A 240,141-nucleotide genomic window follows, 5' to 3' on the forward strand; every position below is an offset into this window, starting at 1 on the left:
TATAAACTATTGGATCATCTCTCAACATAGACAAGTATAAAATTAAAAATACTGTTGTGAAACTGAAGAAATACTGTATTATCCAGGGGTTGAAACCTAGTTTTACCTGTATTAGTCTAGAGCAGTTAATTTTCTCTCTCTGTAGCATCAATGAGCTGAGGGACTTTACTACGGTATCGTTAGAGCATCTGCTCATGAAAGCGCTTAAGTGAGATGGTGATTATAGAAAAGTTGCAGAATGCTCCTAAAGTGTGACACAACTCAAGACATTTTCCCTGGCATAGACAGGTGGTTTACCGTTACCTCTCAGTTCATCTCACAGCTGATTAGAAAAACAAGGCTGAAACATGGAAGATATACTAGCATATTTGAAGCTTTGACACTTCAAACTTTTCGAGATGGCTCTAAAATACTTATTTCTTATAACGACAGAAAACATATATTTATTTTAGAAAGAATCATCCACAACATAACTTTGTGATAAATAACAGTTCTGCCTCTAATACATATATACATACTGCTTGTAAACAAAAAATGCCCACAGGTCATGGAGTCTCCATGATTTTTATACAAGGCGCTATAGATTTTTTTTGTTATTGAAAACAGTCCTAGTGAAAGTTTGGTTTATAACCTCCTATTGCTACAGAAACAGTAAGAATGTTTATATTTACAAAGAAACAAAGACCATGGAGACCCCATAGCATTATTTGCTAAAGATTTTAAGTCAGTGGGGTTGTCAAAATACACATTGTCAGCATGTTCAGATTTAATCAACAGTACAGGTTGAACACCAGCAGTACGATACTCTAGTGCTTTGGTATTTCAACCCCTGAATATACAAAGACATTACTACAGCCTACTTCACAGTTTAATGCAAGTAAAGTGCAAGCCATAGTACAAGGGTGTCATACATTTTCATACATATAAGCATTATCTAAAAAAGGCTCTCTATACAAGTTTTATTAGCTACTTTAGTAAACTAGACAGAAGTCACCTATGGCCCAGCAATTAATGGTCTTACAAGGATATTTTTCTTTGTAATACAGTATGTGTCAAATGTAAAAAGTTTCTTAATACTAGTGCATTTCTCTTATATCCTAACCTGTTTTCAGATTTTTAAGCTGAAATCCTTGTTTCTCAGTAAAACAGAAGTCTTAACTGGTAACAGGGTCTTACTGGTATTTTGGCCAGTGAACAAGATTTGTTAAGACATACTTATTTTGTGGTTGCTAGTGAAAAAAAATGCAATGGAGTTAATATGTATAATGTGGTGTCCTTATTTAATCTGCAGCATTCAGACAGATGCATTTACAGTTAGTAAAAAGATCTGTATTGATACCCTCACCAATGCCTGAGAATGAACAATATTGTAGAAATGTGAGGACAGAAGCTAGAGGGTCTAGCTGGTCAAACAACAGTTTGTTGACGGATTTTATAATTTTTACAACATTGCTTTCTTTCAAATACTGCTCATACAGTGGCATTAATGCATACAGCAAAGTCCCTAATTGTCACTTTTAACACTTGTATGTGTCTGATAAAAATAAACTGTCTGGCCTGCATTAAGAATGAATATGGTTCTTTTCCTGAAGGTAAAGACAGGCAGTATTTATCTGAATTTTTTTTAATGTTTTTATTAAGAGTAGGTCCCAGTAGTATATCAGCTATCTCAAAAACTGCTAAAAGCTTAAAGGATGTTGTTTGTAATCCTCCTTCTGAATGTGGAAGTATGGTATAACCTGTAAAATGCAAAACCTAAGCTTTAAAAAAATGCTGCTTTGTCTATTAGTTGTATCAAGAATAGAGAGTCACCTGCCTACACGTTAGTGAATGGAACGGATCAGAAGTACGTTATGCTTATATGTAATAGGAGCAAAGAAAATAATTTTAAAAATCAACCAAGAAAATACAATTTACTAGTTTCTGTTTAAATAACAATGTATTTTCTATTCATCAACTGATATGGCTCAGGTTTCATTTTCAGATGCATGCCCAGTTAATGCCCACTGAGAGCCTCAGCCACACAGTGTGAATTCGTCTGGGCAAAGAGGAGATGGGGAACCTATCCCCACAGTACCTTGCCTGAAAAAGCTACTCTGAACCTTAGCTTTAATGAGGGAAACATTGTAGAAGAAAAAAACCCTTTTTATTACTTAATATAAATGAATTAGCTAATATTGCTTCTTCAATCTTTCCTGTTATTATCCATTTTTTGTACTAGTGGTAAATAAACATCATTTGGCAACAGGGAAGATGATGTATTGTCTCTAATAAGATTTTTAAGCTCAGTGGTCTAAGGCATGTGGTATGTGGAAAATCTACAAACCTACACTCCCCCAAGCAAAAAGGCATTGCTAGAAGCTGCGCCCTTTTGTCTTCCCTAGAAACGCACAATTTCCCTATTGTGAAAACTAAGGAGAAATTAAAAATCCTTTATGAGACCAAGTTACCACTTCTCTAACATTACGCTGCAGCAACTTGGGTGTACTATAAATGGTATTTTCAGGGCTGAGGCCCAGTAATACAAACAGACCTGTGCTCTCTGTCTTAAGGGATCTCTCCAGGACTGGGTCAGAGACAGTAGTCAGGATCTCTGTAGAGATAGAAGATTTGCTTACACAAAGAGATTTAGTGTTTAAACTGTAAATATAATTGTATGGTAGGCATCCTTTGTATTACAGTTTTGGGGATAGCTGAGAGGCATTGCAGATGGGGCTTAAGTTTTGTTGATCAGTTGTGCTGCATCTTGCCCTAGCCAAGGATTGTTTTAAACAACCCACCTTTGAAGCACTTTGGCCCCAACTGCATGAAGAGTTTGTCCAAATCGTTGGTGAAACATCACGAAATAGCTCTGCCTGGCAGAGCTGTCCCACCTCAAGGGGCCAACAGCCAAGGTTTACCAGGATGTAAACAATCCCCAGATATATCACCTTGGTCATAAGTACCACTAGTTTTTTGCAGAAGAGAATGCCTTTATTACTTTGGAAGACAAGACTAAATGATGAGAGAATATGGCAAATAAGCTATGTGATAGTCTTAGGTCTGATTTGTATTACTAGAGACAAAAACAGGAGTTACGAGAATTTTATTAGTTCTCCTCAGATTTGTGTTAAGTTAAACAATTTCTACCAGGTTCTTCATTTTTCTTCCAGAAGTCCTATTAACATTCAAAGTGAAATCTTCTAAAGGTCAGCGGTAGAATTCTACAATTTTCGATGAGGCTCAGCACTTGCCAATGCCTCTGTAAAGCAACCCCTTCAAAGGTACCTTTACTGTCCTTCACAAAACCTTGGATGAGAGACTGAGTATTTTGGCTATAACTGCTGAAGACAGTAAGAATGAAGTTAAGTGGCCGTGTACATCTAGCAATTCTCTGCAACACTCATTTCTTTCTCCTTGGAAAAAGCAAGTGGTGCACTACATTTCTAGCTTAAAAGAGAGCAGTCTAGATCCGAGTATTAACCAACTTATATTTAGAATTCCCTGCTTGGAAAAGATGGAAAATCTCATCCTCCAGAATCTTTTAGTTGATTAGTCTGTCCTTATAGAGAGCTAAAGCAGTTCGAGAAGTGCTCACGATGTATTTGAGAAAGTAGAGCTGTATCAGAAGCTGATGAAACAGCAGGGTGGTTTTGCCAATGAAGTGAAGCAACCTCCCGTGGTACGGAGGGTAGAGACGCCCTATACAATCCAACGTGGGCTGATTACTGTGAGGGCAAACGTAATCCTACCTGTGCTGTTACAGAGTGTGGGCTCAGTATTTCTGTGTTATTTGTATTATAGAATGTGGACATACAGACTGATGAGAACGTCCTCCTCCTCCTTTGGTTCTTGTTCATGTCAATTAGAGTAAGCTCAGGAAAGTTTTGACTTAAATTAATGAAATCAAGAAAAAAAGGTCTCAGTTTTCTGAAGAAGTGCTGCTGAGATAGCTACTAAGATAGCTTTCAAAGATCCGAGATTTCAGTGAATACAGAATAGTGTTAAAAAGGAGGGGAATCAGTCGCTTAGGGAGAGCATTATATCAGTTATAATAAAAAATAGCCAGTAACAAAAAGACTAAGCTTGTGGGGTCAAAGAATAAATTGTGCTGGCTGAGGGACATTCTACCTGCAGGAATTCTGAGGGAAGACACTAGCTTTAATAAGATCCAGATAAATAAAACACATCCAAACAATCTCTTCATGTAGTTGCGTGTGTTAAGAACTAAGTTTTGTCCAAGCATTCAGGCAGGAAATCTAGGAAGTTAATAAATGTGTTGTACCAGTGCTGTTTATTTCCCTTGATGAACTCAACAACAAAGAAATTTTTTTTCTCATTTAAAAATATGGGATCAAAACTACCGTAATAATTTCAGCTGCATTGTACAGTGTGTTTAAGTACCTTTCGGTCCAGGAGAATTTGACATATTTTAATACGTAAGCAGGATTTGGTGCAGGGATTTTTAAATACAGTATCTGTATTGCACTTTGTATTCCAGTTATTTCAAAGATTGTGAAATTCCAAATAATTGTGCTATGGTGATTTTGTACATTACTTTCTATAGTATAGCTAGATTAGTTCCTAGATCCAGACAGAAGAAACTGGTGGTGCGGAGGGAAGAGCTGTAGTATGGCATTGGGTACGCATGCAAGTATGACAAAATTCTCGTGAAATGACTTTCAGATGCCAGCTGACATTTGTGAAAGAATAAAGTCTTTGTATTGCTTAACTTAACAGTTAGATTTTGCTAGCTCTAAGGCATAAGCAATGCTACACAAATCTTTCAAACTTTTCTCCCAGTTAATCTTAACCCCATTACAGGAAATTTCTCCAGTGCCTCTCCCTTCACTTTATGAATCTCTTGAATAATTTATCTTGACTACTCAGTGCAAATCATATTTGATGAGAACTGCTCTCCATGAGCAGACTACAGACTCATGACTCCCAGAATTTCAGAAAAGATGAACTCATGACACTGAAAGATTTTACAGATAAGCTGAGCAAAATATGATGTCTCAACTTTTTATCTCATCTACTCATATTTCAGAAATGTAGTTTTTTAACTTTCAGAAACTAAAATTGAGTTTGTCTATTTTCCTTACCATTTGTGTTATTTTTCAGAAATGTATCTTCCTAATGATGTTTGTCATTTTCAGCTATATCTATACGTAGCATTTTAGAAGAGAAATAGCTTGTTTCATTGTTTACTAGAGACTTCATTGAATATAATCAGTGGACAATTGTAATTTCTGTCTTGAGTTACAGTACAATGGCATTTGAAATCCATTTGGAAAGCTATTTTAAAATCACATAGATCTTTTTATTATGAAAGCACAAACCATCTTTGGGTTTGAAACAAAAGGCATGTTTAAATTTCTTCATGAATCCATTTAACTAATTCGGTGACCATCTCTCACTGCTTGCACATATAGTATGAATTGGTTTCTGAATGGAGTCTATAATTTACCCCATTGATTGCTTCACTGCATAATAATTCTCCCACATTATATGAAGGCTACTATTAAAAAATAGTGAAATATATAACTTTGAGAGATCTGATATGAAAAGCTAGACAAATTTTCTCTATTTATGCTTCTGCTATTCAGTTGTCAAGTAACTACAGTGTTCACATAGTAAATACATTTCAATTTAGTTCTATGTTTTGCATGAATACTGCAGCTCCGATATTGGTGAAACCTGTGGTGGCAAATTGTTGTTTTCTATTTCCTGTATCTTTTTTATTACCTCAGATGCTTAGACAGGGTGAAGTACATGTTTAATATTCAAGCAAAACATATACAATGTGATCCTGCTCCTCTGAAGTCACTGGGGTTTTGCCATTTACTTCAATGGAAATACGATTAAGCTCCGATGCGTGCGGTTAAGGAAGGAGCCATTGTCTTCAGTGATTCTTAAGCATAGAGTTGATTACTTTGTTGAAGCAGACCAAATATGCCTTCATGTTGTATGTTCTAGCCAAATGTTCTTATGCAATTGTTGCAGTGATGCTGTGGCTCAATTGCCTGTGTGATGCAAAGAACTTCAAAACAGTTGTCAGTAATACTTCTCTACTACTAACTTCTTATATTGTTATAGACAATTATTTGTTTAATCACTGCTTCTACTGTGGTTCAAATAAATGCCAGTGCAAATGAGAGCAAAAAACAAATCTGAATTGTATTTCTTCAGCTGCTATATTGGGTTTACATGGCAAGAGGGTAGCAGGGGTGGCATCTCTGAGAAAAGATACGGGGCTGCTCCCATGTTGGACACGGCCCGTTCCAGCTGCCTCCAAAACAGACCCACTGCTGGCCAAATGAGCCCATCAGGGAGGCTGGTGGTGCCTCTGTGATAACTTATTTAAGAAAGGGTAAAAACGCTGCAGAGCAGCTGTAAGAGAGAGGAGTGAGAAAAATGTAAGAGAAACAACTCTGTGTACATCCATGTCAGTAAAGAAGGAAGGGGAGGAGGTGCTCCAGGTGCTGGAGCAGATACTCCCCTGCAGCCTGTGCAGAAGACCATGGTGAAGCAGGTTGTCCTCCTGCAGCCCATGGAGGACCACACCAGAGCAGATACCCATACTGCAGCCCGTGGAAGACCCCCCACCTCAACAGGTGGTGATTTCTGAAGGAAACTGCAGCACATGGAGAGCCCACACAGGCGCAGGCTCCTGGCAGAACCTGCAGCCCGTGGAGAGGAGCCCACACAGGAGAAGGTTTTCTAGCAGAAACTGTGGCCCATGGGGGACCTACGCTGAAGCAGTCTGTTCCTGAAGGACTGTACCCCATGGAAGGGACCCATGCTGGAGCAGTTCTTGAAGAACTGCAGCCCATGAGAGGGACCTCACACTGGAGCAGGGGGACAGTGTGAGGAAGGAGCACCAGAGGCAAAGTGTTATGATCTGACTGCAACCCCCATTCCCCATCTCCCTGCGCCACTGAGGGGGGAAGGAGGTGGAAAAGCTGGGAACGAAGGAATGAAATTGAGCCTGGGAAGAAGGGGGGAGGTGGGGGAAAAGTGGTTTTAGTTTTGTCTTTGTTTCTCACTCTACAGCTGTATTTTTAATTGGCAATAAATTAAATTAATTTTCCCCAAGTCAACTCTGTTTTGCCCATGACTGTCACTGGTATGTGGTCTCCCTTGTCTTTATCTTAGCCCACGAGCTTTTCCATCCTATTTTCTCCCCCTGTCCTGTTGAGGAGGGGCGGTGAGTGCATCTTGATGGGCATCTGGTGGCCAGCCAAGGTCAAGCCCACCACAGCTGCTTTGTGGAGACTGAACTAAATAAACGGGATACCTTCACCCAGTTCTGGCTTTGTGAATAATTACATTTCTTCCTTGATACTAGGACCTCATTGGGATAACATTTTTTCCTATATTATATTGAACTGTATCAATTCTACAGCTCTTGATGTGTGAGAGACAACTAGGTTTAGCTTGTGAAAAAATTATCAGTAAATATCTGTGTTTAAGTGAAATGACATCAGCTGTTTTCACATCCTCTTTGTTCTGCTTTCTAGAAATATTCTAGCAAGCATAAAGAAAATTGTGAATGGGTGTTTGAAATTTATGTTCAATAGCATTCAGAGCAATCTCCTCCCCTCCCTCCCCCCCAAGAATACAAGTATTTTCTCCAAAATCTGATTGTTAGAAATCATTCTCATCCAGGCAAGGATGTGAAATACACTATGAGACTTGTGTGTCTTCCCAAACCAATCAATACAGATTGGTTTTCAAATGATGTATTGAATAACTTCACCCACTTGCTAACGTACTACTAACAGTTAAAAATTATTGCCAGACATTACATAATTTTGAATAATTTACTCAGCTCTAGATGTCAGTCTATTACAGAATTTAATTGATTAGTTCAGGATTTTTTTCAACTTAATTCTCATCCTTGAAGCATCAGAGCTTTTTTGAATTTCGTGACTCACAGTCATGTGTCACTTAAATTCACAGTGAAGAAACTATGAAAACCTGCAATATGTACCATATTGAGTGCAGATGTTTTTCTTTCACCATGAAATAATTCAAATTATATTAAAATCAGTTTAAGTTGCAGCATTAGTGAACAACCAACATTGTTCTACTCATATCTGAACCTCTGTGCCACACCTGCTTGCTTATATTCATTCATTTTAAAGGCAGGCACAGTATGTTACAAACACAGTATCTAAATGGCATGTACAGTATGCCCATAGGGCCAGATTGGGATCTATTTGCTAGATGTACAGTGTACATTTTAAGGCACACTATAGGGATTGAGTTTACATTTTGATAACTCTGTCCTTTTATTTGCAAAGATGGTCACTACCTGGAAATGTCGCAAAAATAAACGTTCATCTCTAAGAGTGGCCAATGTGTTTATGTTTTCATTTCATATTTTTCTTAAGAAAAAATGTGTGAAGACATGAACTTTAGGGCATTTTAAAAGTAAATGTCAACTACCATGTTACATTTTATATACATAGATATGTCTATATATATATCTAAATATATAAAATGATTGTAGGAGCTCATACTACAAGCTTAGTTTTCATACAGTACTTTAAATATACTGGTATTTATTTTCAGTTACACTTCTGCACTGCTTCTTTCTAATGCAGAGCTTGATACGGACATCGGTTGATAATAGCAAACAAAAAAAATCATAAAGAATATTATTGTTTTATCATGCAATGTAGTAGGCATCCTGTGGCACTATTCTCTTACCCAACTTATTTACAGTACTGCTGAGTACATTATCAATAAATATTACAGTGTTTGTTTTATTCAATTTTTCATGGCACCCAGCAATTATTCAGGATATGAGTCCTGTCACACGTGAGTTTCAATGAATGAGTGTGTATGTGTCAGCATTGGTGCTGAGGTTGCAAGTTCAGAGGCTCCATTTTGAGATTTCACAGCAGCACTGTACTCACAAATGTCCAGGAAAAACTCATAGTTCTTTAGTTTCCAATCTTTAAACTTCTTTGATGTTAAGTTGGGATCATCCAGAAGGCTGTTGATAACTGTGAGGTCCCCTTCCTTCGCCTATCAAATTCCAGAAAGACAGAGTACATGTCAAAATGAAATTTATGCCACATTTTGTATTTTGGAACTTTATTTCTTCTTTCATTTTAATGCAAAGTGCTAGGCAAACTACTATGGACACTTGAATCTTTTACCTATATTCAGGAACTATTACAGCTTAAACTGTTCCACAACTCAGTCCTTGGCACTTTCTACAACATGCCTATAAAGAGTGCCAAATAATATATTATTTTTTTTTCCTTAATCTGGAACATGTTTGCTTTCAAGTATTTTTAATTTCTTTGGAACTTAATTCTAAAGCTACAGAGAAAGCCTCATCCTTGGAAAACATTAAAAGATTATACTTTTACTAGTTCATATTGCTTATACACAGGATTAACAATAAAGCCTTACTTTTAAAGTGCTCTTGAGAACTCTGATGTGGTGAAGCTTTTCATTGATAACTGGATCATTACATCGCTTTACAAAAGACTTGCGGAACTCCTGCTTGGTGGAAGGACGCTGCTCTCCAAAAGCTGACAAACTAGCTTGTTCCAGAGATTTGTATAGCTCTTGCAGACCATCTGTATTTTCTCCAATTTCTTTTATGTTTTCTGAAAGAAAATAGATGAAGAAACCTAACAACAAATCTAATTGTGCAGATGAAGTCTCTAAAACCAGCAAGCAATACTGCAAATTCATGTATAAAGTAACCCTACAACATTGTTTTCCAATTTTTGTTTTGGTAAAACAAGAACATTTTGATCAGCCCCAAAGCTACATTCTTAGCACTACATCCAAGCATTTCAAGTAAACTCCTGTGTAGTGACTAACGGAATTTGCCAACATATAACAGTCCAGCCACAAAAACCTTGGCGAGAATAATGGCAATATTGCTCTGGCTGTCAATGGCAGTAAAGAGGATCAGAACATCTCCAAAAACTTACCTTCTGCACAGAAACTATTATGCCTTCTAATAGGAACTTTCTCTTCTAGCTTGTCATCTGTTCCTTCTATGGACTTTACACGTCCCTTACTCCTGACATCTCTGTTTCGGGGAAGGCTTTGACTACGTTGCTTCTGTGGCCTGCTATGAGAGCTATGTCCCCTTTGACATTCCACCAGAGGGAAAGGCCCATCCTGCTCATAATTATGACGTCTTTGTACTGGTAGCGTTGCTTGTCTTCGTTTGTCTGGTGACATTCCAGGCCGGCTGCTCATGTACTCTGCATCAGGAGGAACAGTCTGAAGAAAATGGAGCCCTGAACTGGTTAATGGAGTCTCTATCAGATCCTGCCATGAGCGTCTTTCTCGGTAGGGAGGTCTGCACCCTGATGAGTGTGTGCTTCCTGCTACATCTTGTCGAGAATCCTCGGCAGAAGAATGAGAATATGTTGATTCACTTGAAAAGTGTCGACCGTGTTTGGCTTCAGGGAATGGACTTGAAGAATTCACCTGAAAAGATACAAAAGCATCTGACTATAAGACGACGTTTTGAACAGACCCAAGAAAATGATTATAGCATAGAACATTATATGATATATACTAATAAAATGGACTGATGTGTGTGTTTTGATATGTCATAATATGAACCTCTGTAAACAGAACATAATTAGCAGTGAGAACTTTTATGCAAGTGCTATGTTTTAACCACTCCCTATTCTTGTTTTGCACATTCTCTGCCCATGAGCAACTCCTGCAGGAAAGAACAGTATAATACTGGTACAGGTTTCCTGAAGACCTGTCCAGTTTACACTCAGTCCAGCAGTGTGCTGTGAAGACATGAAAGTCCCCCAAACCATAATTGGATTTCCTTTCTTTTTTTTTAGTGTATAAGTATCCAGCCAAACAGAAAAAAAAAAAACAAAACCAAAACCAAAAACTTCAGCACCCAGGAAGATTTTTGAATTTGGGGGGACTGCTGAACTTCTCAAATTATTTTAAATAATTCTGCTGGGTCTGTGTATAATTTTAATTCAAAAACAAAGAGAAAGGCAAAAAAGTGGAAAAACAGAAAGGGAGGGGCTTAACCTGTATCCCAGTTGATAAACAGCATCACATGGGTGAAAATCAGTCTGAACTTCACCCATGTGATGCTGTTGTCTCAGTCACTCTTTCTTTGGTTCTGGCTGTGTGAGGATCGTGTCATTCACGCTGAAGAAAAATCTGAAAGAAAAATAGAAAACAGTCCTATCTGCGCTTAGAAACATAGAATAATTATTACAGCCTGTCTATGTTCCGTAGTATATAAATGTTATTTGCTACAAGAGCCTCTTCATATACAAAATGGGTTTTTTTTTCCTCAGTTATCAAAACCTGTCTGTATACAATACATTAGGAGTACTTTTATAGCTACTTAACATCTTATGACACTAACAGAAAATACTGTCACTACTATGGTATTGTACACAATGCTTCATATTATAAAAATACCCTTGCCTCTAAAGATATGTTCTTAAAAAAAGTGTTTGTACTAAAACATGATTACTGCATGAATGTGATCTGATCTTAACCTCTAGCATCCAATATTCATACTTGGAAAACAGTCTCAGCTAACACAAACTATGCCATCCACCACATTCTTTTCATATTCTGCAGCAAAGTCAACATTTGAATATTCTGTTCGTATTATTAGGTGTAGTCTCCCAACTCCTACAAAAAAATGTCATATTTACAGTTTGGTGACATTTACCTCTCCTTCCTTTGTAATTGACTTGTTATGGAAACAGGTCTTAGCTCATGAGGAACAGCAGTAATGTCACTCTTATAGTGAGATCCACCTTTGTTCTGCCTTTATGGTAATTAAATATTCCAAAACAAGGAAAAAGCAAATCAAGGCACACAGATATTTTTTGGTGACCTACTGTCAAATGCAATATTTATAACTCACTGAGGGTGTTCGATGATAGGTGTCACACAGTGTTGAAGAGCCTTCCTGCTTCAGGGTTAAAGAGCCATCGATGTCATCCTGGTCGCTTTCACTCCAGTAATCTGCTAACAAAGCATTCTGGGTTTCACTCGTGTGCTTTTCCACAAGAAAGCAGGACCCACATTTTAAAAATGTCATTAGCATGCAAAGGTAAACATTTCACAGTCACCTAGGTGGCTTGACAGTCACTAAGGAACAGAATCGTGAAAATGTCTGGCACCTAAGATACACAGATATGTAGAAGAACCTTCAGATGTTTTGGGATAGCGTTACAGAAAGCAGGTTAGGCACCTAACTCCCAGTGTACATAAGAAAGAGCTTCTGGTCACAGACTTTCAAAGAGAAACTTTATTCTAGATGCCAAAGTAGAGCTGAGCCTCAACACTTAATTTAATTACGTTAGCATAACAGGTTCCACCATGGGTGATGGTGAAAAAGGCAAGGCTGGCACCTGAGCTCAGGAGATGCAGAAACGGTTCTAAAGCACCTGTGTTTGTGATGTCTTCGCTTACTCTAGCGTGATGAGCATACCCAGCAGCTGTGGTCTGGGAGATCATACCTCACCCTGAACCTTGCATTCTCTTTATCACGTGTTCTAAGTATTTCTTAAAATTACTACTCAGGATTTTATTTTCCTTGGTGATGGCACCAATAAATATAGTTCCTCAAGGATATGGATTCTTATGAAAATTGATATTTTAAAAGATATGGCACGTATGTTAATGAAGAAGTCAGTTATGACATCTCCAACTTTGTTCAAATAATGAACAGATATGTACTTTCTGCTCTCTTCTCCTAATTATAATGTCTGAAGCATTACCTTCATCTGGATGAATATCCTTGTCATCAGGTGTGTAACCAATTGCTGCGAGACCCAAACGATTCATCCATCTAATAGAACAATAAAAAATGAGGAAGAGGGATACTTAAAAAGGAACATCTAGTGTAAATCTGAGGGCATACGTATTCTTAACATTTGGAAAAGTCAGTGACAATGCTTAGTCCAAAAACTGAACACTGTTCAGGTTATTAAAATAATGATTCAGATGTGTTCAGTAATTAATAATTTTAAGTGAAGGATGTTCCAGTTCATATGCAATGCAGATGTACTTCTGGACTTCTATTCACATGTGCTGGAGGATGTTTGCCTAGTGGAGTGTCAGACTCATTGCATTTTATTCTGCTGCCTAGAAAACTGAAGAATCCTGACATCAGTCTTCCTTATATCATCAAGAAAATGTGAAGCATACATACTAATATGCTAATTTTAGCAATGACTACACAAAAATTTTAGAATAGTCTGTGTAGAACAGAGAATGTCCAGCTCTGTCCCCACCTTAAGCAGAATCAAATCATCTCTAAGCCTCATCTGCAAACTATTTGTGTGGAATGGTTTCCAGAGACATTGTGTAAAGGAGCATATTGCATTTATTCTGATTGCTACTTTTATTAGTTTCAAGAAGTTGCCTGAAATGCCAAAATACTATAAAATAAAATAGAATTATGATAATAATTGTATGAAAGCCTGTATTAGGAAATAAGTTGTATTAAAGTTGTATACTCAAAAAGCTAAAACAGACTATGACAGTATTCCACAGCTTATTTGCCAGTCTAGATTCATGATACTGGTGATATAAATGTTTAGGCTTGTTGAGCTGTGATAGCAACATTATTTTCCTTTGATTTTTTAAATATAGAATCTTAGGTTTCTAAAACAAGACTCAGTAAATTGAAAGTACTTCAATATTTGCATTTCACATTGGATGTTCTGGTTTCTTTCTTTGTCCCAAAATTAATTAATTTGATCAAAAATAAGATTCTTTGTTTCATTAGCAAAATTTTATAATTTGTTTGGGGGAAAATACCTTTAGAGTTTTCTTTACATAAGATTACTGGATGTTTATACAATATATAATTGAAAGACAGGAAAAAAGGAAATTAACGTGTAGAGAGCAAAGTCACTTCTTAATGTTCAGCAAATGGAAAATCAAGAGTCAGCTTACTTTCATCAACAAGGAAATATAACCAAAGAAAAAAGCCCTATTAATAGACATCTGTATTGATTTGGATGCATTCTTAAGTATTCCCTTACTCAGTGACTAAATTATTTACTCTGTCATTAATTTCCTAGTACATTGCACCTAAGTGTTTTCTAGAAGCAGCTCTTTTTTCTTTTTTAACGTTGCAACATAAAATTTGTTGACAATTATGTTCTTGGTTAATGAATCATATCATGACAAAAACATCTTTCAAAGAATTCAAAAAAGACATTAGTAAACAATACATACTACATCATAAGGACAAGTTTTTTGCAGATTAAAACAAGAAAACTATTCAGTGTAATACTTTCTCAGTTGTACTAGAACAGACAAAAAGCTTCTAAAGACATATGTGAAGGTATTATTGGTCTAATAGCATAGTATATGGAAGATGGCATACACAACAAGGAGGCAGAAAATGAAGGAAGAATGAACTCTCCACTAAAAATAGCACACAGTTCGGCACGTATTGATCTCCTTGTCTAAGAAACGGTCTGCAGTTGCTCAGAGCAATGATCTTAATCTGTAATACTGGATATAACACTGACTCATTTTATGGCCTTCAGGAAATTGTTCTACATATCTTATGACTTTCATAAGTATCCAAAGGGGACAACAACATTTACTTCTTACAGGGAACTGTTATAGGGTTTAATTTACTTGCAAAACTATGAAAATATGTACAATAATATTGCTTTGCCCTTCAATATTAAAACAGAAGTGAGCAAATTGGAAATAAAAATGGAAATGATGATTAGTTTTCACAAATATCAACTGCAGGGTTAAGAATGCTTACAGAGCCATTGTTTGTATCAGCATATCAATAACTCGTCTTTATCGTGAAGGAAGTAAATTTCAAATGGATTAACAGGTTTACAGAAGAGCATGTCTACCGTGCTCACCAGCGTAATTTCATTCAACAAACAGCATGCTGATCACTTGACATTTGCTTCTCTTGAAAGGCATATTCTTTGTTGCAGTACTTGAAATGACATCATACCCTTGCTCATTATTAACCATTTGTATTCTCTATTTTTTCAACAGTTGTTCCTGAGTTTCTAAAGTCATTAGCACTGGAGCAAAATAGTTTTAGTCATACTTTACCATATGCCTTTGGCAATTAAGCAGAATGCCTCAGCAACTTCAACTAAGGTTCTGCTTAAGCACCAATGATAAATTAGGACTCATTACCATTTTTAAAGTTAAAACAGACTCAGCCACTTTGGGGGTCAGCACACAGAAATTTATATTGTCTTATATTTCTTGCCAAATTTATCTCGTTGCTCATTGTTAATTGGAGGGTTTCAAACCTTGGAAGCATATATAGATAACAGTCAAAGTGTTAATATTAACCTTCAGGAGAACATGGATATTCTTAGCATACAGAGAGTATCAGCTTTACTCATATGGCCTCAATGTCCAAATCTGGAATTAGCAGAAGGTAATCTTCCTTCTCTAAGACTGCTCAGATTTTTCTCTTCCAAAGGGCAAGAAGATCCCCAGCTATAGTTATAAGTACTTTCTTACCTCATTTACCACAATTTAGAGTTACCTCTTTGTCAAGACAACAAAAAGGGTTACCTGATGACATTCAGTGGCTTATAATAATAAAATCTCTTCTGATAAAAGAAAAAGAATCTCAATTTTAGGTTTTGTGTTATTAAAAATAGCATGGGTGAATGTTTTTGGGGTTAATCAGGAGTTATAGAAGTGCTGAGATTACAGATCCTTTTCTTACAGTTAACATTCTTTTTCTCTAGGAAATGCAAATTCAGTTCAAAAGGAACACAGTGTAAACTTAATGAATTTACTTGATTTACTTCATTTTTAAGAAAACAGGCAGACAAGGTTATAAAAAGTTCTCTGTGGAAAGCTTGGAAACTCAGCCACTTGTTTCTGAATTCTGCATTGAATGCCTCGCAGGCAAATGACAGGTTTGAGGAAGGCAACGGGAGTATGTGTCAGAATTGGACTCTCTAAGGGATAGATGACTGGATGTTTAATTGAAGGTCATGCAATGCAAGACTATATTCTACACCTGACAAGTAGCTCTAGTGAAAAAAACCCAGGAGATCATTTGTCTAATTTAGCTGTACCCCTAATAGCTCTTTGAATTTCATGTGATCACAAAAAGACATGAGATATTCTGGCAGGTACATGTATAGCAATCTGACATGTACATCTCTATATATCTTGGCCCCCTGAGGCAGAAAGTTGGGCTTCTCTTCCCCTCAAAGCCCTTCCTTTTTTCTTTGATAATTTCAACAACTCTTTTCTTTTGATATTTAAACAACTTAAACAGCATGTTTCACTAAGTTTGAGTCTAGGTCACTCAACAAACCACAGGGATTGCATTCTAGGTAGAAATTAGTTGTGATGACATGGAGCCGTACTAAATATCCCAAGGATACTTTGCTACATTTTACCTTTAATATTGTACAACATTTCCATGAGATATAATCTATTTTACTGAAGTCCTTTGTAACAATTTAAAAGGCACTGAGAAGTGTATTTATTATTTTTTATCGCCTATGCCTTAGTGAACCAAATGCAGGGAAAGGTAAAGCTCAAATAAAGTCATCTAAATATGTAAGTAAGTTTTGTACTTTGTCTCAATGGTTTAAATTCTAAATAAACCAGACAAGGCTTTAATTAATTCTGTTGATTACAAACAGGCACTGTTGTCATTGCTTTGGGATAAAATAGAGCTGCATTGTAGGAAGTTAAGTTAAATTTACTGAGATAATTCTGGTTAGTACCAGCGGATTACAGCCCAGGGCCTCTTCTGAGAGTCTGATTCTACCCCCAGGCCTGGATAGTGATGATTACAAAGGCACTGAGGGCAGTGATGAACTAAGTAGCTGTGACAATAATCAAAACTTGATACTGAAGAGTGAGTCATGCTTGAAATGCCCTGGTTGTCAAGAGTACATTCTCTTACTGATCATTTAATAAAAACACTGGAAAATGTTAAAAAGTGGACCTAACAACCGGGGAAACAATTTCATATAGCTTCACTGTCCTAACACACTATATTAAAACCAAGAATATGCCATTAGTCATTGTACAAATGCAGTAAGTTTCTGTTTACTGACTGTTAATAATTTACTCCTGCTGAGTGTGGTGATGAGCCAGTCCAAGGTCGGTGTGAGCTTCTGGGACTGAAGGCAACAATAGTTTTCATAGTGGCATCACACTTCACCACTTGGCTATTGCTTTCTACAGTCCAGAACAAAACAGCACAAGTAAAAAAAACCCTAAAACTACTTGGACAACCTCGGTTATAATAAATTTGAGGGAACTATTACACGTTTAGTGTAGGAGAACGAAAATCAAAGGCAAGAGGGTAACCATTTTTTTTTTTTTAAAAAGAGGTGCAAGGCTGTTATTTTTAGGGTTATAGTTAAAACCAGTCCATAAATCCATGGAGAACAGGTCAGGAAGTAGCAAGTTTCTGTGGTTCAGATAAGTTTTATTTACTATTATCCTCAATGCCAGATACACTTTTTGCATATACAATATGGGTGGTATGTAGAAGAAACTACTTAGTTCAAGTGAAAAAGTAAATAAAGGATATATCCTGAAAAGGTATAAAAATTCAAGAAAGAGTCTATCCACTATCACTATTTCTTTCTGTTAAATGTTCCATTAAGAATGAAACCAATGAAATACCAAGGCATTAAGGAATAGAATAAATAAATAGTTATATATTTCCTATCTTTCTTGCATCTTTTCATCAATTAATACTTGCACTTGTATGTCATCTCAGGTTTGTATTATAAATGTTTCAGTGCTTTTGAGATTGCATGTACACTTGACATTATTTTGTTAAAAGGAAAAATCAGAACTAAAGTGGAAGTTAAATTTGACTTAAATTATCTTTAAGTCTATTGAACTATGGATTCCCTTGAACCATTTATTTCATACATAGAATTTATTCAGTGCAATTTATATTTAATTTCTGATTTAAAAAATTGTATTATATTTTTTTACATCCGTGGGATAATTGGATTCCAGAACTCATTGTAAAATTCTGTGCAATATAGAATTATATTTTAAAATTTATTTTGTACTTGTTATGCTGGCTTCTTCCTGACCAGTCTTTCTTACTGGACACCTAAAAAATCAATATGTTTCCAGTTTTGGTTCCTAAGGTACATCATTTTCACTATTTTCTAAGGTTATACAGGTAATATATTCATTTAACAGAATAAAGGTTCCTGTAAAAGGTATGGTTAAAATGATGCCTTGGTTTTCCTCAACGCAAAAGAAGTTCAAAAACGTAAGTGATGTCTCACAGAGAAATATAACACTGAGCAGAATCTTCTCAATGATCTCATCTCTCCAAATATATCAACTCTTAGCAGCCTGTATTTCTACTGTTTTATTTGCCACAGTTGCTGGAATTTGTTAAGTAAAATCATTCATGGGATAAACTGTAAGTACTCTCTGATTTGATAATTTGACATGACTCTGTTGATCTTGTTTCATGCATTGTCTTCCTAGATTTGTCAGGCTGGAAAAATATGAAAAAGCCACAGACAGCTTAAGAGTTGACAAGTGAACCATGGCAATTTATGCTCTCTTTGCATGTGCATATACTTCATGCACTTAGTGGGACTTTTTTTTTTTTTTTTTTAACTTCACCCTGTCAACCCAATACATAACTATGCCTTTGTTGCCAGAAGTCTGGTTTGGTGTTTGGGCTTTGTTTTTGGTTTTGTTTTGTTTGGTTTTTTCCCCCAGTGGATGATAGACAACAAAGTTCACTACTTCTGTAGCAAATAAGTTACCTTTCTGGTAACAAATGAAATAGCATTTTACTGTATAAATATAGTTGTGTATCACAGAGAATATGCACACAGTAACTTTATGATAGACTATAATTTCAGATAAAACCAATAATAAACCCTAAGGAAATCTACCAAAACAGTCACAACAAACTCACTCAACTGGAACTTCTCTTGCCAATTTTCAAACACATTTACAAACACATTTGTGGCAGCACTAACACCGCTTAGGCAAATCAAAAAAGAGTAGTCATTGTTATGTCAAGCTTGGAGTTTCAAACTGGTACTTAAAGGAATCTATTAAGATGACAATGAGGTACTTCCCTCATTAGTCAAATGCGGCTACTGAATATCACCCTACTGTAACCTTGTCCTATTGGATTTACCATGTTGCTCTGGATAATTCACCAAACTTTCTGGGCATCCACTTAAAGGCAAGTACTAGCTGCTGCATACACCTGCTGCTTTCTGCAGTGACTGTGACATTATATATGCTTCAGCATGTGCAACCATGTAGTATTCTCCAGATAGTCTTTCTTACAAAAGTACAGGTAAGGAATGAAAAGCCGTAAAAATTAATCCAAGCCAGGATTTCTTAAAATTTAATGCATGCTGTAAATTTTACCCAGTTGTTCAAGCTTTTACCCTAGCTTTCACCCAATGCTTGGCCCAAAAAGAAAGCTTTGGAGAAATTAAACATGCTTTCTGAGCAAGAGAATGGAGTTTAGTATGGCTTGAAAAGGTATGGGTGGGTTTGGGGGGGTTTTAGAGAGGAATTTTTTTTTAAGAGATGGGATAATTTATTGTGAAATTATGTAATTCTACTTCCACATACTCCTAAAGAAATCAGATCAAATAGGCCAAACAATACTGTTAAATGCCTGACTGATTTAATTATTTGTATTACTTATTTCTATTACTAAAAACTTCAGATTTTGCAGTGCGAACTTAGTATCTCCAGTATAACATCACAATATGTGACTGTAATGCATGTTCATTCATCACAGAGTGGTACAGCACTGTAATCACAAAATCTGCTATATTAAATGCAGTTGAACTGTTTGACTCCCAGAAGAACTATACCAATTCACGATGGTATTATTTAAAGCAGAATTTGATTAAGTTAATTTTGTAATTTAAACTAGTACAGAAAGCCAATGCAAATCCTACCTCCTGCGCATTAGGGATAAATTCACACCTGAATGCTAATTTGGATTGTGTATTGGATAATTGCAACTGTGTATTGTAAAACTCCTTTGAACTCCTTTAGTGTAATTCTATAAGCCAGTGGCTCTCAAACTGTATTAAGGGGGAAATGGTAGTTCACAAGTCTATGGCAAATAGTCCATCAATTGTAGAAAGGACGAGTTAGGTGGCTAGCCAAAAAAAGGAGATTTTGAAGACTTACAGCTCTGTACTAGTACTTCCTGGTGTAGTATTTTCCCCAGACAGAGCACTGCAGCTCTACTACTGCACTGTTCACTCCCATATACATCATGGTTTCATTCAGTCTCTGGGGCCTGCGGCTAATTCTGATGAGAAAATTGTTTTACTTGGGCTGCAACTTATGAGCTTTTATGTGAGACCAATAAATTAGAGGACTGAAGCGGCCTCGGGCATGGACTATTTTTCCTGGATTTGAAACAAGTTTATAGGAACATAAAGGAAGAAGGGGAAAACCTGCTGTTTATGTTTACTTACAACACCATTGGGAATCTCCATTTCAGGGATTTCTATTTGAAAAGTACCTTTCATGTTCTGCACCAACTTACTTGGCTCTATTTGTTAAAGAACTGTTAAATTAGGATAGTCAGATTTGACATAATTACTCTCCTGCTCACTTCTCCAGGAACTCTTGTTTAAGAGGGGCAATGTCTAATAGGGGCATATGCCTGAAATTTTTAGTTGCCAAGATCTTTTGTTAGGTGCTAGCTTATTTGCAAGTGAAGACTGAAAGTAAATTGAAACTGTAAAAGATGCATTAATACTGGCCTCCCATCTGATTTGGCCAAGATCTGTCGAGCAGACTAACATGCCGAAAATTTAAGGAACACAGCTGAATGAACTTTATTACTAAACAGGATGATTTAGGGAAAGCCTTGAGTAACTTGCTTGGTTATATTCCATACATAAAAATAGAGAGGATATGCACCCTGAAATTTGCTTATAATCAATAGAGATTTAATTCAGAATACTTCCATTTTCAAACAGTTTCTTTTTAAGAGAAATATTGTGTTAGAACCTTTCAGGTCTTTACTTGGAAAATATTGGGAGTGACCCTTACAAAAATCAATCATCATTCTGTTTCAGTGGGTAGCAAATATTTGTTATATTTTTTGAATAAATGCAAAAGATTTAAGGGAGTTATTAAAATTGCAAAGTTAACCTAGTTATTCAAATCAAATGTGATCAAATTATTCAGCCTAAAATAGGAACTTTTTTAAATTTAGTAGTTGGAGTCCATGAGGAGATTGTAAATGCACTGCACTGCATACTTCAATCACATGAAAGTTTTAAATAAAGTAGATATTGTAAAACAACTGAATATTAAATTCAATGCTAATTTCCTTAGGAGTATTAAAGCTATAAACAGGTTATGCATGGTATGGTAATAGATAAAGCACTTCTGGGAAATAAAGCCTTTAACAAGCTTGGAGTATCCCGTGACCGTGGCAAGCAAAAGATGAGCTCATCAATTTCATTATTAATTCATTTCTAAGAACACAACTATGCTCATGTAAGACCTGATAAAACAGCATGAACATTAATTTTGCAAACCAAAGGCTGTCTGCACCATGCAACACAGCAGGCAAAATTCAGCTGCAACAGAGTAACTCTATCTGCTACACACAAATCAATTACTACCCATTGGTATACAATTCTTTCAACAGCAATGCAGTATTAAATGCAGATAAATATTGTGGAGTGGAAAAAAATTATTAAACAGTGAATCTGAAGTAACAAACTGTAAAAACAGCTGTTAAAACAAAAGCTGGTGGTAAATGCAGTTGAAGAAAGGGTATACGTTCCCCACATAGTGAATAAGGAAATGCTATGTTCCTCTCCGTATTAGAACTCCTTTACTTTTCAGCGTGAAAGATCTACCCTTCTGTCAGCATAGAAAATCCAGTTAAATTTTGCAGTGACAGCAGGAGTGTGAGATACCATGCAGAGTATTTGCCCTATTTCCTCAGATTACATGGTTAGCAATTTGCTGGGAAGACAGAGATTTGTGAAATTAGTATTTTAAGTGCATTTTTCATCTATGAGTCTTGTTTACTCATTTCAAATTTCAGACAGGATATCTGGGAGAAGGAATTCCAGGAAGCATGTAAAATGCTGCAGGGGATGCCCAGGGATTTTACAGAGGTAGCGTAGTAATCTATCATTTGGGTTGGGGAGTGAATTACAGCATTTCTGAAGGAAAAATAATGTAAAAAATACTTCACCCTTTGTCTTCTCTCATGGGAAGCAGACGCAAAAAGTCCTGAAAAAGGCTCTTGTAATTCCAAACCACCATGGCAGTACGATATGAAAATACATCCTGGCACCTTTCCAACTGTTACTCTCCACGAAGGGTGTAAACTGTCATAAAGACAGCTTCCTTGGGTCCCCAGTGTAGAAAAATCAATGAATATTGTAAGAGCAGTTTATTGAATGTATGTCAAGACTTCCCAAGTCAGAACATTTTATGGTATAATAGAAAGATATGATCAATGGCACTTCAGCAAATCATGGCTATCAAAATAGCTAACATCAAGGGACAGACCATGCATAGTTAAAAATAGCAGAAGATGCTCACTTTGGTGAACAAATCTCAGCCACATTCCACAGCTGAACAATGGAACATTATTAACATTGGAAAAAATATTTTTTAGCAAATTTATATCTTAAAAATGACAGCTAGCTGCAGCGAGGTGCTCCTGAGAACTGAACCTCATCCTCATCATCAGTAGATGATGAACTAGCCTGAACTGTTTTAATACAGCCAGTCTTATACATCAATACAGTATGTCTTGAAGGGTCATGTAAGCCACAGAATATAAATGTTCAATTTAAAAATAATTTTTAGACATTAGTATTCCAAAGAAAAAGTCCAGCTGTATCCTGAGGTAGTCATGTCTTTCTAAGTCTGTGAACAGAAAGAGCTAACTAAATCTCAAATTTTCAGCAGTCTACGCCAGGAAAGATTTAAGGCTTCAAAGTATGGTGACATTGTCCCATGTGTCCTTGCTTTTTACCTCAGCTGGGAATAAACAAATTACTGAAGTAACAGGAGGAGGTGGAACACTTGACTCTGCCTTTGAGGATCAAAGGTACCATCCCACCTTTATCTAACCTCTGCCTCCATCACTGAATCACAAAATAGAAGCACAGAGTAATTTAGGTTAGAAGAGATCTCAGGAGGTCATCTGTTCCCACACCCCACCCACAGCAGGGCCACTTTAAAGTGGGATCAGGTTGTTCAGGGCCTTGTCCAGTCAAGTTCTGAATGCCCTCCCAGCACATCCAAGGACATTTAAAAACACACAGCAATGCCAACAATTGAACTTTGCTAGCCTCTGTTCCTTGTTGGGACAGCGGTGCAATGAATAAAATTAGTTACTACTGTTTTTTGGTTTTTTTGGGTTTTTTTGGAGGGGGGGTTCTTGGGGGTGGACAGGGGAGAGCAGGGTTTTGTGGTGTGTTTGGGGTGGGGTTTTTTGGTTGTTTTTTTGTTTGTTTGTTTTCCCTCAAATTCTGGCATGAAAAGAAATGCATCTCATTAGTTCAATCCCATTCCTCTTAAAAAAATTGCTTCAAATTGCTTTTCTCTTGTTTTAGGTCATGTAACATTACTGTGGATTGTCACTACAGCTAACTTTAAAATATCTTCTCCCATCATGTGGGTATACTCTTAAGCATGAGCTTTGGTGTGGCTGCATTGTTTTTATATACCAGAAACATTCATCCCACAGTAATGTTTCTAGCCTTGATTAACAAAAAATTTGAAGCGTGATAAACTTTATGCCCATTAACAAACAAAAATTCTAATGAATGTAGATGAGACCAACACAACTAACTTTCCTGTCACACCTTTGCAGAATTGTGATGGAAAATTTCAGCAGAGCGAGCCATATAATGTACTGTGTGTACTAAAATTAATGGAGGACTAAGTGGACTAAGTACTGATAACACTATCAATCAGCATTACATCATGCTCCTAAAGTATGTTTCTATGTGAGATGAAATATTATTTTCAATTACTGCAGTACCATGATAAAGAATATAATACGATAAAGAGGAAACATAACTTACCTATTCATTTCTTCAAGGCAGTCTGTTGCAAAGTAGAAGCTCTTTATTTTGGGGTGGCATGCTTTGAAGGCACTATATAAAGACAAAGAATAAAAAATACCTTTTCTTTCAAACAGTTTGTCTACAAATACACAAGACTGACCCGCTCTATGATTCTTTAGCCTGTTCATAGGCATTTGAATCTTCCTGTGGAATGGATGGAATCCATACAGATTTCATCAAATCTACATTTGCGAGCCAAACCGATACTTTGTAAAAATTTCAAAAGCCCTTGAATGACTTAGAAATATCATTCTTTTCAATAACTACTGATGTTGTACATCTAAAAAATTCTTGGGTGAATTGGAAAATCTTGTTGAGTATATTTAAGTACATCGTAGTTTTATTTCCAAAGATCAACTAAAGGAATAAGAGTTTGATCCCTCCACCTCTTCTCATATATTTAGATGACTGTGTTTTGTGTCCTCAAAGACATATAGAGGGCTGCCAACTTATGTAAATGTCTCATATCTTTATTGTAATTTTGATTCTGAACATATACATGAAATTATCCAAATTTTGTTTGATGTTAATAAATGAGGAAGAGGAGGAATATAAAGATGAATAACTAGCCAGTAATTGCATTCAACTGGAGATGACATTTAAAATACAGCACGCTCAAATTCTCTTAGTTATAAGACTGTAAGATCTCTAGAATAAACTTTAAAGGAATGTTTCCTAAATTTGGTACAATATATTTTTAATCCCTAGTTATAATCTTTATTCATTCATTCAATTTGAGTTTAGTAGAAGCAATATGGAAAGTTCTAGGGAATATAAATGGCACATTTGCTTTGTATGGAAATAGATAATGAAGAAGTTCCTCAGATAGTCTTAACTCTTTAAATAGTCACTTCTAATTCCAGCAATTGCTTTGTCAAGTTACTCTAAAACCAACCATATCCCAAGTACTTTTCATCTTAATCTACTAATCTTTGCTGTGTTTTTCCTGCAATCAACACAAGTCATCAGTAGTTAGTTAATGCTTCTTCATCTTCCACGTAGCAAATAACAGAGTTGCCAATATTTAAATTTAAACCTTATGTTTATTGTTACATTATAATACGTGGTCAATTCTATGTTTCTCACTATTTTTTTTAATTGCAGTCTGTTCTCACAGATAGCTTTTGATTCAAGAAGTCCTAGCTGATGGGGGTTCCCCCAACCACCCCGTGGTGATTTTAAATTTATGCAAAGGTTAATTTATAGAGTGAAGTTCTCTGAAAAGTGCAAGTTAAATTAGAAATCACTGGAATAGTTCCAAAAGCCTATCACAACAGTTTTAATTTTAAAAGTCTGTACTGTTTTACTTGTGTAACTAGTACAATATTAGTAGTATAGTATACTATATTCTTTGCTACACTGACCTGAGGTACTGGATAGCAGCATGACAAACGGTAGCTGTAAGACTGCCACTGCTCTGTGCGTTGCTAATATTCCTTCTCCTTCCTCAGATGTCAATTCCCTCACCAGCCACTTGGCCAGTGTAAGTCAATTCTGGCTGATTTCAGGAGACAAGGTCTGATTCTCACTTTAGGCTGGCTATATACAGACATCACTACATTGCATTGTAGTCTATTCAGACTACATGCATGAGATAATAGTCAAGCTCAACATCTGACAGCATGGGTGATTATAGTTCACAGAAAAATGCTTTTTATTAATGCTTTTATATAGTATAATTCCTAAGCTCTCCCTCAGTTGAGCAGTTATTTGAAAACTGCTAAAAACAATAATCATATTTTTAACAAAATTTTTGTGTGAATATAATTAAAAGGAGTATTGCTCTCAAGGAAACCACAAACTCAGAGCATTAAAGACTATTATTTTGATTAGTTGGCAAATGTTAAAAAGACGCCACATTATCATTTGTAACATTTATGCTAAAATACTGACATTTATATGGTAATTACTAGATGTAAGAATTAAATTAGGAATCATTACACATGGCATTATGAAGAACCTGTGATGCAACATTTCCGCTATTAATAGCTTAAATGCAAATGAGTGTCTTATTAATTACTGTAATTTATTGCAGTTTTCAGAGACAAAAATGAAAGCTGAGGAAGCTTCACTTGGGCACACTGATTTTCTTATATATATATTATTAATACAAATGCATACAGTGATGGGCTTTCCTCATTCTACAGAAGAATGAGATAACAGCAGAGTTGTATTTATGCGCAGTTTCTTTTTTCATGAGATTAGAAATACATTAAGGGTAAATTTACCTTTGCACAGAGGGTCATCATAAACCACCTTAATTCCATAACAGAAGACTTGAGAAATATTTAAGTATTGTTTTGGTATCTGAACATTGTTAATGTCAACTGCAGTTCCTCATCTCCCTAGCTACTTGTATTTTGCAAAAGAATATAGTGAGTACATGGGAAATCCCGAATAGGGAGGAAACTTTGCTGATGTCCACTAGATGGCATACGCTTGTTAATTATATCTACTGAACGGTAAGATTTTAATGCAAGAGATTTTGATCATTATATAAATATAGTTTTAAGTATAGTCTGATCAAGTTTATTATTTCTTTTACCCGAATAGTATAATATGATTTTGGTGACAAATATTCTTATCATTCTTAGTCTCCTTAATGCAGAACTTTTTATTCCCCTTATGGCAGCTGAGTAGCAGCAACTCCTACTCCTCTAGCAAAACAGATTGCTGTCTGTAAGAAATGTGGAATAGTCCTGTATATGTCTTTATACACACACATATATTCAAGTGTTATATTAGACATTGTTAATTACACAGTAATTAACAAATACTATACCTCCTTACAGAAGTTCCTTATAGAAAATTTTTAATACTCAAAACATAAAGACATTACTAAACAAATAGTACTGCACTCTTATACTCTTTAAGCATGATACACTAGTTTCATGGATGTATTTTTTGCTGCGATGTCAGCACACTGTTTTCAGTTGGTCTGAACTCTGTGCAACATCTCCACTTTCTAGTGTTCCATTTGCCTAACCGTTTTCCAGTTCTGAGATTTAAGTATTGCCTTGAATTGGAGAGGATTATGTGGTGGATCTAAAGATTCTAATCCTCGATTAATCCTGTTAAAATATCACATGATGGAGTTTCTGCTTATAAATAGGATTATTTTCCTAGACAGGAAATTTACATACATAAAAGCATTAAAAGCCAATATTGGGGTTTCAAAGTCAACCTTTTAAAAGTTAGAATATGTCAGAGTTAGCACGATAAACAGATAAATTTGCCTCCACTATGCTCTTGTAATGTGATACAATCTATGATTATGTATTTGAATATTACCTTCTCACAGGAACCCCACCTCAATTCAGGTCCAGAGAGTGGACTTGCTAGAGAGGTGAAACAGGGTTATGCAACACGTAAGGCTACTTTCTCTAGGACTCCTGTCTCAGTTGTTACGGAATTTGTGAATGTGTCGTAAAACACAGAAAGAGCAAGAATTTTTTCAAGGGTATGCCAGTTAAATGCTGCAGGTTTTCCTGCTTATGCAAAGGGGTTCTCATGCACTAAGTCATGGCAAACAGACTTAATAACTGCTTGCTACATGAATGTTCCTTAATATCTTTTTGCCTGATATTCTGATAATTTACTGAAATGGTGAGCACTTACAGATGCAATAATATATTATACTGTTACATATTTACATACTCTGAAGAAAACATGTCTTTATTGTTATGAAATGGAGATCTCAATTCTGCGGAAACTTTCGATTTAAATGTTTTGCAGTTCTGTTTGTAGGCTGCAAAATGTGACAACAAATCCATCTTCATCTCCCAGAATTGTCACAAAGATTAATATTAGGTAAGCATTTAGATACACTAGCATCAGGAACTGCAGAAAAGTCTCCAGGGAAATAATTCTCGATGTATAGAGAAATATGAGTAATGCAGAAGAACAATACGTATATTTTCACCTTTGGCTTGTTTTGGAGGGCCCCAAACTGGATGCAAGTAATCTAGATGTGGTGTAATGAGTACCAAGTATAAGGGAATAATCACATCCTTCACCTATTGGCTGCACTCCAGTTAACACAGCCCAGGAGGCTGTTAGCCTTCTTTCCTGTGGGGCCTGCTGGTGGCTCAAGTCTGGGTTGCTGTCTACGAAGACTGTCAAGTTCATTTCAGAAGAAGTAATAAAAATTACTGAAAGTGTAGCAACCTTTAAGATATAACTTCATGTCTACCTATACTACATCAATGACATTTATAAAGAATTGTGACTGGACAGTTTCAATACAAAGTGCCAACAGTATGGCATATGCTCTCATAAATTTAAGACCTAAATTTGCATTAATTACACAATGAAAATTTTCACTAGGTGGAGATTTTTGAAAGTTCAGGCAAAGCACTAGTTAACAATGATTAATTATATACGTAGTTCCATTAATCTTTAGTCTTGTGGATCAACTTCATCATGGGACATTATAATTATCAGTATCTTTGAAATTAACATGATATTCATGTCATGCCACATCACACAAAAACTTAAATAACTAAGATTTCTAATACAGTATGATCATTTTTAATCATGAAGATGCAGGTGTTGCCTAAAAGCAGTGGAAAGTTTTTCAGTGTCAACGCAAGAAACCTCCTCTTGCAGGGACAAGGTCATTCTACATCCAAATATAGCCTGGAGAGCTAAACCACTCTGAGATAATGCCATGATTTGTATAATAATCAGGGTACCTTCATTAAATGCATTAGTGAGGCAAATCATCAAACCAGAATAATGCATTCAATTACTATATACTCGTGAAAGCTTTCTTAAGGCTATTTCATTCAATGTATACTATGGACATCAGTAACAGTCATGCTATAAAACAGCATTGTCCATCTGACAGAACAGTGGAAAAGACAAATCTGTTCATTATTCTAGTAAGACTTCAAATTCTTTTGTTCAATAAGGTTTGAACATTTCACATTGATGGCTCTGAAAATAACAGAAATTTGAGGCAAAATCCAAGCTGAGTCCCAAAACGTCCTTAGTTTTGCTTTTGAGAGAGCTGAAAGAAAACTAACAGTGTGATTTTAGCTGGATTTCTTTTGCACTAAAATACTAAGCATATTTTTCAGGCAACTTTAAATTAAAAACAAATTAACCTACCAAAAATTAAAAAAAAAAAAAAGGAAAGAACTAGGTTTCTTTCCCCTGTCCTTATCAACTGTCAAGGTAACTGCTTTACTGGCTTTTGCTTTAATGTTAAAATAGACTCAATCATACAGAAGAGTGAGTAAGAACACAGCCAGATTTATATTTTCAGATTTCAAGCTTGCAATGAATTTTAGGTTACATTCCAGCACCCACTAAACCCCTACTATTAAATGAAAAAGATATCCTAAAGTGGAAAGAAGCGAGAAATGATCCTGTAAAATCTGTCTTTAGCTCTCTGAAAAGGAGGCAAGAAAATCCTAACTGAAGTTTCCCTCTAGCCTAGCAGAGAGAATAATGAAGTGTGAGTTAGAATGTTTCCAGAATATGCTGGGTCAAAATGGGTTACCATCACCTTAATTTTATTTGTAAAAGGAATGCACAAGAATCAAACCACAGGAGGTTGTCCCTGGGCTCACCAGAACCATTAGCTTTTCAGTGGAATCAAGCAATGGCAATCATGCTCAGTCCCGTCCCAGTAAGACAACGTGGAAGAGGATAGGTAAGGGCTTTAGAAGTGCGCTTATAGAGGCGGTGGATTTGAGCTGGCTGTAACACAAGCAGGGCCCTCCATTCACATATGCTGGATACACCGAAATGTGAGTGTAACGCTGGACTTACTTTCTCTGCCGTTTTCACAGGAGCAGGTAAAATAGTGGCAAATATAAGGTGTAGTTTTTATGATGGGGGAAATATATAAATGATAGTGCATGAAGGAAGAAACCGAAGGGAAATTCAGCTCAGCGAACAAAGGGAATACTATTAACATCTTCATTAGACTTTTACCTCTGGACCTACCTCTTTTTGAAAGGATTCAAAGCCTGAAGGTACTCAGTTTTCAGTAGTGCACAAAGTTTTAGTTAATCGGACTTTTTCCTGTGCATATACCCTACAGAAATTGTTCTCTAAGAAGTGTTCTGAGGAAATGTGTTCTAATGCTCAGAGCAAAGCTCTGGAAGCTATTTCTAGCTGTGCACAATGACCTTCTGTTTGATCTTGGCTAATTCACTGAAATTTGTTAAGTGTTTTATATTCTAACAAAAGGGTATTATTTTTTCTGTATTTTTGTTCAATATCATTATTAATATCTACTCATTCCTCAGAGGAATTTATAGTGCTCTGCTCATGTTTAATTTCTATAGTGATACCCTCAGCTGAAAGGAGTAATAGAAGTATAAATGCACTGTCTTCTAATTCTCAGACAGACAGTAATAATACCTCCAGACAAGAACAAGCAATTGAAGAGGTTTGATTTTCTGATGAGTAGTCTCTATTGTAATTCACGTCTTCTGTATTTTTATTGTACACAAGTTCATAGTTGTAGGACTTGCATTCCTCAGACCAAAACTGCATTTAGTCACAGGAAAAGCACGACAAAAATTCAGGATGCTTAGTTATAACTACGAAAGCTTTAGTAAGAGAGTATCTTTAATGCTATTCTATGTAGCAGCAAGTTTTAAAAATCTAGATGCAGCATACAGAAGACACATGCAAATAATTCAGGAGATACCAGCAAAGTGCTAGACTCAAAGCATTAGAATTGTTCTCTTAAACCTGCTGTTTGACAGCTATGAATTTCAATCCCAACACTTCTTGCAAACAGTTTCCAGTGAGTGTCTGTTATTAAATATGCCTTAAGAGTGGCAAAGCTTAGCATATGCTTTTTACTGGGAGCATAATGCAGTAGTAGCAATATGCACATAAGCAATAATGCAATGTTCATTTTGCATACGGAACCTAAATATTTTAGCAGTTGAGAATAACACAATATTGGGTAAGTAAGCTTCCTCCATAAAGGAGAAAATGGAGATTATATTCACCATCCCTTGTTGATAGTATTTCCTATGGTAATTGTTTCTTGCACACTTGATTCTTATCAAGATGACCAAGCTGAACCTAAGAAAGTTTTATCTCTTGGCTAACATATTCATGATTTTTTGCTTTACTTATTTAACTGAAGTTGTAACTGGGCTATCTGGAAAGCTGACCAAAGAGTTATCCAATTCTTTGTAAGGCAGTTTATGGAATTTACATTAAGTTCTATCTTTTATAATAAAGAGAAACACTAAAGCTTAAGGGGATCTATTATGTATTATTTACAGATTTTGAAGTTTTCTATGTAACTTCCTTCTCTGGACTTTGCAAATTTTCAGTACTATATATAATATACTTCCAAGAGTGATCCCTTAATTTATAAACATAACTGACAGATTACTTACTGTTTTCTTCTGCATTCAGTTGCTCTATCTATTCTGAACTCAGGTAAACTAATGAATCCTTCTGCTTTTTCATCCTATCAAAAGAGAAGAGAAAGTGATGGTGAAGAACAACACAGAGTTAAAGAAGAGAGAAGTGAGCAGTAGCCATTTGGGTCTTAAACTAAGAACAACCATCCAATCAATTGAAATACTGAACATAGGTTCCCCATAATGTTTTTACTTTAAAAAAATTAAATATATATATATTTACTTCATGATACAATGTCATTAACTTTTATGAAGTAACTAAACTGACAGTTTCTTAAAGGAGCTGCAGCCATCCTAATTGCCCTTTGCTGAAGATTACAGAAAACCTTTCAGCACCAAATACAGCACCTAAAATAGCATTAAAGACCAACAACTACAGAGAAGAATTGTCAGTTTCTTCAGCATATAGTCTACATTTTAAAACTGTTTTGTGGATGCCTCCTTTTAAAGTCACAATTGCGCAGACCATCTGCCCTGCTTATAATAATTGAGGATGTTCCTACAGCGAGCTCACCAGTGATTAAATGGAAAAGTAATAACTGGAAAGTATCTCTTGTCACTTTTTGCTTCTTTTGAAGTAATTTACCAGGAAAAGCAAGGAGACATATTAACACCAGTCAGATTTTTGAAAAGTATTAGCAAGTGTACTATGAATTATGACTTGGCTGTAAACAACAGACTGAAAATCAGTGGGACACATAATGACTACCACCTTGCATGTAACAATGTCAGACAAACAAAACGTACAACACAAAACCTGAAGGCCTTTATCATCCACAGCCTGAAACCATACTGTTTTGAGCTGACATGAAAATAATAAAACTGAGGATAATTATGCTAGTGAAACTGTCCTCTTGAAGAAAATGGAAAATATGTTCTAAAATATCAGCAAAGCAGGCTGTACAGACAGTTTAGATCAGGCACTGAGGCTCAATGCATACAAATGGAAGAATAGCAGTCTAACGATTTTTGGCTTCTCCCCTCCATTATATTTTCCTACATACATGCAGATTGCACAAGCGTAGGCCCAGTAGTTTTCAATAACATTTCGCCAAGAACAGCGTTTTACATGAGAAACTGCAAACTCCAGACTAATTCAGCAAAAAGCAAAAGGAACATCTATATAAGAATAACTTTCAGATACATCTACAAATTCAGATTTTCACATCTGCTTCACATAATGCTTAACTAACACGAATGGTTACACTGTATACATCCCCACATACAACAAACTAAGGAGAGCTGCATGTGAACACTGTGTTAGTCCAAATAAATAGTATCTGTGGAAAAGTATTAACTACTGACGTATGCATTTCTTTAAGAGTGCCATGAACATCTGTTATTTTATTAAGCTTGGACGTGGACTTTGGAGACTTTAAAAAATAATTTCAGTTGAAATATTTCCAGCTAGAGCAACCCAGACCTGGCAATTAAAGTGGCAGTTCACTAACATATCCTACCATGTAGTAAAAATAGACTTTATTCAGGAGAATTATAAAGCTTAAGGTTTAATTTTGGCTTTCTCCAAACATAGAGTATACTTACATTCTGGTTTGTGTACCAGTATAAGGATGAATCCTTCAGAATAAACCAGTACTTTTTCCATTTCTGTGTGAAATAACCTTTGGCATCCTTCTTCTTCCATAGCCAGCCTTCACAATCTCCATGCCCCAAGTCTTTGCAGGAAATTCGTCTTCTGCTCCCACTTGTTAGAGAGCTCCCTGGGAATGCGACAATAATGTGAGACATCTCACTGAATGAAAGAATGAAAGAATGAAAGAACTATTCTTCTCAATATAAACACACTACTAATTTTTAACGATTATTCGATTTGAAACCCTTCAAGCCAAACCCTCTCCAGTTTCAGGGAGAGAAGATTGAATGAACAGTTTCCAAATTCAACAATGCTCTGAAATTCTGTTTTCAGCATGAATACAAAATAAAAAGGGCCTGGTTTAGGTAGTGGTTTATTTAATCTGTAGAGGGTTCATTGCTCTTATGGCTGCATTCTTATCTGATTAAGACGGGCATCATCATTCCAAAGGAAAACCGTATTCATTTAGCCCTCAATCTGAAAATAATCTGTCTACAGATGTAAACACTACCTATTCTGTATACCTTCTGTTACTACTTTTAGCAATAGAAGGCCTGTCAAACTCTGGGAATTTTTTAACTCAATTTTTATAGTCAATATTTATAGTCAATAAAAAAGAAAGATCATCCACTTCCATAAAAATGCACATGCTTACATTTCTTCTATCCTGAATTTAACTGCACTACAATATTTTAACGTTACTGCATCCTGTTTAAAGGCACAGCACCAGGGAAAGGTTTTGTTGTTGTTGTTTTTTCAATACATCTTAATTGAAAGGCTTAAAATTTTAGTATGCCTTGTAAATATCAATAAGAACCATTTTTTTCTTAATTATGTATAATTTTTCCTGAAAAAGACTCTGTAGCAAATTTCCTTAAAATATTAGACAATTTTCTGTGAAAAAACAAGTTTATATTGCTACAAGAATTATATTTGTCCTATAGCTGTGAAACAGTGAAGAAATTTAGGTAACATCAAAATACCATCCTTTGCTCTGCAACATTCCACAACCAAGTTCTTAACATTTTGCTCTTTTTAGAATAAGATACTGTGCTGTGTCCTGGTCAGGTTTATAAGTATTAAAAAACATATAGTACAATAAAAGGAAAATTTTCATAGAAAGGAGACTAAACCAAGAAACAGACTAAAAAGAGCTCGCTGGCCATGTACTTTCAGAAGAATTTATTATGCTGTAACTATTTTTCATAAGTTCATTGTTTTAACAGTCTCAAATAGGCCATGAATAGATAAAGAAAGAGAGCAGAAGGAAATGGCAAAATATACAGGTATTACCTTTCTTCTACTTAAGTCAGAGGAAATTTTACCACTGAGTCTAGCCATATTATACCTTATAACACATTTATGTGATATTTTAATTTGGTATTTTACTTCGGTGTTTACTAACAAATTTAGAAATATTTGAATTAAGTTGAACTTTGGCATTTGATCCAGATTACTTATTATCATAGAAGTCTCATTTTGTAGTTTCAAAATGTTAGCTCAAGTAAGTTACCTTTTGACCATTTTCTGCTTTTTACCCTGAGGGAGGCGTAATGGAATGACTGTAAGGAAAAAAAAAAATTATAAAAAACCAATGCAGGTAATAGTAGTAACATGAAACAGCTGGCATTCACTACCATCTCCATGGTTATCTTAGGATCAGTTACCATAGGATCTCATATTTGTCATTTTTCTCTTCCTACTGTTATGAAGATCATAAAGAAAACAACACAGTCCTAAATCTGCAAATTAAAATCCTGTTTTTCTTTTCAGTTATTAATTACAATAGCAATCAAATCATTAAGGATTCTTTGCATGAATGGTTATGCAGTAGTTTGAAAATGAAGGCTATAAACTCATATGAATGACCTAATAAAATGAACGATACTTGGAAGTTTGTTGTAAGTATACATGAGATGATAGTAATACAAATATTCATTCAGAAAGAAATATCCATCACAAATATTATACAGTTAATGTATAAAGTCACGTGTTCAATTACATGTTGAAGTCACATTCTTTAATTGTTTCCAACCATAGGAAACAATTAAGTTTGTTAGGTTGGTAGGTTGACAGAATAACTCTGCGGAGAAAAAAAATAAATTCTTTCTTTTGTGGCCACATTATAAAATCATTACAGATTCTTAAGAAAAACCTAAGAGCATCTCATTATTTAGACCTTTTAAAAACAGGGATACTACTCAAAAGATGGTAAGCATTTACCTCAAACATGTAAATGGTAAGTGAAAAATTACAGGTCAACATGACGAAGTAGCTGCTTGATTGTTAACTGATGCTGCCATTACCAGAAGAAAAACCAGCAGACATTCACAGCATGATAAACCAGCAGATCCAGGCACAGGGTAGCATAGAAAGGGCCATCTCTTTAATTTTTTTGATTTTTCCTTTGTGACAGATAACAGTCAGCTCAGTAGAGGGCCTAGAAGAAGGGTGCCTCAGTCACTGACGGGGATATTTCCATGCTACCTTAACTGGTGGTATGACTACAGATAATTACCTTTTCCCAGAGATCATCTGACTGCTTACCCTACCTTAGGGCAGCTCCTCAGCATGTGGTCAAAAAGCAAACACATGGCTCAAAAGTCCTTATCAACAACTGTGTTACAACATTAAATAAGTGTTTAAATGTCACAATATTAAAATTTAAGATAACCAAGGATTATAATTAAAACAAAAAATTATTTAAATTAATATTTAAGATAATGAAGGATTACAGCTTAAGCACTATAGAAAAGCAACAGCTGAAAACAGGACTCCAACTATGTGAGAGGCAAAGTTTTATTTTAAATAAAAGTGGAGGAGGGGAGAGGAGTTATGCACATGCACAGACCTATTTGTAACCCTTCTGCAATTTAGCCAGTGTACAGTGTAGAACAGCATGAACATTTTCTAGTGACCTGCAGAAATCAGCACTTCTTGACTCCTGAGAGCACTGACTCGAACACCAGCTTTCTGTGTTCTGTTTATCTCAGACTGCTCTCCCAGTCAGTTGCAGTATACGAATGTTTCACAAAAATATTGTAATTCTGACAGGTGACAAGCTCTGTAAGTGTATGTGCATTGTATCACCGTAAGACAGTACATATTTTCCATTTAACTTGATAGCTGCAAATTTATCTCTTTGTTTTGAGCACTAGAGAAGACAAAGATTAATGCTTGCTCCTGTGCTATAGGAAATGTAGCAAAAAAGTCAGAAAATGAAAAACCAAAATTAAGTCTGTGAGAAAGTATTAAAGATGCACAGCAACGTTGGGTTTTTTTATCGATGTACTGCAAGCCACAGCAGCAGTATTGGTCAGTCATCTCGTGCCAACTGTGGTGACTGTGATTGAAACAATCTGTTCAATGTTCCTCTTTCCGTGTAAAAATGCATTAGGACAGAACAGGTATCTGTTTCTGAAAAAGAGATCACCAAATTTGTCCACAATTTAGGCTAAAAAAATAGAGTGATGGAGTAAAACCCTATAACTAAATTACATTTTTCACATGTGATGAAATGTAAAGAACTGCAGGAAAAAGGGAACAACTGGAGGATATACACATTAGGATACTCATCAGAAACAGGTATGCCTCATTTAATATAAAAGTTTTAAAAATAATGAAAATACAAGCACAACAAATCAAGGAGAGCTGAAATTATTAGCTCTTCTAAAAACGTAAGTTAATTAGTCTTACTGTGTTTTGTTTATGCACACATACAATGTATTCAAAGCAAGAAAACTAGAAAAAGCGAAAGGTTTGCGATACCTTGGGAATCAGTACTTAATTAGCACTGCTAACTTACAAAATTCAAACTTCATATTCTGAGAGATAAAGAAACTACTATATAATTAACTTTGTGGTAAACACTGTAAGAAAACAGTCAGAACTTGCAACTTCAAAATGACTCAGAGTTGCTATGGGAAACAGACAGATGATGTGAGAACATACTGTGGTTGTCAGCATTTAAAGTCCCATCTCAAAACCACAACACAAAGTAGGATGTTAGACAAAATGCACGCCCTCCCACCCCTACCCAAAAAGAAGCACACCATGAAAAAAAAAAAAAAAAAAAGAAAGATAGAATTGAATCCATGCTACATGAAGCTAAATTAATGAGCCCTCAACATAATCACAGTGTAGTAGTAGGAGTACTGTCATAGAATCACCAAATGAAGTTATGCTATGTTTAAAAAATGCCCTGGAGACTAGAGATTCAGTTACCTGTCAGGAGGAAGGGAACCAAGCCTATTAATGCAAAACTGGTTGCATGTACCTCTACTATTTTGAACCTTAGGAGTTTTTAAGGAAAAACATTAACAAATTCCAAACACAGCCATCAGTGCCTTCGCTAGCAAGTACCCAAATCATAGGGCACATAGTGCTGATTTCCTCAGATTATGTGTATTACATTATTTGCAGTTCCAGGATCCCAGGGAACAGCCACAGGTCAAAGTGTTTCCCAGTGGCGGCAGCAGGCAAGGTAGGGATTGGCAGATAGGGGCTGAGTACCAGTATACACAACTGCAGGTTTTCACAAACTGCAGAAAATTTAGTCATACATCTTCCACTGTTGTCACTGGTCTTTAGCCTCACTTTGTAAATATTTCAGAGGCAGAATGACACCTGGCAACTTTCAAAAGTTATTTAGCACCTACTTAGTGAAAAAAGTGCTAAGTCAGAATGAAGAAACAGGCATTCTATAAATGAAGGTTCTGTTGTTTGTCCTTTGCATGAAATATTTCCAAAATACTAAATAATATAACAATGTCTAGATCTTTTCCATCTAAGACCTTCAAAATTAGTACCACAAAAATCTTGAAAATCTTAGTCCCATATCTCCCTATCATAGGATTCATACATTTAAATATTTTAAGAGTCTTAAAAATTTTCTTTACCTTCAGGGCAACCATCCCTCCAGAGGTCCATTCCAACCTAGACATTTTCTATGATTCTTCTCCTAAAACTAGTACATACTTTAGAATACATACTAAGGTTCCTACTAAACTTAACCAAAAGTACAGCATACACATTGACCTGCTGTGGTTGGAGCAGCCAGTTTTCTGAAAATGGAAATTATTCCTAGCTTTTTATTTTCAGATGTTTCATAATATAGACAAATTTCAAGGTTTGTGATATCTTAAGTATCATTTAAAAATATGACAATTAATTGAACTGTTCGGAATTTTTTGGTTTTTCAAAGTCCATTTATAAATCATTACCTTCCTCATGGATGTGCTTCCTTGATGGTCAATGGCAGAGCTTGCATACCTAGGACAGAGAGGAAGATAGATATCAAAAAACTGCAGAAAAAAAAAAATAAAGCTAAGTAGTGCATATACACTCACAATCTATGCATTTCCAAATGTATGCTTATGGAATTAATCATGTATCAAAGTTATTTAAAATACAGCACTGAAAACAGGAGGCCCTTTGGAAATTTAACCATTGTTTTCAATGAACAGTGCTAATGTTATTAAGAAACACAAACCCATCCTTAATATTCTGACTTAAGAACACATAAATCATCTGAGAATATCTGGTTCTGATTCAATCACTGGCCTAAAAATACGCAACGCTGATCAGCGAATATTCAAAAGTAACCAACACAATTCCTCCCTCCTAGTGACCATAGTCTTAGAACATATAAATCATTGGTTCTTTGTTGCAGGGCTAACTCTTATTTCTGCATTACTTTCAGCATCAACATTTAACGCAGGTATAGTGGATTCCTAGTGTCCAAAGTAAAATGGGAAAGAAGTAGTATTTTTAAACATAAAAAAGGTAGAAATACAAATAAATAATTTAGCAATTTTGTTTTAAGAGTAATTTGCATTTTAAAATGTAACAGCTTACAGATATGTATTTGAACTGATATTCTGACCTTTAGGAAAGATTCATACGTGTTCCATATTTTGCAAAGTTGGTTCTTTCCCACGTCATTACAGAATCAAATCAAGGATAACCCAAATTGTTTAGTCTGTGTCTTCCTTTGAATTACTTTTTGGGTATCTTAACTTTAGCAATATGTAAGCACATGTATAAACACTCAGACATTAATAAGTATGTAACTATCAGGCCAAATTTGACATGACTGTCAGATTTGTTTGCCAGGTACAGAGAAAGTCTAATATCTTCTTTTGTTCTGTTCTTTCCCCAGCACCTCCTCTTTCATATTCTGGAAGCACTTAAAACCAGGAAAATCATGAAGACCACAGCTATTTAGCATTTAACTAGAAACGTCAGATCATCAGAAAAACTGTAATATTTTTGTGGTACTGATATCCTAACAGTAACTTCTTGGCAATCCTGATGTAAAGAATGGAAACTCTTAGCAACAAAATGAACACCAAGTAAACTTTCCCAAAGTAACTGTGATGTATACTCCAACTGTGGCTAATGTTTAGTCATTATGCTTTTTAACATCAATATCCCTGCACTAGAGGAACTGGTATACTGGTTAGTTCTCAGAAAGGCTATTGCAGAGAGCTGCTTTAAGTTCTAAATCCCTGGAGAAGGTCCAGGCAAAGTTTCACTTTTCTGAAGATATGTGATTAGTGTCCTGACACAATTACTGCAAAACTTTTTAGGTTAGAAAGGAAAAAGCCTGAGACGGTCCCTGTTCAGTAGGCCTGTTCATGAATTTTTCACTTATTAAGGGGACATTTTCTGCATACCTTTCTCATATAAATACTATGCATAAAATAATTTGTCTCTACATAATTAGTAGCAGTTGTATTCCTAAATCCTTTTGAAACACGAAAATAGTGGAGGCTGTTAGGTAGGTACAGGCATAGTAGTGGTCCTCCAAAATTTTTAATAGTGTACGGTTCTGATTCCTTAGCATCAAAGAGGACAGAGGGAAATTGAAAAGAAACTCATCTAACCCTCTTCTCAAGGCAACCGAAGGCAATGCTGTGGAGGTTTATGAACTCAAGAGTGTTCTGAAGAGAGGAAATAGAATAAATATTCAATGTCTTCTTCAATAAAGGGGCTATATAAGTTATATAAAATTAGCAGTTAGCTGCTTTTGGTTTGAACCTTCATTCATTAAAACACAATTAAAATTTTTTTGTATTCACAGTATCCTGCAGCAAAGAGTTCCATAACATTTTGCTAGAGGATGCCATGGACACCAAAAATTTACACAGACTTTAAAATGCAAAAATACTATCTATGGTGTATCTGAGCTTTCTCCTGGAGTTCTTTAAAGGCTAGAGAACAAAGCAGGGAAGCATCACCAGAGGTCTTTTCTTATACAATTACAAACAGTATTAGCCCTTGATGGAAACAGGACACTGAATCAGGGTCAACTTTGTCTGATCTAGCACAGAAATTCTTAGACACTCAATTTCCCCTCATGTTTCCAAAAGTAAGAAAACGGAGAAGTGGGAAAACCTTAAAAATGTGAATATTCTTGCATGTCGTATAAATAGAAAAGGAGTGCAAGAATGGAAGGGAATTCAGGGGAAAAATTAAAGAGGAATAAAAGGATACTGGACATTTTTAACATATTCCCAAATTCTGTTGGTCATAATAATATGTCCTAAGTCAGCAAGACAGGAAGCAGCATTTTCTCATTTGATGATTTCCACTGCTATGAGAAATCAAATTTACGAGGAGAAACAACTACTGCATTGTCAGTTAAAAGCATCTATCAGTCCTGAGTCAAAGGAAATTTCCAGACTGCAGTGAAAAGATGAGATGCATAACATTAAAATTAAAATCATAAAAGTTAATAGGCAAGACTTAGAAGTTCTGAGCTGTCTGTAGATCACAAGGATTGAAAGAAACAACTGAAAAACAAAAAAAGTTCAGCTTACAGCATTTGGTAAAGGAATGGACAGACGCCCAAACTGCTGCAAGGCAGATTTTGTCATTAATGCTCCATTTCTGTCTGCCCATGAGAATGCCATAAATGCACTTCAATCCTGCTGGGCATTTCCCCCCTGATTTCTGGTCTGTTTCTTTAATCAAGGCTTTGACCCATCTGGAAAGTGTCAGTTTCAATGCTTCCATTCTTCCTCTCAGCCAATATACAATATGAATAATACATCTGTGTTTTTATTTAAAAAGTCCTTAGTCAAGTTTTATTTGCTTCCATGCAAACACAATAATGCGTCTCCTTACACTAATCAGACTCTTACCAGCAAAAGTGTTGTAAAGTTATAGAAGCAGTCTGCAATCAAGCTTTTGAAAGCTCTTCAAAAGTTGGCATCTTATGAAAAGTCAGGAATAGGTGTTCTAATGTACAATTAGCTTAATTTTTTTATTTGGGAACAGTTTTCAACAGTCTGCAGGAGTTTTATTGTTTGTTTGTTTGGTGGGTTTGTTTTTTAAAGATTTTATGTCTATCAAATACTCCTCCCTGAATCTAATTATTCCTCAGATATTCAGATCTACAGATGACAGAAGAAGAAATACTGATCTCTTCTTCTCTTTAGACAAGTAAATTATCTGTGTGAAAGTGACGGAACCAATTAATTTAGACACAGAGGAACCTTAGCATGTTGTCTCTTCTGGTTGAAATAATCTGTGTCATATTTGGTTGAGTTATTCCTCACCTTTCTTTTTAGGAAAACAGTTGTTACAGAAGTGAAAGGGAAAAGAATGAGGGGAGGGGGGCGGAGCGGGAGAGGAATGTGCAGTGATACAGTTATAATGGCCTGGACCAATATTTCTCAAATCAATTAAAACAGTTGATCATCTACTAAATGCTTGTTTTCCTGTTCATGTATAATACTGTTTTTGTAACAAACTGCAGAACCCACAAAAAGGAGGACCAATCACTTAGGAGTAACTTATACCAATTTAAAAAAACAATAACAAATCAAACAATTATTTCAGGACTTTTGCAGAAACATTCATTACATATTATGACATAAAGAAAGGCAAAATACTAAGCAAATAACTGCAATACTTTAAATTAAATTTAAGTTTGTAATAAAGCTCATTCTAAAATACTTATTCTATCATACAACTTTACTCAAATGGATTTTTGAGGTATTCCTATTTGACAGAAATGTAAAGGACTTTAGCAATGTCTATTGTGAGTTCTGATATGCTCTGCTTAGCTATGTATATCATATATTGGAATTTCTATGGATAAAAAGGTTGCCTCCCTCCTTACCCATTCTTCAGAACTTTGACTAAATTATATGTTGTAAGCAAACGGAGGCGAATATAAAAAGAGAAGAATTAGAGAAATAAAGGTACTAAGAAGCAAGCACAGATCAAGGTTAAATACAATCTAACTCTAGTCTCAGTACTAGATGCATATTGACTCAGTATTCAGTCAGAATGATGATGCTGAACATAGAGCTAAAGTAGAAAGGTTAACAAGAATGAGCTAAAAAAAGATGGAAATGCCTTTGACCTGGGTGGAAGCAAAACACTGAGATTTTAAAGGACTCGAGGAAGTGTGGTAACTTCCAACTCGCATCTTAAAGGACATGCAAATGAAGTGCAAGTCTAGTGATAAGATTTGTAATCAGGATTTAAAATGAGGAACAGTGTTGTATGATTAGAAAATAGCAATAAAGAAGCTCTAGAAAACAAATTAGAATGGAAAAATGTAGAAGTGTGGAGGGCAGCAGAAGTACTATATTCCAGTTTAATGTATTTGATAAAAGCTGTAAGAATCAAAATGTAAAGACATATCTGTTATAAAGATTTCTAACAAATGGTGAGAACTGTCACCTACCAAATACTGAATATGTGAAATCAACAACGTAGCTGCACACATCTCTGCAGTTTTGCTATCAGAGCGGTTATATCCATTTAAGAGCATCACCAGAACTCTGAGTACCCTGCACTTTCTGTTCATACAAAAATTCCTTTTATAGTGAACAGAAGTGACTTGCTATTTCTTCACAAAGCAAATATCACTAAGCAAGTGCAACTGTGAGTACCACCCCCATGTTGATACTCATTATTCCTCTTTTCCTTTTGAGGTACGTTTTCATTTTCTGCCATAGAAAGATAACAACACATCTTTAATTGTCCCATAAACTCTAGTAAGGAATGGCATTTTAGCTTGTAAAATTTATAGAATATCTACTGAAAATGAGGACTGATTTAAACCAGCTGCATACAAATTAAGCATCCTTTCATCACATAAGCAATGCTCAGAAAGGAGGCAAAATAAAAGAGCTCTTACACATTATCAGTGCTTTTAATTATAACATTCCATTCTCTATTACCTTCAGGGTCATTAAATCCATCACTAAATGAAAGTTATAACTGTATCAGAACAAACTGATGTAACTTATTAGACTGCTATCATTTTGGCTTCTCCACAGGTGACAGGATACAAACAATAAATCCCAATGAATGAATCAAGTCTAGAAACAAGAATAATTACTTTGTGTGTTAATTACCTTTCACCTCATCTTTGGTACCTGTAATAGTTATAACCTATATTGTTGACTTTTTTTAAGCTCCTACTCTGGCAGTAATGGATAGGATTAAAAACTAGAAGTAATATAAAATGATTCTAATTACAACAAACTGCTAATATATATTTACCATTGATTAAACAATTTTAGACACTAATCATTTCTTTGAATTGTATTTTTTTATTCGACCAGAGCAATCCAAGCTTATCATCTGACTATTCAAATTTGCAATAATTTTTTAATCTATGAGAGTTTCCAGTAGGTAAAAAAAGAAGACTATTTGCCAGAATTTACTCCTGGAACAGAGATAACTGGGTATAAATTACCGGGTAGTGTATTTCATGTTCTGTCGTGGTACAAAATGCTCTGAGCATTCTGATTGGGGACCTATGTGGAATGGCTAAGTTGATCCATAGTCCATAAGCAGGCTATTTTGAGAGCTTTTCTTCCTAGTCCTTTGCAGGATGGCCCATTTCATAAGGTTACATAAATGTAGGAGCTCAAGTACACAGCACAGATGATCAAGAGAGAATTTCAAAGCTGTTGGTTAAACATTATGGACAACAGTGAAGCCTGCATTTGAAAATATACTTAGTCCCTGCTGCCACCTGGATACTTAGAAGCATATGGTGATTCCAAACACAGAGAGCATGAGTAACAACTCTACTGATCCACAGCAGCTATGAACAACTAGAAAATGGCACCTATCATCCTGCTCTTTTTTACTTAACAAATACTTGGAAGATGTAAATTTCTAGATGCAACGAGCATTCAAAGCTCTATTCAACCTTCATGTCTCACAATCTGAATTGCTTCAAGTGCACTGTGGTTGCAGCTCAGGGTCAAGGCCACCATAATTAACTTGAGAAAAAAAAAATCAGCATATTAGAAAATACATTGGTGCAGGAAAGCATTGTAGGTACAATGGGAAATTTTCTTATGGCTGGAACATATGAACACATATGTAGCAATTTGGATTTATCTATGTGGTCACAGGAATGCATTTTTAACCACCTTGCCTGGATTCATGATTTATATTTAGGTTATTAGAACCTCCATAGCTTATATAACATATTCCTGTCACAACTAGTAAATTCTCGCTGCAAATTAATTATTGAGTATTTTGTAGTGAGATTTGAAATCCCTTCTCAGTTCCATGCTGGTTCAGCTACTGGCTCAGAACTATGCTATAGGCTATTACTTGATACTTCAAGTAACAGCCAGCTAGCTCAGATGCATCTGTACTGTTCTGCAGTCACTGTAATACAGGTGTATCTGTACATGCAAGGTTGACAAAGCAATGTTAAGACTGAAAGTTATTTTCAAAATATGTATCTCTTCTTACCTCTCCAGCATTAACCACAACTAAAAAAAATAATTTCCAAAGCATGCCACTGTGGACATAATTAAAACAATTCTTAAGCATTAATATTTACAAAGACAAAACATGTCATGAAAAAGAACCTGAGCAGCATTTTCACATGGTAACTAAGTGCAAATACTCATAAAACCTGTTTATTCAGCTAGCAGTTGTGCAATGCATGGATGATACAATTCTTTTCTGCCTTCTCTTTCCCTTGCAGACCTCTGTGGTCAGCTAAGCAGAGTAAGATCTTCAAACCCATGGTCTCTGTACTAATGTCATGGTTACATTATGCACGCATGTCTAGCATCCACAGATGTCAAGGTTTCCTATTACTAGAAAAAAAATTATCCTAAGGTAAAATGAAGATCAAAGAACACAGTGAATCCTGCTAACATATAGTCAGATGTTTGTTTGCAAAAAAGCTGCAGCAGCAACTACATGTTAGATACTCATTACCCCTTTTTCATCTGTGAAACAACAACAAACAAGGTAAAGTGCTTCCGGTAAAAAGGAAAACAAGTTGGCTGCTTCTTCAGGAAGCATTTAATTTAGTTTGCCTTCCCAAAACCTCAGACCACTCACACATTCAGTGATTCCACCTCCAATTGCAGAGTGTAATTTTCTAAATCATGACACCTGCTCAGACATGGAGTCACAACTTGCCTGTAGCTGCCCTACTTTTCTAGCCACAAGACTGCTTTAAAAGTAGAGCTCAGGTTTTTCTGTATTATCTGTCAGATAGGGGCAGAGCTTAATGTGTGTATGGACAGTATCTTATAATGAGAGGTATGGGTGCTCTGCATGGATGGTGAAAAGTCCAGCCCTGTGCATCATGCTGGGCCAAATATGTGATGTCGATGTGCCAAAAGAGTTTGGAAGAAACCAGAGTTGTAATGCAGAGATACCTAGCTTTTATTCTGCTCAAGGCTAAAAAAAACCTGCTAGACTTGCTTTACATTATACTCATTTGATGAGTTTAAAAAGCTAGATATTCATAGTAACATTCTGTAGTCTTGTATTTCTCACATAGCTGCTGTGTTTTCGGTATACATTCCCTGCAGTACATTCTACTATGTGCAAGAAACAGCCTTCTTCTGGTTTGGGGCTTTTTTTTCTTTTTTTAAACAAAGGATGCAATCATATCACAGAAACTTGATAGGCAACTGGGTTAAATATCTGAAATATTTTTATTTTGGTTTAAGCTGTTTAAATCACTTAAAAGAAGGTTATTAGGAGCAAGAAGATATAACTCTGACTCTTTTAAAATATTTTTCAACGTATTGAAAAGATATAATATGGTCATGTTTTGGACCTGAAATTTAAAATGTGCAGGAGAAGAATTAGGAAAGGCAGAGTCATTCTATAAAAGAATATAAAATAGCCTTTTGCTAGAATATAAAAGAACAGCCTTTGCTAGAATATAAAAGAATAGCCTTTTGCTATGAAAGTTTGCCAAAATTTCATCAAGTCATATGTCCCTGGAAAATATCTCTTGGCAGATGTCCAGTAGAGACTTGTGTGCTGTCCACCAAGGATGTTCCATCTGGATTGTAATGTCCCTGCCAAACTGAGCATGTGCAATCCACTCAGAATAATTAGGCATGCTTTGCTCTATGAAGAACAAAATTCCTCTGCAACTCTTCCTTGTGGCTGCAAGAAACTGTTAGTGCAGAGAAGGAAGACAAAAAAGGGGTGAGAAGTACAACTTTTTTTTGGCAGAGGCCTGCAATTTCTTTCTGTTGCAGAAAGTCAGGTAGGAAGGACCTGAGGGAGGGAGCAACCATACTGGAATGAAGAAGGGTGAGAAAAGGGAGTGACAAAAAGTAAGGTGAAAGAAGCGTGAGGGAAAAACAGGACAATAGCACCTGGCATGAAGGAGTTGCGACACTAAGTGAAAGCAGTAAAGACGTAAGATTTACAGAAAACAGTAAGATTTAAAACTTCAATACAAGTGGTAAGGGCAAAAGGTGAAATCCAATTGTTACTTAAAATGAGACTGAGAATGACACACTTTTTCCCCCTATGTAACCCCTGCCTTATACAAGATGGATACTGCTTTGACTCTGAATGGGAAGGAAATACTAAGCAGGACTAAATTTATTGTAAAAATAAGAATCTACATTTAGCTGAGATAATGGTTGATGAGGTAACAGACTACTACAATGGCAACAATGGAGAGACAAGACTGTCTTTTTTATAAGGTGAAGTAGAAATTTATCCTAGAAAAAGTCTTTTGAACTCTATCTTTACCTCACTTTCATCGGTGATAACAGTGCTACTCAATTTAGTTGAATGCCATTTTAAACATGCACAGCACCCTACAACTGGGGAAACTTCAGTAAATTCTTACCATTACAACTGCCTCTGAAATGAACTATGATGTTTAATACACATATAAAAAGGTAAAAATGCTGACAATCCTGAGAAATCAGGCACGAGGTGACTTGTGTTTGGTGATCAACAACTAATAGGTTGTACCTCAGACTTCTAGCTGTAATGTAGTGGTATTTATACCATTGAAGAAAATCATCAATTGTAAATCCTTTAGATTGGTGAAAACACTCTAAATATAATTAATTATTTTATATTCAATGCATGGTTTAGCTTCTTAAATAGGTCTAGGCCATATACAGGATGAAAAAAATGTATAAAATATTAATTATCTGTGTGAACAGCTTCCAATTAAGCTTAATTATGATGTACTATGATACCCAAGCATCTGTTATTTCAAACTTAATATGACTTATTAGATGCAACTAGAATATGAACATACTTCATCACATAAACTGCAAAGGAAAGAAAGACAAAATTACTATTTTATTCATTAGAATTAGTCGATTACATTCAAATGTAAGGGACAAACTGAAGTCCCCATTCTTAGTATTTATCAAATACAAGCCACAAATATAAACAGTAATTTTTTGTACAGACTGAATTAGCATGTAGATGTTCATTGAAAAATTCTGCCCGTTACTTCAAAAAATCATGCTAGACATGCATTATGCTTTTCATCCTCAGAGTGATTCTGACATACTAAATTTCAAAAGTAAAAAAAAGAAAGAAAAGAAAGAAAAAAGAAGAAAAAAGAAAGAAAAAAAGAAAAAAGAAAGGAAAAAAGAAAAAAGAAAAAAGAAAGGAAAAAAAAAGGATGGGGGAAAAATCTACCACTTTGTAGTAGTATAATTCCCCGCCCCTCCAGTAATCTTTAATAAACATGCATCTGAAGTATTTTTTCAACCTTTGCAATCTATATTTATATTAGATGTTACCAAATGAAAGTTAGGACATTTACTAAATTATATTAATGCTAATATCACTAAACCCTGAAAATTTATTCCTCAAATATTGCAACTAAATTTCTAAAAGTAAAAAATGAATATAATCCATAGATAGATTATGTATATATTTAAATACAGTATAACAGGAGTAATTACCTTTCAGTATCTCCACTGACTGTGTCCCCTGCTCTCTGTAGAAGAAAAACAAATAGTATTAAACACGACTAGAGACTATACTTCCTTGGTGCACTCAATATAGTGGTATCTGAAGCAAAAGAAGTCACAGAAGTAAACCACAGTAGTCATTCTGTAACTAAGGAAAAGGAAATGGAAAATTTATTTCAGTTTCTAACTAAATGTTATTTCACAACGAAGATCATGTTTAAAGCGACTTGCATCTACACTTATAAAATAGTTTCAGCTGCTGTATAATTGTGATCAAAGCTCTTTAAAACAAGAAGGGAGCTAAAAATTTGTTAGAATGTCAATGTTTGCAAAAATGTTAGTATTTGAAAGGGAGTTTAAGTGTAAAGGACAAATATTACAATATAGAATACCGAATTTCAGAAGAATGAACTGTCATCAAAACTTTCTTTAATACCGTTCTTACATAGCTTTACCTAACTTGATTTACAACACTGGTTATTCCTCTGAGGTTTGGAAATGAATATGTCTTTTAGTAGCAAGTGATTCAGGATTAAAAATAAAATCTTCAGACTATTTTTTTTTCACTTTAAACCAAGCTTGATGATGGAGAAGTTTTCCCACAGTTAAACAGTTTCTCATCTTAAAGTTACAAAAGTGTATGTTTTAAAATTAATGTATATTTGTTTATAAATGCAGAAATCTGCACTTGAAAAATCTTTGAGTATATGCTTTCTGAATAACCAAATAGGAAACAGATTATTTTTTGTAAGTATAATGTTTGTGTTTTAATGTCACTACTTTAGGCATACAGTAAGATATTTAATCGCATGTGACTTCAGAGAACAGCTACAAAACCGAAATGCCTGTTGCACATGTAAGACAGGAAGTCTGCTGGGTCTGTTTAACCACATGGGCTATAACATAGGTATATTCTAACAGTGTGCATTTCTAAGAAAACTTTAAAATGTTCAGGGGATGCATTTTGCCACCTCCTTCCTTCACGTATCCCCCTGGTGTATCCATATACAGGATCATATATCATCTTTCACCATGCGATTTCTACTACAGGTAATAGATGGTTTGCCACTTGAAGCAGGCAAAAAACCCTTAAGTGACCAAGTTACGCCGGTAATAACTAATAAGTTTGGAGGGGATTGATGATACCAGAGTAATGTTAAAATATCTCAGGAGTCTTGTTTATCACCTGCTTGCGTGTAATAAGACTAGTTACCTAACCTAAGATCAGAAAGACAGTTTCCCTGCAGTGGGACCATGAAGATCTACACAACTACTTTTTCTCTTAAGCATTCCCATTATCCAAAGCATTCCTTGTCTCCAAAGGAGAATCAGCCTGCCGCAGGAACATGGTGAACGTACAGTAAGATTATTAATGGCAAAGATTTATTTCCAAACTATCCAGCATATGAAGGTACTGACAGCCTATATAAAGCCAAAAGTGGATCACTAAATCAGTACATGAATTTTCATAATGGTCACTGTAATGATCATAGGGCTGAAAATTAAAGAATGGTAAGCACTATTCCTGATTTTGCAGCTGGTACATTCTACGACGTGTTAGTGTTTTGAATAAAACATTGCCACAGTTAACCCACACTCAAGCCAGAGGCTACGTCATGGCAAAACTGTCTACAATACAACATAAATGACACACATTTAAAAGTTTTCACTTAAATAGGCTTTACTGTCTCTTAGCTTCCACAATAAATAGGATGCTACAAATTTTAAGAGTAACTTCATTTCCTCTTGTTGCTACATTAAATACTAACCTTCTACTTGTTCTGGTAATTGATTCAGTTAAAATATTCTAGCAAATGTGAGCATCAAAGATGGTTACCATTCAAATAAGAGAACTTACCTGATGAAAAGTAATGAAATGGTGCCCTTACACTTAAAAGCAGGGAGTTCTCCTACATTCCTTGTTGAAACCAGGCACAAGGTAGGAGCTCCCTATCGAGTAATTGAGTACACAAAACTATAACAGGCTTTCTCGAGTGCTATAAACAACTTAATTCTCCTTAGAGTACACTGCAATCTAGCCTAAAAAACCCACAAAAATGAAAATATACCATCTAGAAATATTAATATTTTCTTGAAGCCAACTGTAAGAGATAACAGCATACATCCAAAGCAAAATATCTGTTTGAAGAGCTTCAGTAAAATGCTGCATAAGAAATGTCAGATTTCTGCTGCTGCTAATGCACTATTAAATACAAATGAACCAATCTGATCATTCCTGAAAATACTGTGGACAGCCTAGTAAAATATTGTGTAGCCAACCGAGCAAAAGAACTTTGACAGCAGCACTACCCATGCTACTGTTATAAAAATAGAATTTATTCATACTAGAAGGCTCAAAGAATTTCTTCTCATATCCCTCTGCCTTCTAGTGTTACTAATTTTAGAAACTAAAAGTGGGAATAATAATTTAGTCAGTTTAAGAATTTCCCATTCTATTTCTTAATTAGTAGAGGCCTTTCTTTTCCAAAACTGCTCCCAAAGTAAAAGCAAAGGATTTCCAAATCAGGGTTTATTCACTTTTTCTCCCAAATGGGACTCATCCCACACTCCCTTCCCTGACAAAGCTACAATAATCCTCCTGGTTCACACTGTGCCAGCCATCTTCTTTTCATCACCTTATTACAGATTTTCACTACCACTACACAACTACCCCAGTTACTTCCTTCTTTCCAAAGAAACACACAAAGAACCCCTATATCATGGGTGATCACCCTGGATCATGGTTCCAAGATTCCTTTTGATCAGATATATTCCATTAGTACAGCTGTAAACAATTGCTAGGATGTTGTGAACTTGCATATATTAGACTGAAAAAGACACACTAGAGTGAAATGTGCTTCTGTTAATAAAACATGTTTTTCTAGAGGTCTTTCAACACCACTAATTTTTTTCATTAATGAGCACTAATTTTCAGATATTTAATAATCTAATCTAATTAATTAAAACATAGTCTGTAGTAGGGAAATTTTACAATGGTTCTATAATAGTGGGAAAAAGAAAAAATACGAGTTAACCATTTAACTACTCACAGATTATGTAAAATGTAACTGATTATTAGTTCACTGCAATTTAGAAAAGAGCAAAGACGAATATCTGTATAAATACAGAGAGGGAGGAAAGAGTTGATACAAGTACTTGAAAGGTAGAAAACATATTTAAGACCTTTTAATCAATACTTAATTTATTAGAAAAAAATCTCTGTTCCTGACCAACTCTTTAATAACACACATATTATTACCAATATTTAAGTATGGACACTAGGGATTACTATAATCATACACATATGTATGACCTTCTATTTGACTGAATTTTTATCCTCAAAGAAGATATCAATTGGGGTACAATCTGGTTGCTAGCTTGAAATGCCAAACTTATAGAAGGATTTCTGATAGCATGTATGGAAAAAACCACACAGTGGCATTTCTATAAATGTGTATGTATAGCTATAATTAATTTCCTTGTGTAATTGTAATTACATGCACAAATACAATACTGACAATGATTTATAGGTGGTAGACTCCTATCTGCAATTTCAGCAACCTTACGTATAATTTTTCTGAGCAGCTGCTTCTTAACAGTTCCTGATATTTGGAAGACAAATTGCCTTACCCTAGTTCTCAAACTAAAACTTTACTTCATCTTAGTAAAAGGCCACTTTCATGACTAGTAGACGTGTGGGAGGCTCAGGAGGCACAAGTCTTGTCATGCTGTCACAGACTATAAAGCACAAATTCTGTGAAATTCAGGTCACTGGCACCTATCAGCCTTCTTTAGTCAGCTTCACATTTATGTAGCTCTAGGGATTTCAGTGGATCTACCTCTGACTTCCACAAGTAGAAATGAAAGGACTATAAGGCCCATATGGTCTAACAAGCACATCTGTTGATCCTCTCCCAAAGCAAATCCTGTAGAAACTTCTATTTACCTGAGATTTCTATAAATAACTGATTTAAAAAAAAAAAAATTGTTTCCTTGAATCAGGATTTCATCATGAAAAGAAATACTTTCTCCTAAGAAGTAAAGAAATCACATAAATCACAGAAAACAAAAGAACCCTGAACTGCAGAGATAGTGTGAAAACATTCAGAAGTCATTGTTTACCTGTTTACTAGTGGAAGAGACTAGAAGAGATGGTAATGAGATTAGAATAGTTTGATAATGAGTGTTACTGATCCCAATGGTCAAATGCAATATATTCATTCCATCTAGATATGTCATTTATTCAGATGCAAAAAAGATTCTTCTACCTTTATCATAAATACTGTTCTTCTATACTCAGATGTTTAATTCCCTACAAAAATGATTTCTTCTTCTGCTTCCTTAACTCACATATTCATTATCCCAAGCATTTCTCTACATTATGTTTCTTCAAAAGTGAATCAGTAGCCTTGTTGCCAGGGACTTTGACTTATCTCTCTAGCTCAGTGAGCTGATGCTTAACCCATTGAATACACTTGCAAAATTATTATGCTCAGCTAAAAATGACAGTAGCCTTTGAGGTTTTTCTTTCACTCACTCTTGTTGAGGGGAGAGATAAAAGAGGCAGGAAATAATCTCATGCAATCTACACCCATGTACAGTTCAGAGGTACTCAATTTTTGCAGTGAAAAAACTCAAGATAACAGGTGAGAAAATTAACTAAAGACAGAAGAAAAATATCCACTCAGGATTTTTAATTATGTGGTACATTATGAACATTATGTCAGCATATAGCAGGCAACAGAGAAAGCAGCAAAATTTTAACAGAATGGAAGTTCCATTTTTTGAAAAATGCTACATCCGAAAGAGAAACTACCCCAGATTATACATGAGGTTAAAAGAATTATTCTAGAAGAATATCTAAAGGAAGACTGCCCTGTGGCTAACAAAATTTATCTTATGTAGTAAAGCAAAAAATAGTCCAAAAGGACAAATCACAACAGCGGATAAACTGTATTTTATGTTGACCAAAGCTTACCTTTGTCCTCATCAATCCACTTTTTTAATTTAAGGGAAATTTAAGAAATTTAAGGGAGGTTTAATCTGAACATCAATGGTGTAAAAAATAAACAAACAAAAATATCCAGAGACCCCCCAAAACCACAACAAAAAAAGTTATATTCTTCAAAAACTAAGAATAAATACTGCATTCCAAAGGAATGGGTGATGTGGTTTTTGGTCAAAGAAAACCAGCATATTAACTTTTAGCTATATTTATGTTCTCTGAAACTCTTACACTTTTCTGGAACAGATATGATTTTGTCACAATAAACTAACTAGAACTACTGAGCGTTATGGAATGAGCAATCATTCCATATTGTATACTAACAATCTTAATTTTATACAAGATGTATAGCAAACTAAAGTGGACACTCACTTGAAGTATCCACCAAATTTAGAGAATAGAATTTTATTTCATCACAGAAAAATTACAAGGTAGAATTTAATGGCATTTAATAAAACTCTGAAGTTTTACGGATTTCACATGAAAAACATAATGCAGTTCTTTCCTGAGGAAAAAAGCGTTCAGAGCCCTAATACAGTTGGAAATCCAATCACATGAAATTACGCTGTTAGAGATGGAATGTATTTCTAAGTGCAACTTTCCACTGTCACAAAGCACGAACATTTCTTGCTGAGAAGTTAAGAACAGCCGACATGCAGCCCAATATTCAGCAGTGATTTTGCTGCACAGGATTCCATGGGAAAGGTAAGGCAAGTGGAAGAAGGGGAGTCACTGAAGTTGAAAGGATGTAGTGTAGCTCAAGAAGTTACACAGGTCAGGGAAAAAGACAGTCAATTCCTTCCCCTCCCTTTTTCTCACTTTCCCCATTCCTCTAGTTACAGGCTACCCGTGACCCTGCCCTATACAGGACTGAACTTTTCTGTCATGCAATGCTTTCTCTTGTCCTTCAAAACCCTGGCCTCATTCTCTTGCTGGGGAAGGGAGGAAGCTTGCTGAGAAGGTGAAGAGGGAAAGGACAGGACCAAGGCCTGAGCCAGCGAGTGGAGAGAAAGACTCAGAGAAGAGTCTTCAGAGTACTACAGCTGGCTTCCTGCGTACTGATTCTTTTGTCAGCAACAGTAGGAGATAATATTTGTATTATAAGGAAGATGAGTTTGCATATTTGCATTTGGTGCATTCTTCTGGATGACAAATATTGCAATTATGGTAGCAATAATATCAGTTGTAGCTAATATTTATTAACAAATGCTGAATCATATCAATCCAAATGGCTGCTAAATTTATCTTTAGACTGCATGTACAAAATCAGAAATAAAATACTTTTCTTTGGTAGCCTGGAGAAATAATAAAAACAAGCCATAAATTCATTTGCTAAAATAATACAATGCAGTAAATCTTAGCTCTATTGTGACTTTCTGGAGTCAACAGACTCCAGAATGCTTTACAAACTGCAATTTACACATGAAGATACAGTAGGTTAATTAATACTTCATTTGCTAACTTTCATTGGTAGTTTGTAGTGGTTCGTTTGAAGACTGCAGAATGACATAATTAAAATATGTTCTAATACAGCAAAATTACTTATGAAAACATTGTGTACGTTTGAATAAAAACAGCCTCATATTTGCTTTGCTGTACAGCTTCCTAATATAACTATCAATTTAAAGAGTTCAAAACAAACAAGGTAGCCTAAACATTTGGAAGCAAGCAATAATACATAGCCTGTCTCATGGCTGAATTGCTGAAGCAGGTATCACAGGCCAGTACAAATACATCAGTCCTAACCACTGCAGCGTGTTCAATGCAATATTCCAGGTCCTCTCCTGAAATACTGTGACTGGAGCCCAGGACAGGTCTACAACAAATAATGGAGAAACTCATACCTCAGCTGAGCTTCACAATTGCTCTATAGAGACAGATGGACATATTATCCTTGGATCGAGATGTAGTATATTATTTCAGGAGTAAGCACAACCATTTTTCTAAGTTGCTTCCAGATGTGGAAAGGTATATCTGAAACAAACATTGGTTTGTGCTGTGCAGATACATGAGATAAATTTGGTCTAACTTAGAGAATCTATACACGGTTTTCATTTTTCATTATACACAGAGTATAGAGGGTACCAAAAGTTCAGATTCAATGGTAATTTCTCTTCCTTAGTGCAGTGGAACTCATAGGCAAAACTTTTCAGCGTATGACAGACCTTACTTACTCCATAAAGTTGCTCAGTACTAAAACCCAACAGAAATCCAGCTGCCTTCTTGCTTTTCCTTACTGCAAATAGATGGTTTTTATAGACATCAAGAACAACCATAGTTCTAGACTAAGACTGTTTTAGGCCTTTTTTCCTGGATTCACATTGATTATGAAGTTCTTGATTACTGAATGAATGTGGAAAAATAAAGACTGTTGACAATAATAGTAAAAAGGAATATTTCTTAACAGTTTACTTCCCTTTATTTACCCTTGTACTGTAAAATGCCTTTTTCCTTTTGAACTGTTTATAGATTAATGAAGAGTCTACCGTTCAAGTCTGCACAGACTGTGAAGAAATGTATTACTGGACATTGCTACTGAAGGATCCATCTTACAGTACTAGCTAGATACTTGTCAGATCAAACCTTCATGTGCATGCACTGTTATGATACAGTATAAATGCAAAGTAATCTTATCTTACAATCAATACAACTGGACAGAATCAGTTTGAAGCTACAGAAGCTAGAAAGGCTTATATTAGCTTCTCTGAGCAGCTAGATTCTACATAGTCATCATAGTGATTTTTCAACATACCAGCAAGGTAGGGAAAGAAGGTTTTCCATATTACAGATACTTAAATAAAAAGCAAAGGTAGAATTTATTCAGCAGTTCAGAAAGGAAATAAAACTCTGAAGAAAGTAATTCTCATCCTTGACAGTTAAGACAGTTTTGTTTCTTCCTGCAAAACCAGGAAGGCAGAAATAAAATAGGAGCACTTTTCCTACAAAATTGGCAATAAAAGACTCCTCCTTCACTCATATGGAGCTGAATACATATGATTCTCCCAGTCTGTCTTAATTATTATACTTATCATAGTAGCACTCAGACTGCCTATCATGCAAAAAAAGTGTCTGGAACATCTGGTACATCCCAGCATGCATGCTTTACAGAAAAACCAGATCTGCATTGTGTTTGCATAGATTTTAGTTCTCAGCATGTACCATTAAACTTTATGTCATTTGTCAAGCTGCCTTCTGCAGCTCCAAGAACAGTTAAATAGCATTTACATCATTCTGTGCTAAAAGGCATGCATTACCAACTTCCTGTGATCAGCAGGAAGAAAATAAAATCAAGTTAAGCAAATTCTGTGAAACAATGACTAACCCTAAACTACTATAACACTTCAAATTATCTTTAAAGTAAAAAGTGACTACTGCTGTAACATTCCCAATGACTACCCTAAACCAGCCATTATTTCTGTTTTACTATGTGGGGAATATTGAAATGAAATAATCCATCTTAAAATTCATTAAAAACTAAGTCTCTTCTACACACTGAATTCTAATTCACAAAAAATTTAGAAGACTCAATAGTTTATAATCTAATTTCTTAAGATATGATATTACAGAATAAAATATCCAATTACTTTGTAGATAATAGGCCCAGAACATTTATCGCCAAGTAAAACCAGATGAGAGATCATTATCTTACTTGAGAATTTAATGTAGTAACCAGCAAATTAAATTTCTGAGCTTCAGAAACTAGTGCAAATCTGAGGCAATAAAACCACGAAGTTGAACACCATGTGGATTTTCAGACTAGGTCTGGAATAAGAACTCCAATATTCCTTTTAGGCAGATGCTGGTTCCCATAGTGCAAAACGTAACTGAGCAGCAGAAAATGTACAGTTCACTAGAGTTTTTTAAAATCCTGAACATCAGTTTAAAGATGGAAAATGCCCTCTATTCAAGACTTTCTGTCTTTTGTTTTATGGGGACAAATGCAAAATGAAAAATTTCTCATGTACATCTGGACTATTGTGCAGGAGTCCTACTTAAGTTAATTTTCTTCAGAATGAGCTCTGGTAATACAAAATAAAAACATATTCAGACTTTATTCTAGTAAACCCAGAGTCTATTCCAACAGTGTATTTCAGCAGTTCTATAATGGATATACTTTTGTGATATTTACATATGCCTCACTATTTAGGCCGAATCTGGTAAACAGTGTCACTTCAGAAGCAAAGCATTAGTAAACATAGGAAGTAATGTTCTAAGAAATACTCTATTGATTAACAATAACAGCCTTGTTAATTGTAATTGACTCTTCCTCAGATTCTGTGACATGTATCACAGAATTGCATATCAATTAAATTAGGGTTATAAATATATCCTGAAAGGGGTAGTGTTTCTTGACAGTAATATTTTACTGCAACATAGCTTTATGCATCACTTTATACCCTGGGCATACTGCCAATATTGCATTACCTAAATATCCATTTTATATAGTAACTCTGCATCCTCACAGCAACTTATGAAATCAGTCTAATTGTTTAATTTTAGGTTCCAAATCAACATTCCTTCCAAAGCATTAATCTAGTGGTGAATCTATGCAATTACCAATTTTGTAAAACTTACGTCTGTGTCTGGTAATTTAAACTACTGTTAAATAAGTGACTTTTTTTTTTTTTTTGTATGTATTTATGCAAGCACTTAGAAAATAAAGCAATAGCTAACTGACACTGTGTATCTCAATTTCTCCTTCCATCATGCCATACTTGTTTGCTTACAAGACACTATCACCTTCCCTTTACTGAAGATGATTAAGATCCTATTTAACATTATCATCTCCATTTTCCAAAGCATTTATCTGGGTTGAAATTTTGATCTATATCCAAAAGTTGCTCTGGTCATGTGTTAAGTGTAGAGGAATTAATGGAAATCTGATTATAGCAGTTCTGCAGTATTGACTTCCATAAAAAACAAAACAAAACACCCCCCTCCCAAAAAAACCCCACCCCCCCAAAAAAAACTAAAGCAGTTTTGTCATCTGAAAGTACTGCCTCCAGACAGCTGAGAAAAAACAAAACACAGACTAGAAGAGCAAGGAGGAGGGAAGTGGACATCACACAATTTTTTTTTTTAATACAAAAGTAGCAAAAGCTGTTTTATGGTGATTTGGTTAGGTAAAGTTCAGAAGTATCTTCTTTTGATTAACCTTAGTCTTGTTGCAGAATGAATTCTCAAAAGAATAAAATCTCATTATCCAAATAAATAAATATATTACAATGCTTATGAAAATCCTGGTAACACCTTTAGATATTAAGGAAATGAGATGTTCTACTTAAAACCTGAATTTCTATTTAGGAACACAACTATCTATTATTTTTCTTTTCCTTTTTGATATCTAAAGCCATTAAATGTTCTTTGATATTTAACATTTTCATTCTGGGTAGTTATCTTTCAGGATAGATATGCCAAACAATTTTTTGCTTCGTTTTTCAGAATTCTTTCAGTATTCAAAGTGGAAAGACATTGTTAATACGAATGATCCTGTACTGGCAAGAACCCACAAAACCTGTGTCAGCAACTCTTGCATATTTGTCAACTCAGTTTCTCTTGTATATTTATAAGGCAGGTGACTAAATGCCCAAGATATTCCGACTCCTATGACTATCTCCTGAAGGACTGCAAAGGTCTGTCTCTAATGTTGTTCAGAAAATTTATGGTGATAAAAGAATTTATACCACTCTGTCAGTCCATGAATAATCATTTTACATGTGTGCTCCTCTGTAATTACTGCACATTATAATAGAGTTTATGAAACATGTACTGCACTGACTTTTTGGGTAAACCAACCACTACATGTAATGTTATCTCCTCCCATGATACCACCCTTTTTCCAGTTTCCTGCATTTCCTTCAGAGCCTTTACAGTTGACATATTATGTCATTAGGTTCTTTTTTCATATTTATTGTGTTATCATACAATATCATATTACTAATTTATCATGTCTGTTTCAAATAGCTGCATTTCTTCTAATACATAATGAAAGCTGCAGAATGAAGAACTGCTCCTAGTCACTGCGACTTACAAACAGAAAGCAGCTGACAAAAAGAATTTTAAACTGTGTATTATAATATTGCAGACATTTAAGATAAAATAATATTGTTAATATGTTAAGTGGTTGTTTTTCTGTATAGAGTGATTTGCAAACTGCTATTCAGAACACAAAGCTCATATGATGGTATGGAAATCATGCAAGATAATACGTCTTCAGTTCTGAAATCACAGTGAATATGTGGCACAGTACTCTTCAAGAGAAATGCCACTTTTATTTTTAAAAGAGTATCCACTTCAGGACTACCGAGTTCTGACTACTTTGGTGAGAGTTGTACATTGCCCAACATCTGCCTCCTTATACTTTCCCCTGAAGGGTATGACTTTTGTCATACCTTTTGCTAGGGTAGAAGGGCAATAGATCTGATTCAATCTGGTGATTTCTTAACAAACTCCAAGCATTAAATTCTGGTTTAACTGAACTAAACTGCAACTTTTATCTCAACTTTGCCAGGAAATTTATTTTGCATTGGAACTTTAAACAGAAGTTGCCTTGATGATCAAAAATAAATCATGTTACAACAGGCCTGACTCTGGGAACTTAACAAATGACTACCATTATTTAAAGGGTGCAACTAGCATCTTACCCCATATGACCCATTTCCCTTTCTTCAGAAGTCAGGTGGGTCAACAGACAATAATCACTCTTCCAAAAAAAAATTTACTAAACCCAATTGATTCATCTACCAAGTTATGAAATATTGTTCAGTTTTTTGCAGACTTGCATAATAATTTTCTCATTCTTCCTAGTAAACTAGCTACTGCTTTTTGCTCTGGATTTGAAATCCTTTTCTTTGACTTTGTGATCCTGATGATCTCTCTAAGACTTTATGGACAGAATAAACATATCCTGATAGACAATCACATGACTTGATTTATAATCTACTTGACTTTCTCTGAAGCTGGGGAAAAAGGCCTTCCACCTTTTCCAAAAATACTAACTTCAAGTGGCATAGGAAAGGGAAACTTAAATTTCCTGAAGACAGAAGAAAAGTATCTGATCTTCAGACTCTCAAATGCTGACAGCTTGCAGCAACAGAGATGAATCAATGGCTATATTTCACCCCTGAGGTGAACCTTCTCAGACTTGATGCAAATACAGTCATCTCCCAAGATTTTGCTCAGAGAAAGAAACACTAGGTAGAAGCCCCAAATGCAAAAAAAGTCCAAAGAAACTTGCTACAAGTCCTGCTTTTTCACTTAGGTCTTTCTAAGAGGAAATTCACCATGATTAGAAAATAAATACACCTTTGAAAACTTCCATACCAAATGTGGGGAGGAAATAGGCCTTTTCTTCAGTAAAAAACTGCCCTGAAGATACTGAGGTTTGAGCACAAAATACTCTGAAGCTACTATTCTGTCATGAGAATGGAGCGGTCTGCTCCCAAATGGTAGGACCATGAGTAAAATCTAAGAATGCCTCTATAAAAGACAATATTACACATGCAAAGCATGAACAGTGAGGACTGATCTCTAAAAGGGTGTTGATTATTTCAGGACATCTGAATCAGTACAGTGAAATTCTGCACAAACCGACAGTCATGAGAACCAAGTGCTTTTTTGTGGTGGCTATAAGAACTGGCTGGTCATTCATCCAATGAATTATATCGTCTCCATAGTTTTTAGTCCAAAATATTTCCTCTATTATCAGTACCAAAAATTCACATTACTAGACTGTGGCCATGATACTGCAATTTAAATAAACAGTAACTCCATTAGGCTTGTCTATTTTTACAAGACATAACAACTGGAGTGGAAATATAAAAGCATGTAAACTAATCTATAACTAATTGTTATCAGAGGCTGAGTATAGGATCCTCAGGAATCTTCGAAAAAATAATATGGTCAAATTAAACTAAACTCAGTGAGACTAAGTAATTAGGAGCACTCTTTTACTTAAAGCATCTGATATAAAATGATCCTCACCTTGCATTTTTCCATTCTGTCTAGACTGTTCTTATGTGAAAGTTATCGTGATACTGACATTAAGCAACCTTCTTGGACTATAAAATACAACATTAAAACGTAAAGTAGAAGAATATGCTTTTATATCTGTATCAGTCCTAAAAGGAAAACATTTTATGTTTTCCATGTACTTTATGTAGTAAGGTTTTTTGTTCTGTACTTACGTGATAAAGTGGAACTGTATTGTTTTCTGCTAGCGAGAAATTCAAGACATCTTGCTGTCCAGGTTCAAGCCTAACATTAATAGTAGATGTTAATACGGATGGACTAATAGGGTAGTTTGGACTGCTTGTGGTTTTGCCCTTTTTTCTTGACCTATGACCTGTGTCCCTTTTGTTGTCTTTTTGTGTCAAAGGCTCTTCTTGGATAACCAGTATCTTGTCATCACTCAGATACCGCAGGAGTGAATTCTCAGAGTCAGTTGTTGGAGGAAAAAAAAAGAAAAAAACATTAGTAAGAGAACAGAACCATTTTGGCTGCATCTGTATTGTCAGCTTGGTTAATTCCCCACTTCATCTGAGACTCTTTCCTCTGCAAACAAACCTATTTGTACTAAGGTTCCAATCAAGAGCAAACTACGTAGTTGGCACAAAACCTAGGCACAGAAAAGATGGTGGTGCATATCCAGGTACTTGCATGACAGACGGTAAGAAGCTAGTCCACATCATATGGCTTGTGTAACAAAGAAAATATAAATACAGCCAAAAGGTTTCAGTGAAATGTCAAAGATCATCAGTTGGTACTATTAGACTGGAAAGAGTCATGTGAATTGTGAGGGCTTGCACTGGACTTGGTACTACCTTTACTGACAGCCTTTGCCATTTGAGGTGAAAGTCAGCATACACGTAAAATACTTGTAAATTATATCAAGCAGCGAGCATCTCTGGGACCATTCCAGAGACAAGGACTGTAATTACAAGGAACCTGACAAACTGGAATAATGGTCTTAAGATGTGCAATATACTTGGGCACAATTTCAAAATGGGAACTGGCCAGGCAACAAGTCTGAGGAAAGGAATCTGTCCATAACAGTGAAATACAAACTAAACATAAATCAACAGATTTGGAATAAATTAGAAAAGGCTTGTGCCTTAAATGAAAAGATTACTAAAAAAAAAGTAGTTTGAAATCCTGTATTAATTTTCAAGAGTACCATTCAATTTTGTCACATTGTAAATAGTCAAGTTGAACTCTCAGCTACCCACACTGTGCCTACAAGATTCTGAAAAAATAGTATTTATTTAAGAACCTTTAACAATTGGCATAACAATAAACATATTTGCACATTTGAAGAATATTCTTTTGAATGATATAATTGCTTTTTAGCAGAGGAAAAAAAGGAAGAAAGGAACTTTGCTATCACCATGCTTCTTCCAAAGTTCATAACTCCCACTAGAATCAATAGAAATTTATATGATTAGGACTGCTGGTCTGAACACTGACAATACAGTTGCTGATTCTCATTTCAAATATTCATTCATACTAATCAAAATGTGTCTCAAAGGACATTACCCTATATCTATAACATCACTTGTTGCTTTCTAGAACTGTGAAGATTAAGAACTGATTGCTATTAACATATATCTGAAACTTATAAGTATTTTTTCCCTTGATGTTTATCTTTCTTTGTACTAGAATTAGATAGAGTAAATCCCTCCTACTCATACACAACTTTTTAAATTTTCAGAATAGAAACACAGAAACCCAGATACTAAACAGGCTCTTCTATATTCTCTGTGGCACTCAAAATAGATTTCTTTCCTGTGATGATATCTTCAATCTTCTTAAGTAACAAACTAAAAAAATGTCTTGGAGAAGAGCAGAGAAAAAAAAAATACTCACCTCTGCTTCCCCTCTTGTACATGTTTTGTTCTTTTGACTCCCCTATCCAACTGTACTCAGTAGGCATAGAAACAGGCCTTAAATCTCCTGGAAAAAATTCAAGATAAACCAATAAAATTTTTGAAGACTAAAAATAGGAGACTGTAGAGTAAACAATGCTTGTAAATGACAGACATGACGTGACCCTTCAGAGCAATCCCTTTTATCAGTGCCTGTACATTATTAAAGCTGTAGCATTCAGGAACAATTAAATATCGTATATGCGGGATTCTCCTCTTCATTATACCAATCTGAAGGAAAGTACCACTGACTTTGGTGAAATTACTTGTATACGTAAAGCTGATTACAAATTTATTTTTAAACTCTGTTCTGTAAAAACTTGCTCACTCATTAAATAGGTGTTTTGGAATAAAGAGAGAAGCAGTTTTTAAATGGACTAATATGTGTTAGTAAAAACCAGAAAGACTATTAATACACATACAACATTACATATCTATCAGTTAAACTGTAAAACCTATTTGACCTGGAAAATCGCATGGTGAGTAATGAGGGGATCTCATTTCAAGGAACGTTAATTTCAAATGCCTTAAAAAGAAAACGTGGAGTGCAGTTTGGTAACAACAACAAAGAAGATTCAGACATTAGGGGTTTAATTAATACGATTTTATGGTACTATGGCTGCAAGATATTAATGTGCATTAGTCATTCCCTACAAGAGTATCAGTAGAACATTGATAGCAGGCAATTAAATGAGGAATACTACAAAACTGACTACAAAGCATTAGCACTTTGGCCTTGTCAGTGTGCATTATCATCACAAAACACAGAAACACACCCTCTAGATTATGGGTTCAGTTCTGTCTGACCCATGAAGCCAAAGACTCCTTTTTCCATGTGCCAGCTGACTAAAATTTAGTGTGTTTCTTTAGCACTTGAGCAATTTTTTTTTGGAAGTAGTTTGCTACTGTTCTGTTTCTAGGATAATTATAGAATTTATATGTGAACAAGAGTTTCTTTTTCATTATCAATATCCCCAGGTTGATTAAAGTGATAAAGTATTTTCTGGGGATTATTTGTATGCTAATATAGTTTTCTATTCACCATTCTTCCAAAATACAGCTTTTTAGCTATTAAAATATTAGGAGGCTTTAGGAACAAACAGGTATATAAGACAAGTATGCTTCTGGATAACATGATTTTCTGAAAATTGAAGGGATAACATACCTAGAGTACTGAGATTTTCCCATATTATACATTTGCTCATACCATAAAAGTTAGTGTATAACTAACTGTATGGAAAATATATGTAGTTTCCCTGTCTGCCTAACAGTTGAAACTACCTTTAACTACAAATACATTATTCAATGCCTAATCTTAAATTTGGCCTTGGAAGAATAATATTAATTAAGGACACCCCCCCCAATAAATCAAACAAAGGGAAGAATTAGTAATATGTAAAAGAAGGCAAAACAAGTAAAGATTATAAATTAAAAACAAAAATATGAAAATAAGAATGCACATAACAAATGAAGATCAACATAATAAAGCTTAGCAGTATTTCTGGAAAGAGAAGGTCTGAAGCTCTGAAGAGATTTGTAACACAAACGCCAGATACCACAGCATAATCGACATCAAAAGTAGAAATTTAGGACAGGAAACACACATGCCGAGCAAAGCAACTAGTGATTTTGCATACTGCTTATTTTACTTCCAAGTTCTTTCCCAAACAAATGTAACCTATAAACTGTTTTAACATTGCAACTTGGATATTTTTCAGAGGAGTAGAAAATTACTGTGTACAAGTATACCAGTATAAACTGAAAGAAAAAACCCCAAACATTTATTATGTTTTTGCCTCTTCAACACAAATAGAGGAGATTTGATATGCCTTGCCACAAGAACTCTAAACATCATAGCATGTTAAAGTTGAACTAATAGCAGAGTATAACTCTTGGTAAAAAAAAAAAAAAAAGAAAAAGAAAAAGAAATGCATTGCAGCAATGATAAATACAAGCTTAATTTTCACAAATGGTTTGAGAAAATGGACTTATTTGCCTTCTTGGATTTTGGATATATTATCAATACTGAGGGTCTCATCTGCCTGAGAACCCTTCCACCTACCAGCTGCAACAGTGACTGGTTTCTAATATTTGCTTTAATTCTGGTAAGTCCATAGCAGCAATTTCTGAACTGTGGTTTGTGTGAGTCCTGACAATAATGAGAGCATCTGCTTAACCATGAAAGACTTCAGAAGTTCTATTTTCCTTACTTTGCCCATGGCTATCTGGTTCCAGCATCAGATATGTGTTTATTGGATCTACCATAAATCCTGTCTTTCCACTGAAAGACATATTGTCACTTTGATGATTCAAATATACATCTTTAAGTCAAAAAGTACAAGCCATTCTACTACAGTAGAACAAAGTTTGGATTTGGAAGTCTGTTAATTGACATATTAATTTAATCTGTAGTTTAAAAAATTTCGAAATAAAGGCATATTCCTGAGACTTTAAGATCAAACACCTTCTGAATTTTCAAAGTTACAGAAAATCAGAACTGTCTATCATAAACACAAGAAAAATCTTGCGTATTTCTGGGATCAGGCACAGAGCCCAACATTTTAAGTCATCATGCAGCATGAATTTATGAAAGCAAGCCAAATACATCCATCTGGCTCTAATTTTAATCACAGTTAAGATTTATCTTTCATTCTAATTTTATTATAAAATAATGTCACCTATCAGGGAGAGAAAGACTGATATTACTAGTCTTAAGATGGAAACCTACTCTTCCATGTTACAGCTCTTTCAAGCATCAAGTATATGACCGTACACGTTACCAAAAATATCCTATATGTAACAAAGATCTATTAAAATTTCCCTATGCTGAAAAGGTAGTGTGTATATATATGTGATCCTGTCCATTTTACAATTGATATTTTGCCATTTTTTACCATAAAGCCAGCTATAGTTAGCAAAATACAAAACCAGGACAAAAGTTCTGTTTAACTGATAAACATAAGATTGTTTTCAAACTATAAGAATAACAAAAACAGAACAACACTTGGAAAGTCGGATGTCCTTTGTTGGGAAAGTCTAGCTACAGTGAATTATCACTCTCTAGCTGCAGTGAACTATCACTGCAGCTTCAAGTAATTTGAAGTATCCTTGCAGCTGTCATATTTTTCCGACTTGAATTCTACTCTCTCAGCTCTCCAAACAGCAGGTGAAATTACTTTAACTGTCACTCATTAGCTGATCCAAATAACATGAAATTAAGTATCATTCAAAATTTTAAGTATGCACTGCAGAATAAATCTATAACTAACTTACACACTCCTGATCATGAATGTTAGCTTGTAATTATACTAATTATTCCTTCACATAAACTTTTGTCTAGTATTTAGAGCCAACAGGTCATGGCCTAACAAAGAATGAAGGTATTTGGGGTGTGTTGCAGTGTTAATAGCACAATTTGTAAATTTGGTCAATTTTTAAATGTTAAAGAAATCAAGCCTACCGTGAGTGGGTGTTTTTTCTCTTCTCCGCACTCCTGTAGCTCTGCTTCTCTCATACTCAGAGCCCACAGGGTGGCCTTCACCTTCAATTAACGTGTAGTATTTCCCACTTTCATGCTCCAGAAAATAGCTTGGAGACTCAGATCCTTTCATTCCAGACTTTCCAAATTTGCTGATGTCGTCACAAGACATAATTCCAATTTCATCCCTAAAAACAGTAAACCAGAAGATTATGGAGAAATTAACCACTGTACAATAAAGCTAAAGCGTACAACTGTCCCTCCCAAACGCTACAAAGAAAAAGTCCTGTAACTGAAATGCTGTAGATGAGAACTTTCATAAAAGTGATTCAATCCAACAAATGTAGATTAACGAAATCATCATTGGTTCCATTTTAACTGTAAGATAGAGATAGTTATTCAGAAGTTTTCTAGTACCTGAAAGGGAGCATAAGGAATTGGTATAACATGAGAAGGCAAGCGTTTCCCTTGCAGAAATGCACGCTTTAGAATATGATACAAGTGGTCACTTAAAAGTAAATAAAACTAAATGATTAAAGACTTCTTTAAATGCTTTCTTGGTTTAGGACTAAACCCAGGTTTTGCTCAACTTGTATCCAGCTAAGTAAAAGTTAATTCTCTCAAAATAATGATATGCTGTTTAATGTATTTCTAGCTCTTAATTTTACTAACCATTTAGTTTGATTGTGGGGCTTTTCGTTTGTCTGGTTTTTATTAACCTAGTGAAATTAAAGTGTAAAATTTTATTTTTCAAAACCAGCATGTAAATACCTGGGGCCATAAAGTCCTGACATAGGAGACAGAATGAAAACATCCTGAAGTGCAGAGTTCTCCATTTTTGAGGATATGCCCATTGTACTTGTTGGCGTTGTAGAACTGCTTGTTGGACTGGTTGGAATTACAGGCTGTAAAAAAAAAAAAAGGGCACATAAAGAATGAATTCATATTTTCTGTGCTACAAGTAACAATGAAGTCAATGTGCATAATTTTAGGAATCTTGACCTGTTTTTTTGGATTAGCCGTTTTTTTGCATTACTGAAGTTTCTTCCGAAAAGGTGTCTACAGAAACACTGTTTTACCAAAGAGTTCAAGACTAGTTATGAAAGAAACTGATAAAAGACCAGTGAAATTAATTTAAAAGCCATCTCATGGGAAAATCTGAGACTCAGAATCAAAATATAATTTTTAACCAATGCAGAAAATCAATTGTATGGGGAGGAAGGACATACACTATTAAATGCCATTAGTACAAAAATTAATTACAGAACTCTGGAATACTTGCACTGAATGAAAGTGTTCATAACCATAATGTTGATTTCAGTAGAACATTTATTGTTAACAAGGACAGAATATCTAGATTTTTTAAAAGAAAACAGAATTCATAGTCATCTATTGTTTCTTATTTTTCTACTGAATCCATAGTGGTGATGATTCTACCATGGTGGTACAAATATAAGTTCTATGGTGACTAGCAATAAAATATAAATTAACCTAAGCAATAAATGTGAGCATCATAAATACTAAAAGTATTAATAAATTATGGGGGTCTTTTGGGATTTTTGCTTTTTTTTTTTAATTTTTAAATGTAGTTAAACACAACTTTTTTTACTCAAATGCCACAGGGAAGCTCAAGTCAATGGCTATAAGGACTACCACCAAATATTCTGTGCAGGATACAAAGATGATATATACACAAAGAATATTTTTCAAGGTACAGTCTGTGTTTATATTCAAGAAAGAGAAAATACTTTTATTTAGTATTATTGTTTAGATGTTTTATATGAAAAATTCCCATTCAAATACAAAATTGTGCTTAAATAGATACAACTAGTTTTCTACAGGTGGAAGAAAAACACAGTGACCTAAACATTGGATGAAAGCTACAAAGACCAATTATAATCTTCTTCTAAATACAAGACTTTCTATCTTCTAGAGATAAACACTGAAATTATTTTTATGTGATTCAAAAAGTAAAAGCAATCCTAAATACCAAAAAAGGATGTTTTTTCAGGAGAATATCAGTCTCATAGGGGTCCAAATTATACTACTCTTCTATGCTTATTGTTAAGCGTCTTACACTCTGATCAAATGGTTTAAGTTTCTTTCATATTATCAGTATAAGTAGATAAGAAGTGACTGCCAAAGACAAGAATCATTCACCACTTTCTCATATCTTTGGAAATTAGGGCCTACCACCTTACACACAGTATCAACCACTACATTTAGAATACTACCATTATTTCTGCAGTTTTGGTATGCCAGTATTAGTAAAGAGGCTAAATACTAATCCCCCAATTTACCTGCAGCTAGATACAATTTCCCATGGATCAAAACATAAATTATCACCATCACAGAAAGACAAGCAGAAAGTCCATTTCAGAATCAGAAAAGAAATTATCTATATCAAGTCTCTTGTGAAAAATTTCTTTTTAATGCTCGTATATTCAGCAGTCGTCAAGGTTACACATTAGTCAATGAAGTTGACAATAGAAAAAAGGGGTCGGGAGAGATAATATGATGGTTCAACTTGTCCCCAAAGAGGGTGATAGCCATGATATTCCTGATAAGATTTTTAAAAATCTAACCTTATAGCAATGTTATCTTTTTTGCTTCAATTTAATTCAATTCTTGCCATACTCATCGCAGAAAGCAAGAACTTTCCTTTTTACTTTTTTAAGCTTTTAAATTATTTTTTACATTGTAATACTATCTGTTTCCCCATATTTTGGCTAGAAAACAAGAAAAAAACCTCATAATTCTTCCGTTATAGGGCTTGTTTTCTAAAACATTAATGAATTGTAGTGTGCTCTGTACTTTCTCCAACTGATTAGACTATGTGTACCCAGTGTATACTAGGTGTACTCAGTACCCAGATGAGATTGTACCAATACTGAATAAAACACAACAATTATTTTACTTATCTGGTGTTTTATATTCCTATTTATGTTTCTCAGTCAGGTATTTGAGTTCCTTCCAACATGATATTCAGCATTTTCTTTACTGTAATTTCCACATTATTTGGAATTATTGCCATATTATTCCATTGTTAGTCTTTAAATCTGCAGTTGATTATTTCCAATTAGAATACTTTACACTTGCCTCTCTTTCACTTCATTACATTTTTAGAGCTTTCTTCTTGTTTTTCAAAGTCATTATTAATTACCAGCCAAGATTCCATTGCATTTGCAGGCCCTCCTGGTTTAGCATTGTATGCAAATTTAGTAAGCAGATCCTTCAGGTTGTCAGAAAAACATTGAACAAAACCACATGTATCACCTATCTCTTGAATATTAAATGATACATCCTTTGTCTGATAGTGAACCATTAACAGTTATTTGTTAGGCAAGGTTATCCAGTAATTTTCCACCCACTCAATCTCAGTTTCACCTAGTCCTTAATTCTCTATGCCATACACATGAGAATGTCATGAGAAAAGGTATTAATATCAGAGTAAGATATACAGCTTCTCTCCTATCTACCAGGCCAGTTAACTGCTCACATAAGAGCATTAAATCTGTTTAATGATTTCTTCATAATAAATTAATGTTGGTTTTACTCATCTGTTATCTTCCAAGTGCTTGCAAACTGTTTGTGCATATTAAGTGACTGGCTTATAATTCCCTGGCTCTTGCATTTCCCCTTTCTGAAGACAAGCACTATTTGTAACCTTACTGTAATTCACCCATCTCTCACAATTTTTCAATAAACATGTTTGAAAAACAATGGTCCAAGACTGTTTCCCCCTGCCCAGGAAATACCAGATCTTCTTCTTGTCTTTTCCAATGGCACACTATAAGGTCTCATCCACGGAGTTTACAGAAACATGTGCTCTTGAAGTCCCTTTTAAGTTTTTAAGAAAATATACTGCTTCATGATTGGTGTCAGATAAGTTGTCTCCTGCCTTCTCCCTCTCAGCTCTACTTATGTTCTCTACCTTCTCTATGAAAAATATCTGTCTTCAGTGCTTTCCAAGAATTTGCCAGCCATTATGCCTTTGGAACAATGTCTGTTTCTATCTCTTTCTCAAAGGATGCACCCAATCCAAATAAACCATATTGGGTGATTCTGCTACTTGCTCACAAGAAACCTTCTTCATTTATCTGTCCTGGGAGACCTTAATGAAGAGAAGAGAGCACCTGCTTTCTCCTCCTCTATTGTCACTTAGATCATTCCAGCAAATATAATTCTTCTGTGATCTGGAGCTCAGCGTGAAGGTAGCAAAGATGTATACCTTCACTTTGAGCTCCAGATATGTCTGTGATATCAGACATGGAATTTCAGTGGTTTTAGGTATCTGCAAAAGAGCACAGGGGTCTTTTAATATTATTAAAACATTAGTTGAATAAGAGTATTTAATATAATCTTTTAGTATTATACCAAATCCAGAAAGGTAATTTTAATAAATAGTGAATATCATCCCAAACAGGATCAATTAGACATAGTCGATTCTTTAAACCTTAGCTCTCAAGTCCAGTAAAATTACTTAAAGTGATTATGCTGACTGTGTGTGTACAAATGAATGTTTGATGAGGTGTGTGCACATACAGGCACAGGTGAAAAAAATCCCAAGGAAAACATTTGTTTATAGAGGACTTCTGAAAAGTGATACTTCAGGTATCTGCTGTATGTTATTCAAAGTTTTTAATGAGAATAGCTAATTATCAGTAAAATGATTAAGCAATGCTGAAATACCAGAATAAAAATGTAAGACAAATGGTAAATTCAACACTCATCAGAAATAAACAGTTGTTTGCCAAACAGAAAAATTCAAACTGTTTCAGAAACAAAATACATTACTGTGATTCTGAGTGTGTTTTACAAATATTGGGGGTAATTAAATATTGTATCTATTTAAGAAGTGCTGTTCAAAACAACAAACATGACACCAGTGCATCCTGCAAAAACCGGCAGGACAAGATGCAGGAAGCTGGTAAAGCCCGGTGGTACAGCAACAAGAGGCTTGAACATGGACATCCCTTACCTTTTGAGGGGGTATGAAGATTAAGGATGGGGTACTGAGTCTCTGCTTTCTCCCTTGAAGGAATAAACTCAATCCCCAGAATTCCCCTGATGGGTGAATTCACAGAAAACACACAGGCGTCACTCTTCTACATGGATTGCCTGCGGTAAGGGAAAATGGGGCTTTGTAACTGCGTATCACCCTATAAATTCCTACAGTGTGTAATTTTTGTCAGAATAGATTCATTCATGCCAGTGATATAGATGACTAATTGCTTATTGGACAAGCTGCTATTCAGAAAAATTAAATGTTCAACAATACAAATACTACTCACAATAAGAAGCAGAACTCTCAAATTTGTTGAGTATTTCTCACGTACTGGTAAATTGGTATAGCTGTGCTGTAAAACAGCAGGTACATTCACAGTGTCTTCAGGTCTTGTGGGTTTTTACTTTTTTGAAACTTGAAATATATACCTTTTTTGATGTGTAAATAATAATTTTTGTCCTCAGAGCAAAAGAATACAATGAAATATATATGAATATGACAGAAGTCAATAAAAGCATGAGTGGCATTAAGATGAGAAGGAAATCACTGTTCACCATCTCCTCTGATACAGGACATTTAAGAGAACAGAACACAACTTTCCTGCTGCATTTTCTTTGTCTGAGATGTTACAAGTCCTTTCTTGCCCAAGATATTTCTCATGGAGATAGTAAAGTAAATGGGCAGCACATAATTTCAGAGTTCATCTGAGCAATTCTATCAGAGTACAGTACCCGAACTATGAACTGCAAACTAACTTGAGTGGTATACAAGAAGTGGTATACACCAACTTATTCTTTTCCTTTTTTCGCCCTACAAGCATCTGTTCTAATAATGCTATAGAATTTCTCTTCTGTACAAAGCAACACCTCTGCAAATTCATACGGTTTTCAAAGTCTGAAATGAGCTACTTAACTAGAATTATTCTGAGGATACTTATAAAGTTGCAGAGTATTACATGTATTTTCTAATATGTAAGAATCATTATAAAGTTGTCACTGTTATGTAAGCTTTACTACTTATATCACCTGACAGATTCTATATCTCGGGCTAAATAATAAAAAGTTTAGTGTTCTGGATCAAGTAGTTGTAACAGGAAGGATTATTCCAATGAGAAAATTTCTGCAAATAAAAAGAAAAAAAATACAATAAATGTTGTATTTTATTTGAATGAAGTTACTGGTGTGCTCACTTTCATAAAAACCAGAGCACTATTTACCATTGCAGATGAAAGAACCATTCTATATTGAGTGGGAAGATAAGCACAGAGTTTAAAAATGAAAATAGTCTTCTAATATCACATAACGCCAACTAGAGACAAAATGAGAAAATGATATGACTGACATGTTGTCTCACTGAAAGATAATTGTAGCATAGAACTTCAGCATATGTTAACAATCTGCTGTTGTTAATTAAGCATCAAGGGAAACTATATACAGCAAAGGAATACTAGAATGAGACCAATAAATAAATTTTATAAGGATTCACAGATTCTGTATCATTAATAATTCATAAATTAACTATGTGGTATAATTTGAAACACAATTATTGTGGAAAAATTATTAATAACCACCTATAAATGCCTTAAGCAATAATAGAAAACATGACAACTTTTATTTAAAAAATTCCTCCTGCTCACCAACCTGAGTTAACAAATATTGTTTCTGGCCTCTGAATTTCAAGTTCTTAAATCCTACTTCCTTTGTTCCTTCCCTAATTATGTACTGCTTTTGTTTTGCTTTTTACCAACACTGAATTAGAATGGAAGAGTTGCTCTGCATGTGTTATTTTTCATGGTACATTACATATATCTATATACCTAACGCACCATGACAAACACATGCAGAGCAATATATATGGATCCATATATGGAACACACTGTGAAATATAACACATCCATATACATTATCCTTTTTTTTGACAGTCTGACATTTGCTGAACTGTTTTCAGTTTTGATCTACTTTAACTGAGATCTTTCTACAGATCGTTGCTTAAGTGATGATTCCATATCCTACATTCATGCAGCTGGTTACTTTTGTCTAAGTATAAAACCTTCTGTCTATGCTGAATGTATACTCCTTAATTCTCCAAGTCTGTCAATAGCCTATGACAGCCTCTGTTCTGTAAGAGCCAATTTAATCCACTAGTGGTAGAAAACTCCAGAAAAACAAATAAATAAAACCAGAAGCCTTCCTACCAATTCAATGAATTAAACTGATCTAGAGAGTCTAAAAATGCCAAAGTCAAACAAAGGCGAGGACATTCTGCAGCCAAGAACAGGGAGAGGGAAGTGAGATCACTGCTTTCCAGCAGCATCAAGCTGTTATGTCAGCTGTCCAGGAAAACACAAGCTTGAGTATCATCTTGAAATTTAATCATGCTAGTTCCAAATCATTAATGACAATAATAAATAATACTAGATCCAGGTGAGAAGTGTAGGAAACAGGCAAAACCAAAAACTGCGTCCTGAAATGTATCCATGTCCTAATACTTGAGCTTGCCTCTGTGGCATGAGGAATAAAGACGACCTAAAGACGACCTGAAGTTGGTTTTCAACATCTTATTACAAAATCTACTGTTACGAAGTAACACTGGCAATGCTCTTTTTGTTTTCCTAAGTGATTTATATTTTTATTTAAATCCCTCACTGCACTATTCTCCAATATAGAAGAAACATGTCCTAGTGAGGATGACAAAACGCCCTTTGATCCTCAGGGGCTCTTGCGTTCTGGGTCATCAGGAGAGTACACATCACAAAAATAGAAACTGTTGATAATTCCACAAAAATAGCTTGATGCACTTTCAGTTATCTGGCTACCATGACAAAAGTTGGCATGTTTTGTGGAAAATACTGTACCATGTATACAGTACATACTGTTTTCACACTGACAAAACTTCTAGAACTAGAGCTGCTTGTGAATTATTATTCTTTAATGTACTAATATAGAGACGATCTCTATGGAAGCCCTGTTGCAAATGCAATTTCCATTTTGCTGCCCCTGGAGGTTTCATATGAAATTCGCAAGTAGATACATAATCATCTTGCTAGAGCAAAGAATGTTATTCCTGCATCCTTATGACAGAAAAATCTGAAGAGTTCCGAAATCTCCTCTGGGTGTCACAATGCCCCTTTCCTCTCCCCCAGAGGCAGTCACAGGGAAAGGAAAGATGGCACTAAACCCAAGTGGCAGCACTCCTGAGCTGCAAGGATTACACAAACTCCTTAAGTGAAGCAGCTGTGTAGGATTTAGGCACTTTGAGGAATGAAAGATTCAGGAAGTGCCAAGCAGGAAGGAAATTTGCTTGGATAGGCTTGAAGGGTTTGCTTTGTTTCATTAATTTAAAAATTATTCAGAAACACATTCATGTATCATGTGATCCAAATAAAACAATTCTGTGAAGCTTCCACATAATGAAAGTGCATAAACTTATTACAAGTTGTTATATAGTATTAAACATGCATAGTTACTAACTTACTCAAAAAATTTTACTTTAATAATGACATTTTGAGTTCAGTCTTTTTATGGTGAGTCAGTTTCTCCTATATATGTTGATGGTGTAGGAAGAACCAGCTGTGGTGTTCACAACTGATTTTTTTCATATCAACAGGTTTTCAAGGAATAAGTACGCAGAAAATATAAGAGGTTCTATTAACATTACTACCAAAACCTCAAACTTGATGAGATGTGGAGCAGAAGCAGACTTTTCCTGAAACCTAAAATGTCTGACATGCTTGATTACAAACAAGTAGTTTTGACAGACTGTGAAATAATGGAAACAGGGAAGCAATGTTACCTCTGCCAGTCAAGGCAGCTACTGAACCTTAGACTGACTTGTTCTTAAGTAACCCAAACTATAAATGTTCTTTCCTTCTATGAATTCCTGTGACTCCCAACTTCATGAAAAAATGGAGGAAAACAATCTTATTGACACATACAGTATTGGCACATTTACTTATCTCAGGACCCTTTTTCAAAGGAATTTAGGACTTTTTAGAGGCTCCCGTTCCTTTCACTGGAAGGAAAGATTCTAGTGTTTTCTCTTGAATAGAGTAAAGGGTTTACCATGACACCAGCATTGCAACAGCCTTCTTACCTGAAGTGCAAGAGGCTTCCATCTCACATTCTTCAGAAGGGCAGGAGCAGAAACCAGGGTATTCTGAGGACGTTTTTTCAAGGTTAATATCACTCCATTTGGGTCTTCCCGCAATGCATTTACTAGGTTCTTTAACTGCCAGCCAACCTAGGGAAAAATTCCACAATTGAATTTTGAAAGCTTTCCATTTAACTTTAAATGTGAAGGAAGTCTTCTGTTAACTGAAAAGGTCTATTACAGCCTACTCTTTGCAAACATAAGCAGTTTTTATAAACTGTGTCTGATTACTTCTGTTGGACTAAAATGATGCTGCTGAAGCTGGAATTTTTTTTTAAGCTATGTTTCTTAACTTAATAAGGCATAAGTGAACACTATCTCCCTTTTAATAATTTGTGAGATCACTGTACATTTTAAATCAAATGATGACAACTAGAAGTCATGAAATAATTTCAGTCTGGATCCTGAGTTGAAATATTCACTGCTGAGGAGGAAGACAGGCTATGCTATAGCAACATATGTAACATATGTAACAGCTTTAAGATCCTAACTGAAGATAAATGATCATTTACTTGATTTATCTATACAGCCCCTGGATAGAGCTGAGTAATTCAAGTTACTGTAAGTTGTAAACATAGCCATACAAAAGAACATCACTAGTACTGAAAGGTTTTTATATGTGCTGCTCACAGGAAGTATACCAAGGATCTTGCTGAAGTAGCTCAAAGCCTACCTAGAAAGGAATTACTGGAAAGAGCAACCACTTGCAAGTGACTATTAGGTTACTGGTTCACATTTCGCTCTGGGAAACAGCAAGGCCTACCTAAGTATTTATAGGGAGGACTTTGGAGGATTTTCCTAGCCTTACTTATTTGCATCTTCCCCTACTCACACATGATTTCTAGATTTGCCACTCAAGGAAAGTGAACAGGTGCAGAATAGACTCTCCACTTACCCTTTTAAATATTGCATCCTTTTAAAAACTTTACTTAAATGAGTCACTTATTCATTTGAACATTGATAGTTACTTTCTACCCACAGTTCTGCTAAACAAAGCAGTATGGATCCAATCCTGCACAGAATATTTTTTGCAAAAGTCAATTTCTTTCATGGAAAAGCTGAGCCCCCAGCACATCTAAAGGTGCCTGTATTAAACTCTTCTCTCCGTTGTCTGTTCCAAACATGGCAGATTTTTTACAGTAGTAATAAATGACCATAGTAAAGACCTGTCATAAATGTTATATCTACTGCAAGTCTTAAGTCCTAGTGTCAAGCAGGTCTGTACTGAACAGGAATTAGAATGCTGTGTTCATACAGCAGTTCTCCAGACACAATCTTACTGAGGCCAAATTGCAGCAGCCTTAAAGTGAACATTTAAGAATGAAAAGCTTCAGGAATACAAGACCAGTAACTCTACATATATACGCAAGCATTAAGTGCCTTTATGTTTGCTATGCTTTTTGACTATGTTTGACCTGCCAGAGTTCACTATAACATTTTAATCATAATTGCCCTTCTGACCAAAGTGTGTATTCCCATTGCTATCAAAAAACAAGAAAAAAAAAAAAAAAAGATTTAGGTGCTCAGAATCAGAGCAGTCTACATATATCACCATATTATATCAGGTATAGTTTATAACTACCTTCCTCTTAGAGGAAGATAATATCTGATTACACATGAAAATGGAGGGAAAATAATAAAGGAAACCTTGAAGAGATTTCAGTTAAAATTCTGTTATAAGGGCTGAAGAGAAGTTACGATAGAAACTGCAAGGTTCTAGTCTGTCTCCACAGTGGGCCAAAGCCAGGATCCTGAGTGTCAACATTCTGCTTGGAAACAACTACAATGTGTTGTAACTCTAAAAAGGATTTTAAAAATCCTTTTTAGCTAAAAAGCTTTTAGCTTAAAAAGCTAAAAAATTAGCTTTTTAAAGTTCTATTCTATTGTTAATGTCACTGTTCTACTGAGTACTTTCTAAAAATGCACTGGCCACAGGAAATCAGAAAATTGTAGTAATTATAAACAGGCCAAAGCCAAACAAATGCAAATGTGTCAACTTGTGTTCCAAACGAACTCTTCTAGTTTTGTACTTTATTTATAAAATGACAGGACTATATATATATTTTACTCAATTATAAAATTAAAAATGAACTATTTTCCATTTTTATAGATTGATGTAATTTTCAGAATGCTAAAACCTTTAGAGTTCTATGAGCTCCTTTTAGAAAAGAATCATAAATAATTAAGTTAATGATAAATTATTCCAATGAGAACCTTAACGACAAAACCATTAAATACCAAGATCTATTAGAGAACAGTCTGCAGTCGTTATTAGTAGGTGATGATAAAATGCTCTCAGGAATTTGGACATGTTATTATAAATTGTATTACTAAAAATATCTTTGAAAAAAATAGAAGTCATTACAGTAGATTAAAAATCTTAGTTGAAAACCAGTCCTTAAGACAGATTTTGAAATTTGTTCTTAAAGAATCAGTCTTTAATAGCAATTACTAGCTTCTAGCTGTGGTAGGATGTATTCAGCAAAAGGGTATTTTGCTCCTTTAAAATTTTTAGCATATACATTCAGTTAATCAGATTCTACAGTCTGGGTTAAGATATTTCACTCAGTAATGAAAGTTCACATTAAGATTAGACTAATGAAGGAGGGGGGGGGGGGAAGACTACTGTAATACTCTTATTTTCCCAAATAAAAGAAATTGGAACAATTAGGATACCCATTACATTCAAATCAACAAATTCAGAAGCACATTATTATGTCATCTTTGCACAGCATAGTAAAGTTCTAGTCATGGTGCACTGTCCTCTGCTAAACATATTTACATATTGAAATACAGTGCACTATTTTTTATCTCTTTATAAACTGGGCTTACAAAACCTAGAATGTGGAAAGCCACATGCCTGCTGTAGTCTTACTTTAGAACTCAAAGAACATACAAAATACAGTCAGGTGCTAGCAATGAGAATTGCTACATCAGTGATACACACAAAGTTTGTAAAAAGATTAGCATCACAGAAACTTTGATATTTACTGGCTTAAAATTATTGACTTCTTAATTTTAGCCAAAAAAATTACTGTTTTTTTTTTAATTTAGATGCTAAGTATGGAAGAAACCTAGAAGAATGTACAACTCCTCACTGAAAATGGTAACAGGCAGGCAGAAGTTTAAGATTTTGGTGGTTTACACTTAGGATTACTCTAATCAATAATTTTTATTGCTTTGTACATCTTCAGTATGGAAAGAAGGGCTCCGGGGGAAAAAAATGTGTACTACTGCCTATGTTAAAGGATTTGTTAGCTTTCTCAGAGAGAGTAAAGCCAGATAATTAGTGGAAACTGCAAAATATGTTAACTTCAAAAAGAATAGTTCCAAAAATACTAATCCCTACAATACTAAATTTCTTTACTATAAAAGTATAATAATTTAAATATCCACAATGCTGTAGTAATTTTGTATACCTAAACCTGACAATTTTGTAGCTGGGATTGCATAACTAGTATGTTCAGAAAAACATAAATCACTTTCATTAGCCGACAGTAAACTAGTTTGTTTCCTAGTTCTCCAGTATCTTCTTTAAAGACTCCCTATATTGACTTTGTTCCTTCTCATTTAGATGATCTAGATATGTATTAATGGGATTCAGGATGCATACTACCAGCAATAGGAATTTCAGCATTTTTATAAATCCAAACTCTGTTTATGCTGGACAAGCACCTTTTCTCCTTTTTTAAAATAAAGGCTACCTAGCTAGCGATGACTCACTGATGATCTGTATAAAAACCCAAACTAATACAAAAAATTCTTAATGTTACAGACACGCACACACACAAAAAAACGAAAACTCAAACCGGTGCATTTGTGGATGACCGCATGGGCATTAAGTGCATGATATATTCATCTATTAAAAAGAACTGAAAAAACAGCTGGACTGTTGAACATGATGGTGTTTATCAAAGGATTCCAGTAGTCAAAACCACCACAACAGTTATTCACCTCCACCCCAATTTCTTTTAAACATGTTATACATATTTGTTATGGTACAAATTTAGAAGACACAGCTCAGATAGTGGAACTAGGAGTGCATAGTGGATAGAATACCTATATTCCTTTCTCTGCTGCTCCTGAAAATTCTGGGGATAAAGCAGAAGTGTAGTTCCTTAGTTCCTCCACTGCCTTATCAAACCCTAAACATCTATCAGGACCCTGAAGAATGAAAAAGTTCTGAGAAGTACAAAAATATAGAGTGCACCTCACAGAAGGAAGGTAGGTTACACCTTAATTTGTTCGTGAGAATTGTGCATATTCTACTCGCTGTATTGTATGCAAGTTTTAATATTACCTAGGATGGAGAGAGACGGAGCATTAACTAAACAGGAATTTAAGAACTACCTTGTTAGGCATTTGATCTGGAAATCAATTTACAGGATATTTTCTAAATATTTAGAACATACTGTATTGCACACCACCTGAAAACAAGTAATTTTGCTTTGACTGCAGTAACCCTGACATGAACCAGGACAGATGTTTCCCCTCAAGGCTCTTCAAATACATAAGCAAAGCCATCTGGATACTTACTTGAACCTCAAGAGTATGACCTCTCTTCATATTTGCATTTAAAAAAAAAAAAAAAAAAAAAGCTTGTGTAAACTCAACTTTTTGTTAAGGAAACAGACTGTCATCCTTTCGTATTTTAAGTCTATAATTCACTTTGACTCATTAGGGAATTAATCAAGGGCACTGGTTTGATTAACATGGAAATCAGAAATTATTATTAGACAAAAATGTGCTGGAAGATCATAAGACTACTTTCTGTCACTGAATGGGAAGCTCACCATTAACACCTGTAGCTGATTCACTCTTCTTATTAATATCCTAACTGTTACTAGCAAGAACTGACGATGGAAAAACAAATGTTCTCCTGTTATCTTACATAGTTATTTTCATTAACTAACGGAGAAAGACAGCAAGATTCCAAGTAGATGCAAGATCTGCTACTGGAAGACATGCATTACTAAGTGTTTTTGAAAGGCTGAACCCTGAGAATAAGTAATATGTGGCAATTTCTTTGGGAACAGAATGACATCTTTGGGGGAAGAAGTTGTAATTCTCATGACATCTTTTGCCTTTGCTGTTCCTACTTGTATTTTACAACACACAGTGTGCTGAAACACAGATGGTGTGATCTGGCACTACATTTACAGATTTACCTCCATCTAAAATGAGCTCTCATTAAGACTCAAATTTACAATTCCACAAATATACACCTAGGATATTAATTTAATAAATATCTTAACAGCAATAAATTAGTGCTGAAATTATTTCCTTGTGCCAGCGCTCTTAACACACTTATTTTAAAGTATGTAATTCGAAAATGAACAGTATGAAAGGGTATTAGGCTGCTGAACATGTATTTAGAATCGCAGAATCATAGAATAGCTTGGGTTAGAAGGGACCTTTAAAGGTCATCTAGTCCAGCCCCCCCTGCAATGAGCAGGGACATCTTCAACTAGATCAGGTTGCTCAGAGCCCCGTCCAGTCTGACCTTGAACACTGCCAGGGATGCGGAATCTACCACCTCTCTGGGCAACCTGTGCCAGTGTCTCACCACCCTCATCGCAAAAAAAATTCTGCCTTATATCTAGTCTAAATCTACACTCTTCTAGTTTAAAACCATTACGCCTTGTCCTATCACAACAGGCCCTACTAAAAAGTCTGTCCTCGTCTTTCTTATAAGCTCCCTTTCAGTACTGAAAGCATAGCATCCATCATTCCAAAGAATAACCTTATCAAGTATGAAAATGCAGCCACATTAGTTAAAAACAACAGCTATGTGTTTTTACCTTAAAGAGTTCTTTCTCTTTGGTCTTTATAGCCTCTGTTAAGAAAGAGGAATTCTGTCTCAGACCTAGCTGGCTGGGTTAACCAAATTGAAATCCTTAAAAAAATTCTCTTCATACGAGACAGATGATATGTTTTCTTTTTTACCCATTACATTTTTTTTAATGTTCATATGTAACTTCACACCTTTGATGACTGTAAATGACCCGAACATCACATAGTATTTCAGACAAGATATTACCAATGTCAAGACAATGGCATTAAAATTCTATTTCTCCTGGAAACTTGGTCTTGATTAATTCCAAGTTCATCTTTGCCATTTTCCATCACATCACTTCTATGGCGCTCAGTTGATTTGGGATTAATTACTACATTCTGATTCTGGAGTCTTGCCAGTTGCTCCCGAGTAACATCTCGCTTTCAACAGGAATTACTAAAAGCATTATTATTGCTCTCTGTCCTGTTAAATGACCTTGAAATTCTAATCCTCAAAAAAAAAAATAAATTAATCGTCAGTTTTCCCTAGTTTATCAAACACTTTTCCATAGAGAATTAGATAAAATATTTTACAGATGGTCAGGCAGCTAGATCAATACTTGTTTGGATCTGCAGTATTTCTGTTGTCTGAAAAATTATCAAAGGTAGAACATTAACACAGTTTAATTTTCATAAAATTATGCTGCATTTCACCTAATATGCCATTTTCCTTCATGTCTTTAGTTATCGTTTCCTCTCTAAATCACCTAAAAAATCTTGCAAAGTACTCACTAGTAAGTTTTGCCTTCTTACATTTCCCCAGAATACAATGTTATCGTAAAGCAGACAATTCATAAAAAATCATTGCTTAGTGACTTGCAATTGAAACTTTCAGTCTCTTCAGTAAACTCAGGTGAAGATGATTTGGCATTAAATTACCTAACTTTGTGTCCTGAATATATACACCTATATATTTATTATGACTGGTTTTCTTTGTTCTATGTTTGATACTATCCTTGTTATGGAAAACTGAAAGAAACAAGTGTTTCTTGGCTAGTGACTACCTTGGCTTTAATTTTACCCTATTTTCACCGCATAACAGTCCCAATTCTTTGACTAAAGAATCATGTCCCATATATAAAACAACTTAAAAAAATTACAATATGAAATATACTATTTCAACTAAGCAGCAGAAAATATACTATCCACAGAACCTAAGGTATAATTATTAATTTTGCAAACAAATAAATGTACAGTGGCAAATTCAGCACTTCTGTATAATTTTATAGGAGAGGAAGTAAAAATCTACAAGGCACTGGCAGAACTAGTGCCTATTGCAACTGTAGGGAAAAATAAAGAGTTAGTGTGGCAGTATAGAATGTATAACTTATTTTTAAAGTTTCTTATGCTGTTTTATTAAAATCTAATAAGCAAGAAGGACAAGCAGAAAAGCAAATAAGGAAATTGAATAATGATTAAATGATCTTAACAGCCAGTGGTGAATCGCCTGATTTAATTAATTTCTTGCTTAAAGTACTATTATTTTTACTTTGATCTTTATAATTGTATTACAGTGTTCCTTGGTTAGACCAGATTCCACATAATAAGTCTTTTATTTCTAACTCTTTCAATTTTTGCATTATATAACTTGTAAGCTGCTTTCCTGTCTTTTTTTTTTTTTTAAACTCTCAACTACACTGAAAAGTTATTTGAAAAGTAAAGTAAAACAAGTGGTCTTGTTTTGTTAATATTTTTAATATATTTGTTAATATAACTGGTTGGGGGGGGGAGAAGAGTATGAATATAGCTACCTCCTAGCTATCTGATATTTCTTAATACAGATAATGCTTTATATTAAATGTGCATACTAATTGTAGGTAATAAGAATAATTTTGAAAACATACAGCCAAAATATTCTAGTCACATCAATCCCAAAATGCTTAACTCCATACATCCACCAATTCAATGAGACTGACATTGTCAGCATGCTTAATCCTCTGCTATAGCTATACACGTCCAGAGAACTGCCTCCAGGATTAGAAATGCTATTATGGGTGTTGACTCCACTCAAATGCATTGACGATACAAGTATTTCTAATTCTACATGTTCTTAAACCTGTTTAAGAGCTTACTCCTCTCACAATTTCAAAACAGATAATGATTCTTCTCTTAAAATGGACTTCCTCATGGAGAGTCAAACTTGAAATTACAGGTTTTGTTTTTAAAGGAAAAAATCAAATAGAAGTGTCCTCTTAGTTTCATTTTTGCCTATGTATGAATGAAAAATGAACACAAACCTTTTTAAAAGAGTGAACAGCTAGTTGGTAATGGCTACATTAATGTAGTCTCATTTACACTATTTTAGCACAGGAGTACTGCCCTACACATGAATGAATGCTTTCACTGGACAGCTCTGTAACTCAATGTTAGATACGCAAAGTATTACAGTTGGGAATTTAAAGAGATTGTTGGGGAGGGTCAGGCATTAGGATGACAAACTGGAAGTGCTCAAATTATCTCGCTTACCAAAAAAAAAAAAAGTTAAGAGGCAATTTGATTGCATCCTGAAAATACCTAGATGAGAAACCTGCTCTCCAATCTAATAGATAAAAATATATCAAGATCAAAGGACTGGAAGCTTGTGCCAGACAAACGTAGGCTACAAATAAAATGAATTTTTTTTCCCCAGCAATGAGAATAATTAACTACCGGAAGAATTTATTACAGGTTGTGGGAACATCAATGAAAGTTTTAAAACTCAAATGATCTTGTTAAATGAGTAAATATGAATCTATCTAGAAAATACATTGGCCTAGTTCAGTCAAAATCAGATTAAGTGATGCCAGTTGTCAGTTATAGGTTTGGAATCTATTAAAAGAGATCCATACTTTCTCTAATCAGGAAAGTATTTTCACTAGTGGCAATACAAAATGACTGTATCTAATCATCTTCAGAACAGATTCTTCCAAAACACGTTGTGTTTAATGGGATTCATATTTGATAGACTACCAAAATGCTACAGAAACTTCAGTCTCAAGAAAATGTCTCCATTACAACTACAAAGATAAAATTTGTTGGATGCAGAATCTCTGAAGCATATAAATATCTGAAGAAGTACATTTCTGCATCTTTACATTGTATAACTTAATGTGTGTATACATTTTATGAAAGCATGGAGCCTCCCTTACCAATGAACAGGTAAAATCAGGAATAAGAAATAACACTAACATCTATATTTTTATCACCTAGGCTTTTATTGTTTTAAGTAGAGTTTCTATGGAAAACTAACAGGACACTGGAGACCATGGATTTCACTGGATACATATATTGTAAATAATATTTTAACTTTCTATCTTGAAAATCCTGTAACAACCCAGGAAGTATTTAGGATACTAAATGTAATAATTTGCCTCTTCACAGAGCAATGATAAATGCTTTGTATGAAATAAATTGAACAGAATGATACATTAGAGAAGTAAAGAAACACTCCACTTCTTTCAGCTCCAAAACAAGGTAAAGGGAAAATGCAAGCCATTGTAAATGGTTATAAATCAATGCAAACTTTTGCTGCAATTTTATTTTAGAGGGAATGAGGATGTGACGTTTAACCTAAAAAAGGGGAAAAAATACTGAATTAAAGTTGGAGAGAGAGAAGGCGCGTGAGAGAGAGAGAGGGGGGAGGAAGCAAGCACTTAATCTCCAGTCCAGAAATCAAACTAATGGTAGAAATGGCACTACAAACTACCAGGCAACAAAAACGGCTGGAGAACATTGTGAGAGAAGTGAGAAGCACAAAACAGCTGAACAAGCACATTTTGGCTAGGTATAATTTCAAACTGCTTTGTATTTTTCTTTTTTACAATTTTACTTCTACTAGCACTTGCTTTTGCTAAACTGGGGTCAAAGGCTGGTATGAGGAAATGTTGGGTTGTAGTGAGGACTCTGTGCAGGCACAAATCCATGCTCCTGTACTTAGTGAGCAAGACAGTTTACCGCTCTGGAAAACCTGTAAGACCACCACAGATACGCAAGCCTTTCTTTTGTAAGGTTATTCAACTGCCCTCCCCAATCATTGATTACAAATGGGTTACACCTCATTTTATGAGCTGGTCTTGCTAGTATTAAAATATTGATTACATGGAAATTTAACGAGCTGTTGCCTTTGAATTATTGTAGTCCACTAATGGAAATAATGGTAATTATAAGCATGATATTGATCATCACAACTTGTGATAACTTGGGTGAAGAAGGAACACAGCTAAGTGTAGTTTGCAGCAAGACGTACCAGAAGTGACTTAAAGGGCACACTTGAAGATCAAAGGGATACTTAAAACATTAAAACTTCCAGTCCATGAGGGGAAGAGGGTTGGACATACACCTCTGAAACATGCAAACACTGTCTGACTTTCCAAAGTCACACTGAAGACAGAACAACACTTTCCCAGCCATTTCAAAGTAAGAATAAATTCCTGAAAGAAACAGCTTGCCATTTATGTCTTTTCTTAGCTTGTTATAAACTTCAGAATGAATAATTAATAGTGGGGTTTTTTTTAGAAAAAGGTATTTTATGCCACTTGACTCAGCTGTTGGTACTATGCCCTTAGCTGGAAAGGGATTACAAGTATCAAACACCTTGGGCCTGTTGTAGTAACACACATGGAAAGAGTTGCTATCCAGAAAGCCAATTCCTGAGTAGCTGAATGAGGGGATTTCACCTTGGCGAGTAAAGATTAAATCAGGTCTGTCACTCGAAAAGTATGTTTGATGGAGAAAGCCAGTCTAATGCATATTTCAACTTGTAACTATGACCACTCATAGAACCTCTCCAATATAGGTAAGAGCTGCATGTTGCATAAACATTTAAAGTGTAAATGAATAAGTTATACTCCTTTTCAAGAGAAAATATTTTCTCTCTAATCATAAGATTTTTGTAGTCAGACTTTCATATTTCCACTTCACACAAACGACAGACAGAAAGATTTCTTAATTTTGCTGCTGCTGTGTTAAGAGATGGGGTTCAGCAAGACAAAGTTAAAGGGCTAAATTATGAGCACTTTAAGTAGTTATCATCTTCACTGTCACAATGCTACTCATGCCTAATAAGTAGGAAATACAAGTGTTCCTTTCACCTGTAGTTCCAGCAACACTGCTTCCATTCTTCTGCAACATAGAATTTTATTTTTTTTTAAAAAGGACAGTCCCTATGACTTAAGATAGTACTAGGACAAAATGCGACTGCATTTTTTTCAGTAATCATCAACACTGGAACTAACATTAGTTATAAAGCAGCAACGTGTGTCATCACAAAATAGGAAGAAAAAATATAACCATTCAACCGTGGATGAGGCTCTGACAGGCTTTTAGATAAACAGTCTGATAGGCTTTTAGAGCACAATTACAAATAATTTAATCAAATAAACAAATAAATAAATCTTCAGTGAAGTCATGTGTGTTTTAAGTCAGGATACAATTCTATGAATGCCGCAGAAACATATTCCTGCATTTCTACATAAAACGAAATGTAGTTTTGTATAGATACAGTACACAATACTGCAGACAGCTATGAAAGAAATGCAATGGTAGGCATGTTTAAACATATGCAAATCATGTACTGCAATACCTTGTGCTCAGCATATACTTCTGCATATACATGCTTATGTGATTTTATACCAATTAATAGTTTAACTAAGTTTATAAAACTGCTCATCTGCCTAAAAATAAATCTGCATGCAAGAATGCAGAAAAGCAAAATCTGACAGATTTCTATCAACGCTTTAATCATCTTTACTTTTTTTTTTTCTCCCACAACAGATTCAGACTATATGGCTGTTACAGCACTTCTGCATTTTTAATCTGAATCTTGTATTAAACAGAACACAAAATTCTGTTTAAGAGGAAAAAGTTAAACTAGCTGGCATATCCATAATGAGAAGTCTAAGAACTTCAGTGAAAAAATCTGGAATCTCCTTATATAAAGAGTATGATGTTGAACAGCAGCTGTACAAAATGTAAATTTGGCTTAATCCTTCTGGGCTGGTTACTAACTCAACTTGTGCCTTTTCTTATTAAGCATAAACAGTGGTTATGATATTTTGAAAGACATAAATAATAATCTAGTTTGGCAAAGTTACCTTCTACGACTAATTATTACCTTTTTAGCAGTGGGAATAGGCAAAGACTGCAGAACACAATTTCCAAAATACTTACCACAGTTTGATGGTTGACCTGGATCACCTCATCACCAGCATGGATTTTCTTACATTGGTCAGCAGGAGACTAAGGACAAGAGACAATAATTAACTTTACGTGGGGGGGGATGGGGAAGCGAAGGGCAGGAATTAAACCAATGAATGTTGAAGGAGGCAAGAAAGCTGTGCCCAAAGAAGTATTATTGCTATCAAATAACAATAATCGGTCATATTTATGAAAACTATATTTATAAGGAACTATGTTTTTGCTGGTTACAGATGGCAATTTGATGAAGTAATCTAGAATCCCACTTCCATTAGTGGTGAACAGCCCTTTTGACTGGTCGAATTATTCGAGCTTCTTCACCTCTCTGTGGGGAGTATGAGCAGTCAGTCTTACTGGGAATACACTGAGTGAATTTATATCACATTGAAGTATTTCTGTTAAGTCAACAAATACTGAGCTTACTGCATGGTCAGCGACAGGACTGGACCAACCATGCGTGTAACAGAAAAGCAGGTCTCCCAGTCCTTTATATAGCAGTTTTACTGCTTAAGTGCACTGAAGATACTCTGCAAATACACTAGCTCCAGCACTTCCAACACAGTACTAGATTAACCATTTGAACACAGAAGGTGGTAATTTAAAAATGGAAAATGTCAGTGACATACTAGCTCTTCAGGAGATATTTTTTTTATATATATAAACACACACAGTATTCCATATATACCATTCGCATAATTTGGGGATCACTGAGCTGAAAAACTCCCTTATCCTAAATAGAGATTCTTCTGATAACATTAAAATGGATTAAAATCCATTGAAAAGCTACTTGAAAATGGTCAACTGCTATTTAGCAAACCATTTTTAAATGCTTCAGTGAAACCAGATCTTAAATCTGTAAGGCACGCAGATCAGCAGTTGTACTCAAAAGTAGAGAACTGAGAATTCAAGGGAACTTACTTGCATTGTGCACTAGCTTACAAGAGTGTTCTACTGACACAGAGTACACCAACTTGAAATTCAGGAGAAAATAACCAGAAAAAGAATTAAAGAGCTAAGACATCACCTTGAGAAATAAGTTACAGTGGAAGTTAGCTGTTAAGGAAGTAGACCAGCCAGGAGACTTGGACAAGGTTGAATGTTTACTCTACTTGTTAGACTCAGAGAGACGAGTGGACAGATTGTCCCATCTCCAACAACACAGAAACATTTAAAGCAAAATACTCTTCGAGTAACAGTTCAAGTTCCCTGTCCAAGTAAGCAGACTCCTAAAGAAAGGCAGAAAAAGAGCCACTTGGAGCTACAGAGAGTGGTCAAACTCTAACACTGTTGAAGAAGATCCTCACAGAAAAGGAGTTACATTATCAAAACTTAGTTCAGTTCCTGGATTTTTTTGGAGTCAGCATATAACATAAATTGCCCATGGCACAAGAGCCAGATGTCAAATGCAAAGGAAGAAAAGATTTACCCAAACTAAAAGTGACTTGTAGAAGTTTGTATTCATGACCTCACTGCATACCAGTCAAGACTTCCAGGAAACACACAGGAACTCTTCAGCTGGACAGTCTTCACCAACCAAAAATCCCACCCATCATTTCCATCCCTTTCTTGGATAGAGATTAAAAAAAAAAAAGAAAAATAAAAGGAACAAAACCCCAAATCGCCAGTGGGAAGAAAATGTCTGCAATTACTCTTGAATAAAACGCCGATGACACTCATGTATGAGGAGGTCAACTCACTCTCCAATAGTCAGTACCTGCTGACTAATCAATAGATTCTGCAGTTTGCACAGGTGCTGAAGAGTAGTAAGAGACAAAATTAATTATTCAATCAGTAGGGGAAAAAAAAGCCAATAGGGCAAATAGCCAATATTTGACATAGTGATTCCAAGTGTGTTGTAGGTGCTATTCCAAGCACAGCTTTTTCCTTCAGCCTACCGCTTGCTTATCATTCCTAACCTTACTCTGCCCAACGTCCCCAACACAAGCTACCTTCCAGTTCCTCACCTGCTGGATCTCTGCTTGTTTTTTCATAAGGGCTTCTGTCTCTCCTGTAGTGGGGAGTCTAGCCCTTGAGCTAAACTACTTGGTCATTACAGCCAGATCTCAACTCCTGTCATCTGAGTCCTTCTGCACTAAAATAAACAGGATTTTACCTATGTACTTTATAGGATGGTGTGCAGAACTACCTGGATCCAGTGTCAATTTCTCCTTTTAGTGGACACTTGCAGAATTTTGGCAGACTGGTCTTTCACACAGGACTAAACATATAACAAAGATATTTCTAGAATTCAGTGTGAATACAAACTTGATCACTTTAAACAGTGAATAAAAGGTAAGCAGGAAATGCAGGTAAACAGTACCATTCATAACATTTAACTTCAGCTGATGTTAGTTGGAAAAGCAAAGGCCTGGTCCTTTCTCTTTTTAGCTACTTTCCTGGCTTTGATGAGACTGAGCTAATTATTATCTTTTAAAATTAAACACTGGCTCTGAGGTCAATTATCCCTTCAAAAGGAATGAAAAATCAATTTGCTGAAATGCCAGAAATTGAAGGTCTTTGAAGCTGGTTTATCTGCACATGTGATTACACTTTTAGCAAAAACAAAAAAGCAACTTCATATGGTGGTGTCTTATCAAAAAGTTCTGACATCTAAAGTTTAGTCAAAATAAAAATAAAAATTTTAGTGGCTGGCAAGTTAGTAACTCCTCATGTGAATTTCAATTATAAATATATAAATATTTTCCCTACAAACTGCATTATATTTCTAAAATGAATTACAGTAAAAAAAGTGGATTAATTATAGCATGAGTAATTCAATCTATGAACAAAATCTGTTGTGACATAATCAAGATGGATCATTCATAAGTTTCAGGACCCAAGATATACATACATTTATTTTAAGACTTCTAAATGCTGCCAATGGCGTTAATACAAATAAGCAAAAAAAAATTAAGTTTAATTTGCGTTAGACTTGTCTTCACAAACTGTGACACACAAATCATCAGGCTTTCCATGGGTTTGTGCTGTCTAAAAACCGAGTGACAGAAACTGCATGATGCAATACTACTCAATATATATAGATCAAGTACAACAAAATATCACATATGAAGCTTATCCGTATGGGCCAGCATACCATTGATGTATGCCAGCAAGTATTTACATCGTTGGCTAGCTGCACAGTGCTAATTTTATGTTCCTTGGGTGTCAGCATTACATAATTTCAATATTAGCTTTATAAAATTTAAACTTGTAATTTATCCAGCTATATGCTGTTAAACAGATCCCAGACTGAATGAAAACAGTGTGGCTAAAACACTATGAAAAACAGAACGGATGGGTCTTATTATGAAGCCTGTCATAGTAATTAGATTGCAGCAGTTGAAGTCAATTTATTTTTTTCAATTCTACAATTATGAATTGCAAGTTAAGTAACAAGAAGGATATTTAGAAGCTACTTCATTATTCTTGTCACACAAAACTGTTTCGGTTTTCTATGATCAGTCATACTGATTTATGTGCTGCAGCAATTCTGTGTGCTTTTGGTTCAGTTTTGCCTAACACTTCTGGGACTACAATGAAAATTATAATTAATAGATTTTTCGTGGTGTCTTCTGTGTTTTTACTACAGATAATGGAAAATATGAAAATACAATGGTGCTTAACTTCTCCTAATACAATTCTTTCAGGAATGGTTATTTTCATAAAAGAACTTTTTATACATCCCACACAATAGTTATTTGGATTGTTAACTAACTTGGTTTTTTAACATTGTCAAATCATCCATCCCCTCCTGTCCATGTAGCAAAATCTGTTTGCTCCTTTTCACAATTTTCCCCTCCTTAGTGATAGTTCTGTCAGTAATTACTGCTAGCTTTGAAAACTTTCTGGTTTATCAAAGACTATTCTATAACCTGTCTGATATGAAATATAATATTTTAAGTTATCTTTCTCCATTACCCATGTTTTTTACATCCACCCATACTGCTGATATTGTAACTATTTAAAAATTTATTATTTTATAATCTATTTTACTGAATTGCTCAGACATACAGAAGCTACTAATTTTCTATGAGTCAATTCTAGGACAGGCATCATCTTCAAAAGCCTAATTTTTCTAACATAATTTTTAATTTAATTTGGTAATTAGGGAAAAAAAATCACAAAAAAATTACTGCCCGTTCTAAGAAGAAAACAAAGAACTCTTAGCAAAAAAGTAGTCATCACTGTATAACAATATTTACCCATTGCATAAAGTAAGCTGACTGTACATGTTAAGGGATGTTCAGATGACAACTATGCTTATCAGTAACTGCAATTTTGTGAACACTCTGGTCAATATAAATGCCTGAGGCAGATTTTTTTTCCCTGTTATATTATTTCTACTGTTCTGTTGACAGAAAAATACTTCTTTTTTTATAAGAATCTAAATTGTCCGATGTTCTGAGAGATTTATCTAAAGTAAAGAACAAAAATTAAATACAACCAATATTAATTTAGAGTAATGATGATGCTCTTCTGTGAGAAAAATTTACTTAATATAAAGGAAAACACTTTTATGCCAGAGAGAAAATATATACATGAACACTGTTAGAAAGTTGTATTAGAAGAACCACTGAGGACAGAAGTTCAAGATTTTAATTTCATTATATTGTCAGTTATTAGGCACTTCATCACAGATATTTTTCTATGTCTATTTTCAGGGGTTCCAATTTTTTACAAAGATAATATAGGTACAGAAAAGATAAAGTATTAATAAAAAGTGGCTTAATTTAAAGCAAGTTTTCATATTACAAAATGCACTGCAGATATACAGAAAATACTTGTATGCATGATAAACGTCATTTAGAATAAAGAAGCTCACATTTTCAGTTGTTCCTGTGATTACATGTAGTCCATCATATGTTGATTTGATATACATTCCCTGAAAAAAGAGCAAGAAAGGTAATTTATATTTGTAGGAAACAAATACATGATGTTTGCACGGAAATTAAAATGGTATGTTTATTCCAGTTTAAGGACCATAACATTTGAATAGACTGGAAGGAACCATGGTCAATTAACATTTGCAAAGCTAAGTTAAACAAATATGTATCAAGACCCACTATAAACAGCATAGTTTTCTCACTTAATGCTTTTTTTTTTAATTCCAAACAGAGTTTTTGGACCAAATTCAACACTGAACATCAGCATAAAAGCTCATTCCTATTCAGTATTTGAAATATTTAACATGACCTCTTTCTATTACTAGTGACATTTAAAAAGCATCAAAACTGAAACCATGAACAGGAATAGTCTCTAAATTTAAATGCCCCATCTGCAGAGAGTAACTGATTCAATAAAAATGAAACCATAGCCTAGCTCAGAAAATACATGAGCCAGTGCTCATATTGCCAATTTGTGGAGAAAAATGAACTTGGTGAACAGGAGCTTTGTAATTAGTCCAGCAAGAATTCTGCTTCAAGGAGGCAATGGACATGATACAGAGAGACAACCTAAGTAGGTATCTATCTAACTGTACACACATGCACACAGAGAGCCTTAAATGTCAGTGGGACTCAATTGCTTGTATTCTTGCCTCTCAGGAGTAAGGTCATAGCTTCACATCTCTCCATATACTATGGTTATCCATCAAATTTTGAAATCTAATTAATCTAATTGGTACATTGTACTGCTGATTCATTATCCTTTCAATAATTCTGCATCACCTTGTGCTGTCAGAATGGAAGCTTAGAGCCCCCAGCAATACGAAAGAACATTTTGTTCACAGAAACCAATTTCAAACAGCAACGAAGATCTTCAGGCTGGGTGTTTACACACACACACACAGAAAAAAAAGGTAAAAAAAATACAAAGTTAAAATCATATCACTTTTTACAACTACCTAAATTGGAAGGGTATAGAGAAGATGGAATTAAACTCTTTTTTGAAAGTGCACAGTGAGACGATGAGAAGCAAGGAACACAAGTTGGAACTATATTAAAAAAAAAAAAAAAGACATCCTCCCCCCCCCCACCCCCGCCCCCTTCCCCCCCGATTTCACCATTAATATGATAAAACACTGGAACAGGTTGGCAAGGCTGTGGAATCTGTGGAATCTCTGACTTGGAGATAATCAAAACTTGACTGGATGAGGCCCTGAGTAACCTTCTCTAGCTGAATCTGCTGTGATTTTTCATCCTGAGAAAATGTGACTTCTACCTTAATGTAAACTAATTCCATTTCAGCAAATTTTAAGTTTATTTAAATCTTAAAAGTAAAGACTGTCTAAAACTGAGAAGGATGCTTAACTCTGCTGCATAGGAAACTCCATTTTAGACTCTACTCACCGTGACTACTTGTTCTCTTAAATGAGACTGCTTCATAAGCTATTTCATTTGTAAATAACAAAGATGTCTAAATTAGATCTTGAAATCACTTTCACAAAATGTGATCAGTTGGAAGAAAGAAGTTTCTGTGGAGTCTTCCACTATTTCCTTCTATACAGTTGGCTTAATTTTATCAGTGTTCACTATTCTATTGTTTCTGTAGCACCTTCAACTGTTACTGACAAACATCTGATTTTCTTTGCCAACTGAAAGCCATAAACAAGAGCACTAGATCATGAAAAACCCTGAAGGTTCTCATTGAGAATGGGATGTTGAGTGTCCATTAAAAATCTTAAATAAATATTTAAATCCATCTAGTATGTGTAACGCTGGATTTCCACAGTGAACTTTTAGCCGGAATGTTACGCAACATTGCTGCATCCATCACAGAAGTCTGTTATTTTAACACATAGTAGACTTCAGTAACATTTCCAGCCACACTTTTAATATCAAATTTAATATCACAGTTCTAACACCCTACTTGTTTTGTCAAGATTCATTCCCCACTTAAGAAACCAACAGACTAAGATTTTTAAGGCCAAAACAGAATGTAGTGTTAAACTTTTCACTAAATTTTATCACATATTTCTTCATAAAGATCTTAGCCTCTTGTTAAACTATGTGTATTTTGGGAAAAAATCAAATTATAATTTTATCTCTTAACATATGCCATCCGAGATACATAAAAACTGACTACTCACTAAGAATTACCCTACATTTTGCTATCTGCTCTTTCATCTTAGCTATTAAACTTTAAGAACAAAATATATAAAAATAAACAATTTTGGTGAATGATTCATAGCCTTCAAATTATCCTAGATAAGCTTTCATCCTTGTTTTCCCAAAAGAAAAATAATGAAAGATCTTGTTCCTTGTTGACCATTACAGTAGCACTGTATCTCCTAGATCTGTTACCTGAAAACCTTGAAAGATTACATTCTATCTAAAAAAATACAAAAATTGTTATATTCATTTTTATTGTATATAATTCAGAGTGCAAGGTATTTTATATAATATATATTACATATCCATCATATATAAAATAATAGCTCCAAAAACATTTCTCCACTTGAGAGAAAGCTTTGAGTATAATACTCAAAACAAGATTTAAAGTATTCTTAAACAGAACCCCTTGAAAAACATACAACAACTCTGAAAACAGCTTTATTTAGTCTATGTCATCTGTTCTAGAGGCCAGATACAATCCCTGCTTCAAATCACTCTTTCCAACCCTGTAAACATTTTTCCTTAAAAAAACCCTGTCCTTGATATGCTGACTGTCAGCACTTGCCTATCCTTTTACAACAGATAATGCAGTGTGTAACAAAGTGTGTACAGTTCAATCCAGCTCTCAATTGCTTTCTTTTCTAGGAAGATTTTTAAAGGACAATTTATCCTTCAACATGAAAAGACACTGACACTTAGAAAAATATTGTTTCTAAAGGACAATCTGTGTCAACCCTACTTTAGTGACTGATGTGCTTCATCCCCACCCCCATCCTCATTTGCCTTTTTAAAATCAGTATTTGTAAAGAGAAAGACTTGAATCTCCAGGCTTATTTTAAGCAATACTGGCACAGGTTAGCAGAACCCCTCAAAAGTTTAAGTTGTTCATATATAAACACATGAAGTAGCTTACTGATATAAATGAAAGATTTAAGGGGATCACTTTCATCAAACTTTCAGTGAAAAACTAAAAATCATTTACTCTGGCTTATAAGAAATGTCCCAAATTGCAAAACTTCGTCATTTAGAGAGCTGTTAATTCTGTGAACCCAGAAAAAGCATGCAAGTATTAACAGTCTGGATTAGGCAAAAGAGCTGGACCTTGCTTTCAATTTAATGGGCTATTGGCTATCTTTTTATTCATCAATGTTTCATTCCATTTCCACTAATATAAGCATTTTTTATGGTTATAAGCCTAAAAAAAATGGAAATACATTCTGAAAAATTTTCTGTCAGATAACATAAGTTCCAGGCAAATACTGATTTAATACTGCAGTTGAAGTACTGAAGCAGCAAGCCTCTTTTCCCCAAGCCCAGATATGAATAGCTAAGTAGATCCTGTTGTGACAACTGCTGACACTTCTGGAACTGTTAGAAATAGTTATTTTGTTTACAATTATTTTATATTGTACCTATGGCTTAAAGCAGCCATATTGATTCAGTATATTCAAGAGTCATATTCTTCTGTAATAATGTATTTTTACATAGGCACAATCCTAAATTAACTTGTAAACTGATTTATTAAAAGAGGTTCCACATATCCGCTATTCTGATCCTATTAACTTCTGTTATAAAACCTGATGGAAGTGAAGATATACTTTTGTAAGCTAATTATTCTCATAGAACTCTTTACACAAACTGCTTGCAAACTATTTCATAGATTTCAGCCATATAAGCTGTCAAAGTAAAACTGCAAAAACATCAGGCTAAGACTAAATAAGAAGAATGTTTTGTCAGTGGGTTTCACAGACAAAAAGCACATAAACAAGGGAACTGCTGAATCCTGGAATCCATCCTAGGCTCTGGATGGGAGATTTTCAGTGGGAAGTGGCTTTTTTTCCTGTTGTCTCCCACCTCCCTTTGTCTTCTGGTCCTTCCTCTTCAACATAAATGGCTATCCCTCTCAAGTTTTCTTGCCTATTCGGTCTCTATAACACAAGCTTCTTCCCCGCTCCTGCCCATCAGCTCTAGTCTCTCCTTCTGCGTTCAATGCCCCAAACACAATCTTCCCACAAGGTTTTTCTTGGAAGACATCCAGTCCCAGAATCAGTATTCAGGCAGAAGGGATGAACTCATCTGCTTAAACAGTGATATCCAGAGAATATTCAATCACTTCAAAGTAACCAAGAAATATGCATGTGTTTGGCAGATATGACAGAGAACCTTCTGGAGTGGCAACTGAAAGATGGGCATCTAAAATGGTACCAGATATCTACATCTATGCAACTGAGTCCTGCTGTAGAGGTTTCTCCTATCTCTTTCCTTCCAGTTTCAGTTGCTGCCCTCTCCACCCACCTGTCTTCCTTTCTTCCTACTACTCTTGAGGCTCACAAATGTCCATTCTCCTCGTCTAACCAGTTCCAGGGCTTTCCTACCATATCCTTCATTATCACAACCTGTTCTATTCTTTCTACCCAAGTAACTCAGTTCCAAATCTTCTGTCCTATTACTGGTCTATTTTCTGCCCTTACAAGCAGAATTTCACTGGAGTCTTTTTCAAAATTATTTTGCTCCTTTTTTCAAGAAGAGATTTTTATTCTTTCTAGTTTCTTCTTGAATCTCACAAATTATCTCAGAGCATAGAAGAATGACAAACTATACCCCTTACCTCTGGGCAAGAGTTGAGTATTCTCATTCACTCTGTGAAGATGGCTCAGACTAGTCAACACTTAGTGGGTTAGAAATAAAATAAATAGTTGCTCTTTAATAACTGTGATATGTCAGGTATGAAACTCCAAAGAATTATACTGATACATGAGAGGTGCTACAGAACAAGGAAATGTTTCACAGGCTGTTGTATCAAGAACCTGACTGTTCCTGAGTAACTCTGTCACTGTCCCATAATGAGAGAGTGACTTAGAGGTTTTTAGTTAAAATCTGACCTTTGAAAATATATGGGAAGGAATTAGCCATTTAAAATCCCATTTTGAAGAGACTATTCCCCAGTTGTAAGTGGAATTTCCTTGAAAAATTTCTTGCACAGTCATCTGGTTAATTAACCAGGATATAATGACAGCAGTGTATTTTTAACGGTCAACAACTATTCCCAGGTTAATCCATGGATATTTCAGACAATATTTGAAGAGCTCCGAATTTCTCAATGGGACTAAAGTCCCTTAGTAAGAGGATTTCTGGTTCATACTTCCAACACTTCCAACTGTAGGCCATCATTCCTTTTTGGTAACAATGACCTATTATCAGAAGGTTCATGTTTTCATACCACTTCTTTGCTGGAATATGACAAAATACTTCTGCATGAAAAATTCAGGTATTTGAAACTACAGTAAAACGGTCTATGTGTCTCAACAGCACTTCTACAGGGAGAAGAGTGCAGGCTCTCCTTTTACAACACAATGAAGCATCAATAGCAAAGATGCGTGTTTGTAATGCTACAAACTACCAGGGAACTGTTACACCCCTTGATCTTTTGCTCCAAACATAAAATGGTTCTTTAACCTTGTTTTAACTATAAAATTTGGACAGAGGCATATAAACAAATGACAAGACAGTGCCTTAAGAAGGTGGCTGAAAGAGCTTTTTGTTTAAATATCATGCCATTAAAAAGTCCTTCTCAAAAATCTTTTTTGGTCTGCCTTATATGTTGCCATCTTTTGCCCACATTTATACTAAACATCTCCACTTCCTTTCCTGCAATACAACTTCCACTCTTCAAAAGATTTATTTCTAGTATCTTCTATTATTCTTCTATATAAGCAGAGTTTGGTTTGTTTTGGCTTTTTGGTCCTTTTTGAGCTTCCCCACCCAATTTATTCTGAAACCTTAACACTTTTTTTTTTTTTTTTAAAGTCTTTAAGATACCTCCTAGTATTTTTTACCTTATTTAGTGCCCTTTTTCATTTCCTTTTCACTAGCTTACTTTTTTAAAAAATGAGAATCCTAAACTGATTCTCTATTGATATTCATTTTCTTTGCTATTACATAGCATACTAACAGCTCTATGTATTTATCTGAGCCATCTGACTCAAAAGAGAGTTTATTCTACTTTCTTATGTTCCTTTTACTAAATCCTACCTAAATAGAAACCTATGGACAACAAAAAAGGTAGACTATGAGAACCTTTCTATGTCAAGCATGATGGAACATTGTCAATTTTCTGTAAGCCTTTAAAAATAATCTGAAATAATTAGATTAGCACCCAAACAGTTTTAGGACAGCTATATTTATTTCCACAAAAACACTGCCTTCATAGTCTACCCTTTCTTCTTGCATCTTCTTGCAATTCCTTTCTTGTAAAAATGGAAAAGATTGGCCCCATCACCTTAAATTACAAATTCCACATAAAGAGAAGTACTACTTGAAAAGGTAGCTGTACATTAGATAGATGAATAATCCTTAATAAAGAAGGGTCCTTTGCATCTGACAGCTTGTCTGTTTGGCTTTTTTTTTTTCCTCCCATGATACACAGCTGGTCTTATAAAAATGTTTATTCACACAAACTTTGCTTCCCTTAAATTTTTAAATGAAACAGGGAAAGTTCTCTCTGCAGAAAAATTAATAAAGTTGTGGGTATAAGAAGTGTATATCGTAAATGTGGCAGATTACACTGTTTCTATCAGCAGTAGGAAGCTCAGAGAGAAAACAACAACAACAACAACAACAAAAAAGGTAGAAGAATAAAAGTGCTACTGCACTCCAGAAGCAAAACATTTTTCAGACATCAGAAGATACAAAACCAAACAATAAAAACCCAACAGCCTGCCTGTTTAGAATCTCCTGCCTAAGAGTAATCATTAATCTCATCAAAGAAGATTAAAGTTGCATGTTACACAGAAGCATCTTTAAATATATGTACAGCACATCAAGTTCAGAAGGTTAAAAAAAAAGTTTAGTCCAAAATAATACTGGCTCTAAAAAAAAATAAAATAAAAGTCTTCCACTACGGACAATCCCTGACCATCCAAGAGCAGGAGGAGGAAAAAAAACCCAAGCCTCAAAACCCCCTCAATGTTCCCATCTTACGGACGGTCTCTACATCCATCATCTCAAATAGAACACTGGTTCCCTTAGCCTGCCTTTGTTTATATGACAGGAAAACTGCTCCAAAGCTGGCTCTGGACTTAGTCTGAGGTAATGAATAGTAAAGTTTGCATAGCCTTTCACTTACCCTCACCCTCAAGGATTTAGTAGCAAGCTTAGGAGCTGCACCTCTTCCCCTGCAAAGAGTAACACACAAACTCTTGTCTCAAGGGCCTATTGCTTATGTGGGGTCCATCAAGCCAAGACATTTAAAGTCAGTGCTGCTGCACCAGCTTTGTCTAATCAATAAATAGAAATTCTGGGACTCCTAAATGTAGAATTTGGATCTATGGGCTTTTGAAACATCATAAATTCTGGGGGAGTAGATTTTTCAAATATCACATTTTTGAGTAAAATCTTGCCTTGTACTGAGCAGTTATGTGAAGTGTCTAAAAATTAAAATCATGCTGTAGTTTATTTGCTACAAGTTATTGTAACTTCACAGGGAACTTTACCATGCAATGCAATGGAATAGAAACCTATCTTTCTCTAAGCAGAAAGAAAAGTAATTTGTAAAAAGCATTTGTAAGTATAAAAATGATCCATTTTCCTTTGTTATGCTACGATTGACACTATAAATAACTCAAAGAATTGAAAAACTAAAAGCCAAGGAAGGGAATTTTCTTATATCATGAAGTTAAAGTTATTTTATTCTATTCTATTTCATAAAAATTTATGTATGCATGTTCTCTTTCTGTCAGAGCTGACAGCGGTTCTCACAGTCTAATACTTTTTTAGTACAGGAATTTATTTCAAGTTTGTCAAATTGGTAGTTTGAAACAAAGTTTTGCCTTCCAGACATCTTATTCAGGCTGATCATGCAGTACACTTCAGATGTAAATGGTATTACCATACCCAGTACTAGATTCAGAAGTGTTTTACAATCTTTAAAGTTACTTTAAAATTAAAAAGAAAATATATGGAGGGTGTTTTAGTATTTACCACTGAAAATTCAGTGGCTAAATTGGGAAAAGGAGGAAGCAATTTGACTGGTGTGTGCAACTGGTACAGCCTGGGAACGAATGGAAAGAGAGAAGAAAAAAACCAGTATGGTTCTGGAGGCCAGAAAATGCCTGCAGAGATCAGGATGCAAACACAATCATCAGTAACTTGGACTGGAACCTAAAATGTGTGCTTCCCAATGCAAATTCTTTTGTCCAGCAAACTGCCACGAAACTATCAGCAGAGAGTGTGTTCTGAGGAATGCATGAGATAAGATTATTTTTTAATAAAGCAGACTGAAAAAGAAGATACTTTAGAGAGGAAAAAAAAGATTACTATTAAGCTCATAAAAGCATGGACAGAAAGTTAGAAAAAGCTAGAACTGAAGATACACATTCAAATGACATACAGTCCCTTTGTGAAAATGCTTTATGATCCAGAATTTATTTAAACAATTAAACACACAGACACTGCCCTGCAGGAATTCTGACTCTGTGTAGTAACTGTATGGACTTGGACCTGGAAATTAATTCAGTTTATGTGTAAGCTTATGCAATGTCTATAGCATTTCTGGCTCATTTGTTGAAGAAATTAGAAAGCACATAATAAAAGCAGTTCTGCAAATGGAGTTTTGAAAATAGAGAAAGACTCATAATTAAGTTAACTGAATATCATTCCAGATAACTGAATTCTTATATAAATCTGAGTAATTTACAACAGATTTTTCACCAATGGCAAATAATTGTGTTCATTTTCTAGGTGCTAACCCTATATGAAGATGAAGCTAGAGTTCTCAGTAGCTCTGAAAATGTTAGCTACACTTAAAACCAAGAGAGACTGTGTTTTAAACTTCTGTGACAAAAGTAACAAGTGTTCTGAAAAATCGTATGGTAAGCTTCTCCTGAAAAATAGATTTTTGGTGATTTTGACACAAATTGCTTTGTGCATTAGATTCCTATCTATGAAACTAAAATTACAATATCATTTTCACAAGTGTGTTATGAGGGTGAATTAATTAGTGTCAGTGAAGCACTCAATAAGGCCATAACCCCCCCCCCAAAACAACTCACGATGAAATTAGTAACTCAAAAGAATGCAGAGCTTAGCTGAAGTGTGGTAAATAAGACCTCAACCCCTACATTGAATGATACGGATAAAAATGGAACTCTGAATACTTTCCATTCAGTGAATAGTGCTCATTTTTCTCTTGAATGGAGCAGAGATCCTGTGGAAAAAAACTGCTATACAATCATGAGAAAGCCATTTGTAATTCATTACTCTGTTCTATATTTGATTCTGATTAATGTTTTCTTTTCCTTTTCACATGATTTTTCTTTTATTCCCATTTATAGTCCTTTTTCATATTTTCTTCTAAACAGAACACAGTGTCAGCAAAATTGATTATAAGGAACTTTGCAACCTAACATGTTACAGCGCCTTCACAATTAGGCACAGGAAAGTCAGTCATTCACTGTGATTTCACTTCATCTAAAAAAAAACCAAACCACCAAAAACCAAGAAAGAAAAAACTGACAGGCAATTTTGATTGCAGTATTTGTCTGATGTCCTCTGTCAGCAGTGCTCACTTACTGCAGTTTTGTTGGCTTGAACTTATGAGTACACTGCGGATGGAGAACTACACCATGGTTCTTCCACCCAGTGATAGAGTCCAGTCTACAGCATCATTACAGCACAGGCTCTGTCTGCCTGATGTTCTATCAGAAAAGAGAGCCATCTGGAAGAAAGTGTGAACCACATGACAGGCTACACAGTACAGCCAACAACTCTCATCTTGGTCACTCATGCCTTAAAAGTTTAAATTGTACTCTGACACTTTATGATAAGCTGCTTAGACAGTATACCATTCATACCCAAGAACTCCTGAAATAAACCTGCCTAATACTGCACACCATTAAATTTTCAGCTCACTGTAGGACATGCCATTTTTGAAGTAGGCTACGTTCTTTCTGTCCTCCACCAGTCTGCACCCCTGTTCTAGATATAGCGCTACCACTGAATAGGAAACACTAGCAATGCCAAGCCCTCCTTGTTGAGCTCCATCATCTCTGAGGAAAATACGTCCTATCTGTGGTCACGTTCTCTTCAGCACTGATAGTGAACTTTCCTCTAAGTACACCAGTAGAAATATATTACATTTCTGGATAGAAAGGAAAGCTACATAGAGATCCAGACTGCTAGCATGTAGGATGCAGTAGTCTTAATGCAAGTCAAAAGCACTGACAGATTTACAGCATATATACTACACAAGCCGTAAATGATACTGACCTGGTATTTTCTGGATATCCCTGCACTAACCCAGAAATCAGATCAAGAGGGGAAACTGGGCCACAAAGGGAACACATATGGCTATTAGGATGCAGCAGCACAGCAAGCAAATTGTATGTGTCTTCAGGATTACATACTGGCCTAAGCATCTGTGATGCCACAGAATTAAAATTAAATGTGTTTTATGCTGTTGGTAATGTCCTTTGCTAACTAAAAGAGTGTAAGAATAAAGTAAACTTATGTAGTCATATAACCCCCCCCCCCATGTTATTAAATTAGATCATTCTCAAATTAATATGCATACCTCAAAATAATTATGTTCTTGTAATTTTGACAGGATTTGCATATGATGTTCATTGCTATTCAATGTCAGAACAAAGAGTAAGGTATTGAAGTAATACAAAACAACTCAACTAAGAGAAATTTAAAATAAATCTGTAAATCACGCTGAATTACAAAAAAGAAACATGCCACAATGTGTATAGTGACACTCAAATGTATTTTAATTTGTCAATTCTGGAATTTTCTGCAGATAAGCCTCATGGCTACCAATTTCTCTACCCACTTCCCCTTTTTTCCCTCCTCCAACTGCTTCCTCTGACACAGAAACAACATTCCTGGATTCCTCCTCTTGAAGGGGGAAAAAAAAAAAAAGAAAAAAAGTCCTGAGAAGGCAGCTGAATACTGTATAAGAGATTGTACTGGGAAAAGTAGCCTGTCTCTTGAAGAGAATGTGCAAGAACATGCCAGTGCCTTTAGTGCTACCTTACACTCTAGGTTTTTTTAGGATCTTACGTTCCCAAGCACAATCCCTATCCTCCTAGGGCCTACCAATATCAGAATGGTTGTAAAGTAAGGGACTACCAAGGGGAGACAGAAATCTTCACCCACCGACCCCTAAAACTTCACAAAAATCCCTTGTCCAAAAAATGTAACAGTACTTTAATATTTAAAAGTGGTAGTCAAATAATTATTAAACTATCATCTCTGCAGAAAACTTTAATGGTGTGACCCACTACTAATGCAGAGCAGCTGGGATGTTCAGAAGACACCTAACTAGTCTGCTCAGTGAACAATAATTTACGAATATAAGGGATTAATTTTGATTCTAAAATGATACTTCTGAAAGGTTTATTTGAACTGAATCATTAGGGAAGCATATAACTATTTTTACGCAAGCCCAAGAAACATGCCTTCCACTAATAATTTTCAAAGCATGTTAATGATATTTAGTTAATTTTATTTGTTTATGTATGTATTGGGGTATTACTTTGGTACATTCCAAAAACTGCAATATGGCTATCAAAAGACTATAACTTTTCTTTAGGTGCTCATATAGTTACCAGCTGCACATGAAGCCTTAGGAAAAACAGGTTTTACTTTAAAAACAAAATTACAAACCCTTTATTTAGATAAATGTTAATTAAACCACTTTAGAAATCTGATTCAGCTCACCAAAAAAGTAGGACACTGCATGAAAATACATTTTGATTTTTTCATAAATTAAAAAAAGAAATCACCCTAAAGAACTGAGGCTTGTATTCTGTATTCTAACAGTTAAACTGCTTTGCTACTTACCAAACCCTCACTGGGCATAATGCTGGTGAGATGAACTACCTCAAGATGTGCTGACTGTGACACCAGAGAATCAGATGAGAGCGAAATGATGTGGTCACAAATCCCAGACAAGGTTTTACACTACGAAGAAAAACAAGTCAATGTAATTCCTCATATTAAACTGAAACTACTAGTGAAGAAGTTCTTATTCTGAGAACTAATTGAGAATAAACAGATAATTTTACTTCTCAGCATTGTAAAAACTACAGGCATATGAAAGTCAAGAACAAGAGGTTAAGGGAACAGAAAATAGCCATAAATGTCAAGAAAATGTACATGCATGTACAGTTCTTCTGATCAGAAGATTTTACTTTGCACTGAGAACATCTATATATCTAAACTACCTTCTCCACTTGAACTATATGCACATTTAAAAAAACGAAACCTGATGAACTTCATCTTATTTGACATTATAATGTATCATTATAAATACAATGGAAGTCTAGTGAAATACGTAAAAATAAATGCCTTATACACCAACTTAATAGACTGTTTTGGCTACCAAATAATGAGAGCAACCCTACCAAAGGTGATAATTAGGTGAATTCTGCATTATACAACTTAGAAATTTTTTCCTTTGTTAAAAATTACACTGGCAGAAAAGTGCCTTAGTTAATCCATTTCCTGAAGTAAAATTCTTATGCATTTTTAGAACACATCCTTTAACTGATATTCTAGATCACTACAACTATGCAATAATTTTATGTTATCCTGCCTTCCAGCTAGAGATCTCAAAATCTTAATGCCAATCCACACGAACACCTTCGAAGTATGAACCCCATTGCATAGATAGTAGCGGTGGTACTGACGGATTAAACCTATCCAGCAAAGGCAAACAGTAAGTCTATGGATCAGAAAGGAGCTGATCGGTACTCTCAGAGAATCTTCACGTGTAAAGATTTATTCCCAAATTTGCATGTGTTGCTTAAAGCGTTCCTTCAGAAAGACTATGCCTAAAAATATTTGAAGTTAATCTGAAAGCATTCATTTAGATTAATTTCAGAATGGTCTTCCGGTTGAAGTTGTGCTGTATGCATCTATTTTCCTTTGGGGACTATACTCTCATTTTCCCTAATTATAGCAAATTCTAGTGAAATCCCTTAAGGGAAGTTTTATTTCAGACATTTGCAAAAGCATGAGGATTTCTAATATCTCGTTTGACACTATACATATAAGTTAAACAAATGAAGTTGTCACAATGAATAAATTAACTGACTGAATTTATCGATTATATTTCCATTCACTGTATAGTTACTCCTCTGGAAATCCAAGTACAGCTCTGGGCTACTGGATATGGCATTTGTATTTCATATCAGCTGCACGATGCAAAGCATCCCATTCAGGTATACATGACTGCATCTAAAGGTCACAATTACCAGAAATATTTCTAGCAGTTTCAGTAAATAAACTTTGCAACAAAATAAAGAACATATAAGTTTTCAATCAAATTTAATCTTACAAATCTTTACGATCTCCCCATGATTCAGAAAGTTAACTAAAATCTATGCAGGATTTTAGCACGAGGAAAATATTCAAGAAAATTATATTAGAATAATTAAAAATATCAGTCTGCTGTAAAAGTAGTTCAGCAGGTACAAGGGAGGCCCAAAAGCAGTTGTAAATAATGCAAAGACTGAGATAGTATAAATGGGAGCAACTGAGCAGAATTTATGAATAATAGCACAGGGTCAGTAAATAATGTTTGATATGGCACTATCAACATGAGATGATACATTAACATAAACTAAAGTATTTTTGGCATTAAAAAAAAAAAAAAGACCAAGGTCTTGTGTACTAGTTCTCCACAGAGAAGCAAAGCGCGTACTCTCCAGGTGGCGCAATACTACTGCAGTTAAGAAAATCTCAAACAAAATTGGGTTCTTCAAGAAGTTCAATACCTGTTGCAGAGGAACTTTACATACAGCTTTACAGGCCGTCCAACACCTAAACCCATTTATTACATTTCTCTCAATGAGCCACGACAAGAACAGAATCTCTTGGAAACCACTAAGTCTTGAACAAGCCATATAAACTTACAAGTCACAACATGTATTTTTAGTATGGCAGGCACTGCTGGGTTGGTACAAAGAGTATAAATTAATAATCTGTATTTACTGCTGAAAGAACAACTAGCAGGTTGTAATTTTTAATTATCATAGGCATACTATATTAGTCTAAAGGACTGATGCAGTTCTGATAACCACATTTTGCTGAAGAGCTATCAAAAAAAACCAACCTGACTCTCAGACATGCTGTTTAAGTGATCCCGAATATCACTCCTTCCCAACTTATCTTTTGCCATAACACCCGAGTTGCAGAGTAGACACAGTCTAGCCACATGACTAGTGAGGGAATGGCAACTGTGCACCTGCAATCACATCATATGAGCATATACTGGCCTAATGTGGAGCTCTTCCAAACAAATCTAAACCTCAGTGAATCTCTCCAGTAACCAATGAAGAAAGTCAATCATGGATCATCATTTTATAAATCTGTCTTTACTTCTAAGTATATCTTTCTTAATATCTTTCAGAAATAAAACAAAATGCCATGTGGCGTTTAAGAGTTATAGATTTTCTCTCTTACAAATGTAAAATTTTACTTTGGAGCATCATAATTATTTTTCTGGAGTATTTTCTTTACTTTTCTTTTTATTATTATTTTTAGAAATGAAGTGACCATAAAAGAAATGAACAATTTACAAAGCTTATTCCTGAATTCAGTATCCTTGAAATAATTTTTTTTTAATTTTATTTTTAAGATGCTGTGAGAAAGATGGTGTTTCTTCTCAATTCACCCAGAGTTACTATGATAAACATGTTGATTCTCAGAGCCTGGATGCTCTGGATCAGGTAGTTTCAGGTGATTTTGCTCAGGCTAAGATGAGTTCTACTGCCTTGGGAACGAGGATCCTTAAGGTTCATCACACTTTCACCGCTGAGCCTATGGAATACTTAAAAATGGAAACTTTTCTCTCTTCTGTATTTTTAGCTTTCCATTCAGAACAGGTAGAAAAGTCAAAAGTAACATTCCTGCTAAAGATATATTTCTAGAAGTCATATGCACTTAGAATTGTGGATTAAAAGATATGTATATATGTGTGTGTGTTTGTATACATATACACACTCCAAATCCCAGAAGATTTCAGGTGCTTTTAGAAGTTCTTTACAGAATAAGGTTTGCAATAGTAAGCTTTTTTCTAAGTCACTGCATGCTTTCTGAATTTAACAGCACATCAATGTTTTACGACAAATTTTAATCCCCATTGGAAGCAGAGTATGTGTAAAAGGCTTTAAAAAAAAAAAAAGTCAGGCACTTGGTTAGGGCTTGTCAAAAGCTTATCTGAACTTGTAAATCCTTTGAGATTTCCCTTTCACCATAGGGTTTAACTCTATCTCAGTGTCAGTACAAGTTTTCAGTACCAGTACCAGGAAAATATAAAGTATTTGGACTTAAAGGCCAATATCTAATCAATAACTTTGTATAAGATTCCTCCAGACCCATTTGTCATTAGATTTTTCGAGTGCTGAAGGCACAAAGTGCTCAGTCTGACAACCAGTGAAGCTAGTAATGCACCAGGTATAATAGAGAGCATTACTTCAGGGAACAGTGTGAGGAGAGTGAGAGGGAGTATCTGACCTTGCCTACTAAAATAAACAGGCAAAAATTAGGGAATACCAGAAGTAAGCCGATTCTTAAGCCTTACATTTGAAAGACTTCCAATTTAGGAAAGTGTAAAGAGGCTTGGTAGGAATGGTTCTTAAGTGAATGACACCATCTTCCATGAGCCTCCAGTCTTCAGAGAAACTGGAAACAATGTCTTGGGTGAAAAAAATATTTTATTGTTTGCATAGCATCTCTCCATTTCTTTATGTTGATGCAAAAAAAAAAAAAAAAAGACATTTCTGAGTGTTAAATCTAGAGTACTGGGGCAGTCGTTAAACTGGCTGGTAGGAGGCACAAATAACTTGTACTAAGTTGGTTTCAGGGGGTCACAAAACATGTAAGATGATATCTCTCTTGCTGGGCTTGAAAATAATTTTTAACTTTTTAACTATTTGATCTTATTTATGAAACCTTAACATTTAGCAACTGATATAATTTATCAGAAGTTGTGTCAAATAGCTAGGAACTTTATTTTCCTAGAGTAGCCCTTTTTTTTTTTTTTTAAAGTCATTTAAATGGATGGAGTAGGATTACAGAATACCAAAGCAGAATACTTAAATGACTTACCACATGAAGAATTTTATTTTCTGTTTCATACACTGTACAATCCTGTGGTAAAATAAAACAAAAACAATTAATGCACATTGTTTTAAATTTCCTATTAAGAAATAAAAGAAGGCTTTATGCTGATAACTATCTCTCACAGAAATACCTGTAAAGACAAATGAGCTCTTGAGTTTTGTCATGCCAAAAGGTTACTTTACAGTCTTAGGAAACTTGACCTCTCTTGTGGCTGGTTAACCTCAGGGATCTACTCTTACCTTGATAGTCCTGAAACTTCAGCTCAATACTAGCAACAATATAAATGTAAAGCAGGGGGGACAGATTCATGACAGTGAGGAAAAAAGTAATTGAATATAATTAATCTGGCATGTCAGAATTTCAATGATGTGCAGAGCGAGAGATACATCGCCGAGCCTTAAATCAGGCAGAACGTTTGTTACCTGTTCTACAAGTTGTGTGGGGTGCAGAGAGTTGTGTCAGACCTACTACTACGTAGACTGTGTTACTAGAAAGCATGGGAAGGAAGAGTAAACAGAATATTTTGACAAGTACAATGCTAAAGATGTTAAACATGGTATGTCCCCACTGTCCGTTTGGTTTGCTCCACCTTTTGCTTCAAGGCCCTGACTGTCTACACCATCCACGAGGGACAAGAAACAGCACCGGTCCCATCACTTGGGATAAGTCACATAACTGCTCTAGTTTTGGACTTTGGAAGGCACAAACCACACCAAAAAGGAATGGGAAAGGACATGGGCTTGCTCGTGCTGAGCACTGGCCCAGGGACACTCAGGGGGTTTCACCGCCTTAAGGCCTCCCAAAGAACAACTCCATCCCAGCTTTCCATTATGCAACATTGCTTTTAACCAATTTAAAGTAGGCCTGACAAACAACATTCCTGATCAACCTCTTTATTTGCTTAAGACCTGTAACTTCTCGAGCAGTCTTCTTCCTATTTTAGCTATCATTTTAAGAATAATAAATCTTATCACTCCATAGCTTGAGTCATTCCTCCTTTAACTTGCCTTTTGATTTCATGATATTACAATGGCTAGAATATTACTTTTTCTTCATGAAACAAAGCATACAGATTCCTAAAAGAGATCTACTGCCCCTACTGCTTTTTTAATGTTTTGAAGATTTTGTCAGTACAGTGCTCTATAAAGCAAGACACAGTCATGACAAGACAGTATTTACCCCTTTCCTACAGGGGAGGGCCCAAGTACACTGCGGCAGCTGTACCCCACCCTCCTCCTGCCAGTCAGCAGTCCAAATCACCACACGGGCTCTCAAGCTATATTTTACTAAAACAGAAGCTTAAAAGGAAATAACAGAAAACTCAAGTTTGCCAGACAGAGTGAGATTAGATTAGACTTCCCCCCAAAACTGGTCACCGCTGAGGCCAGCCGCAGCCAGGGCCGCAGCCCCCATGGCCAGCCTCCCTCAGCCCCCAGCCCCAGAGCTCCAGAACCTTCCACCGCTCGCCTGAGGCAGGCAGCCCACCACACTCCTACACGGCGAGCGCTGGCCTGTGACACCTACCTGTCATCAAAGGGGTGCATTTCTGTAAAAAAATCTGAGGAGAAAATACTTCTGAGGTAACCTGGCACCTCCCTGTGTTAGGGAGACACAGCCCAACCCTGTCTGTGGCTGGCGGGAGTCCCAGAGCCCTGTGAGGGAGGGAATGAAATGGCCACCACAAAACCTACTGAGGAGGACTGGGCAGGGCAGGAGCCTCGCCTCGCCAGGGGCCTTGTTTATCACAGGAATTTTGTTTATAATGCCATACTGACACTGATTATTTACATTTAAGTGAATTAATGGTTAACAACAGAAAAATTATGTTGGGAAATTGCTAAATACTTCTCCAAAGGCTATGTCACACTGGAAAAAAGCTTTCTACAAAGCAAGATTTCAGGACGTATTTTTAAGGATGAGGATATGACAAGTAAAAAACACTGTCTCGTTTATTTGTCTTTTTTTCCTTGACTAAGTTTTAAAGTAAAATTTAACTCCCTGATATACCCTAAAAGATCCCCTCAAGTAACTTAAGATTCTCTATAGTTCTCAAGATTTCCTCTTTCCTGGATCTTAATATGCTAGCAATAACAGTTAAATGCTTTATACTTCCCATGAAATAATTCCAACATCCTCACTCCATTTACCCTAGAAGTAGATTAGCTACATGACCTGCATAGGCTGTGGTACTCTTTGCAAAAGAAATAGCAGCTAACTGGCAGATCTCTGCTCCTCTTGTCCATCAGCGGAAAGCCTCGGCTATGTCCCATCCACTGAGGCCATGTCCAGCTCTCGAACCTTCTTCCTTGGGTGCTGCTTCGAGGACCCTGTCCCTCAGCCCATCTGAGGGTGCTGCAGAGCAGCTTTAGGCTGTCGGAGCCACTCAGCCCTGGGTACAGGTAACAGTCGCACCCTCAACTCTAAAGGTCATGTTTATCTTGGAGGATTAGCACTTTTGTAGAGAAATTAATTTCTAAGTGAATACAGTTTAGAGAATATTGTTATAGAATAAGAAAGTCAAAATCAGAAGATTGTGAGTGCCAAGGAACACAGAAAAGAATTTATATTAGCATTTCATGGTCAAGTATCCCTTTGATGTTTCTTCTGTATTCATACTGTTATTTTCTACAGCACAAAAAAAGAATTCAATTAGTCAGTTTGGTTGGCAATGCCCAAGGCAGTTTTCCCTACAAGTTTTACACACTTCAAACAGCACATCCACCATCTCCTTTTAACCCTCCAAGTACCAAGAGAACAAAATGATCACAGCAGGGCTTACAGCTTGACTTCAGAGCTAATGCTCCTTTCTAAATTATTCCTTTAATTTCTGTGCTAGAAATACAATATAAGCTTCGTTCTCAACAAACTTGATTACTTCAGGTCAAAGAATAGAAGACTTATGTATAGTAAAACTGAAATTTTACTGTTTTGTAGACCAGAATTAATGTTAGCTATACTTATGTTGCACATTCAAGATTACGTTAGCATTAAAAATGTTAATGGCTTTGGGATTCCTTCCAAAACAGATGCATATTGACTTTTTTTGTAAATGCATCAGACTAGTTTAACTGAGAGGTTAAAAGCACTTGCAACATTATACTAAAATATTAAGATATGTAGGTCACAATATTCTTCTGATTTATTTGTCCCTGATATGAAGCAATGCACTAGGGATCTCATTAAAAAAAATTCTGCCAAGACTAACAATTATAGAATTTTGATCTATTTTTCTTAGAAAATAAATAATAGTTATAGTGATATTCTTTCTACATATTCAATAATCAAGATGACATTTTAAAAATGTTTTTTTTCTTAGAGTTTAAAAAATTCTTAAAAAAATTAGTATCTTCATTCTATTTCCCCTTTGCCCGTGCCAGCTTCTGCACCATCCAGAACATCCTACCTTTCAAAGGTACAGTATACCTTCATAACTGATAAAGTAAAACAGCATTCTTTTGAATATTCATTAAGAGAAAAGGTCAGTAGGACTTGTGCTCACCCACACTATATTCATAATTTTAGTTTCTAATTCCAAAAGAAAAAAATGCAAGTACTACTGAAATTTGCAGATACCATAAAGAGTGTTTTATGACAAGCCTTGAGGGCAGTTAACTAACACATAAAAATACTAATACATGTAAAATATTTAGCTCATTAACTTAGCACAATAAAACAGCATGAGTTAAGTCAACTACTGAAAAGAAAACAGAGACCCTATAAAGGAGCAGCTTGGAAGAGAACTTAAAACTTTGTGATGTTTGCCAGTTGAGCGCCATTTCCCAATATAACACTGCAGTAAAGATCTACTGCAATCTTTGAATGGTGGATATGACAAAATGATATTAAAAATATAGTGCTTGCATACATAAAATCAAACACTCTTCCGGAATTCACACATTAAAAAGAATGAGATCACTCTGAAATTAGGCAAATATACAACAGTAATACACTAACATAATTTATTTTACCTGGTTTAATTAAGGTAAAGACTTGATATTTAGAAAACAGTGAACAGAAGTTTGATAACAAAATGTTCTTTAGCAAATGCAAGCCAAATAAGATCGAGGGGCTGAAAGCCGAAGTCTGCAAAGTTCAAACTGAAATAACATCCACGTTTTTAATGGCAGTTGCTGAATCACAGAATAATTCAGGTGGAAGGGACCTCTGGAGGTTATCTAGCCCAACCACCTGCTCAGAGAAGGGCTAATTTAAAAGTTAGACCAGGTACTGGAACCTACTAAGAAGCAACAATTTCTATCAATTGCAGTACAAACTAGATAGCTTTAAAAACCATATGCTTTACCCTAAACACAAAGTATTTGACTAAACATAGGGTAAAAATCTGTGATATGGTCTCTGAATTTATCTCAGTGAGGTTAATTAAACATTAATAAATGGGAGAACAAGCAAAATTTTGTTTGGCTTTTGTTGGAAAAAAATCAGCCTGAGTTGTGCTGATATTCTTTGGTAAGACACAGACAAACTTTTTGTTTAGAGAATGTTTGTTCATGCTATTTAATGCACGCATCAAAAGCATCTGTCACAAGTTTAAACATCCTAGACATAACCAGGGAAAACCAACTTTTACTAGGAGTAGTGAACTCTTTCTACTCAATGAAAAATTAAACAATGGCTACATTTTATGAACAAAATTCCAAACCTGTTCTTCCCCAATTATTCCAGATATCTTTCCCCCAGGGTAGCCTTGGCAGTATAGCATGACTAAATCCAAATTCAGTTAAGTTAGTCTGGTGGAGATTCATTTTCAGAGCAAAAATGAGAGCTAGTCTACCTTGAAGCTAGAGCTATACTACAAAATGAAGTCAACAGAGAGCTCAGACATCTGCAATACTCTGATCTAACATACTTTTTTTGCACATTATCATCAACACATTTTGATGGGACATTGCACCTCAAAATCAGGATGTCTCTGCAGCTTTCTGCATAATGCTATTCTTTTATAGTTTCCCTACTTATTTTAGTGAAGGTGAGATCGTGAGGGATAAGAAAACTGAGTAGAATGAAGTACATTCCCAAGCATAAATGGACAGGTATAAAACATTTCTGAAACTAGTGAATAAAGATCAATTTTCTTATAACCAGCATGAGAAGATACTATTTACAGATAAACAAGTGGCTGCTTATTCATTGTAGCATTTACATGGTATGTAAATAATAATACCCAACACCGCAGTTCATCTGCTTGGTTTAAATTTTGAATGAAGATCTCATCTTCACAGTCACACAGAGAAAGAATATGACCTAAAAGCTAAAAAAACCCACCAACCAACCCAACCCTACATCCTTACTAGATCTAAGAGTATGTCACTCGGATACACACAGTACACCCTAGCAAGAAGATTCATAAGCAGTGTCTATATTAGACTAAGATTACATAGTAATGCCCCCTATTTAGAAGGACGTTCACCCTGAGTGGCAGCTGTAGGTTATGCACAAAAAGCATGTTAATTTTGCACAGAATAAATCTTCAGGTTGAAGACATTCCTCACTTAATGTGCCAAAGGCATAGCCCTGACTGCTACTTTCACACTGACTAAATTAAACATCTAAAATTTATACCATTCATAAAACAAGGAGTATCTGAAAGGATCCGAGATCTAGGTTTCTATTAGTTATGCCTTTCAATTCATATTTTAGCCTACAGTTAAGACTGCAGTTCTGGTTTAGGTGAGACATTTCTGCTTTCATACATTAAGATCAATTTTCCTCAGATTTAGTAACAGCAAAACTGTCTCCCTATGAATGATTTTGTTTTATCTACTCCTTCTGGTGCTAAGTTTAATATACTGTAAAAAGATCTTAATAGATGACTACCAAACAACCCAGATCTGACAATAAGATCAGAAAAAGGCAAAACTTGATTTGTAACTGACCTGAAGTACTAACTAAACTTTTTTCATCTTGGAATGTCTTGGAGTTTATGCTAAAAGATAGACTGTTTTTAAGTTGTCAAAAGGAGGACAGCTTTGGGAGTGGAGTTGAGGAATTGAAAAAAAAGAACCAAACTATTGCTGGCAGAGGAGAACTGAATTTCATCTGCCAAAAGCAGTGAAATGAACGACAGAAATGGAGACAGCAATTCAAAATTATACTATCTTCACCTAGGGAAAAAATCAAAGTGCAATATCAGCTGAAGGGCAGAATCAGAATTTGAACTTTTTATGCTGTAGAGAAGCTCATTTTGCTTAGTCTGTAAATCAAAAATAGCCTAGTGCTATAAACACCTTGTAAGAGAAAGCTTAATAAAGATACATAAATAATTAAATGCCTACATAGGAATTTTTAAACCAAGAAAAGAGAAAAAAGATCTTTGTTCTGCACTGCAAAAGTGCATAAAGGACAAAATTTCTATAAAGGATAAAAGGAATAAAGCTGAATATTGTAAAATAAGGATAATAGTGTAAAAACCAGACTGATATTTATCAGCCTTAGTTCTTTTTTTCCAAGAACCAACATGAAACTGAAAAGGAAAAAAAACAAGAGTTTGCAGAATGCTACTACTCCAGGAAGCCTTTTAAATTAAATGAGTTCTATGATTGGTCTACTGTGAGGTTACATGGAAAACTGTGCCAGCATAGGACAGAGGCGGGCAGTGCAGCCCTGTATATTGGAGGCAGGGCCAGTTTAAGGTGCTTACAAAAACTACAGCTTTAGCTAAACTTTCTTCTTGCTTTCCCTCCTACAACATTTTCATCTTTCTCTTTTGCTTCATTCCAAGACAGCCCTGCCTGTTCTCTAACCTCTCCATGTATTCCAATAACACTATTTTGCCTCATCAATATTTTTATCCACTCACAAGATGAGAAGCTCACTGTAAATGTTTGTAAAACTAATTTCCACTCAGTTTTTCTGTGTCTTACTTCAGGGGCAGACACTGTCAGAGACTATTATTTGTATATTACGTAGCACTACAGACCAAATAAATTAATTTTATGTACCTGTGGACTGTACTATATTACAATTAATTAATAAATGTCAGTGATGATAATATTACTACCCTTATTTGTTCCATATTTGGTTTGTTTAATGTTATGAATATTTCATGTTAATCACTAAACAACTTTCATGTAACTAGCTGTCCTTTAAGTGAAGCAGCCACAGGACAGGATCTAGATATATTTGTATGTATTGTAAGAACTTGTCCGTGAAAGGTTTTTGATCATTCCTATTTTAATCTGTAATAAACTGTTAGCAGTAGTTAAGCTGTTTCCCATTGTGGCTTTATTCTTTTGTTTAACACTTGCATGGCGGTAAATAACATGACATGAAATAGTCTACTTAAAAGCAAAAAGTGGATTATTTTTAATTTCACACTGTCCTTCAATCTATCCAGGCATATGAAGATAACCAAAGTCCAAAAATCTTCCGGTTGCTCCCAGAGAAAGAGAATACACAAAGAACAGAGAGGTAATGCTGAAACAATTTTTCTGGTGAAGTAAAAGCTTAGCAATGTTTTTATTATTGCAATTTTTAAGCAACAGTATGAAGAGGACTGAGCGGAAGATAACCACTCTTACCTGTTGCACAATGGTTGTTAGTTCCAGGCACAGTTGAACAATGTTGTTTTTCAGCAGTGAGTATTCTGTCACGCTGACAAATGGAGACCTGTGACAAAGGAAGGATGGGTTTATACAGCATTAAGGATTATAACTCCTGTTTACAGTATAAGCAGATACATGTAATATAGAGATCAGTCCTACACCACAGAAATGCGAAACACCTCATCATGACAATCTCCAGCAGCAAGTTACACAATTTTTGTAAAATATGCCTTTGAAACAAGAAACGGTGTAAGCAGGAAGGATGTAAACTGGATTTTGTCCAGAACATCAGAAGTTATCATTCTTGGGGGAAGTGGAGATAGGACCTTCCAAATAATTGTAAGTAGTCCAGATTTCCTTTGTACAGCTCATTAAAAAGACAGCATTTCCAGTACGACATCACTCTTCAGCAGCAGCTAGCACCTTAACTCAGAGAGCAAAGTAATGCTTACTTAGTCACCAACAGCTTCCTGCACACTTGGATTTTCTTCAGGCTTTCCAAATTCTAGCTGAATCTGACCCCATTTGAATTTATAAGAACTGACAAGGTCATAGCCCGAGAGAATATGACTGCTGGCATTAGGTTAGGAAGATGTCACCAGGATTATACAAATCCTGTAAAGGAGGGTGATTCACTCTCACTGTGATTTCTAAGGTGCCATTTATACATTAAAGAGCATTCAGATTCAAGATAAAGCTATCCATTGCTATAACTCCAAAGAAAGAGAAACAAACCATAAATGCTCTGATACTATTTTATGTTTTGGCTTCTGTCTTTCCACAGTCAAAATTTTAACTACTTTTATTCAGAGAGATACTTTTAATCAAATTCTCAATTCGTGGATTAAAAAAACACAGTGGCTGATTGTTGAGCATTAACAAACACCACAACTGTACTAACACATCAATCGTACTCTTGATAAAAACTCTAATAAGAAAATTTAATTTTCAGACTAAGCAAGTACTATAATTTATTTTGAAAATTCATAATTGATTTGCTCAACTACAGCTTTTCTGTGTCTTTTTGAAGGCTGAAGGACAGTTCAAACTCCACAATCTTTTCTTCCTTACCTTCCTTCTGAAATTACTGATGAAGTTACCACTTGTTGCAGTGAGATGCCAACTTGGAATAGCACAAAAGTATTCATTTCACACAAAATACTACCAGACTGAAAGAATCTGAAGCAATAACTAGAGGAAACTTGAACACCCTCCTGACAGAAAAGGGTACTACATTTTGCCTCCAATATTTGAGAAATTTGCAAAACAAAATTTAGAGCTAGAAATCCAGAACTGCCACTTTAATATTAGAATAAAAGGGTACAAGAGAAAAAGAAAGAACAAATACAAAACAACCCAAAGACTTATTTCTTGATCCTTCATGCATAAGAATAGTAAATTACCTGTCCAGCCAGGCTAGTAAGTTCTTGGCAGCACCAATCAGGTCAACTACAGAGGTAAGAAAATCATTTGGCAGTCGTCTGGAGGCCCTGCCATCGTAATGGCCACTCCTCCTTCTACCCGTTATAAAGTTCTGAAGATTTTTGGCTGAGGCATTCAGCTTGTGAGACAGAGTTCTCAGGTTTTCGGTCTCCAAACCATAATTCTGAGGGGAAAGAAGAAGATACATAAGTGAAATAGCGTGTTGTCAGCTACATGAACAAAACTGTGAGGTTAAACATTCTGAATGGCATTGGCTGAAAGGATAGGATAGTTATGGATGCCTGGTGGTAGACTAAGCAACAGGCTACTTTGTTTAGAACATACAGGATGCATCCATCCTGTCAGCACGACAACCTCCGTTGTCATCAACACTCACAGTGCTAGAGTCCCCGGACCTATTGGTCCAACTAAGTCACTGAGGGGAAGGAAAAAGAATCCCCAAATGCTGGCTCTCATCATCTTACCCATTTTCAAAAAGTGAAGATGAGTCAGTCCACTATACCTTACCTGCTACGATTCAGGATTAACCAACCGTTTGGTGTATGTGTTACCTCTGAGAGCAGGTCTTTACGAGTCCCACTGCACTGGATCTCACTCAGATTTGTGTTAGTCCCTCCACTAACTTGTAGTAACTTTGCCTTAGCAGAACTTCCCTAAAACTGTGAAAAAAGTATAAAATCTTACATGGCCTCAGTGACAGGCTTTTACAGGAAAATTCCTTCCTGAACCCTGCTATTGTTGGTGAGCAGCTGTCCCATATGTAATGTCATATGGGAACAGTCAAATCAGGTCAGAGCAAAGACATGGTACTCCTGTTTCCAATGACTGCATAGAGAAGCATCTGAGAACGGAGCAGGCATGTAGTAACAGCTGTTAGTGGTTTAGAGACTTCAGCCAGTGACAGCGTCTTCATATTTAACAGTTCTTAATGGATTTTATTCCACTGTTCTAATTCTGATGGGGTGTTTTGGGTTTTTTTAATCTAAGTGAAGTTTTCCATGCACAAGTCCCTTCTCCCTTTATCCACATTCCTTTATCCACGTCTTTGTCCTTTTATCACCAAGGCAGTTCCCCACTTAGAGCCAGGTAACAAGCACAAAGATATCTCAGCTCATATACATTAAATAATTCACTCAAATTCACATTGAAAGTCTCAAACAGACTGAATTGAAGCCAGATTTCTTGCTGCCACAACAGGATGTAGCATATGAAAGAATTTAATAAGCACTTAAACAAAATGAACTTTCAGAGTATGAATTGATTGCCCACTATTAATTTCAACTATGCATATGTTACAGAGGATGACTGATCATCAATATCACATTAATTTTTCTGCCTAAACTTCTTCCTCAAAACAGAGAATAAAGAACCACAAACAATACACAGTAACAATGGACACTAGTATGGATATTTGTACTAGAAATAATAATATTCAACACTAAAAAAGGAAAACGTACTGACCAATAACAAGCTTATGAAATGGGATTGTATAGTAGTCAAACAAAATACAAAAAAACTCTTGGTAATGTTGTTTGGACCACTTATAGCTGGTACTTAGGACCACGCCTTCTCTACCAGCCACTCTCCCCCTCAAAGTTCACTCTCAAAAATAAATTAGGCCCCCTGCCTCAAGCTTGGAGGGCAACTGACAAGGAATGGAAACACTTTGCTATCTTATTTAGCTCGCTACAAAGAACTTAAACTTTAAAAGAATTTTACATACTAGGGACAGAATTAGTTCCATTGTTATATACGTATCATGCCTAAAGCATCACAATCAGTCAATAAGGTTTGGAAGCATCCAGTTTAAGATTGAATAGTGAAACAAAAGAAAGTTACATTTGTTTAGCTACAGGTGAGAACAATTCTCTTCATCATTTTTCTGGGAAAAATACTGTACAGTTAGCAACAGCATCGCTGAAGTCAGTCATTCTATTTTGGAAAAGTTTAAAGTTAAAAAGCAAGTTGTATTTGATATTAGTATGCCATCTGTTTAATATTTGTGGCTAATCTTTCTTTTATTGAAGCACCGAAGGAATTCCCTCCCCTGCTCTATTTTTCTCTCAACTTCTACTCGTGCCAAGATGACGAGCAAGTGGATGTATTGGGATGCCTTTACCAGCTAGCAACCAGCTAGGCAATGCTCGGTTTCCCCTCAGAGAGAGTTTCATTTTGCACACTCAACAACACATTATAAGGATGATAAACCAGATCCTCCTGTTTTTATTTCCAAGGCCAACCTTGCTTATCCCTGCGGAAACAAGCAGAAAATGTTTCTCCCAATAATTCATTATTGCATAAAAGCTCTGGAAACCTGTCAGTTTACTTACAAGAAAAGCTAAGCAAGAAAGGAAAGAGTTTGACCAGCGAATCTATAAAAGCCAGAAAGTATGCTAGATACTAACAAGTGTAATCAACTGGAGTGATCTTCTCAAGTCATTGGAAAACACAGAGAACTGAACAGAAAATATATCTGAGGAAATACACCTAGTGAACAAGTTCGCTGTTTCATCTTAGAGTTTATTAATTACATGCTGATGGCAACCTCAATGTCAATATAAAATTTAAAATATAGCAGAATATAGATAAAATACATCCATAAAGATAATCAGAAGATGAATGGAAATTTTTCAGCACAGTAAAAGCGCTGATGGAAGTTAGTGGTTTAACTGAGACTTAGAAAGACACAATAAAGGGGAAAAGATAAAAATATTACAAAAATGACAGTGAATCAATATCTGTAGAAGACAGAGACATTGCATTGCTCTAAATTTAAGTTTGCCTCAAATCCACGATGTTAATTTTTAAATGAAACCACCATAACCAACTATAAATTGGGGCAAAGAGTGGTTAAAAATAAACCTTGAAAGTATCACCTTCGAGCACCTCATCCTAATTTACTGCACCACAGCTCACCTCACATCAGCTGCACGTGTTTCTCTCTCCGCTGCCACCTCCTGTGCAATCTGTTTGCCAGGCTGAAGCGCTGATGCCATGAAGCCCCACAAGCCCCACAGCGGCAGTGCATTAGAAAACTATTGAAGGAAACTATGGCCGCTGTCGAGCTTCCCTAGTCAGCAACCAAGGTGATGGGATATAAAAGAGATTGTTCCAGAGAAGAAAAGAGCAAACAGGTGGGTATACACACAAATTTGAGCTGCATTGATTATGATTCAGCGAATGTGCTTGAAAACACAAATAGAAGAGTTGCAGCTTATGATAATGAGCGAGTAGGTGGGTAGCCTTGTTCTGTATATATGACACTGCAAGAAGTATCCAGATCTCAGTTCTAATTCCTGTAGGCATCTCATCTACATGATGCTAACTGAGATAGTCTCAAACCTGCCAGACTAAATCATTATCACAGCTACCATATCAGAGTTCAGTTTTCACAGCCATATATTCTGCTCTCACTGTGTTAAATATGTGCTGTTATTGTGAGACACGCCATAGAAATGATGCTCCTGAGCCTGTAAAATTCTATCTCCTGGCAGGTGATTTCTTTCTTGCACAGTAAATCCTGGATATAATTTCTGGTTTAAAAGGAAAGGAAAAAGGAAAAACATCTAAAAGGGGCAAGAGGGTGCCATTAGCATAGGCAGGATTATTTTTCATACCAAGAGTAGGGAAAAAAAAGCAAGCAAGGTTTGCTCCATTCCCTGGTTTTGTTTCATGATGCTTAGGGTTACTGCACAGTCATTTTTACCAAATTACTCTATTAGTGGAAAGTGACATACAGGTTTAGAGAATGAATACTGGCTATTAAAGTGACCCCAAACACTGTCTGTCTAGAACTACACAGCCATGCAGTTTGTCAAATTATCACAAAATCTGTATCATGAAACTGCTTGGTGAGAATAGAAAGTAGACTAAAGCCGACAACACTCCATTTCAGTAAAACGAGCCCGACAGGTATATTGTAGAAAGGGTAACTCCTGGAAGAAAGGGCCAAAGTAACAGCACACCTTGAACCCAGGAAGATGTGACTTGTAAATCCATTAAATGTTTACTTAAGCTTCTTCACACAAAAGCACTGTTCAAACAGTAAGAAAATTCTGTATGTTCACTGAGTGTGATATATGATAGCATTATTACCTTCACACACACAGAAAGAGTTGCATAGAGATTATCTGATTTGTTCAGTGACAGACTGATCCAGTAGTATATTTTAGGTTGGAGCTCAGCAATTCCTGATGCCCTATTCCATGACAGGAGTTAAAAAGAAGGATTTCAAGAGGTAGAAATTAAAACGCAAATGTGAGATCAGAGGCAGACAAGCTTATTATAGAAGAATATCATTAGCAATAATGCAAAGATGAAGCTGTGCTTGAAGTGACACTTGTTAGTGAGATGTACAACTGACTTCAGTTTAAGGATAAGTCTGCTTGCTGTCTGTAAAACACAGTACTCAATTTTAGCAATTTCACTCTCTAATTTTCCCATTTTCAAATTATCAGTGAGGATTCCTGTCATCCCTCTAGTTCCCCTCTCCTGTCCAGTTTGAGATGCCGGTTTAGGTGTTCTTAGTGATTAGGGTTATTGTAGGGTGGTGAGAGGGAAGAGACAGGCCAGATCCTGGGCTTTTGCAGTTGATTGTCTTTTTTGAAGTACAGAAAAACCAGGTGGCTGTTGTCAGAAGCACTAGAATTCAGAAGACAGGAGAGAATACCAGGGTTTTTTTAACAACCTGAAATAGACTGTTGTTTTTACTAGTGCAGAGTGGGAGATATGATGTAAGAGATAAGTTATTGAATATTCCATATAGATAAAAATGCATACTGGAAGTTGAAAAATATGAAATCTGCCTCCAAACAGATATTTCTTCCTTTTTGTGTCATAAATGCAAAATGCAGAAATAGCTGAATATACTGTGACAATGAACCCTCCCGCTCTGTGTCTGTATCACAATTCTAGCTAAAACCTCTGCTTGTTTTGTACATACATTCTGGTTTGAAGTTCCATTTTTAAAAGACAGTGGGAAAACTGAGCAAATTTTTTTATTCATCTGACAATGTAACACCTGTGGTTTTTTACATATTCAAAGTGGAATGAAAAAAAGTCTTCAGCTAGGGCTTAGGGTGTTTTCCTGTCTTAATGCAGGTATGTAATAACATCACAAATTAGTATTTTATGCTAGTAACACTACCTGTGAAAATTTTAGCTACTAAGACAAAATAGGCCAAATTATTGTAACAAAGTTACATGTAAAAAATAAAAAATAAAATGGAAAAAAAAAGATAATTGCTAATCAATTTTTTGTAAATACTAACACCTGAAGATCAAAAGCAGAGCAAGAGATACCTGCAATATGAGTATTTCTTCTGTGGAAAAACCCCCAGCATTATATACTTAAAGGTACTAATATAGTGAAATTGTTTTGCTATAATGTGACTTACAGAGATAAAAAAATGTGCGTACATTGAAATTTAGTTGACACAGGATATAATTTAAGCTAAATAGTTTATATTGCCTAAGTGATGACTTTAATTTACCTTAAAAACAGATTTATTTTTAATTATAGCAGCTTTTCTTTATGTTGTCATTCATGTAAATAGTTGGTGTAATGTATGCATAAATATGTATAAACACGTGGATGCATATACAGCTTTTTCTGTAAGTGATATTTTGAGAACATTACAATTTTCAGTGAACTGTAAGGTTCAGAGAAATAAAAGTGCGGAGCAGTAAATCTGACTGAGAAGATTAAAGGAAACAACCCTGACAAATTCAAGCATCTTACATGAAACTGACTATGTTAAGGCATTTAAAATACCACAACCTAAATACTGTGCTACACTCCCATTTTTATGTTTCATGCCTAAACTTAAATGAATCCCCCCAATTTATCAGTCCAGTCCAACTCTGGTAGCCATAACTGCAGGTCTGGGTTTCAGACGACAGCTGAGGACCATTAGCAAACCCACACAGTAGACATGCCTTTGCTCTGCGAGTGCCACCCTGCCCCGAACACACAAACATCCTTAGCACAGCAGGCTGCTCCCCGCTCCCCCTCCCAACCCACCCTGAAAGCAGCACATCTGGACTCATGGCACGCTCCAGCTCTTCCTCAGGGCTCAGTTTCCCAGTTGCTTTAAGCTGACATATTTGTCAAGCGCCACGGAAGGATGCTGCCATGGTCTCTTCCTGAGTCCCAGCATCACTGTACAGTGAGCAGGGTTAGGAAACTAATTTAAAAGCTCCATCTTCAGGCACATCTTCCCCACTACAGACTGGTTTTCGACCGATTCTCAGATTGGACGTAAATTGACTGAACATTATGGCGGACTTGCAACATCTGATGCGGCTCTGCGGGGATGCTCTGCCCCTCTTCTGCTGGGAAAGCAGGTCTGGTCCCTCCCAGGCTGCCTGCTCACCCCGCCAGCCCTCCTCTTCCCCGGGGACCTGCACTCGCAGGCTCTCCGTAAGACCTCTCCCCACCTGTCTCCCTGGGGCACGGTTGCAGCATGGGGCTCTGAGATGACTAGGAAAGAAAATTCCCCAAAGCAGCTCTGGGCTTTTGGAATCGCCTTTGGGAAAACACAACACGCCAGATGGGATACCACAACTCCCTGCTGTCTACATTGCCGTGTATGCTGCTCCTGCAAAGGCCATATCTTTGCAATGAAAATTACAGCGTCTGTGATAGCATATAGTCATTTAGCACTTAATGTATAAAAACAGGCAAACACAGCCTGTTTAATGAAAGCAAAAATCCAAAATAATCATACACCATGATTTTAGCATAAATAGTTCTGACACTTAAATAGAATGAAAATCACCAAAACACACTTTCTTTTTTTTTTAATTTCCCTTCTAGAGGTATGTTTTTAAAGGTTAAGAGCCTAACAGAAAACACAGCAGAAACCGTATTCGAAAATACTTGTCTCTGTAAACATTTCTTTGATTTCATCAGGTAGCTCTGTTAAAATTTTGTGGTGATATTTTTAGGATACAACTTAAAAGTGAAGTTATCAAAATAGTATGAAGACAAAGTATGTGAGGCAGTGCATCTCCATCAGGCATGCCATTTTTTTCCTCTTTAAAAAGAATTTACAAGCTGAATATCCTTTATATGAAGAGCAATTTGAAGGAGGTTAATATAAATTTTTTCATGTAAATCACAAAGGTCCTTCTTTTGAAATTATCTGAACAAATAAACAAGTTTTACCATAACATTTAAAATACTAAATTACAAGTATGTATTAAACCTTGGTTCCACAGAATATGGCCCACTTTAAGCATTTATTACAGATTTCAGATAAAGTGCTAAAATATCTAGATTGGTACTCCATGTGAGCAGAGGTGACGTAAATTCAGCTGAAAGAAAGAATAAATTATACCTTGTAATTACTGTATTACATTTGGTAGTGTTAAATTCTGCTGGAGCAGTATGCAGCTAGGGGGAAAAAAAAATTACTTGACTTGCAGTCTGCTAGCAGTTACACCTTTGGCATAACTAGTGCTTACAGCATACTGGTTTGTTGTGTTTTTTTTTAATTGACCTATCACTTAATTTTTGATGCACTGTACTAAATGCATTGTATACCTAGCCCTGGGGAAAACGTAGTGCTTTATTGCCTGTGACCGTTTGCTGATTACCAGTGTCTGAAGGCTCAGAGCTGAGATTTTATTTAGAATCATAGAATAGTTTAGGTCAGAAAGGATCTTTTAAAGATCATCTAGTCCAACCCCCCTGCCATTGGGCAGGGACACCTTCCACTAGGCCAGGTTGCTCAAAGCCCTGACCTTGAACACTTCCAATGATGGGGCATCCACAATTTCTCTGGGCAACCTGTTCCAGTGCCTTACCACCCTCATTGTAAAAAGTTTCTTCCTTATGTCCAATCTAACTCTACCCTCTTTCAGTTTAAGAGAGTTACCCCTTGTCCTGGCACTACAAGTGCTGGTAAAAAGTCTTTCTCCATCTTTCTTATAAGCCCCCTCCAAGTATTGAAAGGCTGCAGTAAGGTCTCCCAGAGCCTTGACTCTTCTAGGCTGAACAAGCCCAACTCTCTCAGCCTTTCTTCACAGGAGAGGTGTTCCAGCCCTCTGATCATTTTTGTGGCCCCTCTCTGGACCTGCCCTAACAGGTCCATGTCTTGTACTGAAGACCAGAGCTGGACGCAGTATTCCAGGTGGGGTCTCAGGAGAGTGGAAGTACAGAATCACCTCCCTGGACCTGCTGGCTATGCTGCTTTTGATGCAGCCCAGGAGACAATTGGACTTCTGAGCTGCAAGTGCACATTGCCAGCTCATGTCCCATTTTTCATGAACCAGTATCCCCAAGTCTTTTTCTGCAGGGCTGCTCTCAGTCTGTACTGATGTTGGAGATTGCCCCAAGCCAAGTGCAGGACCTTGCACTTGGCCTCACTGAACTTCATGAGGTTCACACGTGCCCACTTCTTCAGCCTATTAAGGTCCCTTGGGATGGCATCCCTTCCCTCTAGCATATCAGCCACACCATTCAGCTTAGTGTCATCTCCAAACTTGCTGAGGGTGCGCTCACTCCCACTGTCTATGTCATTATTAAACAGTATTGGTCCCAGTACAGACCCTTGAAGGACACCACCTGTTACTGGTTTCCATTTGGACATTGAACTACTGACTGTAACTCCTTGGATGTGGCTATCCAGCCAATTCTTTAACCATCTAATAGTCCATCCATCAAATCCATCTCTCTCCCCAACCCTAACCTAAAAGCAGTCTTGGACGATGCCTAAAAATGTCCTCCATCTAAAATGAACTAACAAAATCCATTAGTGATCATATGAATCAGTATACAAGTTCAGGCCGAGAGACTGGAATCTAAAAATTAACACATTTCCTGAATGGTAAAAATGGGACAATGATTATAATAAAATGCAAGTTTGGCAACATTTAATGAAAAGTTAAACAAAATAAATCAAAGAAATAGTGTAAGTTTTATTTTATTTTATTATAAGGAAACTCTGTGTCAGATGTAGTTCATACAGTGTCAGACTTGTCACTGCACAGTAGTGTTTTAATTGGGTAATGATAGTAATCACATACTCTGTCAGCAAAGGAATGAGGCATCTGAATAAGAGGCAATTGAACCCAACATGACCTAGTTCTCAGAATGTCTTATCACAAACCTCTACTTCTCCTTAGTTCAACTTATCTGTCTGTCGTAAATGTCTAGTGGAATTACTATTATAATGGTCATTCCAGTTACTTTATAGCAAGGAGATGCTGTACTGCACACTGAAATATAATAATGCACAATATTGTACCTATTTTGATATTAATCAGGATTAATTTCCCAAATTACAAAAGAAGCCTAGCTTACTAAATAAAGTTGCTTTGCTCTTCATTAGGGAAAGGAAAAGAAATTGAGGGCACATCTGGATATGTGCTACTTAAAATATTCAATAATTTATATTTTTTAAAAGTATATAAAATCCTAGCCCCTGTTGTTTTGCAAACTATAAATGTATTAAGAAAATAGATTCCAACTTAATGGCTGGGGACTGCAGTTCAAGTAAAACATTGCCCAAATTTGTTTCAGCTTTTTCTTTAAAAGCTCTTCTCATTCTAAACCAGTAAATTAGCAACACTATATTCTACAAGCAATCCTTCTCACTATCTTTAATAACATTTGCCTATCAGTTTATTATGACAGTTAAACTGCAGTATTATAACCTAGTTTATGTACACAGAACACAATGACATTACATAAAAATAAAAGTATGGAATTTATTAATAACTATGGTAATACTATTCAAATATGCAACATCAAAATACAAATTAGAGTATATTATCTCAAACACCTTGATTCTTTTGTGCGTGTAGCTTTCCTCCCCCTTGTGCTCCCTTCCATTATAATTATCCTACACTTCAGAAGCAAATTGTGTCACAATTCTTTCTTGTCTCCTCAGTCTATAATTTGGAACTTGTCACAGCACTTCTAAGCACATCATATACCTTCCTATTATCTTGTAAATAGATACATTAAGTAGATATTGTGCTAAGATTAAATATTTTAACCTTATTTAAAAACTTAACATTTGCATTATATTTTTTACTTCCAGAAGACGCTTTAGCATTTCCATTGTAATTGATATATGTCAATGTAATCAAGCATAATTAAAGTGCCTTGAAAAGTATTTTATTGAAAAAGCCATGCATTTCTTATTTCAGTTAAGAATTAGAACATGGTAGTCTTTCCTTTAAAAATCAGACTCAAAAAGACTATAAGACCAGCCTCAGAAACAGTTTTTTTCAGAATATGGTATTTTAAAAACTTGTTAAATTTATGTTTAAGCGTTAAGAAAGTTAAATGATGGACACCTGGTAAGAGTAACTGAGTTAGAGAAAAGCAGAAGATGAGGTTATATTCCTGCAGGTACCTCCTCTGAAAACATGAAAAATATAGGGCTAGGCTGGACCTTGAAATGACTATGGATAAAAGATGATTAAGAGAAGACCACAGACATAAACTGCACAGTATAGTTTCTATTATGAAATGGTTAGCAAGATCAAGAATTAACCGGTGCTCTTATCTCCTGCCCAAACATTTTTTAAGAAGCTTTTACATTGTAGCTCTTGCTATAGATCTCTGAACAAACTGTGTAAAGCCTTCTTGGTCTGCTTAATCCTAATGAAGTCAACGCCATTTAAATTGTGTAATATCCAAATACTGTCTCTCATTACATAAGCTTGAATAAACTGGAACATCTTAATGTTTCTGTTTATGTACGATATATATCTATCCATGGAGAGAGAGTGAGAATATATTACTATGGTACAAGTATCTAAAGCACAAAAAGCTATGAGAAAATTAAATTCATTACATACAGCACAGGCATTTAAAAAAGTCCTACAACATTAAACAAATTGAATACACAAGTATCTTTGTCAGGCTAATCAGTGTGAGAAGCGTGCATTTTCTTAAAATGCATTTTAAAATTTTATCTCACCACATACTGTGTGACCACACAGTATGATCCAGCACTTCATGACACAACATCAATGTAATTTTTGGTTAAAGATCTGTAAAAACACCAAATCTGCTATTCAGTTATGTAGACTGCTTATTACCATAATAATGTCAAGTATAAAGAAAGTGTACTTTTATGCAAATAAAAATGCCTCGATCACAACATCTGATCCCAGATGACTTGGGCCACTCGTCTGAGACTTTCAACACACAGAAGGTTCACTTTGTAATACACTCAAATATATTTTTAAAGATCATGCCACTCTAATTCTGCTAGCCATGTTCAAGGAATACCTAAATTTCATTTTTTCCCTGTATATTTTTTCTGGTTTCTTCCTTTCGTTTTCTCTACCCCTTGAAGAGATTTTTTTTTTTTTCAACATCTAAAACCTTACTATATTCTTCACAGTTTTAGATTACTCATTCAGCAAGTACTTGAATTTTTTTCTGTTTTTAAATAGTTGAAATATCTATACCTTGCTATATATCACATATATATATTTCTGTTTAATAAATAACTATTTAAAACTGTAACCTAGACTGAAGGGGTGTAATAGGGATTATAGAACAATAGTAGGAAGGACTGATGTTTCAAGATTTTATTAAACAATATGCAGTCAAAACAAATTTTTATTATTTTCTAGATTGAAATACATGATCTAGATGTAACAGGTATTTGTTATACTGAAATCATCTGACATTACAAACAGAATAGGACTAATATATTGGGGATCAGCTGGTTTATATTTTCTACTTTTTGCTTGGAATCATCTGAAACATGGAAACACCTATTTATCTATTTAATGCCCACTCTCAGAAAAGCTTTAAGAAAGCAAACTTAAGAGAAGGGGTTCCCTCTGAAAGGAGAACTCATGTCTCATTTCAGTTGTAAAGTGGAGCATGGTCATTTGCATGTCCGAACCATCAACAGAATTAATTCTGTGGAGGCAATGTACCATCAGTTGCAGAAACAGGAGCAATTGATCCTAACCTATGCTTAAAACAGTACTTTAGTTTATCTGGAAGAGAATGCTTTTACTACTTTTCCTTTGAACTTCAGCAGCATCCCTCTGAGCTGTTCGTAACTGCTCTCCCACTGCCCTAATTCACATTTTCTGCTCAACTTTATCTTCACAAAGAGTTTAGATCTAAACTCCCTGGAAGTAAATTTGCATTTAAAAAAATTCTCCATTTCAAAATGCTTTTAATGTTTTCTCATATTTTTTGAGCAAAACCTTAATATTACAGCAGCATGAAATAATGATACCTTCTCATAAACATACTAACATAAGATGGTGAATGTATTGCACCATCCATACATCATTTGTCCTCTGTCAAGCTGACATCTGTGCATATTTAATAGCTTCAATGTCAACTCTCTCAAAAAATACCAGTACGAAAATAAAGCTGTGGCAGCATTTCTTTTCTGATACGCACAAGAGCAAGACCCGAGAGGATGAAGGAAGTTAGTCTATTTTGTGGCTTCTTTTCACATCATAAGATAAATTGTTTCCAATTACTTTATTTAAGTATTAAGGACTGATCTGCATATGGCTTCAATTTAAAAACATATGTAAGCCAGACATCTGTGATGGCTTGACCTCTTCCATACGTGTATGAAAACAAGCTATGCAGAATATGCTGATTGGGGATACCATGAAAAATAAGCAAGACCAAAGGATGACCTAATAGATATTACCTCCAAAAACATATTAGACCATGATCTGCTAACTTGTGAAAATGATTACCAAATATTGCCTGCATTAGTGATTACCATGCCTGCCACTGTTGTTTCCCCATGTGCGCCATGCTGCATCCTACTGCCGATACTTTATGCCTCAGAAATACCTAAATTACACTCAAATTCTTCTTTAAATTTCCTGTTGCAAATCCAGTGACCTCCACTGGCTTTATCTCAAGGACAAAATATCTCAAGCCTTTATTATACCTTTCCAGTACTCGCTGATCTTTACTCATGTGCTGCATTCTTCCCATGTGTAGTACACTGTTTAACAACCACAAACCTTTATTATTTGTTACTAAAACCTCATGACCAATTAAACTTTGCTATTTATTTCATAATAATCAGTTTTGTGTAAGAACCAACTGTCCAATCATAGGAAGTCTCATTTTCTCAATTTTTTTAAAGTACCTCTTAAAATTAATTATAAGGCAGAAATGCAAGATTACAGAGGATAAGATATTCAGTACATAACAAAATTAGAATTTTAAACAGTGCTGAATTATTCAAAGTTCAGAGAATAAATGATAGGCTTGTCTTTTGGAAAGATAATGTCGACACTGACCATTTCACTTAAGTCAGGCATTAACTTAGGTTCTTGCAGAATTGGTAGTTCCATGTGAAAATTACATCCATTCAGAAAAGATATGTTACATATATTCATAATAATTCAGAGAGAAGCATGCAAAAATTAAATTAGTAACAAGATTCTTTTGAATGGGCATTAATGAGAATATGAAAAAAGTTAATTTATCTATTTTTATCGTGAATTTGCTGAAGGCTGCTCAAGCAACTCACAGTCAACAACAATTACATGAATATGCAAGTGCATACATATATTTGCATGCATATGAATTTATCTATAACAATAACTGATCACAAATAATTACTCAGGAATTCAGACAGCTTACAGCAATTAATATTGTAACAGAGTGGTATGAAAAATAACTTACTAGGAATTTATGAAAGAAATTGCTCCTTGCAAATAAGAAAAACAATTTTTCATAGGGAAAATATGTCATCATTCTTAACTTTCACCGATGGACTCCCCGTATTTCCTTTGCACAGAGAATCTCTATGGTATCGTGCTTCCTACTAGTGCAATGCAACATGCATTACATCATTCAGTATAGATTTCAAATTGGGATCCTAAAGAAAAGATGAACTATTGCTTTCTGGAAGGAAAAGATTTTGCAGATGAAACACATAAGCAATAAATAAAATGTAATTCTTCCCAGTGAAAAAAGAAATCTACAGCCTTAGAAGAGAAATTAAAAGCTAATTTTAAATGTTCATAATATTGTTTATACCTAGTTATTTAAAATATCATATAATTAGTAGTGCAATTATTTTTCATTAAAAGACTAAGAATTGCCAGTGTATTTCACATGGACCATTACAGAGACAACAATTTCTTTGATGTTTAAGACTTTGAACACATGAACAAACAAAGAAAATTTCCGTGTATCACTGAACTTTTGGGTTATTTTAAAGAAATTTAAATTTTATGTTAGTGGAATAAATTTTTTTTCATTTAATGGGGAAAAGTTAATCTCTCCCTGCAATAGTGTGTATTATTCTTCCTTATTGTTCCAAAAATAGAATCCTGTACCTTCTTTAATCTAATATACCTTCCCCCTACTATTTAATGTAATTTCCTAGGTCTGAATCAATATTCCATTAGCTGGATTCAGTCAATGAACTGTCTTTCACTGCCTGCATTATTCTAGTTGTAAGGTTTTCAGTGCTGGCACACCGCAAGCATAAGTTATTGCCATACTAGCAAACCAGTAGTCCCGCACAGATATTTCTACATGCTGCTTTAAAAACCACCGTGTAAGGAATAACAAATTGTTCAGTGAGCAGCGGTACTGAAAAGGCCTGATTTTCAGTGGTCTGTCCCCTGTTCGTTCCCACATCCCCTTCTTCACCCGACTCCCACGCCAATCTGCGTAGGAATAGGGGCTGATGGCCCAAGCTGTGGGAGTCGGGGACAGCCCCCTCTGAGCTGCAGTGGCCAGAGGCACCGGCCTGTCATTTGCCATGTGGCTGATGCCTCTCCCTGAGGATCAAGTGCATTTTCTCCCAGAAAAGCACTGTTTTGGGAGCCATCCCTCTAGTGACCTACTGACTACCATGGCACTTGCAGGAATCCTTGTGGACTCACCGTTCTGTCGAGTTTGGTTGAGATTGGCTAAAACTTTCAAAAATTGTTAAGGTTGGTAGAGGGATGAACTGGTGCAGACACAAGCAATGCACAAGCAAAAACCGCATCTGCTTAGAGAATTATTCTCACTTGGATGTTTCTCTCACCCACAGGTGTATGGGAATTCAAATAGCTTTGGTAAAGACTTTTAATAAAACATGCTAAATCCAAGTTATCAATTTCAGCTGGCTAATGGATTTAAATTATATATTAAAATGTTTAATGTAATAATATACAATTAAGTGCGTTTATGTAGCAATACACTGAAAACATATGCTGGCTTCTGATGGAAAGCATAAAAGCCCTCTGTGCTGCAAGTCATGATTCTGGAAAAACAACATGTTTTCCTTCCATACACCCTGCTTGAAGTATTATTTCTGTGTTTGCAATAAGAGATCACAATGGAAGAGATACCACTGAGCACTCCAGAATTTAGAACTTAAAATTACTGAGTTTAACTCTTGTACAAAAGGATGGTGTTCTAGTGGCATTTTTATGAGATCACAGCATACTTTGCAAGACCTGTGTTTCTATGGTTTACTAAATGGAGCACTAACTTTTCCAAATCTCATGATGAGAACAGGCAACAATTTCCAGCCGTGTCTATTGCAACAATGATTTGAAGTCAGCAGTAAGAATTATTTAATATGAAGCATATCTGTAATGGTCTAATAAGTATGTATAACATACAAGACAACATAAGATAGAACAGAAAAGTTACCAGTATTGGAACAGTGCTTTTCTGCCACTGCTAGTTTTCCCCTTCTTGTGTGTGAAGAGTTCAAACAAGAAGGGTAAAGACTATATAAGCCACTGACATGAGACTTGTTTTTACAAGTCAGTGCACACATGGACATCTGAGCACAGTAAATTAACATGGATTTGCATCAACAACCAGTAATTATGTTTTACGTCAGCCAATAAAGAGCAGAAGAATGATGAATTCCCGCTGTCAGAACTGCACTATACTCAACCACAGAAAAGTTTCACCAGTTCCAAAATTTAATACATCTACCAAAAACTAAAAAAAAAAAACCAAAAAACCAAACCAAAACCAAAACAAAAAACCCTCTTAGCCAAATCTCAACACCAGATTTATAAGTTTGGCCAGTGTTTTTGCACTGTCTGAAGTCAGTGATAATTCCATAGTTCTCAAAAGCTAGGGTACTCACCCAAACACTCCTGGCCAAGATTCAGCTAAGCCACTTTTCCTACAAGTTTCACTGTACTAGATTTTGCTGTATACATTTACACAAATCTGGACATTTTGGCTATACAGGTCTAAAAAAATGCCAAATCAATGCCACCTTTAACATGAAAGGAAGAGAGTTGCTCAGTGTTAAGCACCACATAACATAACACTGTTATCTGAACAGCACATTTACTAGACACTTTATATTCTGTAAAGCCTATGGCATTCTATATAAAAGCAAGGACTCTTAAAATAAGAGGCTATGACAGCTGACCATTTTGTACATGTGTTTTTGTATGACAGCATTGCTGTTACTGTTATAACATAATAAATGTCATTACAAAACCGGAGTGATCTAAAAAGCTTAACCTGACTTGCACCAATTCCCACACTACAACTTAAAGCTTCATCCCTGCAAGGTGGTAAACACTTGGCTCTTACTCCTGTAGTTACAGTCTTGCAAAAAATTCAGTGCGCACTTTCCTCAAGGCTCTGTGAAAACATAAATGCATTCTTAGCTCAAAGTCCGCCACAAATATCACCCAGAAATGGAAAAAAAAAAGCTGTTAAACACTGTTTTATCTCATAGAGATTAATGTTTGTGGTAGCACTGATGAGAATCTCTCGTAAGATTTTATTTTTTGTGGAAAGCCTTAATCAAATACACCCTAATGTTATCAAAAGCAATGTAGAAATCTAGCAACACATTTTATCACGAGGTAAGAGATGACACAAATATTACAAACATCTTTCTTTTTAATTCCTTTACTGTGGAAAGAAAACGATAGAAAAGAAAATGTGATTCCTGTGCTGCACAATTTATTCATGTGTCACTAGCAGGCTATTCCATACACTTATTGAAATTCTAGGGAAAGCAATAATTCATATCAATTAATTGGATATGTCAGTTCTAATTAGTCCACAAAGGCTAGGCAAGTATCCTTAGGAGACCACAGGGTACCTCCATGTTGCTGCAAACAAATCAAGTACCCAAATCTTGGCTAGTTTGTGGCTTGGGACGCAAGAGAGCTTACACAGAGCACTTCAGAGTATTGGACCAAGGCAGCAGGGGAAGGAGATTGAAAAACAAAAGCTGGCCTTCCTGCTTTTTTTGCGGTCCACTGGTTTTGGCAAACTAGACTACTGTGCAATAAAGGATGCCTTCTGAAACACAAAGAAATCAAAGCAAAAGGAGCAATAAACATCCACTTAACACTAACATGCAATGTTACAGCCCCTGGTTTCAACAGAAACAACCATGAAGTGAAACAGAGCATTCCTATATAGGTTTTTCTTTTATTATTGTGCAGGGAAAATATCCATTCCTTTATCCCTAGTAGTAGTTGTGATCACTATTGTCAGCCTTGAAGAAACTGAACATCCAGAAAGATTGAAGTTAGAAATAAAAACATTGTCTTCCAGATCTAAACCTCAAAAGAAATCTAAGTGATGTCAGAAAGGAATGTACCATTAACACTCCGTAAACCAGGGGTAGAAGAATATACATAAATTATAATATATACCAACACTATTTGGACTGAATTTCAGCCAGTATTTTCCCTCCTGCCCTGGTCTACAGCATTGGACATGCATGGTTTTTCAGTACCATATCATTAGCCTACCTATTCATTTGCATAAATTTCTGCTATTGCATTGGCCTAATAAGTAGCAATACAATTTAATTCTACATATTATGGTGTGCTGTTCTCTACCAGTGAGTGACGGTAACTCATAATATGAAAAGGGATAAAACATTCATTGACAGAATACCACTGAGTTTACCCAGACACATAACCAGACATAAAATACAGTAATGGATTATTATAAAAGGATTATTTTATAAGTTTATAAATGGAAATAAGTACATTTATTTTTCAGAAGCATGCAGTAGTTCCTGTAGTAGCCTATTCACCAGCCTAGCCTGCAATGGATTAGGAACCTCATTCTCACTGGTACTTAAACAGATGCATTTTCAGAAGAAAATTATAAGCTTTGAAAGAGATTTAACACTTTGAATAGAACATGTTTCTCCCTATTTTGTGAAAAAGAATTATTGTGTGACAAGACAAAATCTTTCAACCGTGTCAAAAGACAGGAAAAACAAAAGTCTATTTTCTCTCATTAGTCTGTTAATATTGTCTTGCTCTACTGGCAACTAATGTACATAAATTCAAGGAATTAAAATAGGAGTCAATACAGCAAATTTGTATTTTTCCTGACTTTTTTTTTTTTTAACATAAACCCAGCCTTAAGTAGGAAGAATACAGAAATACTTATGGCTGGAAGTACTTCAACTGAAGTTTGATAGCCTAACACCACAAAGACTGGATGCATTACTTGTGGAAAAGATTTAGACATGGTCTACCAGAATTCACCCAACCTGCAGTCCACTCGCTGCTCTCTCTTCCCCTTCTGGACTGTATGCAGGTAGCTGAAATTTGACTACAATGCAGCCAACCTCCATTCTTCTATTTCTACTATATACACATCATCTTATGACAACAGACCACATACATATTGGAATTCCTGAATAGGACCATTTCCAATCTGTGTTTAGCTATGCAATATGCAGACATCACATAACCAGAGGGTTCCGTGCCTTCATGAGAGGTTACGTGGCCTTGACTGCTAAGGTACGGTTGCTGTACAAGAATGATAAATTCATATAGGATAAAGTTTTCAACAGAACTCAAGCCTAAGTTTCTAGTGCAACTTAACACACAGAACAAATTTGTAAGTCACTTAGGTTCTAAATTCCCTGGAAAACAATCTTGTGCTTGGATACCTCTGAAAATTTTACATACTAAGCTTTTATACTACTGTTGGTGGTACTGCTACAGTATTCCAAAATATTCTTACTGTGCAAACAATAGTCTTGGAAACCATGTGCTACAATGGAATAATTAGTGTAGAGGTAGTGGTCCTTGAAGAGAAAACTGAGGAGATAAAGAAACATCACCCTCTACCTCATTCTCTACTTGTATCAGCTCACATAGCTGCCTCTATTTCTGGTAAGGGAATGCTGGGTCATGTCACAAAGAAAGAATTTCATTTGTACTAGGTAGTCAACACAAATAAAACATAATTATATTCAAGGTTCTCCTTTATCAGCATACCAGCTTAGCAAGACCTTGAATTTCTTACTTCTTACCAGTAAGACAAAGCCATCATGCATGCATATATGTAAAATACCTGTACTTTAGGCTACTGCGAACCATTTGTACAAACTTAATTATCTTCCTTCAATGTCCTGACCTTAAAAGATTTTTAAAAATGCAAAAATTGGCAACAGACTTTAAAAAGAAGAAAAACAACAGACAATTCTTAAAATAGTTTATTTTTCCAAATTGCATGATTTGAAAGGCTAAAAAAGAATGAAACAGCTAATTAGACTAAGCAAAAGATGATACATCCTTTCTAATATGTGGAATAATTAACTAACCCATTCAATAGTATTAATTTAATGGTTTGGCATAGCATACTAAATAGCACTGGATTGCCAAAAGTTGAACTTCTTTTCCAATTGAGATTAATAAAGCTCTCTGGATGCATATATGTTTGTATATACAAAAATAATGTATGTGCCAGGTTCCTCATTATACTGAGGAGATGGAATATCTCTTCATTTCTCACTAAGAGAGATGGCATTCCATTTCAAAGAAAGATTTACTTCCATCTATTTAAGCATCAATACATATATTTAAAATAAGATTTCAGCCTAGAATAATTACCTCTGAATAACCTTTGAAATATGGGGGGAAAATAAATATCTGACATACCAAATGACTTGTTAAAAATGAAACTTGATTACATATCGGATAAAGTAAGAAAAAAATACTTTCCATTATACAAACAGTATTGACAAATCAAGAAGCATATCAGCAGAAAGACAGACTAAAAGGATCTCAGGAGAGATCATTGTAGGTATGGCCATTAAAAAGTAGTACTAATTTAAGTAGTATTAATTAAATTTTAATTCAGAAGAAACAACCTTATCAGTAGATACAGAGACAGCTATGAAAGACTGGCTGCTTCGTCTTCAGCATCACATACTTCAAAACAAATGATTGCAAACTGCTTTCCATCTGACCAACAAAATAATTTTACTGTCGTAATTTTGTTGAAGAGATGCCTAGTAAAGAAATATGTTAGAAAAATGTTAGAAAAAATGCATGTGTGTTTGCTAGCTATGTCCCATACACTGTTTAAAAAAAAAGTAGTAAAAATGCAAGCAAATTAAACTCATGCCAGTTGTTATAAACATGTTGACCCACAGGTGACTTTATTTTGCCTTCTAGCAGAAAAACTATCATGCTTGGTTTGCTAGCTTTTGCAGTAACTGCATTGAGAGAAATTTTCTAATCTTCATTTCTCCTTGAATGCTATCACAGCACACTGACTAATTTCACTAGCTGAATGCCTATGAATTAACAGTACTTTTAATTACTTTAGATACAATCTATATTTGAGCATGCTTTTCATTTTACATTCATTTTTCTTCCATTCATTATCAAAGTCTTTCTTCCCACTAGACTGTTTATATTTTAATTTGTGCAGGCTTTAACAACACACTGACTCCAATACTGTCCTAATTAAATTAAATTTACTTGCATAGATTTGAACAGCAACCCCTGTTGACCTCAAAAGTACTCCTTTTTCTTCTTTCCAATATATTTTACTGTCTATCAAAGAATTGTTTTCCCCAGGCCCTATTACTTCTTCAGAGTTAGCCTTCGTGCAACTAGTCTTCCAATACATATCCAGATTAGTACTTCAGCTTTAATAAAACTACAGTCCAAATCCTAAATGGCCTGTACTTTTTAGTCCATAGATGTTATTTAGGTCACTTCAAATAAATAATTGCAGAGCAGCTTCTGACCACACTAGTAAGATAGGACTTTGATGTTTAAGATAAGATTTTTTTTCCGCACAGCCATCATTCCCAATTTTCTTCTTAATTAAAACACTACTCAAAAATGTCTTTCTAGAATGGTCAAAGAATCAAAGCTGAAAGTATGGTTCACCTATGACTTTTTTTTTTTAGATAGTCCTTTCCACTTTTTAGATAGGATTCTCATATGTAATGCCTAGTTAAAGAAAGCTCCAAATTCAGCTTTCTTTCAAAAGAAAAATTACTACTATGTACAATCACAGATCATCTCTCTTCTGATTTTATTCAGAAATAATATGATGGTTTGAATCAGTTAACCAAGACATAATATTAGTGGGGGTTTTTTCATGTTTATTTTGCGAAGCAGATATAAAATCATATCAAGGGCAAATGCATAGAGGCAAACCTTCCCTGCCTTCAGTAATTTGCATTTGAGAGCCTAGCTAATAGGTGCTTTAGGACAGTGAAGAAAAAAACACATTAGGTGCCTCCTTTATTATTTTGTTTTCTCTTGCACTTACAACTCTCATTATGGGTCAGCATTTAGTTATGTATATGCTGTGTAATGGTTTGCATCGCTGTGACAGAAGCAGAGGCATTGCTCTTTGATGTGTAACCTCATCAAACAACTATTCCCCATCCCCCCAAAAGCCAGTGGGCTGACGGCCAGGCCCTTAGGGAGCACATATGGAAAATATGGCATCGCAACATGCACTTTCAGTGTGTTCCAAGAGCTTGAGCTAAGACAGTCAAATTTCTGTTGGTTTCCTGAAGCAACATAGCTATTTTGCAGCTAAACTCATGACCAATGTGCAGCTGAATTCCTGATGCATCACTGAGCCTAAGCTTACCTGAGAGATTTCTACAGTACATTGGAGATGCTTCTGTTTAAAGCGTTACACAACCCATCTAGCTAAGATGGAGCGGAACATCCTGCTAATACTGCCTGGAAGAAATAGTTCATGTCACTTGGACACTGCCACTTGCCAAACAGAAATCAATTAAGAAATCCATGTACGGGGGAAAAAAAAATAAAAAAAAAAAAAATAAAAAAAAAATCAATGTTCATTGACATGGCCCAGTGAGTGGATGATATGCATGGTACAAAGTAGTCCTGACATATATTGATATAAACAGGAATGCAGCTATCCATGATCCAGAGAGGAAGAAAACACAGTGTGGAGCATTGTGGATGCAATGCCAGCATGGGAGTGGGAACATGTACCATGCTGAATGGGGCAAACGGAGGGACAGAAGGAGAGAACAAACTATTGCACCTGCTGTTAGCACCCCCCCACATATGCAAGTTTAGATCAGATTGTCTGAATTCATGTTTTCCCCTCAGTTTTTTTCATAACAAGCTTTGAAACAAAATTTTTAAAGTATACGTATATGTGAATCTACAAATATACATACTTTGTACTCTACGCACCCTGTCCATATATACAAACACACACACGATGCATTGATGTCTTACTGACCAGTGCTGTATTCTGGCTGCCCAGAAACTGTATGAAGTTTGCTTATAATATAACTCAGGAAATCAGGGGTAAAATGACATGCTCCTTAAGACATTCCAATTCAAATATTTTCTTAGATATTAGTTCCTGTTTAGTGGCATAAGCACAACACAGATACCCATATACCCCCTTTTTTTAAATAAGGTCTTTCCTCTGTTTTTTCAGACTAGCTAGTCTAAAAATCCATTACAGTGATGAACTCCAATTCACACTTTCCATTGATCACTTAACCAGCAGTCAGATTTTAGTGCAATATTCTACTACGTTTCAAGATTTAGCACAGAATAAGAATATAATCATAATATTTTAGAAGTGTATTTCAGTTCTTAATAATGGCAGCATCAGATCTCCTACAATTCAATTATTGCCATTATTTAAAAGAATTAAGAGAAATTCTTAATGATGCTTTTTGGTTACATAGATTAAAATTCCTATAAATTATTACAGATTAAAACTAGATATTATACTTAGTCTTGTAAAACTTCTACTTGTGATCCTGGCTCAGTAAGAAGCTGCAAGAATTGAAGAATGTGTTGTGCATAGCAGCAAAGCAGGAATGTCAGGAGCAAGAGAATACCCCCAAGAGCAGAGCCGCAGGCAGCAGTCTCTCAGCAGAAAGCACATGGAATGGGCAGGAAGATAAAAATTTAGAAGCAGAAAAAAAAAAACAAACCAGGCGTTTTAGAGGCAGAGTGAGAAAGGAAGGGTAAGGGCTTAAAGGCAGGAGGCTAAATAAATGATACCAGTAGCTGGAAAGCCCTCATCCTGCTTTAAAAGAAAAAATAAGGTCATGAGACAGCACAGTAAGAGAAGAGCTGCACTATTGACCAGCAGCAGGTCCAGCATTTAAGAGATACAGTTTCTTTGCTTAAAAAAGAAAAAATAATAACAATACTAAAAAAAATCTGCAAGGGTCCTCCTAATGGGCACACTTGACTGAAGGGCATTCTATTTGCAGAAGAAACTTCTTGGGTCTGCTATTTCTGACTAATGTCAGGGCATGGCACTGCATTGTTCTTTAGATAATGTAACATTGTGGGGTACTTACGTTCCTTTTAGGTGGAAAACAATGCTTCAGAGGAAAAACTCATGAGTTTCATTTTAAGTGTTTCCAAAACACCAAAGTTTGTTGGGTTATGCAGTATGTATCAGTTTACAGGTATGGCCTTTCTCTGATTTGACATACATGTTATTTAGGCTGTAAGAGTAGATCTCAAGCTACATTAAGTATTTTTTGTAATTAGAAGTACTTGCAAGAAGCATTTGCACAATAAAAGGTACTTCATACTGCTTTTTTCTTAGATCGAGTGCATTTTTCCCTGCTTGTTTCCAATTTTACTACTAAGTGCCAGTTTTCCCGTTGGAGACAATTTATCTTATCAAACTCCCACAGGACAACCTAGTTTGTACAAAAGCAGAACTGATAAAGAACTAAAATACTAGGACTGTCATATGTAATTTACCTATGTAATTTTACTATTTTCCTTTTTGTATTTTCAATACCCTTTCACCTGTTCACCTACACAAAGTTATGTTTTCTTCAGAATTAAGCTAATACATTGCATTTTATTAGCTGGTAGGAATTAAATAACAGAGGAAAAAAAGAATTTTCTGGTATCAAATACTTTAAGAGGCTAACTGAATTAATAACCTGTTATATGAAAAAAACCTGTGTTCTTCCAAATTTGGATGCTTGCAGGTTGCTAAAAAAACCCCAACTTTAAATTAACACACGTGTCTGTACTTCAGCTAAAGTCAATTTTACCATTCCAATGTTGTCTCAAAGCTCATTTTAAACAGTCTTCCAGTCCAATTAGCATTACCTTCTGGCTTCTTAGTACCATCCTTTTGAATGCTGGCATGGTTAAAACACTCAGGTCTACTTGGTTTAATATAGTGTGGCAAATGTCAGTGAAATACGAGGGCATATGGCATATAATTACAGAACCATATGGATGCCAGCAGTGATAGTCAACAGTATTTGAATGCAAGACCAAGAAAGTTAGAGGAAAAGCAATAAAAGACCATCATACATAATCATAAAATGGATATATATAGTTTCTTTAGAGCTCAAAGAAGCCTATACATGTCTGTCCTTTAATGAAGCAAAGCCACTGTGTCTGTGCAAGCATATAGCTGTAGAGTGCAGTCCACATTATTTTAGTTTTGGTTTGGAAATTTATAAACCAGATTAGTAAAACGAGTGATGCAAGAAATCACTTACCAATGCACATAGCAGATCAACTGCTTCCAGTATCAGTTCTTGGTGGCCAATGCGAGTGACTCCCAGTTCCTCAAGCTCTTGATGAGTGATGTGTAGCAGCTGTTCGCCATTGATCTTTTCTCTTTCAAAATTTTTTATGTATTGTTGGAGGCAATCATCAAGGCCTATTTAAAAAAGCCAACAATGCATAGTCAGGGAACAGAGACAAACAATCATAATTCTGTAATACACAAATATAGAAATTTCATGGGAATGCAAGTATAATTCCTTGTTTAAATCTATTATGGAAAATGTGAAAAAAAATATAATTTAACTTACATAGTATAGAGCATACTACTAAGGACAAAAGTTTATATTACTGACATTATTTTCAATGTTCTTAAACATTTTAATACCGATTTTAAACCTTCATGGCACTTATTAGGGAGACAGAAGAAGGACAAAGAAGCACAGAGAGTGACATTATAGAAAAACTTTTTCTTATGATGTCATGAAGACCTAAATATCAGTTTAGCTTATGATAAGGAGCATATTCTTCCTGGTACTCCTCTTGTAGGACTCTTCAAAGTCACACGGTGTGGCTATCACTCATTAGGAAAAGTATTTTTCACGCTCGGTAACCACCTACACTAACTCTGCTATACCCAGTGCCAAGTTTTTGTTTGTTTGTTTGGTTGGTTTTGGTTTGTTGGGGGTTTTTTTAAGTCAAACTATCCAACTTTCTGAAACACAATAACATACAAATGGTTTTGTTACAAACGCTTCAATTAATAATACAACTCCGCCCATGCACAAAGAATTACTCCATTTCACCCTGAAACTTGATATGGTAAGAATAACAGATTTGGTAGCTGCCACATTATTCTATTTGTCAGATCAGAGAAGGGAGTGATTAACAACATAAGTTGAAATATTTTTCATTTCTCCAAATCTATTTCAGAACCACACATGCTTTAAGTTTCCAGCTAGAACAGTTAGTTGCACACAACTCTTCACTGTTGAAAGCTATGTAAGGTTACGCAGAGCTCCCTCAAGGACTCTGTCTAGAATTGTACTAGATTCAATGGAAACCTGATACGCATATCATTTTCTGAAGACCTACAAAAATTCAGCTTCAATAATTTAACCTACTAAGTAGAGTAAGTAGAACACTTTGATTCTTAATTATTTGTCATACAGTGAAGCAACTAAACCTAAAATCCATAAAAAGTACAGATGTCCAGAAACCACAGAATTAACTAAGTCGCGCATTTAAGGAAGATAGAGCTTTGAAATACCATAATTTCTGCATGCAGCTTTCTATTAAATACACATGAAGTTACCAGTATGGTTAAATGAAGCAGAAAATGTGTATGCAAGCGCTAAGAAAACACAATGTATATAAAGAAAAGGAAAGCAATAGGCATACAAACAATATTGTTCCCATTTGTCTGTTTGAAAGTTCTCACATATGCAATATAAACAGAAATAAAGCAAAAGTTAATGTTCTCTTCATTTCCTTGATTATTAATGTAAGGGAACAGACAATTCTATCATGGATCTTAGTATCTTTTAGAAGAGAAATTTGTAGTTATTTTAACATTTTTTGAACCACAGTGGTCCTTTTAAGTAACCAGATGATACAGTTTGGCAATGATGAACAGAAGTATATTCCTCTAAATTAGTACAGGAATGGTAAATGAGTTAAACAAGAGGATGAAGGAAGTCCACTGAAAACATTAGAAAAGTACATTACTGTCTATTACTCCATTTCTAAGCATACCTTCTTAGATAATATTAAGTGATTTAATTTGATCTAATAAAATTGGTCTCTTCCATTGTAATGGAAACTATTAGCTAAACACATTACTAACATGCAACACCCCAGCCTGACTGAATTAGTTAGCGTCCAGAAACAAATTTCTAAAAGTTATAGGAGGACTTGGTCAGAATAACCAAACCACCTGCTTGGGAAGTAAAAGCTTGTGGAAACTGAAGTCAGAAAATGTGGAATTTAAAATTATCCTGTAGCCAAAAATAGTTGACATTGTCCATGGTTTTCTATTCTCAGGTTTTTAGAGTATCTGAGAAAGAGAGATCTGACACCTTATATTTGGCATGCTGAATATTACCACATTAAGTCTCAATTAAGCCAACATAATTCAGCTGAGACATGAGGACCGAGATGACACAAGAATTGAATAAAACGAAACAATGTTTTTGCCTTCTGTTCCATAAAAACAAAGGGATACATTGCAGTTTCCTTTCATTAACTTATCTTTCACAATTATTCACTCATTTACACTGTAAACTGGTAGTCCTAAGTTGTGTTACAGTGCTTATTTACCATTTACCAAGTAACATGCACAACTTTATGGTCACTTATACATAAATCCCATACAAAACTAGATAAGTGATAAGTCATATTTTACATTGTTATTCATAAGTATGAGGTAGTTTGGGGGTTTGGGTTTGTTTGGGAGGTTTTTTGTTGGTTTTTTTTTGGGGGGGTGGGGGTGGTTTTGTTGTTTGTTTGTTTTAACTGAAATCAGCAGTCTGTTTGTAACTAATGCCTAAGTCTTTTCTCTGTTCCAGAATGGTCTGCAAACAGGAGGCTATTTCTCTGCATCTATTCATAGTTTTAAATGATTTAATGAATGATTTCATGTAATTATATATCAGTATGGATGGGTTGAAAACTGGTCACTGCAAGTTCTGCATTTATTATTTAACATTTGAAATTCAGAGCCATTACACATTTCTGTTCCCTGCTTGCTCAAGAACAATTCTTAGAAATTATTTCAAAGCAAATTCCAAAACTCATGCATTCCAGATTTGCTTTTACTGAATATTTGCCTAAAACTCATCTGAAAAAGTCACTGAAACTGATACCATAAATTAAATTATTTTGAAAAAAAGTGAAAAAAAAATCAATTTAAAAATTTAGTATCAGTGGCCACAAATAAGCATTGGTAGTATTCAGAAAAATTTAGAGAATACCAAATGAACATGACATCCTATGAAAACTGTGTAGTCAGGTGTATTAAATGTGCCTTTGTGCCAGGGAGAATGTATGACAGAAGAACAAAATATGAAATTTGTATTACTCATTCTGCTCTGTAATAGCTCCCCAGGGCATCTTTAGAAGGCATTTACTTAATGGTGCAAACAGTATGGCAGTTGACAACAGAATACAGAAATATATCATTAAAGAACCAGGCTGTCTCATAGCATGACAGCATCTAATAAATACACACAAAAAAAGAAATATTTGTCCATTGCTCTCTGCTTTTCTGTCTATCTAGGAGCTAGGTATCGTATTCCATTATTCCTTTTCTTGTGATGTAAGATTTTGTATTTGATAAGTGTGAGGTGTTACAAAGCTAGAATTTAGCTATCAGTAGTTTCATTCTTTATTATCATGGCTATAATTGGTTTTAGCATGAAAATATCAAAGATGCAATTACAGAGAGCACAGAATGAGATCATTTTGACTCACCAAAGCCAAATGGAATATTTATTTCCTCAAGCCACTTAGGCCTCATTACTGCTCTTTATGCAATTTTCTCGATATAATTTCTGTTTACAGATATGACTTAAATTAGTTAAGATTCATAACTACAAAGAAGTAAGGGGCATTAACTCTGTTTTATATATAAGTAAATAAAATTAAGCCACTATTCCCAAGTTACAGTGTGAGACTTAGGCAAGAAACAGAGGCTTGCAGTTCTGCTTCTGCACATTCTTACTTTTTTGGGGTACAGTTTATAACGGACTAATGTATCCTTCATAGTGCAATAAATTAATTCGAAGAAAAGGGTTTAAACACGTATGCTTTATTTTAAAGCTGAGACATTATTTTAAAGGATGAGACAACATCAATGATGAGAAATCTGCTATGTTGTCTGATTCCATTTGTAAGCAAAAGAAGCCGTATTCCATCCACATGGGCTAGGAAAACTTTATCTCTGTATTCAAAAAGTAGAGTAAAACAAGCATGTCTGATATGTTTACTGCAAAATATGATTTTGCAAATAAGGCACGTAATAAATTGCCTAAATCAAGGAAATATGAAAAAGAAAGGAGGCAGAAAAAAGGTAGGGAGAAACATCCAGAAAAGAAAAGCTAGTTAGTTTTAAAATGCTTATTTTCTGAACTGCATAATTAAGAAAAGAGATCATTAAAACAACAAAGCAAACCAACATGTTATAAAAAAAATTCTCTGTAGAGCTAGCTAAAATCAGATTTAAGTATTAACTCTGAGTCAACATTACAAAAGAGATGCTACATATTGTGGGCAATAAGGCCCACTGAAATTAGAATGAATCCTTCCATTGATGTCAACAAACATCAGGTTTGTTTTACATTAGAAGCACAAATATAGTTGCCATGTTACGTAAAGATCTGTCCCTTCTCTCTGGCATTAGACAAGGATTTTAAAAAAAATTACTATAAAACTAAATGAAGGAAAGGTACAGGTTGTTGCCCTCTATGCAGGAAGTCAAATTAATGCAGACAGGGCACCTCTCACAAGGAAGAAATGTGGTGACGATAACTTTGTCAAGTGTGATCCATCACAAAAGAAAAGTAATTTCTAAGTTAAAAAATCTGTCATTTCCAATTTTTCATAAATCTCTCCATAAATTACATTTATTCACTTCTCCTTTTTCATATATTTTAATTGATTTTCGTTACTTATTGTAAACTATGCTGGTTTTGTAACCTATCCTAAAAATTCCTGACCAAATGATGGTTTTGTTCATACTACCTCATTATTCCCAGCAGAAAATACACAGCAGCTGGCTAGAACAACAGAACACGGGCTGTGAAATGGAGGAGTTATGGGGAGGGCAGACAGGAAAGGTCCTTGCCAGTTCAGCTTGTCACAAACATGACTGCTCTCACAAGGTGATTCTTCTGACAGAAGAGGGTATACAAAATGACACGCTCCGTTATAAAAACGCAATGTTGCTTATTCTGCTTTTAGGGTCTAGGATGAAAGAGAGGGAAAACAGCTCAGTGGAAATGCATTTACCACTCCTGACTTCGGCAGTTTAGCACCGGTGCAAGGACGCGTTAGAGTCCACAGGTAGCCCCTTTGGCAAAGAAGTCAAAACCACTTTAAGGGTCTGAGAAAGTTTTTAACATTTTTCCTAATTAAAATAATTTTTAGAATTGAAAGCAAATAGCAGAATACTAAAGTCATAACTACACAAAGGCTTATACACAACAGCAAATTTGAGGTATAGATACAAGTGTCTGTGGAATCTGGGTCTAAAGGACGAAACTTGTAAGTCAATGGAATGATCTCAGTTTGTTCAGAAGGATTACACTTTGGTCTGCCAAGAGCAAATTAATATTCCTATTAATGTATCTCATTTGACTAACAAAAGCTATACAACAATCATATCTCTGTTGCTGCAGAACAGTGACTTGTGAAAAATCAATAAATCAAAATAAAATGGGGACAAACTCAATTTTCAAACATTGTTGTGCTACATGTTGGAGGAAATCCACTAAAGCTGCTGTGTCCTTCAGTGAAGAAAAATGTAAGTGGTGACTGTGCTTGTTTGGGAGGGCAGATATCTTGTATAATATGATCACAGTGCACGACAGGAACACTCTTGCACCAGCACATGCATCTCAGGAGTGGGAGCCAAGTTGTGAGCCACCAGGGTCATCTAATAATTCAAAAGAAAACAGATTGTACTGAAACTACCTCTGGGTGACAAGGATAAAAAAAAAAAAAAAAAAAAAAAGGACAGAAACATTGCAAAGAAGGGAACAGAAAAGGTAAAAGACAACCAGAAACTGTGTGCACTTTGAGAAAAGATATAAAGAGGAAGACTGCTGAAGTAGGTTTGGAACCATCAGAAAAGAAACATATTGTTCGATTCCTCCTGGGTTTTGCAAGTGACCTTGCACATAACCTTCCAAATAAACAGGACTGCACCTGAGACTCCTTGCCTGATTCCACAGTGGCTTCTCTTCCTAGGCAAAGCAACTTGCAAGTCCAGAAAATTAGCTATTCATTAAAAAAATGAAACCCTCATTTCTGTGCTGGAAATTATCTAATTAATTGGGGAAGGCAGCACAAACTTTTGCTCCTGTCACAACCTTCAGTTTACATGTGCAGATCTGCTTAAATATATCCAGTGTTTAGCAGCATCTACAGGCTCAGTCCAAGTAGTAGTTTTTACAGCAAGTGAAGAAGTTGGGGTTTGGTTTTTTTTCCAATAACAGGTGGTATTTTCTACAGAAAGCAATATTTATTAGCTAGCTAGACAGATCTAGAAGAAATTGACTGGGTGGTTAAGAGAGAGAAGTAGGTGGAGATTGCCTGCCTTTTCCTAAATGTAGTTTTATTGAATACACACATCAATTCACATGTGTTCTTGATCAAAACCACCTTTGGTTTATTACATTGGGTTTAGGCACAGTGGATCTTTTCCAATTCTTATATAACTTGTAACAATGAAAATCATCAAGTGGGTATTTTTTGTCAATGACGTTAAAAGCTTTTAAAGAATTATTCAGTCCAAATAAAGAAAAGGCATAATCCTCAGGACCATGTTTACACTAAGCTGACTTTCAAATATCAGCTATTTGTTCTTAAGCCCTTTCAAGAGTTAAAAAAACCCCGTTCAGAGTGCCTAGGATCTTCATAACCCCACAATTCAGAAGGAGACAAAGGGAACATGTCTGAAAATACTCTAAAACACCAAGCTTGGAGCGTTTCAGACCTAAACTTTCCTGAAGATTAGAGTCTATCTAAAAACTAGAGAGCATCATGCAGTATTTTCCATCTTCAAGCCTACTCGTTACGAACCTGATCTACAGCAATAGAGTAGCTAGATTATAAAATTTCATACAAAAACTAAAATAAAAATCTCAATTTATACCATGAATGCACAAACACACAAAAAGGAAAGAATTAAGATTATTCTGAAAAAAAAAAAAAAAAGGAAATCCTTCAATTGTGGCATTATCTGACCTTTAAATGCTTGACTGTGCAAGTATAATGTGTTTAAATGTTGCTTCCCGGATGAGTTTCCTCTGCGTCACTATAATATTCACACAGATACAGATGGATGTTTTAGATGCAAATACAGGCACACTGCTGCTACTCGAATTTACAGATCCATCATCTGCATGAACAGGAACTAGAGCAGGATGAGCTCTTTGAATGAATGTTTCCCAGATGCCGACTGACACCAAAAATGTTGACTTCCATTCCAGGCTTCAAGGTGGATTGAACTTTACTGGACATAAGCCCTTCCACTTGTCTTGGACCACTAGCTAAGCCTGTGCAGGTCCACAAGCTACTTCTCTTGCTCCTATTCTCTTCTCCTGAGAGTGCCAGGCTCCACTTCTGCCCATCAGAGCTCGCCGCAGATATGCTCAAGCACCAGCATCCAGCAGCACTGCTGGGCTCTTGTCCAGCCAGCCCAGATCTCCCGCTCTTGGCTTGTCATTCAGAGGGCTCCCTTCTCCTCAGCCTCTCCCGTCCTCATCCTGCAGCTACATCCCACACGCCAGCCAACGTCACTGGCTCAACAGTCCCAGTTACAAGTATCCTCTCACCCTCCTAATTCTTATCACAAAATTCTCAGGTTTTTTCCCCTAGCGAAATCCTGTATATCTTCAACTCCCTCCATTTACTGCCAGCTTCCATTTCCAGTTGTAACATTTTTTTCTCCGTCCATACTGTCCCTTTTCTTGTATTTGCCATGTGTGAATTAGGCAGCTTCGTCCTCTCTGTAGCAGCAGGGAAGCAGTGTTGTGAGAGCACTGGAGGGAGATGGAAGCTTCCAACCTCGGTTCCTCTTCTCTCCCCAGAACAGGGCAGAGCTTCACTTGCAACAACAGATCTCCTCAGCCACAAGCGCCTTTTATAAAAGGGACATAATTCTCAAGAAATGTAAAAATCTGTAGCAAGTTTCTAAGCATATGAATACCCTTTTTCCCCCCTCCAAAGTGTCCTCTGAATAAGGGCAAACATCACAGCTGCTTTGCTAGCAGTGCGTGTCTGAGACACAAGCCAGCCTCCCAGATTCTATCCCAAATGCAAAACCAATAGGAATACTACATCATCACTAACTTTATTATTTCTTCTTTTTCTTTTTTTTTTTAGCATGGCCAGAGCGATAGGCTTTTTCATAATCTCAGTGTCTATAATTACAAGCTCTTTTTGGCAGCAATTTTCCAAGATAACTATAGCATCAGGACAAAAGCTGTGCTGAAATTATTAATATTTTAAGAGTTCAGGGCATCTGAGAAGGTTTTGTAAGGGGATGTGTCAAGCAATATTAATAAATGAACAAACTGCTGCACTTACAAAATTTGATTTAATGGTGTGCCATCACCCTTAAATTGGCATTCGTATATATGAAGTAAATGACAATAGAGTTCTGCCTTCACTACCTCTGACTGAATAATAGGAAGAGAAGACATTCTAACTTTTTCCTCAAAAATTAACAGGTGTTGTTGAGCTGTGGTATTATCACAGAAGTAATAAACAGCATTTTAAGAAGCCTGCTGGAACTAGACCTGACCTTAAAGATGTTTCTGGAAGAAACTCCAAGAATGTATCACGTTTTCAGACACAAGAGCATGCTCCTTACTGTCACATTTCACAGCAATCTTAACCTCGAAACATGTCACTGATGCTGTTACTAATGAATTTCCCATGAAAGTGATAAAAAACAGAAGTGTCTTTATTAGCTGTCTGGGCTAATGAAGATTTAAGTCTTTCCTTAGCCTCATTAATTTCCTCCTTGATAAACAACAGCCTCCAGTCATTTTTGAAGCAGCATGGTTGAAGAATGACCTGGAAGTGCTAGCAAGCTTCTAAAAGCCAGCACACATTCATCCCTCCCATTTATTTGATTATATGCTTCCACATTCTAGTGTGACTAAGCTGAGAATACTTGGCCCCTGAATCTGTCTTGTTACATTTATTTTAAAAGAGAAATGCTTTGGCCAAATGCAAGGCAAGTACTTCTATTTCCTGCACTGGACTCATGTAACACATTGCTTTACTTTTTCAAGACAGAGTTCGATGAGAATTTCTTCTGGCAGAAGCGCTGGTTCCAACTTAGAGTGGTACCCTTGTACATCTTGCTCCTTGTGCTTTGTACGACTGTGTGGCTATGTAGTGAACTGGGTCAGAAACTGCTCTGTTAACTTCATATCCTTTTTGTTACCAGCTATTTTTAACTTGCACAAACAAGGTGGAATACACCAGTGGATGAAAGAGCAGCTGCTTAAGCTGGCACCACTGCCAAGATACGTGCTTTTTGAGCAACATCATAAGAAAGCCACATCTGATAATTCTTTACTTCGTTTTCTCTTTTATTTGCCGAGATGGCAAACTTATGATCACCATCCCGGCAATTGTTCCAGACATCCTAAAATACATATCAAAATTTTTAAAAACTTCTGGGATTAGCTAAAAAGACAATATAAAATAAATTCACAAGGCCAAAAATAGATTCATATTTAGAAGAATCTTCAGCTACTCTTTTGATTTGTACTCTAACCAAAATGCAGAACCAGCATAATTAAATCCTTGAATTTACCCAGTTACAAAAGAGCAATCATAACAATTCTGGTGATTGACCATCTCTCGGATCAGTACAAACAGTAGAAGAAGTAACATCTACCCTGCATGCACGAAGGGTAACATTGCTTAGAAGTGGAGAACTGATGTGATCAGGTTTTGTATTCCTCCTTCTTGCAATAAATGCCAAAGGTTGGCTTCTCATCTCCCTGGACTGGAGGGTAGTGGTGTATGTCATTCAGAGAGCCTGTTCCAGTTCTCCATTTCCAAGATGGTGTTTTTGCAGTAACCATTAACCTGCTGCCAAAAATGATGAGGAAAAACCCCACAATGTAACAAAACCAAAAAAGACAAACCAAACCAAAACCACCTATAAAAAGGAACCATTCTTAGGTGGAAAGAAAAGTATTAGGAAATCAAGTATCATTTTGTTCACTAGAGCCTAAGCACATTGAGGTGAGTTTATTTCAGACCCCTGTTGTCTCCATTTTAGAAAGGTCACAATTTCTAATATGGAAGGAACAGCATTAACTGTATTCTCATCTGTATGAGGATTGATCTTAAAAGCAAGAATACTAGAATAAATAAATATAACTGAAAGCTCCTTTCTCCAGCTTCTGAGGATTTATCCACCTTGCACTCCCCACAGAAAAGTGTTAATCACAGATTGACCTTTAAAAAACTAGTTTGATGATAAACAAAATCAAACAAAACTATCATGCCAAACAAGTTTTGTACAAGTAATACAGAGATATGCCCACTTGTCCCTGTCTTAAATGCAAAGGAAAAAAATACTCAAGAGAGAAATAACAAGTCTGTCTGAGTTAATCAATAAAGAGAAAAAAGTAACTTGTTGGACAAAACTCATATAAACGTAAGGCAGACATTTAAAGTTAGGTGAAATGAATCCTACCCTAGAAGTACCTCTGATGAGCTTGCAATAAGGCTCTACAATAAATTCAGTTCATAGTCATGTTCAAAAACATCCAGGCATACTGTCACTGATGCTTCAGAACAGTGGCTTCCCTGGTCAAAACTCATATAAAGAAACTGGAATTTTCTGAGACATATATACTGCTGCAAAACGTTATCAACAAATTAAACCTGTAACAGGATAGCCAGAATCCCCAGATGGCGTTCTCTGTCAGCAAGTGCTAACACTTGCAAAGCTGAGTGGTGATAAGAGAGCTGACATAGAAGAATCAAACAAAAAGCGCTACAGATGTTTCGGTGCCAACATATATTAATTCTTGTTTCGACTTCACTGACATGTTTTACTAGAAATCCTCGATATCAAAAAACCCAGCAAAATCTAGTGTAGGCATTTATAGTGAACAGCCCAAACAAATAAGATTTCTGCTCAACACAGTTTCTTCAGCAACTGAGTCTACGACCTAATTCACAAGTAATAGTTTAAACACCTGCGAGATACAAATCCTAGAAGTAGAAGGTGGCCTTGGCAATTCCTCACACAGTTCTTCACATAGTTGCCAAAAACCACTGGGAAGCCGCTTTCAGATTGCTGCAAGACATAAAGAAAAGGCTAGGATTTGATTATTTTTTTTTCCAGAGACATTCAGAAGTTTTGGTGATAGCATCTGTTGGTCAACTACTTGGCAAAGGCTGTGGATCAGTTGATCTGGGGTTTCACACGCACCTCTTTTTCCTTTTTTTTTTTTTTCAAGGAAACACTAAGAACATCATGCGCAGCCCCACAGCGCTTGTTTATGTTGTCCTGTTGACTCTATAAATCTGGATGATCCTAAATTAGGTTCTTTACTTAAGCAGTTTGGAAGAATTAGCTCTAGCAGTCAGTGGTTAGCTCAGTTAGAAGTCAGGCAGTTGTTAGGTATTGTTGATTAATTGTCAGGAAATTCCCAAACTAGGAATTAATATTTTTATCTATACAAACTATGTAAAACTAGCAAAAGTAGGCAAATGTGAAGAAATTACAAGAGAAAGAGAAATCAAACTGTAAATCCTACTGAAGAAAGGAGCTTTCCTCTTCTCTTATATTTACCCTTTTTTATTCTATGTATTTATGTTACGTGATGATGCCAGACAAATTTATTATGGTTGCTATCGAACAGAATGAGAGCTAGAAATTTTTATTCGCTACCGCTTTTCATGCAGTATCAGATTAAGATAGATTAAGTCTCTGGCTTCAACTACATGATGAAAGATATTACTGCATCTTAAATCACTATTATTTTGTGTTTTAATTCTGAATTCTAAATGTTTTGCTATTTGATCTGGCCATAGCTTATCCAAGATTAAATACTTCTATGATGTAACATGAAACGGGCAAGAATTTTATCATATCTAAAGAAATATATAGCCAAAAGTCCATGAATAAAATATGATTACAGCTCAATGTATAAGAAAATTTTAATCCTCCCAGCAAAGCAATAAAGTTATTGGTAATTCAGTACAAAAAAGTAAAATCAAGTGATTACAAAACATTTCAAAACCATAGGATATCACTCATGTTTGAAATATTACTTTTTAATATGCTTAAGATGATTAATTCTTTTACATGGCAGCATGCAAAAAAGGGACATAGGTCAGGACTAGCGCCTGAAATTTAAATCTCTTTGACAAGGAAGCATCAGCCTGGAAGTACTAGAGAGTTCCCATCTAGACCTAAAGACTGTTGCAGCTATAGGGCCCACTCCTGCCAAAGAGTAACATGGGAGAACTGAAATGTAGATCTCTGACCATTCCTAGTTATTTTTCTGTTCTTCATAAGTAAACAGTTGAAGCTGTTTTCTCAAGACATCAGACAAGGAGTAAGAGATATGCAATAGTAATTTGCCAGTAATAAGAGCTGTCCATAAAACCTCTAAATAGAGCTGCCGGTTAAAAGGTAAGTGTATTAACTCACTAACAATAAAGACCCAACAACCCGGAGCAATGCACTGTATTAACTGAGCAGGATAAATTAATTCTATGTCAGCAAGAGCAGCACAATATGAAATAACGTTTCTGGGGGCATTCCTCACGGCTTCTCAGGGAGCTGCCACACTACTCTAGCAGCCATTCCCAGTGAAGTCTCAAAAAAGAAAAGTCTCTTCTGGTTTACTCTGTTTCATTTTTCACATATGCCAGAGAACTAAACATGGAAAGACATTAGAGGTTAGTCAGCTCCTTAAGTCAGACTTAGGAACGGCTTTGCTCCCGTCACCACTTTCCTACTACACCTGATAGCACAGTCACAGGCAGGAGGCTGCGACAGACGGACACACTGGAGATGTCTTCTGGTCTTTGAAGCATAACCCTGAGATAACATGGCTTGGAACCTCAGGCAGGACCAAGTTATGCAAAGAGTCACACAGAAACAATAAGTTGCCAGGGAAAAGTGAGTATACAAATAAATTAAAGAACTACAGTTATTTGTATGAAATAAAATAGCTGTGGGAAGAAAAAAAACAGGGAAGTAAGGCTGAGATAATCCAAAAAGGTCAGAAGAGTGAACTAGATGTGACTTTCATATTTACGAAACATTTTGTCTTTAAATCATTATGTGATTAACTTTTTCTAAATTGGCATTTTTCTGAACTTCTAGAAACATGACCTGAAACAAAGACAACTTCATTTCTTAGGATATTACTAATTCTCAGTGAAAATGCATTGTGTCACCTATCGCTGCAATTGTTTTTTCCTGGAATATCACTTGGTAAATTAATAGGTGAATCTGGCCACTCCAATCTCTCTTGGCAAATATGGAAAAAGCTCAGTGCATCCTGGATCCAAGAGATTTTCTCTTTCCAACTCTTATATATTAGTAAAAGCAAAAAGAAAACTTGAAAATCTTTTACATGAGTATACCTAATTTATAAAGGAAATGTTGCCATTTACAACAAAGGGTTTCAGCCCACAACTAATGATTAAATGCTTACAAATAGGCTATAGTAGAGGTGTTGCAGGCTCAGAAAAGTGCTGGATGAGCAAGGATACTTGAAGGAATTCGTTACACAACTGGCCCGTGGCATATTCAATCAAAAGAGCAAATGTAACTTGGTTGCTAATTCTACAGACCACAGCAAAATTTCAGGCTGCTTCATCACTAAGAGGATTTAGCAAACAGTGAGCTACAATTTTCTTCTTCACTATCTGGAAATGGAATCCCAGTACACCTGTGTTAAGAGGATTGTACAGGTAAAGGGTGGCAACTTGCATCTTCACTTTAGCCAGAAGCACAGATGCATTTTTATGGCATAAGGGAATGTGATTAGTAGTTTTAGTTACTGTTGTGCTGTAACTGTATGCTTTTCCAGATGACACACAACTTCGGCTCAGTATGGATCTTTGCAAAACAAACAACCTTCCTCACACACACACACACACCCCCCACCCCACCTCCCCCAAAACCCCGACACCAGCAGAAACCATTCTTAGAAGCTGAACCATAAGTCCATGCTTTTTGAACCTCAGTCCAAAAAGCAAAACAAGTACATGAAAAGAATTATGGAAATGGATTCAGTTGTGTGAAATAACTTCAGGTTAGGAAAAAACCTACAATCTTAATTTTTATCTTTAAAAAATTGAATGCTAAATGCATTATTTCCCTGAAGCAAGCACAAACTATTGATAATTTTCAATTTGAAAATGCATGGAATTATTTTATGTATTTTACATATAAGGTATATTATGATTCTTGTTTTTAAATGCTTTAAAGATATCTACTTTAGGTAAGACATCTCTATCATCATATCTCTCCATAGCTCATGGTCTCTAAAAATTTAAAGAGTTTCAGAAACAAAAAGAAGGTGTCATTTTGATCTCAAACACAGTAGCTGTTTAAGACTGAATTTGGATTTTTTCCTTTACTATGCTTTTGCCAGATAAACTACATTTGAGAATGTAACTTAAGTAATTTCATAACATAGATTAATTGACAGTACTATTCATAGTGTTTCTTCTCCCTAAAGCTGTATAATGGGACTGGAAAAATTCAAATAAATGATGACCTTTAATAGACATCTAACAATGCTGTTTGCTTACTATGACCAATTTGCAACTCCTAACTTAAAAAACAAATCAGGTACCTGCAAACACGCTAAAAATGATTTATAAAAATTGAATGTCCTTGACTTACTTTAGTCATTTTCAGGGACAGGATGAAAAATTAGTATTTCCTCTAGAGGGCTTCAGGGTCTGTATTATTTCACAAGTCATCCAAGTTATATTGCACTAAGTGACAGCACTACTAAGGGTCAGAAAGGCTCATTGCTATTCTGATTGCTCCTACTTTGGAGGAAAAAAAAAATCACTATTAGTTAAGTGCAGAGATAACATTGTGATGATCCTATTATGGCTAGCATCCTCACTTTCCAATAGCGCTGTAAGAAACCAAAAAATGAGATGGAGACTGATTATATGATTATTTTTACTAGAAGTGCTGAGGTTAATCAATTTTCACTTTATGTTTTCTTGGAATATTGCTCCCTATGGAGAACCCATCCTTTCTTTAAAGATTATTTTAATGCCACACTAATATTAATTTAGAAATTAGTGACTTAGTAACTTAGAAACAAGACATTCTAAAGCAATGCACATACAAAACTCATATACTAAATAAACCATTATTTTAATTTTTCTCTAAGGCTGTATTTTGAAAATCTTGCTAACCAAGTTCCTGATTCAAAGAATTTATACACCAATGGAAAGATTAATTAAAGTTCAGGACTTCAAATTTAAATCACCTTACTGTCTCAATGTTTCCATGTCTGCCACCAGAAATCCTAGGCCTGATCAGCCAAGATAGTTTTGCACTATATTCTGTCTTTGTTTCTCTCTCTGTTCTTTTGCAAAACTTGTACTTTGTATGTCCACCTTACTACTGAGCCACTATGTTATTCACTACTTCTCAGCAGCTCTTACTTTTCAAGTATCTTTGTGTCAACTATACTTCTAAAGATGATATATTTCTTATCTTTTCAGATATAAAAATGTCACTAAAGATGCAGTTCCATAATGGGCTTAAGCCAATTTCAGACCATGCTGCTGCCAAAAGAGGCAACAACTTTGCCTCCCCCCTCCTCTTGTATTGGCATTAGTAATTTCATGGCAGCACAGTGAATTAGATCAGCCTGTTTCAGCAAACTGAAGGTGAAGCATGCAGAAGCTGAAGGGAAGCTCAACCTTTTTTGTCAACAGCCTGTGAAACAACTTTGGTTTGAAAATTCAGCAGCTAAACCAGTCACTTTCTGCTCTTCTCTGCCTCTCACCACTTGCTGCTACCTCCAAATGTCTTTGTGGCTGCATGGTGAGCTGAACTGGGGAACTGATCCATCTGAACAATAGCCCAGAAAATATAAAAGAAAAAAAAGGTTATTGTTTGCCAGGTGAATATTCTCCAATCCAGGTTACAAAACCAGCACAGAAACCAGAGCCGGCATTCCCAGGAGACAGGGCAAGGAGGAGTTGCAGGGACACAAGAAGTGTAGAGCTATAAACAAGTGGATGGAGCAACAACCGTTTAAACCAGGACTGCCACAAAGAAAGTCATTTGATCGACTACATGTATGTAAAAAAGCTTGGAAAGGAAAGAGGATTCTGATGTACAAGACTGCTACAACTTACTACAGCAAAATTTTTAAAATGGATTACAAACGCAGAGCACAACAAATGAGCCCTTTTCCAACAGGCACAAATTGTTTTCGTCCCAAGTGTCTCTGGTGGGACTGGTGGTCATTTTTATATAAATATGATGAAGGAAAGGAGAAGGAAACTGAAGACTGTCAATGAAACTGTAAGATGGTAGAAAGTTAATTTTGATATGTTGCACTAGGAATTAAGAAATCATCAGTTAAATCCTTGACATTTACAGGAAATCTTCTTAAGATGTATCCTATGTTTAATTTCATAACTGAAACAGCACTCAGACTGTATAACTTGCCAAATCGAGGACATTTTCTTTTAAAATAGAAATCTAATTAGACTTATCTCCAGTTTGATGTTTGTCAGATAATTGCAGTCTGTGGAAATCATAGTACTGAAGTTCCCCCTAGAAGATCCCCCCTTCCAAAAAAAAAAGATTACTGTGCATACAGCTATTTGAAAAATAAATTTTTTATGAATTCTGGTGTGATCGTGGAGGGTCCTATTCTTGGTACTAGTCATTATTTAATATAGGAAGCACTACGGTGATGATTTGTGCGAGTGTGGCCTTGATCCAACAAAGAACTTAAGTGCCTGCCTCACTTCCCTGTATATTGCTAATCCTCCAATTGATTTGCACAGGAATATTCACATGATTCAAATCAAACTTAAGTGCATAGCTGGAGCAGAGCCAGAGTGCACTGAACACTGCATGACTGAGCCCACGATGGCCAAAGGTTTGGAGATGGTCCATTCAATTTCACAGATCAAAATTCATGTCTCTGTGGAAGGACATCACACAGAAAATTTATACCTCACTTAAAGCTTCCTCCATTTTGAAAAATCCTCTACAAGAATTAACATCTCCCATGATACTTACTGGTATACATGTGTGCTAATTTCCTCAGTAAAGATGCATTTTGATAGCATATTCACATTTTGCAGTACTTACAATTACACCACTCGATGTCTCTTCCACTCTAGGATAGGCAGTGACATAACACCAAAGAGATAACCACTAAAGAAAATTTCTCATTCTGTCTCATCATCTACATGCTGTCTTCCTCTGTCATAAGCTTTTAATAATACTTTGAGATATCTATTATTAAAGCTTTTAAAACTGTACATAAATACTAGTTTAATTAAAAAAACCCAAACTATACAACCTTGTAGGGAATTGAAGTCATGGCTTTTCAGTTGACTGAATTAAAAAAAAAAAAATCAGGAGACAGGAAATGTGAGAACACTGGTCACATTCAACAAAGTGAAGCTATTGTTCACAAGAAGATGATGAGAAAAAATTCCCCCAGACCGTGACTGATGGGTTGGGTCTGTTCTGAAGAACTGCAGCCAGTGAGGAGCCAAGTGGAAGTGACCTGTATTGCACTTTTCAGTACTTTACCAAGGGACATGAGCATGAGATACAGAGCTGAGAGAAATTACTATTTCCATTTTCCCTAGACAAGTCTCTCTTTGCAAGGTCAGGCTGGTATGTACACTGAGTCTGAACTGAAACCAAAGAGATTTGGCTCTACATATGGAAAGACAAAAGGTCAAAACCAAAGTTTCTTTTTCAAGGACTGAAGAAAAAAAATCCTTGGAGACCAGAGTGTTAACTGATAGTACTTAAATGAATGTTCTCTTTATCAGTTTTATTATTAAGCACATTCAGACCTTCAAAAAGCAGGTGCTCAGCTACATCCACCTCTCCTTTTAGAGCCAGAAAGACACCATTTTATAAGTACTAGTGGTTATTGCCACTGTATAAGTAGCACCATAGGAGTTTGGAACATGAAGTTCTAGCACAAAACTGACAAAGACACAGACACAATGCACAAAATCTTCTAACTTCAGTCTTAGAGCATCAGTAAATGTCATCACCTCCAGGTCACCACCGTTTTGTATGTAAGCTGAGATACTGACTACACTGAGCTATATGCTGATGTTTTAGACGAGGATTGAACATGCCATACTGATATTTCTAGGGCAAAAAGATGATCCACTTCTGGTTGTCTGACACACACAGGTACCAAAATCATAACAGATGCAAACTCTTACTCATGCTACTTACTCAAAGACAGAAACAGAGTATCCATTCATTTTGCTGGCAGAATAGGTGTCCCAGAATACTGGCACACTTTCAGTAGCTCCTTTAGATCTGGTAGACCCATTGGTCAACCATATGTTTGAACAAGCAATCCAGTGGCATAGCTTATCATGTGACAAGTTAAAGCATTTTTTTCCCCCTCTTTCCAGCTATAAATGCCTAATCAAATGCTAAATTTTGTTGAAATGGACTTGTAAGGACTATCTCCATGCCACTTAAGTTCTATTTTAAAGAGGTATTTAAAAAAGGGTGTGATAACTAGGATGAAAATAACACATAATGAGTTTATTTTGCATATTGGGAAATTTTCATGTTTCATTCTGAAACAGGTTGTTACATCTTGCTACTACAAAGTTGGCAGTTGTGCTGTATTTTGGATATACTGTGAACACATTTTGATTTGATTCTGGCAGGCTCCCAGTTAAGCTGAATTACGATGAATGCCAACACATTACAATTTCTTTCAGTAAACACAAGCCACAGTTTCTTAGGCAAACAGCCATATGCCATGTTCTCGCACTATTCATTTTTAACCCAAAAAGCTGAATTTATCCTTTGCTTGTGAAGAAAAAAAAGACAGTCAATAGAACTCCTCTTGTACTTAAAAAAGCTGAATTTGTCTTGGTGTCAGAGAAAGATCTGTGTGAAACTGCCCTGTACAGCTATAACAACTGGGGAAAGGTAGTTCCATTTCCAAGGACTAGAAACAGAGGTGACAGCAGGAACATGATACCTCCCGTTCTCTCTGTTTTTCTCTGTGTTTGCTTGAGCAGGGGGGATTGGCTTCTCTGGTCACGCACATGTTTCAAAGCTTCTGCAAACCATCAATTGCTGCTGCATGGAGACATCTAAGTATGCCAGTTTGAGGAGTGTTTTCAGACTAAAGTAAATTCCCTTTGAGAATATAGAAATCTATTTTTAGAGAGAATCTTAGAATTTTAGTTAAAAATGCATGAAGATGAACCAGGCCAGGTAGGGGCACAGCCAGAGTTCAGAGCTCACCCCTTGTTAAGAATCTCATTTCTCACAGCAAATATGTATGCAACATGAAACTTCCAGTCAACTAAATATGTAGTTCCACAAGCTTCTCAGAAAACTGTTTCTGTTCAAAGTCTAATATTGATCAAAATATTCCCAATACTTTATCATTTCTTCAAGACAGTTCTGACAAAACTCTTCTGATAAGTCAGTGACAGGCAGAAGCACTGGGAGTAGATAGCTCTTTTGTTAATCTTTTTAAACCTAGCAGAAATGACAACTCAATTCTTTGAAGCCTGTCCAACAGACAAAATGCAATGGGAGAGCTCAAATTCACCTAAAGGGAAAAAAAAAAAAAAAAGGAAAAGTTTCTAGACTGGGACACACTTTCACAGTTACGATCACCTTCCTGAGGAGGGTGGTGGTGCTGGTCTGCAGCTCTTGCCTGCACATTCTGATCCACTCTCTTGCATCCACGCTCACAATTGCTAAGCTGTGCAGCGAGCTGTAAGAGCTCACCAGCACGAGTGATAATAAGTTTTTTAACCCTGATATAGGGCAGCATATTGCCAGGATAATGACAGAACCACTGCTGCCTGTGACAGCACAGTGTTAGACCAGCTTAAACCTATGGGAAACCTGCACCACTGGGTGCCTGACGCAAAGATGCTAAGTTTGCAACCTACTTTCCAAAGATACTCCAATGTTAGCTCTGGCTTCTTAGCATACAAATCACCAAGGAGCACAGACACATAAACCTAAAATACGTATTATTATTATACATATTATATGTATTGTTAGTAATAATAATGTCTTATCCTTATGTAGCACTTCTTTGTTAGCAAAGCTCAGAGCTCATTATAACTCCTTGTTTCACAGGTAGGAAAACTGAACCAGAGAGTTGTAAAGCAATTTTCATGAAAACACACTGAAGAGCAGTGGGAGAACTAGAAATAGGCCCCATGCCTTTTCACAGTTTTCATGCATAGGCTTAATTAACCAGGAAAAATTAAAATCTTCTCTAGCCAGAAGCATAAGGAAACACACACACTACCTAACACTCCACCAAAATCTTCATGTTCTCTGAGCAAATAAAGGAAAATTTATGACACACACTTTGCCTTTTGTATTTTTGTGAACAATTTTTAAATATTTGCAATAAGCACTGTTCAAGCTACATTTTTCTCTACTGCATTTTAGTTCACAAATGTTCATAATCAAAATAAGTTCAACCAAGTATTGTAAATGTGACATGGAAAATTACATCCACTTTGTCTACCACATTTTTATCACATTCTTCATGCCAAAAAATTCAAATGACTATGTATTCACACATTCTGTCGCTTGCTCTTTAACTCTACTTGTTTTCTACACATCTCTTGTTCATTTTGCAAATGCTAACTTAACCCCCTTGTGTTTTTTGGTTTAGTCCTCTGTACTCCGATTTCTTAATCTCAGTACCTGTTAGACTACCCTTCTGTTTATTCCATTTGCATCCTAACTCCTATTTCCTAACCTGCAATTTCTGTTACTGTTTCTACTAACATGCAGCCGAATAGCTGCTGAGAGCACAGTAACGATGCAGGTGTATTACAGTTTGCAGTCTATCCCTTTTTGCACTCCACTCTATTCCCTTCTAGTATGTGGCATTCACATTTTTCTCCCCCCAAAACAGCATGTCAATGCTATGTCAAAATTCATGCCCTTCAAAAGCTTTATTAACAAGTTAATAAAACAGTAGTAATAAGTTCTATTCTATATTTCTCCTAAATTTAGTTGTGCCCTAGCACAAAAACTCTCAGTCCTTGGTTTTCAATTATTTTAATGCAAAGCATTCTCATTATTCTCCTACAACCAGTTCTCTTACTGCAGTAAATCTGCAGGACTCTGCATGGTTTCAATCTCTGATCACTAGATGGGTCAACAGAAGAGTCAACTTCCAACTGCAGGAAAGTACAACTATGACCTCTCAAAAATATATGAAGTATTTCACCATTGTTTCCATAACTGAAACCCAAAATGGACTACGAAGTGAGCAAACTCCAGTTTCTGTCTCTTTTCAGTAAGCAGAACAGATATAAGCTGCTTCTTCAGTTATAGTGCCTTCTTAACCATGCACCTTGATGAGAGACCCCTCATTTTCCAATTGCTACGCCCACCCCTAGTTCAAGTTCAGTCTTTTCAGAAGTGCAAGCAAGAACATGACTGTTGACGTGAAAGGTCACTGTAATGTGTTTAAGAGTGTCAGACCTCAGCTGAAAGGCTCTTCATGCCACATTCATCTTCCAGGCAAATTTGCAAGATTTCATCCTGCTTACCTCACAGACACTGAACGGTAAAAATGTGAGCAATGAGTGCTTAGAACTTTTAAAACCAATTTTGTTTGTATGCTGCTGGACTTGCTAGACCTTGAACTTAAAGGTAGAAACTGATTAAAAGTTCTCTAAAATTTACACTTACCTCCCAGTTCCAGTTCCATTTTGTAAAGTCTAGCTCTCTCACACATGCACAAATATCTTTTCTCTTTCACTCTTACTCTCATTACCCTTTAATTACTCTGTCCTTTTTGATCTTAAGCACTCTTTTCTTCCCTATCTCTTGAAAAACCTCAAGTCTCTCTGGGAATCTACCTCCAAACTCTTTATAGCTCCTCCACCACTTTACCTTCCAAGTCTCATGGCACATATTCTCTTCCTCCTGCACACATTTCCTTTCTGCTGGCTTTTAAAAATTGGCTTCTTTCACATTCCATCAAAACTGCTCCCTTTCATTTTCATAGTCGTAGCAGGCAGAGTGTGCTCATGAAACACATTAACAATAAACCTAAAAGGTTGTGTCAATAAAAACACTGAAATATTGTCTGAACAGAACTGTATGGCTTTGAAAACTAGACCACTAGAAATTGAATGAAATACAGTAATACAACAGGTTGTGCCATCTGGGAGCTATTAACAGATTACTGCTACTGTGTGGAGAGTCCTCAGTTAGAGGTGGGGGGAAGAAAAAGAGAGAGAGGTGGAAAAGGGAAGAACCCAAGGACTCTAGTGACCCAGAGATGACTTCCTGACAGCAATAAGATGGGGCTGTGAGGAAGGGAAATACAAATCTCAAGTGAACTGGGAGATAAATTTTCATTATTTTAACTTACTCATACTAAAATTAGTCAAAGATCTGTGGTGATTTCCTCCTTTTCTATTGTAAATCTATCAAAGTTTCCTTAATAATCAGCTTTATTACTGCTAAGCAAAACCATGCTGCTTAGATATTGCCACAAATATAAATGACTTGAAGTGCAGTCTAAAAGCTGATTGGCTTAATTATTTTATATTTGCTCTTTTTATTCTCGTTAAACTCTGAGCCTACAAGATGTGTTACCTGCCCACATTTTGTTTGTGTATTCTAGTACCTCTTTCCCTAAACAATACTAGCATCTAAAGTGGTCAAAACAAAGAAAGAGATGCATATTACTCTCCCATCCACTGACAGAAGTTAGCTGCAGAATCGTGTTGCTTAATTCATTTTTCATTTCATTCTTTACTTGACAAATAAGTTCTTAAAGTTCAAAATCAAATCAGTAGAACAGCTTTATCACAGCACCACTCAGAAAAATTACAGTTATTGCTTCTAGGTGTTTTATGCAGCGCATCTAGCTCCATCAGCATTTTTCATTCTCTCATTTTACAGAAAAAAGCTCACAAAATTTAGATGCTCGTACTGACTGCAATTCTGATTTCAATTCAGGGTTTATCAGAAATTGCTGGTTTTACATCTAAGAAACTTCTTTGGAAAAAATGAAAAGGAGGAATAGTAGCACTGAGGACACAATGACAGAATCTCAAGTGTTACTGATCAACAGGTTTTTCTTTATGACAGACCTATACACGAGAAAACAATAAAGTGGAGTTGTATATAACAAGTGAGGTGTCCCACAGGGACAGTTCTCTTTTCTGGCTACATCTGCTCATACAAGCTTTCATAAGAATTATCCTTTGCCTTGTCAAGTTTCAAGTGCCTTAGGAGATATTTAATTCACTGCCACTGAATTTAGCATATATGCAACTACCAGTGTAAGCTGCTAGCATAATTTCTGGGTTAACCAGGCACTTTTCAGATCACATTATATTAATACAGTGTAAAATTGAGCATTGTCACATTTATCAATTTTATCAGATTACCGAAGTTATCACATTTTTCTAGCAAGTTTGCACTGCTTGTTACATAATACAAAATGATCTGCTATTACCTCAGACTTTACTGAACTTTAAAATACTTTTTTTCAGGCCTGCGAAACTTTGGGCACAGCTATTAAGGCTATAAATATCACAAATGCATTAACAAAAGTAGACCTGAAAATGCAAAACCGTTTGCTAAAGTGTGCAGTTTTGCCATGGAGGGAAAAACATCGCAAGGTTTCAGAGTGTAAAGAACAAGAATTGGAGGAAGTAACCAATAGTTAGAAGGGGGTTGTGGTTTGGTTTTATTCTTGTTTAAAAAAAGTTAGGAGCTATGTAAAAGTGATTTCAATATTTAGTGTAAATTGGGGGGGGGGGTAGTTGGGGGGGTGGTTGGGTTTGTTTTGTTTGTTTTCAAAAACTTGTTGATCCTCAGGTCTTACACACTAAAAAATAATCAGTACACAAACACTTGTAGATTTGGCTGCTGGATTATTTAACTTTGGTTGCTTGTGGGGGTTTTAGCCCCCTATACGTGATGAATTAAAGTCATAGTTGATATTTATAGTTGTAACATTAATACAGAATGCCCAGAGGAATTTTGGAAAGAGTGACTCAAAGGACTATACTGTTAAGAAGATTACAAAGCACTACTTGCAGACACCCAACCATTATGCATCAAAGATGTTCCACTGTTACAGAGAGGGAATGTTCATTAATGCTCATCTGGTATTATGGCAGTCATGTCAGATTAATTTCACCTGTAATACTGTCTTCATAGCAATCTCCTATCAGATATGTCAAAGAGGCTGAAATGTTCTTTTACTACATGCATCCTGAATTCTTTCATTTCCTTCTAAAAGCTACGAAAGTCATTCACAGGCAGCATACAACAATCCAGTAACAGCAAATCAAACTGGGGATCTGAGGTGTACAAGAAGCAAGTAGATTTTCATTTTAAGTATTTTTAAAGCCCAATCAACTCCCTGAAACTGCTTCACAGCATAACCACTGCAACTGCAGAAGTGTCATCCATGTTGTCAAATCCAGCATTGCCATTATTGTATAAATCTGCCCATACACTCTGAAAAATTTCCATCAATGCACACATTTTTCACCCATCAAAAGCATGACAAGTTACACATTAAAAATTTCAAACATACATATAACTTGAGGAGTAAAGGTTGAATATAAGGTTATATATAAGGTTTACAACTCCTCCACCTGAAAGCACTAGAAGATGGGAAGTACAAAATGAAAATTTCAGACTCCATTTTCAAAGGAGAGTCTCCTCTTGCATTTCTCATGCATGAGAAAGGAAAACAAATTTATGCCCTTATTTAGTGAATTCTAACAGCATTCTGCTGCAATTAAACTTGGTCTACAAAAATTAAGAGAATTTCACTGTGCTAAGAAGTGAAGAATTACCTATTATGTCAGACTTAGAAGTCCGTCTTAGGCTAGCAGTCTCCCTCTCTCTTCTGGCAGCTAGCAGATGTTAAACAACATAGCACAAAACTCAGGTAATCATGCTGGTTATAGTCCATAATCTGAAACCTCACCATTTATTCCTAGCCTTCATTTCCTATTTTTAACGAGTACTCATCCACAAAAGGATTTCTCCTCCCATCCCCTGCCCCCCAATATTTTGGTACCTTCTAAAGTCTTGATAGATGTATGCATAATAAATACCATTGGCTAGATCAAAGATGCCTTTATCTGCATGCTCACCATCTCCCACAAAGAACTCTGACAGATTTAGGAGGCACAAGTCCATTTAAAAAAGCCATATTGATTCTTCCCAATGTATCATATTTATTTATGTCATTCTTAATTTGTAACAGTAGTTTCTACCAAACTTGCCTAGCAGGGAAATGAGATTTATTTTTCCAGTATCCCACAGTCACGTGATAATCCCTTTAAAAGATTTATATCTCATTTGCAATCTTCTATCCCTCTGGTACTAGGACTTATTTGAATAAAAGATTATATATCTGTTACTTCACATTTGAGGTTGTGTTGTGTTTTGTGGATATTTTGTTAGTTTTGGTTTTAGAACTTTTAGAATTATTTTAGTAAAACATCTTCTAACAATTTCTTATTGTCCACCAATTTATTGCATAAATTGTCTGCTAACACTTGCATTTCAGACAATGCTCCAGACACATTTCCTATAAGTATCCTCCTGATCTCCTCTAGTAAGGAGTTATTTATTTTACATTACATTTTCAACTCAGCAGACAAAAGAAAAATGATGTTATGTATCACCGTTTAACAGAGGAGCATATAATGCTCAAATTAGGCAATTACTTGTGAAACAGTTATGATGAATACTGCACTTAAACTCAATCATGCTCTTTTTTCAATATTTTTCCTGTACTGTGTACAGGCCACAGTTTCCTAAATGGATGTAGATATCCAAGTACTGAAATGAATCATTAGCAGACAAATTAAACTTGTTATCAAAATGCAACTCTATTGTTAACAGATGAAAAATGAGTGGATCAAATGACTGCAGCAGGAAAATCTAATAAGAGCTCATCTGTGACCTGTCATCTCCTGCCACAGCACTGAATTCATAGTAACAAATACGCACCAATTATTTTGTACCTGCATGTATTTTTATATCTGTAAAGTAATTTCAGGGTTCAGCTATGCAACTTAATTTCTGAACTAGTAGTTTGCAGGGAACATGCTATCAGAGTAATAGACAGAAGAAAAAGAAAGGGGGAAGACGGAAGGTTAGAACTTTGTTGCAAAAGCATGAGATGGGTACTTTTAAGGTTTGAACATGAAAAGAGAAAAAAGGAGAGCCTAAAATTCAGTCAAGACATTCCCACCTCTATGCTGAGCTTATTTCCTAATTCTTTGTTCTAATGACAGAACTAAGAGAGAAGGAGACAGAGGGACTGAAGCAATAGCACAAGTTCTCCATATTACCAAATCTCAGCCGTTGAAAGGTTTCTAAATTTTGCTTTAAATATCAAGAGACATGTATGCCTCATACCAATACCTGATAGAGAGCAAGTCAATCTCCAGTGAACACGTACAGTAATGACCTTACTAAAAGTGCCCTGCTTTTCAGCAGTCTCTTGAAATGTGAGTTTTCCAGCAAGCAAGGAGAGCATCCTACTTTTAAACAGAAATTTTGCAAACCAAAGTATTGAACTTTTTTGCTCACTAGCTCTCAGAGGTTTTGCAGGTAATATTCTGAATACTATGAAATGTAACAGAATGTGGAAACTGTGAGTCAAAGGGTGAAGCGTGGGACACGATCATAGCATACAGGCTTCAGAGGTTTGTGACTTTGCTTCTCTGCTAGCTCAGTCAACACATGAGAAGTAAAGGTCTGTACAGATATGGAAATGCCTCAAAACTCTGCATATGCACAAAGATACAATCATTGCAGAATCACAGATATAATTTAAAGTTACATCTCCCATAGAGATGTTATTTATATGCTATGATTTCCCTGTACAGGCTACTCAACCTTTCTGAGGTAGATTCTATATCTGCATGACATAGCAAGCAAAACAGGAAAGCGACAACGGTAGTAGGTTGTACGATGACTATATAACCTAGCACTAGATCACATCATGGAAGAAGAACTACAGCAGATGCCAAGATCTGTAGTGCACAGTGGTTGGCAAGAGGGTAAAAGAAATCCCCACCCGAAGATCCTTTCTTCTGTAAAGCAAATAGGAAGATTAGACAGAAGCAACATCATACAGTGCAGGGAGCAGTACAGCGAAGTGAAACATCAGAGGGAAGAGCCTGCTGCTGATATGAACCTGGGATAATCCTGAAAATGTCGGTTTAAAGAAATGTGCTTTTCTAGAAAGGAGAAGGCACCTAAAAAGCCCTTTTACTTCTTGACTGGCATTTATATGAATCACAGCACTGTGAAGAAAACATGGATTTGTCAGTTATATTCATTACTTTTCTGCTATGTTGTGATGACTTTAAGTGGCTCATCTGAAATACCCGTCATTCTGTAATCTTCAAGCCTTTAAACTATAACTATGCAAGTGCTACAAAACTATAGCTTCTTCCTGACTCAGATCTGTACTTCGGTGTGATTTTTATTTTTCCTGGGTGTCAGGGAACAGTGAGAGCCAACTGCTCCCTAAGGGAAGGCGGGCTGGGAGCCAAGGGTGACCCCACCACCGGCAGGGCCCCCACCGACAGGCTGCAGACCCCAGCATCCAAACGCAATGGGCAGAACTGGCTGTTCGTAACAGGGTCCATCAACCGTCACAGAGAAGACAACTCATGAAACGGGTCCTGGGAGGACAGCTGAGAACAAAAACAGACAGGATGAGGGACAAGATTATGATGTACACCATCCAAGGCGTCCAGCCAGGAGACGAGCTACTACAGCACAGGTCCGAGGTCCCTCCAGGGAGGGGGGCTGGAGACCAGCACACCTACAGCATAGCCTGGGCTTCCACCAGGGTCCTGGGGAGTGGGTGGGTGGAAGCCCCAGGTGAGGCTGGTAAGGGCAATTAAAGCTTATTAGCACCCTCTGGGCCCTGACATTAGGAGGCAGTGGTCAAGGCAGGCACTGCTGGTTATGTATTGGCTATGCCTCCTTTACAACAGGAAGGCTAAATCTGAGTTCTCATCTAATACTGATTTAACCAGTTATTAAGCAAAAGACACACGTTGTCTGGGAAAGAAGGAACACTGCAGTATAGTGCAAATTTAGCATTCAAAGCAACATAGTGTCCGAGCTGGGGATAGTGTTTTTATGCAGCCATAATGCTCTAAGCATCATCAAAATACCCTTCGCTAGAAACTTTTAATTTGCCAGGCAACTGCTAGTATGAAAACAGATTAGTAATGTGCAAATTCATGCTATCATGATGAGAAATGCTCTTCTTGGAAGAGACATGCATGTATCAAAAAAATTTCTGATAATATACTAATAGATATAAACATCACTTTGTTGAATCACAGCTGATAGCTGATATATGAAAGGAAGGAACTGACAAATTGAATCACCACACAGTGGAAAGTAAAATATACAGATATCAATGGGATAATAAATCCTCTGATACCATCTGGGAGAGCCCTGCAGCCATCACACCATTATTCAAAGTATTATTAACGTGAGTGAAATCTTTGTAGGAAGATTATCCTCATCTTCCTGTAAAATACATGGCTCCAAAGTCTTCTGTGTTCAGCTTTCCATCACAATCTCCTATTGATAACTTCTGCAAGTCAGAGCCACCCAGAAGTCTAAAAAGGCTTTCACGTGGGCTTTCTCAGATGGAAAGAAAGGAAATAGCAAAATCCTTCTTTTCCTCCCTGGTTCACTTTAACCCTCAATTTGCTCATTTTTATGAGAGTCAAAATACAGGAGTCAAAATGCAATACTTGGCTCAGTAAGAGAGGGCACAAGAAACTTCACGTGAGTATCTTTAAAAGGTATGTCCTTCTCTTTCACAAGTATTTTGAACCAATTTCTGTGATCTATAATATTAGAAATCATTTACAGCTTCACAGCATTTTCAATTCAGTGAAGTAATTTTCAAACCTTCCAAAAAGTCTCTCCCAGGTACAGGTCCTGAAGTCATTGTCTCCAAAACATGCACAGCCAAAAATACGGAAAAGCATGAAGGCCACCATTTCTTTGTGTGTATTATTTTCATAATGTTATTTTAAGCAAAGTATTTCTTAAAATGATATTTCTCAGCTTTAAATTTATTGTAAAAATACCAGCCAGTAATTGCTTTTACCAACAGACTAAGAGAAGCCATTAGTATGATTTCAGTTCTGTAATCAACACACACTATCAGCCACACAATTCAGTCTGACTCATTCCCTGCATAGACTCTAATTAACTTCCGAAGGAAAGCCAGGGGATTCCTGTTCGAGTAATAATGCTATTGAGACATTATGCAAAACTTCACCTCTAGGAAACGATCTTGTCTAACCGTGATTGCATCTCAACAATGCAAAAAGCTTTCTAATTTTGTCGTGAAGAGAATATAATCAAACTGTTAGCAAAAGCAAGGGAAGTTTTTTTGGTTTTTTTGCTTTTAAGAAGAAAGCATATCCAGAAAAATTATTATTGAGAAAATACCATAGATAAAATTGGATCCTATATTATACGCTTTGAACCTATACAATATTTTATATGCTATTCAGTTATCAAAATAGGAAGCTAGTGACTTCACACTCCAAACTTCTGAAACCCTGCATTGCTGAGGCTGCCATTACCAACAGGCTTCCTCCATTAACGGGGGGGGGGGGGGGGGGGGGGGGGGGGGGCAGGGGGAGAAGAAATTTTACATAACTTATAAAACATCATGGAAATAGTACAACTGAAAAAAACAACCCAAAATCCCCAAACTGTTCTCCCTGAAGAATGTTTTGGGTTTTTTTTCTTCAGTGTATTTTAAATTTATAAAAAAAAACACACTAAGGTGACATTGAAATTGATCTTTAAAAGAGAGAAGCAGGCCAAAGGATGTCTAATTTCAGTTGTTATTTGTCTGTCTTATATTTTTTTGCTCTTCGAACTACATGAGACACTGTAGTCCCTTCTCCCATTCCTATCCAGTTCCAACATCCTATATTTACACCTTGTCTGATTCTGCAGTGTAAAAATTCTCATTTTCACATTGCACGGCACTCTTGAACCTTATTTAATTCCCTTCTTGTATTATTATCATCTTATCAATCTTCTGTTTTTCATTGCTTCCTTTGAACTGAGTTTTTATGTATTGTCGTTATTCACATCCATTGGCGGGTGATTAATTTTTGACATGCAATTACTACAATTTCTTTCTGTCCTTCATTAAAAATTTCTGCTGGTATTAAATACAAGATCACTGCAAATACAATGGACAGATTACAGAAAGATCAGTAAAAACGTAAATAATTATGACATTAGGGCAATTGTACAGCACAATCTGCATAATTTAATAAGTTTGTCCCATTCAAAGAAGTGCATTTTTTAAACAGCCAAATACTTTTTTACACATTCAGGAATGAAGACTGTAGGGCATACTTTCAGAATGAGGGCACACATCAGGGAAATCACATACTCTAAAAAAGACTTGAGATGGTCCAGTAACTTAATACAAGCCCCAGGATATAATGCTATGGTGAAAGACATAACTTGATCCTTAGATAAATATGTAAGAATGTACTGGCAGAAACAGGGGAGTGATTTTTACCTCCAGAGGTAACACGGGTGAAGTGGTATTTAAATACTGCACCCAGTTTTAATGTCTACAATTTTAGGATGTTTAAAAAAAAATAATCAGAGAGGATGCATAAGCGTGGTACAGGATTTAGAGGAACATCATGAGATAATCTCCTCAATTAATTTAACTTATCAAAAATAAGACTTAAGTGATACAGCTATAATTTATTAGTACCTGTTCAAAGAAAGAAGGTGTCAGGAACTGAAGCACTTTAATTTTAGCAGTGAAAGTCTGGTTGAAAGTTAAAGCCAAATAAAAAGATGGAAATTAGCTGCTTTAAAAAACCAAACAAACAACAGAACACTGAAAACCCGTCAGTGAATGTTATTAAACAGAAGAACAAACACCCTGGAGAAGTGATGGATATTCTGTTTCTTAATATTTCTGAATGTACCTCTCTAGAAAATTCTGCTTTAGTGAAATAAATTACTAGGCACAGTATTTTGCAAATGGGTACCAGATTTTATGTAGCATACAAACCTTACTGGTCAACTCAGAATACCATTACTGGAGTTGTTATTCCATCAGCTGTACTTTTCATAATTTATTAATCACATAATTATTATTTTATTACCACTATTACTATTTTTAAATACTGTGTGTAGTTACCAGTTTCAGTTTTTCTCACTGCAGACCTGCAAGAGGATAAAGTCAACTGCTGCAAGGCTTAGGAAAAAAATTTAGAACATCAAGAGTGGGAAAACCAAGAGAAGATAGAGAATATATCGGGCATATAAGAAAAGAACCAAACAACAATCGCTGTGATCTCACTAGTGCTCTCTAGGTTCTGTGGGGTTCCGATTTTATATTTATGAACATTACCTTTCTCAATCAAGAATTTTCACTTTTTCTTCCCTGATGTAAGATTCAATCTTTTTGTTGATCCTAATCTACACTTTCAGCAATGCTATTCCATGTAAATAAAATCTTGCCTTGGGTAGTAGGCTCTGAACTGTGCAAAACACACAGGACACTAAGGTACTTAGGTAAACCCTGCAGGAGTCTTAAATGTCAAAAAGCAGCTTTCTGGCTTGAAAAGGGGATCATTAGAGGGACTGTGTTACTCCACCGTATTTATCACTACCAATTCAGATAATTTTCAAATGCCAGAATAATTATTTGGACTCTGAGCAATGTGCTTATGCTGTTTACATACAACCAGACTACGGGTGTTTAGTGTCCATGTAGATATGCTCCCGTTTAGCATATTTTATAAGGTTATATGGATAAAGAATCTGAACAATCTGGCTTCTATTCAATATACTCTGTGATTATTTTTTAAGAAATAAATGAAAGGGGGGGAGGAAATATAACAGAAAAAGAATGAGGTTTTATAAATCATCATAGTGTTAAAGTGTGTGTGTGTGGAGTTAAGATTCTCTCAGTATTACAATAATAATACTCTCTTCATTGCTTTCCCATATAATCTGGATTTATTCTAAGATCCTTGGAACATTTTTTTCTCCCACTTAAACAAGACTCCCTTGAGACTAAAATGATGAACAATTGTTTCAGGAATCCAGAATAGAGAAACAGGCTTTGGGGGGGGGGGGGGGGGGGGGGCGCGCGGGGAATTGGTTTTGGTTTAGGTTTTTTGTTTGTTTTCTGTTTTTTTAAACCAAATAGTGGTCACTGTAAGTCCAGTATTTGCTTAGAGTGATGCAGTTTTAGGGCACTTTGAAAGAGTTTTCTATCAGGTTAGGACTGGAGCTTGATTTTTAAAAACCGGACTGTAACCTGAATTTTCATTTGCTGATGAAGCACAAAATTTTACAGAATTCAGAGTTCTTAAAAATACATTGACTTTGCTCTAATTAAGGCTGCAGGTATTCTGCAGAAATCAAGATGACAAGCAGAACTATGCAAGGCAATTCACATTATTGGCAAAAAGCAGCAAACATTACAGTGGTACGAGATCAAAGCAAATTCTGCTGTACTTTAAAAATCTCAGTCAGATGTACAGACCATACCAATCTGTCCACACAAGAAGTTTAGTATTAAAAAAAGCTGTTAGACATTTTATTGAGGCAGTTCGCTTGTCTTTCTTACAGGTTTATGCTATACTAACCATTTGGCCCAACAGTTGGGGATCTGTTCAAGCCTGAGTTGCACATAGCTATCTATAGTCCCACAATTCAAGTACAGAATAAAAAAGAACATTTTTTTTCCCCAAATGATATTGTCATACTATGAATTTAAATGCTCAGAGATATTTCCTCTAAGAGATTCTATGCAACTTTTCCCCCTCCATCAGCAAAACCACTCAAAACGTCCCTGCCCTCTGCAGGATTCATGACCCATCTATTAAGCTGGTAAGAATATGCATAGAACCATGTTCTAAACAGGATTAATGACATGATCTAGCCTAAAATTGATCCTATAGAAAGAAAACGAGTGGAGAGAGGCATTTTTAGCACAGCGATTCCTTTCACAGCAAACCCTGCATACAGTTGTTACTAGCACAATCAGGGAGATGAGGACCTATTGAATTGGATTAATCTGAATTTAATTAATCTCACTTAAATGAGATTTATCTAAACATATATAGAACTGTATTTTATGTGTTCATTGAGCAGTAAAATGACGATCTTTGCTCTTCAGCAGAGATTTGTTCATGTGCGTGCTAAAAATCTATTCATTACAATAAGTACTAAATATGACAAAAATGGAATATAGTAACATTTTTGTTGCTGAGAGGAATGATGATTTTTGTTAAACAGCTAAATTTTGAGATTTGAATTATGGCACTAATTGTTCCATTTAATTAAAAAATACCTATTAAGTTTAATATTGAGTGAAAACAAGCAACTGAATTTTTGTATGCAAGAAAATAATTTACTATCCAAGCTCCTCATATCCAAGCATATAAAAACAAGCAGTGCTAGCACCATTTAGACTGTAATACAAAAACCACAAAGCCAAACTTCATTGGCAGATATTACTTAAAACCAAATTGTCTAAATAAAAGACAAAAAAAACCTGGAAAGGGTGCTTGCTCATTCTCTTTAGATTAATTCTTTGACTGTCCCCAGTTACAACCCCGGTCTCCACAAAGACTCATTGCTATACCGTCTTTTCTCATCCATTTAATTTCAAATGCATAACCTTGGTGCTAAAAACATAAATCATGCATATTTGCCAACAAGATAAAAATGCAATAAAGTTAGGAACACCCTGTACAAAAAAACTAAAGTACACTTTTTCTGCCATGTGTGTTTGGTATCAAATACAGTATCTAGTATCTCTATATGCTGAGGTTAGAAGGAAAATTTGCTACTAAAGCATAAAATCAAGCCCTATAAACATAGTAATAGAAAATATGAAACCATCTGACTTTTCAGACATCATACATAACTATGAAATTCTCAAGGTAGGCCTGTTGTCTATAAAAAAGGGGGGGCGTGGGGGGCATCCTTACCTTCTATTATCACACAGTGATTCTTCCTCCTCAGGTTTATATTCTCTTTACCACACTGTTTTGCCTTTGATATAACTAACAATTACATTCCAAGGTAATGAACTAGCTACCAAAATCAACCCCACCCAAAACCAACCAGTGAATAACAAATGACAGTTCTTCTGCTCTAAAGTAGCTGAGACTTTCAGGTATTTTTCGCAGGAGGCTAACAGTAGGCAAAGACCAAGGTTTTATGAAATAACAACAGAGCCAGTAAGACCAGTTGCAGATAATATCAGTCAGATGCCTAAGGCTTCAGCAAAAGGTGTACATGGACAAGGATGTTCAACACATGCTACAGTGATGTTGGTATTGAGTTCCAGATCTTCAAAAGGGATTTCCACAAATAATGAAATGCGTTAGAGAGATGTGGTCTTCTAGAGACACCATATACTACCTAGAAGACTGCAATAGATTACCGAGATGTTTAGAGTTGACCTTTGATAAGCACCAACAAGCACAGTAATGAATCAGAGCTTTCTGAGAGAGAAATCACTCCTATTCACACACACAGAACCCAAGCTTAATCCAAAATTTTAAAACAGAGTTGGAATAAGACTTCCCTCATGCAATCTAAAACAATAAAGGCAAATATCTGAGAAGGGCAGTAGCTGAGTGTTTCATATTTCAACCAAAATTTACTAACCCCTTTCTTGCTACTAACTGCGATATGAACCAGAAAGCTGCCACAGTAAGTGACTTTAGCTGTAAGGAACACCCATGTTCTTAAAGGAAAAACAAAACCCCCAGACAAACAAGCAAAATGCCCCTACACGGAATTGGATGCTGAACAGCTTATTGAGCTAGTAAGGGCATTCTGATGCAAGTGATATATAGCCCAGGGTAAAATGAAGTCTCTATTTCTAATTAAATCAACACTCACGGTGGTTTGAAAACTGGCATTTTCAATGAAACTTACGTTTCTAAGTTGTTATTTAAAATATCTTCTCTACAAACACTGAAGTTTCAGTAACATCAAAGAGTTATCATGTATGATCAAAAGAACAGATCTCACAAACCCATACTTAGCAGTGGTAAGTAAAAGTTAATTAATATGGCATGCTGTCACCCAAGTACAAAGCAGCAGAGAACTTTATTTAGACAGAGAACTGAAAGTTTAAGCGTTCTTTTAAATTACAATACCGGATGATTTCATGTATTATTAAGGCTAGTTTCTTATTTAAGGATACTACTAGATAATGCACATACAACTAATGTACACATCTAAAACACAGTGATCAGGAACATTTATCCATTTCACACCTCAAAAATTACAGAATAGATTTTTCTATAATAGTATATGCTATGGCATAAATATGTGACATTACATATACTGAAAAAAGCACTTTTAAAACTGAAAAGATACAAAATAATTGTAAAGAAGAATAAATAATGTATTATTTATATGTATTAAAATGACCAAAATCCATCCAAACTCTTGAAAAGTACTCAACTCCGCTGTTGTGATTAACCAAAAATAAACTGATATTTTCATAGATTTTCCAAAATATTTCTTAGAATTACTTTACCCTATTCATCAGCTGAAACTGAGCATTTGAAAGCATTTGAAATGGAAAATTCTAGTGAATATCACTATATGATTTGACATGACATACCTGTTTTCTTCTTTAAACATCACAAGAACTATATATGCTTCTGCTAAAAGAACATGTAGCATAGGTCTCCTGGTCATGAACTCATCCAAGCATCAACTGAAAACAAACTGCATTCCCCAGTAGGCTCAAACTAACCAGCACAATCTTTATGGTCATCATATATGTGTAGTGTTCCACTAGAAGTGAAACAGGTATCTTTAAAAATTATTACATAAAAAACATCTCTAGAATTGTTTTACATAGTATACTTTTTTAGCACCAAAAGTAGGTTTGTGCTTAAACCAGCTTAAAAATGAAAATTTCTATAATATAAATGTTTAGGGCTTGGAGTACCAAGCCTCTAAATATTCTGATCTAAGCCAAGCTAAACAACTGCTTCGTAGTTTAAGAGATAACACTTGGTCAGTTCCAACGATTACCAAAGAACAACAACACTTCTCAGACCTTTAGAGACAAGCTGCCTGAATTTATCGTCTCAAAAAAGGAAATCAGGCAGAACCACATAATGGAGACAAAAGTCTGCACCTGAGAAAGGTCAAGCCTTAACTTCTATTACATCTGAGATTTCTCCAGCTGATCCGATAGGAGGATTTTATCATTAGCACGTCATCTTTCATAATTAAACAGGATTTCAAAAATTATATTCCAACTTTTAATAGAAGGGGGTACATCAACCTGAGAACCAGCTTCCTGTTATATTATTAGCAAGCTAATTATTTACACTTCCTGAATACATTTTCTTGTTAACAGAGAGATTGAAAATGGTCTTATTGCATTCATCTGAGATACTCATAGCCACATCCCTACAGCTAACTTCATGCCAGCTTTTTTAAAAAAAACACAACCAAACAAAAAATAAGTAGTCAACAGCTCAGCAGGAAAATGAAAGAGTGTACTGTATTCAAAACAAATCAAGGCTCAGTTCCATGTCTGAATAAGCACAGAAAAGAGTAATATAATATCTAATGAGGCACTTGGTAAATTATACATACTGCTTCTTATTTTGGAGGGAAATGTTGCATAAACATAAACATAGAATTCTCCAAAGTATAATGCTTTACAGCTTGTGCATTAAAATTAACGTCCAGCAGAATTCCTCAGATATGGGACACAAGAGTCAGCAGAATTTGCCAAAATTGTCTGCAGATGTCTCCTGGCCATGCAATCAGGCAGTAAGTCAAAACCAAAATGGTATTTAATGCAGCCATGAAAAATCAATTACACAGGACCCCTGTCTTTCTCTGTTTCTGAAAAGATGCCAAAGTTCCCTATACTGTTTTGTTATTTTCACTCATAACTTCCCATTAGCCTTGTAAAAACCTATTTCTTCATACAAATTCTTTCATTGTATCTGACTCTAATTCCCCACTTCTACCTTCATCTGATTTTTTGTGTAGGTCCCGCAAATCCTCTGAAATTATCAAATTGCCCACAGTCTTCACATTATCACAGTGATTTCAATTTCTTTTCTACAGGCTGACTTCTAAAAATATTCCAAAGATGCTTGGTAAATTCAAGCATATTGATAACAGGCTTGCTTTTCTTTAAAAAGGAGTACCTGAAGTCAGCCTGAGTGCCTTCCTATTCACAGACCCCTTCAGAAAGGGGCCAAGTATGAACATTAAATTGGCAATTACTCTATTAATGATTACAATTTGCTGCATCTATGTAGAATTAGATATAAATGCATGCATCATCCCTTATATGTTAGGAATGATGGTTTTTTCAAGATTATTTATCTCTCCCTTTTTCACATCTTGACCAGAAACAAGGGAATGTATGGACTGTAAATGCCATACACTGATACATATTAATTCACAATTAATTAATTCAATTATTTTGTTATGCAAAAATAAGCATTTTATCACTTACACACTACAAAAAGCTAAAAGAAATTTTCCTTAAGGTAATCCATTTTTTTACAACCATTTTATTCTGCTTTTAAGTCAAAGTAGGTAATTCACAACAACAAAATTAAAACTTTTAATTTTTCTATTTCCACAGGGTACTCAATAATTTACATTAATCAGGCCAATGATAAAAATGTGCAAAGATAAACTTTATATCCTAACATTTTATTTAAAAATGAAGAGCTTTATTAAATGACTACATGCAACTCAAAGATAGTTGTATTTGTAGAGTGAGAAGTTTTCTATTCCAACTTCTAAAGTGGAAGCAGTCAAGGCATCTTTAAACATATGTTTTTAACTATCAACACTTCCAAATTGGGAACACACTGCCTGATGGCTACAATTAAAAGTGTTACCAGTAAAAGAAATACATGGTTGTTTCCAGTAGCAATAAATACATAACCCTACATTCAGCCCTAATAAATAGGATCCACACTACTTGTTTTACAGATAAACAGTCTGAAAAAATTAAACACTGTATCAGCTGGCAGGAGAAACAAACAATGTATAGCATGAATACTAGTTCATATTGGTTAAAATACGCTATAGGTATGTAGAAAAAATGTAGCAAATAAATGTTCATGAATATTTTCTCCTTCAGGGGCAAAACCATATAATGGGTGCAAGGTTTATTTTCCTTTATTCTGATTCCACATGTTATTCAAGAACTTGGATAATAATGAAAATACATGAATCTCTCTTAGCTGAAAAAATAAGAAAGTCTTATTCAGCCAGTAATACTTTCAGCAAGACTGATTTTTGGGTTTTAATACTATAAAAAGTGCTTCTAAACAATATTAATTGTTATTTGTTTTTCCTTCAACAACTGCCCAAGTAATTTGCTTTCCTTAACGAAACTCAGCAGTTTTCCACGGCTTTGCCAGAAATGGCTTGAATTAAAAAAACATGGAGAAGTAGAACTATTCTACTTGATATTCTGCATATCTTAGTAAATTTTTTTAATTCATATTTTATGTTCTGGATAAGTCTGCTTTCAGGACATGCATTAAAATGAGCAAATATCTGCTCATTCCCCTTTCTAGCCTTTCAGATTCAAGCCAACACATATCTGAAATGGTTTGCAGTGTGCTTTAAAATTTACATTTTTTGGTTTGGTTTCAAGCTATTTTAACAGCCTGAAAATTTGCTCAAATAAGAAGCTAAAAGTAAAAAAGGGATTAGGGAAAAGTTACATTTAGAATTTCTCTGTAATTATCTCTATAGAAATACCAACTGGAACAATTGCATAACTACTCAAAACTCAACCCTTGCCCTTGTTACTTTAATATATTTATAAAGAAAATACCATAATCCATGAAAATAGAAGTTAAATTTTGGGTTCACTCTGTTTATATCTATTGAGAAACTAAAAAACTAGATAAAGATTACATATTTCCTCCTGTTTGAGGTCTTGTAATAGAGCTCTGCTTCAAACACACCTACATTTATACAAATTTTGTTGTTCAAAAGTCCCTTCAGAGAATACTAGTGCTACACTGCTGGCATGAACACAGAGGAAAAAACTGGAGCATGAATAACTCCTAGAATCACAAAGCCATTAAGGCGTCACCACCATCTAGTAACTGGGAGCAAGTTTTAGAGATCTTTCAGAAAATATATAGGTCAGCATCTGTCATTCAGAGTCCTACTTCACAAAGCTTCTAACTATCAGTTAATGTTTTCAAACAGGTTTGTCATCTGGGACTCTAGCTGTATGTATCAAGCAGCAAAAAGTATATACTTACATTCAGCTAAATTATCCTTCATTGAATACATTGCAGATTATTCCCCTTCTTCCTTCCCTCAAGAAATCTGTGCCCCCCCCCCCCCAAAAAAAAAAAAAAGAAACTCAGCAGGAATACAGTTTGTTTTGCCATTTGGGAATGAGTTTTGCTCAGCTTTATGTATTTAATTCCTGAGCCAATGTGGCGAATCTTATTTACTATGAAGGACTAAATTGGACATAACTACTTATGCTGTAAAACTAGGAAGTTTTAAAAAGTGCTAATCACTGGATGCATTGAGTTCTTAATATTATTTAAAAAAAAAAAAAAGTTTTAGGCTTCCAAACCTAGATTTGATTGAGTCTCTTAGCATTCACCCAGCCTCTTGAGTAATTAAAATGGTTTTTACACTGTTAGATATGACTGCAAAAAAAGTAAAAATAAGATGCTAAGCAAACAAGAAAGAGAAACTTGCTACCATCGTGCTGTTCAAACTAATTTTTCATTCCACATGAGAGACCATATACCTTCTTTTTTCACACTGGCAAGACTGGAACATTACTACCACGACTCTATGATCCGGTAGTCATTCTTTAGGGCTGAGGCAAAAAGTGGCCATGGAGGAATGCAATGACTTTCTGATTATAAATAGTGAAATGATTCCCAAGAGATCAATCCATAGGGAAGATGTAAAATTACTACCACTGTAAGCTAATAAAACTTTCCTCTACTTCAAGTGGTAGAGAACTGTACTTCAGGACTAAAGAAATCAAGGCTGCAGTCTTCATTCCCTACATCTGTATGTTCATAATTAATGTATTTCTAGAAATTGTTGCACTGATGTCTGCAATGTAGCCTAGAAATAAAAGGAGTGAGCTTAAAAAGTGTCTAGAACAACAGAACCAACCTAGTTGTTGTGGGTAAGTTAACTTTGCTGGGTGCTGATTTATCTGAAGTATTTTGGATTTGTGTGCACAATGCTGCAGCTTCCAGTACAGACATTTCATTTATTTACATTACACTGATTCCTTCTTGAATGCTGAAAACCAAAACAAGAACATTTTTTACAATAACTAGAAAAAGACCAAAGCAATCCCTAATGCCAAGACCAGTCTTATAAAAACAGTGTGTTCAGGCTGCAATGATCAGAAGTAGATACTGTCAACAATACTCTTTAAAGCGTTTTAAAGTGTTAAATTTGTCTGTTTTAGCTTTACAGTTTGTACACCATTTAAGATTGATTTGTAGAGCTATTTCTCTGAGCATCATGGTTAGACATTCAGTAAAAAGAGTACTGCCTTATGTTGCATTTGGAAGATTTTCAGCATAGCAAAATCCGGAAATACTTTCTGAGCAACATTTAAATCCTATATAACCTCATTCAGACCTATTATCAGTGACTATTTGCAGACAAAATCTGACCAGTTATTTGTTATACACTTTCTCCAATAAAAAATATCCCAATATAAATTCTCGGCAGGACTGCTGGCACGTGCTCTGATACAGACACAGCTTTTGCGCTAATGTACCAATTTCAGCAAAGAGCATGATTTTATGCTGGAAACACTTCTGCTGATATAAGCCCCTGAGTAGGTTATTTTCTTATAAAAGTGCTCACACTTGAGTTCCATATTTCTCCCTCTGTAGCAGAATAACAAAAAAATTACATCCAGATAATGCTGTCCTTATAAAAAGGAATAACTTACAGCTCTAACCAGGATGTAAACTGGGCCAATGTAATGTGTTCCTTTGAAATTCCAAGGCATGTGGTAAAATAGCCCTTTTTTCCCCCACATGAATATCAAATTAATAGCTTGCCTATCAGGCCTCCACCTTGCACATGCTGACCATTACTTGTTTGTTTACTTATAGAAGTATAATCTTTCTACTTAGAAAAATAATGAGAATAGGATTAATATTTTAAAAATGATACATATATATATGCCCCGGAAGCTCCTATTTAAACAATATATAATCAGGCCTTTGTTTGATCTCATTTCCTTTTTTTCCCCATCCCAAGACTCCTTTCAAGTGTTAGACAAATCTCCTCCAGTCTAACATCAAAACACACTGACAGGAATAAGACTGCAAGGCTGCTAGCTTCTCTCAAGCAATGCCACCCATTGATCCATGAATAAATGTTCCAGCTTCAAGGCACATCTCTGCTGTAAAGCTATCTCTTTTGAGATTCAAAGAAGAGCTCCTTGTCTGGTGCCCGGAGATCTGAAAACCTGCTGTATTAACTGTGGGAGTCAGAAACTGACATCATGGTTTGCAGCGTTCTGTAGGATTTACCATCTCATTATTTTATGAAATAACAACAGAATTTTAGAAGAATTACATACAAGATTCCAACGCTTTATCTTCACATGCTGGCATTCTGTTGCCAATTTTGTTACATTTAATAATTACTTCAAATAAAAAACCTGCTTGTTTTCAAATTACATGAAATATATGTATTATAATCCCAAACTGAAATTACAAAGGTCTTGCTTTCATTTTGTTAACAAATACTTTTTAGTCATATTGTACCAAGAATTTATGTTAAAAATTGCCTACAATGTGCTAGGAATGTTGAAGCTATAACTTAAGTCTTTTAGAAATTCTGAATTTAGAAAATTTTTTGAAATATGCGGCTTTGGTTTTACTTGACATAATGAATAGAACTTAAAACATGCAACTTCATTCATTTTGCCCCAAAAGCTTCTGTGAATTAACAGCCTAGCTTCTTACTCAGACCTTGTTTTAAATCCCACCACAGGATTAGCTCCTGGAAACCCCATACATCTACGAATAGTAGTACAAGTGCTCCTGAATTATCTTCTTGATCTTAGATATGAAGTAAACTCATTTTCAATCTCTATGGCATTCGCAGCTTCAAAAACTCACTACTACTGAGGTATATAGGCTGAAAATATACTAAAACACATACACTTTAAGTGGATATCTATAATAACAACATTTTCGTGAAATTTCATGGCACTATTTTATTTCATGCCAAGTGGTCCAGTTTGTAAACAAAGCTGAATGAGACAGTCTGGGGGAAAAAAAAAATGGACACCCCCCCAAAAAACCCAAATATAACTGGACTCCTGACTGAACCTTATCTGAAGAGTTGTGATGAATGCTGCTATAATATATCAAATGCCAGTTAACAATAGTCTACTGAAAAAGAGCTGGCTTTTGAGATATATTTACTCACGTCATTCTTGGCAAGCATACAAAGTATGAGTCAGTCCTGGAATATTTATACTACTTGTTACAGTTAAAAACAGATTCAGGTCTGACTATTAATTCCCAACTCACTTTAAAAAATATTTGTTTTTCTACATGACTGTTTCCTAAATTCTGATGTTTAAAGTATATTTAATTTCTTTTTAAGGAAAAAATACTGTCTTGGAAGCAAGAACCTATTTGTGAAGCAAAAATGGCAATGTGCATTCACTGAACCTGATTCAAATTTATCTGAGCTAAACAGTGATATTGAAATATAGGTTGAAACTAAGCTGCCAACCTGTTTCTGATAGAGGTTCTAGCTCAATTCCCTCAAACCTTCTACAACAGCTCCTATATTTGCAAGAACCGTCGTTAGTTTTCCAGAAGACAATGACTGTAAAATCTGTTCCAAAATCACACCAAGTTGCCAGAACACCAAACATAATCACCTTTCAATTACCGAAAGTAATTGAGAGTGCTGGTAGCACAAATGAAGCAAAAAATCAGCAGTTACACAAACACACATATTAAAATGCAGAGATCACTAAAGAATCGGGAACGCTGCAGACTGCGAAGGCAGAGATCCCACAGCGAGCACTGACCTAAGTCACGAAAGCCACGTATCGCAGCATTGCATCAAGTACAGCTACTCCGCTTTCACGCCCACACAGCTCAAGGGGAACCAGCTCCATGTTTCTGCACCTGCAGCCTGAATAACTGTGAGGTGATTGCAGATGAAATCAAAGAAAATGAGCAAGCTTTTACTCTCTGCAGAGCTATTTATCACAAAAGCCTAACTGCAGTGCATATAGATTGTAAGGAACTAGAAAAGGAATGGAAAATAATGGACTAGTGCTTTCCTCAACAGCTAAAAATAATATGATTTTAACTTGAATATACCTCATCATTTTCTAGAAAATTATATATGCAAAAATTTACAACAAATATGGAATTTAAAATGTTATTTGGAATTTTATTGCATTACGTTCTCTTAGGACATTAGATAATTAGAGAGTTATTCATACTTGATATATAAACAGACACATACTACATATACTAGGGCTGAATATAGATATTTTTTTAGTCAATAATATCCAAGGGAGAAATTACAATTACTTCAGTGAGCTGCTCCTTTTGGCAGAAGGCATATAAAACTGTTGGGAAGAAGATTATAGTAGGAAATCAAGGTGCAGATGAGGTTAGAAGTGAGTGTGGGTTTTGTTTTTGTTTAACAGCCAGTACTTAGTCAATCTGTGCTCAATTCAAGAAACTAAACAGACAAAGCGATGTGACTGACTACTATGATTTTAGCAGCTCATCATCAATATTTGGAAAACAACAGCAGTATCTCATTCACACGTATTTGCACAAATATGTGTTCAGTCTCACCACATTGCATCTGTTTGTCCTACTCACACCCACGCACGTCAGCGAGCATTCATCCCACTTAAACACTTGCTGGAATTATTTCATCCTAAGCAGGCTCCATCATAAACCTATTTAGCACGGTATACAAACAGATAGGCACGTACATATACATGACTTGCCGCAGCGGCTCATCCTCCCGCTCCAGGCCCACGTCCAAGCCTCCTCCACACAGCCATTCATTACACTGCCCTCCCCGCTCGTTTTGTGCACAGTTCGGGCCCTTACCCTTTGTTGGCGTTCTTTCTGCTCACGTATATATATATATATACACGTCCTCCTCCTCAGACACAGACCTGAATTTCCTCCCTCAAACCCCAATCCCAGACCACAAGGAGGAAGCCTCAGGTGAGCTCGGGAAGAGCAGCGGGGACTCACTCGCCCCCCAGGCCCTGCCATCCCGATTTTGCTCCCGTTCCTGTTCCCCTCCCTCCGAGCTGTACCGCCCGGTGGGCCCACGCTGTCACCAGAAACCCCGTCCCGTGCTCCGTTCCCACTCCACCGCGCGCTGCCCTTCGCCTTCCCCGTCCCGCACCAGCCCTCCCGCCCCGAGGCACGGCTCAGGGGCAGCCCCGTGCCCCCTCGGGCCTACCTTTGGCAGCAGGGTTGACCCTTTGACGGAGCAGCCATTTTCTGAGGTGATGGTCCCCGGTGCGGGGGGGTCCCGCAGGCCGCCCTGAGGAGAAGCCCCTCCTCATCCTCTTTCTTCCTCACGGAGGGCAGAGCTGCTGCCCAAAACATGCCCTCCGAGGCGGGGAACCGCAGCTGTGAGGCTCCTCTCCAAGTCCCCGTAATGCCTCAGTGACTGGGACCGTCTGTATCGCATCCTTGAGGCAGGCTTAGAGGTAAGGGAGACCCGAATTTCACCTCCGCCTCTGCCTGCGAGCAGTCCGGCTGGTAAAACTGCAGGCCTCCATTTCCTCACGTCCCAGGAGGGACGTGGCACAGGAATATTGCTACATTTCATAGACAGCCGTGCGTGTGGCCTCCTCGAATTGCTCCGTTGGTCCGTTCTCTCTGAATAGGACCACACAATTAACTGTAGAAGGCAGGAATTGCTTATGGAGCGATCCAGTTTCTAAACAGCATTATGTTTCCTTAAGTATCCTCTCTATTGTATTTTCCATAGGCTACACAGCATATTTTAGCACAGCAAAATGCATAGAGGCTGTTTGCATTAATAGGTTATTTAGGAATGGAATTCTTAAGGAAAAGCATGCTGAGGCCATAGGGATTCATATTAGATTTATAGATTTAAAGTGATTTTTCTTGACATCATCTTGTGGCTGTAAGCATAATGTGCATTATGTAGTGTGCAATACTATAATTTTTTTAAAAATGTAAGTTATTTAATGGAAATTAATGTTTTATGTTCACACAAAAAGTCCACTATCATATACCTGACATCCATATAGAAATCAGGAGCAAGTTTTACTCAGGAGATTTTGTTTATCTTGGAGACCTAGACAATTAACTAAATGCCCAAATGTGTTCCTTAATCAGTGATGAGTGCTGCTGCTTTTGCAAAAAGAGCTGGAGGTGGTAGTGAAAAAACAGAGCTTTACAGAACTGTCCCCTCACAGGTTGCTCCGTGTATTGGAGATCAAAGAGGCTTTTGAGTAATTTTCACATCAGCTTTCTGGAGGCTGCAGGGAGGACTGGTTAATCATCTTCAGGCTCTCTTCTGCTCTGAAATGTTTGTATATACTCAGAATATTGGATCTTTAAGGCATATATACCTCAACAGCAGATTGCTCCTATTTCCTGAGTGCAGCTCAGTGTTAGTCTGGGACCTATTGTGCAACATAATAATTAAAATATGGTTTCTTGGAGACAAGCAATTTTGGTTGTATATTTAAAATAGTACTATTTGCTCATAGACATATCCTTTTCAAAAGCCTGAGAGAATCAAAACAAAATCTATTTTTGAGAAGAAAATAAACACCAAATAAATAAGTATGCCTTTTTAATTAGGATTTGCCCAATGTTAACATTTACAACATGCTGGCTAGATATTATGGACAGATTTATGCAAATTTAATGACTGATAGGTGAGTACCATTCAGCAACCTACTTCAGCCTAGTGCAGAAACACTGTCAGACTCCTGACACGGACTTTCTTTTCTTTGGATTTTTTAAATACCACTTAAAAACTTGAAAATGTACAAGATAGATAGCAAATAGTGCTAGGCAAATAAGATAGAGACCCACACACTGTTTTCATGTTTTACTTGCTTTGATTTAATTTGCTTTCAGATTATTTTGGGAGAAGGAAGCTCAGGAAAAAAAGAATTTGTCATATAGAAAAGGAAAAGACAGAAGCATCCCATCTCTCTTATGTGGAGGAATTGTACTGGAAAAAGAGAGGTAAAAACTGCAAATTGTCATTGCTTCTGCACGCTAGAGATGATGGTGGGAAACTTAGACAAATACAAACATATTTGCCTTTGGGTCAGTTCAGATTGTGCTAGCATGTCTATAATTGAATCTGCCTAATTTAAAAGCAAGAAGATAAAACATTTGACATTATCAAATCACAGGAATATGTGTATTAATCTCTGTCAACACAAATATGTATGGCACTATTGAGATATAAGAATGCACACACACATATATATGTATCTTTGCTGGAATCCAAGAAATATGTCCTTTGTTTGTGCAACTCTAAGGATATTAATTTGGTTTCTCCTATGGCTATGACGATGCAAGTTATCAATAAGGCATGACTGCATTATCGGACTGAATCAGCTTTATTGTAACACTTTTTCCAAAGACTAGGTAGCTTAGTCCTCAACTCTCACTTATATATTAATGTTGGTCCTTCTTTCCAGACAACTTAACTTTTGAGTGCTATTAAATATTTATATGCTGTCAGGAGTAACAAGATGGAATAGTAACTGACATTATCAAAAATAGTAAAGACATAATTAATCTTACTTCTCCACTAGTTTTATGAAAAAAAGACATCATCTGCTAAATAATTTTGATAGTTTTTCCATGGCCAAGGACTTTGCAGAATGCACGGAAGTTCAGAATAATAGTATCTTCCAAGGAGAGAGACAATTTCACAATTATTCATTTTTTTCTGTGGAGAACTTCACATAGTCACTGCCATATCATCCATTACGTGTTCTCACTGGCACACTCCTGAAGTCATAACTGAAGACCTAAAATTTGAAGGTCACATTTTTGGAGCCTGGTAAAAAAGAAACAATCTTTCTACTAAAGAGTAAAGTCATTGTTCTTAGAAGCCATTTCATGCTGATTTGGTACTGAAAAAGACTCCTCCTGTTTACCAAAATGTGTTCTTCTAAATTACACTATTATATAAAATAAAATTTAAGTTTGAAGAAGAAAATTTTATTTTAAAAACCCTGTCTGATCTTAAACTACATTATCAATTCTATGCTTGCATTGATTGCATGCCGTGTGACACAGTATTTAAATGACCATTCATAGTAGTGACACTCATCTCTAATTTTTTTATTCTAAAGAACAATGAATGAAATATTGTTCTATACAGCATACATGTAAAATGTAAATAAATTGTTTGATCTTTAGTTTTTAAGTATTAAATATTAATTTATTTCATTAACAGCATGTCTATCATGGAATGTGTGTTTTTCTACTTAAATTTAAAAACAATTTTCCTGCAGAAAATGTAATATTTCTTGAAGAAACAAGTTTTATGAACTGTTACACAAGCATAAACTGCTTAGGGTGTGGAGACATACATATATACACAACTAAATGAAATATTTTATGTAAGTTGAGTTTATCAGAAAATAATACCTACGACTGAATTGTATACACATAGTTTTAAATACAGACACATTATTTGAATGATGTTCTTGTTTTGATTTCCTTTTCTACCTTGGGCACCTGAACCAGTGCACTGTAGGAATAAATAGCTAGTTATAAAGAAACAAGAATTCAAAAAAGGAATGTCATGTTAGAAAACTACTAACCATTTTATTATGTTTAAATTTAATATGACTCTTTAGGACTAATTTCCTTTATCCAGTTTCATATATCCATATGTCAGAACTGCAAATTATAGAATTATCACTGGGCCAGGGTTTCATGCTGCCCCTAACTTAGTCTCATTTTTTGTGGTCAGAGATAATGATATGGATGATTTTATTCCTTCGGTTATTTGCAGCTGAAGAAATTAAGTCTACTATCTGAAAACTGACCTCTAATAACTTATGCTTTCATTGCTGCTGTGTAGTGTTAGTCTGATCTTAAAACCACAAAACTTTAACTTCTTTATCAATGTGATCTAGTTAACCATTTGCCTGTATATCAAAGCAAAAGTACTACATTTCACTAGACTTTTTTTCTGCATTTAGCAGAAGCAAACATTATTCGACTCAGGATAATGAGTTATAGTCATAATTTTCATTGTTTTCTCTACCATATTCCATAAAGATGATTTAACCCAGAGAAGGTCTTTCTAACTTCAGCATTATTCAAGGGATTTGCTGATATGTAGTTGTAAATTTAGGCAATTATTGACTAAAGGACATCGGCCTTATTATCATGTTGCAGCATTTGGGGTTTTTTTATGAGATTAAGTACTAAATTGTTTACAAAACAATTATAAAACATTTGCAATTAATTCAGTATTTTATTTTGCTTTACTCTTCTTAGCTCTAGTTCTCTTTTTTTCATCATGCCCCTCTATCTTTGTTGCACATACTGATCATCATTTATTCCTAACTTTTTATATTGTTACTCATTAGGATATGACGAGTAATACTTATTACCTGTAATAACTAAGATCCTGCAAGTTATGCCACCTTAAGCTCAATCAACTAAAAAGATCTATTCAAAGGCAGTATTGGGGACTTAGGCCCCAAACTAATGTAAACAAGTAAGAATTTACTGTTAGAGCTTGTGGGTCATTTTATTGCTACAAAAGGAAAGGAAAAAAGGTTTCTTTTGAAAACTGTATTTTGTCTAACAATATTTATTTTACAAACTACTTGGCTATATTGTAGAATATTTCAGTGTTTCATAGGTATAGAAGACAATGGCTTTTAAAATTATTAAACGATTAACTAGTTGTCCCTTAGTTTTGTAACATCTTTATGAAACCAAATTGTTCTTTTGTTAATGTCTGCCTCAGCTTTGCAAAAATAGTCTGTATACAATTGTGCACATATGCATGTGAATTTGCATTTCATAGCACCTACACTACTCTCTTCATTCATTGCCTTAAAAACCAAGAAAAACACAGTTGAAGCCAACAAAGTATGAAAGAAAATAATTGACCTGTTTATTTCCAGTAGACTTAATTTTTAAAAGTTAATTTGAATAACCTGATAATTTGATAAATCATTAAGATCTGTTGATATAAATGCATAATAATGGCAGTACAACCTGTGAAACACATTTCAGGCATATAGCCCTCATCAAGTTACTGATTGCTAGCCACTGCCTCATTTTGAGACTGGCTGCTGAGCCGCTATGATGTGACAGGGCTGTTGCAAGCAATTTTCATGTGTAACCCATTGGACTGAATTTAAATAACCTGTGAAAGCTATCTAAACAGATGCACTTTATCAAGTCAGACTGAAGGATCCAAATGAAGCTTAGTAGGTATGTCTTCATATAATTCATGCATAGCATCTCTCATGGAAATACATTTGAAAAGCCAGCCTGCATGCTTTTCTTTCTGTAATCTTAAGAGAAGACAGCGCAATGAGTCATTTCTCTGCTGAGCTTGAGACTGTTCAGAATTCATTCACTGACTCTACCTGGAAAGCTGACGAAAAACATCAGCGTAGACTCCACCAGCTCCACCTCCTCTCTTCCTCCTTTTGTGGGTTTCCACTCCTCTCTTTGATATTTTATGTAAATATTACAGTTGCCTGTAATAGCTCTCGCTTTTGTGTCAGCGGTTGCAGAAATTCCCCGTCTCCACTAATGTACTAGACAAATGAAGCAAAAGACTGTATTATTTCCTAGGGACTATCCTTGTCAGATTGCAAGTTTCCATCACCAAGATTGGGTACCCTCAGTGTTAGTGTGAATATCAGAAGGCTTGTAAATAGCATTCAAGCCTCAAGATTCATTAGAAGAACAAAGTAAAATTCCAAAACTATCTAACTGAGTTAGGATCTGAGTTCAGAGTCAGATGTGCAATTCTGGGTGTTTCAGTGGCATATTAAGAGGCACCCACTCTGCCCAGCATACAGGTGGGTCATCATGTTTTCATCACGTTTCTTTGGACTCTTTCAGAGATTATTCATCCTTCCCCCATCAGATCTCTAGGTGGTTTTTCCCTAACTGGACTGTCAAAATACTCTAGGTTATAAAAACTCCCATTAAGATTGTTTAAACTAATCCAGATAATTTTCAGAATTGACTTTCCACAGGAACCGATCCTGAAGATATGTAGTTGCTTGTGAAAACTGCAGTCCTCTAGCTGGTGTAAACCAGCATGTATTTACAGTTGGTGGCATGTAAATCCCTGACGTATTAATGTGTTTTTTAACATGCTGCCTCTCCTTTTAATTTTTTTGTGTTAATCACTACCTGCTGGAAATAAAATATATCAAGATCATTTTTCCCTAGTGAGTTAACTTTAGTTCTTCAGTTCATTCCTGAGTGTTAACTGTTTCTGAGTTAAGATAGCTTCTCCTGACAGCTCTGTATTCATTCTAAGAAACAGTGGACTGAAATGCTGGAAAGTTGTTTCTGTAAATTCTGTGTTTATAGAAGTTACCATCTATGCAGGCAGATACCATCAGCTGTTATTATGCTTTATTAAATACAGCTGTCTCTTTGATTGCTTTCAGTGTTATGAATATAATTCTTTTCTCAATTCAGAGGTTGATAACTTAATGCAGCAGTATAATTTTAGGCATTAACTGCGCAACCTTATGTGTGTTCTTTTCCAGTTACAAATATGATCCTTTTAGAATCCCCTAGGTGCCCTGCTGAGACCTTGTCCTCATGATGTAATCTTGCTTTTTTTGTCCTTTACAGCCAACTCTTTCAGTATCTTATTGATTACTGTTCCACTGTTTAAGCCTACCACCTTTCACAGTCATGCATTATGCATCTGCTTCTCTTGCTTTTAATATTCTTAATACTTCTCTAATGTCCTCTTTTTTTTTGGCAAATGTTACTGGTTTTACTAACTTCTTTATTCTGGAAAAGTGCCAGATAATGTCTATCCTCTGTAGTGTCCCGCCTCCCCCACCCCCTTCAAACATGCAGGCATACAGTCTGGATGGTTTGCTTGCTGTGGTGATCTTGATATGAACTGATTGTCCTTTATTAAGTACATTCACTTTTGCTTCCAGCTTAAAAGTGAAAGGTGTTCACTTTGTGTGTAATTCAGGCTGGTGGGAACTTGAGTTAAAGTTCATGTTTTCTGTGTAAGCAAGATCCTTAACTCCACCAAGTTTCAGGGGACTCGTACATCTTAAACCTATTTACAGCCTTTCTTATCTACAGATGGAAACACTATCTAGCTGTCTGGGTTCTTGGAGTAGAAGTGTTTTAAAGAAAACTGTTAGAAGGGCTATGAGCTAAAGCCTTTTTTGCCTTGTAATTCAAATTTATGTTCTACCCTGACTGTATTTCCCAATGTCACTGACACTCATGTGCAAACCCATGGGGTCCTTCTTTGTAGACACTATGAAGTCTTTTAAGTGTTGTACGGTAATAGACCTCTTTGGCAGCTGTAGATGCCTGTTATTAAGAGAGATTATTTGCTGAATATTCCTATATGTAGAGAGAGGTTTTCAAGTGGATGCAATTTACATAGTATATGCTGATGTGCAGTTTGTTGTCATAGGGAATGATACTTCCTTTTATATGGAAGAACACAGCTGAAAGTAATGGCAAAGGCTGCAGTGTGCAGTGGATGAATGAGTATATACCCAGTATGCAAAATCCCTTGCCATGTTGAACAGTAAATCAACTTTACTTTATTTTGTTTTGGTTTTAATCAGTATATGGATATATTTTTACAAAGTTGTTGTGTGGACCCAGTCCATTCTAATCACCCTTTTTCTGTTGTCACAATCTTCGTGAGATGTCTGAGCTCATGTAACTCTACTTATTATTTACCTTTACTTTACAAACAGCTGTGATATTAGAAGATGTTATCTTCAAGCACTTCTTATTCAAAGATCTTCTATGACCTCACACCTTAGTTTGGGTTTTAATATTTTCTAAAGAGCAAGCATAACACTTTCTGCCTACACATATTTAAATTGGATTGCTATTAGTCCATGTGGTTTCTGATTTTTTTCCTATAGAGTAACTTGCTGTCCTCCAATGCTGGGGTTTCACCATGTGGGGCAATTTGAGCCCCCTCCACACCCCCGCCCCCCATGTTCCGATAACTATAATGTAAATATTTCTATGAAAATATTTGAGACTAGTTATAAAGTAAAGGAAGATAAGTTCCTTCTCTAAGGGTGCAATAACATCAGAAGTTTTCAGCATTTGGTATACTCAGTGGTCCTTTTGTCCATCAAGGGATCTTTTGGGCAACACTTTAGGGAAGTACATACATTTTATGTAAACTATTTTACATTTTATTTGATCTATTTCTTATGATTCTTATGATTTTGTAGTTATTCACACAAATATGGGAATCAAAGGCAAGTGGATGAGACAAATGCAGTTTATTCTCCTACAGAGCAAGGCACCTATGGGGATAAACTAAATGTGACCCTGAGAGCTGTCAAGACAAATTAACTGGTCAAGAACCATCTAAACAAATTCAAATTTAAACTACATAAAACTAAAAAAGAGAGGTCTTTCAGCTGTCATACTTAACATTTAGACCTACAATGTTTAAGGAATGAGATGTACCTTCAAATTTTTTTCCTAAAGGAGAAACTTATTTAAAAAATAAACAGTGATGTCTGAAGCATTACTGACTTCTTGCCAGCAGCCAGAATGAGCTTTAAAAGTCAAGAAAAAAAGCCTTCTTTTGAGATGGAAATTAATTCAGTAAAAGTTATCATAACTGCCAAACTGGTAACGTGATTAATGGGAATTTAAGTTGTAAGCAAAAGCAATCTTAATTTTCCAGGTAGATGAGCCAAATGCCACAAAAGAGTATTAAATCACAGGTGTTTCTTTGGAATTAAGTCCTTTTGGTGAGAAAGGTAATTTCTTATGCAAAAAGATATAGTCTATATTCTGAAAATTGGCCAAATCACACTTGTGAAATTAAATATGAACAAGAAATATTGGGAGGCTGTAAAATGTGAAAGTTAGCTGTTAGGGAGAAAAACTTTTGGTGATTATTGTTATGGGACGATTCGATAGAGATACTTGTACAAATTCTGATATCATTCTTGACCACATACATTACATAAAATTGACTCTATCAAAACACAAGGCAATTAAAGATCCAGTTTACATTAAGGCTGCAGTCGTAAAAGCTTCTGGAACCTATTTCTCCTAGATGGTCCTAACCTCTTTTGAGGATGTCACTATTCATATTCTGTAGTAAATGTATTACTAAATAATAATCATGCTCATTCCACAACTGCTGAAAATCCTGTGATAACCAGATGCTCCAAACTCAAGCTAGCGAGCCAGTCTGTGTAGGTCTGACACTCGAATGTTGCCAACAATCACACCAGTAATGCAGCAGGGACCTAGCTACTAGGCTCTGGTAATGCAGTTCCTCTCTGCCACTTGAGTACTTTTTTGAATTGTTAATGTTCCTAACTGAGCCAAATTAATTCAAGAATTAACACCACAGTGAAGATATTGTAGACACACAGTAAGAGCTACTGACCACAACAGTGTACCAGATGTATCTGAAGTAAACAACGCTGTTTTTCCAGCCAGTGTTTCACAGAAAAGCATACAACTGGATTATAATAGTACTGAAGGTTACCTTTAAATGTGTTGTTTTTCTTCCGGAACTGATAAATGATATGGTCAGTTGAAAGCCTTTAAGATTTAGGAAAAGACATATCTGTAAAACCTATACAGAAAAGTACATTCTATCATTTTTTCTGAACTGACCTTCCATGTAGTTGTCGTCTATCAAAAGGGACAACCACAAGTGTCTGAAAGAACTGCCAGTGAAGTCCAACTCCGATGTTCCAGATACTGTACTATTTCTGAGAGGTGTTGTTCCCTGGTATTTGAAATCCACTTTTTTCTGATTCTCAGTACAGATAAGTTATTTTGTACAGAACTTGTTTATCTGTGCCTCCCCTCGTGATCCTTCTGTCATTTCTTTTAGCAGCTTCGCTCATAAAAGCCCACTTGCTGCATGTATTGATTTCTGCTGTAGTTGCACCCTAGAGCTTTGTGTTATCACTTTTATGACGCTTATAATAGCAATCCTCTTTTGCAAAGTGGAGATCCCATTTATAATTTATGTATTTACCTATCAGAGCAACCAGATGTTTTTATTAGGCTCTGTTCTCATTCAAACATTTCATTCATTTGCCTTAGATGACATCTTGCCTTGGTCCAAGAAAATGGAAATATTGTGTGACTTTGACTGGACTTTTGTGCATTTCTGAAGACCTTTATGAACTGGTGATTACAAGAGATGATTCAGCTTCAGCTTAACTCCAAAGAAGACTGAATTCAGCTACTGAATTCAGGATGAGCAAGATCAGACATTTTAGGAAGAGAACATAAACATCAGTCTGCATTTAGGCAGTATTCTGGGACGCTGTTTCCTGTGTTTGAAGCACTCAGTCTTCTGAGACAAAATGTACTGAGAAACGAACCCTTGCAACCTATCTGTGTAAAATAAACAAAAAGAATGTCTTGTGGAATAAAATTTGTTATAATTTTATTCCTCCCTCCTCCCCCTGCCTTAATAGCTTACTTTCATCTTCTCCTGATGGAACACTTAAAATAGAGCGGTTGGTTAGAAATTCAAAACTGAAGTGAAAATTGTGTAACTCAGATGTAATGTGTTAGTGTTCCACATTCTAACCATGCCTTTTAATTTTGTAGCAACCATTAGTGGAAGTGCTGACAAATGGTAGAAACCTGAAAAAAAGTGTCAGAATAATTTCTCGCTCTTCTTTTCTTTTCCCCTGTTACCTACAAAGAGCAAAGGAAGTCTGTGAGATTACATCAGCCAGGAAAAAATAGAATCAAGACAGCGAGATGTGATGGAAATTCCTATAAAATCTATTCTGTGATTAGAGGTATCATAAAGAGTATGAAGAAACACAGGGGATTGCCTGGAGTTTTCTTATGACTCAGAGGCATCATCACATGGTCGGCCAGACAGCTGTAGTCTTTGCGAAATAGCAATCTTTTCCAATATATTTATTACAGCAAAAGGAAAAAAAAATTATATGCACTTCTTCAATTAAAAAAGATATAGGCTGAGTAGCATGTTTTGAACTGAAACACACAAAACAGTGCCTTCTCTAGATTCATAAACTAATCAAAATCTATAATGCAGAGAGTATCAAGAGAGAAATGAGCAAACTTCACATATTCAGCTAATGCCTAAGACTAAGTGTATGTTTTGTCTTAAAGGTCTGTGCAGTGCAGAACTGAAAAGAAATTAAGCATAGGATTTTTACTCTATTAAATTCCTAAACCAGATATTTTTGAGTGTAGGACTGGTTATGAAGAGACAGTTCTCCGCCTCCATGTTTTAAGATGGGAAAGAAATGAATGAGAAAAGTGGCAAGCTTCTTAGCAATATTAAGCAACGTACCCCTGAAATCATTATGTTTTAGAACATTACCCATGGCTTTAGTTCTGGAAGTTCCACACCTATAATTAATGCACAAAGAAACCACTATTTTCACCTTGTCAATGGTGATAAAAAATATTGTTCACTGGAAATATGAAAATTACCTGATGTCCTTGCCGTGAGAATGAAGTTTCCTGGTTCTGTTTTACCACAAGCGTAACTGTGTCACTTCAAAAAAGGCCTGCAGATCTCGCATGTGTCTCCTCTCCCACATCCACGTGGCCTGGGGGCTACAGCTACTGCCGTGATGTCAAAGGTGGCACCCCAGGCAAAACGTGTGAAAGTCTGTAATTAAATACCTGCTTAGATCTCAGAATTCAAGGTTGGTCCTTGTGATAAAGTGTTAGATTCTCAATGTAGAAAGGAATACTGCAAGTTTGGCTGAGGAGTTGTGCTGTCCTGTTAGAATAATTTTCTGCCTAAAAATTCAGTATTTCCTTGCAAAAAAGGAATGTAAAAAAGGAAGACTAAAGAGTTTTGACAAAGATGATGACAGTTAGTGCTTCTGTATGGTCCAGGGAGTTCTGTGGCAGCAGATTTTTCATTCTGCTGTAATTCTCCTTTGCGGTGCCTACATTTATTGGCTTAGTGTACATGCTGGTGGAGGAAAGATTTTTGTCTTGTTTTGATGTTTATTTGATCTTTGCATCTTCTGTTTTTGAAAATGATCAACGTTCTAGGCCAGTGCTTTCTACAGGGTAACAAAGTATTTTGCAAAGACCCAGCTATATCTTTCCAAAAGAGTTGGCTGTTCAAACACAATGTTCCAGAATTGTCCATCTGTCTTTTTTGATGTCTTCCTCAGCCTGCTCCTCCTCCTTTCTGAATTTCATGCTGATGTAAAATTTTTTTTAAGGATAACATCAAAGAAGCCTGTATGCATGTCAATCCCACGGTGAAACTTAGCACGTTGCTAGCGTTTATGTTATGGAAATGTAAGAGAATCGCTGTTTGAGAAAAGCTGCTACAAAGCAGGTAGTGATTTAATGAAAAGCACAAAGATTGAAAGGGGTTTGCCGGAGCCCTGTGTGATGTGAATGTTAAGAAGCCCATTCACGTCATCAGCTTCCCTGCTGTACTTTCTATTCTCCCTCCTTTTTCAAGCCAACTTGAATACAGTAAGAACTGCATGCTAAGGAAAACCTTAAACTAAATGTGTAATCAGTCTAGCCACAATCAATGCAGCAGTTAATCATTTTTATTAACTGAATTAGCTTTTCTTTTTTTGCTGTATCTGCATCTCTTTTGAGACTGAAGCAACATAAGACATATTTAGAACATAGTTATTTTTGGAAAACTCCATTTATAAACTCAAAAGGAAAAAACAAGGTTATTCTTTCTAAGAGGAATTTTCAGGTAGTATATATTTAAATAACAAAAGCATATGTCCAATGCATAGTTCAACATGCAAGTTTAGCTCTGAGGATCTGACTTTTCTCTTGAAGCAGTGAAAATGTGAACTAATGCAGCTGAAAAAAAATTACTAAAACTGTAAAACCACTATTAAATGAGAGTTTGCCGGAGTCAAGAATTTCTGCTCGAATCAGTTATGGGATTACAGCCAAGCTAAGCCTATAGGTGTCTGGAGGTACACAGGAACAGACAAATGATCACCACAAGAGCCTTTTAGGTTCACAGAGCCAACGTGGTTTTTTGGCTCAGCAAGTCTACAAATTTTACCTTAACTCTTTTTCAAAAAGATAAAAAAGTGCCTTTGCCATTGGGGCACTTAGTTCCACCAAACGCTAACAATTTGTTAAGTTTGTTTGTTCATAGATACAATAATATACTAAATAGTAGCATATTCTAGAAGTAGTCCCATTGATTAAAATGGACAATTCAGTGCACGTGCTGTTGATGTCACCTATGGGTGAATAAAGTAGTCTTAATTATCTGTTACAAAAAATTAAAGTGGACTTTCCTTTACATTTCATAAGAGAGAATTCCTTTTGTTTCTAAACCAGACTGGTTTTGTAAGCAATGCAGCATAAATCCATTAACACTTGGATGCAGTGATGCATAGTGAAAATGTATCAGTGATTTACCTTGGTAGGACAGGAGAATGAGGCCTCATATCCCTATAAGTGGCTTTTTTCCTATATATATACACTGTCATTACTAAAAAGTCCATTGTAACTGCTGCAAAATAAAATTGTCTAACCTGTTGCATCCTTCAAAATAAATGAAATATCAAAGCTAAGCATTTAATACTGGAAAAAGTAGACTGGATAGTAAAATATTTCACTTTATTAAAATTTGTTTTGGCACCATATGATACAGGAAATTAATGTTTTTATAGAATTTTCCGAGTTTTTAATCTAGCAGTGTTTCTTTAACATAAGTAAATAGACTGTAGTATTTAAATGCCTTTGAATTCCAAGGGATTTGACACTCCCAAATGTAATTTAAGTCTTTTAATATTAATAAATATTTTATAAAAATACATAATATATCAAAGTATAATTAGTTAGGAAGTTTTGCCCAGTGTCTGAGAAGTTTTCTGTAATTCTTATCCACTTTTCTCATAGAAAAACTTTATTATATCAACAAAGAGGATATCTACCTACATACTTTTGATTTATTTTCTCTTATTCACATCATCTTGTTTTCCTCACCATCCTTCTCAGCCTCATCCTAATGAAAATCAAGTAACTAAGTTACATGCAATATCTTAATTTCAAGCCTGATAAGATTGCATTGTTAAATACTGGCAGTATATATCTTTACCAGCAGATTCTTTTTCAGCTACATATTTCTGCAGTGGCAAATTTCAGCTAAAGTCAATGGACACTGTATTTCTGACTGCTGTGTAGAATTTCAGTTTTCTTCCTGACTGACCTGCTTAAAATAATTAGCTTTTTCCTTATGCTGAACTGACAGCTACCTGAGAAACAGCAGGCATTCTCAATGTTAATAATGGTATGCAGCCCAAGGCTTTTTTTCTTAAATTACTAGCATAAAGAAGACTGCAGCAAGTCATATTTGTTGAATAAATTGTGAAGATGTTTTAGCTTAATAGAATCAAAGATGAAACCAAAATACACAAAAAAAGGAACAGAGAATTAATATCATATTTTCCTGTAGGCTCTGGTTCACAAAGTACTTGGCTTATGATGACCAGACTAAGTGATTTTGTTTCCATAAATGATTCTTGGTTAATACTTGGGCATGAATTAGTATGTGACCTATCAAAGATATCTGTAAGGGTTGTTTGGCCTTAGACAAGAAAAAGGTTCTCCATCATGGCTTGGGGATAACTCAACACAATATCATTAGGTGAAAAATCATTAGATATATGTATTACTGAATCAAGATTCATTATGTTCATGCTGCATGTACTCATACTAAGAGGCAGTCCCTTTAGCAAAGCAGGTTCCTCCCTAAGTGCCCAAGGAGCGAAGGGACGGCCACAGGAGTGACTCCCTCAAGTTAGCAGGGAAGCTCAGGGACCTTGCCAGAATTATCACCTCATTTGTCTTTTTCCCAGTCTACTAAACTTCTTGCTGGACCATAAAAAATACAGCTGCTGTTTTTTCCCTAGCTTACATTATGTCATGTACCCGCTTACATTTTCTGAGTATACACCTGAACATTTGCACCAAATCTTACATCAGTATATTCATTCTAAGTAAATCCCTACTAAGTTTTGACATTGCAGTCCAATATGAATCCACAACATACACACATTTAGAAGAGAAGACAATTTACCCCACAAAAATTAGTGCAACATAAAAAAAAAATTCTGAAAATTAGCTTTGGCAATAGATATATAAGTTATTTGCTACTTTGAATATGTTCAAAATAAGTAAACTCAGTAACTTGACAAGTATTGCATATGCTTTTGGACAGCTGTAAGGCATAACAGGGACAGTAAGGAGTTTTCATTCAGGAGGAAAGTACATGGAGCAGTCCTCCTGAAGGCCTCGATTCTATCATTAAAAATAAATTTTTGTTGTATTTTTGTAACAATTAGCTAATGATTCCCAACCCATATGCTTGTACCAGATGTCTGAACCTTCACTGGCCAAATCGTGTTTATTCCTTCAGACGAACCATTTCATATTACTTAATAATAATAGTCAAGATCATTATTTTAATTCCCATCACTTCAAATCCAAACACAGCAAATATGATGAATAATATGCTTCAAATTTTCCCCTTGATTAATGGGCTATATGTGTGCAGTCTTGAAGATGTGATTTCCCTGGTGAAGCCATCGCTAGCCAGATCTTCTTTCCTGGAGCAGTTTCCCTGCACTGTGAAAAAATGATTGTGATTCTAAAGTGCAAGCACCCAGAATGAAACTTTCATGTGCTACAGATGCTAATGGTAATAACTACCATTTCTCTGCATTTCACTGTGTCTCCCTGTCACTATTAAGAGTTGTTGCTCTTGAAATACTTATTACCTGTAAAGCTCAGAACCTTTCTCTGCATCATACTTGGTTTGAACTTCTCATCTCTCTTTCTACCAACTCTGCCTGTCACTGCAGGCATTCTCTTTAGCAATCCAAAAATGCCCCAAACCATGCAACAGCAGAGTTTTGTGTTGAAATACTGCTGTATGGGAGACACCAAAGCCCAAAAAAAGTTAACAGTCCACAATGTATATAAGGTTGTCATTACTCTTTGATAGTAAATATTGTTTTGTCCCAGGTTACCTGATGTGAAAATGAAAAGACTCTAGCAAGCAGCAGGATGCTGATAATGATCCTACATTTATGTAGTGCCTCTCATCTCAGAAGTTTTAAACTCTGTTGTAAAAGCTGCACAGGACAATGTTATCCTTAACTGAAATGCCAGCTGTGGACTGAAATGTGACTGTTGTTTAAAACAGAAGTGAACCACACAATAGAGTGAGAACAGACAGTGCAATATACCTTCTAGCTTTCAATAGGAGTGGATGAGGATTCAAGTTTTAACACTGTTTTTCAAAGCATTTTTACTGCTTTCTATCACCTCAGTCTGTTGGAATCTCAGTTTAGATCACATTAGCATGTACTTTCAGTGGGATAAAAATGGAGATGCCACCATGATGACTTGGTTTAATATGGATTTAGAAAAATGATCATTTTCTGAATTGTAAACATCATATTTACCTTTACATTAGGGTATGCATTTCCAATCTGATGTATCTGCAAACCAGTGCCAGTGCATCTGTATATAAGCAGTACTTTTCACTTTCATTAACAATTGCAGTTGTGTAATTGCCTATGCATTTTTTATCAGAAGTCATAACTGCATTTGCCCATAACTGCACTAGACTACTATGTCTTCTTTCAATGGATTGCTAGGTAGGTTTTTTCAACTCCTGTTAGTATCCTCCTTGTCTGTAAGCATTTATTGATTTTTAGAGTCAAACCAATGAGTTAAAAGAGAGAAGCAGGAAAGATAAATTGCACAAAGGAAAAATGGAAGATAATGAACATTAGAAATAAGCATGGCTTTAATAAACATTGCTTCTTTGCTAGTTGCTAGTTGGTTCTATCAAGACAAATCTTGGTAGATCACTATAAACTTTAAATCAAAAAAAGAGAATATACCAGTGCATGACTGTACTGTGATCTAAAGTGTCCCTCAAGATTATTGCCTAATTATACTGCTTGATCAGTTTTATTAACTTACCCAGAACAGCCAGTCTGCAAGATATACTGGCACTTCTGTATAAAGAATGCTATACTGCAATAATGGATTTATTTTTACATAGTTGTCTCTCATTTACTAGACTGACTTGTGGACCAGGTTTGCCTGCAAGTGAGATTCACTAATACGAGCTCAACTTCAGTTAGCTTTAGGATATCTGTGGCTGAAAAAATAACAAAACATGCTCTCCTTGTTCTGTTTTACTGTACAAGTGATATTGACAGTCATTCAGATTGAAAGCAACACAGATGATAGTGCATCCGTAGTCTATAAATAGTATTGAATTTCTAATTTGTCAGTAAAAATCTCAGGTAATGCCCCTTTCCTAAGATTGTTACAGGTAAAGAGATTGTGGAATGGACCTTAAGGAAGGTCGCATGCTTTCTTCAAGTACACAATTTCCAATAATTTTGAGGCATCACATGAATTTATCTCAGAGTACAACTGGTCATCTAGAAATGTAAATCAAGTTTGCTGAATAATCTTGCCTACAGAAAGCAGTAAGATGACCTTCAGACTGAAATAACATGAAATAAACTTACCTTCAAACTCCTCTGTACTTCTTGGATGTAATTTAGAAACCTCGTTTATTTTTAATTCTCCAAAGAATCACAGTTCCTGTTTCAAAATGTACTTTTTTAGAGTAAGAAGTTGGCCAATATTTTAACATATCCACCAAATGGTTCTTTTTTTCTGAGAAATCTGTGTTCTTTCTCTGCACCAAAACCAAAAAATGCAGATTCTGTTATCATTTAGGGAATGAGTAGTCATGAAACTTCATTACCATTTTTGGGGATGGTAGCTGTGAAGTAGAGAAAGCCATTGGCTTCATAAGGATTAGTGGTGGTCTGATAGACACATACAACTGCTACAAAATTATAATTATGTTAGTATTTTATGTAGTTTATTAATTTTGTATGTAATTGTGGCCTTCTCTTAATCATCTTCATGAAACTTTCTTACAGCATGAAGACAGTAGTCCAAGGTGTGGCTTGCACACATAATGTTAACTCAAGCTTGTATGAATGCCTGCTAGGGTTAACCATAGATGCAGTTTATTTGCTTCTGCTCTTTCACCATTGTTGTTTGCTTTGTTATGAGAACAAACACAGACAGTTCCAGGATGGCATTAACATGGCTTAACAGTATGCTATAAGGTTTAATTTTGCTGGTGACATTTTCCTTTTATGTGACAGCTTACCATTTTGCAAGCAAAAATTGAAATATTGTCTATCATTTCCCTTCAAAAGATGGGATATTAATGAGATTTGAAAGAATAAATTTTATAAGAATTTCAGCAATTCAAATCAAGTATGACATTAGATGGTAAAAGAAAAAAAAAAAGCACTGAGGTGCATCATTTTGTACGCCCTGCAACCAGCAGGCCAGTCTGACATTACACAGAAGAACTAGACAGCTTTGGTTCAGATGAAATTTCTGCCTGGACGTATGACATGGAAGCTGGAGACCTATCAAAGACATTAATGGGATACTTAAAGTGCCAATTTTAAAAATTGCCAAAACCCAACGCCTTTGAAAAAATGCTAAGGGTTATGTGGAATGAATTAATTCCAAATGCCAGCATTCCTCATATATCAACATGTTTTTTATGGAAGAAGTTGTTCATAAAAGAAAATGGAAATACACAAAGTATTTTAAGAATAAAGCATGCTATTTTGGCACTAGAGGACTTCATAAAGGAGACCTTATTAATGAAATAACTACAGAACTACCTTTAGATACATAACATTTGTGGAACTTAACAGTGGAGAGAACATGCAAACAGTAGCCCACAATAAAGAGAGACTAGGAAAGCTTTTTTCCACATTCTAAGTGATATTGATGGCTTTTGGAATGATTCAGAGATTGAATTAAAACACTTTCATTGAATGATCATTTGGTTTCTAGTTAAAGCATTTCTTCATTGCTGATATGCAAATAATGATTTCTGCTGCTACCACAAAAGCTATTGATAATTTGTCCTGAGAATTATCAGAGAAACAAGAAATAGCTAATAAGACACCCCAATGTATCTTTCTTTCAGTGTGTGATGGTTTCCTTAGCACATTTCCTAGTGAATTTAAGTCCACTTTTGAAAGTCTCGAGAAGTGTTTTCCTCCATTTTTCTATGAAAATTATAATTATTTAAACTTATCCTTTAACTTTATCTGCCTTTTTATTCCTATGTGAAAATTTCCTGCCTCTCTATTTATTGTTATAATTTCTCTGGTTTATTACTTAGATAATTAGTTGTTGTGTTTTTGGTGGATTTTTCACTAGCTCTCTTCATTCTTCAAACTTTATTTCTGGAAAAACAGCATCTCTGAGCTACTGCACTACTGGATCCATTTCTTTTTATATGACAATCAAATAGTGAATATTCTAAACTTCTCTATTAGTTCTGAACTTCTTTTACATTACTCTACCTGTTCCCTCCAACTACATGATTCAAATGCAAGTTTCAAAGTGTTTTTTTCTCTGCTTTGAATGTCTTTTTCCTCTGTAAACCATAAAGGTGTTTTCTGTATAACTAAGGAAAATTCAGTGTGGCGTGGCAACGAACAATTAAAGTCTCTTGACAATGGGCAATTACGATCTCTCCTCAGTGCTCTGTAATTTAGGACATTTTCATTATGAGTTCATTGTTTGTGCTGAATGATCAATAACAGATGCCTACATCTGTCTTTCCTAGTTTTAGGAATGTGCCCACTGCAGCACATTCCTATCTAATGTAAGATATGTTCCTACCCATTGCAAAGATTTTCATAAATAGATACCATTGTTGAACTACCTCCCCCATGTCTTCCAGGGAAGCAACATTTCATATTCTGAAAGAGAAGGTAGAAGCATGCTTGATATTCACAGTAGGTTTTAACGTAGAATCAATGAAACATCAATATATGCCCTCTTCCAACTGCACCTTAAAGCTGGCAGAAGTTGTGCTAGGGTGCTTTAGGCAGGTGGTTTTCAACTTGTTCAAACTAATCTGAGGCTGTCAAAATGGTAAACCTTTATTTATAAAAGAATATTTTGATGGAATTGCACACATTTGCGACATAGGGAAGCACTCCTAGTTTTCCAAGATTAAGATCAAAACTTGCTGATATATGTCACTTGGTTTCTGTTATCTATAATGCTTAGTATGGACATGTCTCTGTTATTTTGAAAGAGTAGAAATATTTGCATTTCAGGATAGACAGCATGGTACAGCAGCTGAGCTTTCTGATGTTTAGCATACCACCTGACCTCTCTACTACAGCACGGTCAAAACTCCCACGTAGGACTGGTTACCAGTAGGAAAATACTGGGAAGAGGGGAGAAAAGGATTTTATCCCCCCCCCCCCCCATTGTTTCTTTCGCTCTTTTCTCCCATTGCTCTCCCTTTGTTACCTTCTCCTGGATTTTGAATGGAGTTCACTTCCAAAGCACTGTAACCCGCTCTGAGATACGTAAGGCCAGAGCTAGAATTTTTTAATGTTAAATGAACAAACTACTTCACAATCTGATGCTTACTCTCCATCTGATTACGAAAAAGGCAAGAAACATACTGCTAGAGAATAATATGAATAAACAAGAGGAGAGAGACGAAAAGAGAACAGGGGAAGCTGGTGGAGAGAGAGAGAGATAACATGCTCTTCATTCAAGTGATAATTGCTATGTCTGAGTTGTCAGGCTGATGACACTACTGTCTGTCTTAACTCAAACAGAGGTAGTTTTCCATGTAAACTAAAATGCAGATGTGTCAAATTAATCCTTTCTATATTTGTAGGAGTTTCAGTACAGTTATAGAAGACACAATTTCTGCCTTAAGAACCCCTGAAATCTGTAGAGTTTTTCTAGGCTTCATGTGATGTTTAGAATGAAAAGGTGGACACATTTGTAGGGAATAAAGCTGAATGTATTTTGTAAAATTACTGTCTGTTAAATTTTTATTTTAAACATATCACCTATGTTTGGTAGGTGCACTACTAAATGCATCACAGTTTTTTTACAATTAATTTTTACTGGAAAACAGTTGGTGGAGAATTTGAGTAGGAAAACCAAAATGTTGCATTGGCCTTGAATTCTTCTGAGTGCATCACTATAGAAGGTCAACAAGGATACTTGCTGGGAACTGTTTGAGTATTAGTTAATCAGAAATAATTTAATTTTGATTTGTCACTAGAGCTCTTCACAAATACAACCTTATAATTTTTTCTTCTCTCTGAATCCTATAATGATAACTCATGAAACTCCCATCTTTCCAACTCCTGTCATCACTACAATAGCATCAGGGAACAAAGGAAAGTTTCATGTTTAGTAAAAGAACTAAACTACAGAAGTAGCATTTAGAAGATATCTACAGAATTATTCTGGGGGAGAAGATGAACATATATTATTGCTTAGCAATATTCTATACTATCATAGTTTATTAAGTACAATGCTTCATTTAATATTAACAGTGACAATAATTTCACTAGCAGAACTACAACCTCGCGTTTCTGTCAGCATGGCAGGACAGCTGTTCTCAGAAAGAATGGCATTAAAAGGATTCAGTTCTTGCCTTTTTAGCTTTTAAACCTTTGTAGGTGTTAAAACAGTTGTGCAAAACACCTCAGGACAAATTGTAACATACATTTTACTTTCCTGGCATATGCAATCATTGTAGCATTTATTGTGCCTCATGCATTTTTTCCTTCATTACAAATAGAAATGCAAGACATTAAACCTGTCAGAAACAGATGTATGAAAATTTCATTAGGTAGGAATACTTCTTTACTCAAGCACGTGAAGCATCCATCTGACCCACTGTGTATGTTTAGGAGACTACCTTGAGGACAGACCCAGAAAGCATGCAGCTGCCTTCCCACTGGTTTTGAGACATAGCAATTGGAATGGAACTTTGCCTGACACTCCACCATCTAGACAGTGCTTTTCTGGCATATGCTAAAATTTTTTTCAAAAAGTGAAATGTTTCTAAAACTGCTTTCCAACTAAGGTAGCCAGAAATACTGCAACACTGAGATGTTCTGCTCTTTTTCTAAGAAATAAACATTTTATAAACTTGTAAAAGTAACTCTGAGGTGTTATGCACAGAGTTCTCAATGTTATGGTACATGTGTTAGTGTCATTCCTGCCAAAGCAAAAAAAATTTAGAATCGGGAATTAGGAGGGCAAGAAAGTGTTGTCAGGATTATGTCTGGGAAGAAACCATGAAAGTATATTACCGTTCAGTAGAATCCAATATCTTTGCAGTTTCTTGACATACAATGCCTCATTTAATGTGATCTGAGTGTCTCATCCACAGGATCCAATTTATTCTGAATTTTGCTTCCTAATGTAATACATTGTAAAATAATGGAGATCTGGAGAAGCTTGATGTCTTCGGAATTTGCATTGCCACTCTGTTCTCCCCATAGTGGCCAAAATTTGAAGGTGGGAATTGTGTAAAATGTGTATAATGTGTCTTAAGAACATATGGTAAGGTTACAAGACACAGCAATGCATGACAATTGTGTCTGACTGCCTATATTAAGGTTCAAGACAATAAAGTAAATTTCTTTACATTATGTCCTGGGAGATTAGTTACCCTTGATAAATGTGACTTGGGAGACATTCATTGAGCTCAGACTTTTCTCTGCAAGCAGAATTACATTTCTTTAAAAGGTCTGAATGTATCTGCTTTATAGATAGGGAAATTTCAGAATATATTCCTAGATCTCCAGATAATAAATATAGGCCATTAAATTGCTAAATGTTGCTGAACTCTCTTACTGAGACAGTGCTAATCCAGTCAGTTCGTGGAAGATATATAGACTAGTTTCTAACGGGTCCTCAAGAAGGTGCTAGTAAAAACGAGGTAATAGTGATAGAGTTGCAGAAATACCTTGGTCAAATAATTTCCATAGAATATTACAGCTAGACTTGATATATGGAGGTCTTTGTACAATACTCTACTCAGCTTGTAGGTCAGCTACTAAATATGGCTGTGTGGTTACTGGGAAGGCAGAAAATTGAGTAATGGACTCAGCAAAGTGTTTCGCTGTCCATCCAGGCTGCCAGTGGTACACAGGTTGCATTAAAAGTGATGGTAGTTAAAGCCTTGAGGGTACTGGGTCTTAGTTAGCCTGCCAGTCTTCTGAGCTCTGTATGATATCTTAACCTCTTAAGTTGAAAGCAATGGGGCTTTTGTAAAGTGTTAGTAAAAGTGAAATGGGTATATATTTGCGTCTGGTGCTGAAACTCTGATGAATACTATGTATTCTGCTCTCAGGAAGCTATGCTGTTAGCTTCTTATAAGATACAACATTAAGATTTTTGAACTTTAGACATTTGGAACAGAGTATTGATTTGATCTTGAATACTTTGTCTCTGACTTGGTTTTGCTAGGCTTTCACTAGAATTAAATATTTTCCCTGCTATGTCTAAACATTATACATATACCTTTATTACTTACAATTTGTAGTCAATACTGACTGCATCTCCTTTCATTTTCCATGTGTACAGTAGGTGATAACAAAAACGTGATATGCTTGCCAGGTCTTTTGGCCAGTAGCTTTTTTAAATAGTAATTCTTAGTAATATGCAAATATTTTAGAAGAAAATGAGAATTAAAAATCATTTAAAGAAAATCAAGGCAATGGAAGATACATTACAAAATTAAAGAGAAAGTAAAAAATTAAAGGAAAAAGAATAAAGAAAAATCCAATGTATCCTCACATCATATTTACTCATCATGAGAAACTCACCTGTGCTAAACTTCCTTTCCAAGACACAGTGAGCTGAGATCCTGAACTTTTAGATTACAGTTTGTGTATGATTTTTTCATATCCTCCCCTAAAGAAATTGTAGGTGCTGCCCTAATCCAATCTTCCTGTTCTCAGAATATTTGAAGTGCAGATTCATCCCAAGCGTCTACCTACGTCTGCAGCTAGGATAGCCTTCTCACACAGGTGTTCTGGAAAATACAAGCCATGAAATATCCAGAAGGAAGCTAGAGCTATAATCTCTTTGGGACTCTTTCATGTATTTCAAAGATGAGGGTCATGCACATACACAAAACCATCCCAAGGCCTTGTCTGAACTGGCAGAATCCTTGAGAGGACATTAGGCCATTCTGTGGGTACATAAACCGTTCCAGAGGGACATTTGTCTGAGCTCTTCTTAGTTGTGTTCGGAAGATACTACAAAGGAAATGGCCAAACCTGCCCAGACAGCTTATTCCAACACTTAACTGTACCTAATATTGGGAACCTGTTTCTTGAAATCTAACTTTAGCCTCTTACATGGCATAGTCAACTTTGAGGTGTGCTCTCCTGATCATTTTAAAACAAATAGTTTGTAACATTCGACAGAGTAGTTGTTGCCAAAATTTATTACTAAAAAGTATTACGGCCTGAAACTGTTAAGAGGAATCAGAGAGGAACTGCAGACAATTCTGATTCAGTGACTTTATAGTGGTAACTGGAAATGTGGTACTAGTGAAGCACAGTAATCCATGGGGGAGCCGTGACAGTAAATTGTTTGTTTCAGTTTTGAAACTGGTGAGAGTAGAAGGAAAATGATGAAAGCTTTGCTTTAGAACTGCTTGAAAATTCAACGCTAATTCTGAGGGCATCTATTTTTGGCTCTCAGTTCTCTTCCAAACCTATTTGTCTTCAGAAAGAAGTGAAAAGATGTTATAAAACCTATTTTTTTCTAAATAAGATATGACCTGGGTTATCTATTCAAGTTTCAAATTGTATCTTGTGAAGTTGAGTTCTTGCATTATGGGATTCTAAGGTCATGAAGGGGGATCAAGAAAGCTAAGTATCATCCAGCTCAGTACCTATAAGGCTGCTTTTGCAGTAGATCATAATATTTAGCTGTGTCTCCAGTACACTCTAAGAGTTTATATATTATGTTCTGTAAATAGAGGAGAATCCCTAGTTATGACATACTGCTACAGAACAGGTAGTGATCTAATGAAAAGCAAAAGAAGACTGAGAAGGGGTTTGCCGGAGCCCTGCGTGATATGAATGCTAACAAGTCCACTCACGTCATCAGCTTCCCTGCTCTCAGCTCCCCCCTCCCTCCCTTTCTTTCTCTTTTATGAGCCAGCTTGAAATCAGGGAATTACATGCTAAGGAAAACCCTTCAACTAAACATATAATTATTCTGCACAGGATCAGTGCAGCACAGTTAATCAGTTTACCAACTGAATTAGTTTTTATTTTTTCATGTCTGCATCTCCTGTTGAGAGTGGAGAAATTCTAGATTTAAAGGGGAAAAAATGGCTTGCAGTTGTGAAATGAGTATCTAAAGCTGAGCATTTGTTATGAGAGGCTGCACGCTGTTTTGGCAGGCAAACCTTACTGTCAGTCTCCAAGACTTCGAACAACTGACACCATGTGGAGTTATTACTTACAGGTACTTAAGAAATAACTGGTTTCCTATTTTAGTTTTCAGCTGTTTAATAACATTCCATTCTCCGAAACTTACAGCTGTATTTCATTGCATTGTATTTCATTTCATTTCATTGGATTGTTTTCAAAAGTTAGTATTTATTTGGACAGAGGTGTCACTTCTCTGTAAATGAGTTCACATTTTAAATGACCTACTTGTAAACTGCTTCAGTTAGGAAGTACAAAATCTTAAATGCTGTTATTTGTAAAAGCACAGATAATACCTTTTAGATTCTACTTACAATGAAAACACAAACTATCATGCTTCTATTAATTCTAAGTGCAAGTAAGAGTCAGCAGTAAGACATCTACACCCCAAACCCCCAAATTCTGTACAGGATTACCTTCCATAGTGCATGCATGCATATTAAAATAGGTGGCCTTTGGTTTAGGAGTGCTCACTGATAACCTGTTTGCAACTGCAAAGTGTCACCAAGTTTCACAGTAAGTTCACAGGCCAAAAAGCAATCCAAGTCTCCAGGTAGAAGCATTACAGAGGTAAATATTGAAGTGTAGTTTGTCATTTACTCATGTTAATATGTTAAACTTAATCAAAGGAAAAACTGACCAAGGTAGAAAACTACTCTGATTCTTAATGTACTTGCAAGCTTTAGGGGTAATATTTGTTTTCTAACAGTGCCACAATGGAAATTGAGCAAGGCAAAGTTTTTTCACTTAAAGTATCTTTTGGGCCCATAGTACACACCCCCAGGAAAATGTTTAAATTTTGTAAGAATTGGGTACATACCAGGAGAAATACTGGCTTATTTTCTGAAGTGAACACCATTTAGAGAAATTTAAAATCTTGGAAAATTTGGAAAAAAAAGAATAGTGACTGAAAATTGTTGTTAAAAATATCTTCACAAATAATGTTTTCTGCTCCTTTGAAAACTTTCTTTTTAACCACAGTGCCTTCTGCTGTGTATTTGCTAAACTTTACAAAATATTTTTGTATAAAGACAATTTCTTTAACACAAAGGTATCTAGACTCTTAACTTCTAGATCCTCTATAAGCCTCAAGAATCATTTTCTAAAGACTTGCATGGCCTTTACAGGTTGTCCACACCATCAGATGCAGCTCCCAAGTTGAATTCCAGTTGAATGCATTCCTGAGAAAGGAACTGTGGATAAATACAAGATGCCAACTTGTCATAATAATGTTCCTTAAAGCCTACCAATTTTTACTTCTTTGGCAAGTAACATTTCCTTAAGGAAAAGAACAGAAGGGTGTCTCCTCTTCATTGGGGCTTAGGCTACAGCTGCCTCTGAGAATAGCACACTGTAACCAGGACACATTCTGGGTAGCCAGGTCTCAAACTATTAACATCATTTTTGTGGCTTTCTTCCATCTTCTCTTCAATTATTTGATGTTGCTGGTACTTACTGCTAGTTGATTTCAAAACGTACTTTGCTAACCATACTTTTAAAAGTAAGTTGCGATAGCTTAAGTAATTATGAGAAATTCAAGGTAAAAAGACATATTACTATCATTTCCCTGTGAAATATGTTATAATTTACAACCTTTACAAATAAAGCTAGTTGACTACACATTTTTAAGCCAAAAAAAAGGTATATTACACTTGCAATATTTGTTACATGCTTTATTAACATGTTGCTTTCTATAGCAAAGATAATATTCCACATTCGTTGCATAGTAATTTTTCTAAAATGTCTTTACTATATCTTTTAATGCTGTCAAAGTGTACCTTTCAGTATAGAAGACATAGGTAAAAGCTACCTTATTACTTGAATATTATTACCCATGCAGACCTTCAACCTCTCTGATGCATTAATAGCTATTTAGCAGAACGACTATAGCTAATAGAGCTGACAGACAGAATATATGTAAATTACAGGTAAACAGTGGCCACAGCTGGGCAATTTTTGTAAAGTAAGGGATTTACAAGTAGTTTTAAACTAATTCTGGTATGCTTCCATTTGTGTGTGTTAGGTCTTTTATTTGGCTATGACTGAAGTATGCATTTAGAAAGGTAAATACCAGGATAAAAAAGGGGCTTGTAATATTAGCATGGTAAAAATGGAAAAATGTGCAACTTTACTGTTTGTGGATCTGTAGCACTCAAGTTACCAAGGAAAATACCTATCTTGTGAATCCTTCAGTTCATTGCATTATACTTATTTATGCTTAAGCCCAGAGGCACACAACTGACAACACTGTCTACTCCAGACGTCCCTACGGATGCAGTATGCAGTCTGTGTATAGAAATTTAACTGTCAGGCAACTCCATACATTTAAAACCCTTTTGTTTGTATGACCTTCTTGCTTCCCATGGTATGCACTACACATGTTATGGATTAATGTTACCCAAGTTGTAATTAGTTTACATCAAAAAGGATAAAAAAGTAGCAGGAAGTATTTTTAAATTTAGCAACAAGTATTATACACACTTTGACATTTAATTTACATTTTAATTCAAATAATGAGTTAAAATAGCATAATGATCTATCCACCTTTTAAATCTTTCACGTACTGAAGATAAAGATGTGGATCAGAAAACTCCCTTGCACGTACATTAGGAATTGATTTCAAGTAATGACACTGGAGTATGGGAATCAGTCCTTTATCTAATGGTTTTGGGATCCATCCTGATGACATGCTTAAGAGCTCCCAATTAACCTGAGAAACAAGCTACATACATTCTCTTAGATACCATTAGCTTCATAATACTGTGTGCTTGTAAAAGAATAGTTTGCTCATAACTGTAATGTGTCTGATGAGAACCTAAACAGCCCCATTTCACTTAAGTATGGAGACGTATCTCAGCAAAATGAAATCAAAACCACTCCCTTATTAATGATAATACTTTGAAAGCTTTAAGGATATTATAGTGGGCGTCCAATTCAGCCCTCCAGTAAGTTCCGTAATCACGCTATGGAATTTATTTCCATGAGTAACGTACAAACAAAATTTGCACCCCTTCTCCTTATATAATGGAGATCCCTTGTAGCAGAAATTATTTGTCTCTAAGACAGACAGCTCGTCAGAAGCAAAGTGTAACAACACTAATGCATCCTACTGTGGAAATACATTTTTCCCCACTCAGGAGAAATTTAAAACAGTTACCATCACAAACGATCCTTCACCCTCCCATCCAAGCCCGTCTGTTTGCAGCACAGCCGAGCACTATAAGACAAAACATGTCACAGCTTATGGCTGTGCTGTGAAACTGCGAATGTGCAGGGAAATCATCATTCCCGTCAAGTTATCAGGAAGAGTTTCCCCAGCGAAGCCGTGCTCAGCCCTGCGCGTCCCCCCCTCGCACACCCCACGCACGGCACGGGCTGCACTGTCCACGGTACCAGTGGCGGACGGACAGACGGACAGAGGGGGACGCGGGTGCGTTAGACACAACGGCGGCACGAGCAAGAGCAGCAGCAGCTGGGAAGCCTGAACAAATCAGGACATGTCACTAAAGGAGCAGAATTCCTCAGTCCAGCCTCTGGCACCTTATGCTTCTTGTGGTACCCTAAACTACACACAAGTGCTGCACAGCCACTGCATCAGATCACCTGATATGAGCAAAACAGACCTAATCAGGGCAATTTAAAGCAACCAAACATAATAATGTTACAGTGTGCAATGCATAATGGAGCCATGAGACGCAAACACTTGATGTCTGCATTTACCAACAAATGCATTTGATCCCTACTCAGTTCTCGGCAGAAATCCCAACAACATGCTGCACAGCTTAAACAGCCTCTCTCTTCAGTCGTGTCTTAAAAACTACTGTGCAAAGCAGCATACTGATTATGAGAACTGAATAAACTCTTCCCAAAACAAAGAATACAAAAGCAGATATGTAAATTACAAGGATCCAAAGTACAGACAATACATGGTAATAAATGATCATACCTTTCATCCAATCCACTACTTGCTTGGGCGTCCACTTGCTAATAGGTTCCATAACGAGAGCCATCATCGGATCACTTTATCATTCGCACCAAAATCAGAAAAAGGAGAGAAAAAAATGTATCAGAGCATGGCTGGGCTAAGAGAGCTGTAGGATTTTACAGTGCAGTCCAAAGAGAAGATGATGCTTTGTCCCTCCAGGTTTCTCCTGCACTGATTCAGTAATGTATAAAATTACACTGCTTGATCAGCTCTGGCACCTCCCCCACTGCACACAGCCTGCAACACACTGGAGCACAGAGCCAGGAAATGGTGCAGTACGTATAGACTTACTTACAAAAGCCTCTACCCAGTGATCTACTTATTAGACTGGCACAAATATAAAATTATATTACACAGAGAGCAATTCAAGCTGGAGCTATTCCAGACACTGAGTTTTAAGGAGCTTTATTCCAACAAGCTCTGGGATCTTCATCAGGGAAAATATCACTACTGTAACTTGATAGCAGATTGTCTTGGCTTCATTGTGAATATGCTGACTGTCACTCAGTTTAAAGAGAAGATAGAAATATCAGAATATCACTTGGCATCTGGCAAAATGCTGAGCATCTCCATCTTCACAATACAAAATGTTGCTCGAATCTTATGCTATATAATCATGTAATTCAAAATGTCAAACACAGTATAAAAAGTCTTACCCAAGAAAAAACTATTGGAAGAAAACTCTTTTTTCTGGCCACATTCAGAGCCAATCTATTTCCTCCTATGAGCTGTTCATTTTATAGTGAAAGAATGACAGCATCAAAGAGTCAATTTTTACTACTACAGCACTTTAATATACACAAGTATAGCAAGTATTTTGATTCAAAGCACTGGGACCATTAGTCAATCTCTCCCTTTTGTTAGGGAGAAAAAAAGAGGTTTCAAATATGCCTAATACTGAAGTTTACTACACTTTCAGAAGATGAAGGTGAAACATTTGAATGAGATGTGCCAAACAGCGCTTTTTGGACCCATTTGCAACTCTGCACCTCATGCAGCACAAGTTCTGCATCATGTGGTTGAAGAGGTGCGTGCTTTCTGTTTGATCCATTGTCTGAGATATGCAGCCCCACTATTTTATCTTAGGTGAAGAAACACAGATTCCAGAAAAAGACAGAACAAAGCACTTCCACCTTGCTTTTCAGTAATGTTGCATCTGTGCTTTTTGCTCCTGCACTGCTCCAAGTTCCACCAGCACATTAGGGTAAGAAGATGATATTGGTACCATGTCTCCCTCACTCCACTAGAGCTGTGTTAATTTACCCAGGCTAAGATCTGTCCTTTCTTTCTCATATGGGGGAACATAAAATCCAAATGGAATATTTGTGCTATACTGTTTCAGGGTTCTTCTTTAAGTCTATATAGATAGGGATGCAGAGAGGCATCATTCCCCCCCCTCCAAATGTCTCCAAAGAGATGTACCATTCTCAGTTCAGTGATGCACTCTATCCTTTTTCATTTTTCTTTTGCTTTGGGAAGTAGTGTGATTAGTATTCTATGATGTATTTTGAGTGCTCAGAGCACAGATCTCCTTTACAAAAGGATTCACATCAATTCTCCTTCAAGAAGGCTGTTTCCAGCTGAACAGCATGTCAGCTTCCTCTATGAGTTTTGGGAGACCACTTTCAGTAGCTTTAGTTCTGTCTAAATAGCTGCTTAAAATGGACATAATAATGACAAAGATTTCAAATGCACAATACTTCTCTTTTTAGGCAATAGTGGACTAGAATTGAGATGCATAGAATAAATATTTCCGTTAGCTATTGGAAATTGTACAAGCTGTTTGTTTTGGGGCTATGCTTTCTTAAAATTTTTTTCACACAATGATCACCTCTCTTAAATTCTTTTAAGTTCAGTACAAGCATGGAGGAATTTCAGATAAGCTATGTTGTGTATGAACTTAGTATTTGGACACAATTACATGAAATAATCTTCATTCATGATTGTTTGGACTGTTTCCCCAGTTCCTGTAATTTGACAGATGTTCTTTCCATGTCCTTTTGTCTCACGTTTCCTACCCGTGCTTGAATGGGCAGACTTTTTTTTTTTATATTTTGACATATTTTTGAAAGAGGATGGAGCCTGAATTCAAAGCCCATCAATGTCAGTGGGCATACTTCCATTAATTTTAACTGGCCTTGGATGACAAAAGAAGCCCAAAACTCTTATTTTGGAATCAGTACTTCCATTTTCAGAATGAGAACTTTTAAAAACTTTTTCAGATCCTGTTACTGAGGCTCCTCACCACAAAGATGGTTCGCATTTTCATTTACTCATACTGTTAATCACCACCGTGGTGCTAATTCAGGCAGTACCTATAATTTCTTTGAAAAATCTTGACTATTAGATAATCACCTGTGGTTTTCTTTAGTATAACTAGTCACAGTTTGCCTATATTTTGGGATTCTACAACCTTTTGAACAACTGTGTACTTTTTGTACTACTTCTTGGAATGAAATATTTAAACTTATTAAATACGGTAACCCTCTTTCTTTCCTTCTTGAGCAGATGATTTTTTCAGCTTCATTATCTGTTGCACAGATTGGTGCGCATAGCCATAGTTTGTCAAAGAATCTTTCTAAACCCAGACAAATGTTCCTTTAACTTATCTCATGGGTATGTTCATCATGGCAGTCCATGGAAGATTGTACCTGGGTAGTTTCTCTGCTTCTTGCTTTGTTATTTTGAGAAAGATTTATTTCTTGCACGCTGTCATATGAGAATATCACAGAAACATGGGAAGCCTTGTGTAGATCAGAAAAGGAACCTGTGACTGACTACAGAAATGGATACAACTGAGCAATAGCTAAGGCCAAATGGAGTCAAGATGGATTCGGACTATTTCTGTAACCACAGTTCAAGTCAGTTCATAGCACTTTTTAATATAGGTTGTCCAGTATGCCAACTGAGGTAATGACTCTGAAATGAGTAATCATGCAATAAGCCACCATTGCACTGAACTATTGTCCTTATTATTGACATGGTTCTAAACATAGCTGTGCTAGAGTTAAATCACCTAGCTAACAGTTATTGTCAGCTATAGGTCACTGTAGTAAAACCAAGTTTGAAAAGTCACTAAACAAGGAACTTTTAAAAAAGATAAGCAAAACTGTGTAATCCCTAAAGCTATTCCATGTGGTTTTCTGTCCATTTATTGCAAGGCTTCTGCCTAGATCTATCCCCTCAATCTACCTTACGTTGCTTCCTAATATTGACATAAAAGAAACAATGCATTCCCGTGATTATGTTTTTCTTCCAGGCTGAATATAGCAAACCAACAGAAAAAAAGATCAAGGAACATCTTTCTCACTGTTATTCTATCTAGGTCATGTAAATGAGAAATACTTTCTGACTGAAGTCTGCATAGGCACTGGAGCAAAGTAAGGCACTTGAAACAGAGAAAGGGAACAGACCTTTCACTATATGATGCAGTGTTGTTGTCAAACACCTATATAAAATCATCTAGTAATTTCAGGCCATAATCACTGCTATCATCTTTGACAGCAAAGGCCTAAGGCTGAACAGACTGGTTGAAAGGTTTTGAGTCCCTCCTTCTTCACAGCAATAATGCTGGTAGTTTTTTAGCTTTTGAGCATTGGCTGGTATCTCTGGGATTACTAATTAAACCATCATTCTCTGTATTTTCATGGTCACTGTGGGAGGCAGTTAAATGTTCTTGTGTATTTCATGGCCAGTGATAACTTTCGAATTAATGATTATGCTCAAACCTGGTAACATAGTTAGTATAACACTTAGAGCAATCATATATTTCTTTCAGTTTTCATTTGGTAACAATTATTCTCATATTCTGTGATGAAGAAATAACCCGTATGTTTTGAACTAAGTCCTCTATAAGCAGGTTAGTTTAAGAAAATCTTGACATTGCATTTGATGGCCATTATGGAAAACATAAGCATGCAGTTTCAGGTTAAATAAGTCATGAATGCCCTGAAAAAGTAGTATGTAATGTTATAACTTAGGACATTTATAATTTATATTATTAATTGAAATATAAGCAAAATCTCTATGAAATGATGTTGAACTCTTGGTTATCACTAAAGTTTTTTATCATGTAACATTCCATATTATACAGCTTCTTTTTGCGGAAGAGGACATTTTCAAAAACCAGAATGTAGCTAAATCATTAGCTTTGGTCAGTTCTGTTCTGAGCTGTGTTCTGCCTGATGCTGCTTTCATACAGCCTCTTCTTTGCATCATAATTCTCGAGACTCTTGTGTTTGAAGGATGGAGGGCAAGAAAACTGCCTTTGGTGAATTTGTATGACATGGGTAAAGCTTGTGTTATGAGGAACAAAACCTCCAGCTTACATTCGCGGTAGAGATCAACATACATTCCTATTTAATTATAAGCCTTTGCCTTACTTAACCCTGAGTTTCCAAGCCGAAGGATTGGATTTTGGCTGTCCTCGCGTAAGTTCAGAAGAGCCAGAGGAGGCTTCCTGCGCTTTGCGCAGCCCGTAAAAGGGCTGTAAAGAAAGGGTAAGACCAGTCCCAACAAGCCTCAACGCGAAAGTGCTCCACGACAGATCGGCCCCACCGCTTTTGAAACAGGTCGGATCTACGAAGCGAGCGTACGTTGCATCCTCTCCACCATACGCACGAGGCGGGTATTTTTGCCCTGCGGAGGCGTTAGCCCTTCTAGTCCTTTCTCCAAGTACCCGGACTCCGACCCAACAGCAAGGGGCTGCAGGGGAGGCCCCGAGGGACCCCCAGGCAGGCTGCAGAGCCCCGAGTGCCGGTGTTCCACATTCTGGAGTGCCATCTACTGGCACCGCGCTCCGCGCTCAGCTCTGCCGGCCGGGAACACGCCGGGAGCGAGCACCGAGCCGTGCAACGCGGGCAGCGCCTGGCCCTTGGTGGGCACTCAGGAGTTCCTTTCACCTGCAAGTTTTTTCTCCATTCAGCCAGCTGTAATGATGGGTGGAAGCGTTCCCGTGGGACTTCACCTGCGTTGGCTCTCAGCAAGGTGAAGCTCTTGAGACTTTTGAACTTCTCAAGCAAGAAATGTCTGCCTTATAAAATAGAAAGCAAGCAGTTAATTCTACTGCTGATGTTTATTGGTACAACATTTGTTTTGTGGGTGGTTTTTTTTCCCAGAGGACCCCCCTGCAGTCTCTGCTATTCAGTCAGAGGTATTGTATTAGTATTCCAACTTTTACATGGAGCTTCATTAGACATTTATATTTTTCATGCTCCATTAGGTGATATAACTGTTTTATTAATAATGTGTGTTAGTGATAATATATGATACCTTACATTAATTTGGTATTAAAACACCCTTAACAAATGGTTTGGAAATGAGGGCTAACACTGCAAAAATGCAAGAAATATTCCGGTTTTCAGGACTATAGAGAAATTATTTCATAATCGCTTGCTACAACATATGCCTGACATTGCTGAGATGTTTCTGTGCAGTGCTTTTTTCTTCATGTATTTTAGTGTTCACAAAAGCTCCTACTCTGACATCTCTTGGGATTGAAGTCCTCTATTTGGCCACAAAACTTGTATAGTATGGACAGAGGCAGTGCAAATTTCATCCTATCTTGCCATCACCTTTGTCATAATATCATCTATTTTTTTCAGAAACTGCCCCATAGGTATTTTACAATTCCTCAACATCAACAGTGTTTTATATAAAGTAGATTCTCTAGATTATATATCTCTAGGAAAAAATGATCGCTTTCTGCAGCCATATTCAAAGTTTTAAATGTACCCTGAGTGTGTTAACGTCAAAGGTATCTAAAACCATACAAAAAAATAACATAAAGAATACAGTTCTTCTCTAAAGTTCTTCTCTAGTCACCCCATGCAACACTACAGGCTTGGGGAAGAGTGGCTGGAAAGCTGCCTGGCAGAAAAGGACCTGGGGGTCTTGGTCGACAGCCAGCTGAATACGAGCCAGCACTGTGCCCAGGTGGCCAAGAAGGCCAATAGCATCCTGGCTTCTATCAGAAATAGTGTGGCCAGCAGGAGCAGGGAATTGATCGTCCTCCTGTACTCGGCACTGGCGAGGCCGCATCTCAAATATCGTCTTCAGTTTTGGGCCCCTCGCTACAAGAAAGACATGGTGGTGCTGGAGCGTGTCCAGAGAAGGGCAACGAAGCTGGTGAAGGGTCTAGAGCACAAGTCTGATGAGGAGCGGCTGAGGGAACTGGGGTTGTCTGGAGAAAAGGGGGCTGAGGGGAGACCTCATCGCTCTCTACAACTACCTGTAAGGAGGTTGTAGCGAGGTGGGGGTCGGTCTCTTCTCTCACGTAACAAGCAATAGGACAAAAGGAAACGGCCTCAAGTTGCGCCAGGGGAGGGTTAGATTGGATATTAGGAAAAATATCTTCACCAAAAGGGTTGTCAAGCACTGGAACAGGTTGAGTCACCATCCCTGGAGGTATTTAAAAGACGTGTGGATGTGGCGCTTAGGGACATGGTTTAGTGGTGGACTTGGCAGTGCTAGGTTAACGGTTGGTCTCAATGATGACCTTAAAGGTCCTTTCCAACCTAAATGACTTTATGATTCTATGATCCTAATATAAATCCATTGACTTCAGTGAAGACACTGTGAAGTTAAAACTGGAATAAATTTTCCCCATAGAAGATGAACTATGTGTTGCTTTGACTAGGACTGCAAGTGTTTTTCTGAGCAGAGAATACTGAAATGTTTTCATATTAAGGGAAAACAGGATCGTCTGTTTTTAGTCTGCTTGCTAATATCACCAACATGTTTACAGTCTTCCAAACAGCTCCAAATAAGAGGGCACACACAAATCTGTGAATCACTGTGACAATCTTCAAAGCACAGATACAAGAAGAAAGTACCTTGAAGAACTGCCTGTCAAACACGCTTCTACCTTGCCAAGGAAAAAGATGCTTTCATACAGGCACTTGTACCACCAGAACTAGTCACAGCTTCCTCCCCACAGAAAAGTAAACTCATGAGGATATAGATATTTGGGTAAATCTTAACTCTGAGCTGCTGGAAAACAGAGAAGATTGGTAACACAGGTGCCTCATCTGCATAATTTATCTCTTCAGTTTGCCATCATCACTTTGGTAAACAGGGAAAAAGTGCAGAAAGATCCTTTGTTATAATTTTTCTGCAAAGAATTCCTCTGGGAATAACTATAGATTTCTGCTAAATTCAGAATTGACTGGATAGTAGAACTGAATTAAGGAGTAACGGGAAAATATCTTGCAGCAAGTCTACTTGAGTCTCACGTGCAACTTGTTGCCTTCAGAGGGGATCCTGTTGCATTGGGCAGACAATTCTGTGCTCAGAATGGATTCACTCTCTTAATTCAGTTTTCCAAAACATAGGGCTTATAGTATCAACAGTCACAGGGTCAACACGAGAATTTCTGAAGGCAAAACTGGACAATCTCTTTCCAAAATATGTTCCAGCTTAACAGAAATGGTCAGTGTGATGCCAAAATTATTACACATGCATCAATGGCCTAGATTATGTAGGTATTATGTAGATCAGACTACATTTTCATAACTCCTCTTTTTGACCCTGAAATCTTTCCATTTATGAATTTTAAAATTTAAGCAGCTGTTAACTGTAGCTTCTTTTCTTTTAAATAAACAAAATATTAGAATATTTATTACTACGATATGTTTCATTTCCTGTCAATATATCCATACTCATTTGTATACAGTATAATTTATATTTGCCTTTCTGCTTCTCCTACTAAATAAATGGAAAATATTTATTTGATAAAAACAAAAAAAGTGTTCAATATACTTCCTCTGCAAGAATCATATAACCACTTATAAGCAAGCAATAAACCATCTGCTTCTCACTACATTAGGTAAACCATATTACTTGGGAAAAAAACAATAATAATGGGAAACTTGACAACAGTAATAAAACTTGCAAAAAATTGATACCAGATTCCCTTGTTATTCATTATTTGCTGGCTGGAAAGTAGACTTTGAAATAAAATTGCCCGTTGATTCTCCTAATGTGTTCAGGGAACTTGGTCTGTATATTCTGTGTAACATTTATTGTTTGAAGAAAACAGTCCAGCAACATTGCAAATGGGACTGACTTTGTCACTGAGGGACACTCACTGGTCTAGAGGAGAGACAAGCTCAAAGTTCAGGCATACAGGAGAGCACTGGAGTGCAGTCCAGGCAATGATGTGGAGAAATATTCCGCTGAGGAAAGACATTTCATTCTTTTGTGCTTCATCATCATCATCTCCTCCATCATCCCATGGTAAAATTTGCCTTACAGAAATATTTGAACATGGGCTTAAATATTAAAAGAGTCATTTTGCCTTCCAGAGATATCTGGTAGGGTCACTCAGGATGAGCTGGCAAGGAGAATGTCAGATTCATAAAATTATAACAATTATTATTATGCCATCTTCATTTATCTGTGTGATTTTTGGTCCAAGCTTGTCTTTCATGTTGCCAAGTGACTGGAGACAGGCAAAGCTTTTCTTGAAGGCATTCTCAAGATGGCTTTTTCTTTATCTGAGCATCTCTGCAAAGCCCTGCTATTATTAGGTCTTTCTAATGCCTTGGTTAAAACCTCAGAGATTATGCTCCTACTTTATACTCCAATAGCCTCTTCATTCACGATGTTTAGTTAGACTAAATATTTGCTTGGAGGACTGGCTGTGCAGTGACTACAGAGATATTCCCAGCGCGTGACTACAGCCAAATTTTTTGTTGCCTTAATATTGTGAACAGAAAAAGAGATATAATAATCTGAGAGCTAGAAAAAGAAAATTCATGTAGGCCGCTAATACCTGCCAGACTAACCTAACATCAAAACATTCACTGCAGCCTTCACCATGTTTACTTCAGAGAATTTAATACATGAAGCTTCCTATACTGCCCTTGATAAGTCTGTGAAGGACTGGTGGATGAAACATCAGGTTTAAATGCAGAGCTGGAAGTTTTTCATCCTCTCTGTAGTAACACACTGACACAAGTAAAACACTAATACAAAAGAAGGATGCAGAATAAAAAGGTCTCTTCCCTTCACCTGTCTCCCCAAATTAACTTGCTTTGACATTTTTAAAGAGACCAAGAAGATGACGGTGATATGTCCTGTCATGTTTTCCACTACATCCCAGCAGCATGCTGTTTGCTCTTAACCAGGAGCCTTTGCATTAGCAACCAGTTTTCCTCCCGTAATTCGCTTGTCAGGACTCTTCCTTTGCTCTTTCCATTCCACACAGCTCTGCTCTCCCTTACATGCAATGGTAGATTTATTTTTAAAGAGCTTGGGAAGCAAACAACATCATGTTTTCCTTTTCTCTTAAAAATGCACTTGGACAACCTGAAACCATTTTAGATGGTGACAATACATGCTCTGATCAAGCAGAGGTGGGTATAAACTAATTACCAAGAACTGGAAAGCTCTGTAGCTGCGTTTCAGGGTCAGTTTTCATTTCTCTCTCACTCTCCTGTAGTCACAAATTGCATGAGCTCAGCTCCAAAATAAAGACCTGCTGTCCAGAAGCCTTGTTTATAGCAATAGCTGTCAGAAACGCCCTGCCATCTGCAGCTCCTCCTCGCCTTCCTCCTCTCGACCCGCGGCGTTTCCTCCCTTCTGCCGGCTGTCTCGACAGCTCTGCAGCCAGACGTAGTCCTTTTGTTCTCTGTGAGAGGACAGTCTCGACAGTATGTTCTTCAGCCAACAAAGACCATCCACAGCCCTGCCATTAAAATCTGGGAACAGTCTTTTCATCTTTCCTTGTTTCAGGGGTCTTCAATAGTTATAGCAATTCTTTAAATACTCTCTAATTTCTGATGACAGCCAAACAACTGAGTGTTTCATTAAGATCTGTGTCCTCTGAGTCCTTATTACAGCTATTTTCTCTGCAAGTCTCCATGAGGAGTCTGTCTTCTCTTGCAAAGACCCTTCAGAGTGAGAGAAACCTGCATTTTTAGCTCTTCTCCTAATGGGGCTTGTTTTGCCTATGAGAATGATTAGAAATGATCCCTAATGGCTGCAAATATTAAAATACCCAATCCTAAAAAAAGGAGCCAAGACTCTTAACACAGATATGACCATGACTCAGCCTTGCCCTTGAGGTCCCGCTACACGTCCATCAGCAATTCCCTATGTCATTGAGTTTTACTATTTTTGTTCCTTAAGCTTGTGTTAGTTTCCCAGTTGAATTCAGTCCACCAGTCGCAGGACAAAGGTTTTCTCTGAAGGAAACATCTCCTGCAGTTCAAGTTGTTGCTTTTTTATTTTTAAGTTCAGTGCAGTAGCAGCAGCAATTTTTGGCTACGAAACCTCTCGGTAGGTGGTTAGCACTGTGAGCCAGCGCTGTGAAAAGGTGAGACAGACAAGAAACCTGTTAAGAACTTGACCCTTGTTTCATGGTCCCTGTAGACAAGGCCCTGTGCCTTCTGTCTGGAAGAGCTCGATGATTTTAGTGACTATTTCACTCTGTTTTCAGACTGGATTTAGCTTCCAGTTCTCATGCCTTCTTGGGTCTACTTTTTATTATTAGGGAGATTAAAATAAAACATTGTAAATATAGCTCAAAACCTTCTGCCCAGATTATCTGAGACCAGGGCTCCCACTGCTTGACTCGGCTCATATTCCACCTCCTCGCTTACTTTAAACTCGGTGCCAATTTCCCCTTTTATTTGGGACGAGTGATGTGAGTTCGGAGATGGTGCTGCAGCGCACAAGCAGCCACAGCAGCAGAGAGGAGTAAAGGTGCTGGCTGAAGGCATCCTCACTCACACCTGCCCCACCAAGCTCAAGTTTAAATAAAAATATAAGCCATATATTCCAATATTATCTCCTTCTTCATCATAGTTCCTCCAAGGCTAATCTCGGCATAATAACTTTTCATCACATAAGCTAGCCATTTAACATTTTCTTAACTCTTTGGTGAAGGGGAGTAACTGTGCAGCTGTCTTAAATTAATTTGAAAGAGTTAGAAAAAATACTGATTTCATTCATCTATCTGTAAAACTGTTAATACTGGTTCCATCTATTATTTACAAATTCATTTTGCATTCTAAACTAAAACACACACCATTAGTTATGTTTAAAGCTGCCTGCACATTTTACTGTGCCACATTTGCTGCATTTCTGCATTATATCTAAGTTTACATTTCTACAATCATGTATCTTTCTAAGAAAGTTCCTACACCTTTTCTGTAGATCACCAATTTTGTTGTATCGCTGCTTTCTCATACTACATCATCATGAAACTTAGCAGAACATTTTTCATGTTAATTGAATGTTCTGCCCATATATACAGATATTTATAATTTCCTGGGGAAAAGTTGTTTCAGTGGTTTTTCACAGCACAATTCATTTGCATGTTTCTACTTATTCACAGAAAATGCTAGGATTAAAAATAGTTTAGGCTGAAAACTTTGTTGAAAGCTTTTTCCCCTAAAGTCCTAAATTACATGATTTCACACTTAAACAAAAATATGTATCACGGTGAGCTGTGAAAAAGTGACAGAAAAAAGATTAACTTTGAAATATATTCATTTATTGCAAAGAGCCATGTAAACTGGTTGCTAATACATCTTTGGTGCACTTTTCTGGTAGGACATTGTCCTGGTTAGAATTCTAGTATACATACTAGAATGTAAAAGTTAATTCTTTTGCTGCTAAAATACCACTGGCATCAAAACTTTTCAGGAATTGTGACTCACATTTTTCCTATCTTTCCAGTTTCAAACTTAAGAAAAAGGGATCCTCTGATGATTTTACAACTTCCTAGCTTCCCATTTGCTATAGTTTTGTCTCCATAGGCTCAGAGTTTCTTTGCAAATCTTGCTTTATTCAGGTTAACTGGAGGATATTTATCTTGGGCTTCTTTCACATTCAAATGCTTAAATAAATTTTGTAGAGAGAGTTATCAGGGACAGTTTTTAGAAATATAATATCAATCCTTTGTTTCAAGTCCATATCTCCAAATAAAACACAATTAAAATGTCCCAAAAGAATTCTTCCAATTAAAAATTTAATTTCAAATTAGTACACATGCAAAAGTTAGGTGTTTTTTTGGAGAGGCTCCTTGGCAATACCTCTGTCCGTGATCTCAATAGCTGAAGTCACCTTGTCACAAAAAGAAAAAAAAAAAAAGTCTTTGAGAGCTAGTAGTTGGAGTTGCCTAATGAAAAGGAAAACTTTATAGGGCAATTCATTTTGTCAGTGCAATTATTTTTCTGATTGCACTGTATATTGTCTATGTATCTTATCTAAATGCTGTCCAAGTATTTTAAATAGATAATTTGGGAGCTGGAAGCATGGTTTTCTATCTGAATTTTTTAAACCTTTGTTGTAAGCCATGGATACAAGTGTGAGTGGCTACTGAGGACATTTTCAACAAGGACAGCTGGGCAAAGATATTTGAATATCTTGGCTTTGGACATTTACCCAGCTGGTGCAGTGCTGTAGGATGTAATGTCTGCCTTGAAGAATCTGAAAAGGCCACTGGCTGGCCACCCAGCTGGTGCCTGGTTTTCCAGGCACACGATATGACTTTAATCTAGTGTTTTGCCACAATTTGTCATAGAAAAGATTTCAAGTATAGAGCACTGTGTCCCGGTTAAATGACATTTCCTAAAAATATCAAACCAAGCTTATTTTCCAAAGACTTGCTCATCTCCACTCTTACTATGCCAGCACAAGCAAGCTACATTCACCTGTTATTTAAATGAGGAAGCTATTTGGTTCAACTCCTTCATTTAAGAATAATTTGAAACTTTTCAACACATATATTTCAACATGAATACATTTTGTAAGTGCAAAATGATATTGTTAAGTACTTGTATGCACAAGTAGCGTGGCTTATAGGAACAGTGTTGTGCTATCTTCCCTAAACTGAAGAGGTCTTTTGGCAACCGGCAATGATCCTGTCATATTGTTAACTGAGAGAAGAATTTTGCCTTTTTATACCAAATCCAGATTTGTATTGTTGATTAGATTTGGATAGGACACTGCTTGCATAGGTTGTGACCCTGTTTGTTGAGACAGCATTTCCAAATTCTTATACTTCCCACAAATGTATGTCTTTGACAGTAAAATGTTCCCCTGGCAAATAATGCTGAAAATAAGCATTCCCCTTTGTACAATTTTGGCTGTATCAAGTTAATAGCTCTAAAATGTGACCTGATTTTTAGTCTCAATTTCCATGCACTGCTTTGCCAGTGTAGCACCTAGAAAGTGATGCAAAATCGGGGCAAGCTTTCATGGCCTCACACCAGCTTACCCAGCACCTGAGTTTAGTAAGTCTGAGAGTTTCCCGCTTTGGTAACTGAGAGAAAGTGTTTTTTAACCAGAGCATAAGGCTCAACATTTAAGGGGGCCACCTCTGCAGCATACAGATGTGACAGGGTGAGGATTGACATTAGAAAACAAAACAGAACTAAATTTCCATTTTCTAGAACTCAGGTCTTCACCTTTTATGGGCCTGTTGTGCCAGTCTTGTGGATAAAAACCAATAACCACTATTTAAGTATTCCTTCCTAGTCAGCTGCATCCCTTCTTTTACAGTCATTTCATCTGGATCATGTTTCCTAGTTGGCTTAGGAAAATAATATAATTCTGAATTAAAAGTTATCATAATAAAATTACATTTCTGTCCATGAAGAATTTTGTTGCCTGGAGTAAAAAATCCTTTAGGCTTATAACTTCCCCTGTTCTTCCTACAGGCATAAAAATGATGGGCTGTGTCAATCAGAATGTATTCACGTATTAATAACACTTAAGCAAAGCATAAGCGCCTAGTTTGACTTGGAAAGTGGTTATGCTAATTAGCTTAAATTTGCAAGAATTTGACTCAATAGGAACAACTTGACATTTAGTTTGAAAGGTCTAAATGTTTCTGTAGAGTTCAGATAACACTATTGCTGGTGAGGTATTCCTTTTTTTCCCTTTCCCAAATGACGCTACAAATACAAAAAGTTCATTTGCAAATGTTTACCTAAAATAAAATGACTTACACGAAGGCCTATCAATGCAGTTGACACAGATCCCGATTAAGTCGAATCCCTGGCAATAGAGTCTGCCACAGAAGTTGGGCTATTTGCTTTTCTTGAATCCTCCCTGGCTTTAGATGCTTTCAAATGTTTTCTAATCCTTGCTGAAGGGCATAGCTAATTAACCTGGGAACGGTGCTACGCTACTGCTTTTGCAAACTACAGTGACATACCTGCACAATATTGAACCGTGTCTGTAGATGTATCAAGTAGCTCAGGGACAAATCTGTTTGTGGTATGGCACAAAGCCACCTTTCTCTCCCCTTCTTTAAGACATACAAAGGATATCTCTCCTACTGCAAAGCATCAGAGACATGCCGTTCGCTGGGCTGTACCTACAACATCTGATTGATGACAACAATTATTAATTTATTTATTTACATGCTTTATACTTCCAAAGCACGTTAGTTCTTCAAGATATTCATCGCCCTGTTTCATTGCCCTGTTTTCCCTTAGCAAACAAAGTGATATTTGGCATCTCCTTTGTAGTCCAGTTTTCATGTTGCTGTTAAAAAACAGTGCTTTGAAGTACTGCTTCCTCTGAAACTGTAGAAGTATGATATTGTGTTGACCACTGCTTCACTCTCCATTTTTTTCATTCCCAGAGTTAGAAATTGATTAGTTAATGGAGCTTAAGCTCCATGGCTTGCAGCACGCTGCACCCTTTCATTAGCTGCGAATCCAAAATAAACACAGTGATTTAGGTCCGCTAAGCAAATCCATCAGCTACATAGCATGACAGGTTGCTGCTGCTTTTGCTTTTGGATCTTTATTGAAATAGACTGCTAACAGCTACTATTTTTTTTCCCCCATGTTATATCAAAAAGCTTGGTTTACTCTTAATACGATGTGTTAGGGCACAGTGGAGGTGGCTGCTCCCTGGGGGCCAGGAGTCATGGGTGCTCCCCACGGGGCAGGGTCTCACAGCCAGGACCGAGGTGCCCCAGGGGGGCTGGCAGGGGCTCCTGGCCTACAGGGTTGGGAGAAGAAAGATGTCAGAAAGGCAAGATGACAGTATGTAAGCCTGTCTGGTCTTCCCAGATGCTACTGCACCTTTTCTGGTTCAAAGTGTTAATTTAAATGATTTTTGAGTAATTTCGGGTGAGTTAAGACACTCTCATAAATCAGTGCTATCCATCTAAGCATACATGTACTCAAATAACGCAAGTTGTTGAGTGTTTAATTACAAATACACATTTGTTTGAGTTTTCTATTGGTATTTTTAGAGGAAACCAAGTGACAAGCTGACTAACCAGCAGGAGATTGTAAGTGTTGATGGCACAGACCTTACTCTGACTCATAATTGTTGCATTTGAACATATGCTGGAAGGGCAAAATGCTCCAAACTACAGGTCTCAGTTGCATTTAAGAGTGGCCTGACCATAAATGTCACTGTGTATGTCACTAGAAAGGAAGCAGTTTACACATCATTCTCCACATACTACCATCTGTATGTGCTAGTGCGTTTTTTGCAGGTTTGGATTTATTTCGGAAAAGTCAGTATTCAGAACAAAGTACATTGTAAGTAAGACTCCCTTTAATGCAATGCAGAGTTGCCCTGCTTTATTCACCGCAGAGTAAAAGAGCACAACTCATACCATTGCTGACACTGACATATCCACTAATGTAATGCTGCTTGCTTTTACTTATAGTCATTTCAAATAATAGAAGATAGTCTCCTAAAATATATCTGATAATAAAAAGGACATACTAATGAGATTATTGAAACAGAAAGCCTTAAACAGGGACTTGTTTTAAAGTTTACCAGTGCTTTTCTGATCTTTAATTCTATTTACTGTATGGAAAAAAATAAGGTGAAATGAGAATGAGTGATGAAGAATTGCACTGGATGAAGCAACAGGATTCCTAAGACAGAAGACTTTGGGGACAAAGTGAATCAAAATGTCCATATGAGTGTAAAATATATTATTATTTTATGACAAAATGTATGAAATACATAATGAAATACAGATTTTTCATTGGAAAATACAGAGATCAAAATTAGTTATTGATACTGATGAACAATGATGATTAACATTAGTTAAAGTTTCATAGCTGGAAATTCCCTGGTCAGCGATACATTGATACTGTCAAGAAACTCAGATTCCCACAGGTCATCTTTGATGCATTAAAACATGATAAACACAGTATTTCTATCCTCTAAAATACCGATTGCTTGAATTACAAATGAGCGGATCACTCTGTATGTGAGTTACTCCTGTTCTTCAACGCAAAACATCTATCGTCAGCCATTGTCAGGGACAGGATATTAGGCTAAAAAGGCTTTTGATACGATCCAACACATTTGTCCTGTATTCTTATCTTGCTTTAAAAAGGAGACAACTCTATTTCTGCACCAAATGCTGCTTTCAAGTGAATCACCACAGCAGCATTGCCTTATGATAACAAGCATGGGTGACAGTGGCTAGGCCTGTATCTAAAAAAGATTTGGCATCCTGTCTTAACTCAAAGGAGATAAAAGGGCATTTTTTAGATATGGTTGTTCAAGAAGAAGCATCTATTAGGAAGCCAACAGTACAAACTATATTGCCAGTAGATAGATGCAGTGATTGGGAAAAGTATATAAACTTCCCCTCCCCTTAAAAAATCTTCCCTTTAATGTTACATCATTCCATTTTATCTGGACTGAGATTAAACAAGATTATATGTATGGAGGAAGTAAACCAGGTTGGAAACAATAATGTGGTCCTACCACAAGTAGGACTTCACTTAAAGAAATTGTTTAAACAAATGGTGATTAATACAAAAGCGCCTGCAAAGCTTTGAAATGACTGTCTTCTTTCATGAAACAAGTCATTTGCATTTAAACAAATTCCTCTGTATGTAGATAAAATAAAATGACAGGGTTAGTATAGTAGGAAAATTATTTGGCATCAAACCACCAATACTTCAATTTTATTGTTATCTCAAAGACAGAGATGGACGATTACTTTGTAAACATATTTCTGAATAGGATAATTTTCTAATGAGCGATAGCAGTTTGTGATAAGATTTAATCTTACACAGACTTTTTGCAAAATATTTGTGATGCTATGGGATTGAACAAAGTAGGATATTTTATCTACAAAAGACAATGGCTCTATCCCAAGGAGGACACTTCACCTGATATACTTGGTCTCACCAAACCTCAGGAATCATGTTGTGCTTTTAGAAATATTCACAAGATAATAATTTTTGTGAAATAGTTAAGGGTGAAAATGTGTTTTTCTATAGACTAGAAAAAAAACCCACAAACAAATGCCAACCCACACCCTTGCTACTCTCACATTAAAAAAAAATAGTAAACTGAGGAACTGACAGTTCAGGAATGCAGCTGATTTTCCACTTTCAAAAATGTCAAGAGGCATATCAGTGTGACATACAGCCAGCCTTTTGAAGATGGCAGATGGTGGAGTTAATTGTGATACTGAAAGAAAGGTGAGGAAGAATTTAAACACTTTGATTTTGCAGCCTAAAAATTTTAAGACAGTAGTGCTTTTTTGTAGTGTGGAGCGTGTGCTTTGTAGGACAGTTGTGGTGTAACTGCATTAGCAATTACAGGATTATGCAGTAAAGGCTGCAACTCTTTGGCTTCTCTTGAACTCTCACCTGCAAACTGATAGATCAGTCGAGCATGGATGGAAACTGTCTCATGGATTTCCTTAGCTTCTTAGATTTGGTAGTGCCAGAACTGGCATTTTTAGCTGATCTTGTACTTTTGGAAATACATGAAGGTCATGTGAGGGCTATGGGTTTAGCAAGAGGTCCAAAGGCTCATGGTGGGGTTTATATTGTTTCAGTAGTTCCATGCTTTCCTTTCAGGAAGTGCTTATGGTAAACAGGTTTACCATTTGCTCTTCCCCATCAAAGAATTTCCTTTGAATCCTTCAGATTTTCACCCTTCTTCTTCAACATGAATGTGGAGCTATTGAGGAACGTGAGATGCTTTGTACTGCTATTTGATTTGTATACTTGATCTCACAGCTTTTGTCTCCATTTTTGTTTTTATGATACTGTATCTTTTAGAATTAAATCTACGCCATATTCTGTCATTTCATTTCTTTCCCTTACTTTGGCTTGTTGTGACTGGGGACAAAAGTTAGCTTGACTAAATCAAACAAGGTAACAGAACCAGGGAGAAACACCTGAAGAAGCTGGTGGATGATGGCTAATTCCTTTATTCCCAAGGACTCAGGACAGCCATTGTGCTTATCCTATTTTTAGAGGGGAAAAAACCCCACTTTTCAGGCCCTTTCAGGCCAGTCAGGGGTACAGAAAAAAGGTGAGGAACTGGTAACAAGGGGCATATGTATGAGCTTTAGTGGACATACAATAAAAGTGTGCACCCACAGTTAAGAGAAGGAGCAGAGGAATATGCACTTGTGGGAGACCTGAGCAAATAGGAATACCTTCTTAACCTCTGGAGAAATAGAAGTCAAACAAACAGAAAGTGCTACCTAACCTAATAAATGCTTTGGAGATTCCAACTCAACATCTTCTCAGTTGCTTTTCCAAAAAATCATGAGAAATAAGAATTGCTTGTGCATCACCTTTAGGTGAATCACTTTACCAATTGAATTGGGACTTGTAGTGAGATGTTAAAGTACTGGAAGAGGAGCCATATGGATTTGCCAGTCTGTTTATACTGATACTTGCTATCGCAAATAAATGTCCACATGAGCGAGATGAGAGCCGTACCCATCTCATTTCGTTCCATGCATCTTTAGATTGGACTTATGATACTTCAAGTAGTAGAAGGAAAATTGTGAGAATGATAAGGTAGGAAAACTGGAATGGAGCAAGTTTCTACAATATTTTGAAAAGCAACAAAACTCCGAAGAGTTCACTCAAACTGAAAACATGCAACTGCATCCTGGCCTGTATAGCCAAGAAACGGAGGCCTCCAAAGGAAACCAAATGGCTTCAAGAAGATTTACTGGTTGTGGGGTGTGGTGTTGCAGACCCCCTGGGCCATGTTGCGATGTCAGGACCAGCCAACGTTGTGTTCTTGTTTTGGCTGCAAGTGCGGCGAGTTGGGACAATCTGGTGGTTTCTTGTTCTGGCTACGGTGCAGTGAATTAGCAGGATGAGGCACTGCCTAACCATACCTGAAACTCCTGCTGCCTGGATCACGGCCAGCTAGGAAGGTGCCAGAATTACCTGGCAAGAATTGTGGCCAGAATGGAAATATACTGACAAAAGTCAATCATCTCACGATCCTATAAAGAGCGATCCTAAGTGAGAGAGACCCTTTGAGCTGTCCGGGATCGCAGCAGGCTGTGACCCAGTATGTCCCCCTGAGTTGGGACACCTCTCAGGGTAGATGTCATAAGGATTTTGAAGAGCAGATTTCATGAGGATTTCAAAGAGGAGATTTTGCAAGGATTTCGAAGAGTAGATTTCGCAAGGATTTCCAAGATCATCCACTGATAGATGCTGACGAAGAAGGGGTTGAAGATCGTCTGCTGACAAATGCAGATGAAGGAGAATAGTGAGTAATTCACTACAACTAGATTTCATGAAGCTTCAAAGATCATTTGGTACCAATAATTTACTACAAGTGGCAAAGAGTCAAAAATCTTGATCATAGGTTAACCTCTACATCTCCGTATGTGTGTGTGTGTGTTTGTGTGCAATTTGATTTAGGAAACTTTGTAGTGTTAATCAGATCAAATTTTATTAAATCAGTCTGATAATTGGCTGATGATTAAGTATTGTTAAAAATCATATAACCTAATCTTGTGATTTACCGTAATAATGTTGATAAATCTTAAATTGCTGCTTCCCCAAAGTCGTGTAGGATCCATAATCACTCATTCCCTGAAAAATTGGCACAGTAATTCAGTGGGAGATTTTCCTTACCCTTTGTATCCCTCCTGTCAGGCATAAACCATTGACCAAGTCTGGGAGTAAGTTTGGATCCAGCTGCACCTAGACTCCTCTCTGAGAAGGAGTTTAGAAAGCAAGGGGGTCTGCTCTGAACCTCGTGACTCAACGCAAGGGTCTGCCTTACCTTTTTACGTCTCCAGTCTCTGTGTGAATCATTCTAACGTGATTCTAACTCGATTTTCCTTTGTATGTTTCTTCCATGTAATAGGTAATAGAGTGAACCTTGCATCGAACTTTGTTAAGTTGCACTTTTACAAATTCAAAGGAAAAATCACCTTTTCCTAATACCTTTGATGGTGATTCTTTAAGTGAACTAAACCTCTCATGCATGACAAATTGGCGGACTCGGCAGGATGCTAAATCAGGATTCGTGACACAGGGTATAAGTTTTTATTACTTTAGAAAAGAAATACCCCTCCTTTCAGGAAGTCTGTAACAATGAAGTCTGAAACAGTAGACTGGTGGATTCTGTACAACAGGCATCACAATCCAGAAGAACATGGGATTGATTTCTAAAGACTTCTAAGAACAGGTCAATTGCATAGGCAGGAAGAAAAAGATGGGTTGCTTCCCAAGTTCTTTGCTTCCTCCTGTCTTTACTGGTTTTGTATTCATTTTTATTTTTAAAATATTTTAACTTTTTATTTGTACCATAAAACTCTCTGTGCTAGGAATATTAATGGGTGGAAGATAAATATTCAATAATTATCTCCCTCTTTTTTCTTTTTTTTTTCATTTTTGGTGTATAGCATTTTTATATGTTCCTCAAGTTCATAATTTTCATGGCTCGCAGTATGAAAAATTATCAAAGCTAATAAAAATAAAAGGAAACAGCATCCCTGATTTTCATAAAAATATCCCAAGAAATAAAAAAGTGGAACAAATCCCTAAAATATATACACAGCCGGGCTCTTTTGCATTTTTTTTCCACAAGCACCAGCTGTTTTTTGCATACTAGCATAAGGGACATATTTGCAGATTCAGTTTATGGGAGCTTTGTTTATGCACTGGGTGAGGATTAACAACTAATTTTAATTAATGTGGCAAAACCAAGTTCAAAGAAGACGGAAAATTTGTAAATCTCGTAAGACCACTAATTCTGGCTGTGTTCTTAGATGCAGAAAAGGTGCTGCACAGAATTTTCCATATTAACATTTTTACTAAGGTTTACACACTGTAACCCTTTCTCCATCACTGTTTCACAAAGAACCTCCTGACTTAGCAGACCTTTACTTACACCCTTGTGCCTCCCAATCTTTAATGTGTCTTTCCAATCTTTCTGTAAAACAGACAAATATCACTGTTGTCATTTCAGGTGTTCATCAAGCAGGAAATCTGTGAAAGAGCAGGCAAGTAAACCAAAGGGCTTGCTTTTTGGAGCAACTTATACCCATGCAAAGTCAATGGCATCAATATGAAAAGTACGGCACACACATTTTAATGGAAACACGTAAATGGAAAACAGGCAAATTGGCTTTTGCAAGGATAATTCATGTCAAACCGATCTAACTTTCCTCCGTGACAGAATAATGAGCCTTGTGGAGACATGAGGCAGTAAATGTTATATATCTTGACTTTAGCAAGGCTTTTGGCATGGTCAGGCGCGGTGTTCTTGTAGCGAAGCTGGGGAAACAAAGCCTCAGAACTGGCTGAGGAACTGCTCAGAAAACTTATTATAGTTTTCCAGCAAAATGAAAGGAGCAAGCAGGGGTTTGCTGTGGTCACTCTTGAGCCTGAAGTTTAATAAATCTCTTCTGAGGGTTTAACTTATCGAAGATTCAGGATGAATGTTAGCAAAAATTTCTTAATGGGAGGACAGTCACGCATTAGATTGACTGCAGGCTTTTCAATATTTGATTCTCCCATACCTTTGCCCAAGCACAAGTTCAACACTGTTCTTTTTGGGGACAAGGGGACAGATTCAATGGCAAGACGAGGTCCCTTTTTGGCTGATGCAATATAACTACATGATTTAATGCCTTGCGGCAATGTAATAGGCAAATTACTCGTTTGAGATCAGGAAGCATCACACCAAATTGCAACACAAATTGCGGGTGAAACATTCTTGTGCTCCTTTCCACCCTGCTTTCACCCGTCCCCGAGAGGCCACCGGCTCTGTCAGGTCACCCTCAGGTCTGGCTTAGAGATTTAAGGCATCACCAGAATAACGGCGTAATGAATTGACTGAAGCTGTCCTAAGGAAAGTTTCTGTAAAGCTGGTTGGTTTTGCCTCATTGGCTTTCTTAGCATTTCTAGGCTCAACAGAAAGCCCAGAAATGGAAGTAGCAGCCACTGCTCTAAACTGTATGGCCAAAATTGTTCAGGTTCATCGCGCGGGGTCACACACCAGCTCCTCTCTCTGGGATGCTTCTGGGGCATCATTACAGAGACTTTTCTTACCTGCATGATCTGCTAAAAATCTGAAAATGGTATGAACTGCTGGAAATGGGAGAAGGTCTTGGGATGGGGGAAAATAAGAACTGTGCGATTTTGCAAGTGGTTTCCTGACTGCGGAATACAAAATAGGGCTTTTGACCTATTCTATACCTCGTGTGGGAACGATGGGACAGCCGCAGCCGGCAGCTGCCGTTAAAGCAGGGAATACCTACCTACCTACGCACAGCGCTTAGAAACCAGCGCACGTATTTCTGAGAAATGCTTTCTCCACCATGTAGAAGCAGTAACCCATACTGAGCTAAGTGACTAATAGTAAGCTGAGCTAATTAGTTTAATGAGCTAATACAAAGTAGCTACATCAGAGAGTCTCGCTTTGATGCTAATTCCCTCATGTAAGAAGTCCTTTTATGTCCCGGGCTACTGTTTAAACCACTGGACCAATTTGCCAGCCCCTGTTAATTTAAATCTTTTATTAATGAATGAGAAAGCATGTGGATCTGGTTGCAGTAGAAGAGTATTTGTTTTATTTCACCCTGCCATAGTTTTTCCCTCAAGGTTTGTCTCATTGTGAGGCAATACCAGGGAAGGAAGTAAATAGTATGAAGTTCTTTCTGGAGCTTGTCACTCCACTGCTGCAAACTGCAGCAGCTTTTTTAATCTATAAGTTCAGTTTACCCTTCTATATTGTACAGTACGTATCGCTGAGTGTGCCTCTTCTACCCTGCTCCTACCACTAGCACGGATGTATTTTTTCACGTCCCTTACCTTTGTTTTCATATTCTGCCTGCTGGATATAGACTTCTCTGCTTAAGCTTTTAGTCTTACCTTTTATACTGAGACAAATTTCTGTTACTGTGATTATAAATTTTTTATGTGGTCACAAGTCTGCATACTAGTTTCTTCGACAACTTAAATACACAGCTGATGTGTCCTTTCAGAACAATTCTGCTCTAAGAACTTTTTGATATAAACTACAGAAAAAGCACCTGTGAGCCCATTGTTAGTCAGGTAAGAGCCCTTGAAATATTGCTTTCTATTATTCAACATTTTAAAAGAGTTTAATAAGCTGTATCTTTTTCAAAGGATTTTAGAGGTACTGTCTCACCATTTTTGTTTCCCAAGCCCCAGATAATGTGAGAAGAAAACGTACCAAGTTTCTCTGGAATCATTCCATAGCGAATTCCAAAACAGTATTTTCTATAAAAGTGGTGTAGAGTTTTTATGGTTGCTCTATTTAATTTTTACAAGGTGAGTGTTGATGGCACACAGAGGAAGGGAATACATCTAGGGGAAGCAGCAGCATAACATGAGATTTAGGGTTTAAAATACATGGACTATCCGTAAGATCCTGTTATTAAATTCAGGGTGTTTACTGCTGCGTCTAATCCAATACAACTG

General features: G+C 36.1%; 1 protein-coding gene across 1 annotated transcript; it reads right to left on the reverse strand.

The window, feature by feature from the left end:
• Nucleotides 1-8,701: 8,701 nt before the first annotated feature.
• On the reverse strand, nucleotides 8,702-216,488 carry LOC142043039 (connector enhancer of kinase suppressor of ras 2-like). Its single transcript, XM_075053707.1, has 24 exons — nucleotides 216,422-216,488; nucleotides 142,789-142,952; nucleotides 118,018-118,220; nucleotides 116,591-116,678; nucleotides 109,038-109,079; nucleotides 104,766-104,885; nucleotides 92,693-92,752; nucleotides 87,844-87,912; nucleotides 75,805-75,951; nucleotides 67,476-67,609; nucleotides 66,687-66,892; nucleotides 63,169-63,254; nucleotides 61,490-61,744; nucleotides 48,290-48,324; nucleotides 38,315-38,363; nucleotides 34,606-34,654; nucleotides 33,044-33,219; nucleotides 31,472-31,545; nucleotides 24,054-24,125; nucleotides 12,747-12,817; nucleotides 11,888-11,991; nucleotides 9,945-10,452; nucleotides 9,412-9,611; nucleotides 8,702-9,018 (listed from the first exon to the last, which is right to left on the reverse strand). The coding sequence occupies exons 1-24, from the start codon at nucleotides 216,486-216,488 to the stop codon at nucleotides 8,803-8,805; spliced, it is 3,195 nt and encodes a 1,064-aa protein (XP_074909808.1). The 3' UTR covers nucleotides 8,702-8,802.
• Between the last annotated feature and the right edge of the window lie 23,653 nt (nucleotides 216,489-240,141).

Source organism: Buteo buteo, chromosome 22 (genome assembly GCF_964188355.1).
Source record: "Buteo buteo chromosome 22, bButBut1.hap1.1, whole genome shotgun sequence".
NCBI lineage: Eukaryota > Metazoa > Chordata > Aves > Accipitriformes > Accipitridae > Buteo > Buteo buteo.

Excerpts from the sequence above, each read along its gene's own strand:
- LOC142043039 (XM_075053707.1), bottom strand. The coding sequence starts at position 216,488 with ATGATGGCTCTCGTTATGGAACCTATTAGCAAGTGGACGCCCAAGCAA. Across the intron at positions 10,453-11,887 it reads CCTATCATCGAACACCCTCA|GTGAATTCTTCAAGTCCATT; the intron begins GTGAGTTATAAA and ends GTATCTTTTCAG. Across the intron at positions 9,612-9,944 it reads TAATAGTTTCTGTGCAGAAG|AAAACATAAAAGAAATTGGA; the intron begins GTAAGTTTTTGG and ends ATTTTCTTTCAG.